General features: G+C 39.5%; 2 protein-coding genes across 2 annotated transcripts in view; one reads left to right on the top strand and one right to left on the bottom strand.

Moving 5' to 3' along the window:
- The first annotated feature begins 110395 nt into the window (after positions 1-110395).
- FREM2 (FRAS1 related extracellular matrix 2) lies at positions 110396-270055 on the top strand. The gene is made up of 24 exons (XM_035003501.1): positions 110396-116267; positions 121539-121628; positions 185215-185361; positions 192155-192385; positions 205702-205827; positions 206968-207219; positions 233520-233669; positions 235318-235527; positions 237269-237466; positions 238256-238420; positions 238962-239144; positions 243221-243351; positions 245487-245645; positions 247134-247437; positions 249605-249736; positions 251745-252076; positions 260974-261166; positions 262662-262766; positions 264176-264303; positions 264402-264536; positions 265330-265456; positions 266290-266477; positions 266688-266834; positions 268069-270055. Exons 1-24 carry the CDS (start codon positions 111083-111085, stop codon positions 268582-268584), a joined length of 9534 nt encoding a protein of 3177 aa, XP_034859392.1. The 5' UTR covers positions 110396-111082; the 3' UTR covers positions 268585-270055.
- Positions 270056-280072: 10017 nt separating this feature from the next.
- Positions 280073-288358, bottom strand: part of STOML3 (stomatin like 3) — an 11559-nt gene continuing 3273 nt past the window's right edge. The window contains exons 3-8 of the mRNA XM_035003811.1: positions 287415-287542; positions 287261-287333; positions 284514-284596; positions 283198-283401; positions 281565-281699; positions 280073-280527 (exon numbers count right to left, since the gene is read on the bottom strand). Of these exons, the coding sequence (XP_034859702.1) occupies positions 280303-280527; positions 281565-281699; positions 283198-283401; positions 284514-284596; positions 287261-287333; positions 287415-287542 (848 nt within the window). The 3' untranslated portion in view covers positions 280073-280302. The remainder of the gene's footprint in view (positions 280528-281564; positions 281700-283197; positions 283402-284513; positions 284597-287260; positions 287334-287414; positions 287543-288358) is intronic.

The following is a 288358-nucleotide window of genomic DNA, read 5'->3' as shown; positions in this document are numbered from 1 at the left end:
CATGACCTGAGAAGAAGGCAGATGCTTAACCAACTGAGCCACCCAGGTGCCTTTCCTCCTATTTTAGATCTCTATTGACATAGCTATCAGAACAACGAGAAAAGGGAGCCATCTTTTCTTTTTGTCAGTGTTGAATCTGGAAAACGGTGATATTTACTGGAAAAAAAAAAAGATTGATGCTATATAGTTCAAACTGGACTAGAGCAAAATATTAATAATTAAAAAGCTGACCTGTCCATGTGGGAAGGAGCAGCCTACTGAAAAAGCATGACCAGACCATCATTGTCCAATTCAGAATGGTTTAGGCTGGAAGTGGCAGCCGGTTGGTTAACAATCAGGGGCATGTCTGAATCCCACCATCTTCCTCTGGAAAAACTGCCAAGTACCAGAGACTACACCTATGGCAAATACATGGGGTTATTTTTAATATGCTTGGAGCTTGACACAGATGGTCCTGCCAGGCACAAGATGGCTGCTCTATCAAATAGTGAATAGAAATTCCAGCTTTTCCATTTCCCAGGTAGTTTGTTGTTGACTGGGCAGAGGAAAGCTAAAGCAAAGCTACAATTTTCATCTTCTATTATTTGAGACAGAATTATTAAAATAATGACCCACACAATTTCAGAAAACACCATCTCCTTTTTAATACCAAGCAAGCATTAAACTTCTTGGTAAGTGTAATGCCAAACAGGAATAGATGATCATAGTGATGATGATGATGGTGCTGGTGATGATGACAGACTCAAAAAAACATACTAAGTTTTCTTCTTCTGGATCAAGAATTTATCAGGTTTTGGCTTCTGGCTTAACAAGGTTGAATTCCTAATATGTATTGATGTTTCATTCTTTCTTGAAGTCGAATTAAAATGCTAAAGGATATTAAAAGAAGCTTTCAATCCTAGAACATAAGATCCATACTTTCTTAAGGGAGCACTCTCTACATTCAGATCTTGTCCATTTGTAAGGGAACCATGAGAAAATTTACTCTATCCACCAACACTGATTAATTCGGACCCTCTATTATACTTATCACCACAAAAATTTTAACCAACACTGTGAACAGAGGCATCAAAATGGAATACTAAAGAAAATTTGGGGAAAAATTAACTCAGTAAAAGTTTATAATGTTAATTGGTCATATTCAAATAGTTGGGGAATATTAAGTCTAAAGCAGTGAAAGCAAAAAGGAATTGCTACTCAAAAATCTTTATTGGATGAAATAAAATGGGAGAGAATCAGAACAATTAATATTCATGTGGTAGAAGTTCCAGGAGGAGACAATCCAACTTAATATGTTGTAGAATTTTTCCTTTTATCAATTCAGTACAAGTGAAAACATGATAAACGAGGACAGAACAATTCATCCCTAATACGGTAAAGAATAGTATCTTAAACCAACATACTATTTAATGTTAGAAAGATGGAATTACCTTTAAAGTCAAGAAGAAAATGAGTACACTATTACCATTATCAAATATTATCTAGACATGCTAATCAATGCAATACTGTGACAAAAACAATTCAGACAAATACCTATTGGAAAAAGTGGTAAAATTATCATAATTCTCAGATGGTGTTATTGTCTACTAAGAAAATGCAAGAGAATCAACTAAAACATAATCAAAACGCATAAATGAACTCAGAAAAATATCTAATTATCACATTAATGCAAATTTTGATAGTATCTTATGTACCAGCAACAGTCTATTTGAAAAATCGAAGTGAAAATACTTTATTCTTAGCAACAATAAAAAAATATAAATGCCTTACAATAAATGTGCAGAATCTAGAGTAAACTACAAAAAGTCATTGGAGTACAAAAAAGACTAGCAAATGAGGGTAATTTATCACTGAAGGAGAAAACTTAATAATGTAATATAATAGTTCTCCCTAATATGACTCAAAATGCAATGTAATTATAATAAAACCAATTATAATTATAATAAAATAAAAATAGTATAATTACAAAAATAACTATAAAATTATAATTAAAAATTTAAAACGTTTTGCAATTACAAAATGTTACTGAAGTTTCTACAGTTGAAAAACTGGGCTAAAATTGTATAAAGAAATTTGTGGGAGAGTTTCACCATCCACTATTAAGATGCATTAAAGTGTTTCAATAATTAGACTTAAAACAGTCCAAACCGATTGGAGGAAGTTCTGAAACTGGGAATAAGAGAAAAGCTCAAAAGAACAGAGATGTAAATGACATAGACACCTATTTATTGTATTTTACATAAAAGAAATCCGGCTGTAAACAGTTTAGAGCTGACAAGGCAGCTCCATGGTATCATCAAAAACTGAGGCTTTCCACCGGATTCTTTCACTAAGGCTTCCATTCTAAGTACAGCTTCTATCTGTGTGGCCACTGTGTGGTTTCTACCCTCCACAGTATGTGTTAGTCCAAGACATTTGCTGGAACATCATCCATCATTGACGCACTGCAGGTCAGAAGGGAAGAAAAGACAAGAAAGCAAAAAGCTGGCTCCTCTTCAGTAAGTGAATTCCCTCTAATCAGCCTTTGCAAATGGCACACGCAATAATCTTGCTTACCCTTCATTGGCCAAAATGTCATCATGTGATCACACCCTGCTGCAAGGAGGAATGCGGAGTATTCAGTTTCATTTATGCAGTAGTCTGCCTAGCAGAAAATTAGAATTTTTTTTCCATGGAGGCTGCAGCAGAGAGTGGATAGATGTTGGGCTAGACAACTCCTAGCTTCTGACAAATGAGTTGGAATATAATAAAATTGGCATTTTATATTAATTGGGAAATTATGGATTTTTTCCAAAATGATGCGGGGAAATTGGTTAAGTGTTTAGAAAAATACTAAGTTCAGGGGCACCTGGGTGGCTCAGTCAGTTAAGCATGGGAGTCTTGATTTTGGCTCAGGTCAGGATTCCAGGGTCATGAGATGGAGCTCCAGGTTGGGCTCTGCTCTAAGTGAGGAGTCTGCTTGAGATCCTCTCTCCCTCCCCTCACTCATGCACATCCTCTCTCTAAATAAATGAATAAATCTTTTAAAGAAAGAAAAAATACTAAGTTCAGTCTTTCCTTACAGTATACACATAATAAATTTCTATTATATTTATTTTCAAATCATATAGGAACATTTTTATGATTTAAAATAAAATGTCATAAAAGATAATTTGAAAAAATACAAAAAAGTATGTCAAGATCATATACTGTCACTACCAGAGATCACAATAATTAGTATTTTACATTTTGCTCTCTCTATAAATATATGTATTTAAGTAAATATATATAAAAGTATGTACCATGCATACAATACACATAGATATATTTAATGAGTGTGCACAGTTTATACGTGTGTGTGTGAGAGAGCATATACATACTCATATTGTATGGTTCAGGGTACTGTGGCTGAAAACATCAGAAATTTAATCTAACACAAAAAAAGTGATGTGTTGAAAAGTAGTTCACCAAGTATTTGAAAAACCTACAAAAAGAGAAGAAAAACATAAAAGACATGTTATAGGCAAGAAGTCTGATTAGTACAAACCATCAAGTCCTGGTTATGTTTTGTAGAAGAAATAAAAATATATCTTTATGCTTTCCAGAGATTTAAGCACCTCTATTATCCACAGGATCCATCAGATATAATCAAATTCCTCCCTGTAGTAAGACTGGAAAGAAACTTACATCTCAGGTCCTTCCAACAAGCCACGTAATACAATCATAGCAATTTCAACATTAAACCAACAAATACAAGTCTATTTCTTCTCTCAATTTAAGCCAGTATAATCTTGGCAATGTGAAATTCAATTAAGGCTGTTCAACAAGAAGCCAAAGCAATTTTGTTCAGCTCTGCAGCAGTCTGTTATTCTGGGCAATCCAACATGAGGTTTTAGAATGGCTATAGCATTGGTTCTCAAAAGATAGCCTAGTGGAAGTTCTCAGGTTCCAGAAAAGCAGCAACTCACTTTTAATTCTTAGAGTCCTGCATAAGCAATCAAGAAATCGGCAGAAGACATGAACAGACATTTTTCCAAAGAAGACATCCAACTGGCCATGAAAAAGTGCTCAACATTGCTTGACATCAGGGAAATCCAAATCAAAACCTCAATGAGATACCACCTCACACCACTCAGAATGGCTAAAATTAACAAGGCAGGAAATGACAGATGTTGGTGAGGATGCAGAGAAAGGGGAACCCTCCTACGCTGTTGGTGGGAATGCAAGCTGGTGCAGCCATCTGGAAAACAGTATGGAGGTTCCTCAAAAAGTTGAAAATAGAGCTACCATATGACCCAGCAATTGCACTACTGGGTATTTACCCCAAAGATACAAATGTAGGGATCTGAAGGGGTACATGCACCCCAATGTTTATAGCAGCAATGTCCCCAATAGCCAAACTACGGAAAGAGCCAAGATGTCCATCAACAGATGAATGGATAAAGAAGAAGTGGTATATATATACAATGGAATATTATGCAGCCATCAAAAAAGAAAAAAATGAAATCTTGCCATTTGCAACGACGTGGATGGAACTAAAGGATATTATGCTGAGTGAAATAAGTCAATCAGAGAAAGACATGTATCACATGATCTCACTGATATGAGGAATTCTTAATCTCAGGAAACAAACAGGGTTGCTGGAGAGGTGGGGTGTGGAAGGGATGGAGTGGCTGTGTGATAGACATTGGGGAGGGTATGTGCTATGGTGAGCGCTGTGAATTGTGTAAGACTGATGAATCACAGACCTGTACCTCTGAAACAAATAATACATTATATGTTAAAAAAAAAAAAAGAAGAAGAAGATAGTAGGAAGGGAAAAATGAAGGGGGGGAAGCGGAGGGGGAGATGAACCATGAGACTATGGACTCTGAAAAACAAACTGAGGGTTCTAGAGGGGAGCAGGGTGGGGGGATGGGTTAGCCTGGTGATGGGTATTAAAGAGGGCACATACTGAATGGAGCACTGGGTGCTATAAGCAACCAATGAATCATGGAACACTACATCAAAAACTAATGATGTAATGTATGGTGATTAATATAACATAATAAAATAAAGTTTAAAAAATCTATAGGTAAAAATATGCTGGAAAATATTGCATTTATCTTTAAACCTTTAATGCTACTATTCAAATAAATACTAGAAACATTAAAAAAAAACAGTTCATTTGAAAACAAATTAATACCATTAAAAAATGATAGTAACCTTTTTAAAAGCTTCTTGTGGAGGAATCGATGGTCTGGTTGTTCTTTAGTCTTCCATAAATATTCCTTCTCCTAGCTGCACTTCTGGTATTGTGAGAACATATTAAACATCGAATACCATGAAAACTACCTCAAATAGAACTATTCTAAATTGCTCAGTAAGCATATAACAATATGTTTGAACCATCAGGCAAAACTGGGGATAGCACTTAGAAATGCCAGGTAAAGGTCAAGTAGTAGCTAAAGCATGAACATTGGCAAACCTTTGTGCAGCCCCAGCCAAGAGACACTCAAACCAAAGCTGGACCAACAACCTTCTTTGTCTATTCTCAGATCAAAGCCTAAACCATAACCTCCTAATTCCCCTGTGCAACTTACAAAAGCACACTCAAGAGCAGCAGAAAAATAAACAAATGAATTTATGAGTGTATGGATTAAATCGGCATAGGTGTTTTTACAATTCTCCTTCTAAGATTTGGCTCCTAGGAGATACATCTCAGTCCACCTATCTTCTAGAATCTAGATTAGCATTCTCTCAACTTCCCAGTGAAATAAAGCAGGCAGGAGGAGGAAAAGGTTGAGGTAGGGTGGGAGGAAGATTTCCAGGATTTTCTCTCCTAGAAATCAACATTCCTCTGGGTGTTCTGTGTATATAAGGTCAACTAGGAATATGGTTCCTCTGCTCAAGGGAGGTCAATAAGTTATAATATGAGAGAAGTGTCACTGACAACTTTTTGTCACTGCTTTCTCTGTCTTATATACATGTATTTTGGGGCCCGATAAGATACAGTCATCACCTCCAAACCTTTGGAATACCTATTAATTATATTCCCTGAATGATAATCCAAAGGGTCAAGTCTCTACAATAAACTGAGAAGTCACTCCCATTCTATTGATTGTGTGGTAGTATGTTCTTTCATACAATTCAGCTAAGTTCACCAAACTGATTGTACAATGACTATTCAATCAGACCTAAAGTTGTAAAACTCCTAGAAGAAAACATAGGGGAAAAGTTCCTTGATATTGGTTTTGGAAATAATTTTTTGAAAGACACCAAAAGCACAAGCAACAAAAGCAAAAATAAATGTGAGACTTCATCAAACAGAAGAGCTTCTGCACAGCAAAAGAAACAATGAGAAAATGAAAGACAACTCATGCGAAGGGAGAAAATATTTGCAACTCATCTAAGAAGGGGTTATTATCCAAAACATATAAGGAACTCCTACAACTCAATAACAAAAACACCAAACAATCCTATTTAAAATGGGCATGTGACCTAAATAGACATATTTTCCAAAGAAGACATTTAAATGGACAACAGGTACATGAAAAACTGCTCAACATCGCAGATCACTGGGGAAATGCAAATGAAAATTACAATCAGCTATCACCTCACATCTGTTAGAAAAATTATTATAAAAATACAAGAGATTATATTATTATTATATTATAAAAACACTGGAGACTGTGTAAAGTAAAAGGAACCATTGTGCACCGCTGGTGGGAAAGTAAATTGGTGCAGCCACACGAAAAACAGTGTAGAGTTTCCTCAAAAACAAAAATTAAAAATAGAACTGCCATAGGATCAAGGAATCCCTCTTCTGGGTATACATACATCCAAAGGAAGTGACATCAGGATCCGAAACAGAGATCTGCACTCCCATGTGCGTTGCAGCATTATTCACATTAGCCATGATACGGAAACCACCTAAGATCCATCTACGATGAATAGAGATATCTATATATCTCTATTTATAATTTAGCAATAAAAAAGAAGGAAATCCTTCATTTGCAACAACATGGGAAGATCTTGAGGACATTATGCTAAGTGAAATAAGTCAGACAGAAAAACAAACATTGTGTGACATTACTTGCATGTGGAATCTTTAAAAAGCTGAAGAAAGAGAGAGTAGAGTGGGTGGTAAAAAGGTACAGACTGCCAGAGAAAAGATGAGTAAGTTCTGTAGATCTAATATGCATCACGATGAGTACAGTTAACAATATTGTATTATATACCCAAAAGTTGCTAAGAGAGTAGATTCTAAATGCTATCACCACAAAATAAAGATAGTAATTACGTGAGGGAATAGAGGTGTTAACTACCCCTTTTACGGTAATCATTTGCACTACATATGTGTAGCAAATCATCACATTGCACACCTTAACTCAAAACAATAGGTCAATTATATCTCAATAAAGGGAAAACAATTAAAGCTATGTAAGTAAGTCCACACATAATACACGTTCATGGGTGAAGCCTTGCTATAAAACAAGGTGATCATTGGGAATAATGAAGGCCCAACATGTGTGGTTTAGACAATAAATACTGTTGAGAAAAGAGATCAGGAAAGTTAGATACCATGACCATTGTTCTCTGCCTATAAAGAAACTCCAATTTTTTATTTTTTTTAACTTCTACGAATTAAAATTCAGGCAGACAAAAATTGATATTAGTTTGTGGATCACATTGTGACCTTGTTGGTGGTATAGCTCTCCTCCTCATAAGTTCAAGTGAACCTCCCTCATCTTTAAGTCGAAGATATGAACTGAGTTTAAATATACAAAAAAGATGAAATATTTCTTAACTATCAAACATCTGATCTATAGAGTATTTTGCAAAGGCTAACCTAAAACTCTTATTAACCTGAAAGAAAGAACAATAGTGTATTTTTCTCAGGACAGTAAGGATATTTAAAAGAAATATGTTAAAACTATTCAGTATTCTCATGAACCAAACATGCATGGAGAGATGCTGACAGTGAGATCTACAAACCATAGACTTGCCTGCTAAGAAATCTTTGATCTGAGAGTAACAGTAAGATGAATTATAATGTAAAGGTTTCAAGAAACATTGGTTTGGGGGCACCTGGGTGGTTCAGTTGGTTAAGCATCTGCCTTTGGCTTCGGTCATGATCTCAGGGTCCTGGATCAAGTCCCACGTTGGCCTCCCTGCTCAGCGGAGAGCCTCTTCTCCCTCTCCTGTTCCCCCTGCTTGTGCTCTTTCTCTCTCTGTCAAATAAATAAATAAAATATTTTTTTAAAAAGAAGCATTCGTTTGATACTTGAATGACAGGATTCTAAGCCAGACATTTCTGAAACCTCTTGAAGATTTTTCCCATTGCTGATGGTGCATTACATTATTTTAGTGAAAACTGGGAACTATGACAACTACTTTGAAAATGCTTTTTCAAGTAAATCAAAGATTCGTAAAGTACATTAGCCAAACTACAATTCCATGTAGGTTAGGGAGAAATCATGGGGATTTCTGTATTTCTTCTGTATGTCCGTATGCACTTGGAACTAAATAGTGCAAGCCTACCCCTTATGTGTCTCTCTCTTGATGTAAGAGCAAAAATGACACATTTCTCCTCCCTGAATATAGAATTTCCATGAATGTTCCAACAGTGGAGCTGCCCCACAGTGTAATCACAGGAGTCTTTTTTTATCAAACCTGACTTCAGCAACTTTCTGGCAAATTTAGCTGGATATTATATTATGTAAAATGTATAGCATGTGTTTATACATATACATATATTCCACATCACCCCCTGATTTATTTGTCACCTTTTTGTCACTTTAGTTTTGTAATGTAAGGATGTTGGTAATATTTTACACTTTCATTTTCATGTAAATCAAGTTTCTTTGGTGTTGCGTGAACCAGCGTTTTTACCGCTTTTGTGTTTGGCTGGTACAAATGTTTCATAAAATAGAATATAACTCAGCTGCTTTTGCATCTTAGAGAAGTAGTACTGAGGGTTGTTAGTTCAGCACGTGCCATGACTGTTTGTATATCTTGGCACTGGAACCCATTTATTAAGAGCGAAAGTTCACGTCGTGTAGAGGACAAAGAAAATGAACCTAAACTAGCTATAGCTTTAAATATTGAAGGCATGGTGCCATCTGGTGGGAGAAAAAAATATTAGAGGAGAAATACAAAGCCCATTGCCCCTACTGATCACAGAAGGTTGCTGGGGGAAAGACACAGGCAGACAGGGAAAGCAGAGATAAAGTGTCATTTCCTACCCCTCGAATGTCAGTTTGTGGGTGAGGACGAGGTTGTAAGGGAAGGGTTACAGATCTGCAGCCGGTCAGCTACAAACCGTCCTGTGATGAAGGTTTCACAGATCAGAGGAATTGTTCCATCCGTGCCTTATTCCATTCATTTGCATTTCACCCATCCCTCCATCCATTCATTTACCAACTACCTGCAAGGCACTGTTCTCAGCCAGACAATGTCCTCGACACCATAAAACTTACCTTCTGATAGAAAGACATGGACTACAAACAGTTCTTTTAAGCCATATATTAAATGCTTCAGAGAAGAAACTGAGCAGAGGGTTCCTGGCAATGCTGGGTGGAGGAAGGGTAGAGAGGAGGTGTTCCAATATCGAGAAGAGTGTCCAAATACCCCCAAGTTTTGCCAATGCTCAAACCAATAATTGACGGTTACACTATGGTTAGTGTATCTTTTATGAGTCCTTATTTCTGAAGGGCTTTTTAAGACAAAAGCAGACTGGGGTCTTGAATGACATGTATAATCACCAAAGATCGATACAACCACCTAAACCAGCTCTATTGAACAATGATGGGCTAGCAGTGATACCTAATTTATAAGCTCCTAAACATGATGTGTACTAGTCTTCGTATTCTTTACCTTGTTATTTTTCCTAACACTAAATTAGTTTAGATGTCTTTCTTGCTGCCTTATTCAGACATTTACAAAATCCCCAGTGAGGAATATGGTACTAGTAAATTGCCCAATCTTTACATATTATCATTTTTATGTCTGATATCTACACTAAAAAATTGCTGTTTGAGTTTTCACCTTACAGATCTTCTAAATAAGATGTAACTGAATATTAGAAGAGAAAGCATTAAGGATGAAGATCCTAAGTAGCAAAACTAAAGATTAAATTTAGCATGTTATCACTTTTATGAAGGGTGTCACTAAGTTATTAAGTTATGCCAGAATCTGTTTATTAGTATTTTTTAAGTTTTTATTTAAATTCCAGTTAGTTAGCCTACAGTGTAATATTAATTTCAGGTGTACAGTATAGTGATTCAACACTCCCATACAACATTTGGTGTTCATCACAACAAGTGCCCTCCTTAATCCCCTTCATCTATTTCCCCCATCCCCGCCCCCAACCACCTCCCTTCAGGTACACCTCCATTTGGTCTCTAGTTAAGAAACCAAGAAAAAGACTCATACCTTATATCTTTTTTTTTTTTTTAGTTTTTACCTAAATTCCAGGTAGTTATCACACACTGTAATATTAGTTTCAGATTTACAATATAGTGATTCAACACTTCCATTTTTCCAGGGAAGACATAAAGATGGCCAGTAGACACATGAAAAGATGCTCAGCATCACTGATCATCAAAGAAATGCAAATCGAAACTACAACGAGACCTGTCAGAATGGCTAACACTTACAATACAAGAAACAAAGGTGTTGGTGAGAATGTGGAGAAAGGGGAGCCCTCTCACACTGTTGGTGGGAATGCAAACTGGTCCAGCCACAGTATGGAAATTCCTCAAAAAGTTAAAAATAGAACTACTCTATGATCCAGCAATTGCACTATTAGGTATTTACCCAAAGAATACAAAAATACTAATTCAAAGGGAGTCATGCACCCTGATGTTTATAGCAGCATTATCAACAATAGCCAAATTATAGAAACAGCCCGTGTCCATCAACAGATGAATGAATAAAGATGTGGTACACACACACACACACACACACACACACACACTGAAATATTACTCAGCCATAAAAAAGAGTGAAATCTTGCCATTTGCAACAACATGGATGGACCTAGGGAGTATTAAGTTTAGTAGTATTTATTTATAACTAGGTCCATCACTTGAAAGAATTCAGGAAACAATAAATACACATTGAATATTTTGAGGATTAATTTAATCATGGGCTTCTTTCTTCCTTGTGTTGTTCATGCATTTTATGGCATACCATAAAATTAGGAGTCAGACAACCTGGAAATGAGTTCCAGGCTTGCCCATTGGTTATGACATTGTGATTGGAAACAGTTCAAGTCTTGTAGCTACCTTTTCATCTAGAAGTGACAGTAAAACTCCATACTAGATAATGGTTAGGGCCATGGGTTCTAATCCCAGCTCTGGCACATTCCAGGTGTGTGATTTGGGGCATGTATTCAATCTGTCTATGCTTTAATTTCCCCATTTGTAAGAATAAAAATAATTATTATTATTATTACATATAATATAATAATTTTAAAATCAGAAAATAATGGCACTTTGAATGATATTACACATAAAATTCTTAGCAAATCTTTGGGTGGACAGTAGATAACAAATAAAGGTTAACCCCTTCATTTTTCAGGGCCAGTGTATAATTGCAGTTGAAAAGGGAAACAGTACATATTATAGCCACTCATAAATAATACAGGACAATGCTAATTTAGCATTGATGTGATTATAATAGTGCATCAGCAATATCACACGTATACCTACGACATATCCCATATCCTCTCTATTCGCTCAAGACAAAGCTAAAATATATTTCTAAGGACATGTAGTGGAGAATTAGTTCTTCACCTGGAAAATGTCCTAATTTATTGCTAAAAAACAAAACAAAACAAAACAAAAGATAAAAGCACAAAGAAGTTTGCAAGGATTTTAAGTAGAGTAACCTCTGTGTCAATTTCTCCTAAAATTAGCAGGGAGGCTGCCCACATATCTATGGTAGAGACCACGGTTTCTCTTGATCGAGAGGTCTCTCCTGGACACCTCTCCATTCTGAGGAGCCCTCTGCTGACCACCATAAATGAGCAGCCATTTAGGAATTAAAAAGTTAGGAAATGATTGGTCAATCTTATATTTATATTCATCTTGCATTTCTCAGTCACAATTCAATTTATTAAGATGGCATTTTAAAACCATTTTTAACTACTCTCAAAACTACATGTACTCTGAATTTTTCTCTCTCTACCCAGAATATTGTCCTCTTTGCACTGCCTACCAACAAATGTTTATTTGACTCATGAACTTGTATATATTCTTAAATTTTTGCTTCAAATTTCACCTCCTTCAAGATGCCTTCCTTGTTTCCCTTAGGTGAAATTAAGAATTTTCTCTTCTGTCTTTCTTTAATGCTATGTATTCTGCTACGTATTAACCTCAAATGCATTTCTTGTGCATTGAATTTTTTTTATTATGTTATGTTAATCACCATTCATTACATGATTAGTTTTTGATGTAGTGTTCCATGATTCATTGTTTGCGTATAACACCCAGTGCAGTACATGCCCTCTTTAATACCCATCACCAGGCTAAGCCATCCCCCCATCCCCCTCCCCTCTAGAACCTTCAGTTTGTTTCTCAGAGTCCATTTGATCTGTTCTTGCATGCCTTTATTTCCCGATCAGAATATATACTTGGGGATCAGAGACTATTTCCTAGTCATTTTCGTATTTTATATGCTTATCCCAGTGTGTAGAACATGGTAGACATTTATTAAATCTTTGCAAAATATAAATCAAAATGAAAGAAGATTCTAAGATGTTAGCTAGCATGGGCTTTATACCATTTATGAGAAGGAAATAATTCCTGTAAGAAAGTGGATAAAATTATTATATCCATATTTTTAATTGCTATTTATTTTAAAATAAGTGAATAACTTACTTCATCAACCTTATTATTCAAGTTGAATTTCATATATGCATTTTAATATTCAAAAAAGCCTAACTAGCAGCGCCTTGGTTGCTCAGTTGGTTAAGCGTCAGACCCTTGATTTCAGCTCAGGTCATGATCTCAGGGTCGTGAGATGGAGCCCTGCATCAGGCTCTGCGCTCAGTGCAGAGTCTGCTTGTCCCTCTCGTTCTGCTCTTCCTTGCACTCTCTCTCTCTAAAATAGATAAATGAATGAAATCTTTGAAAAATAAAAATAAAAAAGCCTAATTAGAGAAATAAAAATGACATCAAATACCTAATTCTTTTTCTCTCTATGAGGTTTATACATATATAACTGCTATTTTTTTCCACATATAAAAGAATTAGTAAAAAAAAGTATGAAAGTGTAAGGGATTCAGTGACACTTTACAGAATAGAATTTGAAGTAGAGTTTTCCTGGAATACTTGATGTGCAGAGGCTTACTGTCAATGACTACCACTTACTCCTAGCTTCAGCGTTAGCCCCCTTTCCCTTTTGTGGGAAGGCAGCAATGTGAAGCAACTCTAGCTTCACGCTTTCCAGCCCTTATTCATCGTTTTCAAGCATGGTCATCCTATCTGGAGACAGCACTCTTCAAAGGAACCAGAAGCACAGTGAGGCTTAAAATATCACTCAACAGAAAGATAATGATGCTTTGACAAGGTTGTGTGATTTGATCGTTAGTTCTTTCACAAGTGCCACTAAGTACCTCTTTGGCCAAGCATCAGGCTTAGCAAACAATGTGTAATTCAAAGCTCCAACGAGATTGGGAAGGAATGCGCAATGACTAATCAAGGCAGTGGCAGAATGAGACAGCCAAGCACTTTGGCTGGGTGTTCAGCTCCACCTGCTTATCAGTAAGGCAGCTCTCCTGGGGCTGATTCGGGCCCCTGCTGCTGTAGGTACAGTATCCAGAAATAGGAAATAACCAGCCTTAGGTTGTTATACCCGATGCCATAATTATCAATGGTCTTTTCTCACAGAAAATTAGTCAAGCTTAACAAAAATCAGAGCAATAGTTTAAAAATAGAAAGTACCAAGTTATTAGTGAAAAGTTAGTAGCCTTTCAATGACCTTAAAACGTCCTAGAGAGAAGGAAGCCCGTCTGCACTGGGCCCTTCACCTAAGGGCACTTGCTTTCCCCTTTACTGTAACACTATTCATTCTGTATTATTATGCCTACTTTGCAGATTCAGGGAACTGAGGTTCAGAGAAGTTATATAACTTTCTCAAGACCTCATGTTTGGGAACTAATACGGCTAATATTTGAACTCAAGAATCCAATCTCGTTTCCACGATAGCAAATGCGTCTCTATTTTCTTCCTGGGCTTGCTATTTCTGGGTCCTATAAATCCCCCTTTTTCCTGTGCTAACCCGTTTTTCTGTATTCTTCTTCTCATTCCTTTTTTTCCTGACACTTTCTAAAACCTTAGGAGAAAGAACCAACTTCATCGCATGCTTCTTAAGATTTCGTTCACAACCCTCAAAACCTCAACCAAGTGTAGGTGAATTCTGGATTCTTATTGCTTGATGAAGTGTACACTTTCTTATTCTAGGAACTCAGTTCCCAAGCATATAGTATCAATCATGTTTCAGAGTAAACTCAGAAAGAGGTAAAGAGAAAGCACTGCCTCTGTCCCATTGCTTTGTTGGAAAGAAGCGCTCACCATTAGCGATGGGTGCCAAGGTGTCCTTGTTATACTTTGCTAACATTCACATGTAACGTGCTAAAACTTCATCTTGTACCCAAAGCTAGTTTACCCTGGCTTTTTGCAAAAAAAAAAAAAAAAAAAAAAAAACCAAACACAAATACTTCATTTGACTTTCAGATCATTTTTTCCTGATTCTAATTTTTCAGACCAATGAGCAACAGCCACTGGAGAACAAATTTATGGCAAGGCCTTGAATTCTTGGAAATGATTGCTAATTAGATGCTAGTTATAGAGATTATTTGCATTTAGAAATGTACCAAGTTCTGAATTTTTAGGCTTTTGGGTTTTAGATTACAGATAAACTACCAATGTTTCAGTACCTACTGTGTTGTCTGTCTGTCTACCCAAGTCCCGCCGTCATCCTGGCCAACAACATCATCACTGACAGCACATATGACCCCCAGAAAACCAGCCCCTTGATGTCCAAGGATCTTTACCTCTGTCCTCCATTCCACTCTAGGAACCCGGATCATGGTTCCAAACTAGCTAATGTTACCTTCCAAATGGCTCTTCTACATTATTCTCAAATTCAGAGTACTTACAACCTACTAAAATTGTGACTATCTCACTCTATTGTTCATATCACACCAATCCTTCTCCCTCATCAACACCTCTGGTTCTACTGTCTCCCAACGTAAAGTCCGTACCTGTATTTACTTCCTTCAATTAAGCTTGGATCCCAGAGCAATAATTTTTTTCACTGTCTGCCACTTCCCTCAACTATCTTGCCCTCCTTCCATTCACAGATGCTTGTAGAACCCCCTCTACCAGTCCCACAACTGCTGAGAACAACTGGAAAACAATCACACAACCTCCTCTTAGATGAGTGTGTCTACTGACTCGTGGGGACCTCTCCTAACTGGGCCTTCCCTTACCGTCCTTGTCCATCTGAGGTGGTTCCCCTCTTCTCCACAGTAGATCTTCCAGCTCTGTTTAACTTTGTTAGAGCTTATTACCCAACCATCTTCCTCTCTATCACATTTATTTTTTTACTTATTTATTAGTTTGCGAAATATTTATTGAACACCTACTATTAGCCAGACCCTAACCTCAGCAAATGGCTCCACTCGTATTTTGCAAAGAAAATGGGGTCCAGTAGAGGAGTAAGTCTTCAGTTTCTTGTCATACACCCAAGCACTGCCTGGCATCCCTACTCATCCTTCCCTTCCTTCCTCTATAGGAAAGGGTTCCCAGTCTCATTCTACTACAATATCACAGGTGTTTCCACCCAAAGATGCTTCTATCTTCCCATCCAGTCTTGGTTTTATACGCCCTTAACACCAGCTCTCCTTTTCCCCAATGTCTGCCTTTCTACTGTCTCGGTGCAGCCAACATAATAACATCCTCAATCTCTCTAAATTAAAAAAGAAACCAAGCAAAAAAACAAACGAGCAAGCAAGCCTCACCTGAATGCACTTTCCATTCCAGCTACTGCCTTTCTTCTTTTACATCAACTTCCTCACTCCTAATTTACTCCTCAGCCTCCTGCAAACCAGCTTCCTTTTACATCACTCTGTAGTGATATCACTCCCCAAGGTGATCGGTGTTCTTTGTGGATGGAGACAATAGACACTTGATACTGTTTATCCTACTTCATCCTTCTGAAATGTTTGACACTCTTAACAGCTATCTTTCCCTTGAATTCAGAGGCACCTTGTGCTCTTGGTTTTCTTATCATCCTCTCGGGTTCTTGGTGGGTCTCTCATTTTCTCTGCCCTGTGCCTTAAGATTAAAGTCCAAATCCACTAACATGGCAAATCTTTGTCTCCTCCCCAGGGACTCCTGGCCTCCTCCCCATCATAACACAGACCAGTTCACTTTGCCTTCTCCCCAACACCTTCCCTTTTCTCTTTGGTCCGACAATGCCCACCCGCTTACCGACATCACCTTCTCTAAGATTCTTCCCCAGCCTGCCATAGCACTAATCACCCTGTATTGAAATTGCCTGTCTCCCCACTGGACTCTAAACTTCTTGGAAACTCAAATTATGGAGAATATACTGTTTTTTCTTTAGCACAGGATCTGGAAAATAGGGGTTCAGTGATTTTAAATTTATTTTATTTATTAATTCTGAGCGTGTTTCTTTTCCATGTACCTCATTGGAACTTTCCTTAGTACTATACTCTCCCATAAGATTTCCCAAAGACATAAGCTCCCTATTTGATTCTCAAGCATTAAACCATTGTTCTCTTAGATGTAGTACTTTGTAGGTACACACTATTAACATGTATTAACATTCAAAACAATTTAATTGGTCATAATATTATAAGAGAGTAGTAAGAGGTCAACCTACTATAGAGTGTAGTATGCATAATAAATTCTAGTTCAATTGAAATATTCTCTCAAGGTCAAAGAATTAAGTCACATATTACAAGATACCACAAAGAGTAACATTAAAATAGTAGCATGTTAAACATGCAGAGATAGACATCAATAGAACAAAACAAAAATTCCATGGTCAAAGTACACGACGGACAGTGTAATAGTTTTATATTGCTGCTGTAATAAAATACCACAAATTTAGTGACTTAAACCAACACAAATGTATCATCTTACAACTCTGTAGGTCAGAAATCCAACATAGGTCTCACTGAACTAAATCAAAGTATAGGCAGGGCTGAAGCCCTTTCTGGAAGCTTTCTGGGAGAGTTCATATCCTTTCCTTTGTAGCTTCTAAAGGCTGTCTGTATTCCCTGCTCATGGACCCCTTCATCTCTAAAGTCAGCAACAGGGCATCTCTCTGAGTCTCATTCTGTCAACACACCTCTTCTCTGATAACAGCCAAGAGAGATTTTCCTCTCTTAAGGATTCATGTGATTAGATTGTCCTCACCTGGATAATCCATCCGTCTCAATGTCTTTAACCTTAATTATGCCTGCAGATTTCCTTTACCATATTCACAGAGTTTTGGGATTAGGAGATGGAGATCTTTGGGAGACTACTATTCTGGCTACCATAGACATTTAGTATATATAAAGGTGACATCTCAGATTATTGGAAAAGGATGGATTTCTTAATAAATGATGTTGGGTCAATCATACAGACATTTGGAAAAAGATAAACTATATCTATATCTCACACTATTCACTAGAATAAAGTACTTAGATTAGAGCTCTAAATGTAAATCAATCAATCAATCAATCAATCATATATATGCCCCCAAATGAGAAAACATGGAAGACTGAAAAATTTTACTTCACTATAAAATATCAAAATTCAAATGACAAGAGAATATATTTGCAATTTTCATTAGAAAAAAAAAGCTAATCTTGCTGAACTAAAAATAACTCCTAAAAATAGAACAGAAGACAAAATGACAATTAAAAATGGACAAAGGGCCACAATGCCAAACAATGGAAAGAGCCGAGATATCCATCGGCTGATGAATGGATAAAGAAGATGTGATATATATGCACAATGGAATACTACTCAGCCATCAGAAAAATGAAATCTTGCCATTTGCAATGATGTGGATGCAAATAGAAGGTATTATGCTAAGTGAAATAAGTCAATCAGAGAAAGACAATTATCATATGATCTCACTCATATGTGGACTTTAAGAAACAAAACAGAGGTCATAGGGGAAAGGAGGGAAAAATAAAACAAGATGAAATCAGAGAGAGAGACAAACCATAAAAGACTCTTAATCTCAGGAAACAAACTGAGGGTTGCTGGAGTGGTGGGGGGTGGGAGGGATGGGATGACTGGGTGATGGACATTGGGGAGGGTATGTGCTATGGTGAGTGCTGTGAATTATGTAAATTGTCTGTTGAATCACCAACCTGTCCCTCTGAAACAAATAATACATTATATGTTAAAAAAAAAAAAAAAAAAGAAGATAGTAGGAAGGGAAAAATGAAGGGGGGGACCAGACGGGGAGACAAACCATGAGAGACTATGGACTCTGAGAAACAAACTGAGGGTTCTAGAGGGGAAGAGGGTGAGGGGATGGGTTAGCCTGGTGATGGGTATTAAAGAGGGCACGTATTTAATGGAGCACTGGGTGTCATATGCAAACAATGAATCATGGAACACTACATCAAAAAAAATTAATACATAGATGTAGAGAGAATATGGGTGTTTTTTATAATCTTTCAACTGTTCTGCATATGTGAAATTTTCATAGTAAAACTTAGTAGTAAAAAGACAAAGACAATATAAGAAATGACGTCAAGACACTTTTTAGCTATTGTAAGAAGAGATTAAAAAAAAGACTTCAGTGATTTTGATTTGACATTTCTGTGCAATAACCATGCTGATTGGCGGAAGACTGCATCTGTAAATCCTAATGCTTCTGGGCATATTTCCTATTATATTGCTTCTTTCCTACCTTTTACTTCTTCAATTGTCATACTCTTTGCTTGAGAGAACAATCATAAATTCTAAGTCAAAAAATAAATTCTAGATTCTAGAAAAATGGATATAATTTTAATACCAAAGTAGAGCATGTTGATTTATATAATATTTTCAATATTTGCATGAAAACCACTTTCTCAAGCATTGTGATTCTGAGGTAAATAACAAACTCAAATCAGGAAACTGCAGTTCTAAATCTCAGCACAGTTATAAGATTTCGGTTTAGACAGTATGTTTAACCTGCATAACCCTAAACTCCTCCCATTAAAGTAAGAGCAGGAGAAGGGCCTGTCTTAGTGGATAATTACCAAGATTACCCTAAAGCATCATTCCACATGTGCTTTTGCTGTGCAGATATGACTGATGTCTACTAATTTACAGACAACTCTAGCAATCCGAATTGTGAAAGTCGCTAATTTACAAATTACTTGAGAAATTTAAAGTTGATACAGTAAGAAGCAAAACTTAAGTAATTGTAAATTAACATCACCTCATATCCTCTGAAAATTAGAAGTTTAACCCCTAAATGAGTGAGTACTTTTGGTTTTCAGAATTTGAGGATAGTAGTTACCAGTATGGTCTTTGCGTTAGTGATGAAATGCCTATTGGATTTACGAGCTAGGCTCTCTGTCATCATATTTCTGGATGATTTCTCTCCCTAGGCCAATTTTTAGGGCTTAAAGGGAGGCATGGTCTTTATCAAAGTCACCTTGTTTAGCAGAATCCAGCAGTACCAGCTTCTTTGAAGGTGTCAAGACGAGGTCAGCTCCAAAGATAATAATACAACGTGGAATTCAAACAAAATTCATTTTGTTTTGTCCTGGTCTCCTTTCCAAAATCTCCTAAATATATTTTTAAGGAAGAAATGCTTTCAAAAACATAGTTGTTTAAGAAATTCTACAAATAACCTCAGAGATTTTAGCAGGGCATAGACGGCATCAATTGTTACTATGAACTGTATTTAGCAGATTATGTCACATATCATACACATTTCACTACACGCTAACAGAAAAGTACTAGACTTCTCGCGAAATGGGTTAGTCAGGTCAGTGTGTGAACCACACCAAATAAATCATCATGATTATCAAAGCACTGCTAAGTTTAGGGAACATATGGAGGAATCAAAGACATGACACATCTCTCTGTAAACCACGGACCCAATCTCTCCACTATTTTCATAAGAAATGCTATAGTACAAATAGCTGTAAATCAGATATGGACTCTGACCCCCAGATATTTATAGTTTTATAAAAGAGATGAGACCTCTTCCTAAATAGCTAAAAAGCTGAGACAGCTGTGGTAAATCCTCTAGAAAGAGCTTAACCTCAAAATCATCTTTGATTTCTTTTCCCTTTTATTCAGTTGGACCTCCAACCCAGTAGTTTCTACATGTCTTCTTTCTATTCACATTGCCACCCTCCAAGTTTAGCTGTTTTTAATATTTCATTGTAACGGATCACTCTCTCCCAGATGGAATCTCTCCTCTGTCCTAGCCAATATCCACACGGCCACCAAAATGCAGACCTCATGTTGTCATAACCTAAACTCAGAAATAGTGCCCCAAGAAGACATTCAGGTAGCCAACAGATGCAGGAAAAGTGTTCAACATCACTCATCAGCAGGGAAATGATCATCAAAACCACAATAAGGTCTCAACTCACACCTGTCAGAATGGCTATTTTTAAAAAGACAAGAAATAACAAGTGTGGGTGAGGATGTGGAGAAAAGGGAACCTCGTGCACAGTTGGTAGGAATGCAAATTGGTGCGGCTACTGTGGAAAACAATATGGCGGTTCCTCAAAAACTTCAAAATAGAACTACAATATGATCCAGCAATGCCAATGCCAGTTTTGGGTATTTATCCAAAGGAAACCTATATCAAAAAGATATATGCACCTCATGTTCATTGCAGCATTATTTATAATAGCCAAGATATGGAAGCAATCTAAATATATACATGTTTATTTCATTTTCTTTAACCATGCAGCCATTGATAGAATATTATTTAGCCTTAAAAAAGAAAGAAATCTTGTCATTTGCCACAACATGAATGGAGTCCAAGTGCATTATGCTAAATGAAGTAAGTCAAGCAAAGTAAGACAAATACTGTACAATTTCCCTTATATGTGGAATCTAAAAATAATAGAAAAGGAAAAAAAAAACCAAGCTCATAAATACAGAGAAAAGATTAGTGGTTGCCAGAGTTGGGGGATAAGGGGGTGGACAAAATGGGTGAAGGTGACAAGGTAGAAATTTCCCATTATAAAATAAGTAAGTCATGGGGATGTAATGGACAGCATGGTGACTACAGTTAACAATACTGTATTATATATTTAAAAGTTGCTAAGAGAGTAGATCTTAAAAGTTCTCATATGATAAAAGAAAATTGTAACTTATGTGTGGTGATGAATGTTAACTAGATTGTGGTGATCATTTCACAATATATATAAATATCAAATCATTATGTTGTATACCTGAAACTAACATAATGTTATATGTCAATTATACTGAAATTTTAAAAAGAAAAAAATATATACTTTGCTTGTTACAAAATGATGCATGATTAGTATGGACATCATACTATTAGTACGGACATCAATGGGCATTGTTATCACATACCAAACTCTACTCTACTCCCAGCCTCATCTTCTGTATTCCGCTGTCTCCTGCACACCTGAGACTCTACCCTGCACTTTCATGACCTTGTGTCTTTCATTATGGTGTTCATTCTGCACTTCCAGTAGCTCTTCAACCATCTTTCTTAACTGTGGAACTTGTACTTCAGAGTATTCTATATTTCTGCTTCCCCTGGTAGACCATGGGTCCCTCAGGGCAGGGGCCCTTACCCTGCTTACTGCCTGGAATATAGTGAACCTCAGTGCCCACTTACTGAAATCCTGGGGCTCCAGCTGGAATTCCTTCCCCAGCCTGCCTCTCTCTTTAGCTGAGGTCATGTCATCCCTTTGAATGAATTTAAGAAGATAGAAGTCAATAATCAGAATTGAATCAAACCCACCTACTTCATATGTTGTATTCCAGGTGAAGGAACTGTGTGCCTTTATCCTGTTTCTGAGACAAAGCTTCAAAGTAATGCCCAATCTCAGTAGCCAATCTTTGCCTTTTTTCTCTGGTCCTAAATTCTGTCTTAAAAATCTGCCCAACAAAAGCAATAAACAGGGACACCTGGGTGGCTCAGTGGGTTAAGTGTCCAACTCTTGGTTTCGGCTCAGGTCATGATCTCAGAGTCATGAGATCAAGCCCCATGTTGAGCTCTATGCTCAGTGCAAAGTCTGCTTGATATTCTTTCCCCCTCCTTCTCCCTTCCCCTCTGCTCCTCCCCCACCCCCCACTCATGCTCCTTCTCTAAAATAAAATAAAATAAAACAAAACAAACTGAGGGTTCTAGAGGGGAGGGGGGGGATGGGTTAGCCTGGTGATGGGTATCAAAGAGGGCAAGTTCTGCATGGAGCACTGGGTGTTATACGCAAATAATGAATCATGGAACACTACATCAAAAACTAATGTAATGTATGGTGATTAATATAACATAACAAAAAAACCTGCTAAAAACAAAACAAAACAAAACAAAATAAAATGGAGCATGTTGAATAGTATGCAAAGTTGAGTAAAGCACTGATAGGGAAATAACAAATACCACTATCACTTTCTTTAGGTCAGATGTGGTTTGTTATCTTGGAAAATGCCATTAGCAAGAATCAAAATTTTGTAGAGATTTCACCATTACATCTTTTTTTCCAATGACTATGTTATTGATTAGTAAGACTAGCAAGAGTGAAAAACTGATTGTGAATATACTAAAATAATTGCAGACAGTTTATTGGGTACCTACTACATACTAGGCATTCTGTTGGGCTACTTACATACATTATCTAACTTAGTCTTCTCAATTATGTAGAAGTTGTTGTAGTTGTATTATAATGTGTCAGGAAGCTCAGAACAGTTAAGTAATTGGCCCATAACTGGTAAATGGCAGGACAAGGTTAACTATATATAATTATGAAGTCCATTCTCTTTCCTCTCTGCCACACTGTATTTAGTTGAGAAATTCTTGAGATAAAGGATTGGTTTATCTTTTAAATGAAAGATGATTTCATGCTTTATTGCTTACAGATGGGCCCCGACTTAACAATGGTTTAACCTATGATTTTTTGACTTTATAATCATGTGAAAGCCATAGGCATTCAGTAGAAAATGCAATTCAAATTTTGAATTTGTACAATCCTCTCCTGTGATGCTGGGCAATAAGCCCCAGCTCCCAGTCAACCATGCAATCACAAGGGTAATCATTGATTTACTGACAACCATCTGGTACCCATATGACCATTCTGTTTTCCACTTTCAGTACAATACTCAAGAAAGTATGAGATATTCAACACTTTATTATAAAATAGGCTTTGTGTTCGATGATTTTGCCCAACTGTAGGCTAACATTGGTGTCCTGAGTGCATTTAAGGTTGGCTAAGTAAGCTATGATACGGGGTAGTTTAGGTGTATTAAAGGCATTTTCGACTTACAGTATTTTCAACTTACAACAAGGTTATTGGGACATAACCCCATGGTAAACTGAGGAATATCTGTATGTTCAACGTTTTGATTATTCAAACATCTTTGATTTGCCTCTGTCTTCCAATTTTGTAAAAGATTTGCTACGTTACTACATTTTATACATTACCACAAGGTTTACTACAATAGGTATCATAAGACCTGGGTTTTATTTTAATCTTCCATGTGAACTTGGACAAACCACGAGATTTTTGTGCCATTTTTTATTTATTATATAATTGGGAGCTTGAACTAGGTGATTTAAGATTTTACCTAGCTCTGGTATTTCTCTATTAAATCTAAATGGATTCATCTTTTGAGTTTAGTCTCCAGTGGAGGGAAAACATGTGGTTCTCTCTCTCAAGAATTCTTTTTCACAACAGTAAAAGACTATTATCTCAACGTGATTTTTAAAAAATAATTTATTTAACTTGGATGTTATAGGAATGAAGGACTCAAAATGTTACCTGCTTACTCAAAGCACCATACATGAGATTTGTCAACGTTTCTACTAGAAGAGAATTTTTAAGTCTTCATTATTAATCACAATTTTGACACTGTGAGTCTTGAATATTTACCTATATATTACTAAAAATGTGGAAGGAAAGAGAAATGCCCACAATCCAAGTATGACATGAATTAGTAAAGACTCTGTAGCCTGCAGCAAAAAATTTCAGGTCTGAGGTTTTTGACCTCTTTAGGCCTATAGTGACTTTGTCCCAATTTTTACAAGTGTTATTTTACTATCTTCACATTGAATGAAGTGGCATCTCAGGATGTATTGGAGAAAGGCATTAACACTAGAATTCTCACTGACATTATCAGAACCGTCCTCCTCTTCTCTTCGGCTGCATGTTGCTAAAAGACCAGCTTTGGAGCATGGATCCTCACACTCCCACATTACTCCTTCTGGTAAAATTAAAGAAATGACAGGCAACTCATCAAAACATTTGGCATCTTAGTATCTACGCCTCCCATTTCAGTATCTTCTCTGATGTTGTAAGGAAAACAGGTGGTTCTACATTAAGAAAGCAAGATTGTGAGCTGTGAGTTTCTGCTTTACTCTATCTCAGTGTAATCACCTTCCCTGAATTTTAGGTTCTGCCTAAGCTAGAAAGACTCTGTTGTTACAAAGTAATGTCTGAAATGAATGATTAAAGGAGGTAACTGCATTGTGTTTGTGGTGGATTTAATCCAAATGTTAAATCTCTACCATAAAAACATTCTGTAATGAATTAGGCGTTTGAAATAAGGAAAAGAAATTTTTGCTCTACTTAAAAGCATTTAAAATTCATCTGAACTATTATCTTCCGTTTTAGGCATTGTACTTTAAGAATAAAATGGCTAAATAGAAATATAACCAGGAGAAAAATCATCAGGTGGGTGAAGGAACATGAGACCAACTGTTGAAGTAATTGGGGGAGAGGAGGTTATCTTGGGGAAAAAATGAATATTCAGGAGGAAGATGGTGATTATGTGCAAATATCATTTGAACAAGATTACATTTGTCTAATAAGACACGGAGATTTAAAATAAACCCAATGGATAAAACTTCTAGGTAGTGACACACTAAGTAATGACAAGGAAAAAAAATAAGCTGATTTTTGGGTATCTCTGAAAAAGGAAGGGCTCCCCTGGAAGATATTGTAATACTATAATTACTATTGCTAGAGAAAGGGTTAACAATGACCTGGTTAATGTAAAATGGATTCTGACACTGAATGACTGAGTGGGCCAGATGACCATTTGTGTCATTTACAATGAGAGATGATTCTTTTTTTTTTTTTTTTAAGATTTATTTATTTGAGGGCGCCTGGGTGGCTCAGTTGGTTAAGCGACTGCCTTCGGCTCAGGTCATGATCCCGGAGTCCTGGGATTGAGTCCCACATCGGGCTCCCGGCTCAGCGGGGAGCCTGCTTCTCCCTCTGACCCTATCCCCTCTCATGCTGTTTCTCTCGCTCTCTCTCTCAAATAAATAAATAAATAAAATTTTTTAAAAAAAAAGATTTATTTATTTGAGAGAGAGAGAGAAAAAGAGTGCCGGGGGGTGGGGAGGGGCAGAGGAAGAGGGAGAGAGAGACTCAAGTAGACTCCATGCTGAGCATGGGCTCAATCTCATGACCCTGATCAGGACCTGAGCCGAAACCAAGAGTCGGCTGCTTAACCAACTGCACCATCCAGGCCCCCCATCAACGAGAGATTCTTATTCTAAGTCAATGATAACAGAGTTCTTAGAAAAGTGAAAAAGAACTTCTATATAATGCATTTCAAGCATAGAAATAAATAAAAGTTATTATGACTCCAATTACAAAATGTTTCTTTTTCATTCTCCCTAAAAGATAATTCCAACGGACTTTTCTTTCATCCTAAAGTTTACAAAGAACATGTTAAGTAGACAAATTGTTAGAAATAAAATATTTATTTCCAGTTTTGTCAATTCTTTATGCAACTCAACTCAACTAAAAAAAAAAAAAAGTAGCCAGGGATGAAGATTTCATTCATTGAAATTTTGTAGAGCAAGTAGAAAAGCAAGTGGCAGAACAGAATAGTATTTGGTTAAAATAAGGAAAAAGAAAAGAAAACAAGTCTGAACATATGCCAAACTACTAAGTAAGGATTGATATAGAGAAGGAGAAATTTTAACTTTTTTACTCGTTCATAACATTTGAAATTTGTTCCAAAAATCTGTCTTTCTTTAAAAAGTTATATTTAGGGCGCCTGGGTGGCTCAGTCGTTAAGTGTCTGCCTTCAGCTCAGGTCATGGTCCCGGGGTCCTGGGATCGAGTCCCACCTTGGGCTCCCAGCTCAGCAGGAAGCCTGCTTCTCCCTCTCCCACTCCCCCTGCTTGTGTCCCCTCTCTCGCTTTGTCTCTCTCTATCGAATAAATGAATAAAATCTTTAAAAAAAAAGTTATATTTAAAATATTTTTAAAATAAAGCTAACAGAGGGCCAACTCTTCTGCAGTACCCAATAAATATGAATGAGTTTTGTTATAGAAGTTCTCAAAATATATTGCCTTATATATGATTTAATTTCAGATTATACTCTGAACAAAATGTTAAATTTTATGTTAAATTTAAATGCATACCAAAGGAATAACATAAAGAAAGTGAAACACTATTCCTTTCTTCATGAAGCCTATAATCAAAGGGAAAGGGCATCCATCAACTAACTGAGGGGCATATTTACCAAGCAACATATGAACAGAATGGTGTTCACTAGAGAGTAGTACAAACTATGTACATAAGTGTTAAGGATTCCTAAATAAAAGCAGGGCTAAAATGAGGTGGGGTTACACAAAAATATTTTCTGGATGAGGTAGGGATGTTAATGAAAGTTTTAAAGAAGATAAGAGACTAGGAACAAAGTTAATTCATTGTAACCGTAAGACTCCTCCTCTATCATTCTTTTAATTATTAAACAATTTGATGTATTTTTAAAAAGAAAAGACCACTCCTTCTCTCTTTCCAGATCATTTGGCTTTTATTTGCTAATTACCGCTTTAGAAAGGTTTTGAGAAAGTTTTACGTTATTTAGGCTTGGGTACCCAGATGCTGGCTGTTCTTCATAGGCACAAGATGTTTTAGAACATACTGTCAAAATAAGCTTTGCTCCGACTTGCATTTCAAACACTGAGAGGTCACAAAAGGAGAGCCTGTGTTCTGCTTCCTGCGGTGAGTGCCCCGGCAGCGTCATGACCCACCTATTCCGGCTCTCACATCCATTGGGTGCAGATGCCCCGATGACTTAATGGGTAACTTCATGCATTAATAATGGCTCTTACACTTTTCTTACTTTTTTTTCTGTTTTTATTGCTTTTGAATGAAAGGTAATCTTGTCATTTTCTTACAGACTTAACTATTTCAAGCTAAACTGCCCATTTGTGTGGCATCCAAGACCTAAGCATTCTCTAAATTACGACCACTGTAGATTTCATGATCACTTTCATCAAAGGAAGAGAAAAAGGGAAGGAGGTAGGTTAAATGTATCCATATTACCACTTTGAGCATCTGTGACAAGGAATGAACTAGATGGCTTAATTTGCTTAAGACTTTTATTTATTTATTTATTTTTAAGATTTTATTTATTTATTTGACAGAGAGAGAGAGTTAGCGAGAGGGCGAACACAAGCGGGGGGAGTGGGAGAAGGAGAGGCAGGCTTCCCGCCGAGCAGGGAGCCCGATGCGGGGCTCGATCCCAGGACCTGGAATCATGACCTGAGCCGAAGGCAGACGCTTTAACGACTGAGCCAGGCGCCCCTGCTTAAGACTTTTAAACCATGTTTTGCCTTTCGTTGCAGAGGTGTGGTTAGAGCAGCCCAGGATTCTAGACCAGACTCTCAGTCACTTTGAGTAGTCATGATGTGTCTTACACAGTGTGAGACGCTTTCATAGGAACACACACACACACACACACACACACACCCCTCATTTTTAATCTTGGAAATAACCCCATAAGAAGGTATTTTTAGCCTCCTCTTTGAGAATTTTCCCCAAAGGCCAAAACTTTTTCATTCTGTGTCCTGGATTCTTTGATGAACTGGAAGGGAATTTCTCAATGTCTTTATCCTTTTAAGACGTAAGGGCTTCCTTATGACCTTGCATGTCTCCCTCAAGGGTGTCTGGAGGGGAATTGGGAAGGTCTTTCGGCCTATCTGAACTGACTGTTCAACACGATCAATGCTAACTTATAAGCCCATATTCCAAAGTAACAGGCAAACATTTAATTCCAAGATTATCCCTTATTCCTCCAAGAATAGGTCATTATCTTACTTTGGTTTAGAAATAAATGAGGTCACAATTCAAAAAAAAAAGAAGAAGAAGGTATTTTAGCCTCACTTTTTAAATGAAAAGAGAAATGTTCACAGAATTTAAACAATGGACTCAAGAAATTCATAGCACAACCAAAATTTGAACAGATTTCTTCTAAATCTAACTCCCACATCTGTGCACCTCTGAGATCCGGCATCTCTATGGGTCTTGAGAGCACTGGGCTGGGACCTCACACTCTTGAGCATGGAGCCTTGCCATTCTCTTCAGGGGTAGCGTCCCCATCCCTGTGACCTCTCCCTGTACACGGGGCCTCTAATTGCTTCTGCACCCCCACTTATGGAAGCAGAGACTCAGTTGCTCTATCTGCCCCACACTGGAGCATATAGTCCCTGGGGGGCTGGGCCCAGGCCCACCCACATCGACACCCTCCCTTCCTAATTGTGCCGCTGCACCTTTGACACTCCTGTGCAGGTGTTCCAGTGAAGGCCATGTAACTGAAAGGTTCGCACACTTCCCGGGGAGCACTCAGGAAAGAGTAGCATTAAACTTGACGTTCTTAATTCAACTGAACCTATCCCAGTGTATTCACTATATAATTAAGTTTGGACTGAGTGATTTAGTTGACTGAAACCCAATCCTACCTCCTGGGCTTTCAACTCTGAAACAGAAGATTCAAGTCCCAGGCTCTACTCTCTCAAGTCCTATGGGCTCTCCTCTGCTTTTCAGAAAGCAATTGTCTTAGTAATTCATTCTTCCCACTCAGAGGTTCTTTGTGGAAACCTCTGTGTATTCCAGGCTTGGCTTTCAGTGTTTAAAGAAAAAGCCTTTCCTCATTCAACAAAATCAATTTTCATAAATTAAAAGCACTTGCTTTTAGGCTATGACTTTCCTAGGTACTTAAAAAAACTGTACTTCTTTTAAAACACAAAGCAATTTCTTCTTTGTGTCAGGACTTTTCACTTTCAGTGGGGTGAGGGCCACGAGATAATTAAGAGAAAGCTGCTGCAGGAATTAAAGACACGGATTAAATATTTATCAAAAAGTTCATCTCCAATATTCTACACTTGTTCATTTTTAAAAGTACATTAAGTTTATTAATTGTTTTTAATTTTTTTGTTCGGTTTGGTTTAAAAAGTCATAACAATCTTTAAGATTATTTAATTTAGAGTAATAGCTCCTTGAAAGCATCTGGGCGAGACAAATAGGAATTATTGGCATAAGAACTGTGAAAACAGGCTATAAAATACCTCAAATTAGGTCATCTGAAGCTTTAGAATATTATTCATGCAAATTTCATCACTCGGGAAGTTTATGAAGAAGATAAGTTGCTAACTTTAAGCCTTTAGCCCCAATTATACAGACATATAAATAAAGTTGACTCTACAAAATGGCACCTGTTCAATCTATATATAAATTCAGAAATTAAGCATTAACCTGGTCCCTAAATCATTGGGACCTCACTGGTCAGTTAGATCACTTCACATTATTACATTTTAGAATGTATAGAGCTCATTGCAATAAAAAGATACATAACTGAAAAAAAAGAGAGAAGTCATATTCTACTCAACAAAGTTTAGTATCTATGATAATTGAGCAGTAAGTGTCTTGCTTTACATTTTGCCACAGAGATAAATAAGGCTCTAGCGTAATAAAGTTGATTTATGCGTGCAACGCACTAATTTTTATTTCTTATTACTGGGGCAATATTTTCAGGGCCCCTTTAGGAATGTCAAAGCTCACATGAAAAGATAATAAAAATTTCATCAGCAAATAAGTCACTTTACATATTTTTGAAAGCTGATGACGCAGGTTGTCTGACTGGTTTCTATTCTATGTTCTTTTATGTGACAGATACTAATCTGACACTGTAAAACATTAGGCCAGAGGATGAGGACACAAACGGTTTGGAAATGTCTATCTGTATGTCTCAGCCTTTCCTTAAAATGCGTATTTGTTTTGAGCAGTGTAAATTCATGAATAGTTCCATTAAGAAGCACTTATGTCCGTGGCTACAAGCAGAATCAGAGAGTCCCTTCTATCTTTTTTCTCTGTGGCTCTTCTTGTCAGCCTACAACGGAAGCAGACCCTTGCCCTCCTCCCAGGAAACAGCACAACAAAGTATGCAAAAGACAGCAAATGTACAGAGAACACTTTGATCCAGGGCTTAAAATATCCCAACGAATACAGCAAGAATCTGCATCCTGACCCCATAGTAGCAGCACAGACAGGGGTGCTGGTCTCCAGGAAGTATCAGGGTCCAGGAAACAAGAAAGGTGGAGGAAGTGGTCAGAACAACATTGATTTCATTCATGACTGACTAATGGCACCTTCCTTAGCACTAGTAGCAGATGGAAGACCACCTGTAGGAAAAAGCTGCCAGAGGATGCTCTCAGGAAGCAAGAGAAAGAGCAGAGAGGAGAAACGTGGAGAAAAAACTAGCAGTAAGAAAAAGGAGCTTTGATTCCTTTATATCTCTCAAAACCTGAGAAGCATCTACATACAGTTTGGGAGTTTGGGATGTAGTCAAGAAAGCCATAAGCAGGGCGCCTGGGTGGCTCAGTTGGTTAAGCCACTGCCTTTGGCTCCGGTCATGATCCTGGAGTCCCGGGATCGAGTCCCGCATCGGGCTCCCTGCTCGGCAGGGAGTCTGCTTCTTCCTCTGACCCTCCTCCCTCTCATGCTCTCTGTCTCTCATTCTCTCTCTCAGATAAATAAATAAAATCTTTAAAAAAAAAAAAAAAAAAAGAAAGCCATAAGCAAGCGTTGTCTGGACATGGACTGTAGATGTCTGGCTGGTGGAATGGAGGTGATTCCAGGAAGCCTCAGATAAGTATTAAAATAGCTGGAATGCATGAGTCTCCTTCACCTTCAGGGATTCACACACACTCACACACACACACACACACACATAATGTGTCTTTGGGCAAAAGGTCAGAAATGAGGACAAAAGCTACTGAGTTAACATTGTTTCCTGATTTATGATGATTAGACTTGTTATATAGGTGTGTTCAAGGCCAATTTATATGTTGGAAGGCAAATCACTACCCAGTCCAGTGTCGTGGACATTCTACATAAAGCAAAAATATCCATAAGATTCTTAATCCAAGTCATTCGGGGCATCAATAAAAGACTCTGTGTGTGTGTCTGTGTGTCTGTGTGTGTGTGTGTCTGTGTAGCTGAATTATACAAAGGCATTGGTAGAACATTATTTTTGAAGTATCTTATTTTGAACATTTTGATTTCAACAAAAGAAATGGTCAGTTTGGAGAAAGCAATAACCATCTTCAAAATCGTACTTTTATTTTTTTTTTTAAGATTTTATTTATTTATTTGGGAGAGAATGAGATAGAGAGAGAGAGAGCATGAGGGGGGGAGGGTCAGAGGGAGAAGCAGACTCCCTGCCGAGCAAGGAGCCCGATGCGGGACTCGATCCCGGGACTCCAGGATCATGGCCTGAGCCGAAGGCAGTCACCTAACCAACTGAGCCACCCAGGCGCCCCAAAATCATACTTTTAAATTACAGTGTTCTCTTGTTATGTATCGTTCATTAATTTATTCAACTTATTTTTATTAAATACCTACTCTGCCCAACCAGTGTTTGGGCATAAGGGCTAGAGCAATAAAATGAAACAGAAATGTACTCTTGAGATCTATAAGGAGAGAAAAAAATAAAATATATAAAATGGAAGGTAAGGATAGTGCCTTAAGGGAAAAAATAGTAGGAGAGTGAAAGCAGGATTGGGGGTTGCCTGAGAGCAATAAGTTATGAACAGAACATGATCAGGGAAGATTCCTCTGATAAAGTTACATGGTAGCAAAACTTGGAAGTAAGGAAGGGAAAGAGTCCTAAGGATATCTGGGGGTGATGGCTGTTTTGATATGGCAGCTTCACTCAGCTACCATTTCCAATTATTCAAACACTCATCTAGGTCCTACTGTGAAGTCATTTTGTACATGTAATTAAAGTCTGTAGTCAGTTGACTTTCAAAAGAAAGATTATCCCAGATGATCTGGGTGGGCCTAACTTGCTCAGTTGGAAAACCTTAAAAGCAGGGCTGAAACTTCCCAGAAAGAGAGAAGAAATTCAGCTTGAAAGGAGAAATTGTCAGCCCACACCTGCAGAATTACATCCCGCTTATAATCGTCCTTTCCTGACTGCCTGGCTTATGAAGCTGAAACATGCCTAGCTAGCCCCACAGTTGACAATTCCTTTTAACAAAGATCTTTCTATCCAACTTGTTCTGCTTCTTATTGAGCCCTGACTGACCCACTGGAGAACATTCCAGGCAGAGGAAGCAGCAGGCCCCGAAGGAAGAAGATATTTGGCAGGTTGAGGAGACATCAAGGAGCCAACATGGCTTCAGCACAGGGAGCAGGAGTGAAAGGCAGAAGAAATCACTTAGCTCTGGACACATGTTTAGACACTTATTAGATACCAAAGTAGAGACATCAAATAGATATTTGGATATATCTGTCTGGAGTTTGAGCGTAATGTCTGGATTAAAGGTGTACATTTGAGAGTCATCAGTGTAGCTGTAATTTAAGTAAATGAGATTGGATGATCCTCAGGGCACCCAACACACAGAGTTCAGTGGAAGACTAAGAAGGAGAGTGAAGAGTGAGGCAGGAGCCAACAAGACCAAGGAAAAGGGAGCGGCCAACTCTGTTGGGAGGTAGACTGATCTCACCGACTGATTCCTGAGGAGCAAGAGGGAAGTCACTGTTGACCCCAGTAGGAACAATTTGGGGGAGTGTTGGGATAAAAACCTGATGAATTGGATTCAAGGGAGTTGAAGAAGGCAAGTGGAGACAGCAAGGACAAACAACTATTTTCTTTTTCCAGGCAGTGAACATCACTTAAGAAGTAATCCAGGTAGTTGACAGACCAGCAGAAATGCAAGATTCTGAGAATTGAATCTGGATTATGTGTGATCATTCTATCCTAAATTTTGGACACATTTACATCCATTATTGGGCAGCTTGTCAGAGATTGTTATTTTGTTTTTGTAATTTTTAAAATGATTTCAATTAAGATGTAATTGACATGTAACATTGTATTAGTTTTAGGGGTGTAACATAATGATTTGATATATATATACATTATAAAATAATTACTAGTTAACATCCATCACCACCCAATTATAAAATTTTTTTTCTTGTAATGAAAACTCTTGAGATCTACTGACTTAGAAGCTTTCAACTCTACAACACAGTATTGTTTACTAGAGCCACCATGTTCTACATTACATCCCCAAGACTTAACAATCTCATACCTGAAAGTTTGTATCTTTTCACCTCCTTCACCCATTTCCCTCTCACCCCTACCCTCACCAGTGGCAACTACCAATCTCTTCTCTATATCTATGAGTTCAGGGCTTTTTTTTATTAGATTCCACAGATAAGTGAGATCATACAACATTTGTCTCTCTCTCTATCTGACTTATTTCATTTAGCATAGTGCCCTCGTGGTCCAACCATGTTGTCACAAATGGCAGGATTTCTTTTTATTTTTATAACTGAATAATATTCTATTAGACACACACACACACACCATATTTTCTTTATCCATTCATCCATCCATGGACACTGAGGTTGTTTCCATGTCTTGGCTATTATAAATAATGCTATAATGAGCACAAGGGTACAGATGTCTTTTCAAGATAATGATTGCATATTTTTTGAGAAAACGCCCACAAGTGAGATTCTTGGTTCATGTGGTATTTCCATTTTTAGTTTTTTAAAGAACTTCCCCACTGTTGTTTGTGGTGGCTGCAACCAATTTACATTCTCACCAACAATGCACAAGGGTTCTCTTTTCCCCACATCCTCACTAACATTTGTTATTTCTTGTCATACTTGGAAACACCCAATCTAACAGGTATGGGGTGATAGCTTATAGTGGTTTTGTTTGCATTTCCCTGATGATTAGTGATACTGCATACTTTTTCATGTACCTCTTGGCCCTCTGTATGTCTACTTTGGAAAAATGTTTATTCAGATCCTCTGCCATTTTTAAATTGGACTGTTTGGTTTTTTCTATTGAGTTGAAAGAGTTCACTATTTTTTTGGACATTGACCCCTTATCAGATATATGATTTGCAAATATTTTCTCTCATTTGGTAGACTGCCTTTTCATTTTGTTGATAGCTTCTTTTTCTATACAGAAGCTTTCTCTTTTGATATAGTCCCACTTGTTTATTTTGCTTTTGTTGCCTCTAAAGGTAAAATAAGGTATTCAACAAGCAATGTATTCAATGCCACAATCTCAAAGCCTTTCAGGAATGAGGAAGAACATAAAAAATACATAAAAGTAAACATTAGATACTGTGACATTTTGCTAAAGACTTGAGTTATAGGACAAGTGTAAAACATAGATTATAGGCTTTCAGTATAATAAAAATATGTTTTACATATACTTATGCTCAGAAGATATGATTTAAGTGGGAATTAGATGGAGAATAAAACATTTTTTGCAGTTTTATAATTGCCTAAAAGTTTTTTATCCACTTTTTATGCTTTGGAAAAGTTGGCTTGAAAAAAAAAAGGCAATATTTATAATTAACTCTTTTGTTAAAATGTTTAAAAGCAGATAATTCTTCAGGAAATATAACATGGTCCACCCCCAGTTAGAAAGAATTAATGCTTCATTTTTCCCTAGGAAGTATCTCACACCTGTTTCTAATATTTGTTCCTTTGGAATAATTCCATGCACTTGGTTCACTAATTTCTCCTTTTTAGGTCTGCCTAGTATAAAAGAATTGAGCAGAGCTATTAAACCCAGGTGGTCTAGAAATCTTCACCACTGTTGAATTGTAGTTGACCCTAGTGCGTGGGAGTGGATATGATGTGAAACAAAACACACCACTTTCTTTAAAGAAATCCCATAGACCACACAGTCCTACTTTTTCCCTTCAGAATTGCCTAATGAGGTGGATAAATGAATTTGGCTTCTTTAAAGAAAAAGATATAGCAACTTCCAACATAAACATTAATTGTTATTCTCCAAGGAAAGCAGGTGGTGATAAATCTCTTTCTTGTGGTTTTGAAATCCAAGTAAAGAAAACCTGAACAAAAGTGCTAGACATTTGAATGGATTTCTCCTTCTAATGTACCGGGGCTTTATTTCCATTTTTGCAGTGAATTTTTGCCATTTGATTGAAAGCCGTGGATGCACAAATAAATGATCTTGGATTCATTTGAGCCATGCATGAAATATTTATTCAGTGTTTATTCTGGAAGATAGAATCCTTGCCTTCATAAAGGCCACAGTCTAAAGTGGAAGGCAACTAAAACCACCCCACCAAAGACGATACGCAGATTGCAGATAACACACGAGGAGATGCTCCACATCATATGTCATTAGGGAAATGCAAATTAAAACAGTACAGATACCACTACATACCTATTAGAATGATCAAAATTCAGAACAATGCCGACACCAAATGCTGACAAAGACATGGAGCAACAGAAATTCACTCATTATTGCTGGGAACGCAAAATGCTACAGCTACTTTAGGGGGCAGTTTGGCAGTTTCTTACAACACTAAACCTATTCTTACCATATGATCCAGCAATTACACTTCTTGGTATTTGCCCAAAGGGGTTGAACACTCATGTCCACACAAAAACCTGCTCAAGGATATTGATAGCAGTCTTATTCATAAGGCTCAGAGGGAAGGGAGTGTTCAATAGGCAGAGCAGAGACAATTTTATAGTAATAAAATTACTCTGTGTAATTGTATAACGGTGGGTACGTGTCATTATACATTTGTCCAAACCCATACAATGTAACCACCAAGAGTGAACCATAAGGCAAACTATGGATTTTGTAACAAATGTCGCAAGCTGGTGGGGGATGCTGATAATGGGAGAGGCCATGCATATTCCAGGGCAGGGAGTGTACAGGAGATCCCTGTACCTTCTAATCATTTTGCTGTGAACCTAAAACTGTTCTAAGAAATAAAGTCTATTTTTAAAAAAGTAAAATATTGCTCCTATTGTCTTTTGTTTCAAACAGTTATTTTAGGCTAGATGGTGGAAAGAAGAAACATTGAGGAAGCCGACTGCTACATGCATGGTTCATCTTCTTGATGAACAGAACGTGTACTGATAGAACATTAAGGAATACCATGCTAGGTGTCCCCAAAATACTTCCAGATATTTCCAGATAATTCAGAGCAATGGAGAAACATTTAGTTCATCTCAGAGGACACTAAGACAAAGTTACGCCCAATAACCTTCAAAAATAGAAAGTTTCTTTGTAGACAATTATGAAAGCAACAAGAAAACATGGAAATTAGGGGCATAATACAATGTTGCACAGAGACACCCCCGTAAATCCCCTTCCCTCATATGGAGATAACATCAGTCAGTTAAACATTCCTAAAATCTGCTTGAGGCTTTAGTCTCATAAAAGCCTAGAATTTGTTGCCCTTCTAAGTAAAGAGATTTCAGAGATCACAGTGTCCCCATCTTTCATCCCTTTCGTCCTCTTTGTAGAAGAGTAAACTGAGCGTAGTACATTGCCCAAAACTACCCAAAGAGAAGGGCAGAATTAAAACTAGAAACCCAAATTGTTTGCCACCCAGCCCAAAATTCTTTCTTCCTAATTATGACTCCCTTCAGTAAAATTTTCAAATTTTTTTCCCTAACTTATCAATCCTGCAAGTCTCGTCTCAAATATTTCCCTCAATAGGGTGTTACCAAAAAGCAATCTGACTTCACAGAAACATTACCCAAAAAATAATTTACAGGCTATAGCCTAGCTATTTAGTACTATGTAACCTTTAACTTTTAAAGAATATCATTCTAACATTTAACTGGGTCTTAAAAATATAAATCTGTCAGACTGAACTTATAATATGCATCATATAAAAAAAAAAGACAATTATTGCCTATAGGCTACATCCAGAGAACGATGAGAAAAGAAAATTGGGCAGATTTGGCAAGTCTTGCTAAACACAATTTGACTAAAAATCATATGATGATCCAATTTCTGGAAGAAAACAATACATGTAGTGCTAAAAAGAGATGTATGTAGGAAAACATTGAAACCAGAGTTTTCTGAGGTGTCTAATCAATTCTTAAAATCCCTGAGTGTGTTTGTGTGTGTGTGCATTTTTTCATATCCCTTACAGAATAATAAACAACTGAAATATTCAACAAACATATTTAACCTTTTTGTCAGGAAACCATTTAAAATTAACTGTAGTTAACATTCACATGCTGCACTCAGGTTTACAACTTTTTACAGATGGTTCTTCTCTGGTCTTGTAACAATTCTTGTAATTAGGTGGTATTTTGATAATAATATTTATGTCCTCATTTTCCAGACAAGGAACCTGACGGTCAGAGGGCTGACTTCTCCAAGATTACATGACTAGAAAGTGGTCGAGTTGAAACAGGCACAAGCTTTACTTGCCATACATCCTGTATTCTTCCCTTAATGATTATAGATTTTGTGTTGGTCCAGAAGCAAGAAGACCTTAATGATTCTAAAGTAGTGATCAAAAAAAAAAAAAAAAAATTATGTTCTGTTCAGCTCCTTCATTTAGTTCCCAAGGGTTTGTAATTAAAGATGGTCCAATTAGACCAAGTCTCAGGATCACAAAATGCAGATGAACTGTTACAAAGTTTAAAACAAAATGAGGACTCTATAATCTCACTTCCAGCAGCAAAAGTAAAAGGGACTTTTAAATATCTCTGTGGTTGTAAGTTTCAGAAACATGCTAGGATGCTACCACTTTTTATTATTCTGTTCCCTACATTCTTTGGAACCCGAGTCTAAGATGAAAACTTTTTTATTCAAAGACTTCCAGCTACAAAACTGTTTTAGTGTCTTGAACTCAATCCTGTATCTCTCATCCTTACTCTTCACCTCAGGATTAACCAAATGGTCCTGCATCTGTGCTATGCTTTTGACACATGTCTGGAGTATTCACAACGACTTCAAACCCAGTGGATCCAAAGCTTTGATCATTATCTTATTCCCAAAGATAGCCATCCCTTCACCTGCCATTTATGGTTGTCTTAGTTAGAGAACAAAACTGAATATACATTGTAGAAATAAAAGTTAAACTGCTATTCCATAAGTCAGAGGACTCTGTCTGACTTGTGGGTGAAATACCTCATGAAATCCCAATATTTTCAAGGTAAACAACTGGGATTGGAGAAGGCAGTTTATGAAATAAATCTATATAAGGATGGAATTTGGATTCATTGTGTGTTCAGACAGACCATATTTCTAATTACTCCTGAGTGAGAAAGGAACAGAAAGGAATATTGGAAGTGACTTTTAAGGAGGTAGCCCTGTGCATGTCAACTTAGCATGTGGGAACAGGAGGTGAGAGAAAATAGGTTGGCAGAGTAACTTCTCCCTTGGGTAGAGCATGGTCCAGTGAATATCAGGTCTTATATTAAATTATCAACTCCTCTTGATTTGGGGAAAAGCCAGAAAGGTGTGAAAAGAAAAATAGGAAGGTCTCCTCCCTCATGGGCTAAAGGGTTGACATACAGGAAAGTGCATCTGAATCTTCCTCACTTCTCTAGCCCATGGCCTTTTGCTTCTGACCCTAAAGGGAAAAAGGTGGGGGGGGGGGGTTTCTTAGCTTCCTTAGAGCAGGAACCAAAATATTTGACCCTCTATGTTAGTTTTTGTTTTTTTTTTTTAAGATTTTACTTATTTATTTGAGAGAGAGAGAATGAGATAGAGAGAGAGAGCATGAGAGGGGGGAGGGTCAGAGGGAAAAGCAGGCTCCCCGCTGAGCAGGGAGCCCAATGCGGGACTCGATCCCGGGACTCCAGGATCATGACCTGAGCCGAAGGCAGTGGCTTAACCAACTGAGCCACCTAGGCGCCCCCTCCATGTTAGTTTTATATAGACATTCTAAATGAATGATTTCTTGAGATTGTAATGAAGTAACTCTCAACACAGTTTGAAATAGTTTATTTCATAACACTTCTATAACAATTGGAACTCCTAACATTAAGATTGCCAGAAGATATTTACCTTGGTTAAGATTAAGGAAGAGATAAACAAGCTTCTTATCTGACTTAGTACCTTTGTTCCTCACTCAACAAGTGAATTGGCAAAGATAATATAACCATAAAATATTTCTAGAACCAAACTGATGAAGGAACCTAACCAATACAAACAATATTTTTCATTATTCAGTATTATCAGTCCTTGTTCAACAATTCAAGTCATCCTTAACATCAATAATGTGTTGACATCTTAAAACTTTATTAACCATTTCATCAAACTTGCTTGGTAAAGCATTTACTTTTCACTTCCTTTTTTTCTTTCTTTCTTTCTCTCTTTCTTTCTTTCTTTGTCTTTCTTTCTTTCCTCCCTTCCTTTTTTTTGTGACAAATTTTTGTCAGGTTGAGGAAGTTATCCATTTATAGTTTGTTGAGAGTTTTTATTGTGAATCAGTGTTGGATTCTGTCAAATGCTTTTCTTGTATGTATTGACATAATCACATTTTTTTCTTTTTTTAGCTTAATTGAAGTATAATTGATATACAAACATTGGACACATTAAGGGTCTACATCTTGATGAGCTTGGACATATGCATATACTCATGATCCCATCACAACAACCAAGGTACTAAACATATCCACAATTACATGGTTTTATTTGTTCAATATAATGAATTACATTAATTGATTTACAAATGATGAACCAATCTTGCATTCCTGCAATAAATCCCAGTTGGTTGTGGTGTATGATTCTTTTATGTATTGTTGGATTTGATTTGCTAACATTTGTAGAATTTTTTGCAACTGTGTTCATAAAAGATAATGGTCTGATAGTTTTCTTCTCATGTAATGTCTTTATCTTATTTTAGCATTAGAGTAATGCTGGCCTCATAGCATGAATATTCCCCTTGCTTCTATTATCTGCAACAGACTGTACAGAATTGGGATAATTTCTTCCTCAAATATTTGGTAGAATTCAACAGTGATACCATCTGGGCCTGGGAATATCTTTCTTGGGAAGGTTTTAATTATTGATTCAATTTCTTTAGTAGTTTAGTTCTCTTCAAATGATCTGTTTCTCCTTCTGTGAGTTTTGGTAGTCTGTGGCTTTCAATGGGTAGGTCAATTTCATCTAAGTTAACAAATTCGTGGGCATTAAGTTTTTCACTAGGTTACATATTTCTGTGACCATTCCTTGATGTCAGAATTAGATTCAGTCACTTTGGAGTAGCAAAATTGTTTTCTTTTCTTTAATCCACATGTTGACTCTGTTGGGTTTCTAGGTTTAAAGAACCAGTAATATGTAAGGAAAATCAACAGGTTTAATTCATTGCCAGAGGTGAATTACTTGACCATGTATCTTTTCAGAAGGGGTATACTCTGCTAAAAAGGATAATCGTCTAGGCAGCAGAAGTCACTCAGGCAAGTGACTACGGACATATAGCCATTTCCCTCCACCAGAATCTCCGTACAAGCTCAAGGTCCATTCTGAAGTGCTTGGGGTATTTTAAATTAAGGCCTCAGATTTAAAAATCCATTATGTGTAGAATATTTTATTATAGAAGAATAAAGTCTAGAATCATCTACATGATAATGGATTGGTTTTGGAAACATCAATATGAAGTCATGTTTAGCTTAACATAAATACATATGGTTAAATATAGAAATATTTATAGAAATATTTATATACTTGGGTTAGTTTATCCACATTTATCTTCTTGTTTTGTCAGTTAAGGGAACTTACAATCAATGACATCCTCATAGCAAGGAGGATATCTATCCTTGGAGTAATCCATATTCTAGAACCGGGGCAGAAAAAGATAAGCCTGGAGCATTTTGCAATGCCAGAATGTTAAAATAATGACAGGAGGATGGCCAAAAAACACAGAAGCCAATTAAAAGAGATGCCAACAGCAAAAGCTGGACGATTTGAACAAAATTAAACAGCATTGGACTATAACCCAAAGTCCATATTGATATAAATAAATAGTTGAAAAAAATAAATAAACAGGGGAGAATAGATAAATATGCTGTGCAGGAGAATTCTAAGTAATTTATATAGACATTCTTCTCTCAAGTTGGTGGAGCACAGAGCATAACTTCCCATTCCTTAAGGGTAGACTGTACCAGTGACTCCCTTCCAAACAGTACAGTGTGGAAGAGTGAACAATAGTAACTCTACAGTGGAAAAACTTGACAAAAAAACACGATCTCAGCCAGGTAATTAAGGTTCGCATCCACAGTGATAAGTCGTGTAAAGCACATGCTCACATGATATGAGGTGAATGGCACTTTCTCTCAGTGCTCTTCCTCCCCAAAACACTTAAGTCTACCCTGAAGAAAATCATCAGAAACATTCTAATTGAGGGACATTCTACAGAATATTTGACTGGTGCTCCTAACAGGCAAGGTCACCAAAAACAAGACAATTTTGAGAAACTGTCCAATCCAAGAGGGGCCTAAGAAAATCTGGCAACTAAATATAATACGGTATTCTGGATGGAATCCTGGGACAAAAAAGAGACATTAGGTAAAAATTAAGGCAATCTGGCGAAGTATTGACTTTAATTAATAATAATGTATCGAGGGGCGCCTGGGTGGCTCAGTTGGTTAAGCGACTGCCTTCAGCTCAGGTCATGATCCTGGAGTCCCTGGATCGAGTCCCGCATCGGGCTCCCTGCTCCGCGGGGAGCCTGCTACTCCCTCTGCCTCTGTCTCTCTCTCTCTCTGTCTCTGTCTCTCATGAATAAATAAATAAAATCTTTAAAAATAATAATAATAATAATGTATCGGTATTGGTTCACTGATTATAACAAATGTACCAAACTAATATTAGATGTTAATAATAGGGGAACCTGAGTGGGCCTATATGGAAATTCTTTCTACTATCTTTATAATTTTTCTGTAAATCTACAACTGTTCTAAAATTAAAAGTTTATTAAAAAAATATATATATATATATTCCCTGTGTATAAGATTTGGGAACAACTGAACTTAATAATATGTAACACCATCTTAGATTTTATTGTACTACATGCAAATTTCATGTGATAATGTACGAACTCTCTATCTTGTATACCAGTGTTTCTCTAGTACATAATACAGTGGCTGGCATATATTAAATTCTTAAAAATATTCATTTAATAGATATAAATACAGAACTATATATATGTGTGTGATCTTATAACATATTCATATAAATATATTTGTATATAATTTTCTATATTAAATGCTTCACCCATACAATAGTAAATGGATCTCGTAGTATTTAAAATGTATTCAACTAAAGTTCCCCAATCTACTCATATCCAAATTTCAACTCAATTTATTTCAAATAATTTGTTTGATTGCAAACAATACTTTGCTTTCCAATGTGTAACACCTAAAAATGACCACTTAAGGGTCACTCAAGGAGGAACTATTTATTGTATTTAGTATGGATTTTCTTTAAGTACTTGACCTGTTAATGACTGCAAAATTCTCCTTATTCCTACAGGTCTAATTCTAGTTGAATAATTTCATGTTAATTAAGAGATTTGAACTATTTTATGTCTATGTATACTTGAACCCTTATGCTCTTTTGGTAAGTATTAATGTCTGTAATGTGCTAGTTAATATCCATTATAACCACTGTCGTTGTATTTTGGTACGTATTTAGGAATGTTGCCTTTTGATTTATGGCCACAGAGGCATTCCTGACAGGCACCCAAAGGGCTGGATACAAAAAAGGTATATGCAATCTTTTCCCAATCTGGGCCAGTGGTACATTGATTCTGGGGGATGCATGCCTCAGGAGTTTAAAAAGTCTTGTCACACTTTATCTAAACTCCCTTTCCCTTTTGCTGAGGGCATGCTTGGAACTTTGCCATTCTCTCTCCCTGTCGCTGGGAGGTCTCTGTCTCTCTCTCTTTCCCTATTTGCATTTTGACAAATGTCTGGGCCTCTTCTACTGTGTTTGAGTCTTCAGTCGGTGGTGAAACTAAGAAGTTTGGGAGTAGTCATTGAGCTGTTTTAGTTTTTAAGTCACAAAATATTTAGTGTTTTGTAAGATTCCCAAAGAGTGATCTTTCTCTGCATTTCTGTAGTATTTACTTACTAAATCAGTTGAAAGAATAATCACAACTCAGTACGTCACCATACACAGTTTACGGCTTCAATTTTATGTAAATAACTTCACTGCTTCTTAACTTTATGGTGCTTCTTGTTGGACAGAACTATGAAAAGAAACTATACTTTCTAAACTGCTAGGGACAGTCTCTCTAATCTACTCACACCTGATACATGCCATACAAAACAGCCTGCTACCAGATGTGCTTAGATATTTGATACCTACACGTCTTTCACGGCATCTGTCAACTCTCTGACCAGCTGCAGCTTCCACCCACTGTCAAATAAGAGAGGAAAATGTATACTGTGTCTTAACATGTGCCTTTTGGGGAAGACCACTTAACATTCATTCATTTATTGATAAGTCCAATGGATATTCATCAAATATCTACTCTACATAAGGCATTGTCATAAACGCTGTTGACAGAAATGCAGAAAACAAAAATAGCATTTTGATCTACTTCATCCAAACCCTTACAGCTCATTCCACTTTATGTTCGCATATACTAATTAAATAAGCATGGATTAAGAACATTTTGTATGCACATTATGCTAATAGCTACCATGTGTTTTGCCAATTCCTACAAACTTTCTCTTGACTTATTTGAATAATAATTACTTAGTCTACATTTTAGAACTATGGGGCTGGGATTCCTGACACTGCACCTGTGCATCCAGAAGGAGTTTTTAATAAACCATGATCTGATGTCTACCAAATATCAGGCTGGCAGAGAAGGGGGAGAACAGAACAAGAGATCCAACCTCCATCCAAGAATCGCACAAGTGAAACGATTTCCCAGGCTGACTCTGGGCTGAAATCAACATGCAATCTCAGAAAATAGGGCAGCCTACAGCTGTAAGAGTGACAAGTGAATTTGCAGGTCATGTCAGATGGAAACACTAAGGAATGCAGGTGAATCATGAGTCCCAATCCTGGGGCATGAGGCTGGCAGGAGCAGGACAAGAGATGCAGGCCCAGGCCTGTTATGTGGGCAATCAGATGATTTCCTTGGTTGCCAGCAGAGATCTCAAGAAATGCCTGCTGACCAGATTTTGCCTCCCAATAATCCCCATCATGATATCCTCCAGCATGTCAAATAAAAACAAAAACATATGTTCACAAAAACATTTACACAAATATTGGCAGCAGCTTTGTCATAATATCCAAAAAACAAAAAGAGCCCCAGTATCTATCAACAAGAGAATAGATAAACAAATTGTGGCAGGTCTATACAATCAAATACTACTCTGCATTCAAAAGCCATGGACTACTAATACAGATGACAACATTGGTGAATCACTAAAATATTGAGGGGTAAATGAAGCCAAACTTAAAATGTACATTTCATATGATTATATTTATATGAAGTTCCAGAATGGGCAAAACTAATCTCTAGTGGAAAAAAAATCCGAAGAGCGGTTGCTTCTGGAGGACCTGGTGGCAGGACTGACTGGAAAGGGGCATGAAGAAACTTTCTAAAGCACTGATAATGTTCTATACCTTGATTAGAGCTTCGGTTGCAAAAATGTATGCACTTATCAGTACTCAGCAAATGTATACTTAAGATTGTACTTTGTCTTTTATGTAAATTTTACATTCAGCTCTAATTAATAATTTGCATGCCAAAGCATTTCTGGAAAAGTATACTGATGCCTGCACGGATTTTAAAATGCCTCAGTAAGGGCGCCTGGGTGGCTCAGTTGGTTAAGTGACTGCCTTCGGCTCAGGTCATGATCCTGGAGTCCCAGGATCGAGTCCCACATCGGGCTCCCTGCTCGGCAGGGAGTCTGCTTCTCCCTCTGACCCTCCCCCTCTCATGTGCTCTCTCTCAAATAAATAAATAAAATCTTTAAAAAAATAAAATAAATAAAATAAAATGCCTCAGTAAGATGGTATAGCAAATATAATAAAATGATCAACAGTCTACCTAGGGGTAGACGTAGATGTCTTCTATAAAATTCTTTCAACTTTACAGTATGTTTTTGAAATTTTTCATAACATGTGTTGGAAAAAGTGGCCTTTCAAAAAAAATTAGATGGTTGTGTTAATAGTCAAGTTTACTCTAATGTTCATATTTATTGTTACATTTTGAAAATTTAATTATATAAAATTTTATTAGCTACTCTTCCAAAGAGATCTCTGATTATTACTCCTTCGTGAGAAAGATTGTGAGACTCATAAAAATAAAATGGTCAGTTTCTATCTTTATCCAGAGTCAGAATCTTAGAGTGAGTCCTGCCATAAAAAGTCACAAGGTCCATTTCTCCCCACCAGCGCTCTAAGGCAGTCTCCTTATTCAACAGCGCCCTGCACAGGCTGCTCACGAGGCCCCCCAGTGTTCGCTGCTTCTGGCATTAAGAGACATTTAAATCCCTATACTTTAAGACCTGGACAGCACTAAAGACAGGAAAGACTAGTGAGGCATAGAAGCTGGGATATAGCAACTTTTATCAATCTCTTTTTAAAATAGAAAGTGCGTCCTGAAAAGATGACTTTGTTGGATCAAGAATTTCAACTCCCGGGGCGCCTGGGTGGCTCAGTCGGTTAAGCATCTGCCTTCGGCTCAGGTCATGATCCCAGGGTCCTGGGATCGAGCCCCCGCATCAGGCGCCCTGCTCGATGGGGAAGCCTGCTTCTCCCTCTCCCTCTGCCCCTCATCCCTGCTTGTGATCTCTCTCCCTCTCTCCCTCTCTCTCTCTTTCCCTTTCTGTCTCTCTCTCAAATAAATAAATAAAATCTTTAAAAAAAAAAGAATTTCAACTCTCTTCATTTCAAACTAATTAATCCTAATTAATACCATTAATTACCAATGCCTCTTATTCCTTAAAGAGGGTTCCAGTGAATAGTTTCCAACAATTTATTTCATAGGTATTGTTGATTAGTATTTCATAAGCTGCTCTTATTGTCAAGTGTTTTATAGAAATGAGAAAAATTTTAGAAGAGAATCCAGAATGACTCAAGTTTTTTATAGTAGCACCAAAATAATCAAATAAAAACTCTAAAGGCCATAAATAGTGGCTTTCTTCATATATTGAAATTCATCCACAGTGTTTTTGTTTTGCTCTGTTTTTTTCCTAGTGAATGACAACATCCAGAAACAAATAATGTATTTTCCCATCACTGGTCAAACGATTTTTTCTGTATGACCGAATCATTTTGTTGGCAGGCAGTGATCTAAACATTTAGTGAGGTAAGGAAGTGCTAATACATTTCAATATGTACAAATGTAAAATAAAAAAATAATACAATAATTATTTTATCATCTCTAATATGGATTGTATAATAAGCTACACTTATTTTATGTTTGATTTCAATCTACTAGCCATACCTTAACATAATTCCTCATTCTTTTATCCAACAGACTTCCATTGAGTATCTAACCGTGCCAAGCCCTCTCTTGAGCTCTGCAATTAAAATTTAACTTCCTACCCTCAGAAAGCTCATAGTCCTTTGCCACAAAGCACAAGTGCTATACGATAAATATGTGGATGATACCCTGCAGCACATAAAAGTAGTTCTTAACTAAGCCTGGGAGAGTCAGAAAAGACCCCTCACAAACACAGTAATGTAAAACTGTGAAAACACCGTATAGTCAAGGAAAAATAATTCACTGCTCTTGAGCCATGGAAGGCACATAGTTAGGCTGGAGAGATGATGAACCTAAAGATATAAAGTAGAAAGAGATTAGGCAGGCCTTGTATAGCAAGCTAAGGAATTTTGGATCTGCACCATGAGAACAATAGGGAGACAAGGAAGAATTTTAAGCATGCAGGTGCTATAAGCCGAAGAGTTATGGACCCTGGCAGGTTAAAACCTAATAGCTATGGCCCTTAACTCATTTCCCTGGCCATGCATTGCTGATTTTAGAGTCCTATCTGCAATTCTTAAATATAGGCTCTGGCCGCCACCAAGGCTGTGTTATATGCCACACATAGCTCCTCACTACCAGATGCACCTTGTTTCTGCCACTGCCTTAATGTATGCAACAAGCCCATGCACTTGTTTTGTAGAAATTGAGATGAGAGAGGAACCCTGAGGACAGTGCATATACTATTCCCAGGATGGGAAACAGTATGGCGTAGCTATTCCTAGTTGGGCTTTGCCCTCAGAGCTCCAGTGTTCCAAACCTGGTTGAGGGAGGTAGGCAAGTTAACTAACAATCCCTCATCTATCAAAGAAATTATATTATTAAGTTTAAAGCCTAAGTACTAAAACAGAACCCCTGAAGTACAATGCATTAAAAAAGTTACAAGTTTATTGCTCTTATGAAACAGTCCAGAGTTCACTGACTGGGTAGAGGCTCCGCCCTCCTCAACACATAGTTTTCCTCTCTGGGTTCAAGGAGGCTGTTCCAGTTCTCCCCAAGGCCAGGGAAGTGCACACACCTTCTGAAGGGCATGACTCAGAAGTCACACACATCACTTCTGTTCATATTGTATTAGCCCAAAGGCACTGCAAGCGATGCTTGGAAGAGCATGCTGACCAGGCAGACCCATGTCCAGCTAAAACGCAGAACTGCTGTCATTTAAGAGGGAAAAATACCAGTGGAAAGCAGGAGACTCTGCCCCAATGATAATTGTAAAAAGCTGCTTTGCAGATCTGTTGTGTTTCATACAGTAATGTGGAATGTTTATCACAGTAACCAGTACATAGCAAGCGATCAACATTGTAGCTTGCATTTATAATAATTATTATTATCACCACTTTATATGTACATGAATCCAAAGGAAGACTTGCATTATCCAATGAGGCTCTAGGCTCAAAAGAAACTGTATTGTCAGCTGAAAACCAGTTCTAGCCTTAATAAGGATCCCTCCCTCCCTCCAAAAAAAAAAAAAAAAAAAAAATCTACTAAAATCCCTTTCAATAATGGAATGTTACTCTATTTATGTTGGGTGGTCTGATATATTTTTTTTTTTTCCGTTTCAGTTCAAGATTCCAGGAAGGGTTACATCACATTTAGAGATTCTTAGCAGGATGAAGTTTTGTTTCCATGACTAGCTCTAATGGGTTTTTTGATTGAAACAAGTGGATTATGTATACTTTGCAACAGATTTGCTAATTGCCAACAGGAGTTATTTTTGTTACTTACTTCCTAAAATCATTCCCTTAAAATGACTGAGGTATTGTTTCATTAGATTCAAGGTTCCATGCTAATGGATTAGAAGAAAATATGCACCAAAAAATGAAAAGAAGAGGATATAAAAATAATTTTGAGAACAAATTAAAACTAAAATTTCCATATGATGTAGCAATTCCACTTCTGGGCATACACTCAAGGAATTAATAGCAGGAATTCAATAGATGTTTGTACCCCCCTGTTTGTAGCAGCATTATTGGATGGAAACAACCCAAGTGTCCGTCGACTGATGAATGGATTAACAAGATGTGGGCTATACATGCAATGGAATATTATTCCACCTTCAAAAGGGAGGAAATTCTGAGACAAGCTACCACATGAGTGAACCTTGAGGACATTGTGCTAAGCAAAATCAGCCCATTGTGATACTGTCTGATTCCACTTGTATGAGGTACTTAGAGTAGTCAAGTCATAGACACAGAAACAGAATGATGGGTACCAGGAGCTGTGGGCTGAGGGGAGAAGAGTCAGTGTTTAATGGGTACAGAGTTCTAGGTTGAGAAGGGGCAAACAGTTCTGAGGATGATGGTGATGGTTGCATAATAGTGTAGATGTACTTAATGTCACTGAATTGTACATTTCAAATACTATCTTTTATGTTGTGCATATTTTACAACAATTTTTAAAAAATAAAATAAATGATTGTGACAGAAATATGTTTTAACTACATTAAGTTCCTTCTCCCGTATAATCTGTCACCCTGCTGGTCCTGTTACTAGTCATTATGGATCGGCAGTGGGCCAGAGGCAATGATATGTTAGTGTAGACATATGTGTACATAGGAAGTGTTAACTAGTGTTTCTAAGTTAATTAAGAGAGCCTTATAGTATGTTCATGAGTGATTTCCTAAGAGAAAACAATAATAATACTGCTTTCCTTATGAATGAGTAGTACCTTTTTATTAATGTAAGGATTCACTCATTTATTTGTCCATTTTTTTCATTCATCTCCTGATATGTGTCCGCAGTAGGTTTACTCATTACCCCTTTCCTTTTCCAGATTCTCTTTGTGCTGTAACATGAGATTAGTGAATCCTATGGCTGGCAGAGAGAAGTTAAGGCAGAGAAATGAGCCTCAGAGTTCACGCCTGTGGGTGGGAGCTTCAGAAATATCTAGAAATGTCAGCTGTCAAATAGCATATACACATCTTTAGGAATTTCTGGTTTTTAGATGTTTCGAGATATAATATCAGTCCTTTATTTGCAAAGAAACTCAACTCAAACTGGCTTGAGGACTAAAGGCCCTTTGTGGCTCATAGTAGAGCCCTGGCTTCAGAGATGACTGGACTCAGGGAAAGCAGGGCTTTTCCTGTGTCCTTGTCTTTGGTCTTGCGTCCATGTGCGGATGCTGGCTTCATGTCTCCGGCTGTCAGCTACTCTACAGCTCACGTACTCTCCTGCATCTGCACTGCTACTGTCTTCAGTTTCAGAACGTTGGAAGCATGCTCGGGCCTCGGGGCTACACCCTTACTGTCCTCCCTCCTTGAGCCCCTCTTCCCTCCCGCATCCACGCAGCTCACTCCCTCGTTCCATTCAGGCCAAGTGCAGCCTTGTCAGAGAAATCTTCCCTAGTTACATTATTTGAAATAACACACACATAAGGATGTACTGTATGGTGACTAACATAACATAATAATTAAAAAAAGAAAAAGAAATAACACACACACACACACACAACACACACACACACACAGATCCTCTGGCTTACACACACCCTTATCCATCCCAGTGCTCCCTACTCTGTTTGATTTTTTCATAGCACTCATTAACCACCTTTGCTTATTGTGAACTGAAATGTAAGCTTTGTGTGAGAAGAGACATTTTTTCCTTTGGTTGTATCCCTAGCGTCTAGACCAGAGACTGGCAAACTAGGGCCAACTGCCAAATTTGCACCACCTGTTTTTGTGTGGTTTATGAGCTAAGAAAAGGTTTTACATTTTCAGATGGTCAGAAAAGATCAAAAGAAGAAAAATGACACACGACACAGGACAATATGCAAATCAAATTTCCGTGTCCATAATAAATACTATTGGACACCATCACATTCACCTATTTACGTGTTGCCCATGGCCGCTTCACCCTACCATGACTGGGTCGGGAAAGTAGGACAGGGACCATAAAGCCTAAACTCTACAGAAAAAGCTTATGGACTCTTGGTCTAGAACAATACCTGGCACGTAAAGATTGATGAAATAAATAATGATGCACAAGTGTATTTCTGCTCTCTGAATAATAAACCTCTTTCAGAGATCTGAAAACCATACATAGCTTCTGTTGGATCATTAGTTCCTCTGATAAAAGGATTTAACTTCCTCTAACGATAAAGGAATTGATACAGAATCTAAAAAATTACACCACAAGGAGAAAAAAAAGGAGAATAGAATAAGAACAAATAGCAATACTATTACAACATATTATATAAAAATTATGACCAACCCTATCTCCAGGAGCTTAATAAATTTAATGAAATAGTCACCTCCACACATTACATTATCCATACATGCCTAAATTCATTCATTTTCTCTTTTTTTTTCCTACTGTAATATAACCAAGTCATTTTCTGATACACCCTTTCCTTCAGAAGTAGCTTTAGCTAAACTAAATGTGACTCTCAGTTCCCAAACACAGCCGATCCTCCTTACTCCAGGAAACCTGCACCTTCTCCTCCCTCTGCCTAGGATGTTTTCTCATTCGCCTACCTGGTGAATGCTTGCTTGCCATTCAAAACATAAGAGCTCACATACCTCCACTGCCTCACCACCCCAGTATGAAAACGTTGGTACCTGATGGCAAACCTCTTCATTCATTCATTCATTCATTCATTCATTCATTCATTCATTCATTATGTTCACGAATTCATTTGTTTGTTCATTCAACAAATACTTGTTGGTAAACCACTACATGACAGGCATTCCTCCAGATACTAGGGCTATAGCAATTATAAAGAGAGATTTCATTCTACTCTCAAGGAAGTAGAATTTTATTGGGGGGAAAAGACAATAAAGATGTTTATATAAATACTATGGCAGATAGTGACATGAGCAATAAAAAACAAAAATAAGTTTGAACGTGATGATCATGATGAGAATGCTTTGTAATTCTGTGCTGTGTGATACTTTATCCATAGGCCTGTGCCCAGTTAGAAATAGCATTATGTGGGACTGTGTTTATGTTAGGTCTCCAGCAACGACTGTCTCAGATTTGTTCTTATCCCCAGCACACAGCAGCGCATGGTGTATCGTCAGTGTTGGATAGACAGAGGGAGGGTGGCTGATACACATTGTTACTTTGATCTCTCTATGTAGAAAGTGGCGCACAGAGATGATAATTTTGAAAGTATTTTGAAATATGAGAAAAACTACACTGATTTCACAATTATGACATTTGTGAGAGAGAAAAAAAAGAGGTTAAAAATTATTGATATTTACAGGCTCATTTTTAAAAGGAGCATAAAAGCAAAAAGGGGTGAACATTCAGCGTAAATTTAAGATTATGTGAGTAGGACAAGTTTCTGTAGTTGGAACTGAATCAGATCATTTTTTTTTTTTTTAGTCTGTTGGTTCATTGCTTTGCAACTTATCTATGTAGCTGGAATCTGGAAGTACCAGTTTCACAGAGTATTAAAGCAGCCCTTATTTTTAAGTTGGACTGACCACTTTTTTAAGATTTCATTTTTTTAATCCATTGACTCCCTGCTGAGAGTAAGGATAAAAAGGCATTTTCTCAAACTAATTATTTCCGTGTCTAATAAAAAATTTAAAAGGCATAACTGTCCAAGAATGAGAGTATTGAAAATGTTTTAAATTTTAAATTTAAAAAATAGGTAGATGCCCTACTCATTTTCCACAATTTCATATTCAATGTATTCAAATGTATTCAGTAGTTCTGAATGATGGGGATGAAATAAGCCATCATAATTTTTTAAGAGTGTACTTTTTCAAAAGGATCAAAAAGGCCAAGGTTTTTTGCTGATGCCATGGTTTTGCAAAACTTTTGAGAAAGGCGGGGAAGACAGCTCTTTGAAGTCATGGCTTTAAGAAATACTACTTCATACTCAAAGAATTATGTGTGGATGTGTGAGGGCCCAAGTGATGTGTGTCACAAAGAGAGTCCGTGTGTGTGTACCTGTGTGTATCTTCATGCTGAGAGCACAAGGATAACATAAACATTTGGGAATGTTCTTGAAAAAGCCTTACTCCCATGTGATAGAAACAGAGATTACACGGTATTTGCTGTTGACATATCAGTCCTAATTATAGAGGCTCAGTGTCTCAGGGTGATTCTTTCTTTAGACATGTGAAGACACTCCCATTGAAAGAAAGACAGTTGCTCAAGTGTGTTATGTATTAATGCTGAGGACAGAAAAGAATAGGGTGGGAAGGCCTAGGATCTAAAATTCATCTCCTCTCTCCTACAAAAGAATCCCTATTTATTGACCTTTTGGGCAATGTGCAGAAAGATCACCTTTTGTCTCAATTTCTGCGAATTAGAAGAAAAATGCAATTCAGTTGCTGGGAATAACATATTCTCCTATTCATCTGTCTAATAAACAGTTTCCTCTATCTCATTTCTGTCTATACAAAGACTAATCTTCTTGCAGGATGTCTCTGAATCTTAGAGTGTTCGTGGTCTTCAAAGATTAAGTACATAATTAAGTACATAAATAGAGTGGGTCACTATCGCTCTGTGACTGTCTGCCCCTCATTAAAAGCAAGAAATATCTGTCAATCCTTTGTTTACATTAAACTGACTTTTGATTCATAGAAATATTTAGAGGATACTTCTGAAATAATCATTAATGTGGTTGCTTCTGATTGGTTTGACAATACGAAAATGTAATTTTGGGTTAATCAAGGAGCAGCTCAATCTTATTCAGCTGGTAAAAGGGGGTTAAAAACTGTGCTTGGAGTATTGTCCATCTTGACACGGCAGTCATCTGAACATCTATTTACCAAAACCAGTAACAATCTTCATGGTCTAACCAGGATAGGTCACCTCCAGACCCACACAAGGGTTAGTCATTATTATACACAAAGAGAACAAAGCAAAATCAATGAACAGAGAGCAAATCTGGATATAGCTCAAGATACAGCTCAAATAACCTGGTTATTAATATAAGCTAAAGATCTGTGCTGCCAATAATAGAAACACCTAAAAGATTAGAAGAACCTTTTAAGGCACCACCCTAAGCAACTGAAAAATGTCCTAGTACAATGCAAATTCATTTAACGTGAGTAATAATCTATTTCTTGCAAAGCATTGATAATGTGCTTGGCCCTGTTCAACACTCGAAGAGGACACAGCTTCTGGGTGGCAAATATTGTCCCATTTCCATCCATGACAACTGTTACTCCTGCTTGGCTTCTTTCTCTCAAGAACCCCTTTCCTTTTCATCCCCACACCCCACGCCAGTACATACCTGTCTCCTGATGACACACTAAAACGGAAAAAATACTCAACCCCCACGATGCTTGATTTGGTTCTTTTGGTGGCTAGTCTTTAGGCTTAAAGACTCAAGATATTAAACTACTTATAAAAGGAGAATTTCCAGTGTATGAACATAGTAATATTCAAATCTCTAATTCTCATGTATTTTACCTATTTTTCAACAGACATACTGACCTTGTAAATGTGCTAGGACCTGCAGATTTAAAACCAAATGGTAAGTTCAAAATGTTACAAGTAGTTTCATATGGATCACTAGAGAGAGAGGTTAACTTGGAGAAGTAGAGATGGGCATTATCAGTTCATAAAGAGCTATGCATGCTAAGCCAAAGGATCATGAAATTTACCCCGATAGCTATAAAGAGCCATTGATGTCATACTGAGTGGTTACTACAGGCAGAAAGATTGTCACTGTAGTAACATGGAGGGGGCCCATATTAGGGAAAAAGGGAAAAGACGGGAAGAGAAGGCAGCAATCCAGGAAATAAAGGGTTACAGCTTGAATTCAAGCAGTGGGTATAGAAGCCGAGTAAAAAGGAAAGATTTAGAGATATTAAGGAAGTTGAATGTAAAAAACTTGGAAAAAGAATAAATGTAGTCTAAGTGAAAGTGAAGGATGAATCAGGAAAGAATTGAAGATGCCTTTCAAGTTCCTAGCTTGGGTGACTTTGTGATAGCAACCAGGGGGAACAGAACTTTTTTTTTTTATTAACATATAATGTATTCTTTGTTTCAGGGGTACAGGTCTGTGATTCTCAGTCTTACAGTAACAGAACTTTAAAAAAAAAAAAAAAACAGCTTAGGGGATGCCTGGGTGGCTCCATCAGTTAAGTGTCTACCTTCCTTAGGCTCAGGTCATGACTTCAGGTCCTGGGATCGAGCCCCAAGTCAGGCTCCACACTCAGTGGGGAGTCTGCTCCTCCCTCTCCCTCTGTCCTTCTCCCCTGCTCATGCTCTGTCTCTCATTCTCTCTCTCTCTAATAAATAAATAAAATCTTAAAAAAAAAGCTTAATTGAAATATAATAAACATACCATACAATTCACCCATTCAATATGTATAATTCAGTGGCATTCACTATGTTCATAGAGTTGTGCAGCCATCACCACAATCAAATCTATAACACTCTCATTACTCCGTAAAGAAACACCACACCCTTCAGCTGTCACTTTTTTTTTTTTTAAAGGTTTTATTTATTTTTTAGAGAGCGAGCAAGAGAGAAACAGCATGAGAGGGGAGAGGGTCAGAGGGAGAAGTAGGCTCCCCGCCGAGCCGGGAGCCCGATGTGGGACTCGATCCCAGGACTCTGGGATCATGACCTGAGCTGAAGGCAGACGCCTAACCATCTGAGTCACCCAGGCGCCCTCAGCTGTCACTCTTAATACCCCTCCCCATCTCCCCCAAGCCTACCCAACCATTAATCTACTTTTGGTCTCTATAGATTGGATATCTCTTTAGGACATTTCATATAAATGAGACTATATAATACACAGTCCTTGGTGACCAGCTTCTTTCACTTAGCATAATGTTTTTAAGGTTCATCCGTGTTGTAGCATGTGTCAGTACATTATTTATTTTTATTACTGAAATTTTTCATTATATGTCATTTCATTATATACCACCCCTTATTGATCTCCATTTATCAGTTGATGGGCATTTCAATTGTTTCCAGCTTTTGGCTATTATGAATAAAGTTGCTATGAACAACTAACATATAAGTTTTTGTGTAGACATGTGTTTTCATATCTCTTGGGTATATACCTAGAAGGAGTATTACTACACTACATTGTAACTTAATGTTTAACCTTTCGTAAAACTGCCAAACTGTTTTCTAAAGTGATTGCATTATATTATACTTCCACCAGCAGTGGCTGAGACTCCAATATCTCTACATTGTCACCAATACTGAATCAATACTGATTATTCTCTATCCTTTTTGTTATTATAGCCATCCTAGTGGATATAAAGTAGTGTCTCATTGTGATTTTGATTTGCATTTCTCTGGCAGCTAATAACATTGAGCATCTTTTCACTGAGTTCTTTATATATTCTGGATAAAAGTCCATTATCAGATACTGATTTGCAAGATTTTTCTCCCATTCTGTGGGTTGTCTTTTCACTTTCCTGATGGTACCCTCTGAAGTGCAAAAGACTTTAATATTGATGACGTTGTTTTGGCTTATACTTCAGGTGTCATTATCTAAGAAATCATTGCCTCCTCCAAGGTTACAAAAATTTATATCTATGTTTTTTCCTAATAGTTTTATAATTTCAGCTCTTACCTTTATATCTATAGTCCATTTTTAGTTGATCTTTGTGTATGGTGTGAGGTAAGGGTCCAATGTCATTCTTTTGTGGATATCCAGTTCTCTTAGCACCTTTTGTTGAAGAGACTATTTTTTCCCATTGAATTGTTTTAACACCCTTCCATGGTCCTAACTGATTGGGGCAGAGTTGGGCATATGACTTAAAGATAAGTAATCCATAGGCTTACCAGCGGTAATGAAGTAACCTGAGTTAAAAAAACTCAGCCCAAAAAAGAAAGAACTAGGTCAATGGGATTATTCCTTCTTGGAGATTTGAATAGAGACATATAAGAAGAATTTAGTAACTGGCAGACAAACTAAAAGATGATGAAGAAAAAAAGTTGTAACTCATAGAGTGATTATGAATGAGCTGAATTATTAATAAGTAGAAGCTATAGATGGAGAAATATGGACAGGGTAGAGAATGATTTATTTGATCTGACAGCTGAGAAGAACGTGACAAGATGACCCAGGAAATGCAGAGCCTAAGAGCCAGGTCATTGTCAAAGGTAGAATGGAGAGATGATATAGAAATTGTTGCAAAGAGTCTTTTAAGGGTTTTTTTCCCTTGAATTCCTAAAAACTAGTAGACCCTTCCTTGTATTAACCAGAGAGATTCACTGATCCTTGCAACCAAAATGACCACCCATATGTCTCCCAACAGTTAAATCTATGGGCTCTATAGAATACTATTAAATGAAATGAAAATCTCATGTTAGTGAGCCTAATACATACCTGGCTCCTAAAACAATTTGCACAAATCCCAATTTCCTTGACTTCCTCCCAGACTGCCTTTGTAGGTTTCATGGGCACTATCTGAACTCTGCAGGTATCTGAGAAGCTCCAAGTCTTCCTGTTGTAACATGGGTACATGGCATTCTAAATCATAACTGAAATTCCTTTTGCCTTCAGGAGTAAATACTAAACTAAACTGAACAAATGGAGCCTGTCCAACTTGACTTCTCTCTTTATATTTCCTATTCATTCACCACAGATATTTTTTTTTAACTTGGAGTCATTTTACTCATAGAAAATATGTTGGACCAGATATAATATTTTCTTCACTTAACAGGAGAAATCATATTGGAAATTAATACACACAGATGCCCCGATGCCATTAATAAATGAGTGATCTCAGAGATGCTGTATCAGCAGTATTCTTTCTTTCAAACTCATTGTGATCACCTTTCTATCTTTGATTTCAGGTAATGTGTAGTTTTGTGTTGTTTTGTTTTTTGTTTTTTTTTAATCTCATTTGCCAAGGGATTACATTTGAGATGATAAGCCTCTAGTAATGCAGTTTTTCAAGAAGGCAGGAATATTTAGACAGGAATGATGGCGGGGGGGGGGGGCGGTACTCAGATTTTAGGCAAAGTTCCCAGGTAGGCTACAATAGCAACATTCTTGAAGACATAGAACTTCATTCGGATTTTTCCAAATGTTGATTTTGCTGCTAATATTTAATGCAGTATAATTCCTCTATTTTCATTTGAAAATAAAGGAAAAAATGAGGCTGTTCCTGTCACTGAACTAACTGTTCAGTACAACTTATGTTTGTCAAGCAAATGTTGTGTACAGACACTATGCTGTTAAGTGACAGGGATAAAAAAACGAGAAAAGAATCTATATCTAAGCTCAAGGACCTTGTGATCAATATCAGGGGGAAATTATCATAGCCAATTCCTTGATCTGGAAAAGAAGAGCCCAGATCTGCTTTTTGAACCATCTGGAACCAGTAAGATTTCTGGAATTCAAATTCCCTCTCCATGAACCTAGTCAAGTTACTTCCATTCTCGAATCATCAAGTGGGAAAAGTTAGCAGTTCCTGCTTCATAGGGCTTTGGAGATGATGTTCTAGAAAGAAAATAAAATAAAACATGTACTTGTCACAGTTCCAGGCAATAGCAAGACTCCATAATGTTAACTATTATCTTCATCATTTTAATGACTTCTTTTAGAACTTCAGGCATCTTATTATTATGACTAATAAGATTTTCCATTACTGCTAAGATATTAACTCAGATTTTACTATTGTTTTACAGGCTGTATAGACACCACTGGTTGTCAGTTTGACACAGTTCAGTTCCAAAATCCATTTCTTTAATGTATATCATCATAAATGTATAATCAAAGGGCTAAGCAACTTCAACTAAGATAAAAATATTCCTCATATGTTGAAACAATGTTGAATTTTATGTGAATATTCTGAATATAGTCCCAATCTCCTAAATCTTCCTGGATCTAAGTGACACAATTTTTTTTTCATACTGTAGGAAGCTATTCCCATGAGAAAATTGTATGATATCAGTTTCAATAAGCATTTGTTTTTTAAATATCCCCAGTACTTGATTCTGATCAATATAAAAGAATATATATTATTAGTGACAGTTCACCTTAAATGAATTAACAACCCTCCATTTACCATCCCATCCATTTGCTTCCCCTGTAGCTACAGTTCTTGATTTTTTTTTTTTTATACCTCAGAACTGCACCTCACTTTCCCTTACTCTTCACACAGACCAGTCTGCCTTTCTTCCTTACCCCACCCACGGAAATGCTCCTGAAAGAACTAAGAATCCCATTGTTGACACATCTTCAGATACTGTTCTCTCCTAATCATGTTCAACCCTTAGAAGTATTGATTCACTTAATACCTGAAAAGTTCTGAAATACTTTTCTGGAGGGTAACATAATACTCAGTAGTATGCTGGCAAATATTTAACAACTGGCTTTCTGGGGGGAAAAAGAGCTCAATTTGCAGTGTTGGCTGATTTTCATAGTTTAGATACTACTTAGATACTTCTACCATGACTTATTTCAAGCTGCCAACATAGCATTGCTGAACGCACTAGAGACCACACCAACGCTCCAACACACACCAACCATAGAACATCACTTGTTCTATGAGTTGACATCTGCATGCACTGAACATTCGAATAGCAAATAATTGGGGCACCTGGGTGGCTCAGTTGGTTAAGCATCTGCCTTTGAATTAGATCATGACCCCAGGGGCCTGGGATCAAGTCCTGCATCAGGCTCCTTGATCAATGGGGAGCCTGCTTCTCCCTCCGCCTGCCGCTCCCCCTGCTTGTGCGCGCTCTCTCTCTCTGACAAATAAATAAATAAAATCTTTCAAATAATTTTACTTTTGTAAAATTTTAACAAGATGTACTTACATATTCAAAAGAGTAAATTTTAAAATACTAGTTATATTTAATGATTGTAATTCAAACACTAGATACTAATTAATTATAATTTGTATCTTAACTTTGAATTTTAAAAGATGTTTGGCTTTTTTAAAAGAAAAAAAAACTTCTCGGAAAACCTAAACAAAACTTACATTTTTATGAAAAAAAAATTCTATAGATAGATATCCTTTGGCTAGAAATGTATTTATTTATTTTTACTCTTTAGATTGTTACTGACAATAGAACACAATTTACATGAAAATCTTGAGTACAACAACATAATTAATGATTTTGCTAAAATATCACCAAAAGTAAATTTTGTAGAATAAATAATAATTATAAATCTTTATAGGTCTTTATTTTATTGTTCATCTAAATCTCATTGGCCCATCAGCAGAACTTCCAGATATGTAATGACAAACTCATTTGCCTGATATTTTGCCAACTTTTGGCCCATATGAAAAACACATCTTTACACATATTTTTGAATATTGGCATTATGAAAATGTATTTTTCAAGACCGAAGGGTAGAGCAAATTTTTATTTAACAGATTGTTAGTGTCATTTATTAACTTTTAAATATTTAGACATATCAGATATGCATCTCCATTTTTCCTCTGGCCCAATCCCTACAGATTTTATTTATTCATTTTATTTTTGAGAGAGAGAGGTGGGGGGGGCGCCTCGGGTGCAGAGGGAGAGAATCTCAAGCAGACTCCCCACTGAGCTCAGAGCCAGACTGACGTGGGGTTCCATCTCACAACCCTAAAATCATGACCTGAGCCAAAACCAAGAGTTGGCTGTTCAACTGACTGAGCCACCCTGGTGCCCCTGGCCCAATCCCTACAAATGATGGGGGATAGCCTTGCCCTAGTACAATACTAAGTCCACACGTACTCTATATGATTTGGTCATCACGATAAAGTAATAAGGTAGAGATTCCTACCAAGTTTGTTTGAACCTAGGTTCACCTGATTCCAAAGCTACTGTTACTAAGAACTACAGTTTATTGCCTTTTAACTGTTAGAATATTTTAAAAATGAGTAAAGTTAATGTTGTTTTTAGAATACAATACCTAGTTCAACAGTTCAAATGGGAAATTTGTGTTTTCCAAATGTCACTAAACTGCAAAAACAGAATTAAAATTTCCCAAATTGAATTAATTTATTCTGTTCAAGACATTGATCATTACATGCTATGCTACAAATATTATCATGCACATTATTGCTGAGGAACACATTTATTATTCAAGTAATTCACAATATCAGAATCAAGATAAAGGGATCTGCCATCAAAGCCATGGAGGTGATTGAAAACAGTGAGAATAGAGAATATAGAAGACAGAAATTTAGGGTAGAAGTAAATCAGAAAGTGGGAATGTGGTGACATTGAGTGGCCTTTGAGTGAAAAACAAGAAAGAGCAGAACTTGGGATGAGAATTTATCCATGAGGCACATTGCACCTATTTTTTCTGGCATGCTAGAATCATCTTATTTGCTTTCTAACTTGCACCCCCAAATGCTAAATCTTTGACACCCAGCTGGAGCCACCCCCAGGTGGTGTGCCTTTGTCTTTAGAACCTCAGATATCTGAAAACTGCCTCACTGTTACTCACTTTTTAGATTGCTGTGAATTATTTCATACAGGAGAAATAACCAGATGTTAAAATAGGAAATGTTTTATTTTCCTGTCATGTTTTAGTTTCACACCTAAACTATAAAGACTTTGCATCAATGGAGTGTAATGTAAAGATATTTCTGGCAAAGAAAAAGGCACATATGCTGCAAAGGTTATAAACACCACAAGTAACACGGTCTTGAACTAAGCATCATCAGTGTTACGGAGAGCTGTGTTCCTAGTTCATAACGCCATCTCAACTCTGCAATGAGGTTAATAATAGCCGCAGGTGGCATTAAGTTATTTTGGTAACAAAAATCAAGTGATTACTAATCCTCCTTTTATTATCACCTAAATTGAAGTCACCACTTTGAATCACTTTAAGGATTAAGAATTTTCCTTTCATATAATTTTGAAGAAGGTCTGCATCAGAAACAGTATTTTCGTATTAGGCTTTCTAGAAAGATAAGTTCCATAAGTACATCAAAAGGCAGGTTTCTGGTTACACTACCCTGTCAGGACAGATGATGCCTTCCTATCCTTTAGATCAAAACTGAACCATCATCTCTACAGAAGGGCCTTGCCTGATTTCCTAATCTAAATGTGGTCACATAGTTTTGCATTCTCATGGTAATATGTGTGTGTGTGTGTGTGTGTTTCCTTTATAGGGATTATTACAATTGCCATTTACTTATGCCATTATGTGTTTAATGTCTATTCCATTAAGTGAAGTTTCACAACTACAGGGACTATGGTTGGTTCACTACATGTCCCTGACACCATGCACTATTTCTGGCAAACATTACTTGCTCAAGAATGGTATGGGAGAAATGTTATTCCCTGCACTTAACAGACACCATTGACACACTCCAAAGCCCATGATATAGAAAGGTTAAAAAGTGCAAAGGGAGGGACATAATGATGCGATGAAGACTTAAAGGTTGCTAATGTTTAAGGTCCCCAGATGATCACAGATCAAGGAAAAGGAAAAGGCTTAAAGAAGTAGAAAACAGTTTTATTTCTGTATGGAGTGGGATAGGAGGATCAATTAGGTGGGCCTGAATTGGGTCCCAACTTTTGGGAGTATTATGGCCTCTTGAGTTCCCCTTGCTTAAGACAGGTATGACAAGCAGTTTCAGAAGAGGCACGGTTTTGTTCATGCTGTTGTCAAAAGTGGACAGCATTTGTATCAACCCCTGTAAAGGGGCATTTACTTCAGTTCAGGTCAATCATTTACTAGTATGGTGGTTTTCCCAAGGGGAAATAAGATTTTCAGACTCTGATTTAAGAGATGTTATCCATGTTTCAACCTCATAGATAAAATCATTTTTGAAGTGTTTAAAAAGTTCAAGTTCTGGGGGCACTTGGGTGGCCAGTCAATTAAACCTCCCACTCTTGATCTTGGCGCAGCTCATGATCTTAGGGGTTGTGAGACTGAGCCCTGCATTTGATTCCACACTAGGTGTGGAGCCTGCTTGAGATTCTCTCACTCCCTCTCTCTGCCCCTCCCCCACTCTATCTCGCTCACTATCTAAAAAAATTTTTTTAATTTAAAAATTTAAAAAAAAGTTCCAGTTTTCTGTTTCTTGTCTTTCTGTCAGGTTCTGTACTTACTGGCAATATATGATGGACTTTACTTCGGCCCTACATGAGAACATGAAAAATTAGATAATATGTATAAACCACTCCCCTTCCCAAACTGAAAGTAAACTTCATGTCTTATTCATCTTAATGTCCCTAGGGACTAGGACAGTGCCTGACACATAGCAAATGCCCAACAAGTATTTGTTGAATAAACACCCATGCAAAAGTGTCTCATCTATAGGTAATCCCATCACAACCCTCAATCTCAGATTGAAGAATCCAAATTTGTAAGATCTGCTTGGAGTCAAAGAGATAGCACCATAAAATAAGGATTCAGCAGAAAGTTGCTAAGAACCTGGAGAAGTTCCCCCAGATAGGAAATCAGTCTCAGGCAAGTTCCAACCAGGATTAGGCAGATCTATCAATTTTCAGTGTAGGGCGTTTTGGGTATGTGATGTGAGTAGCATTAAGACAGAATAATTCCAAGACCCTCATGTGAAACAATAGGAGCAAATCAACTGGGGAATAGAATAGGGTTTTACTCTCTCCCACACAGTCTGTCCCCATTGACACAGAATGGCTGGGTTTACCAAGCAAGGTAACAAGAAGGTATAGCTTTCCCCTGCTTTCCCTGGAGGACAAGGGTCCGTACAATTTTGTTATCTTATACCCTTTAGAGAATCTGATGAAAGTATTGGAACCTATGAATATTGTTTATAAGTTTTCTGGAGTGGATGGGAAAGGGCTCTATCTTATACTATCATGGGAGAGCTTAGCACCTTTACTCTCCAACACAGAAATATAAGAATATTTTCAAACCCCTACCAAATGTGAGGCAAAGCTTTTAGAAATACTAAGTAGATGATTCTTTGCTGGTCCACTGGAAAGAAAGAAATAGAAAGAAAAAACAGTAAGAAAGATATAAAATAATAAGCATGTAGTAGATCTAATTATAAATAATTGTGGTGGGGCAAAGCCTGGCACCCACAACACTAGGTGTTAGGGAAAAATACTTTCCACCCACTCCTTATTTTCCAGGAAAATTCTTAGGGAATTTACCTGGGGACTTCTGGGCTTTCTACACCCCATTACTCAGTCAGCTCCAAGTGTTCTATCAGACTGATACATTTAGTAAAAATAAATCAAGCATGCCCTGCCTGTCCTCTTGAGAGCAAGCCTAGGGCAAGCTGTCCCCCAGTGATGAGGGCAACCTTATTCTTCTTCTCTTATGCCTAGGTCTTAATTGTGCAGAACCTTGATGGGGAAGGAGCTCTTTGTTGGGTCCCCTTAGAGACTGACACCATGTGGTACAAAGTCGTGCAGAGTGTATATCGTATTTTGTTTCATTGAGGCACTGATGTGCACGTGTTCTGACCTTAACAAGTCTCTTGGACTTCTCGGCATTATTCTCAGAGATTATCATCATAAGGAGGTTTTGACATGTTCTACAGAACCTTTTAAAATTATGTAAATTATCTCAATTTCATTTTAAATTTAAACATACTCTTGTATGAAAATCAATAATGAGAGGGGTACCTGGGTGGCTCATTCTGTTAAATAGCGGACTCTTGATTTTGGCTCAGGTCATGATCTCAGGGTCATGAGACTGAGCCCTGAGTCAGGCTCTGCATTCAGCGTGGAGCCTGCCTAAGGTTCTCTCTCTCCCTCTTCATTTGCCCCTCCCCTCCCCCACCCCCTCCTCCCCACTTACATGCACTCTCTCTCTCTAAAAAAAAATATATATATATATATCAGTAATGAGAAAAAATTATCAATGTTCAGAAAATCTTGATAAAAGCCACTTTAGAATTTGTTCAGAGCAAGAAACAATTTATGATGAACCTGTTGCCAAGGTTTTCAAGTTAATGTGTGTTTGTTCTGGGGCAATGTGCTCTATGTGGCTGTCACTGTCATTGCTGTTTTCTCAGCATTTGTTAGTGAGGATTTTTCCTACTAATTTCCAACGCCGTTAAATAGCGATATATCAGGGAAATAAATGGTAGTCAGGCAAAATTGTTTTGTTTGTTTTTTTTTCCTAAAGTGTAATTGCTGAAATAAATCTCTGGAAAGCATATAAAATCCAAATGTGCAGGTTGTATAGGGATATATAAGTAGATTACTTTCTTGGTAAACTTTGAAATTTGTGATACATCTCAACAGATAACAATGCAGACTTTGCTAAGAGGATTTATTGTTCAAATGAGTGCCATGTAAAGCGCGGTTAGCTAGTGAATAGAAAGAAGAACATGCCAACGTGCATTCAGCACTTGGGGAGACTGGCGAAGTCTGGCTGAAGGTCTGCTCTGAGTGGTCTGTCATTAAGAACGAGTTGAACAGGTTGGCCCACTCTCCATCAATACATGTTATCAACAAAGGCCCATTAAACTTTAACTGCACATTGCAAAATGTTGGTAGCTGAGAAGACTGAGGGTATGTATAATACAGGAAATGCATTTTCAGAAGGGTTACTATGAGGTAATTGGTAAATAATATTTGTGTCTATTCTGGCAAGGTTGAATGATGAGACATTTGATATTAACATTGATGTTTAAATGTCATTTCAAATACAGCAAAACACAGACACAATAAAAATAATGCTTGTTTTTAGCAAATTTGCTCCTCTGAATATACTGTGCTCAGGGGAAGGTTTGAGTACATTGGGGGGTGGGGATGCCTTTAATCCATGCACTGTTTATTAAACTGTCATCACAACTACAAATAGTTATTTCACATTTGATATGAATTTCCTAATCTCTAAAAAAAGTATCTTATAATCTAAACAGTTAACCAAATTTGAATTATTTCTTTAAAACACTTAGTCATTAATAAATCTGTTTCATTTCTATTCAAATCATAAAAATGGAAGTAATTTATTCGGCAACTCTGATTTCTAAAATGCTAAGTTAAGCGAAATATTTAAATAGATCTCAGTTTCGGTGAGACATTCAGTGGTAAGTAAACACAATTTATGTGACAAGAGTCACAGAAGTTCATTGCAGCTGAGTATAACCACAATCTGGAACATGCCATAAGAGGAGGGAGTGCCTTCTGAGGCCACAAGGTTTCCCCTAAGCTACAGCAACTAATAATCCTGTTTTGTCTTTTTTGGTTTTTACTGACGGCAAGCCAAAGCATCTAGAAGATGGATGATACAGGTTTGAGCTCATGAGGCAGCATTTTAGTTTTATATCAGTTAGGAGCCCTCACAGACATTCTAAAAGGAGCAGCATATTCCAAACAACACCCGAGCAAGGAGCATGTAGAAGATGAGCCGGATGGAAGAAAATCATAGGTAGGGAGCCAAGAAATTAATGACAGAGGCCCAGACTCCACATGGTTAAAGCCCACACAGGAGTCCCTGATGAGCTAATGCATAGGGTTAAATGAGTGATTATGAAAAATGTGGGAGAGAAACATGGTAGATTGAACACATGTGTTTTCCTCTACGCTCTCCTGAAACTGCACTCAGATGATGATAAAGGGATTTTTTTTTTTTTAAAGCATAAATCCCCAAGGACAAATAGAAGAGACGATGTGGCACCAGCCAAATTCTGGAAGCTGGAAAGCAGGTGAACAAGTAGTAACTAACTTCACAAACTCGAGGAAGCTAGGAGCAAGGCCGTCTGAGCAGCAGAAACCCAACAAAGCACCAAAACTGGAAGGACCATAGGCCTCTAAAAGGAAGGGTGAAGGGAAGAATAAAACTAAGATGGGCCCAATGTCCATGTTGGTAGCAGTTTGCTCCCCAGATCCTGCCCTTTATCTCACCCATCGGAGCAACTGCCCCTTGCCCACCAAGGCGGGGTGCCTTCCAGAAAGGCTGAGTTAAGGGGATTGTGAGGCCAGATACCAGGTCCTGCTGGCAAGGCACTTAGCTATGGAAGCTGCAAACTGAGGATGCAGTGAAAACCCTACATAAGAAAAGGAAAATCGCCCACCAGTTTTTCCAGTCAACTCTGAAAAAACACTAGCTGGCTTACACTCAATTTTCCCGACAGAATAGAGAATCCCTTTCAGGGAAAACCATTCAGACCAAGAGAGAAGACACGCAGACCCGACTGTTGAGAGTTTCTCCAACAAAATATCCCAACCAGATCATCCTACAGAGAGAGCACCCTTCCAACACACACACACACACACACACACACACACGCACACAAGTTCCAGTCAGTTTCTAACATGAAAGACAAAACCCAAAGGAGTCAAAGGAGTAACTCAGAATAGAACAGAAAATGCAAGTAGCAGAAGAAAATTTCCCAAAACTCGAATTAGGATCTTCAAAGATACTAAACTAAACTAAAAATAGAATGTTATTCTAAAAAAGGAGCAGTCTAGGGGCACCTGGCTGGCTCAGTCATTAAGTGTCTGCCTTCGGCTCAGGTCATGATCCCGGGGTCCTGGGATCGAGCCCTCCATCGGGCTCCCTGCTTGGCGGGTATTCTGCTTTCCTTCTCCCACTCTCCCTCCTCGTGTTCCCTCTCTCGCTGGGTCTCTCTCTGTCAAATAAATAAATAAAATCTTAAAAAAAAAAAAAGGAGCAGTCTGATTAAAGAACTCAAGCAATATGAAAATAAGATAGAAATGGAAAAATTTTAAAAATGAGTTGGAAAACAAAGTTGAAGAAATTTTTCAGAAAATCAAAAAGAAAAAGGTACAAATTGCATAAGAAAATTAGGAATCAGCATTAAAACAAGAGACTTCCAGAGAGACAGAGAACAAAAAATGCTAAAGAGGAGACATGATCTCCCAGAGCTGGGCATGAGTTTCCAGATGGAAAAGTCCCACTGAGTTTCCCAGACAATAGAAGAGCTACATAGAAATACAGCATCAGAAAAATTCCAGGACTCCGTGTCTAAAGACATAATTATAAAAATTACTGAGAGGGAAAAAAAATGATCAAAATCAAAAGATCAAGAATCAAAGTGCCATCACCTTCTGAACAACTTGGAAACTAGAAGACAATGAGTGATGCTTTAAAAACTCAGATTATTGGGCGCCTGGGTGGCTCAGTCGGTTAAGCATCTGCCTTCGGCTCAGGTCATGATCTCAGGATCCTGGGATCGAGTCCCGCATCGGGCTCCCCGATCAGTGGGGAGCCTGCTTCTCCCTCTACCCTTCCCCTCTGCTCGTGACCTCTCTCTCAAAATAAATAAATAAAATCTTTAAATAAATAAATAAATAAATAAATAATAAAAACTCAGATTATTTCTAAACATCAAATCATCACTCAAGTGGGAAAGTATAATTAACAACTTTTTTCAGCTAAGCAAATTTTCCAAAACTACCTAATTGATACTTGAAACTGAAAAATCTGGAAATACCAATAGAAACATTATATTTACAAATACGAAGGGAAATACCAAAGAAGCAGCTATGTGAGTTGTGAACTCCTGCCTCTGAGCAGTGAAAATCATAACAAAGAGAGGGGACACTATTTTTTTTTTTTTTAGTTTTATACCTAGTAAAACTAATTTTCTTATACAACCATTTACTTTTACAGTATTGGTTAAAATAAAAGTTTAATTATGTACATTAAAGTACAAAATAAACAAGGATTTAAAAACTTAAGATACAAAATAGTACATGTGGTATGCTCTCATTTGAATACAAAAGAATGGAGGTATAAATGTATGCAGAGAATATCTCTGGAGGATAGGAGGAAACTGATAATCATCTCTTTTAAAACGAAAATTTGATGTGCAATGGAAGGAAGATTTACTTTCCATTGTATGTTTATTGAATTATTTTAATTTTTAATTACGTCATTTCTATTTTAATATTTTTAATGCTTAAAGTTTTTTTAAGGGCCGGACACAGCATAAGATACTCAGATACCAAGAGGACAGCACTCCAGCCCAGCAATGACAATCAATCTCAGAGATAGATGGGAATTTGTCTGAATTCCAGGCAGGGCTGATTTGATAATATATAAAAGGACTTGAGCACAAAGGAGAAAAGGAACAAGGGATGTTGCTTGATATGGGCTATTGACATTCTTAATCACCATGTGTTAAAAAAAAAAGTAAAATCTCAATATGCAGAGAACTCCAGAATGTAAGAATGTAAGTGTCCTAAGAACCCCAGGCTGTATGGACTACTCCCATCCTCATTTTACAGATAAAGAAACAGAGAAGTTATTTGCATAAAGGTGTTACTCTGAACAGCTTGGAAACTGGAAGACAGTGGAACAATGCTTTAAAAACTCAGAAAATTATTTCTAGCCATTAAAGTTATTATTCCCTGTGCTGTGACGCTGATTAAATCTACATTCGCCTTGTTCCACCAACATGTACTACACTCACGATCAGCCAAACTGTTCCAAATGACCTGCATTCAAAAGGCACTGGTAAGGATTGAAAATATTAAATGTATAGTTTGTGATAAAGAATCATTGAACATCTTTGTCTTGATGTCAGGTAACATTTCCACTACTCGCTTGTCCACGTGAACTGTGGAGTGCTATTTTCCGTGTATGAGAGTTGTGTCATCAGTTCTGTGGGAATCATTTCCCTAAATCCTCTCTACACCTTAATCAATAGTACATTTGCAGGACAGAGTTCTTGGCTTTTGTTTTCCTCTTCTTCTGAGCTGACTGGCTAATCTAGACACCAAAACCAAGGTCTTGATCCCCTAATCCTCATTGTTTGCTAAGACTTTTAACAAGAAACTACATAACTATTTTTGGAGTCCTTGGTGTTTTCACATCTTATATCTTTTATGGAATGAAAAAGAGATGAAATAGTCAAAGGCATGAAAGTAGAAAATACTTATTTTTTTTAGGACCTATCACTTTCATGTGTCACCTTGAACGATCACAGCTGACAACTGATAAATAACAGGTAGACTTGTTGCAAATTCAGTACCACAAAGAAGGATTCTTTCAAGCTGGCACTCCACTCCCATGAATGGTAACTCTTTATTTCTGAAGGTATTTCCATGAATGGTAACTTTTTATTTCTGAAGGTCTTTGATCACTTTAAAGCAAATCGCATACTAGAAATATTTTAAGGCACTCACTTTTTAGGAAGAAACACTCTAATATTTCCTGCAGTTGGTCCAACCATCCTTTGTTCGAGTAAGTGAAAAGAAATCCCATTTTATGTCTTGATAGCAATTCTCATTTTTTCTGAATCCTTTATTCTTGACAGTAGAAGGGAGGAGGGTACTATCTGAGCAAATTATCTGTGCAAATATAGTTAGTTGCCTGGTTTTTACTATTACCACCCTCTAGTGGATGCCCGGACTAATTTTTACAGAATCCACTAGGCGTTTTCCTTAATAATAGGCTATCTAGAGCTACTTTGTCCAATATGGTAGCCACTAACCACATGTGGCAACTTAAATTTAAATTAGTAAAGAGTAAGTAAAGTGAAATAATCCATTCCTCAGTCATTCTAGCAGCATGTCAGGTGCTCAGTAGTCACATGTAACTATTGGTGATCATAAAAGACAGTTCCAGGATAGAGTATTTCCATCATCACGGAAAGTTGTATTGGACAATGCCGATGCAGAATAATGTGTGTATTATAGAAAATGGGGACATGACTTTATTTCACCCAAAGGGAGTTTATTTTCTTGACAATAGATGATCCCAAACCATCCCAAAGCCATAGGTTCTACTCTCAGCATCCAAGATCCACAGAATCAAGCAGCTAACTGGGGCTTGAATTTTTCATAAGAGTTAAAATTCACTGTTTTATATGAGTTTATTTATTTAAATCTAACAGATTTCATTACTTTAACAGATCCCAGGATTTGTGCTGCGAATATTTTAAATTATCTTTGACATATTTCTGCTTTCTGATCTAATAAGATATAACCATATAATTCTCTCTTTCCTTCTTAGATAAGAAAAATCAGACTAAAAACTCACTTATTTTCCAATGAAGTTAATTAAAAGCAGAATTGAAAAGAGAAATTATTTTAAAGGATGTATAGCTATAATAGGTGTAGACAACCCTCATTCATGACAACTGCATTAGAGGAAAACTCAGAGCATTCAAAATAAAGGTAACATTTCTGATTTTGGTTTTGGGGGGGCTCTTCTTTGCAACTCTGAATGTAAATTTTTGCCACTGAGGAAATTACTTTTTTAACTCAATCATAAGAATCTATTAAGCCCTATACTGGGCTGTATACTTGCATTTTTCTGGATGAATTAAATTAACTCAAAACTTCTAAAATATTAAAACATTTATTTATAGAATAACATGTATAAACATTATGCTTTATGTCATGAAGTGAGTATCAAGACAATTGATTCAAAGTATTGCTATCCCTGCCCCAATATGCCTTATTAACCATGTAATGGGTTCAAATTAATTCAATCCTTATTAGAAAAGTAATTTAGGTAACTAGAATGAAAGATGTAAAACTTTTTTTTTTTCTTTTATACCAAAGCAAAAAACCTACCCTGTAAATGCCTAGGATGTCAGCATTTGACAATATTTAAAGTATAGTTAATTAATATCTGTAAGTGGTGGAGCTTAAGTATAGCTCTGCCCTTATAAAATTTTCAGGCCAGTAGCAGAACTGAGAGTCACATAGACATTACACCCATTTGTGTATCACAGGACTATGTTAAAACAGATCATGAAACAAGTGAACCTTAAGAATCTCAGATATAACCCCCATATATCTATTGATTAATTCAATAATGATTTATTGATTTATGTTATGTGTCAAGCACTGTGCTGGTCCCTGCTGATACAATAATAAATTGGACAAGGTTTTGTAATCCAAAGAGCAATCAGGATTAGTTTATATAATTACATTCAAGTTTTATCTTTTGCTTTTTCTTACAGCTCATATAGATTGAGAGGGAATTCACCTTGCCACAAATTTCACCTCCTGATTATTTTGTTTGTACACTCAGTGTAGAAATGGGTGGATTGACTCCTTTCTTCCAATCTTAACAAAGAGGTTTTGAGCTTCATAAATGGGTTTTAGATACTCACCATCTGATAATAGTAACCAATAATTAAACACAAAGTGACGAGGTTTTAATAGAAATACATCCAAGGGGTGCCTGGGTGGCTCAGTTGGTTAAGCATCTGCCTTTGGCTCCAACCATGATCCCAGGGTCCTGAGATGGAGCCTTGCCTCAGCCTCCCTGATCAGCCATGAGTCTGCTTCTCCCTCTCCCTTTGCCCCTCCCCCCGCTCATGCACGCACTCTCTCTCTCTCTTCCTCTCTCAAATAAATAAATGAAATATTTTTTAAAAAATTAAAAAAATACACCCCAATACTGCTGGATATTAGAGGGGAATGCAGAAAAGTATGCTAGGGAGAACTAGTAAGAATTTATTTAAAAAAAAAGAAGTCTTTTGAGCTTAGTCTTAAAGGGAGTTTCTTAAGCAAAGCGCATGCCAACCATAGAAAAAATGGGAGCCTGCTGAATTCAGTTTGCTGATTTAGAGCACAGAGTCGAGGGAGGAAGATGGTAAGGAAATAAGATGACATATTTTTAGAGGGTGTATTTTTACCAAGAAAAATAAATGTGTTTGAACTGAATTATCAATCAAGAGCTCTTTTATAATGTGACCTAAGAGCCAAACATCCGTTTTCCCCTTTTATATCAGCCTTTATCACAAAAAAAGCTATCATTTTGAGGCATTTTATTTTGGTCAATGGTGATTGATGGAAAGAGTGTAAAAATCATCCTTAGTATGTTTCAATTTAAAAAATTCATTTCTTCAAGAAGTATTTTAAAGCATCTGCTGTGTCCTGAGCACATTACCTGTAGTAATACAAGAAGTAAACAAGATCCAGTGTACCTTTGAAAATTTGCTGTTTAATTGGAAAAGCAAAGGCGATCCAATATAATTCCATAAAAATATGACATGTGCTCTGTGAGAAAGATGAGGGGATTTGGGAAGAGCAAAAATATGGTCACCTCAGGGAAAATCTAGAATGTTTAACAGAAAAAGTGGTATTTTCTGTGTCTTTAAGAATGATTAAGAGTTTGACAGAAGGAAAAGTGAGAAGAAAGTATTTTAGGCAGAGGGATAAAGATAAATGATGTCTTCTAACTATAAATGTTCCTGGCAAACATTTCTCTGCCCTAGTTTTGCATGTTAACAAAAATATTTTCAAATTTAAGAAAATCATATTTTATAAACATACTTGCTCATTCTAAATGTCTATTTTACTAGATTTTATATGCAGCCAACTAGATATCATACTTCTGGAAAATACTGTTTATGAAATAAACATATATCTAAAATCAAAACCAAGGCACCCACTTTTCATTCCTCTATCATATCCTGGATATATCTCCTCTACTCAGAGAGTTGCTCTTGTTATTGCTGTTAACAAGAGTGAAGCAACACTGACAGTAAAACAAAACTAGCTGGGAGACTGAGAAGCCATATCACTTTAATCTAAAAATTCCTTTCCAGTGTTTCTCTAAATTTGGTCCATGGCAAGGCTGGGAACACTAATACCCATTTGGGTAAGATTTCCCTCCTTCTCATTTTAATTCTTCCAGTATCCCACTTGTTAATCTTTATAAATTTTTACTAAGGTGTAATTTACATGTATTGAAATGCAAAAATCCAAATGTATGTTTGGTGAGTTTTGCCATCAAAATGTGTACATCCATATAAACCACACTCTAGACAAATCAAGTATTTCTGTCACCCTGGAAAGTTCCTTCTTTCCTCCAGGTATAGAAATTGGTATTAATCATTATTGGTGTCTTTATAACTTGCAATACCAAGTGTACAGGAAATCTAGCCTCTGCTCAAAGAGAATGGTGTTTAAACACATACACAGGCATCCATAATTTAAATCTAGTATGCTAGTAATTTAAATTCTGTAATAAGTTTCCTTGTAAATATAGTAATAATTTTAGCATGGAATAGGTATCAAAACATCATCATCACCAAAAACATTTATCAGAAAAAGAATACACATGACTATATTTCTATAAATGAAGCACAAAACCAAACTAAAATTAATGCCAAACAGAAAACCCGAATAATAAAGCAATGCTGTGCACAGACTTTATAGTAAATACTTCATGGAAGAAATGAGATTTCAGCAGAATGTTGAATAAGGAAGAAAATACAGGAAATATCAGAAAGACATGTGGAAAACATGGAGGAAGAAGCATGAATAGATGGTACATGCATGTGTGTGTGTGTGAGAGAGAGAGAGAGAGAGTGTGTGAGGGTGAGTGATGGAGGGAAATCAAAGATGGAACCAAGTGTAATTTGTGAAATACGTGGCATCAGTAATTGCTTAATAAAAATAGTGTTTACATGAACTGAAATAGACTGTAGAATCCATTGAGTAACTGCTGAGTAAGAATGTCTTGAATTTCTAAGCAAATCCCTGAGACACACAGGTATCTAGTGAACTATGGTGCAAACGCTATTGGTGGAGATTTTGGTCCTGATTAGCTGACACCGATCATGGGTGACTATTCTGACCTTCTGCCCTTGGATGATTCTCACCACTAATAGATACAATATGGCTTCTTATAAATAACTTCCAAGGTTATTAAGAAGATGACATCTTTTATAGATGAAAACAAACAAAAATCGTCTGTATCAGTTAGTGTTACAGTATTCAACTTTTACCACATTGAAAATATAACCTCATACTGACACAGGAAATCTGTATTGGACTTGCTTGTATGCCTCTTTAAATTCCTTATTTATCTTTCAGATTAATATGATCTTTCCCGTTAGGCTGTAAAACCCCAAATGTCTTGAGCCTACTTCTATACATTGCAAATATTTAATAAATGTTGAGGACTGACTGATTTTAGATGGCCACTTCTAATATAAGCTCCAGATGCTTCCTAGAAACATACAACGGTTATAAGTCTTTCTTCATTATGAGTAAGGGACAGGAAAGGCTAGGTAGTGAGAGACATGTACGGGGCGATGTGACTAGGCTCCCCCAGGGGGCCAGAAGCCAGGCTCACAGAAATCCCAGCGATGGAGAAATAGACATGATATTTACAAGAACACCCTGTTTGTTCTCATGAAAGTTATAAATCCACGTGTTTGTTCTAAACATAGACATGATATTCACAAATTCACCATGATATTGACAAGAAACCAAGTTCCCTGATCAGAATTTTTTTTTTTTAAGATTTTATTTATTTATTTGACAGAGACACAGCGAGAGAGGGAACACAAGCAGGGAGAGTGGGAGAGGGAGAAGCAGACTGGGAGCCAGATGTGGGGCTCGCTCCCAGGACCCTGGGCTCATGACCCCAGCCGAAGGCAGACGCTTAACAACTGAGCCACCCAGGCGCCCCTCTGATCAGAATCTTATAAAAGGCTGATCATAAAAGTTCTCAGTGGCAACTCAGACAAAGCACTGGGGACCTTCTCGCTCTAGAGAGCTTTTATTTTTTTGTTCTTTCCTTTCCATTCTCACCTTAATAAACTTTCATTTCATTTCACCCTTTTGTGTCCTCCAGGTTCATTCTTCGAGATTCATTCTTTGACTCTGTGAGATAAGAACCCTGCAATCCTTCAACAATTACTCTTCAAGTATATGCATAAAAACCTTCATAAAAACATGAGAGATGTTATTTATTTATTAAACTTAAGTATATCTTTATACCCACTTTGCTTTTCTTAACGTTATAAATTTTAAGAACCAAGTGGCTCTATATTTAGTTCTACTGGAAAAGTGCCTCATGGAACATAAAGATCCAGTAGACTTAATGACATATTCCAAGTTAAGAACCATGCTACCCAGCTGGCATACAGTATTATGAGCAGAGTAAGCTGGCTCTCAACAACTGTTCTTATTTGGGAAAGATAAGCCTTTCTGAAAAAAACTCCTATTTTGGATCAACGCAATACAGAACTACAGAAAGTCAAAAGGACACAAAAAAGCACTAAAGGCAATAAATAAAGGGGGAGGTCATTAAAAGTAAACTGATATGTTTCTAGGTGTAATGGTCTTTTAACCTGTCCACTTAGCTAGGCTACAATCCCCAATTATTCAATCAAACATTAATCTAGTTGCTGCTGTGAGGGTATTTTATAGATGTGATAAGTTCACAATCAGCTGACTTTGAGTAAGGGAGATAATCCCAAATAATCAGGATGTGCCCAATTCATCAGTTGAAAGTCTTTAGAAGTAGAGCTGATGCTTCCATAAGGAAGAAATTTCACCTGTGAACAACAGCTTCAGCTCCAGAGTTCAGCCTGCCTGTCCCTACTGTCTGGTCTATGGATGTGGGGCCTACCTAACCAGCCTCCACAACTATTGAAGCCAATTTTTTTTTTAATTAAAGATTTTTTATTTATTTATTTGACAGACACAGCGAGAGAGGGAACACAAGCAGGGGGAGTGGGAGAGGGAGAAGCAGGCTTCTCGCAGAGCAGGGAGACCGATGCGGGGCTCGATCCCAGGACTCTGGGATCATGACCTGAGCCGAAGGCAGATGCTTAACGACTGAGCCACCCAGGCGCCCTCGAAGCCAATTTCTTACAACAAATACCTTAATGTATACCTCCTACTGGTTCAGCTTCTCTGATTGAACCCTCTGATACCAGGCATGCATACCAAAAAGTAATGTTACTGTTTTTATAGAAAAACTTTTATCTCTGCCCCTCATTTTTAGTGACAAAGAACTTGCTAACAACTGCATCCCAGAGAAGAAATGTCCTGAGACAGGGAGATTTAAAAAAAAAAAAAAAATAAGTACTTAAAATCATTTCAGAGAGCTTTGTATTAACAGAGAAATAAAACTGTATATTCAAATATTTTAAACAAAACATTTTAATATTTTATAATTAGAAAGTCATAACCAAGAAAATGTCCTTTAATTTATTTGATGTAACATATAAACAATAACCAAATAAGAAAATTTTTGTAGAGCCTTTGAGGTCATGACCTTCGTAGGTTTTAAGGCAAGTACCTGAAGAAATAGTTCGGCATTCCTAGCTTATTTGTTTATGCAATGAGAACCATTAATCATTCCATTTGAGGTTAAGTGTCTGCATTTGAACCTTGAACTAGAGCTCTGATATACTTGAGGACTGTCCATGCGGAATTTCTTTTCTTACTTCAACAAACAATTCAGTTCAGTTCAAACATTTATTGAATACTCATTAGTTACTAAGAATATACATTCTTTATGATTAAGTTTTGATTATTTGCTTATTAACATCTCAAATACAAAATGAATGTCAGCATTCAAATATTTATACTATTGAGAAATGTTAGAACATTTGAAAGTCACCTTTATTCATATTATGAAAGAAATGTTCTTCTACCGACACTCAAATGAAGCTATTTCCAATGATTTTCTCAAATATTAAACTATGCCTCTCTCTTTCTTAATTAGAGGAAAACATTTTAAATTGCCTTTGTAATGCAATTCTGTATCTAAGGTAATTAGCACTAAATACTTTCTTAATGGACAGATCAGAAGAAAAGAAAGGAAAAATTTGGCCTGTATTTAGGGGATAAAAATAGATGACAGAATTAGGAGTATAAAAAAACGAATATGAAGACAGGGCAGAGAGGTGAACAAAGAAAAAGAAATACACCAAAAAATAGAATAAGAAGCAGATGAGGGATGTGAATTAAAAATTAGGAAATAAAAGATAAAAGTAAGGAATAAAGTTTAAGCAAAAGGAATTTTAAAAGCCATAAGTCTGTGGAATAATCAATCAACAATGAAATATTTTTAGGATCCTTAGAAAAAAAGTTATATAATAAATCTCACACATTTTGGTCTCATTCTTTCAACAACTAGACAGCAGGAAATCTAACTAAACTCCTGTTAAATCTAAGGTGAGAAAGCAGACACTCCAGAATTCAAATTTAATAATATCATTGGAGATGATGTTGGAATACACTCTTATGTTTCTGATCAGATATCTGGGAGCGGTCTTAGGCCTAAGAAAATGTTTGCTTGAGAGAATGATGGATTGGGGGCACGCAACATTTTTTAACATGTATCCGGGCTTGGGGCACCTGGGTGGCTGCGTTGGTTAAGTATCTGACTCTTGGTTTTGGCTCAGGTCATGATCTCATGGGTCATTGGATCAAGCCCACATTGGACTCTGTGCTCAATTAGAGGTCTGCTTGAAGATTCTCTCCCTCTGCCCCTCCTCCACTTCTTTCTCTCCAAAATAAACAAATCTTTAAAAAAATAAAATATATCTGGGCTCATTTTGCTAATATATTAGTAGCATAAATACATATGTCTGTCTACATCTACATTTAGCTGACCATGTCTGTGCAGCTGGCTTGCTTTATTAAGGACTCCTTCTGTCTTGATGGGATTGAATAGGTATGAATGCAACCTATTTATGGAATGAACTGCTGCAGATCTTACCATGAATCTCTGAAGTCAGACCTGTTCTCCCCATAATGCACAAAATCTCAATCTTCCTTCATTCTTGTGAAGGAGCAGTTTTCTATGCATGAAAGGTTAGTTGTGGGCAAATTCTACGAACCAAGACAAATTGAAAGACAGATGCCGAAAGGTCAATTTCATAAAGATCCTTCATCTGATTATTTTCTCTCCTGATACAACTCCTCTGGGGTAAAGTAAGGCAAAGTGTTCTTTTCTTAAAATCGAGACGCTGGATTTTGCCAACTCCAGGACACTGGGAGAGGAGGCGCAAAAGGAGTAAAAAGGACACTGAGAGAAAAGACGGCAAAATGGCAAACACATAGCCAGCCAATTTAATGTCAATCCTAAAATGAAAAAACCTTCATTACAAAATCCCTGTTTGCCAAGTTAATCTTTCCACTCTCGCCACTGCTGAAGAATTGTTCTCTTCTGGTATTATAAATTCTGGATTTTTTCCCACCAAAACTCCCTAACCCAAGAAAAATGTCTCAAGGTCCTAACCTATTTATAAAGATTTATGAACGTGAAACAAAAATAAGGATTTAAGTATTAAGCCTGGTCTCTCTGCTTATTAAGTTGGTGTGGATGTTGCTTCTCTTGGCATAGTTGACATGGTGGTGTTTTATCGAAATGTTGGAAATTCCCAGCTTTGTTTGTCTGAAGGGTCAGTTGCTGACATCCTAAAAACTTCCTACAGTGTATTTACATGCCCAGTTAGAGTAGATGGGAGAAGAAATGTTTCAGCAGGAAAAAGAAGGGGGAGAGTCATTTTTGTCAATTAAGTGATCAACTAAAATATTAGATATTGAAAGCCTGCAGAGGAACATGATAAGCGGGAAAGGGTATGAGATAGGAAGAAGCAGAATAATGGATAGTATTTAAGGAATAGTTTCTATGACGTTGTCACACTTCTAATGGCTTTATATCTCTTATCTCATTCAATCCATATAACCATTCCTCTACGCAGTAAGTCATGCAGTACTTTTATTTCCATTTTGCAGGTGAACTGAGACATGAAGAAATTAAATAATGTGCCCAGTGATTCTACAACTGGGCTATGGTGAGGGAGGATTCAAACTCAAGCCCTCCGACTCCAACTTCCACAGTATCACACAACGCTACCCTGGCTCACCTAAATTATTTTCCTGAATTACACACTAATATCTCTGTTATCTGAATATGCCTGAGCTAGATGTCAGGAACTCCCAACACAAAGGCCAGGATGACATTCTAACCAACGTTTCAGTCGTTCACACAATCTTGACATATCACTCAACGATGATCCTTCCTGATTGTTGCCACTTAAAAAAAACATCTCTTTCCTGCTTATTCCTGCATAATAATGTAGAAAAACAATTTTGTGCTTTTTGGCCCCATAGCTCCTTTGTGCTCTTGATAATGTTCTTAGTATTTATTGAGGACGTCAAAACTTTTGTCTGTGTAGATGGTATCTTTTTTATATTTGCTGTATTAGAAATTGGAGAAATTTTTAAAGGGTGTATTTACTAACTGATTAATTCATTAATTTATTTATCCAGCTGCAATAATCCCATTAAATGTTAACATAAGTAAACATATTTTTATGAGAAATAACCGCATTCTCTAAAACAAAACAGTGAGAAAATTGGCATTACTCTACATTTCTGGCAAATCTTTCGATGTCTAGCATAGTAGAAGACCCCTGAATCTTATGACTACTTCTGCATCAGTAACATTCTCAACTGCGCATGCAGTGGGGGTAAAGAAAACAATGACTACTAGTGTAGATGGGCGCGCTGTGTGGCTGTGTGCCGAGGCACCACGAGTTTGGCCTACCACCATGTTTGCCCATTCAACATAAAGGCCAAGAGAGCTGATATTTAAATCCCAAATGTTTTCTCTTTTAAAGAGAAAACAAACTAAGGGAACACTGGCCAAATGAAGCCTCTGTTTCTACCAGGACACCAAGAAAACAGTGAAGTAATGGAAGAAATCATTATTTCTTCTGCCATGGTTTTCCTCATTGTCTTCTAATCCAATGAGGAAAGTTTGGGGGAAAGAACGGAAGTCTTGATCTGATGCCAAGAGCAAAGAGTGGCACCACACCCCTCCTTTTCAGGTGGCAGCTGTTTCTTGTAACCAAGACCCGTGTTTTATTCACTAAAATAATTGTGAGGACCAAGTAATAGCTACACATGGCTTTTGTGAAATTAGAATCGCTGTATTTTTATTTGGTGCGTGGCTCTTTACCAAAAGAAGAGATCAAACACTGTTTATTTATTTATTTTTTAAATACTTTATTTATTTATTCATGAGAGACAGAGAGAGAGAGAGAGAGGCAGAGGGAGAAGCAGGCTCCCAAGGAGCAGGGATCCCGATGCGGGACTCGATCCCAGGACCCTGGGATCATGACCTGAGCCGAAGGCAGACGCTCAACCATCTGAGCCACCCAGGCGCCCCTCAAACACCGTTTAAAGGAATCGTTTGAAGTACACTGAAGGGAAGATCGGAGCAAGAATTTTATGATCCTTAGGTCTTCTCTTTCATACATACTGATTAAACTCAGGCAGACGTTTATGTCTAGCTAACAAGATTGGTGATGCTTACGTGGCCCAAAGAGTATGCGTTGGTAATGAAGAATGGCTGGTGGTGAAATTTATCAGCCTCTCTTCTGATAGTAATTAGCACTTTGGTTACCTACAATACAACCAACAAAACTTGTCTTTGTTACAGCATTATTGTTAAAAGATACCTTTTACTTGGTATGCATACCAAAGACAGGAAAATCTTGCAGTAACCAAGTGGGGTCCATAAAACTGAGTTCTCTGTTTCTTCTTCCTAGAGGGCATCTTTAAGCACAGAACAAATGAAGAAAAGAATGAATTGATTCAGAGTGGTTGAACCAACACTATCCAGTTGGGAGGCATAAACAGAAGTCCTGCCTAGATGTACTAGCAACTTCCTTGCCACTTGCTACTCTGGGCTTTGCCAATCTCAAAACTGAAAGAGCAACAGAAGTTAAATATAATGTCCTGTATCATCTCTATTTTCTGAGCATCCAGAATTTTAGCTGAAAACTTTTCACCAGCTTTATTTAAGACAACAGTTTTCCTGTAATACTCTTAAATAAGTGGTGCCCCACCAGTGACTTATCTGAGTAAGAGTTTCTCCACTGAGTACATTGTATTTTTGCACTTACTTGAGTGTTTGTACATCTGTCTTTCTCTGGGAGAGTGATGTTAAGGCTGAGAAACATTCCTGTGTTCCCAGTGCCTAGCACACAGGGGCATATATGTTATATTCCATGAGGTCAAGGACTTTCTCCTGTTGTATTTCCAGTGCTTAGAATAGTGGCTGGCACGCAGTAGGCACCCAGTAGATTTTGTGGATTGAAGGGCACCATTACGATCATTGACCCACACGTTCCCCCCATGAAAGGTAGAAGAAACTCTATATTCCTCTTCTGTTAGTTTATTTTAAATTGTATTCTCCATATCATGACATAGATTTCAGTGGCTTCTGTTTATCCTGGTGTGCCTTCGCTAGGCCCTTCAAGCTCTTCAAAACCTAAAGGCAGGGCGTCTGGGTGGCTCAGTCGTTGAGCATCTGCCTTCGGCTCAGGTCATGATCCCAGGGTCCTGGGATCGAGCCCCGCATCGGGCTCCTTGCTCAGTGGGGAGCCTGCTTCTCCCTCTCCCTCTACCGCTCCCCCTGCTTATATTCCCTCTCTTGCTGTGTCTCTGTCAAATAAATAAATAAAATCCTTTAAAAAAAAGCACACACACACACAAAACCCTAAAGGCAGTTGTTTTACCCATAACTGAACTCTGTACAATTTCTCTTCTCAATAGTAAATTCCAATGATGTTACTCATGGTAAAATGCCATGTCCTATTCTTACCTCTTTTATTTTATGTTAAGACAAATGTCAGGGGTGCCTGGATGGCTCAGCCAATTAAGTGTCTGACTCTTGATCTCAGCTCAGGTCTCGATCTCAGGGTTGTGAGTTCAAGCCCTGCATTGGGCTCCACACGGGGCGTGAAGCCTACTTAAAAAAAAAAAAAAAAAGAAAAAGAAAATGTTAAATCTATCTCCTTCATGCCTCACCTCCAACATCCATCCCTAAAGTTAAGAAAATTAAATAAGCCTATATTAGAAAATGCAATTAATATAAGCACTTAGTAGAATACCCTTCTGTCTCCCATCCACGCCTGCCAGCTCAGGTCCAAGCTTGTTCTAAGACATCTCCCTGACAGTAGGGATCAGGGTCTGGCTCAGGAGGCAGACAGAGAGTAGAGTCTTCTAATTTGTAAGTCTCACCATAGGTACTTGTGATAAAAGAGGGAAAGTCTATAAAGTCCTGTTTCTGTGTGATGTCTACTATGAGAAAATGTCTGTTAACACTATACTACGTTTATGTAATGCTAAAGTCATTTTGAGTCTAAATGAAAAGTTTAGTTTAATACTAAAGTTACAGACATAATCATAACCAAAGTTAGGGGAAAAAAACAATTTAGGAAAATTTTCTTTAGCATAATAAAAATATTTCGGTGAATGAAATCAGGATTCAATGTACAGTTGGATATGGCAGTGTGAATGTGATCCAGTTAATTTCCCTATTATCTTCATAGTGTCCAGATTGTGATAAGCTTTCTCTGCAATTTCCACGTGGTGCTGACGCAGTTCTTGAAACAGTTTTCAGTAACTCAAACAGTAAATATATATGTATATATACATTTATATATATGTGTGTGTGTGTGTGTGAGAGAGATAGAAATGGATGGAATAACCATGAATCGAAAAGACGAGAATGTCTCACAAAGAAATAATACAAATGGGAACGAATAAGCTCATTTTTTGAGTCATGATGGTTGCTATGGATGGCATTTGACTCAGGTTCGAGTGTTTGGGCTAAACAAAAACTGAGAATGAGAACAGGAAGGAGCTCTGCGAGCTGTGTGTGCCAGTTTCTATCAGGTTTATCTCGACTCCTGATCCGAGGGCCCTGGCAGTCTCGCCCCATCCAAACTGCCTCCACAGGCCCCCGCACCTGGATGTGAATGCTTCAGGCCTGGCAGCTGAGGTCGGGGTGGGAATTCACAAGAACACAATCAACACCAGTAGGGTAAACACGGCTCTGGTTCTTAAATGTAAACTGGAACTTCTTTAAGACAGTTTCATCTATTTATATTCTGGAGTGCTCTAAGGGAGATGATTCTGAGTGCCAGAGAGAAGCCCAAACATGCACAGAACTTTAAGAGATCACTGCTTCTCCTTCCTGAGGGGCTGAGGTCACAGAGCACAGTTGAATTTTGCTTCTATTAACTAGCCAGATTTATAGGTTGGGCCTGTCCCCTCCATCATAGAAAGCTACAACCACCTTTATCCATGGCCTCCCTTTTCCTAAACAGTCTGGCTTCATCCCCATTCCACTACTGAGCTGGCTTCCCCCCATATTATGAATCACCTTCTAAGTTCAAAACCAATGACTGATACTCACTTCACATGATGGGGGAATCCCATTGAACCATTTCCCCTTTGACTTCTGATCCCTCCCATTTGCCCCTCACTTTTAAAAAATGGGTCTTTGATCTTATTCTTTTGTCACCCACCCTTCCTTCTTCAGAGATCCTATTCATTCTCCTGGCCTGTAACATGAATTTCTAAAACCACATTTTCATCCTTGACTTTGCCCTGAGTTCCATCCAGTTCTGCATATTCAACTACCAATGGACATCTCCCTCTTGTCACCTCAAATACAATATATTTATTTTTTAATTTATTTATTTTTTTAAAGATTTCATTTATTTATTCATGAGAGACAAAGAGAGAGAGAGAGAGAGAGGCAGAGGGAGAAGCAGGCTCCCAAGGAGCAGGGAGCCTGATGCGGGACTCGATCCCAGGACCCTGGGATCATGACCTGAGCTGAAGGCAGATGCTTAACCATCTGAGCCACCCAGGCACCCATCAAATACAATATATTTAAAATTGGGCTTTTTAACCTGACCATTTGGGGGAAGGGGGAAGCATACCATTGGCTTTCCTTCCCGAAGTTTATTCTTTAAAAAAAAAAAGATTTTATTTATTTATTTGAGAGAGAGTGCAAGCATGAGTGGGGTGAGGGGCAGACGGAGAGTGACAAGCAGACTCCCTGCTGAGCAGGGAGCCCAAGGAGGGGCTCCATCCCAGGACCCTGGGATCATGACCTGACCCAAAGGCAGACGCTTAACCAACTGAGCCACCCAGGCGCCCCTCTTGCTCTAGGTTTCTTTTTCTTTTTTTTTTTTTTTTAGATTTTTTATTTATTTATCTGAGAGAGAGAATGGGAGACAGAGAGCATGAGAGGGGGAGGATCAGAGGGAGAAGCAGACTCCCTGCCGAGCAGGGAGCCCGATGCGGGACTCGATCCCGGGACTCCAGGATCATGACCTAAGCCGAAGGCAGTTGCTTAACCAACTGAGCCACCCAGGCGCCCCTTGCTCTAGGTTTCTTATTTCTGTTTGTGGTAGCATCTTTCTTCCAGTTACCTTCACATATTTTGTTCAAATGTTGAATTTCGCCAATCCTTTACTTTATTGAACCGTAGGAAATCTCTACTTAGGTAGGTCCAAAATAGTCAACTATCAATAATTTCATATGATTCATTTTATGATTGCCACTGTAAAAGTTCACATCCTTCTGGTCTCAAATTACTCCAGTGGCCTCCTGCTCTCTGCACGTCCATTTCTCTATCTACAGGTCATTCTGAAGGTTGCCAACTTATTAATCCTTCTGAAAGACTCATCTTTGAGAACTTCCTATTATCTAAAGTGAAAAGAACTAAATTCCTGCACTTTCACTTCTGCCCCCAAACCTATATTTTCAGGCTCCTGGCTCTACTCACCTCCAGATTTCCACTGTTCCAATGGAACAGGTGTAAATACCATCTTTCTCCCCTCTTTATTCAGGGAACTCTCTTCTCTTACTCCAGAGATCCCTGTGCCTATGGGCTTACTCAGATACTAACTTTACATAGCTCAGGAAAATTTCCAGTGTCATTCACTTCTCGTTTATTATTTTTACCCATCTACCATCCTTCTACACTCTGTTTAGACACCTTGAAAGTAAAATGGTGTCTTTGATGTCTCTTTATTTCTTCATTAAGCAGAGCATAGAACTTTACATAAAGTAAGTGGTCAAAAAATAGTTACTGCTGCTTTTAGTGATTTTTTTAAATGGTCCAAGTCCTGGCCCAGATACCATCATTTAATCTGCTGTTCTGAAAATAGCTCTCTCGCCCGGAGATGGGATGTCTTTTATTTATTTATTTTTTTTTAAGATTATTTATTTATTTGACACAGAGAGAAAGAGAGAGAGAGAGAGAGAGCGCACAAGCAAGGGAAGCGGCAGGCAGAGGGAGAGGGAGAAGCAGGCTCTCTGCTGAGCAGCCTGATGTGGGGCTCAATCCCAGAACCCCGGGATCACGACCTAAGCCGAAGGCAGCCGCTTAACCGACTGAGCCACCCAGGTGCCCCCGATGGGATGTCTTTTAAAGTAGCTTTGGGGCTTAACTCTATTTCCCATCAGTACTACTGCACTTTATGCTACCATGCACTGTGGGTGGATCTATCTGCTGGACAGACTCCTAGATTTCATCAGAATGAAAACTGATGAAAGACAGAGATTTTCTAGAGATTTTTAAGTTTTTGGACCGAACAGGGGCGCCTGGGTGGCTCAGTTGGTTAAGTTTTTGGACCAAACTAGAATCTCTTTCTTTCTAGCAATGCAGTCTTGGAGAGGTGCATCTCAGAATCTACTAAATCTGCGCAGCTCAATGCCTACAGTTAAATTGAGAAGCTTTGATACGTGAATCCTGTTTTTCATGGGAACTCGTAATCTGGTATCTGAATATCCAGGCAAGAAATTGCCTCTTTTGTCATCAGGTCATAATTGCCTGGTTCTTCCACTGCTGGCTTGATTTATTTTCAAATACCCTTGATCTTTGTCTTCTCGTGGATATAAATAAAATAATTCTTACAAGCCCCACTGGCCTCCGAATGTCCTCTATGGAATTTTCATCTATGCTGCCAGACAAATGCTGAGATTTAATCCAAGATGACTTAAAAATAAGCTGGTTTACGGTTTAAAATAACTCCCCCAAAAGGCAACTCTAAATCCTAAAGTTGTATTTCTTGAGAGATTTTTATTGTGTCGTGTATTTTGCTATATTGCACAAAGGAAAAAAGGCAAAGAATGGGTTGTTTTGATTTTATAATAATTCTGTTAAAATTCATCAACAAGGATGAAGATAAGAAATAGCTCCTGTAAGAGAGCATACTCCCTTTTGGTTCTTTAGGCCATTTGCAAAGGCCTCTTATCAAAAGAAGAGTCAACAGAATGAAACAAAACCTTATACCATTAAGCTTCAATGAGGAAAAGATTCAGTTCAGAGGATCAAAAAATATATGATTTGGGAATAAAATAAATTAAATCTGTAATTTAATCTTCAAATAGAACATACCTAGTTAAATTTTCTAAGTATGATAGCATCCAAAGTCATTTGGTTTAAATTTATGATTAAAGAAATAAAGATAACACATTTATTTAAATATACTGTATTCATTAATTATTGAGCCATATAACCGAGTTGCTATTTTACCTTTAGTTAAAGATTAATTCTGATTGTTTTTACACTTTCCTTAAGTCCTTTTACTTTGTAATGTAGTGGAAAGATTATGCTTAAAATTAATTTCTATGTCATATTAGAAAGGAAAGAAAATTGATTGCACTAAGCAGAAGAATGTCCCTTAATGCAGACATATTGATTTAAAAATGAGTGCCAAATAAAAGATCCTGGTTTTCTTTTATTTGATCTTTGTTCATTCCTCATTTATCTTAGGATAGATTACAAAGCTTTCATACTAAAAACTTCTTTTCTTAATTTATATTCAGTGTAATATTATTAAAAAGAATTTATCCCATTAATACAAATTCGTATTTCCATTAGTTCTTTCTTAAATACTACTAACTGCGAACTGAGTGTGATTGATATAATTTTCAATTAAACATAATTCATTTTTCCAAAAGAAAAAAATTACATTTCTACTTGCTATATTTCAATTCACACCCAAATTATTTGTTGTTTGCCTGTTACGTAAAAGTACTTCAATAATTTCAAGAATATTTTGTAAGAATATATGAATATTTTGATTTTGTTTGTATTAGGTGCAGTGGACAGCCTCTGAGGTGGTTCCCGATGATCCCTGACTTTTGGTGCTTGTGCCGAAATTATGTCAGGGATGGTCTATATGGAAATAGAATATGGCAGAAGCATGATACCATATAATAAGGAATTTTCCTGGCCTTCATCCCTGGTTCCTGGGACAAAAAGTTAGGGTTAGTGTCTGTTTTTCATAGTGCACCTCTCAGACCACACCATGACTTATGCTACTGAGCTGACTCTTGAAAGGTCCCTAGATAGTTTCACAGTGAGGGCCAGCCACACCAGAAAAACCAACCACGTGACCTACAGGGGTGGGACTTAGAGCCACATGATACCAACCAGATCTCCTGGGAGGAAACAGAAGGCTGACATTGAATTTAATACACTGGTCAATGATTCAGTCAATCAAGCACATGGAACAAAACCTTAATGAAAACCCTGGACATCACAGAAGCTGGGTGAGCTCCCTGGGTGGTGACACACAACAATACCACTGGGGTGATGTATCCTGAAGACATGGAAGCTTTGTGCTTGAGACCCTTCTAGACCTTGCCTTTTCGACTCTTCATTTGGCTGGTTCTGATCTGTATCCTTTAAAATAATTGTAAATATAGTGCCTTCCTGAGTTCTGAGTCATTCCAACGAATTACTGAGCCTGAGGGGATAGTAAGAAGCCACAGATTTGTAGCTGGTTGATCAAAAGTGCAGGTGGTCTGGGAACCCTGAGCTTGAAGCTAGTGTTTGAAGTTGAAGGCAGCCTTGTAGGAGACTGTGCTCTTAACCCATGAAATATAACCAAAGTTAGAGTCAAAATTGTATTGTATATGGTATGTCACTTCCAAGAGTAAGTATAAAAGACACGGTGGCTTTTGCCTTTCTCCTTGGGATCCCTCACTCTGGGATTTGCTGCCATGCTGTGAACAGTCCTAGCAAGACTTCCCTGGATGAGAAACAGACCTCCAGTGAACAGTCATGTGAGTGAGCTTCTTTTGCTACTGGATCCTCCAGCCTCAGTAAAGCCTTTAGATGACTAGAGCCCTGACTGACATTTGATTGTAATCTTATCTGAGATCCTGAGCTACAATTACCCAGCTGAGCCACTCCCAGATTCCTGAACCCCAGAAACTGGAAATAACAAATAATTTAGTATTTTTAGGCACTAAGTTTGGGGTAATTTGTAATACAGCAATAAAGAATTCACTCAACGACATGAGGTCATTTGAGCTTGGTTTTAAGATTCAGATCCCTTGTTTTCCAGTTCGTCCAAAAGAATAATGTGTTAACTGCCCCTTCCCTGCCTTTGATTGATTTTTCTTTAGCATGTATCTCAGTAAATTTCAAATGCCCCCATAACAAGTGAGATTATCATTCTTGCCTCTGGGATAGGCTAAACTAGCCCCAAAATCTCAGGGGCTTTTCACAGAAAAGTAAATTTCTTAATCACACAGGAGTTAGATGTGGTCTGGACAATTGTGCCCCAAGCAACAAGCAGCAATGCAGGCTTCTTTCATCTTTTCATCTCCCCACATGGGAGAAAGTCAAGAGGAGGATCTCCCATGGGGTCTTATCACCAGGGGTGGAAATTGCATATCTCACCTCTGCCCACTTTCCATGGCCAAACTCAGTCACCCATCACCAAATGAACTTCAAGGGAAGCTGCACAATGTGCTCTTTATTCTTGGCCAAGAAGAGAAAATGGAATATGTGACAGTGAGAAGTCTCTGCCATAAAGTAGAGACGGGCTTTCTTTGTGGTGTACTGGATCTGGTGAGGAGCATTAAAAGGTACAAATAGCAACACCCCCCACCCAAAATAAAGGCAGGAGTCTTCATGATTCATGGGACATAGGCTGATGTGGTAACAATAAACATCTGTGAGTTGGCACTCATGCTGTATTGTGATTTTTAGTTTCTATTTTGATGAAAATGTTATGCTGTTTACACTGTCACAAAACAAATAGAACCAAATGTCGATCTATTTCATGGACTATCAGGTTTTTTATTCTATCACACTTGAGACAGTAACAATACCTATATATTTATGTATGGCTTGACTGTGTGGAGTGGGTCGAAGGATATCAAAACCAATGATGAATGGAAGAAGGGCATTTTCACATGGATCCCGAGACACACACAGCCAGCTCATATGTTCTGATCTGGGTTGCTTCCAAGATGGACTAGTTAGTGCCTAATTTCTCCAGCTCCTCTCCTCTGCAGGAATTAACTTTATTGAACTTTCAGCCTTTGCTCAACTCAGATACTGAGCCAGTCCTCATCATGGCAGTCTGCATTCAGATGGGCTTAGACACGCCAACATGCAGCAGCAGAGTATAATTAATCTTGCTGCCGTAAACATACACTGAGCCTTTACCTGACACCTTCTCCTCCAGTCCACACCCCTGCCCCATTTCCTCTAACCTTCCTTGCATACCCAGGCCACATGCTTGGGCTTATGCCTAATTGTGTGTCCATTTCCCACTCCAGAATCGAAGACACTGAAGCCATGGGCTGAAAGCCCTAATATCCAATTTGGGTCGAGTTAAATTTGAATCTGAAATCTCCCTACCCCTTTATGACCTTTAATGTGGACTGAAGTACTAGAAGGAGACCAACAACATACGTACTTCTGCGTTGAGACCTACCCATTACCGAATTCCTCTGCGCCGGCAGCTTCGGCTGAACTTGAAGCTCATATCAGTGCCGAGCCTCCGTGGATATGACATCACAGTGTGACTGGTTTGATCCAAAGGCTATTGAAAAGCTAGGTGAGCTAGAGACAGAAGAGAAGCTTAAAAGGACTGAATATTTATTTTTAAACATTGAGTATTTTACGTAATTTTTGGTATTTGTTAAGACATTAAGAAATCACCATAATATTGCACCTTCACATACATGGATGATAATGCTACAACAAAATGAAGAATACAGAAACAGATATGAATATGTAAAAATAGATTATGTTGGAAACACGAAAGACAATATATAAGAATATAAAACACCTTAAACCATTCTTTTTGTATACTCATTCTTTGGTTCCTGGAAACTCAGAAGAAAAAAACCAGATATATATTTTTTCCCCCCAAGCTATTTGGTGCTCACACAGAACCTAGAATTTAAACTGAAACTTGAGAGAAAAAAGTTGACTTTTTTGGCTACGAGGCACACATCTTTAAGAAGAAAGGGATGATCCAAAGATCCAGACTCCCTTACTCTCAAAAATCTGTCTGTAGTTACCTTGAACTTTAAAGATGATAATGAGATTGAAGTTCAATCATGTTTTATTACCTTTGTGAGAAACAGGTGAGGACGGGGGTAGAGAATGGAAAAAATGTGCACTAACAAGCATAGTAATTGCCTTCTTTTGTTTAAATCTTGATTCATCTAGACTTTGCAAATTTGGAAACTCTTGCTATCTTATTCTGAGCTCTGCTCTTTATCAGTGGATAGATTAGAGAACAAAAATTAAAAAACAGAATAGCCTCATGTGTTTTGACCTCTTTGGTAAGCACTCTGAGGTCTACGGCCATACCACCCTGAACGCGCCTTATCTCATCTGAAAATATGCTTAAAATAAATAGACATGTAGTATTTTTCTTTCTATTTTCTTTAGAAGAAGAGAATGGGGGCAGAAGTTTCCACTGTCCTTTTTTCTAAATACTCTATATTTTATCTGCTAACCATGCTTCACAAAGAAAGCGGGCTGATTACAAAATCAGTTCCAAATCCTCTTCTTACCATGAGTTTGTATGAGTCATTGAACTGAAGACCTGGGCAAGACCCTAGCTGTTTACAGGCAGTAACTCTTACAGTTGAGATTAAAACAAAAGCTAATAGAGAAAAAATTTAGACGGGAACAAAATTTAACCTTTTCCTCTCTGGAAATAATTACTGAACCAATTTTGTCTTCACTTTAAAACTGGATGGGGGAGCATCTGGGTGGCTTAGTCAGTTAAGGGTCTGCCTTTGGCTCAGGTCAGGATCCCAGGAGGCTGAGCCACACATCAGGCTCCCGGCTCAGCTTGGGGTCTGCTTCTTCCTCTCCCTCTCCCTCTGCCCTGCTCGTGCTCTCTCTCTCTCTTTCTCTCTCACACACACACCCCCTCACTTTCTCTCAAATAAATAAATAAACTCTTAAAAAAAAAAACTGGATGAGAAGTTTTTCTCCCAAAGAGAACATATGGAAAAATACTTTTTTTGTCACTCTAAGCATTAATTCTAATATTCATATGTAGCTTGCCTTTTTGGAGGGCTTTAAGGCACATGATAGTGCTTTCCATCATTTGCTTCTATGAGAAATATGAAAGATGATGCACCTAACCCCCACCCCCATCCTCACTTAAAGAGGTGGGGACCACAGGGTAAGATGTATTTGTTCACAAAAATTCTGAGCACTATGTGTCTGACACTATCTGAGTTTTAGGAACAGAAAGATTAACAAGAAGGACAAGAAGATTATCTGCAGGACATTCATGTCATTTTCCTCAATTCAAAAGCTTAGTTCCAACGATCCCAGCCCCGAGAGGGTGTCTCTACACCCAAGATTTCTTCCTTCCCTTGCCAAGTAATTCAGAATATAGGTTTTCTTACAGGGCACAGAGACAATGTTAAGGTCCTTTGGGATGCTCCAGCCCTCCATGTGTGTAGAGGGTAGAGGTTGGAGTCAGGAGGAGGTGACTGGGTTTCTGTTAAGTTTTCCAAAAGATGCAAGACACTTTCAATCTCCCAGATAGAATCAATTTCTGAGAAGCTATTGCCCTTCTTCCCACGTACGTGCTTGGTCCAAAGATAGGATGGAGGAATCGGCTCTAACTGATCTCTTCCTCTCACGTTACCCTACACCCCTTGGGCAGTGGTCTTCATTCTTATGTATCATATCCCCCCTTATGTGCCATGTGTGCATTTATTTGTTTCTGCTAATCTTTTATTCCCTCTCTGAGAGAAATGTTGAAATTCCCTACAATCTGTGTAACACTCGGGTGACATAAATAGGAACAGACTCTATTTTTCAGCACTATTCTGTTAGGGATGCTGTTTTAGCTTCTCCCAAATATTAAGATTTAGCTGCTCCAGGTGGTGATGGGATTATTTGGGTATTTCTCACTAACAATCCCAACGGGGTTTAGTTTTGCTTGCTTTTTTCTTTGTATTAATTCAGGACATTATCAAGTCAATTACAGGATTTGTTAATAAAACAACATAACTCTTTAATAAAAACATTTACTGAGCATTTATTATGTGTCAGGCACTTTCCTGGCAGAAACAGACCAAAAACAGACAAAAAAAAAAAATCCTCTCTTAGGGAGTTTCAAGCTATGAAATGTAGGCACGTGCACACGCACACACATACACACACACACCACACACACACATCTACATACAATGGCACTGTGAGTCTTAGGTTAATACATTAGTGAAGTCTTTAGCAAGAAAGAGAGAAAGATGGGAAGAGCAACACTTACCTAGGCTACTCTCCATCGCAGGTGTAGTACTCATTACCTTAATTCTCACAATCACCTAAGAGATCCATATTATGAGAAAATTGGGGATTTGAGAGATTACAGAGTTATGTGGCAGAATATCAAAGTTCTTTTATACCCACAACTCCCTAATGCCTTCTACGAAAGAACAAGTTTTGAAATAAACAAATGAGCCTTTGACATGTTAAATTCAGAATCATGAAAATTCACTGAGCATGCTCAATGAAGAGGAGCGCCTTCCCATTCTTGCCACCTTTGTTTTTATGCTCTCGCTTCCCTGCAGATCCAAGTAGTGCTGCCATGTCCCCAGAAACCAAAAGTGAGAAACAGAGTACTGCTAACTCTCCTGGTCTTTAATTTGCACAATAATTAACTGCCCCATTTCTCTCAAACCCCTTCACATAAATGCCTTTTCCTGAAATCTTTCTATTCTTTGTACCCTTCGCTTACTTGATTCAACTGCAGTATCTCCTCTGAAATATTAAAATCTTCTCCCTGCCTCCCTCTGTCTCACTCCCGTGTTCCTCCCTCTGACCGCAGGTGCAGGGCAGTCCGTGTATGCAGAACCTCCCAAAGCAGCAGCTAAACCTTCCTATCCTTAGTCATTACGTAAAGAAAGCAAAATGCAAAAAAAAAAAAGTTCTTTCCTCATATGTTTGGATTATGGAATCTGTCATTAAATCTCTAGATGCCATCGCATTTTCATAGCACAAATGAGAGAACTTTCAGTAAAGTCCAAACATTACACTACGGGGGCCATCTTGCATTTCTTCCATAATGCTGATAAAATCTGCAATTTTCTCCTCCATCACTTGTCTTGGGCTAAGTCATAAGGTCTATGGCAGAGACCATTTGCTTTGCTTTGTTAGGTTGGCTTGGTTTTCTTTTAATTCAGAGCCTGAGCAAATGAATGACACAAAGCTCAAGATTGGGGCTTGGAGCAAAGATTGGTCTTGTGACCTAGCTACCTAGCTGCAAACTCACAATTAGTCAATAAGTATTTACCACATCCCACACAAGGTGTGGTACGTCTGCCTGTGGTCTGCCTCTAGAAACTTGTATCTGCTTTTCAGACTGTCACCATGGCTTCTCTTCTGCCTCACTAAGGTAGCAATAGACATGCGGGGGTGGAGAGAAAAAGAACCATCCTCTGCAAGTTCAAACTTGATGGTGTGTCATTTCGGTGTTTGCATAATAAAATCTGCCTAAGAATGAATTATGTCAAATATGTACAAGTGGTATTTTGCCTGCAGTCGTACCAGAATCCTTACAGCCTTCAAACCCTTAAAGACAGACACAGAGTGCCAGCCACCGGGTGATGTAAAGGGAAGGTTTTCCCATTTTGTGGGAAAGACAACAGCTCTGAAGTTAAGTCATTTGCCCGCGGTATGAAGTCAATCAGTGAAAACACCAAGGTTAACACGAGCGGGGCGACAGAAACAACATACACCCCATGGAGGAAGATCCTGCTATTTCCACACAACATTTCTTATTTTTCATTTCCATCTGAGCCTCTGCATCTGTAGCTGAAGCCACACTGAGGCTGGGTGACGGGGCAAATGGACCTCCTCCCGAGCTCGCTTAGGAAGAATCAAAGGTTATTTAGTAGGGATCTTTGTTCTAACGTTGGTCCACTTTACCTTAACAGTTTTAAACTTCAATGCTTTCAGAATCAGAACAAATCAAGACAGGATGGGATGACTTTTACGATCCAGCAGACGGATTCAATCTGAGATTCTCTTCCTGCCCCTCGCTATCACTGCTCTCCGTTTCCACTTTGGTCCCTAGGTGGAAATTTCAGTCTTGAGCCTTCTGTGTGCCTTTCTTTTAGTTTCTAGAAAGCAGGTGCTCTAAATCTAAGATCCACGAACTCCTGGACTCCCGTGGATGAGCTTGGGTAGTTTAAATCTCTGTGGGAGATGGGAAGTTTATATCCACAAACTCCCTGAAACTGCAAGGAAACTGTGGGAATGTGCAGATGAGCATTTTATAGGGAAGGGGTCAACAAGCTTGATAAAGTTGCCGTAGGTGTAAATGCTGCACAGAAATGAGTCCGTGGCTGCCATAAAAAATAAATAACAAGGTCCCCCACAACAAGTCCCATTCGGAGATCAAAAACTGTCTTGTTTAGAAATACAAGGAAAGGCTTGGCTGAAAAAAAAAGGGGGGGTGTGTTTGGCAAGAAGCCTAATATTTTTAAATGGTGTTACTGCTATGCCAGCCTATGGGGTAAAACAGAATTATAGTAACGGTCACTTCTCCCCCACAAAGGGCTAACCTGCCCAAGCTGCAAGAATGCTGTCCTCCAGCTTTTGCTTGTCCTCTCTCCCCTCGTCATGGCTGCGCTGATGTTGATGTCTCTCTTTTCTTAATATCGCCAGCTCTTCGGTTTCACTGAAGTCACAGCTTTACTTCCAATATTTTCTGGAGTTTCTTCTCTCTCTCTGTCAAATATATATGTGTGTATATATATACACATATATATACACACATATTTTTTATATATATTTTTATATATTTATATATTTTTGTATACATACATATATATATTTATATATACATATATTTTTTACATATATATATGTGTGTGTGTGTGTGTGTATATATATATATATATATATGTATATATATATATATATATTTTTTTTTGTCCCTGGTGACAGAAATCACCCTTGGTTGAGAATGACTAACCAAGCACAAGAAGCAAACATGAGGGTCAATTAAGTAACTTCATCTTTTTGCACAGAGCAGGATGTGACAAAGAAGAGTCACTTATCAGATGTTTTTATTTTTTTTATTTTTATCATTTTTTTAAGATTTTATTTATTTATTTGAGAGAGAGAGAATGAGAGAGAGCATGAGAGGGAGGAGGGTCAGAGGGAGAAGCAGACTCCCTGCCGAGCAGGGAGCCCGATGCGGAACTCGATCCTGGGACTCCAGGATCATGACCTGAGCCGAAGGCAGTCGCTTAACCAACTCAGCCACCCAGGCGCCCCTTTATCAGATGTTTTTAAATGATATTCCAAATGGTGAAGTAAAGACAAGGGACTCTAAAAGAAAGAATTCACAGGTGACTCTCCAGTAATAATTATCTCAACAATTTGCTCTTCCCAAGTACAGAAATATGCACCCATTAATTGTTTTCAGGGCATCCATAAATGTTTCTAAGTCAACGTGACACATTTACCCCTAAATATTCCTGTGTTTTCTCAAGTCAGGAGGCACCTGTCACCATGGGGGTTTTCTGGAGTGACAATTACCATGCTCTCTTTTTCTTAAAACTGGGAAAGTTAAAAAGATATCCATTGTCAAAAATAGGACTCAGAGCGGGCCTTTAGGCAACAGGACCTGAGCAGGGCTAAGCGGAAAATTAGAGCATGGCGAACAAAGCTTAAAGCAAAACGTCAATGCAGGGGAGAGAGGGACAGAGGACACCAATTGTATCCAAGCGAAAACTGAGAACATGATCAAAGGTATTTCTGCAATTAGTGGCTCAGTGGGGCACGTGTCAAGTTGAGCTTCAGCCATAAGTAAGTGAATCAGCCATGGGGGCATCAGGTTCAGAGATGAGATGCCTTCCAGCCCGTCTACTTGACAGACACGTACCAATCCCTTGCTCAGGACTCAGCTCTGAGTTTCCATCTTCACAGTAAAAACTTCCTGCTTGTTGTCGCACAGGCAGAGATGAAGCTTCCCTCTATCTATCTATTGCATCGAGAACATTGCTCTGTTCGAGGATTCACTCATTGTTCTGTCACTATCAGACTGTCTTTTTCCCCAATTAAATGGTACGCTTCTTAGGACAGGGTTTTGTTTTTGTTTTGTCTTCATGACTTAAGCATCTAGAACGTTGATGCAATATTCTTTCAACAAACCTTCCCTGAGTATGAACCAGATGCTGTCTGCTTCAACCCTCATGTTCTGTCCTAAGATCCTTTAATAAGGGGAGAATATGCTGCCCCACCCAAACCCCCCAAAAAGAAGTATTACTTCCCATTGTTCGGAGAAAGATAAGTCAGCCTGTTACCCTAAGTGTATGTATGCTTCTGTGATGGGCTGTGGTTACATTCTCCATCTCAGGAAGAACTGCACTGTGATGTGCTCAGTGTCTCATGAAGTCACTATGCCCTGGGCACTCCCTGTAATTTAAATTGGCTTGTGGAAGGCAAGCACAGAGCTCAGAATCCTTGCCCCAGCTTTAGCATTATACACGTAATGAATGTATGACTGTGTTGATGAACACCATCAGCAGAGTGGAACATTGTATTTTCTATACCTCCCTCAGATTGCCTGATTTTTGTTGCTAGTTCTTAAGAGCTTATATAAATCAGAGCCACCACTTCTCATAAAATTGTTGAGATTTTTCTATTATTAAAATCTAATATGTCATTGCAATGATATTAGAAATGGAATTGATTGCATTCTATTGGAGGAGTCAAATGGATTCTGATATTCCAACAGTTGTCTTCCTTTATTCACATCACCAGTATGGGGGGCAGGCAACATATTCCAAGAAAGAGAGCATATTTAGAATCTGCTTTCATTTGGAGGCATCAATTAGTTCTTTTAATAGCCTGGTTTTCCCCTATCTAATATTATCCGGAACACTTGTGAAATATGTTGATATTTATAGTTGTAACACATACTACCTTCAGTCACATCAACTCCCAGATGACATCATTGTAATACTCTCTGAAAATGAGGAATGTTTTATAAACTTTTAATATTTCAATTACATATAACATATGTTTCTCTCTCTATATATATATGTAACATATATATATATGTATTTCTATTATTCTTTTAATAGCTCTCCTACAGTCAGTGGCCAGCAAAGCAGAATCAGCATCTAAGATAATATTTTTAAGGACCCACAGTAGCCTGTCTGGAAACACAATAATATTGTGAATACTGTGGGCCACATGCCCTGGGGAACAGAGAGAGTCAGCAGCTAAAGTCAAATATTCCATCATGGCCGAAGGTAAAAAAAAGAGATAATCTTCTGCCATATCATATACCTATATCAGCATACCTACAAAAGCAATATACTAGATAAAACACAGAACCCAAAGATATATATATATATATATATATATATTTTTATGAGTTAAGACTCATCTAGCTTAACTGCATATTTTTACAAAAACCATCCACACACACTGGAAAGCTGTAGTCAAATACATAGCCAGACAGATATCAACATGCAGGAATCTTGAGGCATTAGGAAGAATAAGCATGAGTGTGCCATAAAATATTAGTTTAGAAAAAAAAAAAAGAAAGGTTTATATACAGTGTAGTTTCAAAGAGTTAAGGATAAAAAATACTGGTTTGGCTACATAAAAAAAAAGAAGGTAACTTGCAGAATTTAAGTCCCAAGGTACGCATTTGAAATTTTGTGATTATATTATTTCAAAATCTAAATAATAGTGCAAAGAGCTAGAAGAAAAAGGCCCAGTGGAATTTGAGACATTACAACCACTCTCTATAAGCAAAGCCCATTATGAATATCTTTAAATACAACAGTTTTACACCAGGAAGAGATCAAAGAAACTTCCCAGCCTTGTGTTTATAATTATAGCCTCCCTTCCTTTGATGGTAGATGTGGTAATATGGTAGATGTGGCTATGTACACATGGATGTTAACGCCTGCTCTTTTGGAAAAAACGTGGGGCAAAATCTCTTACTTAGATCGTGTCGAGTTTCTGTTCTTTGGGCCCATTAAAGTCTTCCCACATGCTTGAGCCATAACAGTTCCTCTTCTGTTCCTTGTAAAATCCATTTTCCACTCCTCCAGTCAGAAACCAGACAGCTGTCTTGAACACTTCTCTCTTCCTTATTCCTTGTGCTTCCTTCTGTTCTCAGCATCATCCCTTGCATACAGTAAACATTCAGTGATTATTTCTTCAAATTACCTGCTATGGTCATATTTTTACTTCCAAACGTGCTAACCTTTCCTCTTTCTCCTTATTTCTGCAGTGACACCTGTGTTTCCATTGCAATAATATCCTAGGCACTACGTTCTTTTTCACCCTGCAGAGAGCTAGCTGCTAGATTCATCTTCCTAAAATACTACTTTAATCATGCATCATGTACAAAATCTCCAATAGCTACTTCTAGTTTAGTTTTCAAATCTTAATACCTGGTTGTTGTTGTTTTAGTGAACCTCTAACCTGAGCAACCACAGTGTGTTCATCAATACTTTTCTTTATACCAACAAATAGCCTATTTTCCCCATGATTATCACTACTCAGGTGCAGGTCTAACCAAACCTCTGAGCTTTCCATCATGTACTCCCTTGGCCCGTGGCACTCCTCTCTTCAGTTATCCAAACTCACCCTTTGATTTCCAACTCAAGCCCACATCCTTCATTAAAACTTTCCTATTTCTTACTTCAACTACCTGAAGCACCTTTTTCCCCCCTGAACACAGTCATTAATCCACCTTGCAATATTCATTATTCAATTTTATACTATTCTTACTTCCCTTCCAATGTCCCTTAGTTCCTTCCAATTATTCCAGCCTGGTCTATCCAATTTGATGTCCTATCCTTAAAGGTCAGGACAAGGTTTTAATCACCATCTCTAAGCTCAAAATCATGAATAATAGGAATATAAGGAATACTTATTGATCTTATTAATGCTACATACTGATTTTGATGCACTAAGTCAGAAAATTCAAAGGAACTAGTTGAAAGGGAAGTAAAAAACTACTTTTTTTCTTTTCTAGAAATCAATGCCAATGATAAAAATCATGTGTAAGTTATGGAAAACAGCAGGTACATTAAGTTCAAAGCAATATGAATTTGAAAACTCTAAGGAAATCCAGAAATTGCTTCAGTAGAGTTCACTTTTATTGTTCTTCTAGTCACCTATTATTCTAGCTTTCTTAAGTTGTAAAACAAGGAACATGAGAAATCTGAATATTCTTATAAGTAGTAGGAAAGAATATGATCACATTTTACAAATAGAAAACAAAAACACTGGGATGCCTGGGTGGCTCAGTCAGGTAAGCATCCAACTCTTGATTTCGGCTCAGATCATGATCTCAGGATCATGAGATGAAGTCCCACGTTGGGCTCCGTGCTGAGCATGGAGCCTGCTTAAAATTCTCCCTCTCCCTCTGTCCCTACCCCCCCACTCACGCATGCGCTCTCTCTCTAAAAAAACAACCAACCCCCCCCCCCACTAACCATTAGAAAAATTTGTTTCAAGTTAAGTTCGTTTTTAAAATGTATTGGATTTAGTATTAAGTTAAAATACATTCACTTGTTTCAAGTGAGATGAACACATTTTGTTGTATGTAACTGATATTTTCATTGAGAAATGATCTCCTTCCTATATCCTTTCAAATCTCTGCTGCTTAGCCTTGCACATAGTATCAGAAGTTATTTTCTCAAATTACTTGTGATGAACACATTCTTACTTCCAAATGTTCTAATCTTTCTTTTTTCTCCTTATTCCTGTAGCCACCCTAATCATCTGGCCCTAGCAACCCAAAATATTATGAATAATAATAACAGCACTTGTTAAATAAACATATTCATCTAAATTGATTTCCTGGTGTTGTTTTGTTTGCTCGGAACATGGAGTTAATGAGCTCAAAGTGATACGAATGTACAGAGTCATAGCCTAAGACTCAATAGCATTAGCTCATATATAAAAAGGCAGCATTTCCCTACCATATTGTGTGAAGTGACTTCTCAGTGAATCCTAAGTCCTACATTCTGCCTTATACCCATTTTGTAATTTCTTGTGCATACAGATGGATGTCTGTGATAATGTATCTTGACAAAGCTAAATTGAATAAGAGTTCAAAATTTTCAATAACAAATCTAATTATATAATTTTAACTATTGTAAAAATCAAATAGTGCACATTACATTTACACATTTAATGAAGTAAGTTAAGTCACTTAATAATTCAACTCAGTATAGATTCTTCAGGGGAAGACTGAAATTTTTACTCAAAATCTTGGATATTGGTATTATACTTTAAAGCCTATTTTTAAAGGTAACACAAATATATTGATCCTTCCCATAAGGCTACAATGATATATCTTGTTCAGTGAAAAAGTATTTTTTTAAATAATCAAAGAACATTAAGAACAGAAATCAAGCAACATTTTTAAGGTCTCACACACAAGAAGTAAGTGTAAAGTTAAGATAAAAGAGATGTTCTTGTATTGAACTTTAGAAATCACTAAATAACCGAATCAACAGTTTACAAATTATTTCCAATATTACTCTATGTAGAAGTTAGTAAGCCACATAAATGATATTCTCAGATTTTTTTTAAGAGAGAACATGTATGTGTGTGCACCAAGGCAGGGGGTTGTGCGGAGGGAAAGGGAGAGAAAGAATCTCAAGCAGTCTCCATGCCCATGCGGAGCCCATCAAGGGGCTCGATCTCACAACCCTGAGATCATGACCTGAGCTGAAATCAAGGTCTGACGCTTAACTGACTGAGCCACCCAAGCTCTCTGATATTCTCAGATTTTTAAGCTTAATAAATAACATTACTTTGAATATGCTTTGTATTGAAAACCTTTTATTCATATATACATGTATTTATTGGGTAGAGATATATGATCATTAACATTGGTTATGAAACAGTACCTTCCACGTTTCATTTTGTGCCCTCAGTTACAAGTGACTCACTATCCTCAAGTGTAAAGGCCTACAATTGTGGTAGGGTAGCCCACCCGATATTTAATAGCAGCAAGAAAATATATCCCTTTCTGGCAACGATGTTTACAGTCTAGCACATTGATAAAGCATTTTGTATATGCTGTTTTTATTATTATAACAATTGCTATTAAGGTGCAAGCCAATGTCTTAAGAGAAGGGAGAGGAAGAATTACAATTTATAGCATGACCAATATTTATCTTAAGCATTCGGGCCTAAGTGTGTTGAATTGTTATACAAATTCAGTTCAAGAGTGGGACTTCGGTTCACCTTTCAAAAGATTGTGGTGTAGCTTTTAAAACAAATCTGAATAAACTATTTAACTTTTAAATTTCTTTTGTTATAAATTCAACAAATATGGTAACCAAAAAAAAGTGACATCCACAAACCCAAAAAGAGAGCACAGCAATAATTTTCTGTTTTGCATTTTACTTCAGTTCTTGTCCATGTATTACTTTCATATGTGGGGATCATAGTATGTATATTTCATATTATACATTTTCCATGTTGCTAACTCACATAATTATCATTTTTAAAATATGCATACTAATATAATGAATCAATATACTTGATTATCCTTAATCTTTCCATTTTCTTTTAGACACTTGATTTTTCTTTGTGACTTTTTAAAATCAATAATATTACCATAAACATCTTTATTTATATGGAGCTTATTTCAACTTTGGATTAGTTCCTAGGATAAATTCTTGAAATTGCAACGATGACTTCAAAGGAACAAAAATATCATCCACTCACTGGAAACCAGTATACTAACAATAAACTAACTCCTTTCCAACAAACACACACACCCTTCATAACTTAGCCTTCTTGCTCTTTTCTTTTCCTTTTTAAATTTTTGTTGCTGTTCTCTTGTTTGTTTTTTAAGAATTTAAAAGATAAAAATGGAGCTGGGGACCTTTCCAGTTAATTTCCTTCTACTGCGTCACAATATGTTTCGGAAGACAATGTAGCTTATTCTACTTGAAAATATCTCTAAACCGCAAGTAATTGAGGCACAGTGTTGTCAGATAGGATTGTCCAGTACAGAGGAACCCAATCACTGGATCTATACTACCTGCGTTCAAATCCCAGCCCTGTCACTCATCAGTTATGCAATCCCAAGAAAGCTGTTGTGCTTAGGTCTTAGTGCCACCTTTTTTTTTTTTTTAAAGATTTTATTTATTTCTTTGACAGAGAGAGACACAGCGAGAGAGGGAACACAAGCAGGGGGAGTGGGAGAGGGAGAAGCAGGCTTCCCGCTGAGCAGGGAGCCCGATGCGGGGCTCAATCCCAGGACCCTGGGATCATGACCTGAGCTGAAGGCAGTCGCCTAACCAACTGAGCCACCCAGGTGCCCTATTTACCTCTTTCTTTGCTCACTATTTCTTCTTATATTTCATACCTTAAATTTGGGATTATGTCCTTTTTGCTTAAAGCACATTTTTAGGATTGTAATGGTCTGCTGCTAGCCAACTACTTTTATCTGACAAATGTATTTAACCCTCATTTTTTTAATTTTCTTTTTTTTAAAGATTTTATTTATTTGAGAGAGAGAGAAAAAAAAAACAGCACGAGAGGGGAGAGGGTCAGAGGGAGAAGCAGGCTCCCCACCGAGCCAGAGGCCTGACGTGGGACTTGATCCCAGGACTCCAGGATCATGACCAGAGCTGAAGGCAGTCGCTTAACCAACTGAGCCACCCAAGCGTCCACCCTCATTTTTTTTTTTAAGATTTTATTTGAGAGACAGAGAGAGCGAGAGAGTGAGCGTGCATTAGTGGAGGCAGGGAGGGGCAGAGGGAGAGGGAGAATTATGGGATCGAGTCCCACAGATGTTATACTTTAAAAAAAAAATTTTTTTTTTTTTAAAGATTTTATTTATTTATTTGACAGAGAGAGACACAGCAAGAGAGGGGAACACAAGCAGGGGGAGTGGGAGAGGGAGAAGCAGGCTCCCCGCAGAGCAGGGAGCCCGATGCGGGGCTCGATCCCAGGACCCAGGCGCCCCTGGTGCCACCTTTTAAAAGAGACACTGAGATACAGCAAACAAAACGGCAAGGGGTCTGGGGAATGTGTCATAAGGAACAGTTGAGCGAAGCAGCAACATTTAGTCCTGAGAAAAGATAACATGGTGGGGATAGGATGGTTGCCCTTAAATACCTGAAGAGCTGTCATGTGGAAGAAGGAATAGATAGAATCCATTTCATGCCAGAGACGAGAACAGAGGGAAATCACAAGAAGGCAGTTTTCAACTTTAGAGAAGGATGGGCTTTCTAATAATTACAGCTGGTCAGTGATAAACCGGACTTCCACCCCGAATGGCAGGCTTTCTGTCTTTGGGGGATTTCTGGCTGCAGCCAAATGACCCTCTAATCTAGACGGTGAAAGTTAAATGCTAGACAGGGAGGTAGGGGATGGGGAACTGGAATTTGGGGGCCCTGCCAAAACCTAACAGGACTGGCCCTCCAGGGAGCGATTCGGGAACACTCCTTGAGATCCTGGGCATGGCATTGGTGGGAACAAGGCCGGCATCTTTCCAGTTGAAGCTAGAAAATTGCTGAAAATGGGGTCTTGGGAGATTGATTCATAAGAAAAAAATAAAGGAGAATATTGGTGGAAATTTTTAAGTGACCTATCAAGGGAATCATTCTCAAGAACTGATACATCTTAAATAATAATTCCTGAAAACAAACCTGTGCTCATTTCTCTATGTTATGACTTTGTATTTCTGATTAAAGCTACTCAAGAAGGAGCTTTTTCCCCTCTAGAAGTATATGCACTATTCACCTCAGATTAAAATTAGATAGATCTCTTTTTTTAATTTAAATTTACCCCTTACATTTCTCTGTCTTACAGAATTTAATTCATGTGAGACAGCACTCTGTTTCAGAGGGCCTTTTGTTAAGTCCCCCGTGGTATAAGCCAAGGACACAGTGAGCATTTCCATGGAGGCCTATTAATAAGAGTCAAAAAATAAGATTGCTATGAGAAACATACAGAAGTCATGCCATAATTTTTTTTTTTTAGTTTAAATCCCAATAAGAGAAGAGCTTTTTCCCTTATTTGTTCTTTGTTTTAGTTCCTGTTGGTTCAGCTGAGTTGTGGTCTCTTGTTTCAACTGTGTGTGTTTAAATTCCACTTCATTCTGAGTTTTGTTTGAAAACTTACAAGTGGGAAATCCACGGATATTAATGCCCCAGGATCACTGGCTTAAAAGATCTCAACAAGCGACAAGCCAAATCTTTGGGAAAACTATTTTCAAGGCTGCCAAGTCAGGGCTTTGTGCTGACCTTCAGGCCACAGGGAGCTCTCCAGCTGGCTCAGCGCAGTCCTCTGCGGCCACAGCGAGCTGGCCTCCCCCCTTTCCTCCTCCATTTATGACTTGCCTCAACAAGAAAGATTTTCACAAGGTTCCCAAGTGTGGACATCCAGGAATCCCCATTACCACAGGCTGTCGGAAGATAAGGCTGTCCTGAACCACTTCCCCCACTCTGTAGTTCTCAAAAACCCTTTCTCTGAGGAAGAAAAAAGTAGGAAGTTTTGCCAAATGTTTTTAAAAGTGAAAAATGGCCTATTTCAGAGTGTAAAAGGAAAAGCAGCCTACAGTAGACTACTTGGATTCTAGTTCATTTAATTTATTTCATCTACTTTATTTAATTCTGGCTTTTTAAAAAGATTTTATGTATTTATTTGACAGAGACACAGCAAGAGAGGGATCACAAGCAGGGGGAGAGGGAGAGGGAGAGGGAGAAGCAGGCTTCCGGCCAAGCAGGGAGCCCGATGCGAGGCTCGATGCGGGGCTCGATCCCAGGACCCTGGGACCATGACCTGAGCCAAAGGCAGACGCCTAAGGACTGAGCCACCAGGCGCCCCTTAATTCTGGTTTTTAAAAAAGATTCTATTTATTCATTTGAGAAACAGAGAGCAGGGGCCAGGGGAGGGGCAAAAGCAGGCTTCCTGCTGAGCAGGGAGCCGGGTGCGGGACTCGATCCCAGGACCCTGGGATCATGACCCGAGCCGAAGGCAGATTCTTAACCATCTGAGCCATCCAGGCGCCCCTAATTCTGGTTTTGTCAATAACTATGAATCTGAAAAGAAATCACGGATCCCTGCTATGTCTCTGTTTTCTCAAACATAAAATGGTAAGATTGCTACTTAACCCGTTATGATGAGCAGACTGTATTTGGCTCCCTCGAAAGTGCACTTCTTTCTTCTAGATGAGACATTCGCACAGTACGAATCTTAGTGGGAAGGGGAGCCACTCAAACCCAGGAGGCCAAAAAGGCCAGACACACACTCCTCCCATGCCTCGGCAGCTGGGTGTGGGCCCGTGACTTAAGCTTGGATAAGCCAATCCTGCCCGGACCTTTGATTTTGCAGTGACAGAGAGAGAAAAATCCCTGGGCATGGGCTGCAGTGACATCTGAGCCCACGAGCAGTGGAGGTAGCAGCTTTAGTGTTGACTCACATCTAGTGTTGGCCAGAGTGGGAGTGTCACCTGCAGCCTTCAGTATCCTGCAGTGACTCAGTGCTGTCCCCACACACCATCACCAAGTGGAAGGTTTGGTTTTTGGTTCATGTTCACTTTTCTGAGCCTTACGTTGCTGCCTTTCCAGGAATGATGTGAGCGATTCACTATTTTTTCAGTTCCTTTTTGCTTAATTCAGCCAGTCCGTGTCTGTCGCTTGCTACTAAGAAAACTGAGTAACATACCTGGTTACCTTGCGAAGCTGTCGTGAGTTATCTGGCTGAGTTATTTCAAGTGAAATTGCTTGGGAAATGATAAATTGAGATCTAATATCATGTAGTGAATATTTATTAAGATCTTTATGAAGGTAAAGGATGAGTACATGCAGCCTGTGAGCTCAAGATGCTTTCAAAACAGTGAAGGGCACAACAAGAACTCAGACGACTATAACACAACGAACAGTCAGAGGGATCTCATAAGAGATATAAGTAAAGGCATATGGCGCAAAGGGGAGGAGGTGGTATGAGAAAGTCAAAAGGCGCACAGCTCATACTAAGTTGGGTAGACGAACAAAATTTCCACGGGGGAGTAAGTGTTTGCCATCATCCTTAAAGGCTAAATTGGAGCTTAAGGTAGGGTATGGATACTGACCTTGCAGTCAGTCAGTTATCTCTCTGCCTTTCCAGATCCACTCCTGGGTCTTAACCTCCATGGTTCTGTTTCCTCGCCCATGAAATGAGGAAGTTCCAGCAAGTGGTCTGCAAGCTTAGTAGGGCTCTTAAATTTCCGATTGATTCCCACAGGCCGTTCGGGAGAATACTGTAGATAGAAGGAGCACGGTAAACTAAAAAGTAACATGAGGAAGCCAAATGGCAGGTCATCCATAAATTTGGTCTCATGGCGGGGCGCCTGGGTGGCTCAGTCGTTAAGCGTCTGCCTTCGGCTCAGGTCATGATCCCGGGGTCCTGGGATCGAGCCCCGCATCGGGCTCCCTGCTCAGCGGGAAGCCTGCTTCTCCCTCTCCCACTCCCTCTGCTTGTGTTCCCTCTCTCGCTGTGTCTCTCTGTGAAATAAATAAAATCTTTAAAAAAAAAAAATTTGGTCTCATGGCACCAACACCAAAACCAAAGGGGACCCGAAAGAGAATTTGTCCGAGAAGACTGAGCCCCTTGGTTTACAGTTATGGAGACTGTAGTCGCAAAAGAGAGAGAATCGCTTTTTTTTTTTTTTTTTTGGCTATAGGGCATTTATTGCAAACAGAACATCTGAGGTACGAGAAGCTGACCCGGAACCCACGCCTGCCCTGCGCTGGCTAGGACGGGGCAGTCTCGCCTCATCCCACGCCAGGCCCCTGGCACTATGGACCCAAAGCAGCCCGCCAAAGGCAGGGCCCCACACTCTGAGGTAGCTGCATCTTAAGCCCCCACAGTACAACTCCCCAGGCTTTCCCAGCTCCCATGCAGATCCAGGCATGGAGGGGAGGAGGGGGTCAGTGGACGTCAGAGCCAAGGCGGGGACCCAGGTCTTGGTCCATCAGTCCAGGGCTGTTTCCCCCTTCAGCGTTGCTCTGCAATCAGTCAAGTTTGGTGTTTACAGGCAAGCCATGATTTTGCAGCCATCAAAGACTACAATTCTAGTGAGAGCTCTTTTGTTTTTTTTTAAGGATTTTCTTTTTTTTAAATTTTATTTATTTATTTGAGAGAGAAAGAATGAGAGACAGAGAGCATGAGAGGCAAGAGGATCAGAGGGAGAAGCAGACTCCCCAACGAGCAGGGAGCCCGATGCCGGACTCGATCCTGGGACTCCGGGATCATGACCTGAGCCAGAGGCAGGCGCCCAACCGACTGAGCCACCCAGGCGCCCCATCTATTGAGAGCCCTTAAAGGTGCCTGGCATAAAGCTTCAATCATTCGTCTGGGAGCACTCTACAGGGGTCCTTGAAGCTACCTTTTCTAAGGGGGTCTTACAGGCCAGGAGAGAGATATAAGAAAAGTGAAACAAACTCTGGAATGGCAACGTTACATTCAAAATTTAGCCAGGTGTAAATTTAACCAGAGTCGGTTTACACCTGAATATCTCGCTTGTATCTTCAATTCATCACAGAACCTTCTTTATTTTAGGAAATAGGTTCTCTGGTGCTTAACCCTAGGTCAGAGGTCATTTGAGTTTTAACAATGAATAATTGCAGCTTTAAGTTGATTTGAGGGGACATTTTAGCATGTTTTTCATAGGCTAAGCAACTTTAAGAATTTAAAAAAAGTATTTTGCCCAGAGGAAGCACACTGTTACAAGGATAATAAAAGGAGCACTGAGTAATTAAGCTCAGATTTTAAAAAATTACGTTTGCCAGTTTATTTAATCCCTTATGATATTAAGACTACTGGTCATAAAATAATATTTCCTTGCCACTTAGGTATAGAAATCTTTTAACACCGAGGTATTTATCCTAAAGAGAGATTATCATCATAAATAATGCTTGCAGATGAGAATTTAATATTTCACCATTTTATCAATAACTATGTTTGCAAAATATATTTAAGCAAATCACAGTATGTGTTACTTCCTATGTGATTAAAAAAACAACAACAAATAATGAAGGCACTTACCCCTCCTCCAAAAAAAAAAAAAAAGAAAAAAGAGTAAGAATCATTCCATCACTTCAAGACAGGCTAAATTAAAAAGTCAAAAAAAGACTATAGTTTATTGATTTCCTTAGGCTACTTAAAAATAACTGTGGACCTCTATTCTTCTTACCATGAAACAAAATACTGAACTCTGCCCTTTGGGCATACTACCATACTTCAAATGCTGATCTTATCATCGCTTGCAAGTCAAACAGAGTTGGACTTTAAAAGGAAGAAAGGAAAAGCCTGGAGCCACTGGGAAGCATCAAGGGGTCAGGCTGTTGGTCTGGTTCTGGTCAGAGTGGACCTAGGGTCACAAGGCCTGAATAAGAATCACTCAGCTCCCAGTTGACAGTTTTCAAAGTATGTGACCAGAATTTGAAATATAATATATAAAGACCCATATTCTGAAACTGATGTTCTATTTCATTTGGCATCTTTCCATTTGTTCTATTTGTGAATGGGAAAGAGTAAAATTTCCCCTTGTCACTACAATTTGAATTCTGTTTGCAATAATGAATCATTATAAGAAGCTATAAAATAATAACACCAAAGTGAATTGGAAATCGGTGGACTTGGATGGGGGTTTTCTCATATGTTTAAAATTTCAGCCACATCCCTTCTGGGTTCCTGGATGCTCATTTTATACTAAGTTGTGAAATGTATTCATCAATCATAAGTGGGAGTTAAAAGCTCCCCCAAAGTGCAAAGCATTAAGAATTAGTTCAATTAATATTCAATTAACTACATGTCATTTGTTTGCTGGTATGAGTGGCTCCTTTAAATTAATCTCTCTCTCTCTGGCTTTTTTTTTTTTTTTTTTTTTTTGAAAGATTTCAGAATTTTCCATCTCTAACTCCCAGGGACAAACATGGCTCAGTGGTCTTCCTGGAGCAGAATCTGACACTTCCCAGCAATACTCCATATAGAGGCTGGGTTGTGACCCGGAAAGTAGCTGTGAGTGTGCCGGCAGGGATCAAAATTCTGGACTGGAGAAGCTCAGGGGAACGTCCTGGAAGGGTTGATAAAGATAAGTACTTCTTACCGAAATGTACCTCCATCTGCGTTTTAGATCTTCAATTTTCACTGAAATTGAAAATGTCACAGCAGTGTCTTACACTCCTTTCTTTCCCAAATCTAAACTATTTTTAAACAGGAAAAGGGCAGGATGACCATGATTCCAATTCTATATTCCCACTAATAATCTGATTTGTGTTACTGAACAGAAAACAACATTCTCCAAAAGAAAACATTTTGATCAGGATAAGTAAACGAGACTGCTCAAGAAACGAATCTGGAAATGGCTGGGTTTTAACTTGTGAAGGCTCTTCTTTTTTCTTCGAAGAGGTGCGTGCTGTTAAGAAACCTTGCAGAAGGGGAATCCGCACACTTTCAAACCGCACAAACACAAGGGGGCAGGAAGAGCTCAAACTCTGACTTAAAAACCGGCTCACCGAAATGGGAGCTAACCTATTTTCGTTGGCCCTCCGGATATTTATCAATTCTCTTGGCATGCAAAGCAATGTGATGTGGACAAGTAGGTTTAGTTTGTACTTGGTCTAATTACTGCAAAGAGAACAGGAACGTTTCTAACGACAGCTACCCGAACAGCGGCTGCTTTGGGAGAGCCTGGGGCTACATTCCCTAGATCTTATTTTTTGGTGCTAGTCTCGCTATTCCGATCGGACTGACTGCATTTCTCACGCATTCCAAACGTCCCTCCCGACCCACCTCTTTTACTCTTACTCTGAACTTTGGTTGCAAAGGAGGGGCTTGTTTAAAACTCACCACCAAGGACTGTGCCCTCTTGTAATTTACGAGGAGAGCGCAGCGGCCCCGGGTGGGGGGGGGGTGTGTGTGTGTGTGAGCAACCTGCTCTAGCATTGGCTTTTAATTCTAGCTGTCCTTTTGCAAATAAGCCCCAGCCTTTCTTCCCAAACTGCTCTGGGTTTCGAGTCAAACGCAAGCGACATTGCGAACAACTTTCCTCTCCGGTTTGCAAATTTCAGTGAGCAATAACCACACGCTCCCCCGCGCGAGACCGCATCGAATTGAAGGGGACGGGAGCTAAAATGGGTAATCCTGGATCCCAGGCAGCTGAAGAACTGATGCAAGCCCAGCCGCATGTCCCGACTCCTCTGCTGGAACCCCAGCCCTGGCATCCCGGAGCGAAACGTGAGCAAAGGTGGGCACCCCGAGATCGCCAGTACCCCCTCGCTTCCAGGACAACTTGTAGAGCCTTGTATCTCCTCCCCTCGGCTCGGTTTCCCCGCCTCCGCCCCTAGGAGCTGATTGGCAGATATCACTACCCAACCCTGGACTCGGGGCCTCCTCCCGGGACCAACGATTGGCCTCCTGGGAGGACTGGAGTAAAGGGGTGCTAGGGAAGGAGTTTCCCTCAAAGCTCTAGGTCCGGGACCTGGGAAGCAGGAGTGGAGGGACTTGGTTCTCCCAGCCAGTGTGCGGCCGGCGGCGGAGCGGGACGGCCAGGGGCTCAGCCTCCGCAGCAGCGCCAGCCCGGCCCGGCCCGCGCAACTTTCCATCCTGGCCCAGCCGCGGCTACAGAGTACGGGGTTCCTGGCACTTTCCGGAGGGGTCTCTTGCTCCCTGCCGGGGGACTGACTGCGCTCTCTAAGGCTGACCTGTCCGAACTCTTAACACCCGGATCATGCACGCGGCCAGGACCCCCCGGATCGCCTCCCGCGCCGGCGGGGTGGCCCACCCCCCCAGTTTTCAGCCGATACCTGCGCTGCCGCCCCGCCTCGTGCTGCTGTTGCTGCTTCTCCTGTCACTGGTAAGGTGCGTCCCGGCACAGCCCGCTGCCCCTGGCCGGGCGTTGCTGTCCCCGGATCTCGCGGGGGCTGCAGGGGTCCCCGCCGAGGAGGCCATAGTGCTGGCGAACCGTGGGCTGCGGGTGCCCTTCGGCCGCGAGGTCTGGCTGGATCCTCTGCACGACCTGGTGCTGCAGGTGCAGCCGGGGGACCGCTGCGCGGTGAGCGTGCTAGACAACGACGCGCTGGCCCAGAGGCCTGGCCGCCTGAGTCCCAAGCGCTTCCCGTGCGACTTCGGCCCGGGAGAGGTGCGTTACTCGCACCTGGGCGCGCGCAGCCCGTCGCGGGATCGCATTCGGCTGCAGCTGCGCTACGACGCTCCGGGAGGGGCAGCAGTGCTACCCTTGGTGTTGGAGGTGGAGGTGCTTTTCACCCAGCTGGAGGTTGTGACTCGGAACTTGCCCCTCGTCGTGGAGGAGCTGCTGGGGACCAGCAATGCCCTGGACGCGCGGAGCCTGGAGTTCGCCTACCAGCCCGAGACCGAGGAGTGTCGCGTGGGCATCCTGTCCGGCTTGAGCGCGCTGCCTCGCTACGGGGAACTCCTCCACTACCCGCAGGTTCCAGGTGGAGCCAGCGAGGGGGGCGCCCAGGAGCCAATCCTGATGGACTGCAAAGCTTTCCAGGAGCTAGGCGTGCGCTACCGCCACACGGCCCCCAGTCGGTCCCCAAACAGGGACTGGGTGCCCATGGTGGTGGAGCTGCGCGCTCGAGGTTCGCCTGTGGGCAGGCCTGCTTTAAAACGTGAGCACTTCCAGGTGCTGGTGAGAATCCGAGGAGGGGCTGAGAACACCGCACCCAAGCCCAGTTTTGTGGCCATGATGATGATGGAGGTGGACCAGTTTGTACTCACGGCCCTGACCCTAGACATGCTGGCCGCCGAGGATGCTGAGTCGCCTTCTGACCTGTTGATCTTCAACCTCACCTCTCCTTTCCAGCCTGGCCAGGGCTACCTAGTAAGTACTGATGATCGTAGCCTGCCCCTCTCCTCCTTCACGCAGAGGGACCTGCGACTCTTGAAGATTGCCTACCAGCCCCCGTCTGAGGATTCTGACCAGGAGCGTCTCTTTGAACTGGAGTTGGAGGTAGTGGACCCGGAAGGAGCTGCCTCAGACCCTTTTGCTTTTATGGTAGTGGTGAAACCCATGAACACACTGGCTCCCGTGGTCACCCGGAACACTGGTCTCATTCTTTACGAGGGCCAGTCTCGGCCCCTTACAGGGCCTGCGGGCATCGGACCACAAAACTTGGTCATCAGCGACGAGGATGACCTGGAGGCAGTGCAGCTGGAGGTGGTGGCTGGGCTCCGGCATGGTCACCTTGTTCTTCTGGGGGCCACCGATGGCAATGCTGCCCCTAGGACCTTTACAGTGGCTGAGCTAGCGGCTGGCCAGGTGGTCTACCATCACGATGACAAAGATGGCTCACTGAGTGACAACCTCGTCCTTCGAATGGTGGATGGAGGACGCAGGCACCAGGTGCAGTTCCTGTTCCCCATCACCTTAGTGCCTGTGGATGACCAACCACCAGTCCTCAATGCTAACACGGGGCTGACACTGGCAGAAGGTGAAACGGCACCCATCCTGCCGCTTGCTCTAAGTGCAACTGACATTGACTCAGATGACTCTCTGCTGCTTTTTGTGCTGGAGCCGCCCTCCTTAACCGTAGGGCATCTGCTTCTCCGCCAAACTCATCCTCCCCGTGAGGAGGAGGAGGAGGAACTGAGCAGGGGCCCTTGGAGGAGACAGGGAGCATTCTATGAGCAAACGGTGACAGAGTGGTGGCAGCGGGACATAACCAAGGGGAGGCTGTTCTACAGGCACTCGGGGCCCCATAGTCCCGGGCCAGTGATGGACCAGTTCACATTTCGAGTCCAGGATAACCATGACCCCCCTAATCAGTCGGGACCACACAGGTTTGTGATACGCATTCATCCTGTGGATCGCCTCCCTCCAGAGCTGGGCAGCGGCTGTCCCCTTCGGATGGTGGTGCAGGAATCCCAGCTCACCCCGCTGAGGAGGAAGTGGCTTCGCTACACTGACCTGGACACAGATGACCGAGAACTGCGTTACACAGTGACCCAGCCCCCCATGGACACAGATGAAAACCACTCACCAACCCCACTGGGCACCTTGGTCCTGACTGAAAACCCCTCAGTCGTGGTGGCCCATTTTACCCAAGCCCAGATCAACCACCATAAAATTGCTTACAGACCCCCGGAGCAAGAACTGGGAGTGGCTGCCCGAGTGGCCCAGTTCCAGTTCCAGGTGGAGGACCAAGCTGGGAATGTGGCTCTGGGCACCTTCACCCTTTACTTGCAGCCAGTGGACAACCAGCCACCCGAGATCCTCAACACTGGTTTCACCATTCAGGAGAAGGGCCACCACATCCTGAGTGAGACTGAGTTGCATGTGGTTGATGTAGACACTGACATGGCCCACATCTCTTTCACTCTCACACAGGCGCCCAAACATGGCCACATGAGGGTGTCTGGACGGATACTGCATGTAGGGGAGGTCTTCCACTTGGAAGACATAAAACAGGGTCGGATTTCCTATGCCCATAACGGGGATGAGTCTCTCACTGATAGCTGCTCCTTGGAGGTCAGCGACAGACACCACGTGGTGCCCATCACTCTTAGAGTAAATGTCCGGCCAGTGGATGATGAGGTCCCCATGCTGAGCCTTCCTGCTGGCACTCTGGGGTCATATCTAGATGTTCTAGAAAATGGAGCTACTGAAATCACTGCCAGTGTAATCAAGGGGACTGATGAGGACACTGATGATTTGATGTTGACTTTCGTCTTGGAAGATCCACCCTTATATGGAGAAATCCTGGTCAACGGAGTTCCAGCAGAGCAGTTTACCCAAAGGGACATCTTAGAGGGCTCTGTCGTCTATGCCCACACTAGTGGTGAGATAGGCTTGTTGCCCAGAGGGGACTCCTTTAACCTGAGTCTGTCAGATATGTCTCAAGAATGGGTAATAGGTGGCAATACTATCCAAGGAGTTACCGTGTGGGTGACCATCCTCCCTGTTGATAACCAGGCTCCAGAAATTTCTGTGGGTGAACGGTTTATAGTCGTGGAAGGTGATAAAAGTGTTATAACCTCAACACATATAAATGCTGAAGATATTGATTCATTAACTGATGACATCTTGTGCACCATAGTTATTCAGCCTACCTCCGGTTATGTTGAAAACATTTCGCCAGCTCCAGGCTCTGAGAAATCAAGAGCAGGAATCGCTGTAAGTGCCTTTACCCTGAAAGACCTCAGGCAGAGTCATATTAACTATGTCCAGAGTGTCCATAAAGGGGTCGAGCCTGTGGAAGACAGATTTATATTTCGTTGCTCTGATGGCATTAACTTTTCAGAGAGACATTTTTTCCCCATTGTCATCATTCCCACCAATGATGAACAGCCGGAAATATTTATGAGAGAATTTATGGTGATGGAAGGCATGAGTCTGGTGATCGATACGCCCATCCTCAATGCTGCTGATGCTGACATTCCCCCAGATGATCTAACTTTCACTATTACCCAATTTCCTACTCACGGTCACATCATGAACCAGCTGATAAATGGCACAGTTTTGGTTGAAAGCTTCACCTTGGACCAGATCATAGAGAGTTCAAGCATTATTTATGAGCATGATGACTCTGAGACTCAGGAAGACAGTTTTGTGATAAGACTAACGGATGGTAAGCACTCAGTGGAAAGGATGGTCCTCATTATAGTTATCCCAGTTGATGATGAGACCCCCAGAATGACCATCAATAATGGACTAGAAATAGAAATTGGGGAAACCAAAATTATCAACAACAAAATATTAATGGCAACTGATTTGGACTCTGAAGACAAATCTTTGGTTTATATTATTCGTTATGGGCCAGGACATGGCTTATTGCAGAGACAAAAACCTACAGGTGCCTTTGAAAATATCACACTGGGCATGAATTTCACCCAGGATGAAGTGGACAGAAACTTAATCCAGTATGTCCATTTTGGACAAGAGGGCATTCGGGACCTAATTAAATTTGATGTGACTGATGGAATAAATGCCCTCATAGATCGCTACTTTTATGTTTCCATTGGGAGCATTGACATTGTCTTCCCAGATGTGATAAGCAAGGGAGTATCCTTGAAAGAAGGTGGCAAAGTCACCCTCACAACAGACTTACTAAGCACCAGTGACTTGAACAGTCCTGATGAAAACTTAGTTTTTACCATCACCAGGGCTCCCATGAGAGGTCACTTAGAGTGCACAGATCAACTTGGAGCATCCATCACATCTTTCACTCAGCTCCAACTGGCTGGCAACAAAATCTACTACATCCACACAGCTGATGATGAAGTCAAGATGGACAGCTTTGAGTTTCAAGTCACCGATGGACGTAACCCTGTCTTCCGGACATTCCGTATCTCCATTAGTGATGTGGATAACAAAAAGCCAGTGGTCACCATCCATAACCTGGTTGTCAGTGAGGGTGAAAACAAGCTGATCACTCCCTTTGAACTCACTGCCGAAGACAGAGATACTCCTGACAAACTTCTGAAGTTCATTGTCACCCAGGTGCCTGTTCATGGTCAACTCCTATTCAACAATACCAGACCTGCCACGGTTTTTACCAAGCAAGACTTGAATGAAAACTTAATCAGCTACAGACACGATGGCACTGAGTCGAGTGAAGACAGCTTCTCCTTCACGGTGACTGATGGTTCCCATACAGAGTTCTATGTTTTCCCTGATACAATATTTGAAACAAGGAGACCCCAAGTGATGAAAATCCAGGTCTTAGCTGTTGACGATAGTGTCCCCCAAATTGCCGTGAACAAAGGGGCCTCCACACTTCGCACTCTGGCTACTGGTCACTTGGGCTTCATGATCACAAGCAAAATACTGAAAGCGGAGGACAGAGACAGCCTACATTTTTCTCTCAGGTTTATTGTGACAGAGGCCCCTCAACACGGATATCTCCTCAACCTGGACAGAGGCAACTACAGTGTGACTCAGTTTACACAAGGTATGGCACACTTTTCTTTCCTTATACCCAATGGAAAATGCAGGTCTTATTTTCTGAGGGTATGGCTATCCCCGAAAACTTTGTAAGTAGGGGATCAAAATTGAATCTAAGGGAAGAAAAGGAAAGGGAAACAGAGAGATAGGGGGGCAATACAGAGACTCACTTTTCTGGGAGAAGAGCTCGCCTCTTGCTGTATGTCGCACTGCAGCGCCCGGCCATAAGGAGGAGTACGAGTGTCTTTCGATAGCGACAAGGTATGCTGCCAAGGCAGGAGCTAGACTTGGGTGAATTAAGACTGAAGCAGGCTTTTTAGTTCTGCTTTCTTTGCCACCCCTGTCCTCCGAGTGGCCTGTTGGGTACACTGCAGGTTGCTCATGAAACATGTGGGCACCTTAGAGAAAGATGTGCTTTCTACATTCTTTGTATTCTTCTTGCTGTTATTTTCACCTTCCATTGAAATAGAGCCTTCAAATCTGTATTACTTTGATTAATTGTGAGAGCAATGTTCTAATCCTGTTACAGTTCTTAGAAACTTTGTAACTGAAAAAAAATGTGTTTAGACCTACTTTGTTAGGTGTATAATTCTTCTCTAATATTTTATGACTTAGGCAAACACCTCCAGCATCTGCATTCTTGAAGCTAAAGCATTTTTCTAACCTAAATTTTCTTTGTGTGTGGACACAATCTGAGACAGGAAGGGCAGGTGACCTCTGCAGAGTTACTCAATGACTGAAGGGAGAAGCCCATTCAGGATGCTGGCTTAGGAGGCAGGGCTCTGTTCTCTAGAACGTGCGACCTTCACTATAGAGGGCTTCGGGTGGCTTTCATGAAAATCTCACCATGTCAGGATGGAAACTAGATCTCTCCTATGTGGGCTCTGTGAGTGGAGATGAAGTTTACCCTAGGAGCATCCCAGTGGGGGTGTTCTCTTCCCTCAACAGTGTTGGGCTCTAACAAATGCTTTAATAAACGGATGTCGCAAAGTATAGTGTTAAAGTGAACTGCTTCTCTGTTTTAGATGCTGGCAAATAGCCCTGCACTCCAACCTCCTGATTCTTGGCTGAAAGCCTGAATATATTCTAGGGCCTGCAGGGACAGGAAAACCTCAGAGTGCCAAGTGTCATGCCAGACCAGCAGGAAACTTTTGTGTGAAGGCTTTCTGAGGATAGAGATGCCATGCAATCTTAGACTGGTTTATTTTCATGGAAAGTGAAGAGGATGAAAGGAATATATTACAGGATAGAAAATGTGACTTCAAATTGGTCCTCTGACCTGAAAAAGTAATCTGACTTTAAAGATTTTTTTTTTTTAAAGGAATTTGTGGAAGAAGACAGGCAGACTATTTAATTTAAATTCTATGGACCAGGTCCAACAGCTGAAAATGTTGGAATATTACATCTTAAATATTGAACCCTAAATTATGCTATTTCAGAGAGAGGCTGTCTCTCTCTCTCTCTCTCTTTTTCTCTCTCTCACTGATAAGGACTCACCATGATTAGTCTTTATGGTCATTTGTAAATGAAGTCAGTTTATTATAACACGTGTAGATACATTTTTAAGATTATAAGAGAAATGAGCACATTCCAATAAGAACCCAAACACTGCTTGGGAAAACTACTGGTAGTTCATCACAGAGCACTCATTTAAGCAAGTTGAGGCTGCAGTTTGGCTCAGGGTGGTTATTTCTGGAGACGAGATGGGTGAGTAAAAATGGAGAGGCTCCATTACACAGCTACTGTGTTGCTCTCTTCAAAGAGAAATGAAAGCAGTAGCTTGAGTGAGGACGTCGCTAACTTTGTATTTGTTTTTGTTTTTCTGTTATCACGAAGGGATAAGCTGAACTATATTTTGATGGATTTTCAGTGCACTGGGTTAAGTCAAGTTAGCATATGTGGGCAAAGAAGGTTATTCCTAAATCGATTTGCTGGTTGGTCCCTAGGAGAAGAAAATCCATTCATTTCTAAACCTCATTCAATTTTATTATTAGGAAGACTTTAACAAGGTAGAATTAGACAAATTAGAGAAATTATTTCAATGTTGCCTCTTTGCCAGGGTGCCCCTGCTGTCTCCATCACTTGTCTCAAGGACCTGGACTTTTTTCTCTATAATAAGTACACAGTGATATCTTGTGGGAGATACATTACAGATCACTTTTAGAAACTTCCCCGAAAGAGTTTGAACCAAGGTGTGGTTGCCAGGCATGTCAGTGAACTTAGAATTAAAATGAAAATACAAAATCATGGAATGCTTGTATACATGAACTGAAATAAATCTGATGCATGATCAGTAATTAGAAGAAAAAGTTGAAAATAGAGCTACGCTATGACCCAGCAATTGCACTACTGGGTATTTACCCCAAAGATACAAATGCAGGGATCCGAAGGGGTACGTGCACCCCAATGTTTATAGCAGCAATGTCCACAATAGCCAAACTACGGAAAGAGGCAAGATGTGCATTGACAGATGAATGGATAAAGAAGATGTAGTACATATATACAATGGAATATTATGCAGCCATCAAAAAACAAAACAAAACCAAACCGAAATCTTGCCATTTGTAACGATGTGGATGGAACTAGAGGGTATTATGCTGAGCGAAATAAGTCAATCAGAGAAAGACATGTATCATGTGATCTCACTGATATGAGGAATTCTTAATCTCAGGAAAAAAACTGAGGATTGCTGAAGTGGTGGGTGGTGGGAGGGATGGGGTGGCTGGGTGATAGACATTGGGGAAGGTATGTGCTATGGTGAGCGCTATGAATTGTGTAAGACTTGAATCACAGGCCTGTACCTCAGAAACAAATAATACATTATATGTTTAAAAAAAAAAAGAAGAAGATAGTAGGAAGGGAAAAATAAAGAGGGGGAATCGGAGGGGGAGATGAACCATGAGAGACTATGGACTCTGAGAAACAGAGGGTTCTAGAGGGGAGGGGTGGGGGGAATGGGTTAGCCTGGTGATGAGTATTAAAGAGGGCACGTATTGAATGGGGCACTGGGTGTTATACGCAAACAATGAATCATGGAACGCTACATCAAAAACTAATGATGTAATGTAGGGTGATTAACATAACATAATAAAATAAAATTAAAAAAAAAAAAGAAGAAAATCCAGTTGTTAGTTGTTTACTGAAAGGAAATAACATTTTTTTGCTACTAGGTTTTGATCTTCCTAATACTAGTGTGTCTTAAGAAGTGAGTGTTTATATATAATTTATGATGTTTTTGATAGTTTTAGAGTTTTCTATAGAATAACAGCACTATGATCAAAGTCTTTACTTACTTGGGATTTTTTTAGACCTTTTTTAGTCCCTTTTTTGAACCATGAATTACTAACTGAGTTATAAAGAAAATGAAAAGGGTTTTGATTTGTTCCAACTAATCAATATTGCATGCCCTAACATGGACAGAAAATTTGACACCTGCATGTCTTAATTGCATTCATGTTCACTTTTTAAAAAAAGTTATAAAAAAGTCACTTTTGAAGTGGTGATTTATGCAGAGCTTGGGTGTACTAATGAATTTTTCCTTTTCTCATACTAGAGCCTTTAGATTTTCTTACAGAGTTAAAGAGCGAATGGGGAAGTTTGGAAAAAGCTCTTTCCACATGACCAGAGGACTTTGTCCTTAAGCTAAGGATGTGTGCTCAGGGTACAGTTCACTTCATTCCTTCCTGATGAATTTAAAGGTTGTAAGGGGTCAGAGTCGTAGGAGTAGACAGGTAAAGAGCTTGCAGGGGCTTCGCTCCTTACCTCTGTCGAAACATCACACATGCGAAGGTAGCAGTCCGAGCGTGGTCCACCAGACCTCTGGGCTCTTTCGTTTTAAGTTAAGAAACATTTGAGCTGTTACTGGATATTAGACCCTAAGCAAAGGACTCTGGGAAGTTAAGACAAAAAAACAAAACAAAACAAAACCAATCCCAGAAGTTTTCCGCCTTCTAGGAAAGGTAGTCACACAGAAAGACACAAAACTAGGCAGAAATTGGGGAAATTAGAGCAGGGTTAGAAAAAAAATGCTAAGGGGGAATAAAATGTCTTGAATTTGCTTCATCTCCTAGTACCCCTTTTACAAGAAGCTACCCTTAACTATTAAATCAGATTTTCCCCTCCTCAGATGTCGGGTTGTAAGCAAGTCACCTTTCAGAACTGTATGAGCCAAGGGAGCTTGTACGTTTCACATCTGTCAAATGGGGTCACAGAAATTCATGGGGTGTTGATTCCAGTACCTTACATCACTTGAGCTTATTCTTTCATAAAGTCATTTTCTTACATATGATGCTTGTAGACTTCATAGCACAAACTTGGTAGACCTCTTAGAAGATGGAAAAACTATAGAGTGCCCCTGAGACACATGAACATTACATGCCACTGTGGAAGCTACTCTTAGCCGTGATCTTGATTTTAAGTAGCCTTGGAAATAACTACTTACTTCCCGGCCCAGGTCAATAACGGCGTATTCCGCGAGCATCACAGAACAGGATGATACTCGGTTTATTATGTTGTCTGTGCTGCGTCATTTAGGAGAGGAACTAGTAAAATGGGTGAATAAATTTTTGAAGTTATATGTTAGTCAATCACTGAAAACAAACTATGCCGGTATATTTGAGAGCTAGGACAGAAAGCAAAAGAGCATTCCTGAGGCAGGATAACTTTTCACTATGAATAAAGGTTTCAGTTTTTATTAGATGTTTTCTGTTCTAATTGCTTTCTGGGGTCAGATGGCTGTTATTTCAGTCTTTGGGATTTAAAATGCCTTTTATTATTTTTTTCTTTCAAACTCTGGAGAGCTTAAAAACAGCCTGTTATATATTGCAAGAGGTAAGAAAAGTTAGCCAGAGGAGGGCAGGGAAGTTCTTTCCTCCAAGGGCTGCCCTCCAGGGAGGGAAAGAGTATGATTTTGGTAGTGCCAGGAAATCTTTCATGCCTCAGAATATCTCCCTTTCCACCTGTCATGAAGTCTGACATTCCATATTTAGACAGTCACTTCTTTAGTGCATGAACATGCAAATACCACTGGGAGGGACAGCACCTTGCTATTATTATAGCCTCACTCTTGCACTCTGTCTGGGTAAGGGATCAGATTTCTGTGGGACAGCTGAAATCGGGGGCTTAGAGATAGAAGAAATCAGATATAGCACTGCTTCCCTTGGAATTAGGAAACCTAAACATGGTTACAGAGAAGTAAGAGCCATTGAATTTACCATAAGTAATGAGTCACCAATCTCGCCTTAGTAATGAATCATCTTGTTCTTGGGTTATTTTCTAGCTGACATTGACGACATGAAAATATGCTACGTTTTAAAAGATGGGGCCAATGCCACAAGTGATATGTTCCATTTTACAGTTGAAGATGGTGGTAAGTATTCACTCTCCTATTAGTATAAACAAGGAGAGTGACTTTTTTGGTTGTTCTTTGATGACTTCACTACAAAGAATCTGTATCAGGTATCCTTTTCAGCTCACCTGAATTTATACTGAGTGAATTTGTCATTTGCCAATAGATAATCTTACATTCTCAATCTGACACAGTACTACTCTGCAATGAGAATAGATAAATGTTCCGGTTACATTATTTTTGTCTTAGGATTTGTAATGTGCTAAAAAGAAAGACCTATGTAAATAGGATCCCCATGTCCAGTTGTTCAGAGTATGTTCTGCATGATGCTGCCTGCTTGAGGTGGCAAGAGGATGTTGGAATCCAGCCCTGCTCCACTCTCAAGCCATGCACCTACCCACATGTGTCTGCCCAAAGGGGGTGCCTTTTGCTCATTTGTACTTGGGTGCTGTGTGGACTAATGCTGATGAATGATTGCATTCACCAGGAAATCAGTGCTAGGCAAATGTGTGTTTTATCTTACCAATCTCAGTATGTCTAATGATTTTCTTAGTTTGGGGAATTTTGTGACTTAGTCTAGCTAAAATTTTCCTCAGTGGGGGTGCCTGGGTGGCTTAGTTCGTTAAGCGGCTGTCTTTGGCTCAGGTCATGATCTCAGGGTCCTGGGATCAAGCCCCACATCAGGCTCCTTTCTCAGTGAGTAGCCTGCTCTCCCCTGCTTGCTTGTGCTTGCTTTCTCCCTCTCTCTTTCTCTGTCAAATAAATAAATAAAATCTTTAAAAAATAATAATAAAATAAAATCTTCCTCGGTGAAGTCTGAAGAATACTGTGCTCTGAGTCTCCCAAGCAATGTTATTGTCACTGTCTCCCAAAGCCCTGAGTGCTGCTCACTCTCTCTTCAGCCCTCTTCCTAATCCTGTAGGTAGAGAGAAAAACTGGCCACTTCTAGATTCATCATAAAGATGTCTCTGTTCTCTCATGCTCTCAGGAGAAGCAGAAGAATCTCAGGAAGTACATGTGTTGTGTGAACAGGACACAGGAAGTGGGGGGATATGGGGATAAGAGATGAAGGAAGGAGAAAAGAAATGATTCAGATCCAGTCACCTGTTTTCTTATGATGCTTTTTTTAAAAAGTACACTATTATGTCATCTACCTCAAAAGGATGACATGCTTACCCTCCATATTTTGTGAAGCATTAAATAGCACTTGTTTAAAATATCATTGGACATAACGTGATCACAGCTCTGAAAAATGGCATCTGCTGGGTGCGTGCAGGAGAGGCAAAAAAGGATGTTAATTTCGGTTCAGCTGTTTGATTTTCCCTAAAGGCCGGATGTTTAATAAATTTGATGCCTTTATTTTATAGTAACCAAATCATAGTTTAATATTTTATGTATCGATAAAAGGAATCTTTGTATGAAACCAATTTCTAAGAAGGAAGCCAATTGATAAAGAATAATGTGCTTATTGAATCATGATGCTCAAATGGGAAAGTCTACTGTCAGTAAACTTTAGAGTGGAACTCTGAAATAATTCAAATCTGCATAGTAGATCCAAATTTGTAGACTAAAGTATTGGCTTGAGGCACCAGGTTTGTCACTTAGAATGACTGAATATACCCCAGTAGCAAAAGTATGATTTTCTTTAAAATTACCCAAAAAAGTCTGAAATCAAATAGTTACAATTCTAAGATATTTTAGCTTTTACTTTTAAAATATTTTGCTTTTTCAATCTGACACGGTGCCACTCTGTTATTCCGCCCATTTCTTTCCTTAGCTGGAGAGATTGGTAGCATGTGCTTTAAAATTGTGATTTGTACTTCAACTTTAGAAAACATCATGCTGTATCGTGTTTCAAAATATTAAATGAGCAATGGCTAGTTGAAGAAACTGGGTTTATTTTTGGATTTGCTGAAAATATGGCTGAGCGTCTAAGGGTTGTGTTTTATGGAAATAGGAAATACATCATCTTCAGGAGCTTTTTTAGAGCTGGAGTTTCATGTGAAAGGGAAACATTCCAGAGATACTGTTCTTTAACTTTCTTCTAGCCACCGACATGGCATTACTTATGAGGCTCGGGCAGATTCTGGCCAACTATCTATGGAACAGAATCTATCTTAATTCACCTGGTATTAGAAAACTTCCCTCTGGCAGAATAAACCCAAGAAACCTGCAAGATTAAAAAATAAAAATTCATGTATGTATTTCAAAATTGTTTTTTAGGATTTTTGCACTGTCTTGTAAAATACTCTAACATTTGAATGAGAAATGCAATACTATTTGAAGAGTATCTTGAATGAAATTATGTCTCTGGGAATTATGAGGTATCTTGCCACACAGAAATAAAAAAATATTGGCAATATTTGTGGTAAGAGAAAAAATAAAGCTATCCTTCCTTTCTATAAAAATAATGTTAAACTAAGAGTTTTGATTTTTTGATCCAATTATATATATCTTGTTCTTACAGTCAATATTTTTTTTAAAATACATTCTAGAAAAAAACCTTTTTGTATAGACTGTAATATGAACCTTTATTTTCAAAATCTTCACGTTTAGTAATACAAATTTTATGTAACAGAATACATGTTTATGAAGACACATATATGATATGTTTTGACACTCCTCAAAGATATATGTATGTCTTAGGAATTATGGAAGGTACTTGAATCCTATGAACAAGCATTATTCATGTTTTTTAGTTGGAGGGATCCAGGTCTCAGAAAAGCCAGGTGACTTCTCCAAATACATCCAGACCTCTGTCAAGGGTAACTTACTCTTCCCACATAGGTGAGGACACACTTCTTGGACCAGTGGGTTTGGCTACCGAAGTCAGCCATAGTGATTTATTATCATCTCTTTTATACAAAGATAGTAAGCGTATCCATAAACCGTCTCCATGAAATACATGAAATGCTTCCAGTATTTCACATCTGGGAAGCCAGTTATAGCATCATGGCCTAAAATTAAGAACTGTCTACTCCAATTCTCTTTCCAGTCCTTTAAATTCACCTTCTTCAAGTCCTCAAGAGTGCTTTTAGAGGGACGCCTGAGTGGCTTAGTGAGTTAAGCGTCTGCCTTCGGCTCAGGTCACAATCCCAGGGTCCTGGGGATTGAGCCCTACATCAGGCTCCGTGCTCAGTGGAGAGCCTGCTGTTCCCCCTGCTTGTGTGCTCGTGCTCTCTCTCTCTCTCTCTCTTTCTCTTTCTCTCTCTCAAATGGATAGATGAAATCTTAAAAAAAAAAAAGTGCTTTTAGGACAGTGACTAAGGAAATTACTGGAGCAAGCATAATCCTTGAATAACCTAAAAAACTAAATATAACTTTTACTTTCAAGAGTCAAGAAGAGATTTAGGAAAGCAAAGAGCGGAAAGCCCTTGTTTCAGATTTAATTATACTATCATAAAAAACTAGCTAGCCACAGAAATCTTGTTATGATGTAGTGATGGATTTGGACCACCCATCACTAACGGGATGGTGCTTAGGACAGGTTACCACTTTTTCGCTTGGGGCTGTTACCAAATGGCAGGACTGAAGAAGAATAGGCAATGTCAGGGCTTTACTTCAGGGAGTGCTGCTGTGTTTGGGTTTAATAAGCGTTGATTGATATAGCACATGTTACACACACACACGGAGAGAGATTCTTATATTTTAGGATTCTTTCAATTAGATCTTAAACCTTATATAAGATTTATGATTACTTACGCAGTTTTGCCTTCATAGCATTCCTATCAGCTTAGTAAAAACAAACAAAAACATTACTGTTCCTTTTTGGCAGATGAGGAAACGGTCACAGAAATAGGTAATTGACCTTCCTCAAATTTCATAACCAGGCAACTAGAAGCCAATCTGAATCCCAGGATTGTTTCTGCAAGCAGTAACTTCCATCCTTATTCAGGATAGGCAAAGCAGGGAGTTAACTCGGTGTTTTCTGGGTTCTCCCGACCAAGGTTTTAAAAATATTTAATGGTGAGAATGAAATAGGAGAGGATTTGTCCATAGGCAAAAAGTTATGTCTCTTATATAGTGTGAATTTTTATTTTAGAATTCTTTAAAGGCCACCGTGTACTCAAACTTATAGGATTCTTTTCTGATATCATACTGTAATTCTTTTTAAAAAATACACGTGGAAAAATATTTAGTCTTTCTAAAGTTTGAATAAACACAAATCAAATCAACCTTACAGTACCATTTTTTGTTTTATCAATTAAATTACAAAGAAACTTAAAAAAAAACACACACTTAAGGGCGCCTGGGTGGCTCAGTCGGTTGGGCGACTGCCTTCAGCTCAGGTCATGATCCCGGAGTCCCCGGGATCGAGTTCCGCATCGGGCTCCCTGCTCGGCAGGGAGTCTGCTTCTCCCTCTGACCCTCCCCCCTCTCATGTGCTCTCTCTCATTCTCTCTCTCTCAAATAAATAAATAAAATCTTAAAAAAATAAAAATAAAAATAAACACACTTAATAAGTGAGTCCTGATGACACAGGTATACTTCCATAATGTGTGTGAAGTTGTAAAGTGAGAAAAGGCTTTGGAAAAATCTGTGAAAAAGTAGTTGGGAGTCCTGCAGGACGTAATAATCCACTTAGGATATATGGCTCAACAGAAGCAAAAACTTACAGCCATGTTCATGTCCACCATATACTCAAAGAGCAATCTGGAAATTATTCTCAGTGCCCAATAAACATAGAAAACGCTTTTTAGTAATGGCAGTTCTTAAAATGTTATGCGGTTCTTAAAATTTTAGATTACAGAGTCTATCATAGTGTAATTCTTAAAATGAGCATTTAGTAATGAAATACAGTTTTTGGAATATTGGTAAAGAACACGAAAATAGTATATCAAAAGGCCATCCATCGAGGTACTCTGGGGCCAGCGATCTACTATATGGTTACAATTTATAAGTTATGATTTACAAGGTCAAACCCTGAGTTGGGAAATGTGCTCTCGTTATCCTTGGCTTCAGCTAAAGAGCCGTGTAGCAGTCACCTGCAGATTCAGCAGAACCATCTTCCATTTCTTTTTGTTTCACCCTTCCTATCTTCCTAAGGGGAACTCAATACAAAAATACCACAGACCTGGAAAAAACATCCCCATTTGATAATTGCCTCTTTGAAGTCCAATTCCAGATCTAGTGCTCCAGAATTTTAGCAGAAGACAGAAGCGTGCATTCTTTTATCCTGCTCCTAATTGAACATATTCTGATTTTGTCTCAGCCTTTAAAGCCCTTTAATTTTCCTATAAAGTATTCTAACAGGAAAGTGCTTCTGTCCCTTTTTAGTCTTCTTTCCAAGGAACTTTTCTAGCTCTTTCTTGTGATTCGAAAGCTGGTCTCACACCACTGTTCCTGTTGTGTCCTGCCCTCAACCCTGATGAACTTCATCACTCTTGACACCTGACTCAAGTGGCATTTCCTCTCCAGAGCTGCTCCCGACATCGTGATGACAAAGTTAGCCACGCCCTTCTTTGTGTGTCTATCCCTACCCTTATCTACAAGAATGTTGTATTCTGGTTATTTGCTAATGTGAAGACCTCTATTAGTAGAGAAGGAACTCCTTCAAATCAAAAAAAGTGCCGTTAATCTTTGTACCACAGCGCCTCCCCGGGGTTGAAAACAGGGTAAATATTTACAAATATTAAAATGAATGAATAGATAAATGGGAAAAAGACGCTCCCTTTTTATATAAGGATCAATTACATCATATTCTAAGAAAAGCTCTTTGAAACAATTGCCAGTGGACCTCGACATTCCTTTAGAACATTCTCTTATCCTAGCATTAATTTAAATCCCTGTGGCACCAAGAAAAATTTTTAGTAAAGCTTTCGCATTTTTAAACACATGAAACCAACTGCTGTGAAAATTCTTTTGAAACTTTCAGTGAAATACACTGAAGACTGAAGAGATTCTCAGATTCCCGGTAACCACAAGTTCGGATCTCATGTTATCCTTAAAGAATTCTTTCCAGGAAAAAAAAAAAAGTTGTCAGTATCTTATATCAACAATTGTACATCTTTAAAATTTAATGAGTAATCGATAATTTCTATCAATCAGTGTAATTTTAAAGTCAGCACCACTACCTTAAGTATTTTTAATTACCCCGATTTTGTGTCTCATGTGATAAGAGACGGAATGCCAGGTAGAGAAAGAAGTAGAAAGCTCTTACTCGCAGAAAGTATACTCAGTCCCCGTTAAAATGTCATTCTATAAATTTTTATTAGATTCTTGTTTATGTGTTTAAGTTTCAAGCCCTCAGCATCAGATCCAAGACCTTTTTTTTGATGGGCATAAGAAAGAATTGGGAGATGTGATCATCCATGTGGCTCGATACACTGAGTAGGAGGAGCCCTACCTAGTTTTTTCTCCATTGTGAAAATTGGCTTGCTGCTTCCTTGTTTGACTTCCCGTGTGACTTGGGCGCGTGGCTGGAGAGAGTGCCATCTCCTGGTTTGGCATTAAAACTGAGGCGTCAGATATGATATCTGTGTTGGCCATTGTGACGTGTCTGGTCCAAAGCCAGACATTTGTTGCCTCTGTCTCTGATTATGTCTTTTGGTGCCCAATTTTTCTTTCGCCAAGATCCTTAATTCATACGCTATTGAAAGATATAAATAGCATCTTGACATAATAGGAGAAGCTGCCCAGTCAGTTCTTTATATGAAATGTCAGTTAAGGACAAGGCTTTCAGATTTTTATTCCGTATTTGATGACTGACTACTGAGACACAAGCAGACGGGAAGCTCTTCGCTCTATTTAGAAGGAGCACAGATTTTTGCGTGAAAGTGACCAGTAACTCAGGGTTTAAGGCAAAGTCATTATTGACAATTAGCTGGAATTGAGAGCAAAGCCTGGAAAAATAGAAATAAGTGCAGTAAGTCGGAAAACGAGGTTTGAGGACAAGCATTAAAAATTATACAGACATATTCAGCCTAGAGAAAAAAGCAAGCATTCTTGGCAATAAAATTAATTGCTAGTGACATGAGAACCAAAGGAAAGATACCAGTGCCTTAGGGAGTTATAATAAGATGGTGAAGTCATGTCAGGCACTGAGACAAATATTTCTAATCTGCGAGAGAGCGTAAGATCTGCTAGAATACAGGTCCTGGGAAGGGCTGTTAGTTACTATGGCTAAACATTTGTAAGCCTTTCTCTTTTTCTTTTTCTTTTTTTTAAAGATTTTATTTATTTATTTGAGAGAGAGAATGAGAGAGAGAGCATGAGAGGGGTGAGGGTCAGAGGGAGAAGCAAACTCCCTGCCGAGCAGGGAGCCCGATTCGGGACTCGATCCCGGGACTCCAGGATCATGACCTGAGCCGAAGGCAGTCGCTTAACCAACTGAGCCACCCAGGCGCCCCTTTCTCTTTTTCAATGAGCAGTTTAGAATGGTTCAAGTCATCAAGGTCTTTCCGTAGCAGAGCCCTGCTTTTAGCACATACCTGTACTGTGTCCATGAGAGAAGATACACCTTTTAAATAGAAAAGTATAAAGTAAGTGTTATCAGTTACTATTCTTTAGGTTCGTTCCAAAATTATATTTTCTATGGATATACTATTTTATTGGCTTTAATTTAGAGGAAAGTTTTCTTAAATGGCTAAATCTTCTGGTAAATATGAATCCTTACTAGTCACGTTTCTAGAGGCTTAGCATGATTCTATTTTTACTGGCAGAATCAATGATAGTCACCTTTTAAAACTAAGCAGATCTTTTATAGGTGATTAAAATACCATATCTCAAGTCAAATATTTATGTGTGGTATATATTACATAACTCTAATATTCCCATCCTTTCTTTTTAAGTTTGCTCTGGGTGGCTGGGTGAAATAGAAGGTGGTATTCAGTGGTCTAGTACATAGTTGTAATTGGTATGATTCTATATTTGCTAGAACTTAGGCCAATCCAAAGAGAATCAGAATATAATGTAGGAGGAGGGTCAGAGTTTCTCTGGCAAAACTTATTTGCTATAAAGAGGTTCTCTATTCATTTATTTATGGAAATTATGCAACAAGCATTTTGGGAGCACCCACTATATTTCAGGCATCTACTGGATTCTGGGAAAATAATGATGACCATAACAGTTGTGATCTTTGACCTGAGGTTCTGATAGGCTCAGATGATAAAATAGTAGACAAATAAAACACTTACACAATGTTTGAAGTATTAGGGAGGTTATCATTAAATCTGAGAAAGAGATGCAGCTGTCAGGTATGGCTTCTGAAGGGTAATATTTGAGCTTAGACTTAGGCTGAGATGAAGCCGCCACAGGAAGAAGGGATAGAGAAATGTTCCAAGCTGGGGAGAAAGCACGTGCAAAGGCACTGAGTTCTGTGTGTTCAAGTGACTGGAAGAGCATCAACTTTGCTTAACAAAGCAGAGTGCCACACGAGGTGATGCTGGAGAGCTAGACTGGAGCCCGATGGTGCAGAACCTTATAACCCCGCACAGTGATTTAGAATTTGTTCTAAGGCAAAGCGAACCCTCTCCCCCTAATCATATTAAAGCAAAGGAGTGACATGGTCTAATTTATGTTTTGAGAAGATGACTCTTACAGCTGTAGAGGATTCAGGGGAAGCGACAAGGGGGAAAGAGAGAGTAATAGTCTCCTGTAAGACAGATGTGATATGGAAAGAAGACAGGCTTGATATAATTTTGGATCTCAGTCTATAGGACTTACTGACAGATTGGATCATGGGGGAAAAGGGGAACATAAGCATAATTCTGGGTTTTTTGGCCAGAAGAGAGTGGTGGTGCTATTTATTGAGATGGAAGAGACTTGGTGGGGGGGCATAGAAAAAGTTTCAGGGAGGAAATGAAGGGGTCATTTTGAACATATTAATTATGAGATGCCTTACTTTGAAATGTGTATACAGGAAGGCCAGCCTATTGACCCTGCTTATCTTCCCGTCCATCGGAGGAGTTAGGAGCACAGCCAAATATTGCTTCTGCCCTTTGCAGTAACGGCGACATGACCCTGAGCTCAGTCACTGCATCTTTCTTAGCCTCGGTTTCATATGCCAACTGGGCCAGTAGTCGTCCTCTAGCTAATAAGGTTCTTTTTGAAGGTTAAGTAGGATAATTCATGGAAGTGGGATCATTCATGCAGCACGCTTCCTGCCTCTAAGGAATGACTGTGCAGGTAGCTAATGTGCTTTTGAGGTTACCTCTGGGACGCTTTCCAGGGCTTTTCTTCCTATTTTTCTTTCATTTCTTGCTTATTTCCCCCCTCTCTCTCTTTTCCCCTTCTCTCCTTTTCTTTCTTCTTCCTCTCTCTTATCTTTCCCACAGCAGCTGTTTGGAAAATTTGATTGTTTTTGTTTGGAGAGATGGGATAAGACAGGGATGCAAGTGGAGAAATGGGGAATGCTTCTGCAATGCTGAGTTTAAAGGCTAAGAATGCTTCCAAAGTCATTTTGCCATTAGCAAGGAGCTACACAAACATTTTTATTAAGCTAGTACTAAAGAGTTTTCCCTGGGGTCAAATAACGAAAATACAAAATACCATCTCTTTTTTTTTTTTAAAGATTTTTTTTAAATTTATTTATTTGACAGAAAGATAGCACAAGTAGGCAGAGCGGCAGGCAGACGGAAAGGGAGAAGCAGGCTCTCTGCTGAGCAGGGAGCTCAATGCGGGGCTCGATCCCAGGACCCTGGGATCATGACCTGAGCCGAAGGCAGCCTCTTAACTGACTGAGCCACCCAGGCGCCCCCAAAATACTGTCTCTCTTGAGTTCAGTTTATATATTTTATTTCTTTTTAATAACTAGAAGTGTAAATTTTATAGACTTGAAAGTTAAATAGAGTAACCAGCTTTGATTTAAAAAAAAAAATAGCACTCTGAGGCGCCTGGGTGGCTCAGTCATTAAGCGTCTGCCTTCGGCTCAGGTCATGATCCCAGGGTCCTGGGATCGAGCCCCGCATCGGGCTCCCAGCTCTGCGGGAGGCCTGCTTCTCCCTCTCCCACTCCCCCTGCTTGTGTTCCCTCTCTCACTGTCTCTCTCTCTGTCAAATAAATAAATAAAATCTTAAAAAAAAAAAATAGCACTCTGAAACATCTGGGGTTAGCAAATGTGAGGCTCCAATGTAGTTTCGACTGCGAATCTAATACACTGAGCCGTAACTAGCTGAAGACACGGATAAAATAAACAAGTATTAAAGCCATGTGTCTTTCTGTAATTATCCAGTGAGGTCCAAAGGGACAAATGTCACACCTAATCCTGATTGCAAGTAAGGAAAAAATAAAATTTAGTGAGGCTTAACTTCGTGAAAAAGTGGTGAGTGAGCAACGCACACAAATAAATACAAGTGTCTTTGTTCTTGCTTCACAAATGTAGATTGCTATCTTAATGTGCATTTTCCTAGGAGCAAAAATGTTTGTGTAAATGAGAAAAAAATAATTTTCTCTAATATTCTGTTTTAGAACAGTTAGTGTGAACTTACTGAAATTATCAATTTATGAATCTCGTTCTGCCCATAAGAACCAAAAAATCAATTGCCAAGTAGCTGTGTAGAAGTAATTTCTCACTGAAGGAATAAATGCCATGTAAAGGAAACAATGTAGCTTCAGAAGTTTATATTTAGAATTCTTCTAGTGCTGTTATGATAGAAGTTTCCAAAATGAATTATTCAGTCCTGGCTAGGAACCATTTAACATAAGATTTACTTTTTGCAAAGGGTATCAGTATCGTTGGTACCAAGAAATTAAAAGAAAAAGATGAAGGGAAAATAATTATAGCGCTATGTTTGGTTTTCAATTTAGCACTATTTTTTTTTATTCTTCATGTAAATTTTGAACCAAGCTGGGAAAATAACTCCCTCATTAGTAGCTTTTGATGAAGGAAGCCAAGACACAATTCTTTCTTTTTGTTTCAAGAGAGCTCTCACTACATTCTTCCAAGCTGAGACAGCAGAAGTACTTACTCTCCTTTTTTTTTTTTTTCCTGCTGGTTAGCTCACTTCAGAAAGGTTTAATTATTTCATCTTGGTAATGCCCCCACCAGCTACGTTTAACTCCACTGATATGACTGTTACAGGCGTGAGTTGAGAACACAGAAAACAGTTTACAGGCGTGAGTTGAGAACACAGAAAACAGTGTTCTCAAGCTTAGCTCAAGAGAGCCACCTGAGAAATTGAAAATCAAGTGGTAAAACTGGTCAGTAGACTTCAGAAATACAGGAGACAGAAAAGAACCATTCTGTGTTCCCATAATTCTTCTCTTACTTCATTTTATGTAGAAATAGCCCCAAATAAAGGGCACTGCATCCTTGCTATAAAATTAAGAAAGGCAGGGTACATATAACCATTTCAGAAATTATTATTAACCTTTAACAAAAAATTACCCTTGCTGCCTAAAGCTCAAGAGTAATTTTGTTCCACCATGCATGTCCATCCGGTTACTAAATCCAGTTAATTTTACCGGCTTCCTGAATTCCTGTTGAATCAGATTCCTTCATTAACTTCATTCCTGTTGATCCGTTAGAACCATGTTGAGGTTTATCTTAAATGACTGAATAGATATAAACTGCTTAAATATAAGGACTGGCACAGAGTAAGTGCCAAATAAATGTTAGCCATTTCCCCCACTATAATATAATACCGTACCTTGGAGAGCCAGGATTCTTATCTTTGCTTTTCATTGATGTATCCTCAGTGCCTGGCACACATAGATGCTCAAGAACTATTTATCGAGTGAATGAATACATTTTCCCTAATGTGATTTTCCTAATGGATTTCTTTGTCTCTCATGACTTTCCCCTCTGATCCAGGTATACCATTTCCATAGTTACCTAAAAATACAAACGTGATTTTTAAATTGTCTTAAAAAAACAAAACAAAACAAAAACAAAAAAAAATTCTGTCTTCCCCTCTGCTGCCACAGTTGACTTTCTAGCATGCAAATCTGATGCCGTCTTTATTTTCCAACTCGCAAATTGTGTCTTGTTAAGCACCAGATAAAATTCAGACCCTTGTTGATGTACACACTGGCCACTACTGATCTATCCAGCCGCACCGCCTACTCGGGGTTTCCACACGTGCTGGGCTAGTTCACGTGTCCTGCCTTCTCTCTTTCTTCCTGAATATCCTTCCTCCTGCCTCCATAAGAGACTCAGTCTGGATAGCAGTTTCTTCCTGATTTCTTCTACTCTTGTCCTTAGGGTCAGACATCACCTTCTCTGTGTTTTGTTTTGTTTTGTTTTGTTTATGTTGTGTTAATCACCATACATTACATCATCAGTTTTTGATGTACTGTTCCATGATTCATTATTTGCATATAACACCCAGTGCTCCATGCAGAACGTGCCCTCTTTAATACCCACCACCAGGCTAACCCATTCTCCCACCCCCCTCCCCTCTAGAACCCTCAGTTTTTCAGAGTCCATCGTCTCTCATGGTTCGTCTCCCCCTCCGATTCCCCCCCTTCATGTCTCCCCTCCTGCTATCTTCTTCTTCTTCTTTTTCTTCTTTTTTAACATATAATATATTCTTTGCTTCAGAGGTACAGATCTGTGATTCAACAGTCTTGCACAATTCACAGTGCTCACCATAGTACATACCCTCCAGTGTCTATCACCCAGCCACCCCATCCCTCCCACCCCCCACCATTCCAGCAACTCTCAGTTTGTTTCCTGAGATTAAGAATTCCTCATATCAGTGAGGTGATACGATACATGTCTTTCTCTGATTGACTTATTTCGCTCAGCGTAACACTCTCCAGTTCCATCCACGTCGTTGCCAATGGCAAGATTTCATCCCTTTTAATGGCTGCATAATATATAGACCACATCATAACCACTCATATTTGTATTCAGGGATGATATTCAGAATGTTTATGTATAGACCCACATACGATCTACATAGTAATTTAAATCATGCCAATTGATTGATATATATATAAAGTTATATATATACATATATATACGCATAAATACATATACAGTATATGTACAATACATATGAATGTGTACATATATACATTATATATAAAATTGTTTACCAAGTGATAGACATGGCAGCATAAATAATATACTGTATAAGATTGTTAATACACTGTGTAGTATAAAATATTATATATGTATAAAAGTGCTTACAAGTGTATTTTTATAGTACAGATTACTCACCAAATCACTAATAATTTAAGTGTATTTTATTTTGATGTCATCTTTTATTTAAAGTAGCTTCCACAAACTAAAAAATACCCTTCCTGGGCCATGATTTGACATGAGATCAAACTCTTCTGAGGACTTAGCCCTTAAACTGGTTCTTGCCAAGGGGCTGGTAACTCCAGTTGGTAGAAAATTGCTCTTAACATCAGTGATACTGTTCATGGTATTAAATCTACTCCCAGATTTTTTTGAATTAATCAGTGACATCCAAATTATTTCTGAGACTAAAAAATACAGGATACTTTTATATATTCAATATCACTATTTATAGACAAAGTTATAGAAATTATTCGCTAGAGTGCAAGGTTAGTGGAACTTAAAATTTTAGGACCAGTGAGAGGCAGTGTAATATGTTGGTTAACAATATGAGCTCTTTGAGGCTTTCGGGGTTTGAATCTTGATCCTGCAGTTTTAAATCTTTCTGTCTATCTGTCAATCAGTACAGATGGCATTCTCCATCTTAGAAATTGGTATATCAGCTCAGAACGTACCACTTTGTGCTGCAGTCCTTTATATACAAGCTTCTCCCCTGCAGGGGCTACTTCGTTTAGGTCTCCTTGTCCAGTGCTAGTCTCCACATGGTACTTAGTAGGAGGCCAGTAAATATTTGCAGAGTGAAGCCACGAATAAATGCTAAACATAAATAATTGGTTTCTACTTTCTCTTAAAGTTGTATGTGGAATTATTTCAGAAGTGAGGAGAGGAATCTAAAGGAAAACAGAATAGTCTTACCAGTTTAAAAAATGTAAAATAAATTGAAGCTGGTGTTTACTTTTAAATATCTTTCAAACACACATAGGTGTATACAAACATATGTTTTTCCAATATTCTTTGCATAGGTTTTATGGTGACATCAAATTCTGTCTTGCTTATTATAATATGGAGTTTCTTTTCCTATGGATATGTTTCTAGGTGAGAGACCTAGCTTTTAGACATTTCAGCATTTGTAGATGCTGAAATTTCTTCGACTTACTTATTATAATAAGCAAGCTGGATCTTATGATTTATGTTAAGACACCATTGAGAATGGAATGAGTTTATACCCTACAGTAATAGACTCACTCTTATCCCCTTTCTGCTACATGACTTTAACAAACTGAGATAACAACCAGCCCTTTCCCCACTCATCCCCCTGTCCAAGCCCACCTGAAGTCTATATGTGGTAAAAGTCACCATTCATAAAAAAGGCACCGAGTCAATTAAATGACATCGATATCTATTTCATTTAATTTGGGAAAAAAATGACACTGTAAGAGATAAAATGGATTATCAAAGCATTTTATATTGGAGATTTTTCTAAATAAATGATGTTGCTAAATGATGTGAAAATGTCAGAAATAAGTCATTTTTCAAGATACCCACCCATCTTTGAGTCTCTATTTTCACCTGCTTAACTAAATATTCACTGTACAAATGTATGTGCTGAATGTGGTGAAGACCATCTGTTATAGCCTTTAGAATTATAGATACCATATAGCATTTGATTTTGAGATTTCAGAGAAAGGATTGTCTTTTAAATAGAAAATTTCCAGGGTGCCTGGGTGACTGAGTCCGTTAAGTGTCCAACTCTTGATTTTGGGTGTAAATTCAAGCCCTGCTTTGGGCTATGCACTGGGCATGGAGCCTGCCTAAGATTCTCTCTCTCTCTCTCTTCCTCTGCCCCTTACCCTTCTTCTCTCTCTCTCTATCTCTCTCTCTTAAAAAAAAAAAAGAAAAAAAAAGAAAATTCCCAAAGTTTTAATAATGTTGATCAAATCACCATTTTATTATATTCATATGCAGATAGTTTTAAAAAGTCTTACCACTTACTAAAAAATTAAAAATCACTTTAGAGTTCTTAAAGCAGTTTTTTCTATAAAAAACTGAAGTGAATTGAATCCATGTAGTTAAAAAACATGGATTAAAAAAGCACATTCGACACTTTTTTATTACTATTCGCAAATAATCGACAGTAACCACAAACAGTTGTAAATACAGTGGCTTACCTTGTGAATTTCTGAAACTGAATTTAGGAATCAGAAGCAGCAGGGCAGACGGGGTGTATACACTGGCTGTGGTTAAGGGCTCTTCTGCAATGTTCTAGAAAAACATGATTCTGACTTGTTAGGTAGTTGCTTAATCCCTGGTGATTGTGTTAGTTGGCCCAAGATTTTTTTGTTTTATTTTGTTTTTGTAAGTAATAGATACAGCCGAATTCACGATTAAAACTACTTTGAATCAACAAGGGTAGTTTAATACAGTTTCTGCCATATTCTTATCTCTTCCCCAAGGATAATATACCATATAGACTAGGGGTGCCTGGTGGCTCAGTCATTAAGCATCTGCCTTCGGCTCAGGTCATGATCCCAGGGTCCTGGGATCGAGCCCCGCATCGGGCTCCCTGCTCAGCGGGAAGCCTGCTTCTCCCTCTCCCGCTCCCCCCTGCTTGTGTTCCCTCTCTCGCTGTCTCTCTCTCTCTGTCAAATAAATAAATTTTAAAAAATATATATATATACCATATAGACCCCCTTTTAATATTTTAATGATCATTTAGTACCTTTATTCATTAGAATTCAGAAAGCATTTTGTATGCATTTCTGTTCCATCAGTGACTTGAGGCAGGCAATTACACACACACACACACACACACATCTCGAGTGCGAACCTTGTATATTCATACTATTTGGGAACCAGTTTTATACTTTAATAAATTAGTAACTTTTCCTGCAACTAGCACCCAAATTGGCCTCTTAAACAATAAGATGACAAGAGCTGGGAATATTTTATTATATTTTGAATTACTTCCAGATGGAACTGAATTCGGCACTTAATTCTTACAGTAGTTAGGGAGCTTTATCAGATGCTGTTCTTCTGTTGTCCCCATTTCTTTTAATGGTATGTCTGTTCTCTCAATCATCTGAACCTCTTTTAACTTCCCTCCCCCCCATCCTCCCCCTAACCAGTCCTCACAACCTGCTGCTTTTCATTCACACACTCTTCTTGGAGCCTTTCTGTGCCTTCCGTGGGCTTCACCCAAGTACTAGGAGTCGTTGAATCATTCCACTCGTCTCTAACTCATCTCCCCTCTCCAGTCTCCCTACCTGCAAGTTCTTTCTGAACAAAATGCTTCACAGAGGAAGTCTCTGCATGTGTAATTGAATGGGATTTGGAGTTCATCCTGGATTTGGACTCGGAAAACTTAGGTCCAGCTCTCCGCTTTGCCACCTGTTACCAGTAGACAGCAGGCAAGTCCAGTAAGCTTGCCTTTGTTAAGCTTCAAGTCCCTTAAACTTCTATTTTCCCATCTTTAAAAATGAGAATGTAATGTTGATGGAGCAGTCTCTCAGCTGTGTTACAGGGACTATGTGATACAAGGAAGGTGGACATAGAATGTAATGAATCCATGATGTATACTATTATCATTGATGTATCTTTCTTCGGCATCATTTTTTTTGTCACTCACCTGCTCAAAACCTTCAGTTTTCTTCCTTTATCTACTGACTAGATTGTGCTGTAGGTTATGCAATTACAGTCAGCCACTCTATGGCCCCAACCAACCAACCAACCCTTCCTTCTCTATCTTCCCCTGTTTACCTATATTCCCCCTCAAATGGATTTCTCACCATTACACCTACTTATAATTTCACCAATCAACACAGTTATTCATGTTATACCTTTTTTAAAGTATGATTTCATGTTTCTCTACTTATCTTTAAAGATTTATTTATTTTAGAGGGGCAGGGGAGGGGCAGAGGGAGAGGGAGAGAGTGAATCGCAAGCAGACTCCCTGCTAAGCGCAGAGCCCCATGCAGGGCTCGATCTCACGACCCTGAGATCATGACCTGGGCCTAAACCAAGAGTCAGACACTTAACCAACTGAGCCATCCAGGAGCCCTGCTCTACTTATCTTTAAAGGACCACTCATGTCTTAGTGTCTATGAAACTTGTCAGATCACTCTATCCCAAAGCAAGCTCTTCTTCCCGTATTTAGACCAATGATTCTCAACTGTGGGCGATTTTGTCCTGGAGAGGCTATTTGGCAGCATTTGGAGACATTTTTGACTTATCAAATTGGGGTGGGGGTCATCTAGTGGACAGAGAAGGTAGAGATGCTGCTAAGCATCCTACAATGCACCCGACAGCCTCCTACAGCGAAGAACTGTCTGGTCTAAAATGTCAATAGTGCAACTGGTGAGAAACTCTGGTGTCTCCTCTCATAGAATTTATTATAACCCTCTAGACAGCAAGATTTGGCAGGACAGTCTAATAGCCCTGATTTGTTTCTAGATCCTAATCATATTTTTAAAATCTCCCAACAATTACTTCTAGTGGACAAAGTATTTTTTTTAAGATTATATTTATTTATTTGACAGAGAGACACCACGAGAGAGGGAACACAAGCAGGGGGAGCGGGAGAGGGAGAAGCAGGCTTCCCGCCGAGCAGGGAGCCTGATGTGGGGTTTGATCCCAGGACCCTGGGACCATGACCTGAGCCAAAGACAGACGCTTAACGACTGAGCCACCCGGGTGCCCCAAAGTTTTTTTTTTTTTAATAGAAAGCATTTGTTTTCCACATGATTTGAATATTTGGAAGCCTCCTTTTCTTGCTCATGTCAGAGACCGTTATAAATCTACTATCTTTTTTCCTGCACTACCAGCTTTTGCTGTTTTTCTGTGATCCATTCTATTAGCAGTTTGTACAATATGCTTTGCTATTTTCAATCAAAAATGATGCATAAGTGAAGTAACTCAGACTGAGAAAGACAAATACCATATGATTTCACTTATACGTGGAATCTAAAAATCAAAACAAATGAAGAAACAAACAAAAAGCAGAATCAGACCTATAAATACAGAGAGCAAACGGATGGTTGCCAGAAGAAATGGGGCAGGGGGGGATGGGCAAAATGGGTCAAAGGGAGTGGGAGATACAGACTTCCAGTTATGGAATGAATAAGCCGTGGGAATAAAAGGCACAGCAAAGAGAGAGAAGAATGTAGTCAGTGGTATTGTAATCGTGTTGTATGGTGACAGATGGTAGCTCTACTTGGGGTGAGCATAGAGGGACATGTAGACTTGTCGAATCACTATGTCATACACCTGAAAATAATGTAAAATTGTGTGTCAACCATATTCAGATTTTTTAAAAATTTACTTAGAAAAATATATACATGGGCACCTGGGTGGCTCAGTTGGTTAAGCGACTGCCTTCGGCTCAGGTCATGATCCCGGGGTCCTGGGATCGAGTCCCGCATCGGGCTCCCTGCTCCACGGGGAGCTTCCTTCTCCCTCTCCGTCTCCCACTCCCCCTGCTTGTGTTCCTGCTCTCGCTGTCTCTGTCTCTGTCAAATAAATAAATAAAATCTTTAAAAAAAGAAAAATATATACATAAGCAAAATTTTTATCAGCTTGCATCCAGCTAATCCTACACTGCAAAACCATTAGGAAATATCTTTGGGAGTTCCAGAACATCAACACAGCATATCATCATTATAAGCCTTCTTTTGTATCTTACTTCCCCTTCCCCGTTTCCTCACGCCTACTTCCACCTCATTGGCTCAGGAGTCATATCTGCTCTTTCTTGTCCTCCTAACACGTGTCTGCACGCATGCACACGGGCACACATACACATGCCTGCGCACACAAGTTTTAATGAGAATCTTTTTTTATTTGTCCCCAGTGGTGTGCATCCAGGTAAAGAGAGCTTTTGTTGTAAATGACTTTAAATTCCTTACGTTTGGAACCACAACCAAAGTGTGGAAGGAAGAGAAAGATATTAGCTAGGCTAGCTATGATGTGCTGCCTGAAATTACCCAGAGCTGTCATGTCATAATAATCTTCCTGTCAATAGAAGTATGAATGGCCATTGTCAAGGGTGTTAAAACTGATTATTAGATAGGGGGAGACTGGATTGGATATTAATTCTAAATTTCTGGGATTTAAGCTTCACTTGAGAAAATGATCTTTCAGATGAAGATTGCTAAATCCTTATCTTGATAAATATATAAGAAGTTAAGAGCTTTTCCTTAAAAACATTTCCACTTTACTACCTGAAAGACTATTACAGTGAGTTTTCATCAATAAGATTTACTTAAGGTTTTCTTTTTGCACAAGTATACATATTCATCATAGGAGAATTCAGAATATAGAGCTAAAAATAACAGAAATCATCATAATCACAGAAGGACTAACCAGGGAAAATCATGATGAGCATTTAGCTGTGTATCTTTCCATATCACGTGTTTTACCAAAAAAAAGGGGGGGGCATCATTCAACATATACTAGTCTGAATCTTGGCTTTCATATTTCATACCATGTTTTGCATATCTTTCTAGAACAACAAATAAAGATCTCCAATGGTTTTTAATGATGGCTTTGTATCCCACTGTATAATTATATTCCACAATTTATCTGAGTAATTGCAGACCTTTTTAAAAGTCTATATTTTTAGAAGATGAATTATTAAATGACTTTAATGCAATTAACATGACTAATTATGGCACTCCTGTTCCAGGGTGAAAAGATATTTTTAGATCCATCTACATTCTCTCTTCCACTGCTAACAGGTGGAATCAAGCTGCATTCTTATTGCTTTGAAGAGTTGATGAGCCCAATACCCTCTTTGGCATTCCTTTTCCCTCTTAGTGTTAATGGAAAGAAAGTATGGGTTGTAATGATCTTTTGAACTTTGAATTCCTGGCATGCTTATTCAGAGCAACTACTAACTCAGAAGTCATTTTCCATCCTCCAGTGATAAGCTGTACATAAACAGAGTTTCCTTAATATTTGCTAATGGTTCTTGTTCTACCAGTTTCTCTCCCTTTCCTTCAGTATAAAAAAATCACACTAATACATTTAAGAGATAATTTTATAAAAAGTATTAGACAATTATCTGTTAATTACATACCCTTAATGTAGCCACCATTGCAAGATTTATGGTGGCCATTTGGTAGTGGGCCAGCAGAATGAAAGAAGAGAAAGGGAACAGTGTATTGAATACTTTCTATGTGACAAGAAATTTGCCCAAGTTAACTCATTGACTTATTATAAGAACAATCCGTGATTTCTGTTATCTCCATGTACTTAGGAAGAAAGCGAAACTCAAAGAATTGAAGTAAAGTTCTCAAAGTTATTCTATTAATTTCCTATTGCTGCTATAACAAATGGCCACAAACTTAGTGACTTAAAACAACACAAATTTATTATCTTAATGGTTTGGAAGTCAGAATTCTCAGATGGGTCTGACTAGGCTAAAATCAAAGTGTAGGCAGGGTTATGTTCCTCTGGAAGATCTAGAGGAGAAAGTGTTTGTTTTCTTGCCTTTCCCAGTTCTTAGAGGCTGCCTACATTGCTTGGCTAATGGTCCCTTTTTCCATCTTCAAAGCTAGAAGTGTAGCATCTTCAAAAATTTCTCTAATGCTGACCTTCTGCCTCACTCTTCCACTTCAAAGGATCTTTGTGGTGATACTGGGCTCATCTAGATATTTCACGACAATCTCCCCATCTCACAGCTAGCTCATGAGCACCCTTAACTTAATATGCAATCTTAATTCCCCTTAGTCACACAAACTAACATAGTCACAGATTCTGGGAATTAGATTGCAGATTCTTTGGAGAGCCATTATTCTGCCTGCCAAAATCATCTTATAAGCCAAGTGATGAGTCAGGTCCAGGTTTGTCCACATGTTGGTGGAAATCGAGGGACACAGATAGGTCCTCCTATGCAAAAGTATCTAACCCACTGCCTGCCATAATACCTGAGATTGCATCATTAGAATTAGTTTCTTTGAGGTTCATATGCAAAAGTCATCAAGAATTTCTAAGAGATCTTCAAGAGAAGATTTATCAGCAGCTTACTGAGTACACAAGAAGTAAAGGAAAGGGATTTAAAAAAAGGTCATTAAAAGGGACAGTGTAATGATGCTAATTTCTTTCTAGCCTATTACATCATTTGGCCCACAGCTAGTCTTAGTGGTAGGATTTCCCCATTACTTAGGGATACATGGCATGTACAAACAGCATTGGAACTTTTCTTTGATGTATTTTCTGTATTATTAATCCGTATTTATGGCTATCTTGTTGATACTTGACAGTTTAAAGAAAATCAAATGGCCCACCACCAACTATAATTGAGAACGAAGTTTATCTACAGAGATTGACACTAAGTGTAGTCAATTCAATTGGACAAAATTTTGCTAAATTCTTAGCCTGTGCAAGCCACATTGCTTAAGGTTATAGGGCTTACAAATGCTTTAGCAGATTCTAATTGTGTCTCTAATTCTGGGTAGATACTGACATACAAAAGTCTATATTTATAAATTCAGACCAGAGTGATCTAGACAAATTAAAGAAAGAAGTTACCTGATTCACACCCTTATAAAATTAGGTACCTGGCCCCAGGCAGGATCTCTGAGCCTGAGCTAGAATAAGGTTAAGGATAGGTTTCCAGCCCAGAGCCTAGAGGGCAGAAAGCTAAAATCCTCAGTTGAACTGAATTGCCAATTAAAGATGCTGAGAAGTGTTTTGCAAATACTATATGAGGCAAAATGACAGATCCTAAAGAAACCAGGAAGGGGCAACCACTCAAAAGGGAGGGAGAAAGGCTGAATCTGGACAACATAGGGCCTCTTGACCACCTTGGGGTGAGGAGGGAGATGTTAGGGCCCCCAGAACTTTGGGGTCCAAAAGAAGGAGTCCTATTTCTAAGATGTATTATCCCTCTCCTCAGTATGGATCCTGTCCCAGTCAGGGTATCCTTCACAGCAGAAGTAGATGGAGATATTTCTAATCGTGGCTTGCATGAAAACGGGGGCTGGACTAGGAAAGTCATCATGTGTTTGTAGGTCCGGAAGAAAAACAAATTCTTGTTGGCTGACCGTATACTGAAATGAAGTCCAGACGTCCCCAGGCCTTGAGGAAAGTGAAATAAGCTGACAAAACATCGGAAGAAAGAGAGTCATGGAGGGCATAGGTCGGGACAGGAAGAGTGACAGAGAACAACCCCAAACAAGGACCAGCCTTGGACGAAGATAGCGCACTAGAAGGAGAGCAGGGGAAGCCACATGGGGTGGGAGAAGAAGCAACACCAGCCAAATAGCTTCATATGTTGTGTGACATTGGCAAGCTGATCTGTACTACGCAACAGTCCCGTAACCTGTACCGAGCCAAATACGGCTGTATCAAAGGTGACATCTGCCGATACTTGTCCAAAAGGCAGTTTAATAGCGTATCTTATGAAAAAGAGTGGTTGGCTAGGCTATGCATATTCGAGCAATAAAATATCCACAAATTGCGAAGCTGCAGGGGAAAAAAAGTATTAACTGTTTCCTAACTCTTATTTCTGAGGCTAGTCTAGCTCTTCATAACATTTAGCACCGAGGAATCCAGTCATTTTGATAAAATTTGCCGAACTTTCTTCTAAGTAACGCAAATTAAGTAATATTTACACTTGCGTTTTAGTGGAATAAATACAGGTTCATTATCTCCTTAACGGTTCTAGTGCCAGAAAATTAAATCCTGAAAATATAGTTTGAAGATGATAATAGCTTCCTTCCTGTAGATTACCTCTGGCTTAGAGAGAATAAAATACCAATTCTTGTCAGATATCAGAATCGCCTGGGGAGTTTTTAAAAATGCAGGCTCAGGAATCTGAATGTCTGAAGCTGGGCACAAGCATTGATATAGATATAGATATATAGGTAATCTCTATAGTTTATATATGTATATAAAATAATATATATATAAAATTATATATATATATATAATAGAAAGCAGCCAAGATGATAAAACACTGATTTAGAAAAAGTAGGTTCAAAATCCAGCCTGAAATTCTGACCTCTTTTTTTATATGCTCATTTAACTGACCAAGCGAAGTCTACATTGCTCGAGCAGTGGTTCTCGCATTTTAGCATGCATCAGAAAAACTTGGAGGGCTTGTTAAAACACAGATTAATGGGCCCCACCCCCAGAGGATGTGATTCAGTAGGTCTAGGGTGGGGCTCAGGCCATATCAATGCTACTGGCGCTGGAAGCACATTTTAAGAACCTCTGCTTTAAAAAGATGATATAAAATAATTAAGCAGAGTTTATACCTGGTAGTATTTTTTTCCACCCTACTGCCTGTTCAAATGACCTCAGAGATTCAATCTATGACCCAGAGTTAGTATCAAACACAAGATTTCAAGTGCTTTCTTTTTGTCATTTCTGGCAAAATTTTTTGCAAAAAAAGTTTAGCTGAATATTGAAATTTTAAGCTTTGAAGGATTTAAAGCCTAGCTGGAGGTACCCGGAGGCGGGGGCGGGGGGAGGTCCACAGTCAATTTGTTTGTTCATCTGAAATGAGTTACCATGTCTGTCTGGCCGAATATAAGCACTATGCAGAGCTTGTTAACACATGCATACTTTTTTTTTATTTTGTCAAACATAAAAGAAGAAATATTTGAAAATACTAAATTAAATTATGAGAGTGTTTGAAATCCTTCCCCTGCTCCTCCTTACATAAAGAAAATTTCCATTGTTAACTTTTGGCGAATTGGGGTAAGGAATGGGGAAGAAAAACTTTTGGTTAAGAAATGTGTGGAAAGGGTTTTTAGGGTCCTTGTTGGGTGTGAATTGTGATGTAATTGTACCTTCACTATGTCCTAAATAGAATTTCAGTAACTACTACTATTTATTGTGCTCTTTCTAAATCTATGTATTGGGCTCTTCTCAACTGGGGTTCCATGAGAGGATTAATCCCTAATGCCTGAAAGCATCCATTATATGAAATGAATTCACTTCTTCAGCATGCATTTGCAATGGTTCTTGCTATGTACCACTCTGAGAGAATTGAGAAAAATAATCATTCATATCATTTCCCAGAGGGCTGGAATCCAGGCATGGGTCCAAGCACTTTGTAGTTAATAGCTTACTTAATTCTCACAACTATCTGACAAGTGGAGTCTATCATTTATCCCCATTTCTACAGGTGAGGAGACTGAGGTACAACTAAGTAACTTGTCTAAGGTCATCTAGTAAGTAGTAGAGGCAGTATGCAAGCCAAGAGTAGTGGAATCCGTGTTCTTATTTGCTCTGCTAACACTGTGTTTATTATAGTTCCAATGTTTCTTAGGCTTGTGTTTCTTTGAGATTTACTTAATGCTGAGTCAGTAAGTGCATCTAGTGCTGTAGTGCATTTAGGCTCAAAGACTGTCCCTTAGCTTGCTATTCCTTCTGTCTTCTGTGTTATATTGTATCTAGAACTAGTTGGGGATGGTAGTGGGAGGTATAGTAAGAAAGAATGGCCATCAGAGAAAAAGTCAGCCCTGCTTGTAATAGGGAACCAAACTTGGCTTAATGTTTGCTATGAGGCTTATGCATTATCTCACTTCATTTTCATGAGAACCTTCTAAGATAAAACATTTTATAGTTTAAAGACATAGAGATTCAGAAAGATAAAGTAATTTAACCAAGCCCCCATAGCCAACATGTGACAGAATTCACACTACAGGTAGAGTACTGGATTCCAGAGCCCAAACTTTAGAGGTGTTTATTATTATCATTCATAAGATTAACCAACCAATGGTTAGGAAGCAATTTAGTTTAGTTTAGTTTTGTTTTTATGTAAACAGCAGAAAATTGTTTTCTTACAATTTTGGTGGGAACTCCAAGATCAAGGTGCCAACCACTTCAGTTCCTGGTGAGAGCTCTCTTCTTGGATTGCAGATAGCCAGATTCTCACTGTGTCCTCACATGGCCTTTCCTCAGCGCATGTGCATAGAGACCAAAAGAGATCTCTCTTCCTGCCCTGATAAAGCCACCAATTCCATCAAGAGGGCCCCACCCTCATGACCTTATCTAACCCCGATCTCCTCCCCAAAGGCCCCATCTCCAAATATCATCACACTAGGGGCTCGGGCTTCAACATATGAATGGGGGAAGGATGCAAATCTTCAGTCCACAGTAGAGAGTTCCTATAAAATAGCTCTCCCAGAAATCTGTAACATGGCAGGTTGCTTATGGAGAATTGTGGGACTTTGGTTCCAGTCATCATTATTTTCTTCTTGAAGACCCAGCAAATAGTATTCATCCTTTTGGATACTCCTGTATACATGGCAAGGACCCAGGAAAAGTGAGTAACTCCCAATATAGATTTTTATGTAACATATAAATCATCTTTATGATAGCATCAGTCACTTGTGTCTTCCAGGGCCCTTTCTGTTGAAAGTGATCCCCCCCCAAAAAAAAAAAAAATTGAAATTCCCTTAAGCCAAAAATAAATGTATTTGGTCATGTAATTAAAAAGTCTAGAGAGGCTGACTTCAGGGGTGATTGGATATGACGTCATGAGGACCCTGGAGTCTTTCTCTCTCTCAGTTTGACTCAGCTCACCCTTGTTGGTTGGTTGGGAGGGGCAATCTCTCCCCCATCAGCAGCAAGACCCCAGATGCCTGAGCATCAAAAATATAGTCAATACAGCTTTGGAGGTATGAATTTGTAAATGGCATCTATCACGTGTGTGGTGGCAGGGGGACGGGTGGGGGGCTGTTAAATGGTTGAGAACTATTCACTATCTCAGACGTCCTCAGTAAATGCTGGAAAATGCATCCAAAAGAGAGATTGGTTGGAAAATATTTTTTTCCTTTTCATTGTTTTTTTCTCTTCACTAGTCGAGATCATGGGCACAGGGAGCTCAAAGAAATTGCAGCTGCTTCCCCCTACCCCATCCTGTTGCCCAAACAGTTTTTACGTGATGTTTTACCATAGGCATATGATTGTGGGTGGAGGAAATAAAAATATTTACCCATTATGCATATAATGAACTTACAGCTGTTGCTACACCTTAATTTGGAATCTGATAGGTGTTTCTAAAAGAGTTAAGTGGTAGTTGAGTTAATCGGTAAAAGGTCTGCCAAGTTGCTGGGTATTTTAATTAAAATAGTTGAAATGAAAGGTGGTGATTGTCAAGTCTCACAAAGTAAGATTCTTGACTGACTTTAATTAAGGTGCAAAGAAGGTATTGTTTTAATTCCCCAAAGCTTATTAGAGGTGGTTTTTATGCCTTAGATATAATTTCAACTGTACTCACCCAGAAATTTTCATCTACATTGCACCAAAAGCACCTCTAAATCATAGGTATTTAGGTTTTAGATTTGGATCTAAGACATAGAAATCTTTATTTATATCATCAATATAAGTAATTTTAAAAGAACTTCTCTTGGTAGTGTATTGTTCTGTGCATTTATTTTAAATGCTTTAAAAAATACAGATCAACACTCTGCTGTTCCAAATGCATTTGAAAACTTTTCTTTTACAGATAAAATATTACAGGCTGCCTGAGGACAGGGACCATGTTTAGTCACCATTTTACCTGGCACCTTGCTTGCATAACTCTTGACACAGAGTAAGCCATCAATGAAATCTAGCGCATAAATGCATGAATGGACACCCAGTAAATTACAAGGGCAGCAATTATCATGTATGTAAGAAGTATTGCCACGTCCTGCTTTCTGCACTGCAGAGCGTCTCAATATCTTGCTTTCTTCAGACCTGTTTTACTTCTGCCAGTAGTATTTCATAATTTTAGTAAGTAATTTTATGATGGAAAAAACAGAACAATTCAAAACTATAAAAGTAATTATATTCTTGTTTCATTTAATTGCAAGTTAACTCAAGCTCATTATATGGGCATGGCTTAGGAACAGGAAGTTATACAACAGTAACATTGTCAAAACTTTCAGGTAAGTCATATTTAACCTTACAGACATATTTTGGACATAGCTTTGGCCCATTACTTGGATGAAGAAAGTGAGTTTTAGGATATACTTAGATTCACATAAATAGTTCATGGTATGTTCAGGACTAGAATCCTCAGATAAGCTTTGCTCTGGTGGGCACATGATACCAGAAATAATGCAGATAATTATGCATTTTTTTTTTATCTACCTAGTGGCTTTCTGAGTCTCTGATAACGACCAGGGCACCTTTTGTCTTTGGCAGGATTGCCATGTTCACCAAGCAGGATTAGTACTACAGGTGTGAATGTACAATGAGCGTGAGCTCTCGTGGTCTCCATTGGGTTATTCAGAAGGTCACATAACAGGGAACAAAAACTTTGTGATTTAGAAGGAACATCCACAAAGACTCCCCACCCTCTCCTTTCTATGAATGTGTTCTCCAAAACCCTCAGCTCATGAGATACTCCATGAAGAGTCTCATAGTCAGATATATTTAGAAAATGCTCCTTGCTTTATCCTCATCCCAAAGAGTCACATGAGTTTGAGAGTCCTGAAGAAAATGAAACTTTAACTCAGAATTTCCCATACTCATTTGATCACTGACGTTTTCTTTTTCAGGTAATACCAATTAGCACACCAATTAGCATATGTTCTTCCAAAGAACATAGCTCATGAATACAAACTATGGGATCGAATGATGAATTTTTTGTGCATATGATTCTTTCCTTCTGCTGATTTATTTATGAGATGGTAACAAGAATTTGTATGTCACCCTTGAAATATACTGACGCATCACTGTCCAAAGAGAATGTGAATTTGTCATAGTTTCAGGAGTATAGTAGCATATAATTTTTATTATTTCAACATCACCAGGATTGTGATTTTTATTATTTTTTATGTTTGCCGTCTTTTATTTTTCATTTTAATTTTTACATTTTTATTTTAATTCCAGTTAGTTAGCATGCAGTGTGATATTAGTTTCAGGTGTACAATATAGTGATTCAGCACTTCCATACCAGGTACTCATCACAAGTGCATTCCTTAGTCCCCATCACCTATTTCCCCCATCCCTCCACCCACCTCCCCTCTGGTAACCATTAGTGTGTTCTCTATAGTTAAAGAGTCTGTTTCTTGCTTTGACTGTCTCTCTCTCTTTTTTTTCCCTTTGCTTGTTTGCTTTGTTTCTTAAATTCCACACATTAGTGAAATCATATGGTATTTGATTTTCTCTGACTGACTTACCTCACTTAGCATTATACTCTCTAGCTCTGTCCATGTTATTGCAAATGGCAAGATTTCGTTCCCTTCAATAGCTGAATAATATTCCATTTTATAGATATAGATATAGATATATATCTTCTTTATCCACATCTTCTTTATCCATTCATCTATCGATGGACACTTGGGCTGCTTCTATGGGATTGTAATATTTAAATTTTTATTTTAATTATCAGTAAATTGGTGATCAAACTAGGATTTGGGCTACTTATATTTCCAGCATCTTCAGTCTTATGAAAGGACTTGGAATAATTCTCAGTCGATTTTCTTTACCAAAGAATACTTCTTTAAAGACCCTATACTCGCTTGTGAGTGATACATTACTACAAATACAGTATGTGTGGTCTGTGGACTGAGGCTTTCTTTAGACCTCCACATAAGTATTACATGTGGGCTCTATCATCCCTAGAAGTTTAATGTTTGTGGTCAAACCATGGTTAGTATCTTTTTTCAAAGGTGCATAATTATAAGAGTATTTAAAATTGTGTTTCATATAATGAATTAGCAATATCAGGAGGCATGACAGTCCTATCCGCAGTCTGGCAGTAAACATAAAGTATCTTATGTTGGCTAACTATGGTTTTATCCAGATTTGTTAAGTGATAAAACAGAGGAAACAGAATAAAGTTACAAGTCTATGAAGTATATAAATGAAGAGAATAAAAATATGAGGAGCAATTCTACCTCCCCAAATTATTAGGATAGTTATGTAAGAGTGATAAAGACAAGTAAAGTCATGATGACCAAGAATTTAGAAAGAGAATTAGGACACTGCCTTTGCCTAGTGTTAATGAAGCCAGGACTCCATTGCCCTACGCATCTCACAACAGCCCTGGTCCCAGGTGCAATGTAAAAAAGGTTTTTGCTATAACTGGAATTTTTAAATTTTCTGTTGTACTGTCTCAGTATGTTTATGGTTCATTTGGCTTTTAAAAAAGGGGGGGAATGGATTTGTATACATTCAACAGATACAGGATATTTATAAAGGATATTCTTTTTTGCTTATAAAGGGATTCTTTCTGCTAACTATTTATTCAGTGGTAAAAATGCAAATGGAACGTAAGAATTTACTGTATGGAATATGTATGGGGCAGGTGATTAATCAAGGCACTTAACGTGCTTGTTGGAGGGATTTCTGTGAGCTTTTGCTTTTCTATCAGTGCGAATCAGTATCTTATTCTGGGAGAAAGGAATGCTGGATTGCTGGAGATTCTCATTAAGACTTGGCACTTTCTTGGAAAGAGTTGCAAGAAGAAAGTAAAAGAATTATATTTGACCTATTTCTCGGGCAGCTCACCCTCACTCCCCGCCCTCCCCCAAACCCATTATTTGCACCTATGTGTTTTGCAATGTGTTCATAGCTTCCCTTACGAGACTAAAACACTTTTATGGAACTGTGATTTGTCATCTAGATAAGGCTTCTCACCTTCATTTTGTAAGTTCAGGTAAGATGAGAGAAAGAACCAGAAATATTATTGTTTGTATATTTTAAAAGTTTCAAAGACACGATTTTTCTTCAAGTTTTAAAGTGTAGGGGGTACGTGGCCCCCTCAGTCAGTAGAACATGAGACTCTTGATCGCAGGGTTGCGTGTTCAAGCCTCACGTTGTGTATAGAGATTACTTAAAATCTCTTTAAAAAATAATTAAGGTGTAAAACCTCCCTCAAATACACTGAAATGGCTATGAAATTCTTATGCAACTCAATTTTTCTCAAGTTTTTCTTCTCCACAGTTCTTACGTATGTCTTTGTTGAGAAATGCTAATGCTCCTATGAATATTGTCTCAACTAAAGAATCCATACTTTTCTTTCTGAATTTAAATTCAAACGCAAAACTCAAAGCTTAGTGTTCAATTTCAATTTCTTTAAAACAGGGCTCCATTCAAAATCTTGTATTAAAGTACTCTCCATTAGGGTGACAAGAAAAAAAAGCCTCAAGAAGGCTTTGAGAAGTCTACATTAACTTCTAGAAAATGTAGCCACTGAGAAAATAAAGAATTTCTGTTTAACAGATTTATTTTACTTAGTAACTAGGTATTAAATCAAGAAAATTACAATGACTAAAACATATGAAGTAAATGATTAAAAATTATTCTTAGATAAATTGGCTTTAAAGACAACATATAGGTGTTACTGGAGGGGGTATGGGGTGTCTCAGAAATTATAAGATGCCAGTGAAAAGTACCCGAGCAGCAAGCCCTCTGTTGAATGCCTTAGCTTGACACATGGACCTTCTGTGTCATTCTCTGAAGGAGTCAGGTGGACTGTGTAATCTGTTGTCTAGCCAGGATACTTTTGAGGAGAAAGAATGCACTAACCATACTGGAAACCAAGACAACTGATATAAACCGGAATAGTCCTGGACAAGTAAAAAAGAGTGGCCAACCTACAAAAGAATGCTCAACCAAAGATTATGAATTCTCACAAGAGGAGAAGAAAACTCTTCAATAACCACATGTCATCATTATTTTGTTGTTGTTGTTCACGGCTCTGGGAAGCGACTGTGAAATAAACCAACAGGTCAGCCCTCCCGGAGCTTACTGATAGCACTGGGTGCAAAATAAAATATCTGCCCAGAACAAAGTGATTTACAAATAATTGACCTCAGTCAAGCTGCTATTGTTCATGTCCATAACATATGTACATACATACACACATATACATAATATGTACATATTATTTTATATATTATGTATCATATATGCATTAAATATATACACATACACACACAACTTTGTTATGCGAAAAGAGATTCCATGAATTAACAGCATTTGATATCTAGTATAAAGCAAATGATTCTGAATTTTCATTTTTAGATGTGTCATGGAGAACTTTGAAATGTTAAAATGGTTCATACCACCAGTTACTTTATATTCAGTTAAACTGGTGACTGCAAAAGAAATGTGGAATATGTACAGATGCATTACCCTTTCATTTTAAAGCATGTAATATTAAAGGTGCTTAAAGTCTAAGCTTCCTTAAAACCTTCTTAAGAGAACATAACTAAGTTGGACAAAATTTCATGTCTCAGCAGTCTTTTAAAGTAGAACATTTTTAATATTACTTGTTCTTAGATTTTTAATATAAAGACTACACAGAGATCAGAACTTATCAATTAGTGTTCCCTATCAGATTTTGCCAATTTCCTTATTAAGCTTTGCTAATCCATGGATGCTGCTAATTGAACAGAAATTGCTATGAATAATAAAACATCAGTACTCTGTATTCATTACAATATGTGATTTATTTTTACTTAATAAACCGATTTAGTTATCCAAGCCATTATTTTCCAAGTGTACTGTCAATTCAACAAGCGTCTATTCTTGATGTGTGTTAAGGCTTTCTGCTCAGCTCTTGATTCAAAGGTCACTATGACCTGCCCCTGCTGGGAAGTGGTGTGGATGTGGGGAGGAAAAACTGACACTGGAGTCAGACCAACTGGGTTCAAATTCTAGCCTGCAGACCTTCTAAAATATCACTGAAGCTCACCAATAGAACTGATGACGTTGGGGATGCCTGGGTGGCTCAGTCAGTTAAGCATCTGCCTTCCGCTCAGATCATGATCCCAGGGTCCTGGGATCGAGTCCCACATTGGGCTCCCTGCTCAGCGGGGAGCCTGCTTCTCCCTCTGCCTGCCGCTCCCCCTGCTGGTGCTCTTTCTCCCTCTCTCTCTCATTCTCTCTCTCTGGCAAATAAGTAAATAAAATCTTTAAAAAAAAACAAACAAACAACTGATGAAGTTGAAGTTCAGAAAGGAAGAAATCATCAAAGCAAAAATAATAATGGAAGTTAACAGGGAATATGTGGGAGGGTTCGTCATGGAGCATTTGAGTTACTTAGACGGAGGCTGGCCTCAGATGACAGAGAGGAAAACTGGACACCAGCTACTACAATGATCCAGCAAAGAGCAAGATGTCTCAAGGTCTAGGCTAAAATGTGGGAGCCAAAGAGGGAAAGGGTGTTTAAGGGAAGGTGGTAGAACCACCAGCTTCTGTGGGGCACTGAGGAGTAGGGAATAGACGAGCACCTCCTTCTCATATTATAGGGAGTAGATACTAGGCACAGAACAGCCTTTGTTGGAGAGGACTCTGAGGGCAGTGGTTTTTTGTTTGTTTTGTTTAAGGTCTTATTTATTTGAGAGAGAGCCCAGGGAGGGGCAGAAGGAGCAGGGATCCCGACTGAGACTCGATTCTGGGACTCCAGGAACATGACCTGAGCCGAAGGCTGAGGCTTAACCGACTGAGCCACCCAGGTGTCCCAGGGCAGTGTTTTTTTTTCCCTGAGGATGGGCAGATTCCACACAGACAAGACAGTGGGCCGGGGGGCCGGGGGGGTGGTGCACAGAGAAGCTCAAGTACACAGAAATGTGTGCCTGTACTGGAACAGAAATAAAAAGAGCACAGTGCATTTTTATGAAATCCTACTTCTCCTCAGTGTCTACAATAAACAGACTTCTTTTAATTCCATTCCTTTTGTTTGAGACCCACCCATGGAAATGATTTCATTAAACACTAATGGAATGCATTAGGAAAATATCATAGTAGAGGATTTTTCTTATCATAAAACAAAGGAGCTTTCAAGAATCTGTAATCTGTATGTATCTACAGCAGTGACTGAACCAGAGGCCTATCATTCTTCAGTTCAAATCCCTTTCTTTTGTTTTACTGTTTTAAAAATTGTTGGACAAAATATCACTATGTTTCTCTTCTGGAAGCATAAGCTATCTGCACTTCACAAAATATCTGGTATAGAACTGTATTTAATGTTCAATTAATAATAAAAATGAGTCTTCTAGTCTCAATCCAGGAAAAATAACTCATCTCAATAAATATTTAGGAAGCCTAATAAATAGATTGTTTAAGTTAATGCAAGGAAAGCAATAATTTACATAATTAACTAGATCATCTTATGATTAGCCATTTATGGTTTTATAACAAAGTCGTTTTCAAATAAACAGATCAAGTAAAGTTAATCTGTCCTAAAGAGGTTTTGATTTATAAAAATAGAGTGTGTATATATTTTTTTCAATAATCACATGTTTACTGAGCTTTCCATGTCCAGCATGCATTTTTTAGTCTGGCAAGAGGAATAGGCTAATATGAGAAAGGCAAGGCTAGATGAAATTGTAGGAGGAAATGTGTCTTTTGCCACTATGAAGTCTTTTATGTATATAACCAGCTAAAAGATTTTTCCTTAACCCTGGAGCTTGTGTGATTAAATTATTGTTTATACATATAGTATAACAGCTTGGATCTAGAACCTCTTTTATTCTGAAAAATGTCTTAAGGACCCCAAAGAGCTTTTGTTAGGAATTTCTCTTTTGATATGTACCATAATTTAAGCTGAGAAAACTTTCAAGGATTCATTTGTTAACTCATTTAAATATAACAATATTTAATTAATATTGTTAAACTAACTAATAGTTAAAAATAACTATTTTTTTTAGTGAGAAGAGAGGCATCGCTATACATTCTTAGCTATCTATTTAATGTTTGGCTTCAGAGAAGACAGGTGGATTCTCATATCTGATTCTGCATTCAGTCTATGGTGATAGGTCATTTTGGTTGAAGTGTATTAAGAAAACCTAGCCTATTTTCCCTTTTATGAAGAATTCTAATATCTTCACCCTATATATAGTTATTAGAAACTGTGACTCACCCTTATGTATAAAATGTTAATCCCTATAATCCAAAGTATAAATGTGTAGAAATTATATGGTCCGAGTAGGTAAGCAGAGACTGAGGACAGCAACATACCCCCCCCAGTAATGGTATGTTTGAAAGTAAAGTTCATTAAAGGAAGGAATTACCGGCTCTCTTTGATGGTTTTCTCTGATTATATCTGTGAAAAAGATAACCATTCCTTTGTCATTTCATTTTCAGTTTTTATTCTTAGTATACAAAAAATTCCATTTATCAAACTAGTAATTACTTGTCATCACAGTAAGAAATTGTAGAAGGAGCTTTAAAAAAAAAATGCTTACTCAGGAACTACTTAGGACGCTTAGTTGTTGCCAAACAACTTAGCACACAATTGTGAGGAGTCCAGAACAGTTTCCGTTAGCCAGAGAAGGGAAGGGCTCTGAGAGTACACCCAGAAGCTGAGTTTCTAGTTTCAGAAACACTGCTCGGCTCAGGTGAGCGTGGGGGCAGGGGAGCACCTGCACCCTGACGTCACACCCACTGCTTCTCCCTGATTCCGGAGCCACCTGGGCAGCCATCTCTACCCATATCTGACGGCGAGGAGGAGAGGAGAGGGGGGTTAATTCACTTGACCCCCTCACAGTCACAGAGGTGCTGTGACTTGTGTGGAAATCGGAGTCCTCCGTTCTGCAGGGAACGGAGAGAAGCCATCAATGGCAGAACGGGCTCGCGGGGGGCCGGGGCGGTGCAGAACAGGGCTCCCTTTGGCTGCCTGAAGCCCCATCCGAGGATCCTAACTGCCCCCAGCCGCAAGCACTGGGAACTAGACCGCACTGCACTGGTTATTCAGCCAAGCTTTCCTTTTCCTCGGAGGTTCACTTGATACAAGAGACCTCAAGCCTTGAAAGATAATTTTTAACCAGAAAGTAACCTATTTCTAAGAATGATTTTTAGCAAGTGGCTCTAACTGGCTTCTGTTTTCTGGCCTTAGGGCGCTACGAAATTGTTTCAAAAGGGAATAAATGGGCCCCACAGCAGATGGCTCGAAACGGGTTGAGAGACTGATATGTGAAGGGCAACTTTTTGGGAAGTATCATGATTTTATTAACTGGTACACCTTCAAAACTGCTCTCTGTAACCAGAGAGTGGGCCAGTGGGTGTTGTTTTTGAAAAGCCAAAAAAAAAAAAAAAAAGGTACTTATAATTTATTATAATATTTTATGTTATTTTAACACATAAAATCTTTTTGATGTTTTACAATGAAATATTTCCATTTTTTACATCCTTTGCCCAAATGTTAAGACAGTATGTGTTTTCTCTCTCCATTGTTAGGGAACATGATATATAGGAAGCCTGTTCCGAACATGTGGCTTATGGGACAAAGAGACCCATAGATTCTTGGTTAAACCTCAACCATTAGGGAGACAAAGCTTAGAATAACTGGATATTACTAGTTTAAATAAATAATGGGAAACTACCATGGAGAGAAATTTATATTGATGTTAAAAACCAACGTACTTCTTTTTGATGGAAATCCCATTAACCAATGGATGGTGTTAACTTTTAGCAGAAGATACGCAGATAGATAGCTTACATATGAACTGGTTAGTTTTGTTCCTGCTTCATTCTTTCTTTTTTACTTGTTTTCTCTCTGACCGCTTACTTTTAGTGGCCTCTGTATTTGGTAGTCTCTCGCTCAAATGTCCATACTCTCTTCTTTAAACTAAGTCTTCTTTGTCTTTGAAGATTTGTCTTTAGCATAGTCTTCTTTTGAAAACCATTAGTGACTCATGTGAAAAAAACTTCTATTTGCTCCCCTTGCCACAAAAGTCCTGGGTGTGTGTGCATGTGTGCGCGTGTGTGTACCACATGTGGGTATTTTAGTAGTTGGTGCTCCAGAGAAGGGAAGGCAGTGAGAAGTGAGAAGTTCCCCCTCGGGAACTATGTCCCCTTCATCTGTGCATCCTTTACCCCTAACACAGCCCTTGCACATTGTGCATTTTCAAGATCCGTTGAATAAATGAATAAAATACTGAACAGATTGAGCTTTTGAACAATTAGGAACCCAAAAAAGATCTCAGAGCAGTTGTTATTTTAATACTAGGTGGAAGGAATGTACAAGATTTTATTATTTAGATTTTTAACAATTAAAAACAGGATCGAACACAAATCTAAAGGTAAAAAAACAATAGTATATTTTCCTCGAATGTCTATGGCAAAGTGCTGGTTGCCAGAGATGATCTATCATACATAAAACTACAGGAAACCTTTGTTTAGATCTGTGGAGTACATAGCAGTTCTGAACTATAATTTAAAAATGGGAACTAATAGTAAATTAAAACAAAGTGACGGCTAAGAAATTTCTAAGAAAGCAGAATATAGCAGTGAAGGGAACAGCTTAGATCAGTGCTTAGTATATAATTGACATTCACTAAATATTCTTTAGAGTGGAACACAGCATGTTTCTGGGCAAGCAGACAGTTTGTTGTGACTTAGTGAATGGTTGGTACGGGGGCACCAGGGAAATGAGTCTGGACCATAAGAAGATGACAAATGATGAAGGTTCCTGTGTGTCGTTCTAACGTTTTAGACTTTATCCTCAAGGCAATAGGGAGCTAGTGAGGGGTTTTCCTATGGAAATGGTGTGATACAGACTAGCAGGTTAGGAAGATTACTGGGGAACTAAGTGGAGGATGGATGGCAGATAACAAGAGTGTGAAATGAGGGACAGATCCCTCAGGTAGAAAGCTATTGCAGAAAGATGATGTGGGGCTGAAATGAGAAAGTTGCCATGGCAAAGCAAAAGAGGGATGGATTCCAGAGATGTTTAGGATTTGGTCGCTGATTAGATATGGAAGTGAGTGAATGACAGAAGCTGGTACGACTCCTCATGTTTTGTTTTGGTACCTGAGAGGAAGAAAGAACTCTTCCCTACAATATAGAACATGACAGGAGAAGCAGCTTTGCAGAAAAAAAATACTGAGTTCAGCTTTGGACATACGTGACTTCCAAGTGCCTATGGGACGTCAGGGCAGACATGCAATGGAAAGTGCATGATCTTGCTCTGGAACTGATGAATGTGGATTGGATGCGTCAACAGATTTCAAAGTAATCGGAGTCAAGTAGGAGCAGGAGCCTTGACAATGGATCAAGATCAGTCAGGCACAGAATCTAAGACCAGCAGATTGATGAGCATAGAACCCCGGAGAACAGAGCAGCTATGGAGTCTCTTGAGAAAGAGAAGCTCATGAAGAGCTTGAACCAAATGAGACATCCAGAGAGCTCAGAAGAAAAACCCAGAGGATCACATCAGTTTTGAACTTCAGTTTAAAAATACTAGCTGTATCATACCAGGCAAGATATCTAACTTCTCTAAGCGCCAGCTTCTTGGTTTGAAAATGGGTTTGGTTAAAGTATCGATCTCATAGTATTTACATGAGGATGAGGTAATATCATATATAGAGAGAAGTCATCAATATCTAGCCCATAGTTAGTGCACAATAATTGCTATTGGTGGAGAAAGTATGAGTAGGCATAGAAATTATGAAGTAGTGGTAACTGTAATAATAATTATCTTTGTCTCTATTTTGTTATTGAGAGTTTCAAAAATAATTCAATATGATTTTTTAAATTGGCAAATACTGGAAACAGACAAAGGAAGACAAGTGCTAAAACCTGACAACTTAGATTTGATTGGTGACCTTGCACAACCCAATTTTAGTGGGACCAAAAGCTTACTGCAATGTGGATAAGGTGTTAATGGAAGGTAAGGAGACTGGGATTCATTATGTAGAGTCCTCTTTTTTGATTTTTTATGGGAAGGGAAAAAACAAGGCAATAGTTAGGCGTAGCCCGCTCTGCCTGGCATTCCTGGCCTGTTTCAACCTGATGCTTCATGAAGCAAAATTGTTCCACTTATAGTTGCCTTCCTTTGCTCATACTAGAAGGGCTCTTTCTAGAAGCCTGAGCCCACCCTGCTCTGATCATCCCTCTCTCCAACACTCAACCAAAGTCCCAACTTCTCCCTGAAGTCTCCTGTCATCTCCCCTCCTTCACTCTCTCACTGTCTCTCCTGTATTCACTCCTTTAGCACATGTCCCCCGCACCCTCCCACCCCTACAAAGCTAATATGGATTTCCTTCATGCTATTCGTCTTAAGTCCCAAAGAGGTCCCACCTGGGGCCTCTAAGGGCAGGGATTGCAGGTCTTACTAGGTGATGCAGTGCATTGCTGGAACTTGATAATGATAAAGTAATTGGGACTATATGATGATATAATTTCAAGTTGCTTTCCTATTAGCTTAGAAAATGTGATATTGGTGTCAGAACCCAAAATTTACATAAGGTCTGAGTGCATTCAGAGGACATTGCCTGCTGATGCCTACACAATTTTATCCTTCGGTTTAGAGTGACTTACATTTATATCTGTTTAAATACCAAGACTGATCAGAGTTCTTCAACTGTTCCTTCCACTCTTATAATTTAACTATTTGAGTCTTTATGGCAGTTCAAAGCCAAAAAAAATCCGTATCTTCACAGAAACTTTTCATTGTGTTTTATGAACTCCAAGGAAACTTTAAGTTGAGTTATAATACTAGTACATCCCAATTAGTATATTATTATATAAATAATTAGTTAAAATGTAAGTGGTAAAATAAAGTTTCTCAAATAATAAACTATGGAAAACAAATGGTTTTAAAATATTTCCATTATGTACTCAGTTTCAAGTTATGGAAATATATAATTTTGGGGCACCTGGGTGACTCAGTTAAGTTTCTGCCTTCAGCTTGGGTCATGATCTGGGGTTCCTGGAATCAAGCCCCTTGTCTGGCTCTCTGCTCAGCGGGGAGTCTGCTTCTAGCCTCTCCCTCTGCCCCTCCCCCCTACTCCCCCTGGTCCTATGCATGTTCTCTCTCTCAAATAATAAAATCTTTAAGAATATATATATATATAATTTTGATTTATAAACATTAAAGAATGGCAACAAAGTAAACTAAGTGAGATTTTTTTTTTTTAAAGATTTTATTTATTTATTTGACAGAGATACAGCGAGAGAGAGAGCACAAGCAGGGGGAGTGGGAGAGGGAGAAGCAGGCTTCCCGCCGAGCAGGGAGCCCGATGCGGGGCTAGATCCCAGGACCCTGGGATCATGACCTGAGCTGAAGGCAGACGCTTAACGACTGAGCCACCAGGCGCCATGTTTAACTGAGATTTTAAACATGCACAGTTTGAGATGGGGTTTTACCAATGTGTGCACTGTTAGGAGCTATGGCTTCTTAAATGAACTTGAAAATATATGAATTGTTGATATTATTTGGAGCCAATAGGTGCATCTAATGATCATGTCACTCTGTGTTATAGTCTTTCCTGCAAGAACAAAAGAGACAACGAAAATTATAGTATCCTACTTGCAGGCATTGTTCTTCATTAGGAAACAAAAGGATCATTCTGTGTTAGGTCTGATTTTGTTACAGTACTTGTCATGATGAAAAATTTCATAGAGTGTTATTGGCCCTGTAGGCACCAATACATATAATAATTAAAATTTTAATCACACAGAGAAATACGGTTGTATGTGATCATTTCAGAAATGATATCAAAGTTTCAGGAAACTTTTTTAAGATTTTAGGAAACTTTTATGTGTGACATGAATTTGGAAGCTTGCCCCATCATTAGTGGTTAGTTTAAAGGAAGATAGGAGTGAGGACTGGACTTGCAACTCTTGACCTCTTTGCCTGCCCTCATAGTGATAAGGAAGACAATTCCTCTGGAAAGTTTCACCGTTCAGCAATGCAACCCTCTTGCGTACATGTAGGTCATGCGCGCGCACGCACACACACACACACACACAACTTCTGTAATAATATTAAAGAATATATATTTTAGCTTTATACTCCTAGACTCCAAGTCTTTACCCTATAAATTATTTAATCCATGTCACAAGGTAGGAAACTGAGGCACAGAGAGGTTAATAAGATATCTCAAGTGGTTTGTAGTGATTGGCAGAGCTGGGAGTCAGATTCCTGCATAGCGAACTCCAAAGCTCATGTTTCTTCCAAAGCCCACAGTGCCCTAAGAGGGGGCAGCATGGCCACAAAAGAGACAAGGGAGGCTTCTGCCTGATTCCGCACACTGGGAGGGGAGGCAGGGCTGGACGTTCAGAAATAAAACATGAGTAAGTGCCAGCGATATCCTGTGCTCTCTTAACACATTATGAAACATGGAAGAAATATTGATTCCAAGTTACAAATAAGCAGAATTTCTCCCTAATGAAGACCTTTTATGCCCTCAAGTGAGTCATGTAATTACCACACACTTGGAGCTTAGTGATTTTTTCCAAAAATCAACGTACAGGGACAGTCAGCTCGAGTCCATCAAAGTAGGTGTGTGGCGAACACCTAAAAGTGTGGACTTCTACTGTCCCAGGGAAGTCACTGGTCAGAAGTGAATTAAGGCACTGCGCATACTTGCTCTTAGTTTTTCTTAGGGCATGTCACACATCAGAGATAGCTCTTACCTTACTAGCTCTTCACTTAGTGGGCTCCCCGACCCCTAACCTTTTGAAAGGATTCTTTTCATTTTCTCACTGAATGGAAGCAGCTGTGCTCATCAGTCATGGAAAGTATCCACATGGAAGGTTATGCAGCCCCTGCTCTAGGCTTGCATTTTTGTGAGGAAGTGAAAGTGGGAATCATTTTAATCAAAACACCAGTGAAAAATCTTCCAAAGCCAAAGTGTGTAAATCTAGGGCTGACGTCTGATACGTTGTCTGGAGGTAAAGGAGGCACTGAGGTCTTTCTGGGTATTTTTTCCTACCGTTCATCTAATAAATGTTGACAATTAAAAAATACATGTTGATCAGCGGCTGGAAATGCACTGTGAGTAAACCACTAAAAATGTATCTTTGAATTTTGAACTAAAATAAGCCAAAGTAGTACTTTAATTACAATAACAGTTAGACCATCATTTTCTTGTCTTGAAAATTTCTTCCTTACGGGATACCCAACTGTTCAGGTTTTAAGTATCCCTACCTGTGTTTGAGCCTATGTTTAGAGCCCCTACTCAGCCCGAGTGGTTTACAGACCCATTTAGGACAGATGAATAGAAATGAATACAACTGTAAGAGTTCTGCAAAAAAATATGCATTTGTAAATCTAATGGCTATTTCTGCTGTGTTCTGTGAAGCAGAATTCCCTAATCTGTACAGTATAGTGATCATGAAATTGAGAAATAGGATCAGATTCCTCATATAGAGCAATTACGTGGACTAGTAAGGGTACCAGAATGTGAATTTGGCACAGGGAACAAAACAGGCTAGCTGGGAGGGGCTTCATGGTACCATCAACTTAGAAGCCTTTTTAGGGTCCTTAGTTACAAATTAGGTCTTTGGGCTTTTCTCAATGCCGATTTCATTTTTTATGTTCTCTACTCTTAAAAAAATCTGTTACACTTGTCCATCTGTTTTCCAGATTTCAAATGTGATTGCATTGCATTCTTTCCTGTTCTCTTGTTCTTGAGGGATCGTGCCATTTTGTTGTTTTTAGGATTATAATTTTTGAGGGGCTTCCAAAGAGGGTAGAAGTATCTATATGTAAGTTGTGTTTAATCTTCTAACCATGAACCTCAACCCTTTTTCTTTACTACACTAGGGTAGTTCTTCAAATGAGTTTTGAGTTTAGGATTTAAATTAGGATGTAACTTGGTCCCCGATCTCAACATTGGCAACGACCAATGCTTGTAAATTACCGCAACTGTTAACTAATCATCAGGGCAAAGGCATTTATGTTGTTGGTAGAAATGGCGCAGTAGCAAGGTCTGAACTAGGTTTTCTAGGATAACTTAGACATTGAACTAGGACTGAAAATACTGTAATATTTCATGTGCATAAACCTCAACATACTTGACAAACTTACATCTGGAGAACACTGGTAAGAAGTAGCAAGCAAGCAAAATGAGCCACTGATGAATAAAACTGATGCCAGTAAGTTCATGCACCATGCTCACAGATATGCCCCTATTTGGCGGGGGGGGGGGGGGGGGGGGGGGTCCCCTCTTGTCCAAATCTACACTTAACCTACAATCCAAGGATGCTCCAGCCAACTTTATATTCGGCACATTTGAGTAAATTTTTCACACAAGTTTTTATCACTCTGGATGATACGTTCTTTACCACTGTGCTTTTTCCCCCGAAACGGATTGTGGCAAAAGGCATCTCTCATTTGGTTCACTTAGAGCCTGCATTCATTTGTCTCATTATTTCAGGCTCCCAGAAGATTTCATGGATAACCCTAGGATGGGGCTAGAGAGTCTATAAAAGAGGTAAAGCATCGATAACATAAGTCACAGCAAACTATTTATAATAGTGGAAGAAAGAGAAATCTATTCTAAAACAAGCCCAGAAATTCAAATGGCACAATGGGGGCTATTTAGTGTAAGTACAGAAAGCCTTAAACTTTCAGTAAGCAATGAGGCATCACTTTATTATAGAGAACAGAATAACAGCTGTGCATCATTGGTTCTGGCGTCTTCAAGCCTGTGTGTGTCCCCCCTCTCAACCACCGTAGCACCGTTTGCTCTCCAATATTTCTATCCTTACCAAGCAGGACAGTAAAGCACAGTGCCTCATTCATTGCAGCTACTCATAACTACTTATACAATAAATGGGCTAATAAAATGGGGAGCAATGTATGTATATATATATATTTTGATACAAACAATTGCAGGTAAATATTGCTGCAGGTCAGTGAAATACTTTGGAAACAAAACGTATAAAGACAAATGCCCCTAATTCTTACAGGAATAGAAGGGGAGAGGTGGAAAAAAGATAAAGTGAACAGCGTCTACACAAAGGTATTTTTGAATTTAAAGAGTGTCAGTTAAGAATATAAACTATTAACATCCATAAATTCAGAACAAAGTCATCTAAAATATTGTTACTATAGCTCTAGCTTACAAATGAGTGGTAAACCTTAGTTTTTCTTTGAATGACTCCAACTTTACCAAATTTAAAATAATCCCAAATAATTCTATGGAAAAGAAGTCAACTCTTTAACTAAAAAGGAATGCCCCTTTCCTCATCCGGATGTTAGGCAGATTTTCAGTAGTACTTTTACTCAGAGGCCCTAATGCAGTACTGGACAATCACAACCATTATATATTTAGTTTTACATAAACCAACATGGCATGGAAGTTGACTGAATTACTTGTTACTCACTAGAAGTCAAAGGTATACATTCAGATTACATCTTTTTTTTTTTCTCGAAAGCAAATTAATTCGTGGCCATTAAAGTATTAGTTAGGAAGAGTGGCCCAATAATCCTCATATATTAAGATGATGCCTGCAAAGAAAATGGAACTATAAGGAACACAAATAGTATATAGAAGCTGAAAGATTGGGGTGTAAATATTCATAAATTAACCAGGTTTTAATCTGATTCAATTATTTTAAATTCTGTTTAAAGTATATTTTTATTTTAAAAAGAAAAGCATTGTTGTGATGAGCACTGGTGGTTTTTGTAAGTGATGAATCATTAAATTCTACTCCTGAAACCATTATTACACTATATGTTAACTAACTAGAATTTAAATAAAAACTTAAAAAGAAAAAGCATTGTTGAACATGCTATTTATATTTTGTGATACATCTTCACAGAAAGTTCCAATCTAGGCTGCAAAGCCAATCCTGAAACACACCTCATTTAAATAAATTATTTGGACTTCCATGCCATACTTAAAAGCTTTGGGTATATTCCCTAACATTTCATAAGATTATTCTTTATTTTTCATTCTGGTACAACTACTTGTAAAGAAAGGTCAGGCTTGGTGCTTCATCAGCTTCCTGAAAGTACCAGGCTCACTTCCACCTTCTCTCTGTGGTTTTCCCAAAATATCCTTAAGAAGGGAAAAAATTTAAAATTGAAAAATACTTCTCTTAATTCGCCCCCTTCTCCCCTAGTGACCTAAGAAGTCTAGGTTGGCATGCTAATCCAGTCACTGTTTTCTCAGATCACCTTATATAAATCCTATCTGTAGACAAGCTGAGTTTTTCTTTTCTCAATCCCATATATCATGGGCATAGATTGAAACCAGGAAGCTGACAAGGTCAGTGCTAGAGTGTTATCCATATTCTTAGAACAGGGTTGGGGCAAAAGTGGAAATTTTCTGCCTGCACGAGCTTGCCTACTTCATTTCTCCTCCTTTTTCTTTTCCTGGCTTTTCAAGGGTAGCCTCTGTTTTGGCCCCAGGGCCAAGTTCACATTCTGGTAACGCACATGTTCGAGTCCTCATGATCCCTCTGTATGAAGAATTCAGTCCCATTTCGCACTCTCGTGATCCCTGTGCCATATACATGAGGGAATCTTGCCTCACCGAGGACAGCACAAATACTCATTACGAGATGTACAAGGGAATATTGTTTTTCAGAACTCTTACAGTTGCATTCATGTCCAGTCACCTGTCCTCCCTTGGCCTCTAAACTATTTGTGCTAACTAGGAACTCTAAAAATAGGCTCAGTAACTCTGGACTTTTTTCTTCATAACATCCCAAGACTATTTGATTTTTTGATAAGGCCTATAAATAAGTTCATACTTAGGAACGAAACCTGAGCACTGCCGAAGCTGCCATATGTGTCTTTCAGACTCTTCCCAGTGAAAGAGTTGTAATGCTGCTGAGCTGTATTGGCTATAAGGAGCAATAAGGCTCTGATCCAGCTTTTGCCATAACATATCAAAGTGCTCACATTTATATTCACAATACTCAGATCATTTTTCTAGCCAAAACCTTCTTTCTAAAAAATGGCATGGGTAAAGTGTGGGGGCAGGCCAGTGGGTGGTGGTAGGAAGATGAAGTGAACCAATCATATGATTTTTTTTATTAGTGTCAGAGGTAGAATTTAGTGACTCATCAGTTCCATATATCACCCAGTGCTCATTACATCAGGTGCCCTCCTTAATGCCCATCACCCAGTTACCCCATCCCCTAACCTACCTCTCCTCTAGCAACCCTGTTTATTTCCTAGAGTTAAGAGTTTCTTATGGTTTGCCTCCCTCTCTGGTTTCATCTTATTTTATTTTCCCTTCCCCTATGTTCATCTGTTTTGTTTTTAAAATTCTACATATGAGTGAAATCATATGGTATTTGTTCTTCTCTGACTGACTTATTTCACTTAGCATAATACCCTCTAGTTCCATCCACGTCATTGCAATGGCAAAATTTTATTATTTTGATGGCTGAGTAATATTCCATATATATGTTCCATATATATTCCATATATGTGTGTGTGTGTGTGTGTGTGTATCCTGCATCTTCTATCCATTCATCTGTCAGTCATATAACTTTTATGCATTTACTCCCTGGCAGATTAGCCAAGAATAATGGTCTAGAGTAGGCAACAGTGAGTGGAATGCCCACGCTTAAAAATGTCGTCTTAGGAGAAGAAAATTTACTGTCCAGAAGCCCCTCATTATAAGAAACCTTACAAAGATAAAATTATGTGTATTTTGGGCTGAAAAACCTAATTAACACAAGTTGTCCTATAGCTAACAATATTCAGGAGCAGGGGTTTATCATTGAGGTTAGGAGGAAAGAGAGAAAATGCTGAGCTGGAGGGGCAGCAGGTAAAGAGTGAGGGCTTTAAGTGACCAAAAGGGGATGTGACCACTCCAGAGAACAAGTTGAAGGTGTGGAAGAGGAGCTTACCAGGGCAGGAGGTACGCAAAATTTGCCTACTTGACCGCTAAGCCTGAGTCTTTGGTTGAAGCCAGGCAGAATTCCAAACACTGGCCAGGTGCAGCCTTCCAAACTAGTTCCAATACCTTAATTCAAACCTTGAGAGTACAAGCCAGGGCAGTTCTGTCTGGTTCCCTTGTTCAAATCCATTTTGTCCAGCTTCTCTAATGTCTATCAGGTATTTCCTGTTTGAGTCCCATCCCTTACTTCCCCTGTGCCCTCCCCTACTGAGACAAGACAGTAAAAAAAGGAAGAAATATGGTATTCCCCACATTTCATTCCCTTTGTTATCAGGAAGGTACTATCAGATTTATGAGATGTTCCTCTCTTAAAAAAGCATTCTGAGAAGCTTCTATACTCCTCAAGGATAATTTTCCTATTATTCTTCCAAAGGTACTCATGGTTTGGTTTTCCGTTTGTGTGAATTTTATCTTGGAAAGATTTTCAGTTTCAGTTTCTTGATGGCCCAAAGTGTGTGTGTGTGTGTGTGTGTGTATTCAATCGTTACCCTAAGTCTCCAGAGCACCTAGTATATGCACAGTTCCATACATATATAACCCAGTAGTAGAGTTAATTAATTTCCCTCTTCATCTGGTTCTTCAATGAATAAAAGGCATTTTCCAGTAGAACTCATCAGTATCTGTACAGCAACCAGTTGAGATATGAGTCAATGGCCCAAAGATGTCTCTCTGCTTCCTTCTGAAATTGATGAGCGCAAAGCTGTTGGATTTATTGCTTGCCACTCTCGTGATCAGAGTGAGGAAGAAGTGCAGACTAGGGAACAATATGCTTTCAGATTTTTTATCTGTTTATCAGCCTTAAAGTTTTTGTTGCAGCGTTATCCTCTTTCTAAAACCCAGCTTAGTCCGTTCTTCCTGTGCCAGTTGTTTTAATAGCTTCAGAAGCATTCTTTTTAGTAAGCCTTTAAGTCCCTTATCAGAGTTGAGCAGATCATAGTGTTCAAATATCCACAGGGAGTAGGAGCCAACTCAAAATGGGAGGCTGACATGGCTCGTTGTACATGGTTGGTGATCTTAGCTGCATTTTTTGGAACTGGCCAAAATCCTAATCTTTGTCTCTGGTGATATTGGATCCCACATTTGACTAATTAAAAAACATGGCTGGGACACTATACTGTTAAGTTACAAAAAAAAGCAAAGCGTGTGTCTCCGACAATACCTATCATCTCTGGGGAATAAGTAGACCAGTAGTCAGTTGTGTATATGTGAACTCAGTTTACTTTTGTTGGCACTTTACAAGCTACCATATTTACTTTCCCATTTAGACTAGGAAATGGAAGAGTCTTGAACCACAATTGTATAGCTGATAGAAGGGGAAAGCTCCTTAATTTTATTGCTTTTGTTCCTCAAGATTATGAAGTTGCAATTCCAACTTTTGGTGTCAAATGTGGACAACTGAGAATTATGTTACTTGGATATGATCGATACTGTGCAAGACTTTCTGCTCATATCTGGATTTTAAATGGTTTATACCCAGAGCAACTTGTCCCAAAGTAGGTTCTGTAGAACGGAGTCTCACACGATCCCTTCAAAAATGGGTTCCCTGGTGAAACGAGACTGGGAAATGCCGCATGTTCTATCCTCCCATATGCCTTAGTGCACATTCCCATATTAAAGACCCTAAAATGTGTGGCAGTAAAGAATTCTGTATACATAGCTTAATCCTAGGACATTTCTCTCCTAGTTGACTCAGAGTGATTTTTTTTAAACGTAATACCTATTAACAGCAGGAGAAATAAGGTTTGAAAAAACATTATTTTGGGAAATGCTTTCCTGAATTGTTCAGGAGAAAACCACATAAAGGGTTATGCATCCTATATTTTTGGAGAATCTTTTAGACAGTATTTTCATCTTTTGTAAAAGCAAAAGTAAGGGTGTGTATGCACACACACATGCACACGTATATGTGTGCGCACGCCAGCACAACACAGGAATTTGAATATGCAGCATTTCTCCTTTCAGCTCTGGAAAGTCATGGAAAGCTAGCTGGCCTGTGTTCAGTGTCCACGTCTGCCTTCCTACAACTACCTCAGGAAGCCCTTCCACTTCATACTCACAGCTCAGAGATGTTCTAGTGAAACCTAATCTGAGGAAAAGCTCTAGAATGGAAATCATTACCCGCATATTTGATTTCATACTAAAATCTAAATCATGCATACACTATCACTTTGACATAGTTCGGTGCATTTTTTAAAAAAGATTTTATTTATTTATTTGAGAGAGAGAGAACACAAGTGGGGAGAGGGGGAGAGGGAGAGGGAGAAACAGATTCCCCACTGAGCAGGGAGCTAGATGTGGGACTCTATATGGGGCTCAATCCCAGGACCCGGAGATTATGACCTGAGCCGAAGTCAGATGCTAACTGACTGAGCCACCCAGGTGTCCCAGTTTGGTGCATTTCTAAAAATCCACAGTCCTGACCTCCCAGAGGACTAGCCATAAATTTTGACTGTGTAGGAAAACTACTGGTTCAGCTACTTCCTGCAACAAGAGCATAAAATTTGTTGTAATAACTTTCCCACATCTATGATGGTTTTGAAAAGTTCTGCATATTTATGTAACAAGAGGAAGCAGGTCTATCATTTGACTACATGTCTTATCAATTAATAAAAAAACATGGAATTTACAGAGGAAAGTCAGATAATATGTTTATGTTAGGCTGTGTGTGTGTGTGTGTATAATATATATAGTAAGTTTAGACCAGAGTTTCTCCATAACATGATCGACATTTTGGGCCAGATAATGCTAATTCTTATTTTGGGAGTGAGATCTGGCTGTCCAGTGCATTGTTCGGCCCCCACCTCCCGTGGCTTCCACCCACTTGGTGCCCGCATCTTCCCCTCCCTCACCCTTTTTATGACAACCAAAACCATCTCCCAACATCACCCAATGTCCTCACCAGGGCAAAATCATTTATCCCCTGCCCCCCCCCAACTGAGAACTATTTGTTTAGACTATATTATGACTTGTATGGTTTATCTTTGTCTAAAAGAATCTGTCACACTGATCCTCATTTTTTTTTTTTTAACTTGAGACAGAAAGAGAGAAACTTTCACCTGTGGTATGCATTTGGATTTTTACCAAATAAACACTTAGGTCCAAAACTCCTCCAAGAAATCTAGTCACTGTTTCTTTCCACTGCTCAAAATAAATGAGCTTTTCAAGTATTTTCCTTTATACCATTTTCTTCAGAACTAAAAAATTCTTACAATTTCAGATTTTGTGCATATTTAAAGAAGGCCTGAGTTTCCAAGCCCTGAGTACATAGAACGCCTAAATTGCAAGACCTTTAAATAGAGGTTTTAGTTTCTCATCCTGGTTTGTTAAAAAAGTTACTCATAAAGCTTGCTGACAATGTTTATTTCAAAGTTTTTAACCCAGATGGCCACTGAAGGATGGCTGGAATACCTTATCATTGCTACTAATAATGACTTCTGTTTTATAATAATATATTTTTCTCTCAGTATGAGTAATTTTCTTTAAGCAGATTGGAGTGGTGCATTAAACACATAAAATTTTTCTAACCAGAAAGTTACTTTTAGTTTGAAAGCAGAGTACCCAAGTTGTAAATTATTTTTTAAATAAACATAAAGTTTTTCAAAGTTTTAAGAAGACACCAATGTCTTTCTAAAACATACTTATTAGAAAGTGTAGACTGTAGAACTTTGCTAAAATTCAGTGGAAGACAGGGTCCTTCTTCTTTCTTGACTTCCATCCATACAAAGTTAGTTGCCAAAAGAATTTTAGTAAGAAGGAGTTCTTCGATGTGGCAGAAGTTTATGTCCAATCTTCTAATGCAAGTATTCATGATACCGGCTGCTTATGATGGGCATCTTTGGTTAGCCACTTGATTTGTTCATGGGTAATATTCAAAGGATTGCTCTTTTATTGTGGACGAAATTTTTTATTTTCCTTCCAGCAATATTTATAGACTCATTTGTGTCATAATGCAAATTTTCTCTTCCACTGGCAGAAAATCCATTTCAGGGGGGAGGTATTTGTGGGGTATCGGTGAATGGTATCTTTGATTCCTAGTCCGTCTTTATTCATCCGAATCCTTGAATAATTCTCCCAAGTTCATATTTCTCAGGCAGAGTTCAGATTACATCTTTCTCTACCCCATGTCCTTCATTTCACTCACTTTGCCATTTATTTCCTCCTCCCCCGCTTTGCTTCTGCCAACCCCACAAAGCTGGACTTTGCCACACATGCTGTCCTTCTCCTGTACCTGTTTTCTTGTCATTCCTTTCCCTTAAAGGGCACTGTCCTCCGATGTCCCTCTACGGTACCCCTTGTGCCACGTCTGTAGTGGACTCCCCAACTGAACGCCCTCCCTTCCCTCCTCTGAGCCCCAGGTACTGCATGCTCATGGGTTTACCTTACATTTTGTATTATAACTTATGTAGGGTATTTGGTGTGCCTCCTTACTAGAGTCTAGGTCTTACAGAGGGGACTGTGTGTGAACCACCCTTGAACTTCAAAACATGTGCTGTGAGCTCTGTTCAAAAAAAAAAAAACAAAAAACACTGGAGGCGCCTGGGTGGCTCAGTCGTTAAGCGTCTTCCTTCTGCTCAGGTCATGATCCCAGGGTCCTGGGATCGAGTCCCTCATCGGGCTCCCTGCTCAGCAGGGAGCCTGCTTCTCCCTCTCCCATTCCCCCTGCTTGTGTTCCTGCTCTCGTTGTGTCTCTCTCTGTCAAATAAATAAATAAAATCTTTAAAAAACAACAAAACACTGTTGTATTGCTGTATGTTGGCTAAATCTTTTTCCTACAAGGTCTGCTGCCTTAAGACCATACCGACTTGTCTTTATACTTATTGTGTCTTTTTTTTTTTTTGTCTTTAGCAGCTAAATATGCAAAACAATGGCTTTTATATTAATCAGAGACAGTAAAATCACCAAAGAGGCCTGTATTTGTGGCCCTGGAATAATTTTAAAGGGATCAGGGCAGCCACCAAAGGGTTTGACTAATTAAATAATACGCAAGTTAAGTACAAAAGCTAGCTTTGTAAAATTAATCTGAAAGAAATGAAAAGAAAATGTGACAGAACACACATATAACATTGATGGTATTCTACTTCATTCCACACCCCTCCGCCGCCCCCCGCCCCACTCTCTCCCCTTCCGGCTTCCCTCCTTCCTTCCTTGGCAGACCTCAAAGACGAGGCTTGTGTATTTGTCAAAGGAGCCATAACCAGGAAACCCGATGTGATTCCACATCTTTCTTTTAAAAAAAAAATTTTTTTTATTTGACAGGAGGTGGGGAGAGAGAGAGAGCACAAGCAGGGAGAGCACTAGGCAGAGGGAGAAGCAGACTCCCCACCAAGCAGGGAGCCCGATGCGGGACTCGATCCCAGGACCCTGGGATCATGACCTGAGCCGAAGGCAGTCGCCTAACCAACTGAGCCACCCAGGCGCCCTTTCTTTTAAATTTTAAGTCTAGAAATCTAAAACTTCCAAATCTTGATTTTGCTGCTGAGCACAAATAGACCTATGAACATGTGTCTGGACTCAAGGCTTAAAAACAACAGTAACAACAGGCTAATTCTAAAGTGTCTTCGAGGTGTTTTCAGTCAGCTGTAACATTCTAGGATTCTAAGTGAAAATTCACTCACCATATATCAATTCATAGAATAGCTCTGATGCGGTCATTCCATCTTAATCCCTCCTTCCCGGCTACCAAATTTAAATAAATTTTGGTAATAATAGAAACAATTTAGGTCAAAGAAGATGTCTTCTTTTTTTAAAACAGATTAAGGCACTTCTGGGGTTTTATTCTCTTTTTTTTTTTTTAAGATTTTATTTATTTATTTGAGACACAGAGATACAGAGAGAGAGAGAGCATGAGGAGGGGGAGAGGCAGAGGGAGAGGGAGAAGCAGGCTCCCCGCTGAGCCAGGAGCCCGACGTGGGGCTCTATCCCAGGACTCTGGGATCATGACCTGAGCCGAAGGCAGACGCTCAACCATCTGGGCCACCCAGGCGCCCCCCTCTCTTTTCTATTTTTGTCTCAATGTGGATATAACACATTTTCAAAAGATAATCCAAAATTTAGCGCCAGCTGTAATCCTGGTTAATTGCAATGGCTGTGTGTTATGGAAGTGTGCATGGCGTGGTAATACAAATAGGAATTAGAAAACAACCTGACTTCACAGGGAATTAACTAAATGGTGCTAAACTGGTTACTCTGAGAGGTGCTTGGAGTACTGCTTTCATTTCCCGCATAGAGTTTCCTTGGGGTGGGGGGAGATGTCTGGCGCCACAAAAGGAATTAGGCTCTGGTTTGAACAGAGACCTTCAGGCTATTAAATTTATTTTAAGAATGTGTTGCCAGAGATCTAATAAATTTATATAATTTGTTGCTTCAGGCAGTGCATACAAGAAGTCTTGCTGCACCAGGTGTTTTGTTTTGTATTTTTTTTCCTATTCCCAGAGGCAGGAGAGGGTGTGGATCTTCTTGACAAAACTTAACTCAGCTTTTGATAAAGCAGTTATTGTTTCTATGGAAGTATAGGGTTTGGTTGTTTTTTTTTTTTAATTCTGTTTGTTGGGGTGCCTGGGTGGCTCAGTTGGTTAAGCGACCGACTCTTTGTTTCAGCTCAGGTCGGGGTCTCAGGGTGGTGAGATCGAGCCCCATGTTGGACTCAGCGTTCAGTGAGGTGTCTGCTTGGGATCTCTCCCCCTGCCCCTCCCCCACCCCATGTGTGCACATGCTCTCTTGCTCTCTGTCTCTCAAAAAAAATGAATAAATAAATCTTTTCAAAATTTTAAAATTCTATTTGTTAATGGGGAAAATAGGATGAAAATTATTTCTGGGCTGCTTTAAAGGGAAATAATTAAGTCCCCTCTCAAATTAAAAATAGATAGATAGGTAGATGCAATTTCATACTACTTTAAGCACATTAGTTTTATGATCTTATGCTGAAGAACAACAATATTTGAAATCACAGTTTGTTAAATAAAAAGTCCACTAGACTAGACCTGAAAACCCCTAGGAATTTATTCCTCTTCTGCCAACGGCTGCTAGGTAATCTTATTCAAATCACAGCTTTCTGGATCTTGGTAAAATTTGGTAGGGAGAAAATATGCAAATATACAATCCATGTTTTATTCTTGCTCCACAATGCTTGAAGTTTATATTTGCATTGTTCACCTGCATGATCATTTCTTGAAATAGTTTGTGCTCTTGTTTAAAACACGGCATTATACTTTCATTTTCAGAACAAAGTTTCCTTGGCCACTCAGAGCCCAGCCCTGAGATGACTAAGTTAGCTTTTAATTTCGATAGCACGTGATCATCGAGTAACGTGCATGCTGTAAATGAGAGCTCACCTTGCAATTATGTGTTTGCTTTGTCCTTTGTCTTCTGTGGATGTACACCTGAATTCCTCATCCTGGCCATGCATACCAACAGTGAAGGCATTCATTCCACTGGGTTTAAACTTCTAATTAAGAAAGCAAAGTACTGCACAGTTAAATCAAGTTTAGATTAAGGAAATTTTTTTTAAGCCTGAGGTTAACTGGAGATGTAAACTCATGGTTCTCCTCTTTTTCTTTTTGTTACAGGGGCTGAAAATAAGTCTGTTTGGTTTATTTTGGGGGGAGGGGGATGTGGGGAGGATGGCGTTGGGGGAGGGGGACACGCTGAACGAAACAGGGAGAGTTTCTGCAGGCTTAGGCTTGCCACTCTGACCCAGCTGTGGCCTGATGGAGCACTTCATTCAGTCTGGAAGGGTTTTCCTTCCGGCTTCCCCGGCTTTTGGCTGTGGCCCCATATTCATTCATAAAACAAGGGGGTCTTCAGGGGTAGAGCATTTGACTGCATAAAACAAGGGGGTCTTACTCTTAGCTTGTGTTAATTTTTCTATGATTCAGTCTCAAATGTTTCGAAAGTGTCCTTTATACCCTTTGTTTTCCCACTGGATTCTTACCATTTGTGAGCCTCACTACTCATTAGCATGAAGTTTGCTGCTGGTAGAGGGAAACACACTCCGATCATCCGGTTTGCTTCTGTTCTAGAGCACTCATTTATAAATTAAATTAGAGCAAATTAAAATTGAGCTAGAGTTATCTGTAAATAGAATACAGACCTAAATGACGTAATCTGGTTACTCAGAGGAAGTATAGAAAGAATACTAGCAGGCTGCCTGTGAACCCCAGATCTATCACATACTTGAGAAATTAAAGCGAATAATTTAGCCTGATAGTATTTTCCTCCTCCATACATTGTGGGAATGCCTCATTGGCAGGGTTATTATTGGGACATGCATTGAGATAGTGTGTGTATATTACCAAAATGACCTTGACCATGACCCCGTTGTGTCCAGCCTCCTCTTCATGTGTTTTCGAGGTCCCCAGTGCAGAGCTGACATTCAGCCCATTTACACCTGTACTAAAGTGAGTTCCAGTTGTTCTTGGCCAGGGTCTCTTATGATTGGTCAGTGCCCATGTTGTGCCAATTCTGGTTGGTCAAGCCCATGTTTCTGCTCAAGGATAGGTGTTCCCCACGATAAGCGCAGCCCCACAATGTCACCATAGCCCTGCCTGGAATCCCAGTCGCTGTGTTCAGCTGCCCCAAAGCAGGCACCTGCCTATGGCCCCAAGAACCACCAGGAGTGGGCACCGGTGGCGAACTTTTCCGTTATTGTGTATCCAATGAAAAGGATGTCCAAAAGAGTGCTGCTTGGAACCTGGTATGAAGGAGATCAATTAAGTATCTCTTTAAATTTCCACTTAATGGTTTTCTCGTTTCATGGGAACCAAAAGTTCATTCAGGAGCCTGGGCATGAATTAGAGATGAGTAACACCCTTACTCTGTACTCTGACTCTCTACCTTGCTCTGATGTTTAAGATTTTGTACAGATTTACATTATTGTGCCTGATGCATCCATGTGTATAACAATGAGCTCTCTCTCCAGAGGCTCCTTAGAACCCAAGAAAATCAGCTTCCATGGGGTCTGTTACTCCAGTTCCACCAACAAACATAGATAGGCATGAATCCGAGATGGGGGATAGGCTTAAACCGAGATCCCAGAACAAATTATTCTAAGATTCTCCAAGGATTAGGAGGTATTCTGCATCAGAACTCATCCGGTGTGTACTGTTTTCCTATAGGTTAAAAATTAGCAGGGCGCCTGGCGGGCTCGGTCGGGAGAGCAGGTGACTCTTGATCTCGAGGTTGGGAGTTAGAGCCGCATGCTGGGCATGGAGCCTACTTAAAAAAAAAGAAAAAACTCATCCTATAAATTCTCTCTGTATATTCTGAGGATATGGCAGGCAGCCCCACGGGAGCCAGTATACCCTTTACGCATGAGCCACACTGTGTCTGCAGATTAATGCTGTCCTGTCCAGGGAGGGAGGGCACCGCTGCCCATCCGACAAGGCGGTGAAGGTTCCTTTCAGTTCACACTCCTGCTCCTGTACCAGGGAAAGGGTTGACTAAAGGGAGTGGAATGTGTGTGGACGCAGAACACTTTTCCACTCCTTGTGCTCTGTTTTGTCTTGTCCCAAAGGGTTAACTTACTGTAGCGTGTTTTGAGTAAGTACACTGATTCTTGTTATTTGCAGTAGTCATGTTCCATAAAATTGCTGCAAATACTGAACAACTGCTCCAGGGGGAAACACAGAGGAAGGCTCCCTGCAAGCTTCTGGTTGCAACCTTTTGTTATCCAGTCAATACATACCCTTGTTTTTTGTTTTTTTTTTTTAAAGATTTTATTTATTTATTTGAGAGAGAGAGAGAGCATGAGAGGGGGAGGGTCAGAGGGAGAAGCAGACTCCCTGCCGAGCAGAGAGCCCGATGCGGGACTCGATCCCGGGACTCCAGGATCATGACCTGAGCCGAAGGCAGTCGCTTAACCAACTGAGCCACCCAGGCGCCCCATACCCTTGTTTGACGTGTGTTTCTGTTGAAAGATATCTTATTTGATCTGTGTTGTAGATTCGTTGACATTAAACACACAGCCAAGCTCTAGAACTTACGTCACACATGTATTTTCTCCATAGGACATGTCATAGCTTTCTGTGCTTAGGAAAACTGAACAGCACTTTGGCTCTATGATTGTGGGATATTTTAATCAATGGAATCTCCAACATAAAGTACAAAAATGCAGAAAGTTGGGCGCTAAGTAGACTGTGAAAAGGACCCCCATGTACTGTATGAAACAAGAAGGCAGAGCATCAGGCGAGGCAGATTCTTCGAAGCTGCTCTGCAAGTATCCACAGATGAGCACAGAACCCTGCAAGTACTGACTTTGGGGTCACCCATAAATTTTAGTGAGTAGACGAATCTGCAAATACAGAATCCAGGAACAATGGGCATCAGCTGTATATCAACCTCTGGTATAGTGGGTGAATAGGAGTGCAACTCTTTGGAAATCTCATGTAAAAATACCATCATGTACCATGATGGGTATATAAATCAGGTCCCTAAGGAGCAAAACTACATGTAAGAAAGTGAATTTTGATCTTGGCTTCTAATGTGAACGTTGATCTATTCGCCAGCTCCATCCCCGCCTCCACCTTATCTGGCAACTTCTTATCTTTAGATCCTACAGAAAAGTGTGAACTAATCCATGCTCAGTGCCATTCCCTGCAGGTCATGTGACAATGACCAAGCTATCGCAGCTCCATTTATGGTTTTGGTTATTGAAAGATGTGCTTATAGGAGCCTTTCCTGAGAATAGCCTAAAAGGCCACACCACCTGCGGTCCATATGTGCTACGCGTATTTCTCTCTGGGTCTTTGGCACACTACTTCTCTTTCTATGCATTTCTCTATCTAGTTTCTGCATCTGTGAATCTGACACCGTGTTCTGTGCTGATGCTTTTTCAGAATGCATAAGGCAGAATGTGGTGGCATGTGGGGGGTGGGTGTAGAGATTGAAGGAAGAAAATGATACATCCATTATCAAAAGTCACTATTGAACAAAAACAACCATTGGAATTATTAAGTAGCCTACGAAAGTATAAACTCTACTGACAATTTTTCTGGGTCTGACCCCCCCGCCCAGTTCTTCAGGAGCTCTGTCAGTCATACTAAGGCCCAGGAGCCTTTAGGTCAAGATTCTTCATCTCTGGGGGGCAGGGTTGCAGCAGGATGAATGCACAACCCCCACCCCAATGCTTGGGGCTGATTTTAAAGCATCTTGATCCCTTCCTCTTTGTCTTTACTATTATTATTTATATTTTTATAGAAAAAAGAGAAGGAAATGAATATTTAGTAAATGTCCTGAACTCCTACCAAACTGAATTCCCTGAAGTTTCCTTCTCACTGGATTTCTTATCTCTGTTCTTATACTTAATCTTCCAGGAACACCTTCCCCCATCTCTGTAAATGTCCAAATACCACCCTGTACTTAAGGCCCCATTTAAACACTATCTCTTTTATGAATTTGTCTTTGATGCCCTCAGGTTAAAGCAATCCCTCACTCTGTGAACTCCCACAGCATTTGTCAATCTTTAGCTTATACACTTATCTATGTATTTATGCCATCTCCCATCACTGAATATCCACTCTCGGGGGCAAGGGGAGGGATGTTTCAAAGCCAAGCTGACTTCAGCTCTGCATCCAGGGTTTTCAGTAAACTGTGAAATCCACCAGATGAAGGGCCAGAGGACAGGAATCCAGGAGCTCTCAAAGTTTGTTGTATGAAAGATTCTAAGGCAAAGCAAAGTTTAAAAGATCATCCCAGGGGTGCCTGGGTGGCACAGACAGTTAAGCTTCTGACTCGTGTTTTCAGCTCAGGTCCGTGATCTCAGGGTCATCAGATCGAGCCCTGCATGGGGCTCCACACTCAGTGAGGAGTCTCCTTGGGATTTCTCTCCCTCTGCCCCTGCTCACGTTCTCTCTCTGTAAAATAAATAAATAAACTTAAAAAAAAAAGACCATTCTAGCACAGAAATGAAAATGAAATACATCCCTTCTTTTAACTTTATTTTTTGATTTTCACCATAATTAATAACATAGATGTTGATGGAAGCTGCAGGGTTGTTAACCATGGTCCTTGCCTTCTAAGAGAACAAGAACGCTTAAAACTCAAATTATCTAATTTTCCCAGTAAATTAGGTAATGTTGCTTTAATCTTTTCTAATATAAATATCTATTTCTATTGCTGGTTTAAAGGACAATATTCAGCTTTTTAAAATGGCTGCATAGTTGATTGCCAGTTCTCAGTCTGAACTTTATTCTGGGCAAATGAAATGTGAGCAAGCTAGAAACATCTAAAATAGAATTATGTTCTATCAGCAACTAACTTTTTCCAAGAAAAATATTTGTGAAAACATCTTTGAAAAAAAAATTGTCAAAGCTAAATGGACACCCAGAAATTACCCTGATCAAGACAAGTCAGAGGTGTGACATTAGTTTTGTATTGAAGATGTGTACTTTATCTTTAGAGAAACCGGGCAGCTCTGTGTTCCTAGGGAAGGCTAATTGAAGGTTGTGATTCTTTGTTATTCTAAAAAAAAAAAAAAAAAAAAAAAAAAAAATCTCTTGTGTTCCTATTGAAAAAGAAAATGAAGAATCCTAAAGACCAGCTGGAAAAGTTCAAAAGAGGTCTTTTCATCAAACCCTTAATGGCTCCAGTGTCAGGGTTTGGGGACAAAGCTTATGGGAGTGTGGTTATCAGCTGTCAAGCACCTGTTCTATGGGTTTATGACACAGTTAGGGACTTTAGCTTGTTTCCAGTGAGACGCTGAGACTTGCTCCTTGTGCTACAGACGACAGTCTGCTTTAGAAACTAAAATAAGTAATAAAATAATTTTAAAAAGTAAGAAATAAAAATAAAATTAAATAATAGCATAATAAGTGAAATTGAAGTAAAAATTTGTCAATTTCTTAAGTTAATTTCACCTACAGTTTCACATTCAGTAAGCTGCAGCTATTGTTATTCAAAGTATTAACATTTATTATTCCCACACATTGAGGTTCTAGAAGAGTTTACGTGGCATGTGATAAATGAATAAATAATGTGTCTTTTCATTCTTTAGGTAAAATACAGAGTTCAGTTGTGCAAGGTCAGTTTTAATACAAGAATTGCAATAAACTGCAGCTTAGTCCCTCAGATCCCTGTACCGCTCCTGCATGAGAAATAGTACCTTAGATTTTACAAATTCCAAAGCTCAGTAGGATTCATATGTATATTAAACCAGAGGTGATGTAGCATTTAATTTATTCAGCATTAAGCTTTATACACTTAACTTCATACTCTCTAGCAAAATATGTACTTAAAAAGCCCGTATTTAAAGTGAATGCTAAGCATCTCGAACAATTACCCTAGAGCATGTCACGGTCTCACAAAGTGAAGTTTCTCGGTACTGTGTCTGATTTTTATTTCAAGGAAAATTTCAAAGCAGCAGACATATGAAATCCTGGCAAACTTGTTCAGCTGTGTGTCACTCGAAACCCTTGATTAACCAGTAACCTGGCACCTTCATCCTTCTAGAATATAAGCACCAACCCAAAAATGTTTTATACATTTGTAAGTAGAGATGAAGTTAGCTCTTCCTAAGACCATCCAAACTACTTCTTAATGGAAGGGAAGGGTTAAACAGGCCTGGAGTCATCAATAACCCCTGCAGGTGTCATTTAGATAAACACAAATCCCAGTGATTTACATTCATAGGTAATCACTTAAAACCTTCACATAGTGCTTAAGAATAGAAGTATGCAGGACGTTTTAGAAAGGGTATTATTAAAAACAATTACTTTTTTTTTTTTTCAAGCCAAAGACCCAGGACCCAGAGAGTTATGTTACATTTATGTAGGACATTTATATTGCCTGAGAAATGAAGCACTACTGAATTTCCTTCAACAGAGATGGTAGAGTGTCTAATTCATTGAGGAGGCATTTCTATAACAGTTAAGCAAAATGAACTCCCTGCCCTCCTGGATCATGAGTTGTAAAAGGGGGAGACAAAGTGAAGAGACAAAAAAGTAAACCTAGTATATAGGGTATGAGGTTATAGAAAGCACTGTGGAGAAAAATGAATCCGAAAAAAGGGCCTAGAGCCTGCTGCAGTTTACGATGGGGCTGTTTTATATAGAGTGTCAAGGGAAAGCCTCATTGACTCCATATTCCTAAAACAAGTAATATTTAGAGGTGTGATATTTTCCGGAATATTCAAGGAAAGGATAGAGTCAGATCTTACAATGACCTAAAAAGCATCAAAATTTAGAGAAAGAGAGAAACTGTGTGCTTAGTGATCTCTTTTTGGATATAAGGGAAAGAGATAAAGTATTCAGAACTATCAACTAAAATTCATTTGTTGGGCACAAGAGTTACTGAAGAGGTCAGGCATTATTAGTCTCAGGTCAAAACTGAAGTATGGGCTTTGTGTAAGCTGAAAACTGTTACAAAAAAAGGAATGAAACAAGCAGGAGTCACAAAGTAGCCACTCGGCTCCTAAAAATCATACTTACTAGATAGGTTTCTTCAGTCCTCCTTGTGTAGCAGACATTACTTTGGACTTGGAGAGTAGGATGAATTTGACCATGCCTGTCCTGAGGAGCTCAGGCAGTTAGATGAAGCACACATAGGCATGTGGATAAAGAATTACAATTCCTGGGCACCTGGGTGGCTCAGTCGGTTAAGCATCTGCCATCAGCTCAGGGCTCAGGTTGTGATCCCAGAGTGCTGGGATCAAGCATGGCATGGGGCTCCCTGCTCAGCAGACAATCTGCTTCTCCCTCTGCCCCTCCCCCGGCTCAAGCTCTCTCTCGCTCTCGTTCTCTCTTAAATAAATAAATAAAATCTTAAAAAAAAAAAAAAGAATTACAATTACTCTGAGTGGAGAAGTACACACAGCATGCTAACCTAGCAGCAGAAAAGCTAAAGGCATTCGGGGCGGAAGACCTAGCGCACGCAAGAGCCCAGACCCTATTGGGAAAACGCTGAGAAGTTGGGGTGACTGGATGTTCCGCTATAGCAGCGTCGGGCTGTGAGGCTGGAGATGTTAGGATGGACAAGGAATGGCTCGGCCCAGCATGACAAGAAGTCTGAAAAAACATCTGGGACTTGATGGAGCCACAGCCTAAATGAGAGAGAAGTGTGGCATAAAAATGTTTTCATGTAGGGCGCCTGGGTGGCTCAGTCGTTAAGCGTCTGCCTTCGGCTCAGGTCATGATCCCAGGGTCCTGGGATCGAGCCCCGCATCGGGCTCCTTGCTCGGCAGGAAGCCTGCTTCTCCCTCTCCCACTCCCCCTGCTTGTGTTCCTGCTCTCGCTCTCTCTCTCTCTGTCAAATAAATAAATAAAAAAAATCTTAAAAAAAAATGTTCTCATGTAATAATTAGTTGAGAAATTAGAAACGTCTTATGTGTTAATTCCACTGATTAAATGTCATTCTAGTCTTTCTTGTCTATTACTTTCTGGAAGAAATGTTCCAAGGAGCAGGACATAAACACAGTAATTTAAAAGGTATTTTTAAAGGCAGTAAAACGAAGTGTTGGCATTAGTAAAAGAATGAACGGCCACTCTCCATCTCTAACAAAAATTAGTACCATTTAGTACAATTAGTAAATCCGTACAATTAAGCAGTAGGAGAGGATATCCATAATGCGCAAAACTGCAAAGTAATGAGTAGGTGAGCAGGGGCAGAATCACACCCGGAGGAGAGGGCTGGAGTCCGCTCAGGAGGCTTCATGAGGGAGGTGGTAGAGGGAGCCCGTGAAGAGTGGGAGATGTGAGCCCAAGAATGACACGCTGTCATTTTAGGCCAGGCGACAGAGGTGACGGGAGGAGTGGGTGAGGCTAGCAAATCCATGGAGCAGCAGGCTCTTGGCAGGGTCGGGGAGTGAGCAAAGAGCAACGGGGACAAGGCAGGGTAGGTCACGATGACACTGGAAATCGCAAGGGCGGCCTGCCCTGATGCGCGCAGCAGCTGCGCGAAGACCAGGCAAGCCAAGTGCAGGCGGATTTCAGGCGGATCACGGGAGTCTGGGCACGTGGGCTGGATTTGAGCAGGGACAGTGCGGCGGGAGCGAGCGAGCTGGCGAGCTGACGTTTGCAGGACGCTGCCATCCACGTGCCGCGCTGGACTGCGTGCCCACAGGGCTTATCTCGCTTGATTCGCCCTCCGGATGCAGGCATTAATTAATATCTCCGTCCTTTGGCTCTCCGGAGGAGGAGACAGAGGTCTAGGGAAGAAACTTGCTCCAAGTCAGACAGCAGATGGGAAATAAAGTAGGCCTTGCACTTCGGGGCTGAGGCGACCCGCCGCCATGGCCTCTGCTCTCCACGACAGCACCCGGTGTCGAGGAGATGGTGGGCGTAAAGAATTCCTAAGGCCAAAATGTGGCGTGAACTTCTGCCCTCCACCCGTTTATGTTTCCTATCTAAAAAATGAACCAAAAATGGGACGGTCCATAATCCTGTCGATTTAACACACCGAGGAGCGCCACGTTTGTTGCCTCGTTTTACAAACTACTCCATTCATGGCACCACTACCATTTGTTTCTGTGACTTGAAGTGTCTTAATAAGGATTCCAACAAAATTTTCACATTTATTGTTTAATGACTGGATAATATTTTATTGATTTGATGTACCCCAAAAACTCAAAACCTTTCTGGGTTTGGGAGCCTATTACAGAAAATATTGCAACAAAGAATTCCTTACAAATATATTTTGTAATTATTCCTTCCACAGAAGGACTTACAGGATCAAATGGTGCGAACATCTTTTTGTCTCTTGCCATGTAGCTGCCTAAAAGGCTTGTGCTAATTTACAATTCAAACAACAATAAACAAGAAAACCAACTTCCCTACATAATTCTGCTGCACTGGGTGTTCTCATTCATCCTTGGTACTTGTCATTTGAGAACTCAAAGTCGCTGTGACTTTTTTTTTTTTTTAAAGATTTTATTTATTTATCTGAGACAGAGAGAATGAGAGAGACACAGAGCACATGAGAGGGGGGAGGCTCAGAGGGAGAAGCAGGCTCCCTGCGGAGCAGGGAGCCCGATGCGGGACTCGATCCCAGGACTCCAGGATCATGACCTGAGCCGAAGGCAGTCGCTTAACCAACTGAGCCACCCAGGCGCCAGTCGCTGTGACTTTTATTTTCAAAAATTTCTAGCCAAGATGAACATTCTTTCATGGGCTTGTTCACTCACTGTGTTGCCTCTTGCGCAGAGATTTTTTTTTTTCCCCCTCAGTCCATTAAAGTTCTGATGTTTTGATGTTTTCCTGTCTCATTTCTTTTTCTCTAGGGTAGCTCTCTCTATGTGAACTTAGAAGAGAAGAAACTAGAATTAAAATGGTGCCTCTAGCTGTGTTTGTTATTTGGGCTTTTCCCCACCCTTTTCCAGAAAGACTTAAAAGAAATTACCAGTGCCTTTGTTTATAAACCTCACTTTACTCTGAAATAATTGCTGTAGATCAAAGGGAAGTGGAGGGATACTGCAGAGTGATCAGCTGATAACCATTTCTCCTTTCATTTTCCTAGCCTCACAGCTTTCACATTAGAGAGATCACACACAGCTCGGTTTCTCCTGATAGGCAGCCAGCTCCATTTTGGTGGGGAGGTGGGAGGAGAGAACCTTATCTTGAGAGGAGAATGGAATCAATGAAAAGAGCTGTTTGCTCTACGGAATGGAGTGGAGTATAGTGAGGAAGGGAGGCGGAGAAGGGATATTTGTTTTTTCTTAAGTGCTTATAATTAAAGCCTTCCCCCCAGTTGCTCGGTGAACCAGAAAAAGGTATTGGTGAAGTTGTGTGTTTTTAACATCACAAATGAGCCTTGCAGCCTTAATAGAAAAACTTGCTCTCCGGCGGCACCTTGTGGAAAGTAGGTCATCCTGCAACTCGGATACTTGACTGTTTAAAGGAAATCGCTTCTGGTAGTTGTGTGCTCCTTCCCCGTTACCCACTTTGCCTTCTAAACATCAAGGGATTTTGTGAAGGATTATGTCAGCTGTTGTATTTTTGTATGACAGTCGCTGAACAGTAAGCTGTATCTCCAGGTATGTATTCTGGAGTTGCGTGTCAAACCAAGTAACTATAGTGATTCTTAATGTTGCATCAGTAAAGTCATCTGTGGAATTTTTAAGGTCATTCATTCAAGAAAGCACTGATTTGGGCTTTAAATTTTTGTTTTCCAGGTGGAAACAAATTAACCAAGCAGCATTTTCGTCTGAATTGGGCATGGATCTCCTTTGAAAAGGACTATTACCTGATCAATGAGGACTCCAAATTTCTAGATGTCGTTCTTAAACGTAGAGGTTACTTGGGAGAAACTTCATTTATAAGTAAGTTTAATTTGCACTTCTGTCAAAAAATCCCCTTTTTTTAAGCAAAAGTTCGTAATTTTACAATGATTAAAGTATGTTCCTTTTAGGGGCGCCTGGGTGGCTCAGTCGGTTAAGCCTCTGCCTTCGGCTCAGGTCATGATCCCAGGGTCCTGGGATCGAGTCCTACATCGGGCTCCTTGCTCAGCAAGGAGCCTGCTTCTCCCTCTGCCTGCCTCTGTCTCTCTCTCTCTCTGATAAATAAATAAAATATTAAAAAAATATATGTTCCTTTTACTGCTCTAGTTTTAAAGTTTAGGGAGATGTTGACATTTAAAGGTTCTTTAACTGCTAAAGAAATATGCCAAGAGTTTCATGTCAAGGCTAAATCATAGACAAAAGGCTGCAAAAATAAGAAATGTGTAACCAATTAACATACCTCTCCAAACCTTCTACCTACATAAGATCTTTCTCTGATGTAAATAACCTTACAAAAATGGCAGTAATCGCTCATAAGTTAAAAAACTGTAAATGTCACTAGCCCTTAGAAGAGGCTTAGGTGAATCTGTAATTTAACCATAAGATAAAAATCTGCAGAAATGTCAGTATAAAACCTATATGAGGGCCACTTTAATAAGTAAGTGAAAAACCATTCAGTAACCTATTAGGCGTTGAGGTGTAATTTACTATTTGTTGCACTGGAGTGCTTTGCTAGGTAAGGGAAAGTTTACATAAAAGCACTACATAAAAGATGTACATTGTGACTTTTCTTCAGAACCAACAGTAAGATATTAAATACTAGTCATTTTCTGCTGCTTTACCCTTTTAAATAAAACGGAGAGTCAAAAGCAAAGAATAAAGCTTTTTTTACAAGCCCAATTCAAGTTTTCACATTCAATTTCATGCAGGCACAAAATAGAGAAAAGTAGGTATACTGGTAATTTTAAGCAGTAATACTTTCGGCACAAAAAAATTGGCATATTGATGAAAAATGCCAACCAATAATATATTGGGAACCCCAACCAATATATTATTTTTGGTACCATATGTTTTATAGACATCTAGGCTGATAGAATTTTCTCAAGGTAAAGGAGCTTTCGTTGACTGAGAGTGCAGTTAAGGTAGGAATCTAGGAAATGTCGGCAATAAAAAAATTAAAACTGGGCAATCCTGTGTTAGTCTGGAAAACAATTACTTGAAATTTTACTGGTCCGTGAAATTCAAAAGCCGTAAAGAGTAGATCCCTATTCACCCACGTACACACACATATACACACATAGCATACCCCCTACTTCAGCCACAGCCACAATCCCCACCCCTGACCTTGTTCCCTCTGACTTTTGGATGCCGGGTATTAATTACCCCTTATTTTTATTTATTTATTTTTAAAGATTTTATTTATTTGAGAGAGAGAATGAGATAGAGAGAGAGCATAAGAGGGGCAGGGTCAGAGGGAGAAGCAGACTCCCTGCCGAGCAGGGAGCCCGATGCGGGACTCGATCCCGGGACTCCAGGATCATGACCTGAGCCGAAGGCAGTCGCTTAACCAACTGAGCCACCCAGGCGCCCCCCCACACACTTATTTTTAAAGTGCTTTTGGTTTGTTAACTGTAGAGGAGAGATTTTCACACTATGCTCTGCTTGATCCCTTAAGGTTACTTTGCTCAAGGGGCCCTGGTCCACCTGCAGACCTCCTGCAGTCAGGACAGCTCTGCTTCCATCTTTATTCACATGTACCTCTTCTCAGCTGTCATTTCCACTCTCTGTGTCAAACCCTCAAAAGCACTGTGAATGCTCTTAACTGCTGTCTCTTTAGAAGCATGTTTTGTCTGCACACATACACGTGCTCTGCAGATCAGGAATCTGATCCTGTTTTACTTATTGTCAGTGATGATGAGCCTTCAGTGTTCTTTGTGCTTGAAAATATGGGGAAAATAACAATGAAAAAACAGAGAACCTTAGCAATTCTTAAAGATGCCTTCATCTCTTTGCATTTTGCCTGAATTCCTGGTGGGTATGTTCAGTTTACTCACTTACACAGAGTCCACTGAAAGTCATGGGAAAGTTACTAGTGGAAAGATACTTTTAAAACCATCTTTCCACATTCTTCTCTTCATTTTTTTTAAAAGATTTTATTTCTTTATTTGACAGAGAGAGAGAGCGAGAGCGAGAGAGAGAGAGAGAGAGGGAACACAAGCAGGGGGAATGGGAGAGGGAGAAGCAGGCTTCCCATTGAGCAGGGAGCCCAACGCCAGGCTTGATCCCAGGACCCTGGGATCATGACCTGAGCCGAAGGCAGACCCTTAACAACTGAGCCACCCAGGCGCCCCACCTTCATTTTCTTTTTTAAAGCGGAATCCTAAAACGTCAAACAAGAGCCCTTTTTTTCTCCTAACGTTATTTTTTCCACGAACTGTTATTTCCTCTGTGTTGAGATGAGCACCAGCCATTCTGCAAACGTTCTTTAGCTCTACTTGGTTAACCTCACATGTTACTTAGTAACCTGGGGAGATAGGAAGTTGGCAAGACTTGCGTGTGTGGCCCACACCCATCAATCACTGAAGATGTCAATAGCATTCAAGCTGGGACAGAGAATGGAAGTCAGATTAAAGAGGAGAGTAGCCTCCAAGAAGTTCCACAATGAATGTTTCCTGTTCCTGTTTCCTAAAACCTCCACTTTCACTTAACGAACTTTTAGAATTAGATAGTTTGCGTGATATCTAAAGGCAGCCTATCACTTACGTTCAGGAGCACAGTTAGTAAATCATGAATTACATGAAATCTATATAGGTGTTTTCTCGGAGATGATGATTCATTTTATAACCAATATAACCCATTAATAAATTAAATATGCCTGTGCATTTTATAAAGGTATTTGAATTTCAAAGATCTTATTGCTACTGGTTATCGAGCATTTACCAAATAAATACTTCATTAAGCACATTAGGTACTTCACCTTTGTCTTTTACTCCTTACAACTTACTTCACTCTCTAACTCAACCGAATTTTCTAGAGTGCTTACTGAGTGCCAGACACCGTGTTACCTAATGGACTATGAGCGGGCAATAATAGCTAAAATTTTATTGAGTTCTTATGATGTGCCCAATACCTTACATAGTCAACCCCATAAAAGGAGTGTCATGATAACCCCCATTATGCAGGTAAAGAAACAGAAAAGTTGTATGCCCAGAGCTACTAAGGGGCAGAGCCGAGATTTGGCCCCAGGGCTTTCTGAACTATCACACCTGCTGCTTCTTAAATCCTCCACAACTGAGGAAGTGCATAACCTGCCTATATTCCCATTGCTGCTATGTGGTCGAGGTAGGGTATGGAATCCAAAAGTACCTTGCTTGACCTCCATGCCATTTTTTTATGCCAGAGGAAAAGATGCAATTGTGGTTTCGCTTAGTAAATCGAAGTAACGTGTTTTGTTTAATAATGAATTCTCTTTGAAAAAATAAAAGCATATATGTAAGCCCAATTTGTAAGCTTTTTGATTTCCAGAATTCTTTTTGCCCAATCTGATCATGTTATTTGTAATATATATGGTTTACCAGCTGAATATCTGTATCTCCAAGTAAGAGCATTTTTTGAGCATTGTGTGTACGTGACTGTCTCATCTACCACATTAGAATAAAATGTGGACTAATCTGTGTTCTTCACAGTCTATAGGCCATTTCTTCATTCTTTATTAAAATGGGCACCTATATAAAGGGCCCTATGGAGATATAAAGTAGTGTCTATCTATCTACCCTCAGATTTTAATGCACGTAAGATTTACCTGGATCTTGCTAAAATGTTGATTCTGATTCAGGGGGTCTGGAGTAGAGCCTGAAATTCTGCATTTCTAACAAGCTCTCAGATGTTGCTTATGCTGCTGATCCATGGATCACACTGTTAAGTAACAAGATAGATTAGCACTACACTCAGAATAGGTACTGCGTGTTAATTATAAAAAAGAAATCTTTATTTTTGATCCAAAGCAAGTTTAGTATTTCATCTAAGTCTTATTTTACTCTCTAAAAATATAACCTGTCCTTCTTAGTTTTATCTCATGTTTGAGAAGCATATCAACAGTTTAAGACCACAATTTTTTTTTCTACAAAATAAAGGGGCGCCTGGATGGCTCAGTTGGAAGAGCATGTGACTCTTGATCTTGGGTTTGTGAGTTTGAGCCCCATATTGGGTGTAGGGATTACTTAAAAAAATAACATCTTAAAAAAAGAAATAGCTTGTGCCTTGAGAAAAGAGAATAAATGCAAAAGTACAAAAGACACAGACAACACAAAACACAGTTTTTCAGTTGATTAAGCCTTCTGCCTTCAGCTCAGATCATGTTCCCGGGGTCTTGGGATTGAGCCCTGCATCGGGCTTCCTGCTCAGTGGGGAGTTTGCTTGTCCTCTGCCCCTCCTTCCTGTGCTCATGCTCTTTCTCTCTCTCTCTGGTCTTTCTCTCTCTCCCCTCTCAAATTAATACATAAAATCTTTTTTTAAGGTTTGGTTGTTTTGTTTTGTTTTGTTTTGTTTTGTTTTTTGTCAGAGAGCGAGGGAGAGAGAGAGCACAAGCTGGGGGAGTGGCAGGCAGAGGGAGAAGCAGGCTCCCTGCTGAGCAAGGAGTCCTATACGAGGCTCAATTCAAGGACCCTGGGATCATGACCTGAGCCAAAGGCAGATGCTTAACTGACAGAGCCACTTAGGTGTCCCTAAATAAATAAAATCTTAAAAAAAAAAAAAATAGAAGTCCATTCCTCTTTGCTTGGCGAATCAACAATACTGCCTATTTATAATTTACATCCAACATTCAATTGGGAATATTTTATAAAATCCACCCAAAAAATTATATGTGTTTTTAGCAGCAACAATGAAATTTAGTATTACAATATATGTTTTATTAGGTTGGATAACTTGATTTATCACTTAGTAAGGATGACTAGTTGGAACTAGTGGACATTCTTTGTATTATACTCATTCCTTTTTTTGTTTTTAACTGCCTTTTGAATCTCCAGGAAAATAATGCATTGTTGGTGAAACAAAGCAAAACAGAAAAGTGGGCAGTAGTTATCAGAGACCAAATAATAGATTCTTTGCTGGCCCATGCCACTGGGGATAGATGGGTCAATGAGCAGCATGTGTGCTGGAACCTCAGAGAGAATGATTCCTTTCATCATCACCTTGGCAGTGAATCATGGTGGACCCAAGAGGTGTTGACAACCTGTCTGTGTGCACTAGGAACCAGAGAGCTAACAGGAAGTCTGCAGCATTCAACAAAATGTGTAGTGCTGGGATTCCTAGTTCTGTGCCCTTTTCCTCCTGACATTAAATAGATGTTTTACCTACTATTAAAAAAAATGCAATATTTATGTTTTTTTCTGAGATCTATAAAACAAAAATATTTTAATGAAATACCTATTTTCATCTGCATTTTAAGATGAGGCTAACAATCAGTAATGTATTCAGATGAAGAAATAGTCACATTAATCTTGTAGAAGCACCACTCTCTAAGAAGAAGACAGTTGTTTCAATTAAATAAGAAATGTTGCAAAGACTTTATTTTTCAGACTTTTAATTCTAATAGTCACAAGATTTTATTTTTCCCCTTTTAAGTCTGTCTTTCCTAACAAGTTCTCTCAAAATGCCAATGTTTAAAGAAATATATTTGAAAATTATTCTATTAGCTCGACTCCCTAAGAGGTTCTGATTCAGTTTAAGGATATATACTATATAGTACAAGCACTACTGCAATTTTATAATTTTTCTATGACATTGGATTTGTTGACTGTTGACTATAGATAATCTATGATTTGAGTACATGGTATAGTAATGGTAAAGATCCTCTTGTAATGTAGTGAAAGACTCCGAGATCCAGGGCGCCTGGGTGGCTCAGTTGGTTAAGCGACTGCCTTCGGCTCAGGTCATGATCCTGGAGTCCCGGGATCAAGTCCCGCATCGGGCTCCCTGCTCGGCGGGGAGCCTGCTTCTCCCTCTGACCCTCTTCCCTCTCGTGCTCTCTGTCTCTCATTCTCTCTCTCTCAAATAAATAAATAAATAAAATCTTTAAAAAAAAAAAAAAAAAAGACTCCGAGATCCTTCAACCTCCTCAGCTCCCTGCAGTTGACCTTGAGTGAACCATCAGAGTAAGCCAAACATACTGCTCATAACAACCTTATGTATTTAGCTCTCTAGTTCTGTTCACATGGTTTCATGGAATTCTGAAGTGTTCCCCCAGAAAAAACCTGGATGTGGTCATGTTGACAATCACTGAATTAGATTCCTCATTCTAAGAGTCCTCATTCCGTAAATGTGTAGAGAGTATTGTAACTCTTTATTATGCTTGACCATTTACAACTTTGATTATCAAAGAATTCTTGACTCACAAGTTTCTTTTTGGTTTATATTTTCTAGTTAGAGAACTTTTTTATGTTTTTATCATATAACATGTGCAATATAATACATGCAAAAGCAAATGTGAAGAGTTTTTAGACTGAATGAATTTGTAGGAGTAAAAATATTCACAACATGAATATCAATTTACTGGGTCTTGCTTTATAAGAGGTTCCATCTAACACAAACATAGCTCAAGGAATATACAGGAAAACCATCATGAGGTCAGAATAGAACAGAATCATGAACCAACCAACACCTACAGGAGAACACTTTCACTGTGGGACCCATACCCAACCGTCCATTTCATGCAGTCAATCCTGGATCTAGTAACATGCAGGATGAAGTAACACACAAAAAGTTAACAACAAGAAAAACCTTAATAATCCGATTGAAAATGAAACTAAGAAAATGATACCATGTTTTTGTGAAGGTATTGGCACAAGAGATGGGACTGCAGAAAAAGACAAAGACTTCAAGGGCAAAGCACAGAAACAAGTGCAGTTCAACCCAGGCCAGACCAGGGCCACCTGGAGAGTGCGGATCATGAGTGATGGGGAGCACGAACAGTCGGAGACCTTCCAGGTGGTTCTCTCAGAGCCCGTGCTGGCTGCTCTGGAATTCCCTGCAGTGACCACAGTGGAGATTGTTGACCCAGGAGATGGTAAGAGCTATCATCAACTTGTTTATATTGTTGCTATTGGGTTTTTAATGACAAAATACCTTATAAAGGAAGTTTTACATTCAATTTTTGGACTTTCTTTGGGGGGAATGTTCTAGACTCATGGTTCAGTATTCTCAGATATGCTGATGGGAGAGGGAAACCAAAAACTAATAAATTCATTAATAAGGGAAGCTATGTTGTTCCAAGTAAATGAATTACAAATGCACATATGATTATCAACATGTTCCTTCTCTTATTATAATTCCATCCTTTAGAAACAATATTGTTCATCTCCTTTTTCTTGAATTAATTCATTATTTCTTAAAGTCTTTTAAGTGTCTTTATAAAATTTCTTTACACAAATAGTTTAAGAATTGGGCCATTTTTGGATTAATTTGCTCCCCAAGGTACACTTCATTGTTCAAGTTTCCTGCATATATTTATGAGCCAAAAATTTTCATTTGGCCCATGTGCTTCCACATTCGTTACATAAAACCCACCCAACCTAACCTCGCTCTTCAGTGACTCGTGTCTTGAATCATTGCTCTTAACTCCTATTAGGTGATGCTTTGTTGTTAGTGCGCACCTTTGGCTGATGTTGGTAAAAGTGAGTCTCACTGCTATTGTGTGTAATTTGACCCATTCCCTCCCCCTGCCATACTTTTACAGTGCTGGCTTGTCTCAGTGCAGTCAGGAAAAAAAAAGAGAAAGAAAGAAAGAAAGGTTGAATGGCTTTCTGAGGGCTGGCATTTATACAAAGGTGGGAGAGACTCTTCTAATGCTGAAATCCTGTCAGAAGCCAGACGTGACTTTCTTTTCAACTGCCAGCCTACTTTATTTTTTCAGTCAGAAAACTCTTAAATTTTCTGTGAAGATACAATCTACTGAGTACATGAAATGGAGACATGTGGAAATCTCTGGGTTACAAGACTGAACATAATTAGAGAGAACACGTAAGAGAACCAGGGCTCTGGGTCTGTTTGTTTAACTAACATCTCTCCTTTAGTATGGAGTTCAATTATGTTTATAATTCTTTTAGAGAACAGTGGCATTTAATTACATTTAGTTTTATCGGCACTATCTAGGCATAAATAATTAAATTTTCTTCTAGTCCTGAGTTTTGGGTAAGTGCTAGCATAACAAAGCTCTCTTTTGAACAAGGCTGTGGCAACTTTAATACATATAAACTGGCCCATCAGTTAAGAGTTTGTTTGAAGCCGTTTCTTTCTCTTTCTCTTTCTTTCTTTCTTTCTTTCTTTCTTTCTTTCTTTCTTTCTTTCTTTCTTTCTTTCTTTCTTTCTTTCTCTTCCTTCCTTCCTTCCTTCCTTCCTTTCTTTTTCCCTCCCCTCCCCTCCCCCTCCCCTCCCCTCCCTTCCCTTCCCTTCCCTTCCCTTCCCTTCCCTTCCCTTCCCTTCCCTTCTCTTCCCTTCCCTTCTCTTCCCTTCCCTTCTTCCCTTCTTCTAGCTCTAGGCCCAATGTGGGGCTTGAACTCATGACCCTGAAATGAAGAGTCACATGCTCTACCAATTGAGTCAGCCAGGGACCCCGGAAGCCATTTCTTGATATTTTATTTGCCAATTGGTATAATTGCCATAATTTACCTTAAAAATTAAGACACTAAAAATCATGGGGTGCCTGGGTGGCACATTCAGTTGAGCATCAGACTCTCTTGGTTTCAGCTCCAGTCGTGATCTCATGGGTCTTGAGATCAAGCCCCGTGTCTGGCTCTGAGCTCAGCCAGGAGTCTGCTTGAAAATTCTCTCCCTCTGCCTCTCCTCCCAATCTCTCTCTCTCTCTCTCTCTCTTTTGCAAATAAATAAATAAATAAATCTCAAAAAAAAAAAGACACTTAAACTCATTAGTGCCTTCCTATTTATAAGCTCAGAGTAACACTCTATACCCATAATAGGTCTGATAAGTGGAATATTAAAAACAAAATACAGGGGCGCCTGGGTGGCTCAGTTGGTTAAGTGTCTGCCTTCAGCTCAGGTCATGATCCCGGAGTCCTGGGATCCAGCCCCACATCAGGCTCCCTACTCCACGGGAAGTTTCTCCCTTTCCCTCTGCTCCTTCCCCTACTTGTGCTCTCTCTCTCACTCACTCTTTCAAATAAATAAATAAAATCCTAAAAAAAAAAATGCATACACACAACACACACGCACACACAACTTTGCCATAATTTCATTTCACGTAATGGTCATCTAAGTTGTTATGGAATTTTCTAGATGAAGTTCAGCCCTAGTCATTCTAGGCCATGATCATCCCTAGGATAACTGATAGGTGTCCCATAATACTTGATATATTCCACATCTTGTTGGAGACCTTTGGTCTTGAAGTTACAAGATCTGAGTTTGATTCCCAATTCCATCATTTCTAGTTTTATGACCTTAATCAAATCAAACAAGTTTTATTAAGATTTAATTTCCTAATATGCAAAATAAGAAAAATTAATGATTCTCATATTACATCATTCTTATGAAAGAGTTCTATAAAACATAAAGCACAATATGAATGTTATTTCTAATATCACAAATAACATTGTTAAATTTCATTTTAAGAGATTAAAGAATCCTTCTCCCTGCCCATAAAGGGTCACTTTCCCTACCATTTCAAAGTTAATTGTTTCTTTCTACACTGTCTTGTAACCCTTCACATATAAATTGGCTAACCCTAGGAACCATTAGGCCTGTAAACTCCCCCTCTGCATATTACTTCTAGGACATGATATGAGATTTTATTTTGCATGCATTAAAAATGTATCCAGCTCATACTTGTGCTGGGTATAGCACTATGTGTTAGGGATGCAAAGATAATAGGATATAGTTCTATCAAAGCTCATATGGTCTAATGGGAAGGAGAGCCCTATGAGTAAGTGATCGCAATAGAATGTGATGCAGTACAACATAGTATGTGCAGTGTTATGGGACCAAGAAGAGGACATATCCAACTCTGCTTCACTTTAGTCTGGAAATGGTCGTTACTTATTAGCTAGTTTATATAAGCACATGCAAATACATACATACTTTTCCCAGTTCTTTACTTATCCATAACTGCTACTGCTAATGATAATAATTGAAATTCATCAAACACAATTGGCAGACAATGTACTTAACACATTATATACGTTCCTTCACTCACTGTCTTTTACCTCACTACGTTGTGGACATATGTACCATTTTAAGCATTTTACTTGTTGTTTGTAGAATGCTCTCAATTTCACATGTGACACATTTTATTTATTTATTTATTTTTTAAGATTTTATTTATTTATTTGAGAGAGAGTGAGAGTGAGAGAGAGAGCATGAGTGGGTGAAGGGCAGAGGGAGAAGCAGGTTCCCCACAGAGCAGGGAGCCCGATGCGGGGCTCCATCCCAGGACCCTGGGATCATGACCTGAGCCTAAGGCAGAGGCTTAACCAACTGAGCCACCCAGGTGTCCCAACATTTGACAAATTTTAGAATACTCTTCACATGTTTTATGACAAAACAACTTACTAGCATAAACTCTACACACACACACACACACACACACACACGTATATATGAATGTATACATACATACATCCTAAATTCTCACATTTTCATAATTATACTCATAATACTTTATCCATTTATATTTTTTAAGTTACATAGTTGTGATTAAAGTAAAGATTTTAAATGACTATTCGTTTTATTCAATACATGAGTATCTACATCTACTGCAAAGATAATACATACATTTAGGTGCTTATTTGTTTCACCTGAGGTACTATGCAACGCCCGTATGGATGTTCTGTAATATCTCTCATGCCTCCCGATGTTGTGACCTTCTGGCTGGGAATAGATTGACTCTGTTCTAAAGAGTGGATCCAGTCGCTATGTCTTCGTGCATCTTCTGTGCAGGAAAGCAGCCTGCTTCAAAGGGCAGACACCAGTGATAACAAGTGTACCCCAGTCCTCATCCCTGGATCCCCTGGGGTGGCCATGCATAAAAGGGAGCTAATTTCCTACTGGCCACATGCAGATCTCGCTGTCATGCTGGTACCTTCCCTGCCACTCAGAGAGGGGCCACTCAGGCACAGTTCAACTGTCAGATGGGACTTCAGAAGCCCACATTTTGTTGAGAACAGACATAGTTTGTTGCATGAAAATGGAGGACTGAAAAGGGCTTTTCCTTCTACTCAACAAAGCTCAATGGGAGCACAGAAGAAGGACACGCCGTTCTGCCATGACTGTGGATATCAATAGCTTCCCAGGCAAATGGGTTTAGTCATTTACTGGGTACATCAATAAATTCAATTTCCTCACACATTGAAATCTGTGGTACAAAGAAGAAAGCTAGAATAGGAAGAATACAGACAGCTGAGCAGAGCTGTTAACCTCTCTTTGTCATACTGCCTTTGCCCCAGCTGCTTGTGGCCTTTCCACTCCCATGGAAAATCTACTCTTGGTGTCATGATTTTTACCTCACTGCTTTGTCCTCTATCACTGTTATCCTCCCTTGTTTCAGTTTGATTCCACAATCTCCATCCTTTACAAGTACACGTAGAACATTCCAATTGGGAGTGGTTTTAAAGTGCATGAAGGATTTAACTCATTTTCTGGATGGGGAACCTGAGAAATAGAACCAACCTTAAAGCTCTGCCTAAATTGACCACTTGGAAGCTGTTGTATTTGGTTGTCTTTAGTATTGGTAGAGATGGGTAAAATAACACTTTCTCTGAGAGGATGGGCACTCCTCTGTGGGGTCCCATTGAGTGGCAACAATTAGCTTTCGTGGAAAGATCCTCTGCAGCTAGGCCGGACTGAATCAAGAGCAGACAGCAGATTGCCGGAAGACAAGAAGGGCTTCGAGGAAATTTCAGGTCACTGTTACTCCTCCTGCCCTCTTTTCTAACCCAACCCAGAAAAGTCCAAAAGGATTATTCCATAGGCCAAGGGTAAGAGAGTAATCATAATAGCAAGCTCTACCATATTTGAGTATCCTCTATGAGTCCGACACTGTGTTAGGAGCTTCACAATCATACCTCATCGAAACCTGTGATTTATATGTCAATTTCCAAATGTGATCTCTGAGGCTCAAAGAATTTATTTCCCCAAAGTTCTCTGCTAATAAGTGCCAGAGCCAGTGTCTGAATATAGAGAGAGATTTTTTTCCCCCTACGAAGCCCTTCTCTTTTCCCTGAGTTTTACAATCTTCTGTCATTCCACGTGACTAAAAAGTAATATCCAGAATCATCATTAAATGGCACACTTTGCCAACGGCAACATTGTTTCACCTATTCTTGCATATGAAAAAAAAACAAACAAAACCAAGAATAAAGGGATTCCTTCTCTTCTTCTTCTATTAAATTTTCCCTTTATATATCAAGCCAAAAAATATATTCATATAGGTGAACAAAACAAGGGTTCCAGGAAGATGATCAGGACTACTCCAGCTCTTGCACAATGCATCTATGTTCAGCAGCTGTTTACTGAACATTCACTATATGCCAGGAATTCTGCTGAGAGCTGGGGATGACGGAGCTACACTGAGGAAGGCACACGAACTCTGAAAGTGTATCTTTAGGTCATTTCCACGAAATGATTACAGCTAACAATACAGAATTCTGTGTGCTGTGATAAAGGAACAATCAGCACCCAGAGAAGTCTCTAACCTGGAAGAAGATTCTTAATTTCCTATATATTAGGTTCCCTAACTGTCAGACATAACACCATCTTTTCTCACTCTTAGTAGTATATAGATATTAATTAATATTAAACATTTTTACTTCTGTTAAGAGGAAAATAGGTAAGAGCTAAAGCCTATTTTATATTAAGATCCCATTCCTTTTTTTACCTTGAATAATTTCTAACCGCGGTAAATTGAGTTTTATGTATACTTTATTAAGAGAACATGACCTCAAATACAGGTATTTGAGTATGGATACCTAGCATATAGATGTCTAGAGCCTTTAAGTATTTTATGCAATTATTTAGTATGTACACTTGAAGTGTCTGCAAACTTCTGATTGAAAGGGGCTCGTTCTGATACCTTTATGATATCAAAATCGACCATGTACCTAGTGAGTTAAATGTTTGATCTCTGTAATCATTTTTTGTATGATCAGATTAGGTTAATTCTGTATAATATATAGTAGAGACTAAACATACCATTCTAGAGGAAAGTAGAAATTATACCTCAAGAACCCTAATCTTCTTGGATACAAAGAAAAGGAAGACTTTTGTGTGCTGAGTGAACCAAACCCATTTCATGCAGTAGAATTCAGACGACATAGGCTATTACGTGAAACACAAACACTAGTTATTACTTTTAAAATTTTGTACCATTGTCAGTGTTGACAGAGGGGGGTCACTGGCTAGCTGCTGAGATGAGTGTGCCAAAACCGAAGGTCCAGAATTAGTGAAATGGTCGTCCCCTGCAGCTTATCACACCAAAATGATAATAAAGCAAGCATGCAAAAATTCAATTTTGGTGAGTGTGGAAGCTTTCTTGCTTTTTTTCTTTTCTTTTTATTTATTTTTTTTTTTCTGAGAATGGAAAGCTTTTTGTCTTTTTGAATTCTGTTACTGTAAAGCACAAGTCGTTGTCTTAAGAGAGACAGACAGTTCTAAATACTTGTTCAAATAACAGCACGTATCTGTACATTTCTGGCACCAAAAGGTATATATGAAAAAAGGTGGTGCAAAATAAAACCATTTTAGTGGTGTAAAACTGTGTGAAAGTTTCTGCCTTCACGAAATGAAAGCATTTAGTGATAGGAACAAAGATTACCCAAAGATTCACTCTTACCGACATCTGCATAGTGCTAAAGGATGATTTTTGGATCTCATGGCATCGTGATGTGAACGTGTGATACTTATTATCATGTGATTTAGATGTTTTCATTATTCTCATTTGTGTCTCTTTCGAGTCCCTGTGAAAGTAGCCTATATTAATCACTGTGTCTGTTTCAGAGCACAAAAAAACAGACCATGGAAATTAAGAGAGCTGTCCAAGTTTAAACACATCAGGGGCAGACTCCCTACTCAGTACCCCTTGTTGACCACTCTAAGGGCACCATGGTAGCCCGAGGAGGTCCCGGAATATCTTTGGGGTTGGTTTTTGAATGTGCCAAACTTTCCAAAGAAGATGAACACTCTCAGTGCCTTTCTCCATGCACCGCATTTTCTTTCTCTGTTCCGTTATAACAAAGATTTTTAGAAGATATTTTGTTCTGTCATGTTTTTCGTAAAATCTGTTTTGTTTTTTTTTTTTTTTAATCTGTTCGGGATAATTGAGAAAAGGGCAGCATGAACGTTATCTTTCAAATGTAACTACAACTACTTTATTCTGAGAACAGAAGTCATTTTTTTTGCCTAAGTGACAGCCCAGTCAAACCTAAAAATAAAACCTGCAGTTGCAGACCAAAGCACTCATTACAGTATAGTTGCATTGACTAATAACGCATGCACTCACTTTACTCAGCTTTATCTTTCAAAATACAGAACAATGAAACTGATCCGAAAATCGAAAAGTAACATATGTTCATCGTCAAGAATTCTGAGAGATTTAAAGATTTTTTTTTTAAATTTATTTATTTGAGAGAGACAATGAGATAGAGAGAGCATGAGAGGGGGGAGAGTCAGAGGGAGAAGCAGACTCCCTGCCGAGCAGGGAGCCCGATGCGGGACTCGATCCTGGGACTCCAGGATCATGACCTGAGCCGAAGGCAGTCGCTTAACCAACTGAGCCACCCAGGCGCTGAGGAATTCTGAGAGATTTAGAGAAGGAAAAGTCCCTTGTAGGACTACCCCGTGGGAAAGCCAGTGTCAAGTTTGGAAAGATTGACCCTGAAGTCATTTTTGTGTGTGTGTCTCTGTTTACTTAGCAGAGGGTTTACTATTTCTGTAAAACCACCTTGGCTTTGCCTCTCAATGAACCCCTTCTCAGAGACTACTGTAGCTTCCACTTAATGGGCTCATTGGGATCTGACATGTGATATGCTGTTATATTACATAATACAGGTATTATATTCATAAACCTATTATGTATTGGTACATGTAACACATAATACTTCTAAACTTGATTAATATGAATATCACACAGATTTTATGCCTTATGTAATACTTTTGTAATTTTATATGTATAAGTTTATATATAGAATTCTATGAATACGTTGGATCTGTAAAGGAATTCTCAAAATACTTGTTTTTAGCTTCCTTTGTCCTGCCTCTGCGGTCCCTGCCGGCTCTGTTTTTGCAGTAATTATGTCTTTTATAATCTCGGTTGAGCCTTCTGTGTGTCTCTGGTGTGAGTGCTGATGCCTGCCACCCTGAATGTTCTTCCTTTAGAAGTAGACCGTAGTGGTCATGGGCTTGGTCTTCAAGACGGGCTTCTTGGGTTCAAATACTGGCATTGCCACTACCAGTCTAACCTTCCCGCTGGTTCCGTAACCTCGGTGTGCCTCATGTCCTCGGAGGTAAAATGACAGGCATAATAGTTCTTTTTTTTTTTTTTTAAGATTTTATTTATTTATTTGAGAGAGAGAGAATGAGAGACAGCATGAGAGGGGGGAGGGTCAGAGGGAGAAGCAGACTCCCTGCCGAGCAGGGAGCCCGATGCGGGACTCGATCCAGGGACTCCAGGATCATGACCTGAGCCGAAGGCAGTCACAACCAACTGAGCCACCCAGGTGCCCCAAGAGCTGCATTCTTTTTTTTTTTTTTTTAAAGATTTTATTTATTTATTTGAGACAGAGAGAATGAGATACAGAGAGCATGAGAGGGAGGAGGGTCAGAGGGAGAAGCAGACTCCCCGCTGAGCAGGGAGCCCGATGCGGGACTCGATCCAGGGACTCCAGGATCATGACCTGAGCCGAAGGCAGTCGCCCAACCAACTGAGCCACCCAGGCACCCAGGCATAATAGTTCTTACATGAAAGCTTTGTTGCCAGTATAAATCCAGCCAATACACGTGAAGGGTTTAGAATAAGGGCTTCACAAACGGTAAGAACCCCATACGTACTAGGTAATAATATTTTTTTAGTATTAGCTAATAATTTTTAAGGATGCCACTCTGGGGAGTCTTACACTTAAAAAGCTGTGCTTGCTTGTAGCAGTCTGCTTGTGAGCTTCTACTATACATATGAAGTGAAGTTGAAAAATGATGTTAACTAGAAAAACCTACCAGGGAAGCTTTTCTCCCTCTCTCCTTTTCCCGTTTCATCCATAAACCATCCTTTTCTGCCCGAAGTTCGGTCAGCAGAAGACCTAACCGTGGTGCTGGACCTCTTCACCCTCTGTCAGACCAAGTGTGGGAGTGGGTTCCAGAGCTAAGGGCAAGCTCTGGACACCTAGCTTTCATCTTTATTCATACTTCAAAGCTCCTGGCTCTAGCAACCAGTGCTGGCTTGTTTAATCAAACCTGCATGGGCCATAGCATGTAGGAGGGACTCAAGGTATGTAGTTACAATGCCATACGTGGGACTTTTACGAATAACTTATTTTTAAAAGCTGGCCAGTATAGATCAGTATAGAGTAAGTATTATATATGATCAACTCTGTCTTAGCTCAGGCTGCTATAGCAAAATATAACACACTGGGTGGTATAAGCAACATTTATTTCTCATAGTTCTGGAGGCTGGAAGTCCAAGATCAAGGTGCCGGCAGATTCAGGCTTGTGGTCTGCTGCCTTCTTGCTAATATGCTCATATGGCTTTTCTTTGGTGCATGTGCGTGGAAAGACAGAGAGAGCGAGCGAGCTCTTCCCATTCTTTTAAGGATACTAATCCCAAAATGAGGACCCCACCCCCACGACCTCATCTAAACCTGATTTCTTCCCAACAGTCCCCACCTCCAAATACCATCACTCTGAGGATTAGGGCTTCCATGTGTACATTTCAAGGGACACGTTCAGTCCACAGCAAACTTTAATAAAGAAACAAAACTTTGTGTAATATATATACTAATGCCGTTGGAGTAAATGACCTGAGGACTGCCAAAACCTAAGTGATACTGGACTTAATTTCCATTAGTTAATAAAGAAACTCATCGGAACTCATTGAATACCTGACTTGAATATTTCATGGCACTGTGTGTATTTTTTCTAATGAAATGTTACGATAATTTCTATGTTGAAATTTTATGTTTGGTAAAACCCTACATCATAATAGTAGGAGTAATTTTGCCCTTACAAAGACTCATCTTAAAAATAAACACGATATTTCTCTAGATGTCACTCCAATGACAGCAAACTTTTTGAAATGTCTGTGCCTTTTGTCTTCCAGTTTCTCTTCTCCCATTCATTCCTTCAGGCTTTTGTCCCCTGACTCCACTGAAACAGTTCTTGTAAAGATAACCAGTGACTTCCCTTTGCCAAATCTAATGATCAATTCTTGACTTTCTTGACTTGTCAGGAACATTTGAAACATTTCATCGGTCCCTTTTTCTTAAAACACTTTTTGCACTTGGCCTCCAGTATCCACACTCCCTTGGTTGTTCTCATCACTGGGACCCCACTCAGCCTCCTTTGCTCAGTCTTCCTTATCTCCCTGACCTCTAAATGCCCTGTGGCTAGTCCCTGGATCCATTGTCTTGTTTATCTACAATCCCTCCCTAAATGATTTCATTCTGACTCTGACTTCACATACACCAGCATGCCAGTAACTCCCACTTTTATCTTTCCCATCTGGACCTGTCCACTGAAATCCAGGATTATATGCCCAACTGGCTAAATTTACATCTCAGTTTGGATATTTAATGTTCTTAAAATATGTCAGGTTACAGCACCCCCATATTCAAAGCCTTCTCATGCTTCTATCTTGAGAGGTGGATGGACATACACACAAGCAATAGACAGACCACATATTAAAATACAACTCTGACCCACAACCGACTGGGAAGCGACACCACAGCCTCTGAGGCAATCAGCCTCAAGTGGTCAAAATTTAATCAGTAACTGACAGCTTCCCTGATTTTTCTCCTCATTTTCAAAGAAGCCAGATGTGCTCCCATAACTAGTCACATGGGATGCCCCACTTCTAGTCAGCCTGCCCACGGCTTCCCTGTACCAGCAGGCTCTAGTCAGGGCACGGCGGCAGCCTTCCTTTTCTTCTCCTATAAAGCTTTCCATCTCCTCCAACTCCTCAGCCTGCCTTTGAGGCTCTGCCAAAGATAAGTGAAGGTGGCTGACTCCTTCGCTGTGGCAAACTTTGAATAGCCACTGTGTTTTCATCCCACTGGGTAATCTTCGATTATTTACACAGTATTTTACTCTGACTTAAACCCAAAGTCCTCCCAGTGATCCTGAAGGCGCCACCTGATCTTCCCACCACCCACCCAATCGCTGCTTCTCTGGTCCCATGTCTTGCCCTCTCTTCCTTACTCCGTTTACTCAAGCCACATTGGCCTCCTGGCCATTCCTTATACACACCTGGCACGACTTGGCCTGAGGCCCTTTTCGCTTGTTCATTCCTTTGCCTGGAATTCTCTTCTGTAAGTTATTCACAGAGGGCATCTGGTTACCACCTTGCAATCTCAGCTCAAATGTGACTCTATCAGAGATACGTTGCTATATAACACAGACCCACCATGGCACGTACCCTGCCCTAGCCCTCCCTGTCCCCCACAGCACACTCTATTCTCGTCATATAACTTGTTACTTCCTGACATCTATTCTTGTATATTTGCTTATTTTATTCTTCTCCCCCACCCCCAACTAGACTGAAAACTCCCTAAGACCAGGGATTTTGTTTACTTCCATATCCCCTCTGCCTAGTAGGAGTGTCTGACAAGTACAAGTCACCCAATCAGTGTTTGATAAATGAATAATTAGTTACAAAATCTTATAACCACCTTTTTTTTTAATGGTACCATTTTTTACATTGATATATCAGTCAGAATCTCAGAAGGAAACAAACGACATACTCAGTTTTTTAAATGTAATAATTTAAATTTAAATTAATTTAAGTAATTTAAAAAGAATGTAATAGTATGACTATTTACAAAGTTGAAGGCAAAGACTAGGAGACCACCAGGCATGATAAAGGCTAGGAGGATAAAGGCTAGTAAGAGTAGGCACCGTTACCACCTCTAGGCCTGAGGGAAGGAGAAGTTAGCTGAGCCCAGAGAGGGAGCTAGGGAGTCCAGTGGGCACCATGACAGTTACTTGGGGGAAGGCGTGCGGCCAGCCCTGAACCCGGAAGCAGCCAGGGGAATGAATGGTGCAGACCTCATTCTGCTCTTGACCTCCAGGTCCTGCCTGTGCTCCCCTTTGGCTGACCCATTGGGAAGCCAGAGCACAAGGAAACCTTTGATGTGGTTCACATTCGTCAGCTCCTGGGGCACAGGGCAGGGTGGAGAGGATGGGACATGGACCCCGAGCGCCTATGTCTTATTCCAACAGTCTTTTATAATCATCAAAAGCAGGGTGGCTTATTGTTTGAAAAATAACCATGAAGCATTTTCTATGCGTATGTGAGACTTCAGTGAAACAGACTCCCAGTCACCAAAGTATCTCTTTGGGGGTTATCATGTCAACTTACTGAACTAAATGTTTTCCTGAACTCAACCTAGTTTTACAATGAACTATATTTTTCACCAATTAATTTATGCCATTTTTATTATTTAGCATGCCTTTCAACTACCTTAAAAATGAATCATTGAGACTTATTCTATAAATATAATGTTGTATACTGTGTGTTATTGTTATTTCTCTAGGGGAGGAAGGAAACCACAGGTATGTTCCTTATAGCTGACTAATAGATTCATGAATTCTAAAGGAACTGCGATTTAAAAAACAAGCAAACAAAAAAAATGTATTGAACAATGCATTATTATATTTTTAAGCATTAATCATTCAAAAGGAACACATCTGAGGTAAATTTGAGCAGATTTTACAAGATCTGAATTTTCATTTTGACTCAACCAGTAAGAGGCTTTGGCAAATAAGTTCAACTCTCTGCACCTGAGTTTCTTCATCTGTAAAGTACAAGGTGACTTCGACATCTCTTTTGCCTCTAAAATTTGACTACGCCACTGGAAGGTGGTGACCTGTGTCAAGGGAACAAAGTTGCATTTAGAGGAAGTATGTCAGCAGCACTGATTGAGGAAAAAAACCAATTACTAGAGATAAAAGCAATGTTGGGCTTTATCTCCAGGTTAAGAATTCACTGGCCCAGAGCCTGCACGCTTTATACCTATGATTGCTCCCCTCTTCTCCTCTTTCCCCTCGCGCTGTGTTACTCTAAAAGAATATGCCAGGGGGAAAAAGTTGATCGTTAGAGCAATTTTAATTTGCCTCGGATTGTTAGAAGCTCAGACAAAAATAATAGTAGCTGCAACTGTGTTTTCTCCTTAGAGTCAACTGTATTTATTCCCCAGTCTGAATACTCTGTTGAAGAAGATGTCGGTGAGCTGTTCATTCCCGTCAGGAGAAGGGGAGACGTGAGCCAGGAGCTGATGGTGGTCTGTTATACACAACAAGGTAGCTCGATTTACCAAAGAACTGAACTGTCCCCCCAAAGATGTATATGTAAGCCTCTTTGACATGTTGGAACCATAACATTATGCCTTGAGGGATATGCTTTATTATTACAGTTTCATAAAGTACAAAAAAGCATTTATCCAGAAGTCTTCCTTCACTATTACTCCTCTGAGGAGAAAAAAAGCAATTACTAGAGATAAGAGGGCCTGGAAGCACTGCTGTTACTTATCAAAACATATGTGATTCGTGTGGTTACTTATTCTAATACTCAAAGCTGTTTGGAGTGCAAGATTGATGTAGCCTTCCCCCACCCAAACCCAATCACGTAGAAGAGGGTTTTTTTTTTAAGGGGGGTGTGGGGGGACAAAAAAATACATACCCAAGGAAAAGAAACTAATTTCAAAGTAGTTTAAAACTCTGAATTTCAAAATATTTCTTTTACTCATTGGATAAGCCGCCTCTGAATTTCAAAATATTTCTTTTGCTCATTAGGTAATCCTCCTCTGAAAGGTGATTTTATGTAATACAAAATTAAAATTAATACATAATATTCATTAATATGCTAAGTATCTTTCTAAGAAACAGACTTTCTAAGAATGCAAAAGAGAATGTCATATAGGCAGTTGATATCTGAGCAGACATTCGTGAAAATTCCCATTAATGTATTTATATGAGTTGAAAGGCAATAAGGAATTGTGGTCTGAAACACAGACTTCAGGGTCCGCCTTGGGCTCTGGGTCCCAGAGCAAATGGTTTAACTTTGTAAGTCTCCAATGTGTAACCCCCAATAGAGTGTTGAGAGGATTAAGCAGGTAATGCATGTAAAGCACTTGGCACTTTGCCTGCACCCAGTAAGCGTTGGAATAGTAGGAGCTATTATTTTGTAATGTTGTGTTCTTCTGAAAGACCGGTGGCAGGAAGTAGAGAAGAAAACACTTGAAATGTAATATTCTTTGTATGTTTGAGACCACTGTGAAGGGGACTCATGATGCTAAAACAGTATGTAGGCACTATTGCAATTTCCAGGGAGGTTCAGATATACAAATTGACCATGAAGATGTTGCATATGAAAATAATTATTTCTGGAAACACCCTTGTAACATGTTCTACATAAACACCATTCGGATTCTCTGTCCCCAGGCACGGCAGGCGGAACTGTGCCCACATCAGTGCTGTCCTATTCAGATTACATATCCAGGCCCGAGGACCACACCAGTGTCATCCGCTTTGACAAAGATGAGCGCGAGAAAATGTGTCGCATCATTGTTATTGATGACTCCTTGTATGAAGAGGAGGAAACATTCCATGTCCTTCTGAGCATGCCCATGGGTGGGAGGATTGGATCAGAGTTCCCAGGGGCTCAGGTTAAGATCGTCCCTGACAAAGACGATGGTAAGTACTAATTTAATTGAAAGTTATTCCTCCTACCAGGCAGACCAACATCACGCACAAACTGTGACAGACAAATGAGAGTGTAAAAAAATTATAGCATGCGTGTTTTTTTATGTTTGGTTTTATAGTGTGATTAAGTTTCAAAGTTGGCTGCATCAGTTTGTCTTTCTTGATTTAATATTTTTAAAAGGCAAAAGTCACACTTACGTGTTTTTTTCTCTGTACAGTTTTCTTTTACAATGCCATTTACCATTAAATGATTAAACTTTTCCAATTTCGTGAGGAAGAATCGAAGCAATTGTAATCAATTTGTTTCCTTTTTGTTTGTTTTGTCTTGCTTTGCAATGTTAATCTCAGTATTTGAACTTGTTTAACAAAGAAACCCATCTGACAGGACTGTTAAACAAATAACTAGAAAGATAATAAATGTATGGAAAATGAAATCCAACAGGCAGCTCCCTGCCGCAAAGAGGAGGAGGGTTTATCCTAGACCACTCTTTCTGAGGGAAACTCATTTACCATGAAATAATCCCACTTTCGGAATAGAAAAAGGAGCAGAAGGGTCTTAATCTTCCCAGCTCAAGAAATAGTTTGTGCCTGATAGGGCACCTGGCTGGCTCAGTCGGAACAGCATGTGACTCTTGATCTTGGGGTTGTGAGTTAGAGCCCCACATTGGGTGTAGAGATTACTTAAAAAAATAAAACCTTAAAAAAAGAAAAAAAAGAAATAGCTTATGCCTTGAGAAAAGAGAAGAATAAATGCAAAAGAACAAAAGACACAGACAACAGAAAACACTCTCTTTGTTTCATCTGGCTAATCTTTATCCTTACCGTTTGCCTGACTTTCAAAACCAGAAAGTCTCTTCAAGTAAGAGAGTTAGTTTCCTTCAGCCAAGTAGAATCTCCCACATCCGTTATGTACTCCCCAACATAGTATAGCTGACCTTAACTGCTATCACTTGACAAGAGGTCTTTCTGTTTCGCTGTTGAAAGTCATCTTAATACATCTATCATATACTTCTCTGCACAAATATCATTAAGAGAAATACGGAAATAAAAATGTCTTTTCCCTTTTTCCATGAATCAAAATGTCTCTAGGGTATGAATTTGCTACTTTAAGCCATTAATCTTCCTGCATTAGGGCAAAGCACTTTGGTTTGGAATCTTTGTTTTTTATTGAATCACTCAACTTCCACTAATGTCCTACTTTGGGCATGACATAGTGATTGACTGGACAGGAATAATGGATAAGGACAAGAATAATGTTTGGGCTTCTAGCTAGGGCAGTTGAGTTAACAGTGGTCCAGTTCACCAAGCTAGGGAGAACAGGAAAAGGACGGGTTTAGGGATGAAACAATGAGTTCATTTAGAACATGTTAGTTTGAAGAGCCTGCATGGTTTCAAAGTGCTGGACATGGAGTAGGAGAATGGAGATATGGGTCTGGAGATTAGGACGGACATAGTTGTACGCTAGAGACATTGTTGCTTGTTATCTCTGTTGATAATAATAAAATCATGGGAGAATATATAATGGCTTTAGAAGACATGCAAAAGTAGCCCTCATATGATTTATAATATGGGCATATTCTATTCAATTCTCTTATTTTAAAGAACAGAATGCATTCCATGAATGCTAAGGATACAATACGAAATGATGAAGAGGAAGGTAGTCATTATAAGTGTATGAAATCCCAGTAAAGAAAGTGCTAGGAAGAATCTAAGAATCAAACACATTTCCGTGTCTAACTGCTGTAAAGCATTATAAATTGGTATTATCTCTCATGCAACAAGCTAGGTCATTACCTTAATTTTTCTTGCTTGTCCAAAATTTTTAACAAGTCTATTCGAGGGATTTTTTTTCAACATGTAAATATTTCACTTACTTTTTTTAAATGATATGAAAGAGAAACCCAAAGCTTATGTAAGAGGAGTTTGCTTTGTGATCTTTGTTGGAATATTTCATATCTTACTAGCTGTCTGGTCAGATTTTATTCATGTCTCTAACTCCATCAGTAAAATGGGGATACTAATTTTACCTATACTTTTTTCATTTTAGAAGTTGACATCTTATAAGTGTGTTTTGCCTGTCACATACATAGTTTATAGATGAAAACAATACTGCTAGCCATAAAGAACTTTCATCTTGGAGAGAGAAAAGAATGCTGGTTTAATGGGGAGAAAGTCAAATTTCACACATGCGCAGTAATACCGATACAAACAGTTGTCTCTTCTGAACACTTATCGTGTACCAAGAACTTTACATGAATTATCCAGTTAAATCTCAAAACCACTCCAGGAATAGATAGGTCTCCTCCCCTTGGCTGATGGAAAAACTGGACTCAGGCTAAGAAAATTGCTTAGGACCACACAGATGTAAAGTGTTGGATATATGTCTTAAATTTAGGTCTATTTCACTCAGATTTGATGTGCTTCATCACTAGGCTATAATGAATCCTGAAACTCATCAAGGGGATTAAAATATAAGTAACACCTAATGACATAACTGAAGGGAGGCAATTGTCATAGAATCTAGAAAAGAATAAATATAGGTCCACACTAGTAGGGAGGGGAAACGTATTGTTTCTGAGGAAAGCCAATCTTTCAATCACTAAAAGTTATGTAATTGGAGTAGGGAACATGTTCAAGGCTGTTACATATCTGGATGAAATATTCCTCCTGACTTTCCAACACTCTTTGCTCTGATTGTGTATCTGTTTCTGTGATAATGGGTACACTAGATGACAAATCATCCATCCATTCCCTGACTAATAAGAAATAAATTCTTTGTAACTTTGTAACTCAGAGCAATCGGAATTTTAAAAAGTGAATTGATTCTCCAAAGCTAGGTTATTCCTCAATGAAGCGAAGAGATGTTGTTTCTGTGCCTGCATAGGAGAAGATCAAGACCTGGACCACAAGTGACTCTTTTCAGGTCCCAGTATCAGAAGATCTCATCCAGGACCAAGGGTTTTCTCTGTGCACACTCTCAGTGATATGAGAGTAGAACAGGGGCTCAAAGTGCAGAAACACAACCTGGCCAAATCTGTATTGAATCTTTAAGAAACAGCTGAAGCCTTCATTGTGTTTGGAAGAGACTTTCACATGAGCTACACACTGACATAAGAATAATGCTGTCATTTTGTGTGGCTTTAAATGTCCTCCATCACTGTGCTCAGTCCTCAGTATTTCAGTAACGGTTATGGCCTCTGTTCATTAGGAAGAGTATTAAGTCGGGGCTAACAGTATTTCACTAATCTTCGCTGTCCGTCTGTGGAAGTTAATTAAGGAACATTCAAACTGAATCCATTTTCTCCTTTTGTGCAACAACACACAGGGGTCTTAGCTAAAGTGGCTGGCTTCCTCAACCACCCTGGACAAATTACCATTCTAGATATGAGCCGCTGGGACACGTAAAAGGCAGCATGGTGAGCCCTATGGTAAATGTAACTCAATTGAGTGCCATTGAGAAGCTTACTGACATCGGAAAAGCTTTCTCAACTGCAGGACTGCTTTAGAGAAGAAAAACATTTCTAATACTAGAAAAATACATTGTAGTATGGTGTGTGGGTGAAATATGTTTTGTTCATTTGTGCCGAGCTGAAAGACCTGGTCACCATCTTTTTTCTTCTTTAATACCGTTATTTGCATTAGGGTAAGCTCCAATTAAGCAAAGGCATGCCAGGCATTGGAAGGAACGGCCAAATTCAATTAAAGTAACAGCTTAACAAAAAACAAAGTTACATTCTGATTTAGTGTGCTTGAGTTAGAATGGTATTAAAAATCAAGGTATGGGAAAATGAGTCTCTAGCTGCTTAGAATATTAATTCATTGCAGCCATTAGCAGACTATTTAAAATAGTTGGTGACGCTAACTAAGGATTTAGTGAATGCCAATGGATGTTCAGTGAGTGAAAGGTATTGTCAGAGTGCACTGGATGATAAAGATTATACCAGGTTTTCTGCATGGCTAGGATTCTAGATATAATGATGTAGATATTCTACACTTGGAAAACAACAATAACATAAAACAATATATGAAATATCCTGCCATCTAAAAAAAATTGAATCACACATACCATACACACACAGAGCAAATATTTGTTGTGCATTTACAAAGTGTAATAGGCAGAGGCTACAGAGACATTTAAGACATGGGCCAGAATCTCACAACGTGTACAGTCTGTTTGGGAGAAAAAAAAAACTAAGTGCATAGAAGGTTAAATGAGAATCATTCATTTCAATCATAATTTGAGACAGTAAAAGGGAGACTAAGAAGGCAGAGTGGGATTAAAAGCAATTGCATGATTACTTTGTGAGTCAGAGGAGGAAAAGAGGAGAGCTTCATAGGCAGCAAGGATTCAGGTAAATGGAGAACAGAGCAAAGTATTCCAAGATTACATGAGTGAACACTTGAGGGAGGGTAGAGCTCTGGGAGCAGTGGACAATCTAGTTGGGCCAGGCTGCCTTTCTGAGAAAGGTTGAGTGCTCAAGTCCTTGAGTTAACTCTTGGCCCCGGGCTGTAGATAGACTTTGCTATTCTCTAGTCAAGGAGTCTTACCACTAGTCTAGTCTGACCACTTTTCTTCTCGGGTCTGTTTTCCTCATTTGAAACATGAGCATATTATCACCTGAATTTCTTACCTTTCACAATTTTTGTGAGAACCGAACATGATCTGTATGGAAGCACTTTAAAAACCTAGCTAAAGAAAAGAAAGGTGGGCATCATGAACAGTAGAGTCTGAGAAAGAGATTAAAGCATATCGTGGGTGCCATTGAATGCGATAAGGAGTTCCGAATTTATTGGGTAGGGAGCACCCGGAAGTGTTTGAACAAGAGAGTGCAATAATCAGAGCTGTATTGGAAGGTTATTAATTAGATAGCCGTGGAAGTGAACAGGATTGGAACCAAAAGTGTAGAGTGAGACAATGAGACTGGCAAGGAAACAACCTATTGCTAAAAATACCTGCTATGACTTGGATCTCATGCAGGTAAGAAGGAGGAGGGGAATTAAAAAAATATGTTTCTAAAAAACCTGCTTGACAGGTTCAAAGAAAGGAGGTACCATTCATTATGGGAGGTGAGGAAACCAGCCAAGGGAAAGGAGATTGGAAGAAGGTGAGAAATTCTATTTAAACACACCAAGTTCAAGTTAGCTATGGCTTCATGCCAGTGAAACTGGGCAGTAGGCCCCCATAAATATGGAACTGACTAAGCTGGAGTTAGGGATTTGTGTTACATACACAGTTGCACACCTGATGGTGACAATTGAAATCAGTAGGATTCACGAGAAAGAGAGGAGAAGGTAAAAGGGTAAATCACTATGCAGTACAATTTCACATATATTTCAGTAAGTTAAGTGTGTAAAGTAGAATAGTTAAAGGTTACTAGAATATATATCTACTAAATATTAATATACAGACTTGGCGTTAGTTGCAAATAAATCATTAAGTATCACTTGTTACATAGCAAGAAAATTGTGGGAATATGGAAAACAAAGCACATTATTGGACTTGCCAAACAATAAGTACACTTTTAGGCCATTTAAACTGGTTTTAAATGTTGCCTCTTTTTAAATTAACTTAACATCGGGGCATCTGGGTGGCTCAATTTGGTTATGCGTCCGACTCTTGGTTTCAGCTCAGGTCATGATCACAGGGTTGTGAGATCGAGCCCTGTGTCTGGCTTCACATTCACAGGGAGTCTGCTTGAAGATTCTCTCTTTCTGCCCCTCCTCCCCTCTAAAATAAATCAATCTTTAAAAAAAATAAAATAACTCACAGTAAAATAGTGTGGTTTAGTTCCTTCATCTTCTACAACTTCTCAGTTAAATTTAAGCCATTTTATGGTAAAAAGTTACTTCGTACTATTTTTTGAAATTATAATGGTTTCAGGAGGGGGGGTGCAAAATTAGAGGCTTAATTCATTATTAACAAACTCATGAGTGGGAGAGGGTAAGAAAAAGAGCATTTGTGAATGTGAATGAGTGGGTCAGTCACTAAATCTGAGTAGGAGGGTCCAGAGAAGTGAGACTTCCCAGGTTTGACCTTTGAGAGGACCCCCATACCCGGTCCTGTCTGCCTAACTGTCAACCTGGCTGGCCCCAGCGCCCAGCAGGCCAGCTGTAAACAGGGAGCCACTCCACAGTAGGCTGAGGTGCAGGGGCATGTGTTACCATAAGGCAAATGAGCTCGAGTCCGAAGGGAGTTCATTAACAATAGGAGTACATTGGACTCAACTGGTTACGGTCAGGAGCTCTAAAGGACCTTGCTGTTCCGCTGCTGTGAACTCCCTTGGCCTCCTGAAAACTGTTGACACGGTGCACTGCTCGCTGCAGGAAAGGCACGGAGAGCTTTGTTCCACTCTGCGCACGCACACTTGGCAAGCAGCCACCTGAATCTCTCCTGCTAGACGCATGAAAGCATTCACCGCCGCCACCAGAAGAGACAGAGGCACCAGAGCTCTTTAGGAGACCAGCTAACAATTTCGTATAATTTACACTGAAGAATGACCTTGTGGCCCCCAAGAAAGTGAGCACAGGGAACCGGGGCCAGGACACAGGGCCAGTCGACCCAGAAATAAACTCTCACATTCATGGGATGTAAATTTGCAGGCATGTCGTTGGCTAGGGTGGTTCTAAGACATTAAGCTTGTGATACCGAGTAGGACCATACTGTTCACAAGATGAAATTAACTCATGTCTTTCTTTCTTAGGGCTTCATAGATATCAAATATGTCCTAAAATAATAATCACTGACACGAGCATCTTCTTCGGTGTGCTAAGCCTTTTGCTTGAATTATGTCATTTCACACAAGGACACACAAACTACAGGCAAGGTGTTATGATGCCTCAGTGTCCTCATTTGTGAGTGGTTAGGTAACTTGTTCAGGGTCACATAGCTGGTAAGCATTGAGCTAGGAGGACCAGAGGGACCATGGCACTAACCACTAGGCTAGCTTCTGACTGATTCTACGCTGTTCTACTCAAAGATAGTAGGAGGTATCCTGATAGAGAACTTGACAAGATGAAACAAGCTATATACTTTTATATGCATATAGCACCCGAGAATCCTAGAATAATTAAAATGCTGACAGTTATAGGCTTTAGGCGTGAACTCTGTACATAAACTATTCAGGTTCACCTTTTACCAATTTGAATTCCAAGGATCATTAGGAAAGCATAGTAGTACCTTCTGGTACTTCAACTGGACGAGGAGCAGCATTGATTTTTCCCCATCATTTAGCAATCTGCCCACTTCCAGAAGGATCGGGTTTGGGCTCTCTTGTAAAATCCTTATGGGTGAATGCCGTCTCGTGTTTGTTTTGTCTTGTTCATGGTAACACTAAATGCCTGGCTCTCATCTCTTCCACACAGGAGAGTGGGTGCTGGCCATGTAATACCATCTTGTAGACATCAAATGATATGTATTGCTGATTTATTATCACTAAAACCCTGGAAGTAGGTCACTAAACCTTTGTAGAAACCTCGAGATCTCAGTCACAGACGAATTCCATTTTAGTGCTAAAAATCACAGAAATCTGAGAAGTGACTTCTCACATACTAGACTTACAGATTTTTGTGAGGTAAATTATTAAAAGAGGTATTACAGTAAAACAATAAAAACGTAAGAGGCTGAGTAATTAGAAAAGATCTCTTAATAAATGCAATTGTTAGCATCAGAAATTGCGAATTATTCTCCAGAAACAGAGGTCTGGTGCCTCCTCTTATTGAAATCATAACACACAAAGAAAACGCCAATAAGCCCAAAGCTACAACTTGGCTGAAGGCAGAACTTCAAAGCTGTGACCCGCACGTCCCATGATGTAAAGAGAGGCCAGAGTCTGTGAAATACAATGAACTTACACAGGCATGATGATTCATTCACTAAGTCCAGACAAGACGTATGTACCTGTGGTCTGTTGTGGAAAACATGCTCTTCATAAATTCCATTATTAAATGGACAACAGCGTCTCCTTTTATGGCAACAGAAGGAAAAAGTAAGGAAAAAAGTTTGGAATATATGTACTATTTTCTCACACTGTTGATCTACTGGTTCATTGGTCAGTGTAGAAATGTGACTCTTATTCATTTGCTTCTTTATAAACCCTGCCAGCACCCAGAAGCAGTTCTCCTGGAATTAGGGCTCCCTACTGGGTGGCCAGGTCCTCTGTGCACCTTCCTTTCTCTCTATGGATACATGTTACCTTTCACAGGATTCATATGGGTTTTATGAATTCCCTAAGCAGCAGGTCTTCGTTCGGTCTTACTGAAGCAGACATTTGGATCTTTTTTCTCCCATTATTCCTATAAATCCTATACATACCTTTCTTGTAATTGGCCTTAAATCTTCCTTTAAATGCTATAGAGAACCTTATTACTGACCTAGAGAGATACAGAATTGCCTGGTAAAGAATATGGGTAATATCATTTGATGAAACTAGTGACCTATATCATTATGATATCAAATAATCACAATAATAATCTATATTGGGAATCTAAAGTGTAGTAAAACTAAAAATACCTCTTTTCTTTAGGCCATTTGAAGCATTTAAAATTTGTCCTGTCCTCACTTCACATATTTATTACACCTTACTAAGCGCTGGGCACTCTCCAAAGCACTGAGGACACAGCGGTGAACAAGATGGGCCCAATCTACAGGGGCAAACAGATTCAACATGGCGAACAATAAGACCAGGCTCCCCATGTAATGGGAGTTTTCAAAGGAGCGTCCAGTGTGGCCTCGGTTCCGGAAAGGCCAGGTCTCCTCCACACAAAGAACTGCGAAGACTGAGTCATGCGAGTTGGCAGCTCACAAACTGATGTGCATTGTCACATGTCCCCTTAAGCTGTGACAGTCTCTCAATCGTGAAGACAACTGCACAGTTTGGAATGAGGCAAGTCACAGTCCAGATCGGCAGTCGCCGAGTTTAAACAAAGTCTTATGAAAAGAAATTAAATGGTTGGTAGAGCTTTATTAGCTAGTACTTTTTTAAAAAAGTCGGAATAGTCAGAATATAGGCATTGTGAGAGAAAAAGAGCTCTCTTTTTACACCTACCCGGGCTGCAAGATATCTCAGCTTCAATTTCCCTGAGGGTGTTTCCCAAACAGTCTGTGTCACACTCCCAGGAAGTACATCACAACGCCAAAGCTCTGTGCTCAAAATGCCAACAAGAAGCTCATTTTTTCCTCCTCCTCCTCCTCCTCCTTCATCTTCTTCTTCTAGAATCACACCTATTTAGAGGGATGATTTTCAAGACCACACTCCTTGCCAGGGAAAGCTTGAAAAAGCCAAAGCCAGAGGGTTCTTCACATTCTCACTGCTGCAAGGGGGTATCCTATACATACAAGATATGATGCACCTTGCAGGCCGAGGGTGCCTGGTGTATAGCTCAGTGAACTGGTGAGATGCTGTCTACACTATGCATCAGGGTTGAAAGAGACACAGAATTTTAAACCCACTTTCCAGAGGATCTCTGTCTTCCTACCGAATCTAACTAGCATGTTTTAACTGACACTGGTCCAGAATGCATCTTTTGAAGTTCTTTAAAATGTCAGTATGTCTAAATACCAGTGTTACTGAATCCAGTTCAATGTACTGAGGGGACAAATAAACTACCAGCAGGAGAAGATGTTTGATTAATTCTCTGAGGAGAGCTTCATTACTTTGTTCAAAACACTGCATCCCTTGACATTTCTGTGAAGAGGGAAATGCCATCAAACCCTTGTGTTATAATTATGGAAAACCCAATAATTTACTTATGCATGCATCTTCTTTTTCTTTTTAATCAGTAAAGGGGAAGTATGTTACCGTGGGTCTAATGACTTAACTTCTGAAAGAAATCAAAGCAAATTGGGAAAACACAAACAAAACAGAGTAGGGCAGGTGGTTCTTGCTCTAACCTGGCTTTTCTCCTGTATTCCTAATCTTGGTAAGCAATTCTACCAGTGCTAGACCCCTTTCTCTCACTTCCCACCCCAAATCCCTAATTCTGCCTCTTTTATATCTTTTTTTTTAATGAGAACCTCTTTTTTTTTTTTTTAAAGATTTTGTTTATTTATTTGACAGAGACACAGGGAGAGAGGGAACACAAGCAGGGGGAGTGGGAGAGGGAGAAGCAGGCTTCCCGCTGAGCAAGGAGCCCGATGTAGGGCTCGATCCCAGGACCCTGGGATCATGACCTGAACCGAAGGCAAATGCTTAACGACTGAGCCACCCAGGCGCCCCTGCCTCTCTTATATCTTTGAATACCATATCCTTACTCTCTTTGCCGTCGGAACTGCCACCACATCTTCCAGCCAGCTTCATACTTTGCTCAGATCCCTGCAGTGGCTGTTAACTAGTCTCCCTGCTTCCAGTTTGCCCACCCCCAGCCTATCCATCCTCCACACCCCCTAAACACTCATTTTATCACGGCCTTCCACTTCTTAAAACTGAGCACACCTCGGGGCGCCAGTGGCTCGGTCGGTTATGCATCTGACTCTTAATTTCTGCTCACGTCATGATCTCAGGGTCGTGAGATGGAGCCCCACACCCAGTGCAGAGCCTTCTTAAGATTCTCTCTCCTTCTCACTCTGCTCTCTCCCCCACTCATGCGCATGTACAGGCTCTCTCTCTCAAAAAACCAAAACACAACTGACTATACCTCTCACATGACAACTTCTAGGCCCCTTAGCTTGGCACCCAAGGTCCTGTGTGACCTGGCCATTTCTTTCTGTTTTTCTTCTTCCCCCACCTCCTCACCCTGGGCAGCGTTCCAAACATGCCAAATGCTCTGCAGTCCCCAGATGTGTGAAGCTCTATGTTGCTGCTTCTGCTGGGGACATCCTCCCACTCCACCTCCTCATGCTCTCCTGTCTAACTCACATCAGTGCCACAAAATCCAGCTGCTAATAAGATTAATGATTTACAGGCACCACGTGGCACTTACTATCTGCAGGTAATGTGCTGAGCACTTAATGGCCATTTTCTTATTTTGTCCTTTAAAAGGAAACACCCACAATTAAGGAACAAGGGAGAGACGAGAGAATAACCAGAGGAGAGTGGTATTATAGAAGGAAACGGATAAAGAGATTCAGGAAGACAGGTATGGTCCACAGTGTTACATTCTGCGGAGAGAAAAAAGAACACAGGTTCACAGTATGCAGTTGGATTTAGCAAAGAATAGGGCACCAGCCAACTTGGAGAGAGGATTTCCAGATGCTTTGGAAGATGAAGCCAATGACCAATAAGTTTTGATGCTAATGGGAGTTGAAAAAGATAATGGATAGTCTTTTAAAGTTATTATTCAAGGGAAAGGAAGAAAGGAAAAACTTTCAGATCAGATAGTCATGCTTGTGGCTGTGAACGAAGGTGTGGTAGTATTGAGGGAAAGATTATTTATGATAATCTTAAATTGGGAAGAATGAACAAGGCGATAGATACAATTTGTAACATCAATAATTAGCAAGATCAGGTAGCACAGTTCAAGCAATTAGAATTGCTTCATGTGTGGAAACTCTATGCCTGGGAAGCCATACTGCCTGGGGTCTAATCCTGGCTCTGTCTTAGGAGATATATCACCTGTCAAGACCCAGTTTCTGGGGTGCCTGGGTGGCTCAGTCGTTAAGCATCTGCCTTCGGCTCAGGGCATGATCCCAGGGTCCTGGGATCGAGCCCCGCATCAGGCTCCCTGCTCCACAGGAAGCCTGCTTCTCCCTCTCCCACTCCCCCTGCTTGTGTTCCTGCTCTCACTATCTCTCTCTCTGTCAAATAAAATCTTAAAAAAAAAAAAGACCCAGTTTCCTCATGATAACACCTATCTTATAAGGCTGTGATGAAGAATAAATAAGTTAATGTATGTAAAGTACTTAGAACACCAGTATGTTTAGTTAGCATTATTATTATTGTCAAGACAACAGTGCAATAGGGTATTTACTTTCTGTTTCAACTACTGGACCAGGAACTCTTCAAAGACAAGGGCTGTGTCTCCATCGGTATGGCCAGCATGGATCATGGTGCTTAGCCCATAATAGGTGTTCAATAAATATGTGATAAATAAATGGATGAATGTCTAGAGATAGCAGGCTGACCAGGGCTACTTACTATTTTTTTCTAATATGAAAAAAAGGCAAAACAGAGTAGAGCTCTGTTTATCCAAAAAAAATAATAATAATACATTTCATGTGTTTACAAAATGCTAAAACAAGAACAAAATGTGTACATTTTAAGAACAAAATGGGTACCTTTTAGCTCACTTGAATTTTTGAGGTCCTTCTCTGACAACCAATGTCAGTCTCCCACCTAAAGGTTGAAAAGAGGCATTGCCATTGCCTCCCCGGACAACTTTGTCCGCTCCAGTTTCTGTTCAGCTGTTAGATTATAGATGCTCAGCAGCTTCTTAGTGACACTATATTTATCTGAACGCTAACGGTCTTGAATTGGCTTTTAACTTTCCCTATATAAGCCATTTATTTAGCTGCCCAATTCCATTACTGACCTCCTCTCTGAGCTACCCTTTAACCACTAAGATCACACGTCTCAGCCACAACTGTTCCTGAATCCCAACTCAAGTTGTATGGAAACACACCCTAGGAAGTGATATGGCTTTATTTTATTTTATTTTTGAGAGAGCTTGTGTGTGCACAAGCAGGGGGAGGGGCAGAGGGAGAGGGAAAGAGAGAATCCTAAGCAGACACACCACTGAGCACGTAGCCCGACACAGGGCTCAATCTCATCACCTGAGATCATGACCTGAGCCGAAATCAAGAGTCGGACGCTCAACCAACTGAGCCACCCAGGCGCCCCTGTGGCTTTATTTTTTAATTTTACTTCTTTAAAAAATTAGTTTTTGATTCTTTATAAATTAAAACAGAGCACAAGTTTGAATAATTAAACAAGGTGCTATCTTAGGAGGTCCTGTATGTTACTGAGTACATTTTATCTGAATGTAAGAAGTCACACGAAAAATCATAATGTCTACATTTTTATCATCTTGGTTTAGGGTTTATCCTTAGTTTGCAAACCATTTCTGAGACAAGAGTGGTCTTCTAAGTATTTTTCCTTGAGGGGAAGCAACTATTTTCTCTTCAATAAAGAATGCAGGAAGTGAGCATGAACAGGTTGCGTGAATGTTAAATGAGAGAAATCGCTGCCAACTAGTATCATATTGACAAGGAAAACACCCGTCTCCAAGAAGGGCAAGAAGAATGTGCACAGACCTGAAAGCTCGGTGATATGACTTCACACAGACCCACCTGGATTACCCCCATATTGTAGACCAGAAAGCCAAGAACCAAAGAGGCTGACTTTGCCAATGTCAGGCATTTCAGAAGTGCCTAAAAAGAGACTAGCACCCAGGGTTTGTGGAACAGTCGGGTGCATTTTCCCCCCACCCAAACACAAAAGGATGGAAGACTCTTGGGACCCCTTTCATGTACTACCCTAGAAGTGATGGAGCAAAGGCAAAGCTGCTAGTGTGGTGGACTTACAAGGAGGAACAAGGAAGAAGGATCCTTACAATAAAGGAGCACATTCCTCTCAGCTTGAAATGGAGTCGTGTCGGCTGTTTATTCTGGAGTCCCTTCCTTTGCCGCCTGCGGTCATGTTTCAAGTGTCAATTGTTGAGTAGTCTGTGGTCAAGGTTGTTTATTTTTCAAGTGTCAACCCCATGCTTTTATTCCTGAGACCGCACACAGATTGTGTTTGACATTATGTTGGTCATAATCTGTCTTCGTTCAGCTGCTGGGATTCCCACATAAATCACCCTGATGTCAGAATCTCCATTGATTCTGAAATCTTGCTTGTAAAGTTCACTTTAGTCAGTAGGAATAAAAATGTACACGTTTGCCTTCTGATTGGTGGTTTTGGGAGCAGTAACAATTTTAAAGGTATGGGGAGTTTGAGCCTAAAGTGAGACCTCATTTTCTTCCCCTCCTATGATGATACATATATATATATATTTTTTAAAGATTTTATTTATTTATTTGCGAGAGAGAATGAGAGACAGAGAGCACGAGAGGGAGGAGGGTCAGAGGGAGAAGCAGACTCCCCGCCGAGCAGGGAGCCGGATGCGGGACTCGATCCCGGGACTCCGGGATCATGACCTGAGCCGAAGGCAGTCGCTTAACCCACTGAGCCACCCAGGTGCCCCGATACATATATATTATTTTGATGAAGAAATTTATCGTCACAACTGAAGAATAATGAGCTCTAATATTCTAGTTTTCTCTTACGTAGACCATTGTGTTCCTCTCTTGTCACTCAAGGAGACTCTCATTACGCATCTTTAAAGAAAATACTCTAAAAATGTTCACCTCTCCAGGTATTTAATTGTGTTCAGAGAAAGAAGAAATAGGATTCTAGACATTCTCATGTGACTGGCAGAGGCAGACACTCAGTAAATGTGGCAATTGTTTTGTTATATTACTGTGACAGTAACTATAATATTAATTGGTGTATTCTCCCTCATAAGAGGAGCTTTGGAGCCAAAGTGATTACTTTGGATAAGAAACTCTGGAAGCAGTGATTCCTCCCCGCTTATGTCTCCACACATTTTTTGATGACCCCCTGCTATGCCGGGCTGCATGCTTCTCCTTGGAGTTTACAGATGAACAATACACGGTTTCTGCCTTTGGGAAGATCTAATGAGGGACACGAATGAGTGGATGAGTCGTTTGAATATAGCGCGTCAGGTGCAGTGTGAGCAGTGTTGGGGGCAGGACTGGCTTGGCAGCTGTCAACAGGGAGTAGGTTACATAGAAGAAAGGAAAGACCAATTTTGCAGGGCCTTGGGACTCAGAGATAATGGTTTCTTTGAAGGTGAAGTAAGAGCTCAGTTCCCTCGGGAGTGTACTCATCCACAACACTGTGAAATACCACAGCAAGTCGGTAAAGATGCCAGAAACTGTTAAGAGTAAAAAAATGTCTTAAAGATTTTAACAGGAGAGGACAGACTTTTTGCTCTCTAATTAATCTCTTTCTCTTTAATAATATTTTGCATCTATGTTTAAAGGAGGTACGTTATGCAGGTTAACCCTCGTTTAGTATTAGTCTTTTTATTACAAAAGTATTACATGAATACGAAAAAGAAGTACATCAGCTAAATGGGGAGAGTCTGGTTATGTCTCTCACCAAACCCACACCTCTTCCTTGAGGTCACTTGAGTGCGATGTGTGGATTTTTTATATACACACTTAGATGCACACATTTATCCAATCACTTTGATTAGAGGTGATTATTGCTATAATGAAGTGGCAACTAGCACATATTCTAGAAGCAGAGGGTCTGATTTTCTTTCATGTACTGGCTATTGATCTTAAATGTCTGGACTTGGTTAGCAGTCATCATCAGTAAAGTGGAGATGGTAATAGTACCTACTTCAAAGGGTAGTCAGGAGGTTTAAATGAGATACATGTATTAGAACAGCTCAGACGCACTGAAAATAAGTATTTGTTATCCCTACGTGATCATATTATACATATTACCTCATGCTATGTTTATTTCACAGAGCATCATATCATGAAAAGCTTTTTATGCCAGCACACATAAACCCTGTTTATTCTTTTCAGTGGCTACATAGTATTCCACAGTGTGGCTGTAACATCTTTTTCTATCACACAGATGCTGTAGGTAAATATCCTTTCTCACATACCTGTCATTTAGTTGTCTAATATTTATCATTACTTTCGGTTTTAGATGTAATGATATACATATGAATAGAAAGTATCTGTAAAATATAATGAAAATAATGATTCACATTTATTGAGATCCTATGACAAGCCAAGCACTTGTACCTTTAGGTTTAATTAAATATATTATCTCTGTGAAAATTAGAGGATGCTCTCATCTGGCTTAACTACAAATAACTGGGAATCTTCATCTGCCCTAAAGGAAGGATCCACAGATGTAAATACAGCATGCTCGTAAATCGTTTTTGAAGAAACATATCATCCAAGAGTTTTGAGAAAGATAGCAAATGAAAGCAGAGAGAAAGATTATGGAGCAGAGCAGTCGGTTGGCGAAAGCAACTACGATTGACAGCATGGATGCCCTTTACGGTTAAAAAGCTGCCCCATTGACTAAGCTGGATACCCCCTACTCATCCACTTCTTATCGCTGGCCACATTTACTTGATCACAAAGCATTGCCACTCTATTTTTGAGACTCCTCTTGAAGCTGAATTCTCAATTTTCCTGCCTTCAGGCCCTATCTTAAACCTCACCAACGCTTCCATCCATTGTAGTTCCGTAACCCTTTTCTAGCCTCTAATCTCGCCCTTCCTCTCTCACCCTGGTTCCCCTTTTTGCAAATCAAGTCCTGATTGTGTCACTTCCGCTTAAAAACAATCAATGACTGCCCATTGTCCATAGTTCTTGGCATCAAATACAAGAACACACACAGCCACCACTGATTGTAACCTCAACTTCCGCCCTCATCTTTGCGCTCTCGAGAACTCCATATACTTGAGCCACACTGCTTTTTAACCCACTGCACATGCTCAGGACTTGGCAGCTCCTAATCCTTTGGAGATGTCCTTCCTTTTCACTGCTGTCAAAACCTGCTCAGCCTGAATACAGAGCATTTTTCTTGTTCAGGATGCCATCCTGCTGTCTCCAGCACACTACAACCCACGGAGAACCTCTGCACCATAGGACCTGGTGTGGTCCCTGCACCCCCATGCCACCCCCCGCCCCAACCATGATTCTCAGATTCCAGTGTGCAGGCTGTTCACCTGAGACAGTTGAAATTTTTTGAGATTTTGATTTTGATTTGAGGTGAGACCCCAGGAATTTACATTTTAAAAACACCTCAGGGACTTGCAATACGGGTATGTGACCATCTTTGGGAAACCTTGCCATAAATAAAGAGTAATGTTTAGGAAATTGTGAATTGCATCCCATTGGATTGAAAAATCCATTAGTGGGTCATGACCAGTGTTTTATTCCCCTTCTGTTTATGCAATATATCAATTAGGATAGAAACAAAAATAAAAAGTTATGCAAAAAACCCACAACACACTCCTAGAAGGCAGGATGCTTAACAGTATTTGTTGAATAAAGAACATTCAAGAAGACTTTCAAATGCTACTAGATGGTGGAAAATTCTGATGAGCATAACATTTAAACTTTATTTTAAACTTATATAGACCCTGGGAAAGACAAAATCAGAGTTTTGGAGTGAAGCTAGATTGACAATAAAATCTCTGATAACATTATCCTTTTGGAGAAAAGCTTGCCATATATTCTCAGCTGAAATCTTGGGAAGTTTCAGTCCTTAAATTATCAGCATTCTAGACATGTACTGACTTTTCTTCATGCTCTCTGAGAAAATTATAGTTGGCAAGAAAAAGAAATGTCAAAACATGCCTTTAAACTGATACATACTCCTAAGCTTTCCCCTTAAATACACATTTGAACTTTATTTTCCAACAAGAATTTTGAAAATGCTTTTTAAAGCCTAGCTATGAGGTCATTCTTAAGAATGTATGTTTATGTATTTAAAGTATTTCTTGAAAGAAAAGTAGGGAAAGGCCCAGTCAAAATTATTTAAAACTAATTTTTTGAAGATGTTATTTATAGGAGAAAATTCATCATATTTTCCCCCTTTGTTTTTCTTATTTACAAAATAATACATGCTACTTGAAAAAAAAGTTAAGTGTATGTATGTAATTAATGTATGTTAGAAATGTGTAGCAAAGGAGGTCAAATTTCCTCATAATGCCATCCCTAGGAAATAACCAGTTAGCAGCTTGACATATATTCTGTCCTATTTTTCTATGCATTAACAATATAGGGCACCTGGGTGGCTCAGTCGGTTAAGCATCTGCCTTCAGCTCAGGTCATGATCCCACAGTCCTGGGATCGAGTCCCGCATCAAGCTCCCTGCTCAGTGGGGAGTCTGCTTCTCCCTTTCCCTCTGCCCCCACCTCCCGGCCTGTGCTCTCTCTCTCTCCCTGTCTCTCAAATAAATAAATAAAATCTTTAAAAAAAACAATATATACATACATTTTGATAAAATGAATTATCTTTTTTTTTTTAAAGATTTTATTTATTTATTTGACAGAGAGAGACACAGCAAGAGAGGGAACACAAGCAGGGGGAGTGGGAGAGGGAGAAGCAGGCTCCCCGCAGAGCAGGGAGCCTGATGCGGGACTTGATCCCAGGACCCTGGGATCATGACCTGAGCTGAAGGCAGTCGCTTAACCAACTGAGCCACCCAGGCGCCCGATAAAATGAATTATCTTATGCACATTATTCTATAACTATCATGTAAAAAATTTTTTTTTACAAAAATGTAAAAAATAATACAGAATAACATGCACTCCATCTAAAACTAATGGTTACCATTTTTCATAGTTGCTTCAGATCTTTTAAAGGAATTAAACACTTTTCATGAAATGGAAGTCCTCTCTGGTATTACTCAACTACCATAGTCCCCCAAAGCTGCAATGATCATGAATTGGTTATGTGTCTATTGCAACTTGCTTTTTTTTTTTTAATTAACATAGTGTTTCCAAGATCTGTTATTTTGAAGCATTTAGATGAGTGTGGCTTTTTGTTTTTAATTTGTTTTGTTTTGTTTTAGTATGGTTGACACACAGTGTTACATTAGCTTCAGGTATACAACTTAGTCATTACATTTAGATGAGTTTTAATTATACATTCTCTTACTCATGAACATTTGAGTTTTGTCCTTGTTTTGTAAGTATAAATAATGTTGCATTAAACATACTTGTAAATATTTCTAAGTATACACGTGCAGAACTTCTGTAGGATATTTACCAAAAGGTAGGATTGATGGGTCATGCTAGATAATCTGTTTGCACTCCCACCAGCAGCATCTGACAATGTCTTTTTTCTCATCCTGTTGAACTTTTAGGTTTTGTGCATATTAAATTTTATGAGTATTATTTTTTGAGTTTTATGAGTACTAAATAATGTCTTGTTTTAAGGTTATTTACATATAACAATGGAAGTTTCTTCTTCTGAGACTTGAATGTTTATATAACTGCAATATTTCCATTTGCTTTAGAATTTTTGCTATAGGGGTGCCTGGGTGGCTCAGTCAGTTAAGTGTCCGACTGTTTATTTCAATTCAGGTCATGAGATTGAGCCCACATCAGGCTCTGCACAGGGCATGGAGCCTGCTTAAGATTCTCTCTCTTCCTCTCCCTCCCCGCTTGCATGCACACTCTCTCTCTCTTACTCTCTTAACAACAACAACAACAACAACAAAAGACTTTTTTTAATAGTTTCATGGGAAGTTTAATTTATTTTGGATACTAATCTTTTGTTTTGGGGAGCACAGACTCATACATACATTAGGCAAAGATTATGTTGCAATTTTTTTTGTATTTCTACAAATTGTTCTGACTTATCTATCATTTTCTGAGAATTGTACAATTTAAAAAACCCACTATAATTGGAGATTAATCAATATTTTCCTGTAATCTTGTCAATTTTTGCTTTATATATTTCAATACAAATTCAGGATTATTACATAAGCTTGGTGAACTATCTCTTTATATAGAGAGTTCCTTTTTATTAATGATTTTGCTTTAAATCATACTTGGACTTTAGTTAATAATGCTACTGAAAAATATCAACTATGATTCTTATTTATGCCTGTAGTTAATAGTTAGTTGGATTTACCAGCATATTTTATTAGTTCTTATATATGCAGTTCTTCCCTTTGAATTTATGTATTTTTTCTGTGCTTTTAGCAGTTTCTCAGTGCGCATCTATAGATGAGTAAAAACCTCTTCATCTTTGTTGCCTAGAAATACCTATTTTGCCCTCACTTTTGAATTATGTTTTCGTTTGGTTTCTATGACTCAAATGTTGAGTTACAGCCCATCCTCAGACTTCAGAGATGAGCACAACCATTGGCTCCACTCATCACTATGATGGTCTTACCTTTTTAGTTCACAGAGATGTTTACCTTGTTTGGAGTATAGCTCTTCCTGTCCTTATCAAGTATGTTAACAATAAAGGGGAAAATCATCAAAGCTACCAAAAACAAATGGCATATTACCTTTAATTTTTAATCTATCATTGCTGCTAGATTAGAGAAGGTAAGATAGAAAATCACAAAACTGCCTTTAAGCAGAAGTCACTGTTACATTAGTTTCAGGTGTACAATATAGTGATTCAGCACTTCCGTATGTCACCCGGTGCTTGAAAACCTTTTGTATTAGGACTCCTCTCTTGCCTTAGCTAATGTTAGTTAGTTCAGTTAAGGGCTCGGGCTTTGTCTAGGTGTCCACCGTTTCCCTCATGTGTGACTTTGGACAAGTCTCTTAACCTCCTTAATCCTTAGTTTCCTTCTCTGTGAAAACAAGATTAATATAGTACATACCTCATAAGGTGATGGTGAGGATGAAGATATTGAATCAAAACAATTAGTGTGATACCCAACAAGTAGTCATTTTTTGCTAAAGACACGGAAATGAGCTAAAACAACACACAGAATGCTGAAACCTGTGAAGGTTTTTAAAAACACTGGTGCAGTGTGGGAGGGGGTCAGGAGGATATGGGAAATCTCTTTTCCTTCTGCTCAATTTTGCTGTGAACTGAAAACTACTATAAAAAATATTTTTCATTAAAAACACAAAAAACACTGGTGCCTGGAGTGCCCCCTGGAAATTCTAATTCCATAAACTGGAGGTGAGGCCTAGCATCCAATCAGTTTTTAAATCTTGGGTGATTCTTTTTTTTTGTTTTCTTTTTAAGATTTTATTTATTTATTTGAGAGAGAGCACAAGCAGGGAGAGCGGCAGAGGGAGAAGCAGGGAGCCCGATGTGGGGCTCAATCCCAGGACCCTGGGATCACAACCTGAGCCCAAGGCAGAGGCTTAACGACTGAGCCACCCAGGCGCCCCTGATCTTGGGAGATTCCGATGCACATCCTACTCGGAATTCCCTGGAGGCAAAGGATTAAAAAAGAGAAAGAACCCTCTTTCTTTGAGTTCACTGTGATTCAGTTCCCTTTCCCCTTGGACTTCTCCAGATCCAAAAGGCAGCCCTACGAAGTCCTTTTACTACAAGGATAACCACTTGCTCCTTCTTCAGAGGCTTCTTTACTCCCATTACCTGATGCTAAGAATGTACTCTTCTTTGAAGATTTATTTATTTATTTGAGAGAGGGACAGACCAGGTTGGGGGAGGGGAGCAGAGGGAGAGAGAAAGAATCTCAAGTAGACTCCCCCCTGAGCTCAGAGCCCAATGTAGGGCTCAATCCCACGACCCTGAGATCCTGACCTGAGCCTAAATCAAAAGTTGGACACTTAACCAACTGAGCCACCCAGGTGTCCCAAGAGTGTAGTCTTCTAACTCACCCACCACAAAGATGTATTTATTCATTTGTTCTGAAAAAAAATCCTATTTTATTGATGTTCCTTCACTCTACAAATGTTGATTGAGCACCTACTGCCAAGCATTCATTACATTAAGTATTGGAGAAACACCAGTGAATGAAGGAGGCTTAATTCCTCCCCCCAGAAAACTCGGAGACCCCACCAGTGGAGAGAGTGGGGCCTTGGATGGGGAAGACAGAGTGCTTCCTAGCACAAGTAACTTCTAAGCAGAAGTCTGGAAGGAGCAGGGGTTACCCCCATGAGGAGGAGGAAAGGAGTGTGCAAAACCCAGGGGGTGCTACAGCAAAGCCTGGAAGCAACACTTTTAAGACATTCAAGACTCTAGACTATTGAGCAGAAGGGGCCCTAAAATGAGATCTAAAGGTAAACTGAGACCAGAGGCTCCAATGTCTTGTAAAGCATGTTAAGGAGTTTGCGAGCAATGGGCGCCTGGGTGGCTCAGTCGGTTAAGCTACTGCCTTCGGCTCAGGTCATGATCCTGGGGTCCTGGGATCGAGTCCCGCATCGGGCTCCCTGCTCTGCGGGGAGCCTGCTTCTCCCTCTCCCACTCCCCCTGCTTGTGTTCCCTCTCTCGCTGTGTCTCTCTCTGTCAAATAAATAAATAAATAATCTTTAAAAAAAAAAAAAAAGGAGTTTGCGAGCAATCTACGAATGGTGAGGAACACTGACAGGTTTTCTGTAGCTGGATTACCATGATGAAATTTGCTTCATGGGATGAACTTTTTGGTTAAGAGCCTGGTTAAGTGGGTGTGTGTGGGGGGGTGGGATTACAATGACAAGTGTGGTGGCCAAATCTAGGAAAGTGGCCCTTGAGCCCAAGAGAAACCAGGAGTGGGCAGTGGAGGTGACTCTCCTGACTTTCTTTGGAAGAAGTTTGCTGTGAGGCGCACAGGGCTGAGGAGGCAGCTAGCTATCAAGGTCCAGAGCTCAGAACAGAGACCTGAGTTGAAAATAATTTAGGGAGGTTTCTTTGTATTATTTTCAGCGCTAAACCAAAAGACAGCATGAAAGCTTGCATTTTTGTTCCGTTCTAAGCAAACATGTTAGTTAGAACTACAAAGCTTCCTTGACTGATGGTCCTTGTACACGTGAGTAAATAAGATTTGGCTCCAGATAGCAATTACTACTGGCACCTCTTTCTTTCATCTCATGAGACACAATGTAATTGTAAACATCAATCTAGACACCATAGACTTAGCAAAAAAAAAAAAAAAAAGTTTACTTTTTCCCTCTGGGGAAAAACTTAAGTTATTTTCCCTTTGTCCTTGTGAATGTCTTATCTGGCTTGCCAAGCCTCCTCATCAACCACATTTGTGAGAAACAGACAGGATCCTATCCCTGCTGTTTGTGGTGAAAGTACCCCCCCCCCCGAAAAGTGTGTTCATTTTTTTAAGCGTGTAAATTCTTTACAAGCGTGTTATTGTTTAAAGAGCTAACATAGACTTCTCTGTAGTCAATAGCTTCATCTGTGCCCTCTACTTAAGAGTAACACCACAAAGGATACAGAGAATAGTTTGGCTTCCCTTGTAAGTTTCACTGGGCTAAATTAAAAGCTCCTTTGCACTGCTCAGACACACACTTACTGGGTATAATTTACCTTTCCTCTGCAGAGGGAATAAACATGCATTCCGGATTATCATTAATGTGTCCCGGAGTGGTGAGGAGTAACTGCTTTATGGTATTCTCTGGTGCAGGCTGTAGGATACATGACTTTATTAGATTCTTCTCTCATTTCAGGTCATAATATCAGCCACCTACTGTGTTTTCCATTAAGACTATGAACTTATACAGCACAGAGCCTATTTGAGATCTGATTACAGAATAAATAGGCTTTTTCTAAAGTACTTGAAGTTGTAATGTGGGTCTCTACAAAACTAATAGGCAAAGGTCTGCAGTGAAATTTTAAGAGAAGCCAAGCTCCTAGACAAAAACAAACATGTTGCCGAAGAAAGGGGAGTTAAAATCTTGCTCATAAATGAGAGTAATTTCCCAGAACAAGCCATTCTTCTGGATTCCGTGTAGGTATCCTTCAGCTGTTGGCAGTCTTGGTTTATTTACCTTTTGCTTCCTTTTGCTTGCTTATTACCTACACATTAAAATGTTCCAGGAACATCTTGCCATTTATCTTCAGTGATTATAACTCAATTCACTGCTTGAAGGATTTTTAACTCATTTATATTACATGAGATTCTGTCCAAATGGTAACAGTTATAAACAATATTAAAGTTGTAGAGATTTTTGACAAGGTATTGAGAAATTGAAATGATAATGATTATTCTTTTCAGTTCTCATTCAACTACACTGAAAAGATAGAGAGGTACTCATGTCCAGCCACTTATTTTTATCTCATATCCTAAGAAACTAGGCGGTTAACAAGAACTGTTTCTTATAAAAACGATTGAAGTGTGTTTTAAGCTTATATTAATCACTCTAACATTTGCCGCAATGATTACAATTGATTAATAGATCGATTTCCTAGTTGTCATCAGTGAAGCATAGGAGGGAGAAGAATCACGTAAATCTACCGATTTTCAACAAATTAATTTTAAGGAAATAAATATCTTTTCTAATGCTTCTATTGGTTGCTGTAGTAAAATTGAGAGGTTTAGGATTAAAACTTTTTTCCATTTCCCCTCTTTCTTTCTGCTGGAGGTAACAACATACCATCCAATAAGCAATTATGATCATACTGTTTGTATCAATTCACATAAATCATATTATTTATTGCATTGTCACGTGTGCCAGGCCCTCTCATCGCTCTCTCTTCTCTCTCTCCCCCTCTCTGCCACACACACACACACGCCTATAAAGCATATATGTCAGACACATAGTTCATGTTCTCATACAGTAACTATTATCATTGCTCCATATGCTGATTGACATAATTTTCAGAGTACTACATAGGACTTTTTCCTTATATGAATTACCCATTAAACTATAACATAAAAATTCTGACACACTGTTGACAAAATGAGTCTAAACACACACATGTTTTGCATCAGTTTGTCTCTGATATGTAGCCCATCCGGTGTTTAACAGTCATATTCCCTTACATGATTTAATCTGTCCCACTTCTATATATATCTGTGAGGAGGAGGGAAATCGGAAGATAGGAGGTTCTGTTATATAGATTCTCCCCCTCACCACACTTCATGGCTCTCTCCCATAACTCAGAAACTTAACTTGTACAATGATATGGCTTGCCAGCAATGTGAAGAGACAGAGATCACGTTGGATGCCAATGATCAAGCCTCCATAATAATGTTAAAAGCCTTTGAAAAAACATACAGATGTGCCTGGTTTGGCCATCTGGTCAGAATAAGCATTTTCAGAGTTCTGTCTTCACCTTTGCCCCCTCCTTAGGTGTGAGAAATGTAAGGAATTTATTGGCCTGTATTTGAGGCCTGCCTTGACTAAGGTTAATAAGCTAACACCCTCATCTGTACACACACACTCACTTGCCCTAACACCGACCAAGTTGAAAGGATGAGAAGGAGGTGATGTATGCCCTGGGCAGATTTATCACCCCATGAACCAAAATAGGCAAACAAAATTTCCAAGGTTGGTTTTGTATTATCCAAGAGTTCAGGGGAACTGCATGCCTTTTATTATGCCCCCCCATATGGAAAAACAAAGAAAACATAATTTTCTAGTTTTAATAAAGGTAATTTATTTGGGTCAGAAAAATAAAGAATTTATGCTCAATTTAAACAGTGCGCAAAATGGATTGCCTTTGGTTGTAAGCCCTGATTGTAGGGTTTTGCTTGATTTTTGTGTGTTTAGTGATTCAGTTAGATGCTCTGAGACATGATGGTCGTCTCTTTAAGGGTCTTGTGTTTGAAGAACATTGATGAGCTATATGACTCTTTAAGACTCAGTCCTTTTGAGTCTTGTGAAACCAGACAGAGATGACTATAAAGTCTCAAGTCAAAGGGCTATTATTCTGTGTCTACACTCAAATTAATTTATCCTTGTCAAGGTTTGGTTATAAAACAAACTCACAGTGGGTAAAAATATACCCTCTATATTATTTCTATGCTTTTTTATGGCCTATAAATATTTCAGAGTAAGTTTTTTTATAAGTCAGCCCACGAATTCTCTCTCAGTGTCCCTCGTTATTCAGCTGACTGCTACTGCCCCTGTGACTTGGCAGCTGTCTCACCAGGGAAACTGTCCATCACAGGAGGAGTCAGAGTGACGATGATTGGATCAATTCATCACCACCAGTACCAGAGAAAAACAGAGTCTCCAAGACACATGTCCTGCCTTCATGACTAAGTCCCATCGTTTTCATACATGTTTAAGACAAATCCCTTGGTAGGAGCTTATTTCTCTAGTGGAATCTCAGTTGGTATTAGGCACCCCCAAAACTCTACAGGTAACCTACAGTCATGTCCGGGTCTCCCCAAGGTCATGAGGACTGGTGATTATAGTTGTTTAGTCTAGTTATGCCAATAGGTGCTAACTCTGCAGTGGTTATTATAGACCCAAAGACGCTGGATTAAGGCCATATGTAACGGACCAGAAGATGTCCTCATACAAATAGTCTCCAGATGACGATACAATGAGCAGTCGGACCAAACTTACTGCATTTCAGCCTGTGTGTTTTGTTTCCTTTGGGGGACTATTTGGGGGACCAGCTCAACTGAACAGGAAGTACATTTAGAGCCACTTATAATCTCACAGATGGGGGACAAAGTAACTCAAGCCTCAAGACGAGAATGTTCCGCGAAGCACTTATCCATAAGTATTTTTGCTTTTCAGCAGAGGTCTTTTGACCTGAAAATTATATAAATCTACAGATTAAAGGGATGTTATCTTACTGAAAGGAGAAAATATGATAGAAGGGAGTCAGTAAAAGGAAGCTAACTCTACTCTGGAATTCCATCAGTCTGGCTTGATGCGGAAGAAAACAGTTAACCACCGGGGCACTGTTTCCTTCTTCCCAGAACCTGTCTTCTACTTTGGCGACGTCGAGTACCCCGTGGACGAGAGCGCCGGCTACGCAGAGGTGCGGGTGTGGAGAACAGGCACGGACCTATCCAGGTCTTCCAGTGTCACAGTCAGATCCCGAAAAACGGATCCTCCCTCTGCTGACGGTGAGAGGTTTCCTATGGCAGCTCTTTTGATCGTTCTCCTGGGTTGAGCTCACCTTGACGCAAAATACTTTAAAGCTAAACTACTTCACGCCTGTGAAAGTGGTCTGGATGAATGGAATTATTTTCTGAAATTATTATTATATCGTAGGTAAGTCTAGGCTCTATGTATTACTGTGAGAAAATACATTGAAAAGGAGGCTACGTTGCAAACGTGTAAGTCAATGACCCTAAATTCTAATGCCTGTATTTGCATGAATTTGGTTCTCTACACCTGAGTATTATGGCATTGGTATGCACAAGAATGTTCATGCTGGCCACCCTCACAGAAATCTAATGACGTGTAAGTGTCATGCAGATGTGCATCTCCAACTTGGTTCCCTCTTCATTTTAACCAGATGCTCCCATAAACACTTCAGAGCCAAAGGCTTTTTCCACACTTCATTATATAAGCTACCCTAGCCAGGAAGCACTTGCCTTTTATTCTGGGATTTACATCTCCGAAGAGTTGATCATAAAGTTTAGGGTAAGCATAGGATTAGAAATTTCCTTTTTTTTCTCTCCTAAATTGCCAACAATGCACCCTTTCTTTCTTATGTGCACACACACATACATCATATGCCCATCACATACTTATCACACCAAGCAAACGGGGCCCATACCACGTACTGGAACCAGCATGATGCTTTGCATGTAGTAAGTGTCCAATAAGCATTTGATTCACCAAATTAGTTATTTTTTAAGAAAAATTCAAATCAGAGAAAGAGGTGAGAATAAAGATGAAGAAGCAGAGGAAAAGAAAAATACAAGAAGAACCACAAAGAGATACAGATAGAGATTTTAAAAAATGAATTAAGGGCAGATACACTCATAGATGTATATTCAGAAGTAAAGAGAATATATATAAAATGAGAGAAGAACAGAAGGTATGAAAACAAAGAAGCAATAATATCAAACCCTTGTCACCCACTCCCAGTCTTTATGAATGTGGGGCCTAAAAATTGACAGACAGTTTTGTTTGTAACTACTTTAGACATAAATGGAGGTGTCAACACTAGGTTTGCATCCCATGGTCTGAAAAAATAAGCCAAAAATCAAATACGTCTTTGAGAATAAAGGATTGCTCTCCTTGCCTGGCGTGAGTGTGGGCGGATCGTGTGGGACAAAAGCTTATACCTGAAATGTGTTTCTTTAGCCAACAGGCAAACACACACCTAAATAGGATATTCTCTTGTAGCTTTGGAAAATAAATACAGATATTTAACTGATGTTAACAAAATTTAAATGTATATATTTTATAGGTCATTTATGATGATCACATATATGATTCATGTGCTGATTATTTCAGACGTCATTTTTATTAGCTCCCTTCAAGAATTCCAAAATAAAGATAGAGGGATTATATAACCAAAGCTAAACTAACTCATTAGATGTAAATAAAATAAAGTTTCAGATGGTAGACCTTTGTTCTACCATCTTGAAAACCAGTATGATACTAATCCTTTGCATTTCCCTGAATGTATTTTTCTGTAATGTTATACTGGTCTCTATATTTTTTTAAAAAAGAATCATAAATAGATCTATATAATTTGCTTCTCATAATTTAGTTTAGTCAGTCCCCAACTGAATAATTCTTTTGTTATGCGTATAGCTGGAACAGACTATGTGGGAATCAGTCGGAATTTAGATTTTGCACCTGGAGTCAACATGCAGACTGTTCGTGTTATCATCCTGGATGACCTTGGGCAACCGGTGCTGGAGGGAATTGAGAAATTTGAACTAGTGCTTCGTATGCCTATGAATGCTGCCCTCGGCGAGCCCAGCAAAGCCACAGTGTCCATAAATGATTCTGTCTCGGATTGTGAGTGTTTATTCATTTACAATGATAATTACATTCATAGGCTATTTATATACAGATTAAGTAAAATGATGACCTGCGGTTTATATATGTATATAAGTTTGCTAGGGCTGCCATAAAAAGTCCTATGGACTCAGAAATTCTCGTCTCACAGTGCTGGAGGCTAGAAGTCCAAAGTCAAGGTGTTGGCAGGGTTGGTTCCTTCTGAGGGCTGCATGGGAAGGATCTGTTCCACGCCTTTGTCTTTGGCTTGTAGATACCCATCTTGTCCCTATGGGTCTTTATATCTTCTGTGTGTGTCACAGTGTCTAAATTTCCCCTATTTATAAAGACAGCAGTTCTATTAAGTTAGGGCCCACTCTAAGGAACTCATTTTTACTTGATTACCTCAATAAAGACTATAGCCTCAAACAAGGTCACATTTTCAGGTTGTGGGGGTTAGGACTTTAATCTATGAATTTGGAGGGGAAGCAATTCAACCCATAACAATACCCTGTCTGACCACGTCTTCATTTGTCCTTCTGACCATTTTGATAAAATTAGGCAGTCCTTTCAAATTAAAAAAAAAAAAAAAAGTGAGCTTGCCAGCAATATCTTGATTGTGTCTCAAGAGTTCCCTCACCACAATTTGAGAAACGAGACAGAGGATCATAAGGGAAGGGAGGGAAAAATGAAACAAGACGAAACCAGAGAGGGAGACAAACCATAAGAGACTCTTAATCTCAGGAAACAAACTGAGGGTTGCTGGAGTGTTGGGGGGCGGGAGGGATGGGGTGGCTGGGTGATGGACATTGGGAAGGGTATGTGCTATGGTGAGCGCTGTGAATTATGTAAGACTGAGGAATCACAGACCTGTACCCCTGAAAAATACAGACCTGTGCCCCTGAAAAGTAATACATCATATATTAATAAAAAAAAAATTTTTTTAATAAAAATACAATAATGGGGGGGAGGGGAAGAGTTCCCTCACCATAGATAGGTGGAGCCAACCACATGTAATGGTCTTTTTCCACTTCTCAACACAAGACTTTCTGTCATCTCCTTACACCCAGACACTCCTGAAATTTCCCTAATAAGATGCCGAAAACATAGTTGTAAGACAAGCAGCTGCTGGATACGTGGGAGGGCTCTCTGACACATCCTCAGAAGGAATTCTGAATAATTTTCAAACATGATGATCTTGACATTGCTTGGGAGAGTGTAACCTATTGTTAATGAGACCTATTTACCCATCATCGGTATCACTTAAATACAGACATAATATTCATTGTCAAAAATATTTTATATATATATTTACATTATGTATATATAATACTATATTCATTATCAAATTTTCTAACATGGTCTGGGTAAACTATGCTTCTAACTGTGTGCACAATATTGAGTGTTATTTGGAAATAATTCAGAAATTATTCAGAAATTTCAGAAATTCTGAAAAGCTCATGATTAAGCAACACATATAGATACAGATATCTTAAAGTCTCTGGTTTTATCTACTTTTTCGCATTTCACTGCATCTGCCTACTCCATGAAATAGAGCAGAATTTCAAAGAGAAGAAAATCAAAACAATTCATTTAAGTGATTGCTTAAGGCCAAAACATTGTCAAGTGACTGGGGTGGAAACAGGAATCCAGTTTTCATTTCTGTTCCATTATTCTTTCCACTAAACCTTGCTTTCTGAAATGCCATTTTCCTTAGGGAAATTTCCGTTCACCTTGATCCATATGTTTCTTTGCTTTGCAGTGCCTAAGATGCAATTCAAAGAACGAGTATATACTGGCAATGAAAATGACGGGCAGATAGTTGCAATGATCCACAGGAGCGGAGACGTTCACTACAGGTCTTCAGTGAGATGTTACACCCGGCAGGGGTCTGCGCAGGTGATGACGGACTTTGAGGAACGTCCAAACACTGGTAGTTCCATCATCACATTTCTCCCTGGTAAGGTGGAGCTTGAAATTTTTATTTGGCATTTGAGGAAGCCAAGTTGTTGATGAGAAATATCAGGAAAAGACACCTTCTTGACCTCAACAAGCTTATGATGTGATTTTGTGTACACTATGTGATAATAAGGTGAAGTCGATTGTAACAGATTGAATCAGTGTCTCTTTGGTGTCTGTACCAATTTATGAATTAATTTCCAGTGATGTGCTGTATTGTTCATTCAAAACGAATTTGGTGGTATAACAAATATGTAGATTTCACAATGCTGGAAGATAGTGTTCAAATGAGAGAAATGAAAGGAAATAGAGATCACAGTTTTAATATGAATTCAGAGCCTTAAAATGTTCAGTCGCTGTGATCCTGTAATTGTACTAGAAACTAATCCTGTAGTCAGACTAACTCTGATTGTCCCGTACAAGGTGGATAAATTTGCTTCTTAATCATAATGCTAGAAATTCATACATAAAATTGGTATTTGCTCTTTATCCCTTGTTTTCTAAGATGACTTACAGAACTTAAAAACAGACACTGGAGAAATTTCCCACACAGATAGGGGCTCTCATTGCGTATGTTCAAACATTTAGTCATTCATTCAGCAAATATTTATTGGAGGCTTATTACACACCAGATACTCTTCTTTGCACTCTCAGTACAGCAGGGAAAAAGACAACATCCATGCCCTGTGGTGCTTGTATTCTAGTAGCCCAGGTATGCTTTGGGGCCTGAGATGTGATTGGGATGTCATGATGGGATGGAACTGACGTGCTGTCATTATCACTGCTCCAGGTGAGACCGAAAAGCCTTGTGTCCTTGAGCTGATGGACGACACACTCTATGAGGAGGTAGAGGAGCTCCGCCTGGTTCTTGGCACCCCACAAAGCGACTCCCCCTTTGGGGCTGCAGTTGGGGAACAGAATGAAACTCTGATAAGGATCCAAGATGATGCCGATAGTAAGAAGTTATTTCTTGTCCTCGCCTGTAAATTGGGAATTGAAACCCATCTATGTTAACGTTTTAGGAGGCTCAGAAAATAACCCCCTCTTTCTGACAAGGGTTTTAAAGCAATTGAGAAATAGTAAAAAAGACTAAGATAAATGGGGAACCAAATAAAACATGAAAATCGGAAGTCAATGCTGGAGAATGTGCTTTATGTCTAATGTTAAATCCCACATGTTCATACCTCCGGTAGGGTAGAGATACCCCCGGGCCAGCAGTTTCTCTCTCCCCTCCCGCTCTCAGGGACCCACTTCTATAAGACTTATGGCACATAGAGGCTGCCCGGGGTACATGCTTCCTTGATTCCCAAGGAAGGAACTGGATGATACACACTCAGTTTCTCTTAACCCACTCACCAATAATGATGGGTGAGGGGACAGAGAGAAACCATGAGTGTAATACTAATTCAGTTCCCCTCATGTGGAAAGAAACATTAGAAATGAAGAAAAAGCATTTCCTTTACATTTTAATTTGTCCACATTTCCCACAATTTTAGAGACTGTTATTAAATTTGGAGAAACCAAATTTAGCATCAGTGAACCCAAAGAACCGGGACAGTCGGTGGTTGTAAAAATTCCAGTGATTCGCCAAGGAGATACTTCAAAGGTTTCCATCGTGAGAGTTCACACCAAGGATGGCTCCGCCACCTCTGGAAAAGACTATCACCCTGTGTCAGAAGGTAGGGGAGTTCCCGGGGCCTTTCCCCAGGGGGGTGACGCTCACACTCTGCACTAACACTGGTGCCCTTGAGAAAAAGAAGAGAAATATCCAACTGAAATAAAAATAGGCATACTCCTTTACGTTAATCTCTATCAGAAAAATAATGGCAGTAGAATTTAGTTCCATAATTTTCCTTTTTGACTTACAGGGTTTATGCATGAGCATTTAGGGAAATTTTGAGTAGACTAGATGACCTTCTGTTCTGAGTCTACTTTTACTTTTAATAGGTTTTACCTTCATTATGGTAATCGGATACTAAATAATATCTATTCTAGAATATTCTAGTACACTGAAAATATGCATGGTAGCTGAGATAGCGTTTTAGTCTATGGAACACCAATGATCTAAAACTTCAAGGTAGAAAATTTTGTGTTAATGGAGGGCAGGAAAAGGCTGGTGGAATGCCACCCAAAAAGACTATGAATTTTCTGGGCCTTAGGATTTCATTATAGGTGCTTTTCATCCATCCCCCTCCTCCTTCAAATTTTTGGACCATTTCACCATTTATTTTTATGAGGAATTAATACAAGTCAGTTCTTCTCTCTCTCTGAATTACCTGCTGACAGAATAGATGTAAATTGATGTGCAAAGTTAAGTTTTTAAATTATGTAGAGTTCTACTTATCCACTTTGTGTCTAGTTTCCTACTTCTTACTACCAACAATCTTTAGTTCTTGATCGTAGAGCTTCAGGCATTCATCTTGATCTCGAAACTTGTGAAAGACAAAGTTTAGAAAGTGATGGATAGGTTTTACTAAGTCCATAATAAAGTTAATGAGACAAGAGAAGAAAAAAAACATCTTCTGCAAAGGAGCTTGTTTCCTTTGCATCTATGGTAAAAAGTTTGACTACTGTAGAGCTTCAAAGTTATCCTCAGATTATTCTCTATGCAGATAATGATAATATATTTGAAATAAATCACATATAATCCAAAAGGAGAGGAAAAAACACTGATTAGCTACTAAATTAGAAAAATCTAAAATAAGTCTTTCTCTAATGAGCAAGAACAGATTTTACATGAAGGAAACCTCTTCTAAAGATGGGCAATATGACCTTTAAGAGAAAATGTTTTTCTTAGAAACAAAATAATTCTTTTTGTTGAAGCACAAATAAAAATTATACCTCTGTGGTAAACTGACCAATGAAGTCAGGGAAAGGTTAAATGACAGTAAATCAGCCCGTGTCTCTTTTATCCCATAAATGTAAACATGCTGTTGATAACGCTCATGATAAAAATGTAATCTCTTCTGACCCATATTCCAATTTCTCCCTTATGTTCAAAATTGAGGTCAGTCCCTTACAAATAAACAGAAATAATAAAGATAGAAGAAAACTTAATATATTTTTTGTGCTAAGAATATCTAAAATGACAGATAAAGACTAAAGTAATTGAGGAAGCTTAACTATATATCATCTAGCATGTATACTGTAAGAAAACAACAATTTAAATATTTAAGGGGCGCCTGGGTGGCTCAGTCCATTGAGCATTGAGCATCTGACTCTTGGTTTTGGCTCAGGTCACGATCTCAGGGTCCTGGGATCAAGCCAGGAGTTGGGCTCCTCGCTCAGTGGGGTGACAAGGAGACACCCCACCGCCCTCATGCTCTAGCTCTCTCTCTCACATAAAGAAATTAAGTCTTTAGTAAATAAATAGATATTTAAAATCAATACTTAAGCTCTTAACTTCTTAGAAATTGGGTTTCTGGGCGCCTGGGTGGCTCAGTTGGTTAAGCGACTGCCTTCGGCTCAGGTCATGATCCTGGAGTCCCGGGATCAAGTCCCTCATCGGGCTCCCTGCTCAGCAGGGAGTCTGCTTCTCCCTCTGACCCTCCCCCCTCTCATGTGCTCTCTCTCTCTCATTCTCTCTCTCAAATAAATAAATAAAATCTTTAAAAAAAAAAAAAAGAAATTGGGTTTCTATCATTCTGGGGATTGCAACACTTGAACTCACAGGGCTAAAACAAGCAATGTATGAGGGAAATAGGAGCGGAAGATGACGAGATGGGAACGTTACTGAACCAGAAAGTCCATTCCCTGCTGAGAAAAGCCTGTGCTGCCGTAGTCAGCTGCTTGTGGCCAGGCAGGAAAGGACAAGAGAACTTTAAGAAAACCTGCGCTTTCCTATGAAGCCCCCAGATATTCTTGGTTTTAGCGACTAATATTCTTCGGGTTTCATTTTTATTTTTTTTAAGAGGGAGAGAGTGCACGAATGGGGAGGAGAGGCAGAGGAGAGAGCGAATCTTAAGCAGACTTCATGCCTAGCGCAGAGCCCAGCACTGGGCTCGGTCTCACGACCCCAAGATCATGACCTGAGCTGAAATCAAGAGTCAGACGCTTAACCGACTGAGCCACCCAGGTAGCCCTAGGAACTAATTTTTTTTTTTTAAAGATTTTATTTATTTATTTGAGAGAGAGAATGAGATAGAGAGAGAGAGAGAGCATGAGGGGGGGAGGGTCAGAAGGAGAAGCAGGCTCCCCGCTGAGCAGGGAGCCCGATGCGGGACTCGATCCCGGGACTCCAGGCTCATGACCTGAGCCGAAGGCAGTCGCTTAACCAACTGAGCCACCCAGGCACCCTAGGAACTAATTTTCTAATGCAAGGTCACACAAGTCAGACCCAACAAATTGGTGGGCTGGAGATGATCAGCTGTTTTCACTCTCTGATATAAGAACCCTAAATTCTCTCAGGGTATGAGAAATCTAAGACTAATAGACACCAGGAACACACTAGGGCTAATATAGAAAATGGCTATATCTAGAAAGAGGACTCATTTTATTTATTTTTTATTTTTGTTTAAAGATTTTATTTATTCATTTGACTGAGAGAGACACAGCCAGAGAAGGAACACAAGCAGGGGGAGTGGAAGAGGGAGAAGCAGGCTTCCTGCCGAGCAGGGAGCCCGATGCAGGGCTCAATCCCAGGACCCTGGGATCATGACCTGAGCCCAAGGCAGACGCTTAATGACTGAGCCACCCAGGGGCTCCCAGAACTCATTTTAAAGAGGAATCTGGCTTACTCAATTTTAAAGAAAAAAATCTTTTTCATAATTGACAAAAAAATAGAAGTAGCAGAAGAAAAACACATTGGAGACACATTTTCTTCTGCCACATTTTAGAGGATTTATAATTTAGAATTAAAATGATTGAACTCCAATTACATCAGAAACAACATCTGCTGTCTTCTCTAATTAGAACAATTATGCATTATATTTTTTTAATTTTTCTTCTGAGCCAGTTTCTCAAGAGGTATAGTAAAACCAACAAAATAGTTTATCCAAGTCTCATGGTATGGGCAGCTGCTGACTCTTGAGTTCAATAAAATCAATTAATTTTTAATGTTTTAAGACTTTTGAAATGAATCGTTTAAAAAAAGGGATTTTCATAATTGAGTTTAATTTTCATTATAATGAAGCACATTTTTTTAGTGAGGAGAAACAGGATTAAGGGAAGCATAGCATTCACATTTATTGAAAAAAGGTTTTAAGTTTCCAAGATTAACATCAACAACAAAAAAGTCTTTTTAAAATATAATTTGATATAATATTAAAAAGCTCAACAATTTTATATCCACCTTTAATTACCCATATATATACATAATGCAAATGCCGTTCACACTTCATAATACCTCCAATTGTAGTCACCTGCCTTGTGTCCTATAGATTCAGAAATTTTGGAAATGAGAGGCCTGTTTATCTGGTTATGCCTCAGTATTAGAACTATTGATCTGTTCCACAACTCACTGTTTTTTCTGTCAGTCAGCAAATCAGTTTAGTAGCTTCTGATTAGAATTTTCTTCAGATGAAATGGAATAGAATGGAAAATATTCAGATACAAAGCATACAGTAAAAATAAGTGATGTTTTTCAAACTCGTGATTCCATTTTATTCACACGCACACACGCACGCATGCATACACAAATATACTGGGCCACAGTGTACAATATTTTCCTTATTTTGAGTCACTGTCAAGAAAGCTTGACAAAAATTTCACGTATTCCTATGTAAAACACTTAAATCTGTGATTTTTGCATTTGTAGAAATTGAGTTTAAGGAGGGAGAAACCCAGCATACTGTTAACATTGAAGTAATCTTCGACGGGATCAGAGAGATGAGAGAGGCCTTCACTGTTCATCTAAAACCCGATGAGAACATGGTAGCAGAGACGCAGGTACGTGCTAAGATATGGATAGAAATTCAGGGCCAGCTGGGGTGCCTGGGCGGTTAAGCGTCTGCCTTCAGCTCAGGTCATGATCTCAGGGTCCTGGGATCAAGCCCCATATTAGGCTCTCTGCTCAGCGGGGAGTCTGCTTCTCCCTCTCCCTCTGTGCTCCCCTCCCCCTCTCTCAAATGAATAATAAAATCTTAAAAAAAAAATTCAGGCCCAGCATTTTAATTGGGGAAAATGCATATAAGCATCACATAGTGTACAATAGACTACTGGGATTTTGTGCAAGCCTTTATAAAGGAGATATGCATAATCCCTTTTTCATCTCATAAATTTTGTTCCTATTACTCTTCCTTTGAAAAATCATGTGTATAGAAACTCAGGGACTAGAGTCACTGAGCCCCACGTCAGCCCACTTAGTTTTCTCATTTCAGTTGGCAACCACTGAATTTGAGATTCATTTCCAGAGAGAAGGCATCATCTGGACACAAAGATGAGGCTATGAATTCAGGGCTACTGCTCATTAAAACATACATTTTAATCCACAACACAGTTTGCTAACCCTCAGAATTCCCACTGCTAGTCTTAGTTTTATCAATTTGATGTCCAGAGCCTCAGGGACCAAATGTTATGGTCCTAATACTGATGTTCTGTACTTATTAAATTTATATTGTGTCATCAACCAGATTTTCTTCAAGGTAAACATTTTCCACAGAATTTTGACCTTTAAACATTAAGTAATTTTTATTTTTATTTTATTTTATTTTATTTTATTTTATTTTTTTTTTTTAAAGATTTTATTTATTTATTTGACACAGAGAGAGAGAGCACAAGTAGGCAGAGCAGCAGGCAGAGGGAGAGGGAGAAGCAGGCTCCCCGCCGAGCAGGGAGCCCGATGCGGGGCTCGATCCCAGGACCCCGGGATCATGACCTGAGCTGAAGGCAGCCGCTTAACCGACTGAGCCACCCAGGCGCTCCGTCATTAAGTAATTTTTAAAACTAAATAATTTTAGGCACAGACCTATGTTTATTATATCTATGCTTAAATTTACTCTAGTTCTTTTATTATTTGTTTTACTATTAGTACGAGATCAAATTGGGGAGATTTTTTTCCCTTAAGTATTTCTTATCTCTGCTACAGTGCCTTACCTTTTTTTTTTTTAAGTCATATTTAAAATTCAAGAAGTATGGGCAGAAAACCTTTAACACACATATTTTTTATAAGTCTTGATCACATTAAAAATGATTCTTTTAGTGTTACTTTTATAGAGCACTCTGTTAAACTCTGGGGTGAAAGGAACAGAGATTCATTGAAATTGCTTCAAGTGATAACAGCTTTTTACAAATGCAAGTAGATACAGACTTGGAAACTGTGATATATAAGATATTGGAAGGTTATTCAGGAGCTAAGACAAATTTATCAGCAAGGTGTCTTGGCACCTTACCAATGGATGTGCCTAGACTCCTCTCCTGTCTGTCACTCAGTGTCTCACTCTGCCTGGGTTTCAGGCTTTTCTTCTGGTCTCTGCTCACTTATTTTTTTTTAATTTGTATTTAAAGCCAATTTAGTTAACATATAGTGCATTATTCATTTCAGGAGTAGAATTTAGTGACTCATCAGTTGCATATAACACCCAGTGCTCATTACATCAAGTGCCCTCCTTAGTGGTCTCTGCTCACTGAGAGCCTTGATTTTCGCCGGCATCCCCGTCAGCATGGCTGTGCTATCACATGACCCCTAGGATCTGCTTTTTCTCAGCCTATCACTCAGCATTCCTCTCCCTAGCAACTAGCTGGCTTTTTCATGGATCTTCCATGCCATAACCCAAGACAGATTCAGCCACTATCCTCACAATCTGGAGAAAAAAATAGAACCCAAATACCTCGTGGGCCACTGGCCAACCCAGGCTGCCCTGGGCTCATGTACCGTCCCCAGGTGCCATAAGACATGGCCAAGGTGTCAGGGTCACCTAGAACAAACCACAAAAGGCCTGTCGCCCTGCTGGGGCTCTGCATGTGACAGTTTTCCTCGTAATGAAGCCAGGGGCTTGTCAAGCATCATGTGTATCATACTATACAATAGACGCTCCTAGATCCAAGTACTTCAATAATCACAGATAATTATCTTTTCCTTGTAGGTGACCAAAGCCATTGTGTATATAGAAGAAATGAACAGCATGGCAGATGTCACTTTTCCTTCTGTCCCTCAAATTGTGTCATTATTGATGTACGATGACACTTCCAGAGCTAGAGATAGTGCTGGACCCGTGTCTGGCTATCCTGTTGTCTGTATCACGGTGAGTAGGAAATTGACAAAATCGAGAAAAATTGTAGAATAGCTGGTTAAAATAATTACAGATGTTAACCGATACAGCATTGGCTTTGCCATGAAGAAGGGAAAGTGGGAATACTACAAGGTATAAGCTTTGAACTTTGGGATAGGAAAATATCACATTAATCAAATAAAGCTCCCATTTTTCTTCCTTATCCGACAGAGGTTTATTAACTGATGTGTACACAGTGTGTTATCTTGTGTTATCTCAGGGTCTGCCATTGATAGGAAAATAAATAAGGGTTGAACTCTGTACTCAAGGAACTTAAAAATAAGGAAGAGAAAAATATATAGGAATCAGTCACTCGACCAGAGGGCAAGATGTGATCACTACCATGAGGAGGTCATCAGCCAGCTAGAGATACAGCTCCATGTGTGAGGCAAGACTTGGGCTGCTTAAGTGGAATTTCAGCAGTTTAAGATAAGAGTCAGACAAGGGGAGGCCGTTCCAGGAAGAAGTGATTACAACACAAGCGACATCTAGAGGAATAGTATTAAAAAATGGCATATTGTTACTACTTTTGTACTTGCCTTTTCTTGACTTTAAATTCTAAGTTCCTTGTGAGCAAAACTGGGAGGTACTTATTTTTATATAACAACAGCCCTGGTATCATGACCTATGTCTAATAGGCACATAACAAATGTTTACTGAATTAACAAGGCAGAAATAGTAATTTGGTGCCCAAGTTATAGAGGTCTTTACATGTGATGTTAAAGACTGTGGGCTTCATTGGTGGGGTAGCAGGGGGGTTCTTGGGCAGAAGCATGGTGTGAGAAGAGGGGGTGTCACCTCGCAGCAGTGTGTCCCTTGACTAGAAAGACCCCGAATGAGATGAGAGGTGGTGCTGTGAATGGGAAGGAAGGCACCCACTTGAACATTGCAAAAGAAGAATCAGCCAAAGTCACTGACCTACTTGGGGGGCAAGGTGTGAGAGAAGAGGGAAGGAGGGAGGGAGGGAGAAAAACAAGAATGATTTGGGATCTCGGAGATTCCTGAGATGATGCAGAGAATAACAAGTTTACACGCATCAAGTTAGAGTGGAATTGTGCAGGAGGCCGCTTGAAATCAGAGTCCATGAACGCTGTTAGGGCTAGAATAGAAACGTGAAGGTTGCGGGTGCCTGGGTGGCTCAGTTGGTTAAGCGACTGCCTTCGGCTCAGGTCATGATCCCGGAATCCTGGGATGGAGTCCCACATTGAGCTCCCTGCTCAGCGGGGAGCCTGCTTCTCCCTCTGACCCTCTCCCCTCTCATGCTGTTCCTCTCTCTCTCTCTCTCTCAAATAAATAAATAAAATCTTAAAAAAAAAAAAAAAAAAGGAAGCGTGAAGGTTGCATGAATAGCATGTAGCAATGGAAAAAAGCATCAGGGAAAGCACTAGGCTAGAGAGCTTGAGAGTCATAACATCCACATTGTTCTGTACTGTGGTCCTGACAGTTATTTGTTTCCCGTAGGCTTGCAACCCTAAATACTCAGACTATGACAAAACAGGCTCTATTTGTGTAAGTGAGAACATCAATGACACCTTGACCCGGTACCGATGGCTAACTAGCGCACCCGCTGGCCCTGATGGTGTCACCAGCCCTATGAGAGAAGTGGACTTTGACACTTTTTTTACATCATCCAAGATGATCACCTTGGATTCCATATACTTCCAGCCCGGCTCCAGGGTGCAGTGTGCGGCCCGCGCTGTGAATGCCAATGGCAAGGAGGGCCTGGAGCTGATGAGCCCTATTGTCACCGTCGGCAGAGAAGAAGGTAATGCGCCACTATTTTCACATGAAGACCGCTGGAATACCATGGAATATTATCAATATCTGATCTCTGGTTATTAGTTCTCCCAAATGCCCCCATGTATTCCTTAATATTCATCAAGTACTTAAAAAATGACATCCACTTTTACAAAAATATTCATTAGAAAATAATTATTTATTCATTCCACTTTTTTTTTTTTTTGATCACCTGTTACATGCCAGACTTTAAGCTTTCTGCTGGCACTCAGAAAAAGGAAGCAAGACTCTTGTTCTCAATGAGTTCACACTCAAGATGAGGACACAGATAAATTTTAGTCTGGACAAGACACAGTGAATGTGATTAGTTCTATCCTGAGTGGGTCAGGAAGCAGGAGTCTTGAAAACAGCAGAGAAAAACAAAAGCATGAGCAATGACTCATAGAAGCATGAAAGAACATGCAATATTCTGGAAACTACAAGCAGAGAAATGGGGAAGCAGGTGAGAGGGAGAGTGGAGAAGAGATGAAGCAGGATGGTATGCAAAGGTCAGATCTGGACAACGTGGCTCCTATGTGATGAGTTGGTTGTCGCAGCAGTAGGAATTTGCTGGGGACGGGGACAGAGGAATGACAGTGCAGGTGGAAAAGTATCCACAAGTGCCCACAGCTTGTGATTTTAAGGGAGATTGTGCCCGGGGCTGGAGCCCAGACACATGGCGGGTGGAGAATAGAATGTAGCTGGAGCAACACTGAAAAGACAAGAAATCCAAACTCATCCTTCAGTCTGCCTGAGAACTTTTAAGTTAGATTTTAAAAATAACAGTCTGTTTTTAAGATTCTATTTTTAAAACTTTATCTGCATACAGTGGTTCAGAAGTATATTTGTTGCATAAAGAAAGGTTATATGTACCACCTTCATACACTCAGGATGAATATTTATTGATACCATATATAGTAAACATGCTCTTTTGTTAGGATTAAAATACATGGTTGTTAAGTTTCTCTTAAGACCAAACTATTATGTTGGTACCAAAAGGAAAAAAAATCAAACAACGCCTTAAAATGAGTGCCCCTATTAATAAAATAGCCCAGATGCTGGAGCCTGCCTCTGATTTTATTGCTATTCTAATAAGTACTTGTTTATTTCCTTTGTTTTGTACAAACAGAAAAGAGATTATATACTGCCTAGTGCTCTTAAAATTATAAACCAGCATCTTAGTCCCTTTCATAATATTAAAATGAAAACATCACAATTCTTTTAAAGGAAGTATTGGGGCAGATTTTCATGTCAAAATGCTTGAGAGTCACTAAGAGATAGATAGATGGTAGCCAGAAAATGATCTTATCATGTGTTTCAATATGTATATGGGTATATCAGTATCAATATGTTTTGTATCAATATGCGTATTATAAATTAAAATTTATAATACACGTACTGAAAGAAGTTACATATAGAGAGAAAACTCTACTGTATATAGTTCTCTGATTTTAAGGAGACTTTAGTTTTTGTTTTAAAAATGAGCGCATTTTTAGTTTATTTGATTATAAATAATTATACTTTATGACTAGTCATGCACATTATTCTAGAATAAGCACCAATTCACTTAATTAAACCATAGGTAACTTTTTTCCTGCTGGCTTTTAGTCCTTTTTTACTGTGTCTGTCCACATTTTATATTAGAACGTTTTGCAAATATGATTATAACCTAGAATGTCCAGCGCATATTAAAGTACATTGAACAATAACTGTTATTTCTCAAACTTTATAAACTACCTGAAATGTGAAGAAGTAGCTACTAAACTGTCTTCTGCACTTACTTCTCATGCCAGGGCCTTTGCTTTTTTACAGCTGCTCTAAGCAATGCCTTAGTCCACAGAGAAGTTTTAATTTTATTGTTTAAAAAACTATAGTGCCCAGGGGCGCCTGGGTGGCTCAGTCGTTAAGCGTCTCCCTTCGGCTCAGGTCGTGATCCCAAGGTCCTGGGATCGAGCCCCGCATAGGGCTCCCTGCTCGGCGGGAAGCCTGCTTCTTCCCCTCCTACTCCCCCTGCTTGTGTTCCCTCTCTCGCTGTGTCTCTCTCTGTCGAATAAATAAAATCTTAAAAAAAAAAATGATAGTGCCTAGCTTAAAAATATTCTTTCGGCATTGTCTATTACGTTCCTTGAGCATAAGTACGTTCGTTTTTCCCTGAGGTCTGTGTCAGCCCCGGGTGCCGGGGGCAGTGGGGGCAGAGCCGTTCTCAGCCAAGCTGCGCTACACGGGCCCCGAGGACCCAGACTACACAAACCTTATCAAGCTCACGGTCACGATGCCACACATAGATGGTAGGTGGCTTGGGTAAGCAAATCCATGGGAGTGGTGTGGGCTCCTCATTACCTGGTTTATGCCACTGAATACCCGAAATCACCACGCAGATGATAAGATGTTCATTTTGCAATGTCACCTTCAAGTCTTTCTGTTCCTTTCAAGTGATTCTGCTTTCTTTCCATCCTGTTTTTAAAGTCTGACAACTTAAGCCTTCTTTAATATTAAACAAATTTAATACATTGTCCAAACACGATGGAACGAAACTTTGGTCCATGTGCTAGTTTTTATGAAATGGTATGACTGTGTCTTTAAAACTCTTGAACTTGGACTTCCAGTAAAGCATTTCAGTATCTCATTGAGCACCTTCAACATGTATTTGCTATTTCATAGCTGGAATTTTATAAATCCAATTTATAAATTGTGTTCATTTTCTCCAGATAGGAAAGTGTGGCCAGAATCTGTGAGTTGATAACTTTATCCACACTGTCAACATTTCCCCAAGTACAGAAAACATCTTCAAGTTCTGTTCTTCTCAATTGACTTTATACCTAAATTGTTAATATTAACTTTATTACTTGGTAGTTAGTTATATTTTAAGTAGCTAAGTGAGAAGAAACATGAGGCAGTATTAGGAATGATACGGTAGAATTTATCTTTCTCAGAAAAAAGATATAATTCTGCTTTTTATGCTTATTGCAAACCCAAATTTGTGTTGGTGGGAGGTGGGTGGACAGGAATCTGCACCTCTTTACAGCATAATGTGGGTCTCACATATGGCCAGCCTATCTCTAGACTCATGTTGGAGGTGTGACTCAGAGGTGCAAAGGGCCAAAGGGGGATCCATCAGCAAAGGGCCAAAGGGGGACCCATCAACAGAGCCTAATAGAAAGACTGGTCCCTCATGCTATTCCTACAGCTGACTTTGCATTGCCTGACATGGTCAATAGACACAGCTCCGCCAGAGCATGGCAGAAGCTGACCAGTTCTTTTGTGAGGCCAGGGTTTTGCTCTGGGAGAATCTGAGAATAAGAGGAGGGAGATGTTCCAGGAGAACACCTCTCTCGTGGTCCTTTTTGTTGCATTGCCCATGCCAGAGCTCGACAAACTCTGGCCTCTGTGCCAAATCCAGCTTACTTGCCTGCTTTCATATGATCTTGCAAGCTAAAAAATGGTTTTTGTGTTTTCAAATGTTTAGAAAAAAACAAAAGAAGAATATTTCGTGGAACATGAAAATTATACGAAATCATAATCCACTGTGCATGATAAAGTCTTATTGCACAGTTATATGAATTATTTTGCATGTCATCTGTGACAGCTTTCAGTCTAACATGGAGCATTGAGCAGCTGAGACACAGACCTTATGGCCCACAAGTCCTAAAATATTTACCATTTGACCTTTTAGCCAAGAAGTTTGCCAAACCATAGCTTATACTGTATAGTGGTAGTTTTCAAACATTTTGGTCTCAGGACATCCTTACAAATTATTTAGGATCTCAAAGACCTATGGTTTTTATGAGTTATATCTATAAATATGAACTGGATTTAAAATTAAAACTGAGGAATTATTAAATACTTATTTTTTTGTTCATTTAAAAATAACCAATCCATCACATATTCACAAGAAAAACATACTTTAAAGAAAAATAGCTATAACTTATAAATAAAAAAAATTGTGTTTTTCTTACATTTTTGGAAATACCTTTAATGTGTGGCTTCATAAAAGACAGCTGAATTCTTTTATCTACCTCTGCATTCAATCTATGGCAATATATGACGACTCTCAAAAACTCCACTACACTGAGGGAATAATGGTGGAAAAGTCAAATATGTCTTAGAATCATTATGAAACTAACTTTCATGTCACAGATCTCCTGAAAAATGCCAGGGGACCCCTGGGACACCACGTCGGTAGTAATCACCGCTGTACAGTATTTTATAACACTTGTCTTCTTGAGGGTAAAGGAATGATAAGTGTTCTAAATCCTTTGCTGGTGACGATGGCAACATGATCACCATTCCTTGCAGGCATGCTCCCTGTGATCTCCACTAAAGAGCTTTCCAACTTTGAGCTCACCCTCAGTCCTGATGGCTCAAGAGTTGGAAACCACCAGTGCTCCAACCTTCTGGATTACACTGAAGTGAAGACTCACCATGGTTTCTTAACTGATGCTACAAAAAATCCAGAAGTAATTGGAGAGACGCATCCCTACCAGTACAGCTCATCTATCAGAGGCACTAGTACATTACGCTTCTATCGAAACCTGAACCTAGAGGCCTGTTTGTGGGAGTTTGTTGGCTACTATGACATGTCAGAACTCCTCACTGACTGTGGAGGCACCATCGGGACCGATGGACAGGTAGGAAAACCAGCTGGTTTTGTTCAGGGATCCAGATGTGGACTAAATCCCAACTCCGGTCTTCCGTCTTGGTGGTGAAGGTCATTAGGCACAGGAGGGAACTGGCATGCGTGGTATGAAAAGTCATGTTTATTTCTGGAAGAAGGTGTCAAAATTTAGACACATTTTTTTAGCAGTGGGCCCATAACATCTTTGTATCGAAAGGTCACTGTATAATTGTTGCCGTAAACTCCAAATCTACTCTGATATTATAAAAATCTAAATACTAATTTTTCTTCAAAGTATACATTATCATTTATTGTGTATATGTACAGATGTCTACTATGTGTCATAAACTATCTAAAGTGAGGATTTACAATCCTTAGAGTCAGACCAATTTTTCTCTCTCCTTTTCTTATACTTCCACCTTCTATCTTTCTCTCCTTTTATCCCCTTTTCTCCTCCCTAGTTTCTTCCCCATTCCCTCCCAGTATGCTTCATTTCTCCATCACTAACATAGTCAAAAGTATTTTCATTAAAAGCTTATTGTTATTTCCTCTCTAGAGTTACTGACTCCTCTTCATACTACACAGACATTTACATATAAAATACACAACACACACATACACACACAAAATCCCCACCCCTGTTATCATCAACAAAGTTGTCAAAATGATAAGGAAGCAAGGTCTCCATTAGCAGTTATGATAGAGAATCTAAAATATGTTGGGTGTAGTTGAGAAGTGTAATGACTGTTTGAACTAAAAGCCATGCTCTGTCCTACCTGGACTAAACAAAGGGTTCCTATAGGTTGGCTTACACATTAGAGTGTTGAATGGTACCCAGATATATCAGGTCTTTCAGGATTTAACCAGGGTGAGGCCGATTTTGTCAGTGCTATATCCCTGTGGTGGTAGAGTATAAAACAAGTGGTAGCATAAGAACGGGAGATAATAACTGAGTATCAGTTTAACCCCATGGCAGAAGTGTGAAACCTGACACGTTCAGCTGATGCTGATGCAGAATGGGCAGCCATTCATTCCGTCTGGGGACTACTGGACTCCAAGGGAATGAGACATTATCTCCGTCTCCTCTAAAAGCAGCAAAATACTCAGCAATTTGCACGGATTAGTAAAAATCCCCAAACAGCAATAGGAAGACAGTGTGGAATGGTGGGAAGGACTTGAGCATTAGAATCCAGCAAATGCAGACCTAAATTTGGATCCCAGGACCCTGAGATCATGACCGGAGCTGAAGGCAGACGCTTAACTGACTGAGCCACCCAGGCGTCTCGGTTCTAGTTCTTTCTTATCATTCACTTTGTACCATGGGGCTTTTCTGTGGCTCTCATCTAGTCTCTAGTCTGTTTTCGCCCTCGAAAATGTTTTCCATCTTCTCTGCAAAATGGTAGCACTTTCTGATCTTTTATATCTGCAAGCTAGACAGGCTTGTCTAACGAAAACCCTGCACTTGCCCTCGGAAGTCCTATCCTATTACATCTGCTCCCTCCCCCAGTGTCTTAAGGGCATTTTGAATACAAATCCTGTCCCTCTAATGTGTGCATCTCTCTGACCAAAATTACCATAAAATGCTCAGCTGAACTGACGATACTTTGCTGCGTGTGTATTTTCTTAAATTACTGGTCCTCTATTTAATTGTTTAACTTGAGTACTTTTCCTTCCCATTACCGCTGCCAGCTCAGAAAGTCACTGCCCTTCTTCTGTGGCTGAGCTGCCAGGGGCTCTGCTCCATTAGGTGAAAACGAGCAACTGCAGGTTTTTCAGTTAAGATTTACCCGCCTGAAAGGCTCCTGTTACTATAACACTAGGAATATAAGCGTTATCCCGTCCAATTCTTAACGAATTTGTGTTACCTTCTTGATTTTTTGCTTTTGCATTGTTGCAAATAAATTTAATAGCATCACTGCGATGATCAACATACATAGAGATGACCAGATTCAGTGTAAATCATTGACGTTTCAGGAGCTTGTTATAAAATTTTAAAAGCCTCAGTGTGAACTCAACATTAATACAGTCTAATATGATGTGTTGCTCACGCTTAGAGTGGAGCTCAGAGATGGTCATCTCCTTTTCCCCTACTTGGTTCCTTGGGCTTAAACTTTTACTTCTCCCCTAGCTCTTGATATTCTCCTAAATCCCCACCTCCCCCCAACACACACATTACTTAAATATAGGCGAGGAGGAAGAAAATATAAATTAAAGTGGAAGAAATATAATTCTTTCAGATATTTCCTTAATGCTCCCCATTAGTTTTGGATTCTAGAGAAGAAGAGAAAATACCTAATTGTACCAATGATAAGAATAATGATTATAATAGTAATAGCTAACAATTATTTAATGTTGTACTGTGTGCCCTCCATTTTTCTAAATACTTTACATATTTCTACAAATTCTGTCCTCACAAGAACATTATGAAATAACTATGAGTTCCCCCCCCCCCCTTTTAGAGATGAGGAGGCTGAAGCAAAGAGAATTCAAATAATGTGCCCAAATTCAATTCGCTTGTAAGGCTGTGCTCTTCACCACATCATGATTCTTATCTGGATATTTAATTGAGTGAATTAAATGTCATTTGATTGGGTGAAGGTGAGGAATGGATTTGGTCACAGATACAACTGCAGGAAAGGCAAATGAACTTGTTTGTTGTTCTCGGGACAGTAATGCTGCCCAATGGGTCATGAACATGTCTGCCAGATTACACCTACACCCTTGCTGATAAAATTATGCAAGTCCTTGCCTTCATGACAGGGGTCCACAGACTCAGCTGAGTACCAGCAGATCAGATCGAAATGAAAACATATTTCATGAGGCCTACACCTGAAGGAAAACAAACTGAATACTTGAACAGATTCTGCTTTAGGGTTTCGTAAGAGTTTTGCAAACTTTCATATTTCCGAATTTAGGATGGGAAAATGGGGAAAAGTAAAGGTAAACCATCAATCTGGGCTAACTGTCTTCATGGCAGCTTTGTGGTTGGGTTGCCCACTCTGCTGGACCACAGATCCTGAAGGAAGCCAGTGCTGCCCCCAGTCTGTTTCTCCTCTGCCAAGAACGCACGCTCCCAGCCAAGTATTTAATAGATGTGACTTTCTCTCTTCTAGTCCTTTTCTAGACTTGGCACCTTAGATCAAGACGATCACTGTGCAAACAAATTTTACTCACTGGTAATTGCTTCCCCCAGGAACAACATGATGAACTGACTTTTTTTTCTTTATGTGTTCTTAGTGGCTAAAGCTACTTCTACAAAACATTGGCAAGTCCCTGCTTTTCTCTTTGTGATTGAAAAGCTGTTTCTAACACCCTCTGAGAAAGATTCTCTACCTTCCCTAACCTCCGACATTCAGATTATTTAACTTATAAGACAGAGTTGCTAAACTGAAGGAATCATCTGAAATATCCAAGATAGTTCTCTATTCATAGCAAATGAAGTTTTATTAAGTTTTATACAGTTTGACTACAGCTAGCTTTAGCTGATATCAAGAGTATTTCTGCTTTTCTCACTGTATTCATTACACCTTCGTTCATTAAAGAAATATGAACTAAACACCTACTCTGTGCCAGGGACTATCCGAGGCCCCTGGTGAGGACACCAGACACAGAGCTTACACTCCCAACAAAGTAGAGCTCTAAGAGTCAATCCTCATTCTTATAAAAATTAAGAATTTTATTTGCCGAGAAAAAGAAACATGGACTTTTCTGATCTTCAATGCTGACATCATTTTTAATAGTTTCTAAAATATAAAAGCAGATGAATAGCAGGAAAAGAAAAATAGAGATAAATTAAAAAATGATACTGCTCCATTGTTTTGTGTGACAAAACAGTGTTCTGTAAATAAAAATTTAAATTGTTTTGGTGTACAGTAAAAAGCACTTGTGCTGCAAAATAATCATTAAAGTTAAACCAAGTTTTTTAAAACTATTGGATATTTTTGGTGGCGACTTTTCTCTTGAAAACAACTTCTTATACAAATGAACGCCCTCAATTCATTCCACTTTTCAGGAGCCTGGCTATTGGTCTTGTGAGGTCAGAATCTTAGCTCTTACCTTGTTGGGTAAACACCAACTGATAACATCCTTCAAGGAGAATAAATAAGCTCCAGAAATGCAACCCCAAATAAGTTTGCACTGAAAACATCAAATTGTAATTTACTTATGAGAAGACATGATTTTCCATGATTTTGGAAAAGTAAACGTGTTTTTTCCTAGTTGCTTGGTTTGAGGAATAATTTTTCTTCCTTGTTACTGTGTGTTGGGATTTAGAAACATGGAACTTTAGGGCATGAATATACTTTAGAAGTCATCTCTTTCCATCCCAGTATTTTACGCTTAGTACTTGGATTTACTCTTTTACACATGTATGTTACTCTAAATCTTTTTACAAGAAATAAGAAGAATCCAAAATGTGTAGCTTACCTGGAGCATGTTACTTCTTAGTTTGTCAACTTTGTCAATTATTTTTTTTTAATAATGTGGTTTCTTTGTTTTTTTTTAAGATTCTATTTATTTATTTGAGACAGAAGAGAGAGAGCACAAGTGGGGAGGAGAGGCAGATGGAGAGGAAGAAGAGACTCCCTGCTGAGCAGGGAGCCTGACACAGGGCTTGATCCTAGGACATCCCAGGACCCTGAGATCATGACCTGAGCTGAAGACAGATACTTAACTGACTGAGCCACCCAAGCTCCCTGGTTTCTTTGTTTTTTAAGTAATGATAGCACAGTGGAAAGATGGGGAACTAAAAAAATGTAAAAAAAAAAAAAAAATCTTATTCCACTATAACTGTGCACATACAGATTTTTTAGTGTTTTCCAATGTATATACACATTTTTTAATAGTAGCAGTGTAATGTTATTTATACCATCTTGTATACTGCTTTTTAACTTAACATTGTGAGCATTTTCTCATGACGAAGAAAATTCTTTAGATACATGACTTTTGATGGCTACATAATATTTTACCTTGTGTGTCATCATAACTTATTTAGCCATTCTTCTATTGTTGGTCATTTAGATAATTTCTAATTCTATTATTGTAAATATCCCATAGAGTTGTCCTTAATACTAAAGAATTTGTGGACCAGTATCGACCCTACCTCATTCCAGGGTCTCCCTTGTGCATCTCTGATCCCACAGGCCTTTAGAAAGGCTTGTAATTGGACAGAAGCCAAGGTCTCTTTCTTCCAAGTGTTCCTGGATGCGTAGACTGCTATTACTGCGAATCCCTTGCCTAAGGATTCTAACTTGTTAAAACAATGTTCTCCACTGAGTAGCTAAGTCCATGCTTTACTGAGACTTCAAGCTATTGAGATTTATGAGCCTTCTTTACACATTCACAAACACCACCATCTTGATGATGTAGACATATTTCTGGAAACAAGAGGAGCAACAGAAATTTCAATCAGTGGGAAATCCACACCAGTGGTAGCCCTCAGATAATATTTTAACAGCTCTAGTCCAATTTTCAATCTTTGAAGTGAGCACAAACCACATATCCCACATAAAGGAGGGTAGATATTGGATTATAACATATTTTAAAATGATTACTATTTTCAACCTGTGTGGTCCAATTAAAGACCTTGGGTAGAAGAGTCTAATCAGTGCTGCCCAATATGGTAAGCACTAGCCATGTGTGGTTATTGAGCATTCAAAATTGAGATGTGTTGTTCCTGTAAAATACAAACCAGATTTCAAAGACTTAGTAGCAAAAAAAAAGTCTCAAAATTTACTTTATACTGACTGCATATTAAAATGTAATATGTTTGATATATTGGATTAAGTATTCTTAAAATTAGTTTCACATGTTTCTCTTTACTTTTTGAAGTATGGCTGCTAGAAAAATTTTAAATTACATGTGTGGCTCACATTATATTTTCACTGAATAGTTCTGGTCTACATACTTGGGTGTTAGCACTGATTGTACTGAATAATCTTGGGCAAGCTAATTGACTTCTTCACGGCTTAAGTTCAACACACGTAGAATATGGCCTTGCTCAAATGAAAGTTGCAAAGGAACAAAGTAAATCTAGGTAGTTTTCATTAGTGCATGTGTATACTGCCAACTCCTATGAGAAACAGTGCATATATATACTGCCTATTTCAATAAAGCAATATGTAATTTGGATAGCTTAAGCTGGATGCCCAAGTGAGTGAAGAATTCACTCCACTGGGATTTATCTCAACGCTAGTCCCCACCTTAGGCAATATTCCGTGTATAATTTCTCTTTTAGCATATTCATTTTCCTCCTTATTCTTCCCTTCTCCTACTATCTGACACAGCCCAGCAGAATTGCTTTTGTGTCTTCAGCTGCCAGTACCTCCCCAAATATATACTTGTTGCCCGTTACTAGCCACTTAGTACCAACAGTAGTAGTAGTAGAACTTTATACCGGTGTTACCTTTGCCAGAAAACTTGCATTTTATGCTTTCCCTTTAAATTTGGAATTTAAAGGCTCACTTGGTTTTGTTGAAGACATTTCAAATGTCTGTAAGGACATGTAAACTCCTGTGTCATGTTATGGTTGCTTTAAGGGCAGTGTACCAGATTTAACGTCTATTCCTTTTAGTATAAACAAATCCCTTAAAAAGTCCTGTGATTCAGGCTGAAAGAAAATTAAGTGCTCATTAAGATGATATCCAGAAGTTAGATTGATGGCACTGCATTCTTCAATTTTACAAGAATGAACAGGTAGGCGACCTGGATGATTGATACTGTTTCATTGGCCCCAGTTACTCTAGACAGAAGTTCCAAGCAGACAAAGAAGGCCTGGCCATGGTGAACAAGAAAATGCAATAAGATACTGATTCCATGTCCGGAAATGGTCAAGCTCTAGGTTGCCACAAGAATCAAACGAAAGAAAATAAAAATTAGTCAGGGAGCTTTGTGCCAGGTAGCTCATTCATAAGAAGTGAACATTAATAGTTCTGTCCAAAATAGCACACTCAGGAACATTTGATAGATAGAGTATAATGTTGGCAAAAATCATCAGCACCTAGACAGTTTAATTGGAAAGTCATTCCTAAAGCCTAATTTTTAAAAGATGATGGTTTATTAAAATCACAGGATGAAATATTAATCTTAATTTCCAGTGGCGTATACATTGACTTGATCACTCTTCTTCACACTATTAAAATTGCACTACAAGATCAAGTTCTCACTGAGTGCAATAATATTGACCCTTAACAAATATTATCTCGAAGAACTTTGGTTCCAAGGCCCCTCTTCTGCTGGCTGTGTTAGCAGATGATGAGGAGTGCTAGTTACTACACAGCTAGGAATTAAATAATTTGCTTGGATGATGGTTTTCTTTTTATATATTTTAGTTGGCGATTCAGGTCATCATTTTTTTGTGATTTAAGGAGTTTATTTTTTTACTCTATGACAAAGTGATACATTATTGTTATCATTCTTTATATTATTCACTAACGCATGTGTATGATCCCTATTGCCAGCTCAGTGTGGAAAGAGAATTAGAATGGTATTAGAAAGCCCAACTGGAACTTCTAATGAGTATGATCTGACCTAAGTTCATCTCCTCTTGTGTAGAAGATAGTTATATTTGCCCAGCTCTTCTGCAGAGCTATTTTGAGAATTAAGTATGATAACGTTGGTTAGGTGATCCTAAGACTGCCCTCAGTTTTGTTTGGAATGTGATGAGGTGTGATAGAGTAGAAAAGCACAGGCCAAAGGCTGGGTTCTAATATTGGCAGGGCCATTCAGAAAGCTTAAAGAATTCTGGGAGAAATTTGCTTTATTTCTTTGAACCTTAATTTTCCTCTTTTTCCTTTTCTTTGCATCATCTCTCCATCCATCCATCTACCCATCCATCCATCCATCCATCCATCCACACATACAACCATCCATCCATCCACACATACAACCATCCACACATACATATAAATATAATTATGGGGGAGAGTAAAAATATTAAATAGCTTTTATTGTGAACATAGGGGCTCAATAAATGAATATTAGTTTATCCTCCACTATTCCTAACTCTCCTACAAAATACCTGAGGAAGAAAAGTATAAAATTCAAAGCAAGTCACTTCATTTCAACTAAAAATTAATTTTGCGACATATTAAGTATTACATGTCATTACTCAACATGTTTGCTTCTAGATCTTTCTTTCTTCTATATTCCTTTATGTAATAATTTAAAAGTACCTTATAGCAGTGTTATTCATAATAGCTCAGGACAGAAAGTAACCCAAATGTCCATCAACTGACGAACAGATAAATATGTGTTGCATATGCATGCCATGGGATGTTATTCAGAAATAAAAGTATTGAAATGTGCAGCAACACGGAAGCACCTTGAAAACATAAGTGAAAGAAGCCTGTCACAAAAGACCACATACTGTATGACTCCATATATATGGAATGTCCAGAACTGGCAAATACATGGAGACAGAATATAGGCTAGTGGCTACCAGGGGAAGGGAGGAAGAAGGAATGAAGGCATGATTTCTAATGGGTTTGGAATGTCCTTTGGAGGTGATGAAAGTGTCCTAAAATTGATTGTGGTCAAAGTTACACCTCTCCCTGAATACATTAAATACTGTTGGTTTGTCCACTTTAATCAACTGAATTATATGGTATGTGAATTATATCTTAATAAAGCTGTTATGAAACAAAAAGGACTGTGTAGGTATAATATGCTCAAAACAATGCCGTTTCCTTTCACGATTGCTGCCGTGTATCCTTTGTTGCAAAGGAAGGTAATGGTAACGACTAGTTAATTCTCCAAAATTAAGTGAGGGGGCAATAATATAAATGCTGTCACTTCCTTTCCTTAACGGCCACTCAAAATCTCTAGTTGAGTGAAAGGAGAAAGTGGCTTGTACAAAGTTAGGCTCCTCTAGTTAACACTGAATCATGTTGACAGATAATTTTATTGTTTTAGGTCTTAAATCTAGTGCAGTCCTATGTGACCCTTCGAGTGCCTCTGTATGTTTCCTACGTGTTCCATTCCCCGGTTGGGGTAGGAGGCTGGCAACATTTTGACTTGAAGTCGGAGCTCCGCCTGACTTTCGTGTATGACACTGCCATCTTGTGGAATGATGGAATTGGCAGCCCACCAGAAGCCGAACTCCAAGGTGGGTTAATAATTCGGATGAGCTTCCTCATCTATCTGAATTACTTGGGATTTTTTTTTTACTGTAGCTAAAAATAATAGAAGCGACTTTCAGTAGATTTTATTTTTATAATCAGTATTTTAAAACTGTTTCATTTTGTCATGGAAGAACTAACAAAACCATATCAGCGCCTCAAACTGTGCATAACATGTGACTGTTAAATATACTGTATACATTTCATGGGTATTTAACCCTTACAGTCCATTTTAGGCGATTCATCATGTATGCGTTACGCAACACAGTGCATGCGTTTCCTAGATTCTAGAAAACCTATAGAGGCAGTTCCAACTGAAAATAAGAAATGAACCCAAGAGAAAAAATTATGGGTTTTTTTGTTTCTGAAAATGAGATAGATCCTGGATTCTAGTTCTGGCTTCCACCACTAACTAGCTGTGTGATCTTGAACATACTACTTAACCTTTGTGGCACTCAGTTTCTTCTCAAAGGTAGAACAGACTTCTAATATTCTTTTTATTGTAAAATTCTATTGTTCTGCGATATTTTAGCAGAATGTCTTGGAACAGTGGTGGTAAGTACAGCTAACTGCTGTGCCCATAAGCATGTGCCAAACTTTGTTTCAATCTCCGTATCAGAATAATAATTCAAAGTCCACAGGCATAAAGCTAATTTACCTATCCGTACAATGAATACTGTTTCTTTTCAGGCACATGCTACTGTTTGGGTTCCGTGCCTATCTGAGCATCGTGCCTGCATTCCTTTTTATGAGCCAGAGAGGGAAAGTACTAGGGACAGTGCACCAAATTTGCTATCTTACACAGATTAAGATCGCCTTAAAGCTATGTGAAAGGCAATATGATCACCCTGAGTGATTATCCCAGATTATTTTATATTTCAATGTTTTAGTTACATATCTTGCCTTAGAAAATACATATTTAAGGAAATTTTAATGTGAATCCAGTTGTGGTTCTCAAGTTCTACGTAAGGATCTCATGGTTCCTTCTTATCTCTGGAACCAACTTTGGTCAAACTGCTAAAAGTTTTGGAAAACCTCCAGAGTTTGTATTAAGTCTATAAAATTTGGAATCATTCTGGAGAACACAAACCCACTTCCATGTTCAAATCTTTAAAACTTGACAATTTTACTGTGTCTCTCCCAATTTACAGCTTCATTTATGTAGACTAATGCTTTTAGGGGAAAAAGAAATCTTGGCCTATTGTACTCAATCTGTCTATTTCTCTTTCATATTGACTTCACTCGTGTTACCTGATTCTATTTTGCCTCCCTTCTTGACACCTTTTCTTGTTAGAAAACAGAGCAAAACAAACAAACAAACAAAACACTTCTGCTTCTCTTATCACTCAGAATTCTTCTGATAACAGCTTTTGGCTAGAATGCTTAAAGATGAGAGTATCCGAATTCAAATTTGGAAGAAATCCTGCACGTAAGGAGTCCCTGGTCACCAATATTTCCACTCTTGTGCACTATCCCACGTAGGTTCTCTCTACCCAACAAGCATGCGCATCGGTGAAGAGGGGCGCTTGGTGGTGAACTTCAAGACAGAGGCTCAGTTCCACGGTTTGTTCGTGCTGTCCCATCCCGGTAAGCCCTGTTATCCACCAGGAGCCACTCCCTGCACCACAGGACACAGATTTCCCATACCCCACGCTGCCCGAGGAGCTTGGAAACCCTTAACTTCAAGTGAATTGTCCACGTGACTTATCCGCAGGAGGGCTTGATAATCGTTCAGCCACATCTCAGAAGCTACAAAATCGTCATTACTGATGCAGACTTCTAGAGAAAATACAAAATGATGAAAATAAATTTAAACAAAAACTCTACTGAGTTCATTTTAAGTGGTGTTTTCTTTAGATAAAGAGCATAGCAACCACAATCCCTTTCTCTACCTCCATTTTTGTTGCATAAAAAGTTGAATTTTAAGTCGTTTGTTCAGCAAGCACTTCTCTGTTCGCAACTCTTTTCTGGATACTGTAAGAAACCTTTATAATAGAGCCAGAAGTGGTACTGCACTATGATACTTATATTTCAGACGTGTTAACTAATTATCTTTAATAAAGATTGGCTGTGTCATTTTACTATGAGGCGCTGTGCTTTGAATACCAATAAGGAAGCAGTCACTCAAGTCCAGTGTCCAGGCTTTTTTTTAAATATAAAGGATATTTCATCAGAAATAGTTTTTTATTTGACTCTCCATATCACTAAATTGGTTTTGCATTATTTTGCCCATTTGCCAACTATTGTCAGATTGGGCGGGGAACATAGTTCACTTGCTGTCTTCTCCCGCCTTCCTTTTTCTGAGTTTGCGCTCCAAACAAGGAGAGAATAGGGCCAAAATTCAGAAGAGAAAGAGGGTTCATTGTATTTTTATGAGGCTGAGCTACAAGAACTGCCGACCCAAAAAGAATCATTTTGCTTTATAGTACTTGACAGTTCTGGAAAATAAGGATTTCTTGGTCTTTAAAGGTCCTTTGCACATGTCTACCTTTCTAATAAACTGAATCTTTGTTTAGACGCAATTGCAGGCAATCTAATTAAAATTAGATTCCATTTATAAATTGGTTTTGCCCAGCTCTGTGGATGCTAAGAGACTAAAGCTCAGCTCATAGCTTCGGCGCACAATAAATGCATTCACATCAGCTTTTATTACACTGTTGTGCCTTCCCTGGAAAGTAGCCCTGAACTATTTGAGCATTTCTACACAATTACCTTTTCACAGAATCATAGAGTGGAAAAAGCACTGAATTAGGAATCAGAAGGCAAACATCCTAGCTGTGTGATCTTGGGAGAGTCACTATAATCAATCTCAGCCCACATTCTCTGGGAGGGGTGTGTGGGGGCGGGGAATGAGGCTAATTATACCAACACTGGGGCTTTGAAGGCTTAGTATTAAGAATAAAAGCAAGCAATGTACAGTCAGGTGCTTTGAAAACTCTAAGCTGTCATGCACTCTTAAAACCACTCTCCCATTATTCTTATCGGCACTTTTCTAGCATCCTTCACGAGCTCAATGGTCGTGTCAGCTGATCACCCAGGCCTGACCTTCTCCCTGCGCCTCATAAGGAGTGAGCCGACCTATAACCAGCCGGTGCAGCAATGGAGCTTTGTGTCTAACTTTGCAGTAAGTGACTCGGGCTCTTAATTTTCCTTTTCCGTGGCCTGGGACAACACCTCAGATTCTTAAATGAAAAACATAAATGTCCTCCCTTCTCCTTAAAGGTACGTGACTATTCGGGGACTTACACAGTGAAACTCCTGCCTTGCACCACTCCATCGCATCAAGAGTACCGCCTGCCAGTCACCTGCACCCCCCGGGAGCCTGTCACCTTTGACCTCGACATACGGTTCCAACAGGTGCATCTCTTGCAGTTATTTTCCCCGGACTTCTCCAATTCCACTTTATTAAGGTCGTGGCTTACTTGTATCAGAAAAAAAAAAAAAAAGAAAGAAAAAAAGAAAGAAAAAGAAGGAAAAAAATTCACACCATGACTTAAATTCTCGCATGCTGAGAAAAAAGGAAGTCAGACAGGAGGGAAGCAAGAGAAGAAGGAAGGAGGAAAGAACTGCCCTTTATCTGTCATTGGTTCAGGATATAAAATCCAGAGTTTAAGAGTACACAAGGGTTGTTTTTTTTCTTACGTGATCGTGTCTCCTCCTGGAGTGTGCTGCCTTGGAGATTTGAGGATTTTTCCCTAGAGTTCTTCTGCACGTCTTTGTCTCGTTCTTGATCTTCAAGGAAAATAGATATCCTGTAGTTCTTGCCATCTCAAAGTACCTAATTGCCATTATATAGTAAAAGAAACATGATGGCACTTTTTGTCCAAGGACGAAGACTAAGTGTTGGCTTTGCACTGAGCGTGATATGTATAAGTCCCATAAAACACCCTGTGAAACCAAAAGAAAAGAGCTCAAGTAATGCTATTTAGTCCCAATCAAAACATTTCACCTCGCCAGTTTTGCCTTATCGCGAAGGATAAGACCAGTGTTACAATTCCCTACATTAGTTTGGTTGGATGTCAAAATTGCAGTGCAGTCTTCAGGAATCTACACGTCCGTGGACAGCACACGTGTGTGTCCGTGAATAATGTATTTGTGCACCACGAGAGCAATCGAAAAACCATAAAAGGGCTTTTACACTTGGTTTTAGGTCAGCGATCCGGTGGCAGCTGAGTTCAGCTTGAACACCCAAATGTACCTCCTCTCCAAGAAGAGTCTCTGGTTGTCTGACGGATCGATGGGATTTGGGCAAGAAAGTGATGTTGCCTTTGCAGAAGGTATTCGTTTCACAAATGAGACATCTGCTCTGTTTGCCATGGCATCTGCTCTGCTTTGCTTTATTGGGATCATGTTGGAGAGGGGAAATTATCACGTCTGGTATGCTTTTGAGAATATTACTGGGTCTTTGCCACTTTGGCAGGGATGGCATAGGGCCACTGAAATTGGATATATGTTACTGGATGGTTTTTCTTCTGAGGAAATTAATCTCTATTTCACTTACCTAAGTGACTTTGGGAACAAATCTAGGTTTCTTTCTTGAATCTTCTTTCAAGGCGCATAGACTCAAATTCTGCAGCTACTTGAAGCTGTAAATGCCTCCTGGGTGAGAGTTATATCTGTCCTGCTCAGTGGCGTGTTCCTAGTAAAATGCCTAACATGCATGGTGGGAGTTCAGTAATAGTTGTGAAATAGATGATTGACTACCAGGGGATTTCCGCAAACTCTCCTTCAAAATCAAATAAAGCCAAGTCAGCTTTTTATCAATATTTTCTTTTTTATATACTTTATTAGTCTGCACCCTGCCAAGTAACTTATTTATATGAAGCGGACTTTAAACCACAGTGGAATTATGAATATTAAATTATAGGCCAAGCCTTGACTGAGCATGTGAGGGTCAATAAATCTGCAGTCATTTGTGGTCCAGTCCCCAAAAGTGGTCTCACCTGAGGCCTGGGAGTGGGTGACATCCTGAAGGTCTTCCAACATTTGATGGCAGATTAGGAAAAGAAGGAAATACTCCCTAGGGGCATCATTGTCACCATGGTATGCCGTGTCACGTGGACGCGCCTTACCGTGTAACAGAAATGACCCTTCCACATCTCTGTTTCAGGTGACATCATTTATGGGCGTGTCATGGTAGATCCTGTCCAGAATCTGGGTGACTCCTTTTACTGCAGCATTGAGAAGGTTTTCCTGTGCACTGGAGCTGACGGCTATGTTCCCAAATACAGTCCCACAAATGCAGAATACGGCTGCTTAGCTGACTCTCCTTCACTCTTATACAGATTTAAAATTGTGGTAAGTGCTTTGACCCAAACAGTGAATTAGACAGATGATCAAAGTTCAATGTTTTTGTCTGGTATTTAAAAACAATAGCATCTTTTCAAATGAAACGAAATGGTGACATTTTATGGTAATCTGTACTTGCACAAACCTAAAGAAACCATTCTGTACTTGCAAAAATTGGCATTATCTACAGGACTCCTCATTTTCTTTTATTGCTTAAAGGACAAAGCTCAGCCAGAGACACAAGCCACCAGTTTTGGAAACGTCCTGTTTAATGCCAAGCTAGCAGCAGATGACCCTGAAGCTATTCTCTTAGTGAATCAGCCCGGATCCGATGGCTTTAAAGTCGACTCAACACCACTCTTTCAGGTGGGCCAGTAATAAGCTACTTACACTAGCTCTGTGAGCATATGCAAATTACTTAATAGTGGGATGATCCAGTGTCTTCTATTAAAGGGCAGTGATTGTAATATTGCATAAGTAATAGTAACACTGAATAAGGTAATGTAGGTAAACAACACAGGACCATAGTGACCACGTGGTGAGCATTCTGTAAAACCTAGCTATTACTATTTTTATTAGTGCATTCATGTTATTTTAAGTCTACGGGTAATGAAGATCCTTATTCAGCCCAAAATATAAATCTAAGTCTGATGTTTCGAAACCCTGCTTTTCTTATTCAAACTTCCTTCCTGTTGACTTTTCATGACCATCTTTATTAGAGTGATCTTGTATGAACTGCTGGATTCAGAAAAAGAAGCAGGCACAGCTCATAAATCTCCACTGTCAAAGACTTTATAAATCAAGACAGAATATCCTAACCGAATGACAGACGGTAGAAGGAGACACAGGCGACCATAACCCTGAGCAGACAAATGAGACAAGATTCAGAGATGTGTTCCCACTGTGAATCCTTGGGGGAGCAAGTACACCTTTTAGGAAATTTCCTGAAAATTGTCCACACAGGATGGGCTGCAGACATGATACCTATATTCATCCTAAAGAAGGAATCTTAAGGAAGCATATTTGTTACTCTGAATAATTTTTTAAAATTATTTTCGCTGTTAATTCTCAAAGCATTAGACCCTTCTAAATCCTAAAGGCTTCAGAGAGCCATCAGAAATTCCCTTCTTTTCAGAGGCCCTAGAAAAAGCAGAAAAACGGACCCCTTCTATGGTCTTATATGTAACTATGCAGCCAGACGTACTGAAAGAGAATCCTGAGGGTCAGAAAATCTGAGTTCTAGTCTTGCCTCGGCCACAAGCTAGTTGAGTGACATTGGCAAGTTACGTAACCGCTGTGCATCCTTCTTTACCCTTTTTTAGATGAATAATTTAAAACCATGTGACAGCTCTGACATTCTGTGGCAAGTCACAGACTACCAAATATTTACCGGCACACACTCCCTCAAGAGCCGCACAAAATATTTTCGAGTGCTTTGCACAAAGCCTTGCACGTAGTACCCACGCAAAATTATGAAGTGTATCGATTCTGCAGACTAAAGTAAATTATCAGTTATTGTCTCTGCCACTAATTTCTCTTGCAGGAATCGTGAATTAGGTCGATGTGGTATTTAATTTTCTAACAGAGTTGCGCTTCCTAGGTCGCCCTGGGCCGGGAATGGTACATACACACGATCTACACGGTAAGATCGAAAGACAACGCCAATCGAGGCATTGGTAAAAGAAGCACCGAGTACCAGCACCACTCCTTAGTGAGTCCGGGGAAGCCCCCGGCGATGAGCCAGGGCCGGAAGAAGAGGGAGATCAGGAGCCCACCCCCGCTGGCCTGGGAAATAGGTGCTAACAACAACCGGGGAACAAACATCCAGCACATTGCCCTGCAGCGCCCCAACAGGAAGCAGAGCCCCCAGGGGCGAGTGCCTCCCGACGGCGTCCGCCCCCGCGAGCTCAACCGGCCCAGCTCCGACGACGTCAGCCTGGTCCCGGTGGTCGGAGGCACCGCGGTGGGCTTACTCGCCGTCTGCCTCGCTGCCATCGCAGTGATGATGTGCAGGAACAAGAAGGGCGCCAGGAGGAAGGGCGCTCTGAAGGGCTCAGGCAGCAGCAAGCCCGTGACGCCCCCGCAGAGCCACCACGGCGACAGCTCAGAGGTTTGAGGGGCGCAGGTGGGATTCAGCCTTTGCCTCAAGTGCCTCGGAAAGACGGGAGGAACCCAAATGCTTCTGTCAACGGCCGAGAATTGGGGACTTCTGTTCCGGAGCTGCTCAGAGGGCCTGACTGTACTCATGAACTTGGATTTGAATTCTGTCTACTCTTTTCATGCATCAGAGAACACATGCAGACCACAGACCAGGCCTTTCCTCTGGCCCAGGAGGCAGCAACAATGTATTCACGTGTACACACAGCCATCAGTGGGCTTCTCACTTTAGGCATTTTTCTCTACACAGTGGAGACAAATCTATTCAAAGGTGCTGCAGACTCTCTCAGAAGTTTAAGAGGAGTCTATTATTGCTATATGAGTATGAATCTTGAAGGTGCAATTATCACATGGTTTACTCATTGTGTAACAGCTTATTACTAGAAAGGTTTTAATGGGCAGTCTGCAAGAATGATAAACACACTGTTTATTATGACAGGTTTTCGAATAGGTGAAGACAGCATGGAATTATGACCAGGGGTGGCTCAACCCATCATTCACCTTTTCTACTACTACGTGGGAGGGAGTGGAAGGAAAGATAGAGGGAGGGGACTCACTAGCTTGGATTTGAATTGTTTCTCATCCTCGTCAGAGCCTCCTTATTTTATTTGCTTATTTAACTTTAAATTAAGCCAAAGAATATGTTAAGTCTGGAAGAAATTGTCAAAGAAAGACTTTCCTGTTACATAGTGAGAAATAGTCGAGTTCTTGCATGATAGTGTACCTTATTGGTGCTCAACATTTGTGGGAAATGAGAGGGTTGGTGGCGTTTTGATGATGAAGAAATGCTATAGAGATAGATTCACATTTATAAGACAATGTTCTCTAAGAACTGAGCCTAGATATTTGCAGTATTGAACCCATCAATGAGAATGAGAAATATCATTACAGGTGGTGGAGGGAGAAAGTGGTATTTATTAATATCATGTGTTTAACCAAAGTGCCTCTTCTACGTACTTTATGGAATTAAAGAACATTCTGACAGATGATACATGAGGTTAACCCTCAGAGTAGCATAACCACACAACCAATGTCCAGAACTTAAATTGGCCATAGGGCATTTTATTAGCCTTCTAATCAGCCTCTGGTTCTAAAAATGGGAACCTCTGCAACTGTCATTCCAGAGATGGCCTTGGAGGTTGCCATCTTCTTTGATCCAGGAGGAAAGCAGCATTCTTTGACGTCTCCAGTTCAGTGACCTGATGCAGTGAGGTCCCTCTCAGTATCTGAAAAAATAACGTGTAACGCTACTTACAGTGTTAAAAATCAAGAAACTTAGTGAGCTTGCTTGGCAAGGCTCCCATCGCCTTTCTGAAAAAAATATACTCTCACCAAATGGCAGAAATTTTGGTTGGAAAGCGAAGGAAAATGTCAGTAGTCTAATGACCAATCTTCCAAAAGCTAGTGAATGTATTCCAAGCAAAAATTAGGGTCAGGAGAAAAAGAACTGTACGTTCTTTTTACTTGCGTTCCTAGCCTGGCCACACTGGACATCCTAGTGGAATGGATCTTATCTGGTGTCCGTGGGCACCAGCCATCTCTTTACTGAAAAAAAGGAATCTACACTGGTGCTGAGAGAGAGGTGAAAAGTGTCTAATGCTCGCCTCTCTTCTTTTGGGCAGCTCTGCACTTCACATTCAAAGTCTTTCAAAGAATATGGTAGACTGGAGTCTCCTTTTTGGGGAATTTACAGATATCACCTATAACTCAAAGGTCCCCCAAAGGACTTATATAAAGTACTGTATAGCCCAGGAGTTCATTTGTCAAACATTGATGCTTTCATAATTATCCCCTTTTCTTTTGCTTTGCCTTCTGGCAGATGCTTTGCTACTTTTTCAGCTACCTCATAACTTGTCTAGGAATGAGCATGAGTTAAGTCGCTTCAAACAGTGTGTGGACTTTTCATGACTTAGCACTGGGTTCAACTCACTTAGGCTGTTAGAGCAAGTACTCGCGATTGACTGCATGTTCCTTTAGTAGTTTGGTTGCTTCAGAGCCTGACTCTCGTGCAATCTTGATCATCTCTGTCACTGAATATAGTAATCAGTGAAGCATCATTACAACAAGTCTGTTTGGAGCCTTTGGGCCACACTGATTTTATATCAAATTCCACTCTACAATTAGTTTTTCTAATGAGACTGGCATATATGAATTGGCGGGCTTATAAAATACAGAACATGTCTATCCTTTCCTAACAAAGAAAAGTTTCTTCCTCTCTGCCCATTCCTTCTCTCTTTCTCTCCCTTTCCTTCCTCCCCTTGAAAACAGAGTCTGTAGGAAATAGGCAGATATAGGTTTCTTAAGTATAAAGTGCTTGAATTTCGGCATCATTCTCTTTATCTATTTATTTAATGTGTGATTTTACATACATTAATCATAAAAAAACTCTCTAGTGGAAAAAAGAATCAGGGAAAAATGCTTTATTGTTCAATAAAACAGACGCTTTTCCCTAATATTTTGTTTTTAGACATTTATGCTGGTATTATCAGAACAATTACATAAAATAACTTCCCATAGACAATGGGATGTAAGCTATAATAACTCCTTAGATACCCAGTAGCTTCTGACGCTAATTAAAACTATATAATTGAAATTGTATTGCAGAGTCAACTCAAAGCACAAAAATATATATGGAGCCTTAGCAGCTCTCCCAGCATATGAACTATGAAACATTACAATACGTAATTACGTTTTAATGATGGTTTTATTTCTTCCAATTCATTCCCTCTGTTAACATTTACTAAATGCTCACCTAGGACTAGCCACTTTGAGAGATTACATAGAAACCAAGATGTCCTGCCTGGTCTTGGGCAGGTTATAATCAAATGTGGCTCTTCCTTTAGACAAGAGTGATTAACGTTTGCATTGGGTTCTGCCCTGGACCAAGAACAAGCCAGGCATGTCTGTGAACCACAACTTAAAACTCTCTCCAGAGCACCGATAGTGGAGTCTACTCATTTTCATCTAAAAGAACCCCACGTTATGGATCATTGTGATCACAGATCTAAAGCAAATTATTTCAAATCAATAATTTAAATGGAAATGCCTTCACAAATCTACACAGAGAGGGTGTATTACAGGGATGTGGGTAGCCTGGCATATTCTTTTCCTCTTAATGGAAGACAGGCCCACTTTATTCCAAGAATGGGATATAGCACATAAATTCTTGTTCCCTTCCATTCACATCCCCAACAGCTCCTGAAGTGCACCCTCCCACAAGCATCCACAGTGTTTGAACAGTATGAGTGAAGGTCAACTAGAATTCCTCTGCCATGCTACTGCATAGCATTTGTGATATGAAGGACCAACTCTAGGCTCAGGATGAAGGGATTTAGTTCTATAAATAGCAGCAAACAACTTCTTTATCAAGTCATCATACCTCTAAGTCTTTTCCAGGGTACCAACTCCACGGTCAACTTTGAAAATGGAAATGGACCTGTGTGAAAATCACGGAGGCTTTCCTCATATAAATCGGTGCTAACGGTTAAAATAGTCCTAGATTGAGAAACGATAAAGTAGCAATAACAGCAAAATGTAATGACATTTAGATTTTTAAAGTTGGAAATTTGATTTCTGCTACTATTTTGAAAATATCTACTTAGTTTTGACTTAGAAACCAATTTAGCCCTTTAAAAGAAAAAGAAAAAAGAATTTTTAAAGATGCAAGTGTTTTACAAATTTGAAATTTACATAATTGTATTCATTTGAAAACAAGGGAGCTATAATTCTTTGAAACTCTTTTGTTTCTTCTAGACAGGAGAGCAATAACAAAAGGAAGAAGACAGGTGTCTTTACTAACCATAGGGCAAATGATCAATAGGGCTTAAGTGTGGAGATTTTCAAGAAGGTCAACAGAATGGTCATTTGTGTAAACATACGGTTGTGGGATTTTCTTTGACATTATAATGTTCAAAGGTTACTATGTTTCCTTAAGATTTTTCTTAGAACTGATTCCAGTGTTGCCTGGTAATGACATAAAAATTTTCAGAAAATACTATCAATAGGTTCAAAGTTTCCCTCACTGTCTATTTCTCCTTGTTGCCATATCCTTTGACGTTAAAAATGAAAGACTGAGATTTTGGTAGGTATTTTGCTTTTAATAAGAGATTCTAAAATAGAAGTGCATGGTATTTTCCTACAGTTTTCCCTGGAAAGATTATACAGAAACTTTATAGATAAAAGAAAGCTCAAGAGAGAACTGAAGTTGATAAAACAAACTATACTAAGGTGAGCCTCTCTCGAATTTAATTTTATCAGGAAAACAAATCAGAGTATTGAATTGGCAGACTTTTAAACAGTTTTGCTGTCTTCCTTATCTTTCAAGTACATTTGTTACCTTTTCCTGATATCTGTTTGTATGTTTTTGTTTTTTTTTTTAGTATTGTGTTTTGCTTAGGAGCAAAAGAAAAAACCAAAACCAAAACCCTGCTGTAACAATGACGTCTTCTTCTATTTTCCTTCCTTCCTTCCTCCCTCCCTCCCTTTCTTCCTTCCTTGGTTCCTCTCTGGCACAGACTAGGGTTTTTTCTTCCTCTGAAATTTCTTTATCATTCTTCCAGCAATGCTTCCCTTTTAGTTTGGAAACCATTGCCATTTACACTACGTAATTAGCATTCTCATTCATCTGAAAGCTAGTAAGTGAGCCCAGCACTTGGGCAGTGTCCCTTCTTTATCAAATGTTAAGGCTTTTAGATGATGGAGAGAACTCCCTTCAAAAGATCAAAAACATCATACTGAATAATGTGATGACAATCTGTGCTTTGATTTTCTCTCAATGAAGGTTCAACACTGACATTTAGGACACACACACAAAATCCCTTTAAAGGTTTGAGCAAAAATAAAAGGCCAGAGATCACATATATGAAGTTGTTCTGCATGATTGAATACTTTGCAATGAAATAAATGGCAAAATAAAAAAAAACTGTTAAAATGTTAACAGCATTGAAGTGTTTTAAATTGTAATTATTAAATGCACAATGTTCCTTTCACTATGAGCCAGATGTTGCCTACGCTGATTGCATGATTCCTTGAATACTCTAAGTGAATCTCTACTACAGATATTTATTTTTCCAAAGTTTGGATCGTCCCTTCGCATAAGAATTGTCAGTATTGTGCCTTAGAAAAGAAGAAAGAAAAGAGAGAACTGTGAATTTTTAAGAACTAACATTAATAATAAAGAGCATTGTAATACAAATCGCTTAAAATATAGACAAGCAATTACTGGTAAAAATAAAAGATAATCTCTGTAAGGGCCCAAATTAAGCCCATTACAAAAAGAAGTACAAAGCCTAGTCTCTTTCTGTGGTTTCAGGGATTCAAGTTTTTGGCAAGGTATTTTTTAAGCCCATTTGTCTCTAAAAGAAAACTCCAGGCTGGACAAGGAGTTGTGTGTTTGATAATTGTATTAAGTTCCTGCTTCCTTCCCCAAAGCCTTCCAAAACAGTAAATTTATATTTATCTAGCCACTGAGTGACATATCTGTGTGTAATGGAATTATTTGCAGAGCTTAATGGCCTTTGTGATTTTCCCATGGGAATTCTTCAAAAACGAACAGGGTCTAGTTTTTGTTGTTGTTGTTTATTGACTGGGGTACTTCATGTTTGCTGGCTGTTGAAGCTTATCCCTGGGAAACCAATTATGCCAATAATTGGGAGCCATTCAGTCTTCCATACATGTCTAAAATAATTCTTGCTGCCACTTGGGTTGCGTAAGTACCACTGTTTTCCTTCGAAATATATCACATGTTTAATATAAATAAAGCCCACGTAAATGTAAATATGTTAACGTGGTCGAGTTTTTGTGGTTCCTTCTGCAACTTTGATTTACACTACAATCCAAGAATTTGTGTAGTCTACAATGAGTGTCTGTTATTTTCATTCTGGGTCTGAAGCCTAAGCCCCTGCAGGCTTCCAGAATGGGACCTGTGCTCCCAGGACCTCTCTGATGCTGGTGGCAAAATCTTGTGGCTCCTCGCCAGGATCTACCTGCAGGATCTTAGCGCTTACTGGCCAGTTATAGCAGGTGCTGACACAGGCCTGCCAGGGGCAATGTATACTTAAAGGAAACCATATATTTAGGTGAGTAGCTCTGTCCCGGGGTGTCTAGACCCTACTAGACCCTACTACAGATATGAATCCTACTAATCAGGATGAATGCACTGATCGGATCCATTGCTGGGGAGCTTCCCTGACAAGGTAGACCAGTCACCTTTAAGCAAACTTCACTCAAGTCAGTAATCATTTGATTTATTATATGGTCAGATTTTTAGTAGGTGGCCACCACTATTTAATACCAGAGGGAAAGGTAAGGACAGCCTCTTATAGCTGTTGAAGGATAATCCCAAGAAAAGGGCCAAATGCACAAGAGAAGGTAGATTGGAGGGTTGGGGGAGGAAATGGCCGTGTTATAGCAGAAATCTGTGATCAGCTACAGAAATGAGGGGCTCGATCCATCTTCATTACAGAAGAAAAGAAAAGAGCCTGTGTGCTAGGAAATTTCCAAGCTGCTACAGAGAAAGCCTGGCCTTCAGGAAGTTAGGGAAAGGGACCAAGGAAGGGAAGATCCAGCCACACCTGGGTATTAACTGGGAGATAAGATCTTCCTGTCATAAAGTCACAGTCACCCCAGAGGCACCCAATTTAAGGGAAAACTCCCCAAATCAGAATGAGTGAAGGTAGACCTGACTAAGGCGGGGCGGTGGTGGGGGGGAAATCATCAGGAACAGAGTTGGGCCCATCTGAGCCCACAAAGTACTGATTCCCCAGCACACACCCAACAGCCAGGCCAGGAAGCTGCTGCAGAGGAAGATTGACAGCAATTTTTGAAAATCCTACTCCTAACAGATTGCAAAGCATTTCAAGATGCTGAGATCTCATCCTAGAAATTTAAATGTGACTAATTGCAAAGTGGTTAAAGGTGGTAGAGAAGGTTATGGGACAGAGTAAGAATATCCAAAGGAAGTTGAGGCAGGTCAAAGATGATGCAGAGTACTCACCAGGGGGAGAACATTTGGAGAAGGGCGTATGCAAAAAAGAGGTACAAATATTTCCCCAGGATTTCCTCAGAGTTGAGACCATTCAGAAGACGATGAGTCTGAAACATAGGCTGCATTACAACATATGGTGGTTGTGGCCTGACGGTTCTGCAGGAGCCCCATCCCCCTGCACACTTCACCACCACTTGGCTTGAATTCTAAAGAGACCACTAGATCAAGAGGCACTGGTGATACGCAAGTGTCATCAGAGAAGGCCTCGAAGGAGGTGGCCCGATTCAAAGAAGTTTTGTTTATAATTTACAAACATACGATTTTCTGTGGGTATGACCTACACAGTATATTATCTTCAGAGACACTTTATGCACATTAAAACAGGTGCCTGCCCTGAGCTGCCTGGGTGGCTCAGTCGGTTGAGCGTCCGACTCTTGGTTTCAGCTCAGGTCATGATCTCAGAATCATGAGATCGAGCCCCACATCAGGCTTCTCACTCAGCACGGAGTGTGCTGGAAATTCTCTCCCTTGCCCTCTGCACCTCTCCTCATTCTCTCTCTCTCCCTCTCTCTCATTCTCTCTCAAATAAATAAATAAATAAATAAATAAATAAATAAATAAATAAATCTTTAAAACAACAACAGGTGTCTGCTCTGTGTAGGTGAATTAGAGAGAAGTACTTTCTCTACGGAGATGAGAACCCCAGGTTCATGACTTGGTATTTTTTAAATGTAAATTTTGTTATTATTCAGATATGACAAGGCCAAAGGATCACAAAAACAATTGCCATTGAAAAGAAAGCTTAGTATGCTCACAGATTCCAAAGGGAGCTGACCTATTACACCAGAGGGGCCACACACAAGGATGCGCCAGGGTCAGTCATGAGGCAGAGGGAACAAGAGAAAGTGTGGGCAAGAGACTTTCTTGTAGTTTCCATGGGCAGAAACAGCCAAGGCGGGGTAAACGGGAATGAGGATTAGCCAATCTGAGTAATTTCAATGGGGTCAAGGGCATAGGGCTCTCCCTAGTTGGCTGGTACCTGGCCCTTGGGGGATTGGGCAGTTGGATAGTAGGCCAGAGAGTGGGAGGCAGATAAAGATGGCAGTTGGGGGTAGGGGCTCTGGATTGTTTAGTCTGCCTATGAAAGGCACAAATCTCTAGGAATTGGCTAGCTTGTTTTGAATCGTAGGGGCAGAGTTAAAGTAAACTCCAGAAGAAGAGCTGGGATCTTTTATCTGGAGCCCAGGGTATTTAATTATACCCAAAATCAGAGCAGTGAGAACAAAGACTTTGAAAACCAGAGTCAGGTTTTGTGTAAGGGAAGTCCTGACAGGAAGAGAAAGGGGTAAAAGCCTACCTCTTCTAGTATCGAGGGATTGTGGGAAAGACAGGCTGAGAGAGACAGGGAGAGGCTGGGAGGCTGGGAAGCTGATTGGGGGGAGGGGAGGCAGGGATTACAGCAAGAGCAAAGGGGGATCTTGCCCCTTCCCTACCATTTCCCATTTAAGACTTTGGAAAGAGATCACCTCTCCAGGGATCCCTGTTCCAAGGTCAGGCACAGCCAAATACACCTCGGGACCAGGTGCGATACCATTGTATTGGCCCAGCATCTAAAGGGCAATCAAAGCCGTGGACACCTGGGGACTTCGGACGCTGCCTGGGCACTCCGATCAATGCCACACCATACCTGCTGCTAAAACAGGAAAAGCACCAGCAGAGGTCATTTGTGCTGGCTTAAATCTTTTTGGGGATTACTGTGATCCAAGCCTGCATCTAAAGAGACCGGATGCTTCCCTCTCTCTAAGAGGCTATTTCCTCTGCCTGGCCCTTCCAGCTACCACCCCCCTAAAAGAAAAACAAACCTCACCCTATCACCCTAACTCTGGGAGCTGGAGGGGCGGCAAGTGGGGGTGACGACTGTGTTTTGAATATCGTCTTTAGCAGTCACATTCCAGGAGAGCTGTGACCTTCCCTGATTCTTCTATGCCATTCACCCCCGAAAATACTTCCCTTCAAAGGAGATTTCTTTAGTCAGCCCTTAGTAACTGATGTAATAAATGACCTATTGCAATCCTGAAGAATTAATGAGGCTTAATGCAAGAGGGATGTAGTAATTTGAATCTCAGAGAGCTTTCAAACCACATCTGCACAGGGCACCTGGGTGGCTCAGTCTGTTAAGCATCTGCCTCAGGCTCAGGTCATGATCTCAGGGTCCTGGGATCAGCCCCTTGTTGGCCTGCCTGCTCAGCGGGGAGTCTGCTTTTCCCTCTCCCTCTGCCCCTCCCCCCACTCATGTGCGCTCTCTCTCCCAGATAAATAAATAAAATCTTTTAAAAAAATGGAAAACACACAATTTAAAAACAAACAAACAAGCAAACAAACACATCTGCACAGCCCCAGAGATTCTGAATCAGCTCACACCCCTATTCCCACCCCAGGGGGATGGCCCTACGGGAATGCCAGTGGGCTGTATGTTTCAAAAAAGAGTTTCCAATGAGTGAGAGAACCATGACCTTCAGGGAGAACCACTGGTTTAGAGTTTGCTGTACATTGACAGGAAGGATTTGCATTTTTAGTGCAATCGTGGAAACCAAAAGAAGTAATAAGTGTGGGTTTCTGGAACAAGGTAGGAAGTGCGCTCACAAAATGTCCCTATACAAATAGGGCCTACCCCTCAGGTGACCCTCAGTGTCCTGTGGTCAGTCTCTGCACCACTCACTGCTCATCAGATGTACGGTCACTGGCTAAGCGGCTACATGGTGTGACGTCATCGACTCAGATTCTGGCTGGTGTGTGTGAGCTGTGATAGGTTTCCGTTCCCAGTTTTTGTTGAAATGCAAGTATTTAGCTTGTAAGGAAAAATATGAACCTCAGTGAGTTAAAAATGAGTGCTAGAGTTATAGAGTCATTAGAATCTACTGAAAAATTTATTAACTGTGAATTGTCCAGAACTCATATCAAGTATGATACGGTTTCATGAAAAAAAGCAGGTTACAAAACCAAAGGCAGGGATGCCTGGGTGGCTCAGTCAATTAAGCGTCTGCCTTTGGCTCAGGTCATGATCCCAGGGTCCTGGGTTCGAGTCCTGCATTGGGCTCCTTGCGCTCCAGGAGCCTGCTTCTCTTTCTGCCTTCCGCTCCCCCTGCTTTTTGCTCACTCACACTTTCCCTCTCTCTCTGACAAATAAATAAATAAAGTCTTTAAAACAAAACAAAAAAAACAAAGGCAGAATGCGATCCCTGTTTTACATTTATATACAACTAATATCTATACATCCTATACAGGATGTGTGTGCGGGGAGCATATGGAGGGGATGTGAGCAGAGCTGGGGGTGTGTGTGTGGGGGAATGTGAGGGTGGGGGATTATATAGGAAGTACATGTGCAGTGTGAAAAGGAGCATGAGACGGGTGGGGAGCGTGTGCACATGTGTGTGCATGCTCTCACAGTCCTGGACACAATGAAAAACTATAGTGGGTCCCCACACTTCCAGAACCTGAAAGGCAAAAATAGAATGGGAGGGCTCTATCCCCGCCCCCTCCCACCTGCCCCAAGTAAACCTCGATGATGTTTAAGAGCAAGGACTTCGGAGTCAGACCTTGTTTTAAATCCTAACCCAAAACTAGCTGCAGGATCTTGGGCAAGTTATTCAACCTCTTGACATCACTTTCTCATCTGCAAAATAAAGATACTTCTTGGCATCCATAAAGGGCTGAGCATGGTGTTAACACATAGCCGATATTCAATAAACGGTAACAAAAAATCCTAGCCCTTTGCTCAAAATAGAACTCAAAAGAAAATTGTACCATGGCAACAAAAGAATCTCTGACAAAGCAATTTTTAAAATACACCACATCTATATTCTATTCTATGGCTTCTTTATTTTGAACAGTTCGGGGTTTCTTCGGAGGGGGTAAATAGTGTTTACAAACAATTCTTGACTACTGGTGGCTCTTGGGACTAATAATGGGGTGAAAACATGAAGTCCACAGGATGATGTTCCCCAGTGATTCCAACCAACAGAACCTGTTATAAGCATCATTCTCACTTGTAAGCGCTGTGCCCTGTCCCAGCCGCTGAAGAGGTGCAGGGAGGCTGAGCATTGGCCACTGTTCCAGGCAGGGGGCTGGGCGGCAAGAGAGTGGGAAGCAGTCTGCCCTGAGGGTTGGTGATGAGTTTGCAGCCCGCAGCCTAGGTGCCTCTTCAGACTTTCACATTAAAATCGATCAGAATTTCAAATACTGGGGGCGGGGGGGCGGGGGGTAGAGCTGCTTATTGTAATTATTGGAGATTTAGCAAATTGTTACTATGGAATTATAAAAAGCAAATATCTAGTATAAATAGGAGGTTTATGTTACTTTATAAATTATCTAGAGAGCTTCTTAAAACCATTCAAAAATAATGCTGAAATCTTAGTCACGGTCACCCAAAGATTTCCTCCCCCTACTGCAAGAAAGTTCCTGCCTCAAGTCAGGAACACCTGCTAACAGACTAAAAAGGATAATGCACAGTTGTTTATGCTCTTGAATAATAAAAGTAGTACACAGCCCTCTTTTTTTTTTTTTTTTTCTGTAGCCTTTATGGCATTTCCCCGCTAATGCTACTCCAGCTGCAGCGTCCCTCTGTTTCAGTAATGTTGCAACTCTCAGCACTTCTAAGTGTTGGGTTTTCCAGAGACAGAAAGCAGGAGGACCTCAGGCTCTGTTCGGAACCTTCTGGTGGTTATTGTAGCTGACCCCACCAATGCCCTCCAGGATACTCATGGGCAGAGGGAACACGATGGTGGAATTCTTCTCCGAGGCCACGGTGGTTAGGGTTTGCAGGTAACGCAGCTGCAGGGCTATGGGGGACTCGGTCAGCACCATGGAGGCTGACTTCAGAGATTTGGAAGCATTCATTTCTCCTTCCGCTGCAAGGACCTGAAATGGCAGAAATAAAAGAGCTCAGAAAGAAAGGCTTACAACGGTGACTAAGGATCTCTTTTTCTGGCTGCGTCCGGATCGATGCCTGCCTGCCTGTGGGTTTCATGGAGTTACTGCTTTGGCGAGGGTGAGAGTTTCACATCCTAATGTGATTAGGGGAATTTGAGGAGGTTGCAGGAAGCGGGGAGATATTTTTACAAATTATGAGTCCATAGATTTCCTTTGTAAACAAAATAAAAGCACCTTCTTTAACCCCAACAAATCCTGGGCGGTCCACGCCTGAGTGATGCAGGCTGATCACCCCGGAGCCCCCCCATCCCCTGCGTTAGCCTCCAGAGAAGTTTGAAATTCAAGGCCTCTGCCTGGCTTCTCTCTGTTGTCCTTACTTATCCTAGGAGATGTTTTTTCCTTTTATTCTGTTGCCAGTTTAGCCTCATCCTTACAATGTAAGGACTGTTTCAAGTTCTCTCTGCTCTTGATTACCAGGAGCAGCAAGTGCGGGTCTCAGAACACCCACTGGAAGGCTCTCTTAAGTGCTGGGTCCCCTTCTAGTTCTCTCCTGCCCAAGACGGATTTGCACCTCGGTTGCCCCAGCCGCGGCCACTCACACGCTCTGTGCCAAAGCGCCCTCCAAAAAAAAAAGCAGAATTACTAGCTTTATACAAACGTAGATTCCTGAGCCACAAGAGACTCAGCTTCACCGAGTGTGAGGTGAGGCCTGAGAATTAGTATTTGCTATGTTGAGTTATCTCTAGGGGACTGAAATGCAGCCAGACCTGGGACCCACCTTGCTAAGTCACTGGGCGTGTTGCTGAGCAGCCCCTGTCCCAAGACCTGTTGCCCTACTTCCTCAAAGTACACTAAGCTGCCCGTTACCTTTTAATTCAGGAGGAAATTCTCAGTAAAAACTGTGAAAAAGAAACCCTTTTCTTATCGAAATCATTGAGAAGGCCTGATCTTCCACTCAAGGTCTATTTTTTATCTGCTCCAAAGCTAGGCATCTTGCCTTCCAGTGTAGACGGAGTAGCTCTTACCCTGGCCCTGGCTTCCCGGGTGGCCTCAGCCTCCGCCGCCATGGACCTCTGTAGCTGCACCGGAATCCGGACATCTTTGATTTCCACCCGGGCCACCCGGATCCCCCACAGCTCGGTAGCATCATCGAGTAAGGTCTGTTTCCAGATCAAAAGAAAGGGCATTGGTCAGAAGACAGGGGATGTAAGGTTCTGATGTGCTTCATATCTGCAAGAGAAATTCCTCTTCTTCTTCTCCTTTTGTCTTCACAGCATTTGGAGTGAGACAACTGGGGAAAGGAACGGGAGTTCTTACTGATCACTCCCAGGAATTGAAGGGAATCCCGGGAAGGATTCAGAAGGAGAACCTGACAGATCTTTCAGGAGGTATCAGGATTCACCCCCAAACTATTCCTAATGAAGTATATGCCATCCCTCTAGAGTTGAGCAAATACCCCACATTTTCTTGTCATTGACATTAAGGGGGCAGCAATGCATGGGCTTCTCAGATACTCCTGGATTTTGTCCTGGCTCTGCCATTTGCAGCCGTGAATCACTGGGCCAGTTCCTTAACCTCTCTGATTCTTCGTTTTCTCACCTATAAAGGTTTCCTTTCAGGATTTTCATGAGATTTGGAGATAATACATGTAAGAGATCTACCAATGCCTCACAGTAACTCAATTAATACTATTGGGTCCTTGTTGAGATACTCTGTGCCTTGCCCTAGTGAACCTCTGTCCTGTGGCCAGTTTTAAACAGGTAGCCAGGCATATTTTTTTGAGAGCACCATAGCCTAAAATCAAAGATATGCTTGTCCTTTGGTAAAACTGAAGACCACCGAGGATGTCCTGTTGGTTATCCTGCAGAGGGAGGGGTGAAAAAGAATGCTTTGTGAAAGAGTGAGACCAGACGGCTAGTTCCCTCCGAGGCCAGGGGCAGAGATCCCCACTACCAAATGGCAAGCGATTGCTTGCCTTTCCACGATTTCTAGAGAACTTGGGAGGGTGAGACCTCCCAAGAAGCCGGCGACCGGACTGTGGCAAGGGAAACATCTGAGCTGTCAAACCCATGGAGCTCTTACAAATGATATAGAGAGTTACACAGCACCAACACTATCTCAGAAAGCCTTAGGGTCTTTGTGCCACATGAAGCACTGGAAGAGATGCCAAGGACCAAAGCTGAAATTCCCTCCTAATGTACAGCAGGGAGGCTCAGATTCAAAACATTCTTGATTTAGGACCACACAGAAACGTAATCATCTATAAACTGGGGTGTGCAAGAGTTGAGATGGATACCTGCAACATCCTCATCAATGTTATAATTATGAGTAACCTGAATTAAAAATGACGCTAACCTCTTCAGAAAAGTCTAATGTGTACAATGCTAACTCATATGTTGAATTCCAAAGAAAATGGGTAAGGTGTAAAATTCCTACAGCTCCCCTTCTCCTGCTCAGATATTTAAATCTACGCCTTGTGATTGTAAAGGAATAAAACCACAAACTGAAGCCAAGTGTTTATAGCAGCTCTGTGTGTGTGAGTGTGAGTGCGCGTGCGTGCACGGGAGAGGGATTCTTTGAACTACTGATATTTGATCATCACTGATAATTAAAATAAATGAACTAAAGACACAGGCTATTCGTTCTCAGCATCTTTACCTGGATGCTATGGGCGATCTCTTCCCGGCCAGCTAAAATTTGGGACAGGGTCTGCGTCCCTAAGACATTTCTCAGAGTAGTCTGAGCCAGCAGAAATGTGGCTTGGTGGACATCGTTGACATTAGCCACCGCTGAGACAGCACTATAGATTCTGTAATAGACGACTCCGTCCACTTGAGTAGTCACGGAGTCTCTGGTGAGGATCTGGAGAGCAAGGACAGGGAAAATTGTATGTTTATTATGACTGTCACAGTGACTGACAAAGTGTCAGCCAGCCTAAGATCTTGCCCTCTCCCCAGGAGGAGAGCATTCTCATGCCAGCTCATGCCAGCATCACCCAAACTCTGTCCTGGCTCGAGTATAATGTCATCCTAGGTGGTGACAAAATCCTTATCCATGGGTAGTCTGTACCCAGCCCTGCATCTTCATCTTGGGGAAGTCTTACACCCCACAGGCAGAGGCTCTTGATATGCCATGGGGAGCATAAACACTTCTATTTTAAAATGTGGCAAGTAGAAACTTTGTGGAATTCTACCTTCTACACAGAGATAGAACACTTGTTTCCCTGATACCTGAAATCTTTTTGGTTTTCAGTTTTTATCAGATTTGATGAACAGCAGTGCTTCTTAGAAAACATAGATGTCACCAGAGACCGGGCTCTGTATTCACATAAAGAGAAATCTATTTGCTTTCATAGAGGTTTTGCATTAATCATTCTGAATAATGAGACGAGGTGCTTTGCGGCCAGTGAGAGCTCTCTGGCAGGACCGTAGGAGCAGAACCTAGAGCTCCCTTCTCCCATCTAGAACGGTGGACTATGAGGCCAGAAAAGGCCCATGATAGGTCACTAAGCATCTCCAACTCTCTTATGACACAGGCTGACTCCTAAAGTAAGGACTCTGTAATTCCCACCAGTGACATGGCGATGTGATTGTTGGGTCATGACTGAGTTTCCTGGACCAGAGAGAAGAAAATTAACACCAAATTAAATTCAGCTCCTTTATACAACGACTTATCTGACTCTCCCAAGCATCTTGGCTACTGCTCTCCATCCCAGCTTCTCTGCCAACTGCATCTTTTCTCTATCTTCCCTGGGACTTTCCCCTCTGAGTCATTCCAAGTCTTACAGCAAGCCAGCCCTTGCCCTTGGCTTTATTCTCAATGGGAAAAGCAAAACCCAGTGGTTTTAGGACCTACCCAGGGCTCCTCAAGCAGGTCCCTTATAATTTGAAAACACAATGTAAAACATCAACTGTCCGTGGAACAGGGAAGATAACAGGTTTTATTTCTAATGACATATCTTTAACCAGCATTACCTCTTGTGGAGGAATGTTGCAAGTAACAGTTCGGAGATCAACCTTGACAAATACATCTATGCAGGGCAGGACCAGGATCAAACCTATGAGAGAGAAAATATGAATTTTACCCTATTGAAACTTTTACCCTATTGAAACTAACTGCAACAAATTGTCTCCTAACTATATGATACATTATTTTCAAGGGACTACAAATGCTTCTCAGAGGACCTTCAATATGCACACCTCTAACTTTGGGGAAAATTAGTTCCTCCTACTAGTCAGTGACTAAAGAAAAGTGGTTCCCTAGAAATTAAAATCTTGTGGTAAAGAGCTAAAGATCCTTGACATTTAATTTTTAGATTTTATTTTTAAAACACTCAACCTACTTCTATCCAAGTGTTGAATTTGACATTAATTTAAAAGGATATTTTGGAAATTGGTGTCCTTATTAAAGATATTCATACAAAAGATTTAAGTAATAGATTTTTTACCTTAAATATCAATGACTGTCAACATTCTCATTCATCTTCAATAGCACTGAAAAAATAGTGGAAGTAAAATCTTCTCAAGATTTCAGAGTCCCTAAAACCAATGTATTTCACAATTTTCTGTTTCTCCAGAGCTGTGTTCTAGTTCAAGTATAATGGCATTCTCCAATCATGAACACTCTTACTTCTTTTTGAATTGTGAAGTATTTGGGTTTGGGGCTGGGTGGGGGAAGGAGGGGGATAAGAAAATTCAGTTGAAGATCCCATGCATGAATCCCTGACATAAGCCTGGTGAATGTTCTCTACAGCAAGAGTCACCAAGGTTAGAACCACAAAGCATGTCAGCAAGATGCAGACACCAATCCATTTCCATTCACCAGAAAGATTTTGTGCTGTTGTTTTCGTTTTCAAAGAGGAAACAGGTTTGTAAGTTGCATACCTTGCAAAGGGCTGGTAACATCAAAGAAAAACACTGCTAAGGTGCTTTCTTTCTTTTGGTCTCTCAACTCTCCTGAGACTTGTAGTGAGGATTGCTGCTTCATTTACTTCCTTATTTGGTGTCAGGTCACTGGTTGAGGTCGTGGCCCCTAAAACTAGAGGGTTAAGTCCTAGCCCTCGCCCTTACTAGCTTGTGACCTGGGAACACTCTCATAACTTTCCTGAGCTTCAGTTAGTTAATCTCTAGAAGATGGTAGTGAAGATTAAGCAGATTCAACATGATAATGAAAAAAAGTACTAAACACAGTGCCAGATATGTATTACTTGCTCAAGAAGTGGCACCACTTATTATTAATACTTTCATTATTAAAGAATAATTTACAATTTACAAAAGTGGAGAGGTTTTCCATTAGCAATTTGGCTTGTTTCTCTCTAGCTCTTACGGCTTTCTGAGGTAACTCATTAGCCCCAGAGACATGTATGACGAGAGTAGTTATCCTGGGACATTTAGTGGTGAAATCTTCTGGGAAAATTCATTTAAAAGAGATCCACTTTTCTCTAGAGCCCTCCAAGTTATGGCTAGTCTACTTCTCTCAAATCCAGTTTTACTCTAACTTAGAAGCTTGGCCCCACCAGATGCAACATGACCTGGAAGGGGTCAACCTTGGTCTGTTATACCTCAGTTGGATGAGTCTAACGCTTCTATTTGGACAAACTCATAAGAATATCCATAATAAGTCATTCTTGCCCTCTTTCCCCTCAGGTCCTTTATGAAATTAGACAAGTAGGATTATACTACTTGAAACGACCGAGCCTCTTTAACAAGCTTCTGCTTTTGAAATTTCTCATATATTTTTTTAATGCAACAGATATCTGAGTGCCTACCATAGTGCATGGCCAAGTGTAGAACACATGCAGTACCACAGTGACTAAGAAAGTCCTTGCCCTGCAGAGAGCTTATAGTCCAGTTGGGAAGAGGATGTGTTTACTCAAATACATCATAACAGAGGGCAAAAAACAAATGTTATTAAAGAACTATTGCAAATAACCATTCTTGCTCATGTATCTTGTAAGATGCTATTTGTGATGGCCTCTCCTTCCAAAATATTAGAATTTATCATATGAAATTGTCATGCTTGCGAATCAAAAACAAATATTAGCAATTTCGTATTGTTCAACTACATATACACCAAGAGAAGTTATGAGAATTAAATCAATACCTAACTTCTAGAGTTTTAGTACCTAACACCTTCCCATGTCCGCTCCCCAACCCCCCAAATCCCATCCTCTTATAACATGAAGAATTTGGAACAGTCTTCATTCTAAGGTAGAAAAAGGATGGAAAGAAACACTACATTTGACCAAAGGAGTTGTGAGATAGCTTCTAGCTCTCTATTTCCATTAGTCTACTTGCCAGGAGAAGAAACTACCTTTTACTTTTCCATTAGCTCTTTTCAAAGGGTGAGAATCAAAAACCAGCTCCCGAATACTCTCTCAGAGTAACTCAATCATCTACCTTGGCCATTTACTCCCTCCCTTCATTCTTCAGTCATTCATCTAGTGGTCTTGATAATAAGGGACGTCCGGCCAATGTAACAGAGCCGCGCTTTGCTCCCATTCACTGACTCTCTCAGAGGGAATGCTAGGAAACGGCTGGATTTCTAGCCTCTCAAACTAGAGGTCTAGCGGTGACTCCTGTTCACTTGCCTAACAGGAACAACATCTTTCTTTCCATTGTACAGACAGGCAAGGGCTCCAGCTTCCTGTGATTTTTCTCAGTGACAACAGTTAAGTATTAGGTGCCCATGATCCTTGTCAGGAACAGCCACAGTGTCCTACCTGGCCCTCTGGCTTTGTCAGCTTGGATGCGTCCCAGTCGGAATACAACAGCACGTTCATACTCCTTAATGATCTAAGAGATTAAGGGAGAGCATTTAGTCCTAATGGTTCATCAGCTCACAGAGAGAGCCCAATTTGTTTCCCAGGGTGTTACCTTCAAGCACATCCATATGGAGATGGGGAAGGTAATGATCATCAGCAACAAAGAAAGGGAAAAGAGGATCCAGCCACATACACCGAGCCGTTTACTGCTGATGCCTAAGAAATGAGGAGGAAGCAAGCCTGTAACTTACATGGTTCTTAGAAAAGCCATTCAGCTGCATGAGTAAGGCTATTACCCAGTGTGCTGGCCACACCTGATGGCACTGAGGAGGAGATCGAAACCCATGCACACGTGTAAATGCAGTAAACACACACATACACGCACACTGTTCGCTCAGGGTTTTAGACTGAAATTGACCTGTCCCTTCCAAGAAAAGTCTCAGAATCAATAATAACAAGTACCATTATATTTAGTAAGAATGACATGGTTTATTATCCTCAAAACACATAAAACACTGTTACCCAGTGTATAATTCATGGACTACCTCCATCAGAATCATTAGGGTACCATTTTAAAAGACAAATTCCTGGGTGCCCAGGATTCTCCAGGTTGAAATTGAAGACAATCTCTGAGGTAGAGAGGTAGGTACTATTATCCCCAAAGGCAGAAAGATGGCAAGAAAAACATTTTGAAGAGCCTGTAGGTATGAGTTTCTATGAGAGCTCTCTTACCTACCAGTGTTGTGGCTTTGGGTAAGCCACTCAATCCTTCTGAGCCTCCACTTCTCCATCTATAGTATGGGGATAGAAGTCAACCACCTTGAAGGATTTGACAAGGACTAAATGAGATTTTTTTTTATATGGCACTTGGTCCATACATTAATATCTACATTAGTAAATGCATATTACTACTTCATTCCCATTTTACAGATATTACAGGGACTTGTCAGACACTGATATTTGACAATTCTGACTTTTCAAGGAATTTTGTTACATTGGCTTATTACATCAGAAGTCTTTTTGCTAATCACACATTATGATAACAAGGGCATTTTG

The sequence above is a fragment of the Mirounga leonina genome, unplaced genomic scaffold, assembly GCF_011800145.1.
Source record: "Mirounga leonina isolate KUSES-001 unplaced genomic scaffold, KU_Mleo_1.0 Mir_127, whole genome shotgun sequence".
NCBI lineage: Eukaryota > Metazoa > Chordata > Mammalia > Carnivora > Phocidae > Mirounga > Mirounga leonina.
The sequence above is the reverse complement of the archived record's forward strand: the minus strand, read 5'-3'. Positions and strand labels throughout refer to the sequence as shown.

Excerpts from the sequence above, each read along its gene's own strand:
- FREM2 (XM_035003501.1), top strand. The coding sequence starts at position 111,083 with ATGCACGCGGCCAGGACCCCCCGGATCGCCTCCCGCGCCGGCGGGGTG. Across the intron at positions 205,828-206,967 it reads GGTCTGTTATACACAACAAG|GCACGGCAGGCGGAACTGTG; the intron begins GTAGCTCGATTT and ends CTCTGTCCCCAG. Across the intron at positions 239,145-243,220 it reads CTATCACCCTGTGTCAGAAG|AAATTGAGTTTAAGGAGGGA; the intron begins GTAGGGGAGTTC and ends TTGCATTTGTAG.